The sequence below is a fragment of the Zonotrichia leucophrys genome, chromosome 4 (genome assembly GCF_028769735.1).
Source record: "Zonotrichia leucophrys gambelii isolate GWCS_2022_RI chromosome 4, RI_Zleu_2.0, whole genome shotgun sequence".
In the NCBI taxonomy this organism is placed as follows: Eukaryota; Metazoa; Chordata; class Aves; order Passeriformes; family Passerellidae; genus Zonotrichia; species Zonotrichia leucophrys.
In genome coordinates, this window is record NC_088173.1 from 8070045 (window position 1) to 8282182 (window position 212138).

The 212138-nt window shown below is 39.8% G+C and overlaps 2 protein-coding genes across 2 annotated transcripts; one reads left to right on the forward strand and one right to left on the reverse strand.

Annotated features, from left to right (window-relative positions):
• Window positions 1–19373: 19373 nt before the first annotated feature.
• RASL11B (RAS like family 11 member B) lies at window positions 19374–23275 on the forward strand. The gene is made up of 4 exons (XM_064710388.1): window positions 19374–19547; window positions 19632–19688; window positions 20783–20859; window positions 21695–23275. Exons 1-4 carry the CDS (start codon window positions 19424–19426, stop codon window positions 22160–22162), a joined length of 726 nt encoding a protein of 241 aa, XP_064566458.1. The 5' UTR covers window positions 19374–19423; the 3' UTR covers window positions 22163–23275.
• Window positions 23276–24704: 1429 nt separating this feature from the next.
• SCFD2 (sec1 family domain containing 2) lies at window positions 24705–211313 on the reverse strand. The gene is made up of 9 exons (XM_064710389.1): window positions 210578–211313; window positions 206757–206925; window positions 181723–181850; window positions 164271–164446; window positions 132420–132669; window positions 39332–39477; window positions 35727–35861; window positions 30382–30501; window positions 24705–26376 (listed from the first exon to the last, which is right to left on the reverse strand). Exons 1-9 carry the CDS (start codon window positions 211311–211313, stop codon window positions 26284–26286), a joined length of 1953 nt encoding a protein of 650 aa, XP_064566459.1. The 3' UTR covers window positions 24705–26283.
• Between the last annotated feature and the right edge of the window lie 825 nt (window positions 211314–212138).

Consider the following 212138-nt stretch of genomic DNA (forward strand, 5'->3'; position numbering starts at 1 on the left):
TGCATTGCTAGTCAGAAAAAAAAATTAAAAATATCTTCCAATTTATTTGTTTTACTTATCCTGTTTATTAATTTGTACTTCATTATCTTAGTGTGGGCAAAGGAAGGAATTTCTCCTTTTTCATTATTATTGTTAGTGGCAAAATCCTCAGATATCCATCTTCAAAATGAAATATTCAGTAATGTAAAAAGAAGCGCTTTTAAAATGAAATGGAAATTATTCATAGCTGTTTTTATTTTGCTTGTGGGGTTTAAACTTAGGCAAAGTTAGTCTAAATAATACCCTTCAGATAATGAAACTATGGCAAATATCTCTTTATATTCTGTACTGTTATCCAAAGACTCAGTGATGTGGCAGTCAATAGCTGCACATATCTATATCCACTTTCCCTGTAGTTAAATAAACTTTTAAGGAAAATATTCCATTAGCTCCTGATCATCAATCTTCATGTAATAATGGAGCTGTTTAAACTCAGATAGGCTTCTCCCTGCCCCCCTCCCAACTACCACCCCATTCTATTAAAATATTTACATTGTAATAACTCAGTAGGGTTCGTGTTTTGGGGTTTTTTTTCCTAAATTGAAGGCCTGTAAGTGGGTGAAAGTATTTTAAAGCAGGGTGAGACTGAAGGGACGTGACATGTTATTGAATTAAGGGCCTTAGAAGGTGAGGGCTGTGCAGTCATAAATTTCAGGAATGCGGATGTAACTCTCTGAATGTGTATATGAAGTTGACAGAGTTTGACAGCTACCATCTGTGAACAATAATGTATAGAGCAGCAGGGCTGCATGATGCAGACTGGAATGCACCTATCAGGCTCTAAGGACTGTAACAATTTACTACTCATTATCAGCAACCGTGGTCATGATTAGCTGCAGGGGTTGGAATGAAACTTGGAAATTATGAGAACAGAGTTCCCCTTGTTAAAGCAGAATAATTAGTTTAATACGTATGAGGAGAAAACAGGCAAGAGACTTCCTTCTCTCTCCTGCTCATGAAAAGTAAAAAAATGCACAGTGAAAATGGATAGACTGTTACCTCCTTCTGCATCTCTTGAAATATGAGAAAATGGTGATTTTGTATTAATTCCCTTTCTGTTCCAGGGCTTTCCACAACTCTGCAACCTTTTCAGAGAAAGATTGCAGAGTAATGTCCCTGCATAGAATGGCAGGGACATAATTATGTGATAACTGTGTTAATGCTACATTCATTTACCAAAGCTGACTTCTTGTGGTCTGTGCTTTCCTGTGCTCCATCAGAGCATAACATTGTGGCCAAAACATCCCTTTGAAGCACAGCACCTTACAAGTAAATTCTCTATCCAAAACAAAAAGAAAAATTCACTCTTTTCTTAGAATTTGTAATGCAAACTAATCTGTGTTTTCCCACAGGTTTATATTTTTCTTGGTAGACACCTTAAAGTACAGTGCAGCTGGAGCCACAGAGAAATATTGTGAGAAATATTATCATTTCAGCCTGCCCAAGCATACTGTGTGTTGAGACTGAAAGACATTTTATTGCTTAGCATAAATACACATGGGTCAGTCCCACTGGAAATTGTTTATTTAAGCTGAGAATCTGTCCCAGGAAATCAAGGAAATTATCAGATAAGAAACAGAAAGCATACAGACTCCACAGTGTATACCTCAATGTCCACAAGAATATATATTCATTCCCCTTCTTTTCCTGCAAACATTTGCTTTTCTTACAAAAATGGCATTAATCCTAGTCTACACGCATTAGTCAAGAGTGAACTCCGAGACCAGTTTAAGATTCAACAAGGTGCCCAGATTCCTAGGAAGGGCATTTGACTTAGAAAAACATCCAGCAAAAACAACACAATGAAAGAGAGAAACAGCAGGAAGTCTACTGAGCAAGAACAATATCATCCATCCTCTTTTAACTGAAAGAGAGAGGTTAAGGTTGGTTGAGAAGAATGTGTGACCAGACAAGAAAAGTATAGTAAGCAGTTCCTGTGATAGATGGTTTAAATTTAGTTGTTCCTGCCTAACAGGGGTGGGGGTTGTGGGGCTGCACTATGTGACCTTGTTGAGTCTCTTTTACAGATATTTAACAGGAAAGGACAAGGTTATTTCTCCATTGGAAAGGTTGTGTGCTTTTTCATTATCTGCTTCAGAAAAATGTACATCGCTGAGGCTATCAATAGAAAGCCATTAATAAAGACATGTCCCTGAAAAGTATTGACTTATCCAGACCTGATTTAAAGACGTGCCTGTCACAGTCAGAGATGCATCTCTGTGATTGTGACAGGCATAGATAAAGGAGTTCTGAGCTGGCACCTCTCTGGTGTCTGGGTACCTTGGTATGTTTGTTTCTGCCTCAAGATGACTGCAGGCTGAACATGCAATGGCAAACGGCTGCAAAAAGTGGGACAAGGGGACACTCCTTGCTCTTGTGCTCCTCAGCTTGGTGGGAAATTTTGCTAACATCAGACAATGCATACATAGCCTGACTGGCAGATCAGATTGTTTTCTGAACAGATTATTTTCAACTAGATAAAGTGAAAAGAAATCAGTTAAACAGCAACTTTTTTTTTTTTTCTTGCAACAAGCTCTATCACAGAAATGGAAGAAAAGTGTGTACTTTAGGTTTTTGATGGAAATGGTTTGTGTTCCAATGGAATAAACCCCATTATTTTCCAACTAGCTCTAACTACCCATGTGTATAAACAGACCCTGAACAGAATTAACATGCAGATGACTCTGTTACTGGTGTGTGAAGGAGTAAGGAGTTTAATGATTCAGTGCTGTAATTAGTTCTTTTGATAATGATAAACTTGGGTTGTATCTTGTATAATTGTCAGGTAAGTGATAGCCACCGGACTGACAAAGCAAGAACACAGAAAGCTGCTTCTTCTGGTGCTACTGATGTGTCATTTTGTGCCTTGCTTTCTTGTTCAGAGCCTGTCTAGGTGCTTGTGAACCCAGATTAGTGGCATCAACTTTATCCCCCCCTAGAGTAGTAGGCTTCTCTATTGCTTTGCCCTATTTTCTCAACACCTGCCCCAGTGCAAATAAAAGTCTTAATGATGATGGTTTAAAAATAAGTTAAGCAATAGGCAGGAGTTTTTAACTAGACCTTCTGGCCACTACTTGCTGGGCTGCATTTGAGACAGCCTAAAGACAAAAATCAGTAAAACTGATTATTTTTGATCTTGTCTCCAGTCATTCCTCAAGTGGTTTGAATCACCCATAGAGACACAGGCTCCCAAACTGTAACAAAAAGTACCAGTCAGGAGCCTTGGGTCTGTGTTCTGAAAACTTCCATCCCTGCAGATCTTTTCTGAGACCTGTTCTCTTAGTATCATGGTTGACATGGATGTGATATGCCAAACAACCCCCCTGCTAACAGTCTGATAATGTTTGATGTTACACGTGCTTCAGTTTTGTCCATAGCCTGTTCAGATTTCAGTGAGGGTGAGGGAGAGCTCTGTTAATTAGGCACAGTTATCATTTGCATCTACTGCCTGTAAGACAGAAAACAAGCCTACACAACATGATGGACAGACACAGACTGGAGCACAAACCAGCAAACCAAATATAAACTCTCCTGGGGCAGCCTCTGTAGATGTTACAGACACATGCTGGTGTGAAAAGTCCTTTCTACTGGCTATGTTTTTGATGCTATTGTTATCTGTAGCAGCAAGATAAAAGCTTGTTGAGGATTTCCACTCTATTTTATGTCCTTTATTTTGCTGTGTGGACATGTTCAAAGGCATTGAGCCCTTTGAGGCTATTGCAGCCTGTAGAACAGAACCATTTTCTAACAGTGCCATTTTAATACAGGTAACCTACTGCATTCCTTCAGAGCAGTAAAGAAAATAGCATTAGCACTGAAAATGCCTGTAATTTTCGTCCTAGCACTTTGTAGCAGGAGTATTGCTATGTTATTTTACCTCACTTTTTTATGTGGATGTAATTTCTGAGGCTTTGGGATCACATTCCTCTAAAAAGTCTCTATTTGCTTTAAAACATAAGTATAACATTAAAGTTGTTAGAGATGCTACCAAACAACTTAATGCTAAGTTACAAGTATTCCTTACCTTTACCAGTGTTTGTTAGTTTCCCCATTCCAGCAAGCCAGTACAGTAGTGAGTCTGGGCAGTCTGACCTCATTCTCTACATTTCCTGCTTGCTCATTTTAAAACCTGTGAGCCAGAAATTTGTCTTGCAAGTTCCCCCAGCTCCTAGTTCTCCTTTGCATTCAAGCAGTCTAGTAGTGATTAACCAACTTGTAAACATGGTAGGAATTACTACTGAAAATGGGTCTAACCTAAAAGATGGTAATCTCAAAGGGTTTTGTGGCTACTTCATGCCCTGCAAGTTCAATCTCATCAGCTTCCAGAGTTAACACATTAATTTCTGTGATTTGGTTTTGGGACATTATGGGGTTGTTGAGATTTTCAGCCCTTCCTATTGCTTTTGCTTAAGCAATAACTTTCTGAAGATTTTTTCGAAATGTGGAACACCAGTGTAACTCAGTGACTGTTTTTTTATTTTCATGGATTTTCACTATTCCATGCTTTGCCTCTATTCCCAAGACACTGACCTGTAGATCTCGGAGGGCAAAAAGTTAATTCTAAAAGATAAGCTACCTTATTGTTGCCTGCCCTTGCAAAACTTAATCTTACTTTTAATTTTATTGAGTGTCTTCCTTTCCACTCAACCCAGCTTTTAAAAGCATTTTTATTTCTATTCAAATATCTGCTATAAAACAACATTTGTGCAGGGTTCTAGTATGCTGAATACACACCGATCTTTGAAAAGAAGAACAAACATCTTTTATTCTGTGTAGTTTTTATTTTTTGTCTTATTTAACTCAATTATTTCTGTGATGGTATTTCTCAGGTTTCAGGTACAAGGCAGATTTTAAGATACAAGTATCATGATTCCTGAGAATTTAATATTTAGTGACATCCCTGAGTACCCAGAAAACAGATTCAAAAGTAAAACCTAATGCTGTTCTTTTAATAACAAATCTGATAATGAATAGAAAGCCTCAACCTACAAAAATGGGCCAGAGCAGCATTAAACATCTCTGGCAGACAGGGCAGCATTAGCAGCAAGCCTGGGGTGCAAGACACATGCCAGCGCACTGCACTGGCCCCATATCCCCATATCGTGGCTACTGGCTCCCTGCTTAACAAATAAGAGATAATTGAACTTGACCTTCTCTCCCTCTGAGCATTTCAGAAGCCTGGATCCCTGTCAGTCTCTATCCCCTGCTGTTCTCAAAAGCAGAGCTGGGGCAGGGGGAGAAAAAGAACACCACAAAATCCATGCACTTGCTTACGGCCTTTACCCATCCTCGCAAGCTGATCACTGTTAGGCTGCCTTGCTGCTGAGTTTTGACACAAAGCCATTCTTGAGGCCACAAGTTATCACCACTGCAGATCTGACCTTGTGCCTGCAGTAGTGACAGGACTGGTCTGTGAAGCCATGTCTTTGGGCCACCCCTGATTTCACCCAGCAAGAGAGGGCTCCAGAGGAGGTCTGGACAGTTGCCACTGTGCATATTGACTCGTTATAGTAATACAGGTTGGCTTGGGCTGGCATCCAATTTATGTAATGCTCTAGTGAGAGACAGAGCATTACATTCATAGACAGGGCAGCAGCCCCTTCCTGTCCAGCTTGAAGTGTGAATGAATCACTGGTTTGCCTCTGCCCATATGCGATATGGCATGCTAGCAACAGGCATTGTTGCTAGAGATAACTCCTATTTTTCAAGAGGACTGTTCATAGTAATTATTCTTACAGCTGGAATGGATGTATACAGCTCCTAATGTCCTTTTACCATTCAGAGTTAATAAATGCCAATGAAGACTTCTGTATTTCGTTTAATAACAACTACAGTTTTCAGTTGTTAGTTTGTTTTTTTTTTCTTTCGTTTGAATATTTAGTGCTGTAAAGCATTGTCTTTATATAATACAATGTACTCTGAAAATACAAAATACTCCTCTGGAGCAAATGCCTCATTTCTTCAGCTGAATGTTACAACCGTGGATGACACAGGGTGTAATCCACGGTTGAGTGTTCTCTCTCTCTGGCCTCTGAAGCTTGTTTCTTGTTTGTGCTATCACCCTGCTTTGAGAAAAGAGGCAGAGAATGCCCTGTCTCCATAGAAGTATCTAGTCCAGGTGCTGGAGGAGACTCCTGAAGGGAGCAAGGTATGGCTTTGACTCATCTAAGGCTGAGGAGAACACTGAATGTCTTCTGCTTTCTGGATGAGCACTTCACCCTCTTGTCCATCATGGGCAGTCATAGGCAGCCTCCATCATTCTGCCCTCTGAGGAGAGAAAAGTGAGCAGAAGATGTGCACTCAAAGAACTGACTGTGTGTCTGGGAATCACTATCCCCAAGTGTCTCAGTAAAGCTGGGTCTAAAAATCTTCACAGCATCAGTGCTCATAAAACCCAGATCATTGTGTCACTCTTTGGACATAAGGAATGTATCCTTAGGGCTGGCTTTGTATCCTTCCTACTGGCTCTGATAGCAAAGTCCCTGTGAGGCTCTGCTGGGCCACAGAAAGTCCTGTGGATGTCCTCCTGAAGCTGCTTTGGCCATCCCCCAGCAGAGGGGGATCACCACTGACAATAGGGCAGGCAAAGCCCCCAGACTTTTTGCCTCATCCTTAATTTAGCTGTTGGTAGGTGGCTCTGCCAACTTGCCAAATTGATAACAAAGTTTATTCCTCCTAGAGAATCATGGGACTTCACTCCCAGAAAGCTGCTCCAACTTTCATCCTTAGCCAGCACAACCTGGCTTCACTTGCACTCTGAAAGCACCTGCACTATTTTTTTTTTTTGCAAGCCATCATTTTACTAAGGATGCATAACACCTTGATAGTGCTTTTCATCCACACAGCTGTGTGTACTTGATGGTGATGTGAAGGATTACTGCCTCATTCCAGAGATGGGGAAAATGGAAAATCAGGCAATTCAGCTTGCTTTTGATATAATTCAGAACTGGAAGAAATACAGCATTGCAGCTAACAGCTAGGTGAACATTTCAATATTTCTGGTCAGTTGGAGACTAACTTCATATTTTATAGTTAGGTAAAGAGCAGAGCAGAGCATGTGCATTTAGAAACACACATTCTGTGGCCACAATTAATACACCCCATAATATTTATTAGCTATAATAGATAATATCTATTAGACTTGGAGGGTGGGAGGGAAAAAGGAGAGGGGGAACCATCCTGGCTTTCTTGAAGACAATGAAACGCTGTCTTGAGTTTTCTGCAATTAGGAGATCACCTACAAGTACCTTTTTTCCTTTAATATTGTTTTTGTGTATGGCATTTTTCCTCTTATTAGAGCTGATTGAATACTGGGGATTTGAAGAAGCAAGCAAGGCACTAGCAGGAGGCCTAAGAAACCTCCTGGAGCAATGGTGCTGATCCAAGAACTCATGTCTCTTGTATCAGTGGTCTTGTTTGGGGTTTCTTGGAGAGCCACACTAATCTTATTCTGGCTCTCTAAAAAAAAGCATGCACCACAAAATCATAGCCTGCTGGTACTTGTTACAGCACATATTGCTTCCATTTTTCTCCTTGAAGGATACTGCATTTCTTTACCCACAGTTTTTCCCCTCTGTGGGCTGAGGTATGTCTGAGCTCAGAGCAGCTTGCCTGAGCTGTGACTATGCTCTGTGCCATCTGGGCCTGCTCCTTCTTCACAATGGCTGCAAGGCAGGACATGTCAGCTGAGCTTGGCAGGGGAACAAAAGCCATTTGGATGCTATAAGGAAAACAACTGCTCCGTGGTTTGGAGGCTGCTGCTGGATCTCACGGTGAATCAGAGCGTGTCCCTCCCTGTTTCACAACACTCTGCTCCTCAGGGCACAGCCTTGCAGCAAGGCCAAAAACGAGCCTTGTGGCCTATGGATTTTCATCTTGTAATAACAGCTTCATTTTCTAGACATGAAGTACATGTCCTCCAGTAATATGTGATGAAATGTAAATTGCGCATGTTCTGTAGCCTCACTGCCCGTGCTGGCAGCCTCTCCTTGGGAGCCTCAAAGCCCTGCACACCACCATGCTTCAGCTTCCTCATACACCCCCAACAAATCCATTCTTGAGGCCACAAGTTTCACCTACAATCCACCTGCGGTATCTTGCCAGGGTAAAATACATGAGTCAGTGCTGAGAGGACAAAAAAAATCAGGAAAAAAACCCTTGTGAGAGTGAACAGACTGACTTGCTGTGAGAGACAGGGCTTCCTGACCTCACACCAGGCCATTCATCTCATTTCCAGCACCACTGACTGCAGTGTGCCAGTGCCCATGCCACTGGTAAGAAGACATGAGCAGATGTGACCCTGAAGCTGGAGCTGCCTCTGCCTTCCTCTTGTCACCACTGGGATGGCAGCCATCTGCTGCCTGGGGTGTCCTGTCTGCACCCATGGAGGATCGGGGAAGCTCTGGCTTCTTGCCCAGCAAGCCCTCAGGTCTGAGGGTGGCCTGGCACTGAATCCTGCAGGAAAGCCACCAATATAGATCCCATGCTTTTGGCTCAGGATGCCAAAATACTTCTCAATGCATAGGGTGGGATCTGGCAGACAAGTGTGAGGGCTGGGCTCAGCATGTGACTTGGTAGGGGACAAATGTGGTGGAGAGGAAAAGCAGGGGGTTTGGTTGGGCTTGGCCTGGTGTTGGGCTGAGTGACAGGAAGATGGAGTAAGCAGGTTGGGATGTGCTTCATCCTGAGGTGTGACCATGATCACTGCTGGTCAAGGTGTTGGCCAGCTCTTTACATCTCTTTTTGTTTGCCACCTCTTTGTATTTTGATACCTACTGTCAGTGGTGGCACTCAAGTTAACTTTGGGCACTGCAGGTCTAGGAGGGCACTCACATCCTGGAGAGCCTGAAGCAAGGCCACCAAGCTCTAGAGTCCCATGTGATGTCAGTGAGCTTCTGATCTGGCCAGGGACACAGACTGGGCTGAACTAAGTAAAAGAGATGGGTTTCTTTCTTCTGCTCATGGCAACAGCTGTTTTGTGTTTTCTGAAGCAGATAAATCCTGTTTGTGTTTCCCTCTGCTGCCTGGATCACAGGAGCCCATAGCTGCTGGCCTCAGGCTCATCTCTCAGTCCATGGATGCTGTTACACATCATTGCTGTCAGTCTCTCAGTCCATAGATGCTGTTACACATCATTGCTGCCACTTTTGGTGACTGACAGAGTGCCAAGGATGTAACCACTGAAACAACTACCTGAAAAAGTATGTCTGTATGGCTCTGTTTAAGAGACCTGTGCATTATGGACTACAAAATATTATAGTGTGAATGCATTCTTCCCACAGCCCCGCTTTCCATATCCAGCTGCCTGCAGTGTCTTTCTCTTTCCCCATCACAAGTGCTGTCTGTGATTCACTTCCTTTGCAGAATTTGTTTTCTGTTCTCTACTTGTTGGATGTTTCTTCTACCATATTCAAAGGATTTTTCCCTGAGAATACATTGGGCAATTTTTAAAGTGCTAGTGGAGCTATAGGCCTGAATGACAAACCAAAACTCACATAAGTTGCCTCTGCATTTTTTTTAATGATAAGAGATGACAAATAAAATATCTTGGCTTAGTACTTCTTTGCTAACTAAAAGACAGCCTGTCCTAATGTGAGGAAAAATTGTAAGCTAAATTGGTGCAGATGAGATGCTGCAGAGAGTCTTGAAAAAAGGTTTCTTTCTGTAAATGCAATCTTTTATTATAACTTTAAACAAAGTTTTCTACTTCTACAAAAGATTTAGTAGTCAAAGAAAAAGGGACATCCATTAATACATATAGATAATACTGTATAGAGTATATTTTCTACATATAGAAAATACTGTATGAGTAGAGTTTGAGAAAATTATGCTTTATTGTAACAGTTGTTCTGTTTTTTCCCCTGGAGTATTTTTACTGAGCATTGACTTTTTAAAATGAGTTTTTATTTCAGAGTTAACATTACGATCTCTCCCGGATCAGTAATAATGTAGTTGTACAGCTTGCTGAGAGGACAGAAGAATGAACTGCAACTTCAGTTTTTTCATAGCTGATTCATAGACCAAAAGAGAATGAATCTTTTATGTGCCACTGCCTCCTGGTATTTTGAAAGAATACATATTTTGAAACAGCTGAGATTGCAGTTACTCTTCAAGTACAAGTGAAAAACATTCTAGTTATATGTTAATGTTTTATTCATTGCTATATGTAATATTAATGCAAAGTACTTCCACTTCTCAGTTATAAATCCTATTAACAGTTTGTGAGGTTTCAGCTATTTCAGATGTCAAGATGTTTGAGAATGTGGGATTTTAAGCAGTGAGTCAGCTGGTATCTACATCTACAGCTGAGCAATATGGCTGGAATAATACCTATTTGACTGGTTTTCCTAATAATTTGTGTGCAAAATCTATTCCCTTTCACACCCATGGGAATTAAGGAAAGATGCTGACAATAACTACTGTGGAGAATTACTACTTGCAGTTAGACCTGCATATACAGTGATCCTTTGTCTGGAATGCAGTAAAAACCAATGTGTATCAAATTTCAACACTGCCTAATTTTCCAGTAGTTGATTCTAACAGGAACTGCTCTTAAGCCTGACTTATTACACCATTCTTTTCTATTGCTCTTAGCAAGCATATAGCTTGCTTTTCAGCTAGCTTGATGCTGATTCTGAGTATTCTTTTCAGCAATTTGAAATAATGTCTTGAGTCATAAGTCAGTCTTGGCCAGAATTCCTTTTCAATATAAAAGAAAAAAATCTGTTTTACAAGCACAACTGTGAAAAAACATATATTTTCCCAGACTTTCTAGATACTTTTTTTTCCCCAACTTCAGACTATGGGAATGCATTCTGTAGTCTGTAATTCTATTCCCATACAATGAAAATTAATGTAAACTTTTATTAATACCAACAGTGGAATTAAACTTCTAGGAAAACACATACAACATCAGTAGTACAGTGGAATATAATGAGGCATTTTCTTACATACTCAAATAAAGAGATAAAGGGTAGTACTTTGCATTTAAATGCCCCTTCATAAATTTAAAGTGCAGTATTTCAGGTTGACACTTTGGAGACTTTAGCTCCACTCCTCCCTTTGCCAGTTAATATGTGAGGGCAGAGGAGTCCTGAGGTCAGACAAAGCCCCCTGGTAGCTAAGCTGTCCTGAAGCCACTGCTCTGCAACCTCCTCCGAGCACAGGGAAATGTCCCTGATGCAAAGAGCACTCAGTTGTTGTGAGGTCTCGTCAGGAGCAACACTGAAATGAGGATAAGTCAGCAGCTGTCTTGATTATTTAGGTTATATTGCAGAGATTTCATGTTTTGTAACAACAAAACCAAGCCCAGTCCTACTTCCTAAATGGTGGTTTGTCTGCTGCTGAGAGCCCTGGAGAATCCCAGTCACTTTCTGGCACGTGTAAGGCTGCCATCAGTCCAAGCCACCTGCCCTGTCTGGACAGGGGGCAAATGCTGTGCCGCACTTGCATCCTTGTGGCCATCCCATAATAGTGACTCCATGGAAACCAGAAACTAAGGAAAACCCACATTAAACCAACAGATCCAGATGGAAATCTCTCTGTCTTTAGCCAGTTTGTTTGGTCTCTGGGCCTCATGCTCTCAGCAAAACATGCTGCCCTAGGATGCACCCAGGAGAGAGACCTTTCTCAGAGGAGCTAGCTAAAGCCCAGGTTTCCTTTCACATCTTCAGCTGAGTCCAACAAGAATTAGTAGTGACAGGCTTTGTTTTGGACAGTGTCAACAAGAAACTTCCTCTTGAGGCTGTAGTTCAATCTGGATGGAATGACAAATACTTCCTAGGCAGCTGGATAAAACTCCCCCAAGCAATGGTGTGTCAGGGCATGGGGTACCCACGCACAGCCTGTCTGAGCCTCTCACATCCCCAGCTTCTAGCTAGAAGTCAGACAATAAGCTGATCTCTGCTAGCATTATTCTTTCTCATTTGGTGGAGATTTCTGTGATTTATTCAGAAGAAAACATGACCAATGTATTCATATACTGAGAGTTTTTACATCTCTTTATTTGTTTCTGAGGAATCAGTGAGACTGAGTTAAAGGTAAGTGGTAGTTCAGTCACAGAAACACGTCTCCAGGCTATTCTGGGCAAACAAGATTATTTCCTTTCAGAGTTCCTGAATATCTTGGGCAGAAGGCAAAAGTGCTCTGTCGTAGTTTAAGAAACACATGGAAATATTTTCCTTATATCTGTAATTGATGCTTTTCTTCCTTCCTATTATTAATATGGCATTATACCTCAAAATGTGCAATGAATGTGCTGCAGCAGCAGTGTGCCCTGTGACTCGGCCTGCTGGGGAGGCCGTGCCAGGCTGAAGGAAGGAGAAAAGCTGGGGGCTGGCAGCACCAGGGCCCCATTTCCTGCCTCGCCTGGGGACCCATTCCAACCATTCCACGCCACAGCGCTGCAGGTAGCACGGGGCAAATAACTCTGGGCTCTGAGCAAGAAAGCAAATACAAAAATGACAATGAAAATTGCCCAACCGGTTAAATCTGGTTCCAGCCAGGAACTAAGTTCTACCTTGAAACACTTAAATCCCATTTGGAGGGCATAGATTTACATTCCAGATGAGGAATTAATGGCTTTCGCACAATATTCTCAGCAGAGATGCCCCAGCATACCAACCTCTGTGTTTTCAGTAGATGGAATTTGTAATTCCTCCAGGAGCTGCATTCTTCCAAGTGTTACTTCTATTTTTGGACTGACTACTTGCTTTATTTAGGAGGGAAAAAAAGAGAAACCAAAAACCTGTGCTCTTGTCAAATTGTAGATGCTATATGAGTCATCTATATAATAACACTAAACCATATTTCTCTGTTGTGGTGCAGTTCATCATCATCACAAAGAGGTTTATAGAAAACAAACATAGATGACAGTCTGCTCTTAAGCTTCCTGTGTTTAATCCTTGTGCATATTTAGCCAGCTGAACAGTGTACTGTTGAAAAATGGATTGTTATTAAAATGTTGGGTGTTGCAGTAGCTGCAGAGTCCCATGTTTTTTTACTAATAAAAATGAATGCCATTTCTCTGACAATTTTTGGCTGCTTATCTGCAGTCATCTGCCTGCATAGTAATTGTGTGAATGTTAATGACGATCTTGAAACTTTGATGAATAAAATGTTTTTAAGACTGTTAAGACTGCCTTGTAGGCAGCAAAGCCTGTTCATTTAAATTTCATTTAAAACACACATCCTTCACTAAGTATCACCAGTGGTTTTGAGCCTCGAGCATAATAGAATATAGAAATTTATGAAACAGAAACACAGTCAAGCAGAATATAACCCATTTCCTGTCGTCTGCATGCCTATATAGCTTTTAGTAATGTTTCCCAAGTGGGAATCATTTACTTTCCAGTTTTCCCTGTTACCTTTTTATTGTTTATCTAGTTTGGATATTGACAAAATGTTTTGAATCACCTTGTTCCTTACAGAAATCTCGATGGTTTCAGGCTTTTTAGAAAACCGTTACAAATTGTTAACAGCAATTGCATTTGTAAAATGGTATGCAGATCCATTTCCTACTGAAAGGCAAGATGAATAGAGTACCTAGTTCTTTTAGGCATTTAAGGTCTGCAAAACCCACTAATAAGGAAAACCTTCTGAGGAGCTGCTCCTTGCTCTAAGGAGCTCTGCTCTCCTCCATGATCCCTCTCATGTGAGCTGGCAGCAGGTTATCATCTCCTCTCACAGGCACCATTTGCTAGGCTAAGGGAATCTGTCCTTCCTCCTCTCTTCTTGTAAAACTGTCATTTCCCCCCACCCCACATTGCCCTCACAGCCCCTTGCTGCAGCACTGGTACCTGGAAGAGCTCAGCCTGGTACTGCAGGAGCTCCCACCCATCCCATCACCCTTTCCTGCCAGGACTTGGCCTGACATGATCTACTGCCTTGCTTGCAGTCTACATATTCAGGTCATCTCTTTCACCTTGCTTTTAGCGAAGGCCTTGGCCCCAGGCTGTGAAATTAATAGAAGAAGGCTCAGAGATGTTGTCTGAGCCTGATGTAGGCTGAGATGTGGTTCTCTCAGTCTTCCTGCCCAAGTTGTTCAGCGTCTTGAGGGGTTTGATGCTCATTCAGGTAGAGAGAGAAGGACTCCTTCTGTGCTTCAATTGCTCATCTCAAACTTCAGGGCTACAGTCTCCTCTTTAATGCAGTGTGTTTATGGGACTTTGCCACAGAGTATTTGGGTGTATAAATTATTGAGGTATTTCAAGGTGAGGCAGTTGGAGTGGCAGGTACATGCTGGGCTTAGGCAGCCTAGTTCACTTGGAGTTTGAACTATTCTCATGCATCTTTGCTATACACCATGATAAGCCTATGAAAGAGTTAGCAATTCCTGTACAAAGGGAATGCTTCCTATGTTGCAGCATGGGCTGATTAATTGAGGATTTAAAACAAATGAAGAACAACAACCAGATCTTCAAGTGTATTTAAGTTCTCTCTTCCTATGGGCAAATAGAACACGGACTGCCAGTATGACAGGAGACAGTATAATGGTAGGATATTATGCAATTAAGGCTCTAATAAAATGCATATGCCTGTGGGAGGATGAGTTAAGGTTGCCCAGGCAATCTTATTTCTGGCATTATCTATATTTTCTGCAATTGACTTTGCAGCCTACACATTCACACATCATAGTTTTCTGTTGTACTATTTAATTTACATCTTTCTTGCTAAAAAAGTTATATTAGAAATTTAAAGTTTTCAGTACCTTATAACTTCACAAGGCCAGCTCAAGCCATGTTCAGTGAGGGTGTGTGCCATCCTGGCTGAAACCCTGAGCAGGGCAGGACACAAGAACCCAGGGCCACTCAACAACTGGCCAGGTGCTGTGTGCCCAGAGGTGCCAGCTGAAATCTGGGGAGGTGATAATCAAAACACTGCCTTCCCTCTCCGCAGTTTCAGGGATGCAACTTCTGGGTCACAATTTCACAAACCTGAAGGATCTGCATAGGTTAGACTTTAAGAATGAATATGAAACCAGCTCTTCATTTACTTACCAACTGAGAGAAACAGTACCAGCCCCAGAACTCCTCTGCAGTGTCAACATCATCCTACAGCTGGCCTGGCACAGCAGGACTTGTCACTGACCTTCCCTAAGGCAGCCCAGGCATTGGCCTCTTGATGAACTGACTGTTGCCAATCAGGTGAGATTGAGAGTGGTTGGTAATGTGGCTTTAATCCCATAGCTTTTAGAAGGCTTAATACAGATTCTGAGGCATTCCTAAAATGACAAACAAAAAATTTGCTATGTTCTCTCATGTACCTTTTTGAATGAAGTATTAGAGATTGTATTAATTCAAGACATTTTGCCATTGAGGCTTTCCCCCCGACTTTTCAGATCAAACCAGCACTCTGTGTGCAGAACAACTGCTTGTACTATGGGGGCACAAACCAGCTCAAAAAAATACTGACAGCAGATGGGCAGCCCGGAATGAAAAACAAAACCTTTGAGCTTTTCACTTCTTGGATTAGAGTTGGGCACCATTACATAAAGAGGAAATGGGAAAAAAAATGCAAGCTTAAAAGAAGATAAAATCTGATTAAAATGCAGACTAATATAATTGCAGAACATTACTCAGGCTTTCTTGTGGAGAGAGAAAAATGTCTGCTATTGTGCTGCTATAGAAACTACCTCGGGCCTGTGAGTAGGTGAGAGTGCATGGAGCATGTCGTTCCCTCTCTCCCGCCTTTCTCTCCCCTGGAATGAAGATCATATCTTGCTCTGTAAGCTTGGATTTGCTGGCCAGGAGATCTCTCCCAGTACAGAGAGAAGTTGTTTTCCTGCCCATGTAGTTTCTTTTAATATCTCTGCTCCCTCCCTCTTTTGTTTTGCTCTTGGAAGGTGGCGCAGGGCTGTGTCGGAGGAGGGATAAGTTCCAGTCTTCCCAGGCTTTTCACAGGGGATGGCTCACTTGGCTTGAAAAGCTGGGAGCATGGAATACGTGTTGTGCCATGGAAAGGGAGCTTTCTTGTATTTACTCTTATAAAGCCACAGAAAGATCTCACAGTGCTTTGGAAAGTAAATGCTCATCTGGAATGAGCAGCCTTTGACCACGTTTCTGCCTATCGTGTCCACAGCACTCGTTCCTCTGAGGAACTGAGCTGGAATTACCAAAGCACTAGGGAACAAAGCAAGGTTTACTCCCTGGCTGTCCATGGAAGTGTCTTTATAGGAAGTGTAAAACCACATACAGACATACCCTCTGTCCAGTAGCATAAAATAAGGCCAAGGAATGTGTCCCTCAACTGTGGAATTGTTTTCCTACTAGCTCTGCCCCCATCGGGGGGGCATACATCTGGGCTAAGTAATCTCTGACAGCAGTAATTTCTGCCTGAAAGGATGATGTAAGAAATTTGTTATTGAAAAGACTGATGGATGAGAAAGCCTGTCCACACCACATTAGAACTCTTTCTGGTCCATAATACTTAAGAAATTTGTGTGAATTTTGAGAAGATTATTTACTGCTGCTAAAGAATTCCAAGGTAGCATAAAGTACTGAAAAATACATCTCCTCTTTTATAAATGCATCGTTCTTTTTATTACAGATGTAATTTTAGTTTTTGTTCCAATACCTTCTTACAGAAATTGACTCAGTGACTCAAACATGCATTTTACAAGAACATATTTTGTATCTCAGTTTTTCCAGAAGTTCTACCTTTTCAATCTGACTGATTGTTTTGCTCTTGGTATTTTGCGACAGAGGAAGAAGATTCCATTCTCCGGTTATTTTAGCACTTTCATCCAGTCCCTAATTAATCATCTCCTCTACAAAACCAGTTTACTGAGGCGTTGTCTCGTTTTCATCATCCTTTCCCGTTTCCCCTTTTTGTGTTTTATACCACACCCCTTCATGTGTTGGAGACACCACGGCTGTATGCATTGCTATATGTTAGCACATTTATTTATGGAATGATGTCAGAACTCTCTCTGTAGGCCTTTAGAAGAGATCATGGAATCTCATGGCCCCTGAAGTCAATCACACCACATATTTCCTCCTATAAAATCCTCCAGCTCAATTTTACAGAAGTTAGGCTTGATTTTGCTCCTTCCACTCTTGTTAGAGATCTGTTCTCATGTTTCGCTACTCTGACTCCGTTTATACCCACTTACTCTTATGCTGACATTGGCCCTCAGTTTTAACTTTCCTGGCTCGTCCATTTTCTAAGCCCCACTTTTGTATATTTTATTTTGTCTCATCTGTTCTTACCTGAGCCATGAGCTTTACTTTCTCTCTGATTCTCCTTCCAAGAGAGGCAGGCAGGGGGGAGTAAGCAAGCAGCTACGTGGTACTTAGTTGCTGACTGGGGTTAAACCATGACAAACACAGATTTACTCTTGACTGGATGACAGAATCACACACTGTACTGCAGATCTTTCCTGAAATTACTTACCTGACATTGTTGGGTTTACACTTCACTTTTTAAGCAGGTCCTACTCATCTCAAGATTGACTAGTCTCTCTTATCCAAATGCTGATCTTATGGCCAATGGAAGAAAATGTTTAAATTAATCTCTGCATATCATTAACGTTATTAGATTTAATTATATTTTCATTAAACCTGTTCCAAGAGACATACAGTTTGTCCAATATACTAACTACTCCCAGCTCTGTCAACAGCAGATTTCATTAGCTTGCTTGTGTTCTTGATGACACCATTGTAATGAAAACATGAAGGATGACAGGAGCATTGATGAATCACACAGAGCCCTTTCCTTCAGTCTGACACCTCCCATACAAAACAACCCTCTGTCATTGTCTCCTGATCCATATGCTCTTCTGCTTCAACAGCTGTTTCCTGCCTGGGCACCACCAGATATTATTGATACCATTTCATTTCTTGAAGAAAAAGGGAAACACAAAAAGATATCTTGCTGAAGCAACATCTCATGTAATTGCATACCTTATTTTTATTTCATTTATTCTCATATCTTGAATTATTCTTTCCTTCAAAATTTGTCTAGATTATTGTAAATTATTTCCCTCCCTTTCTTCAATGCAAGTATTCCAGAATGACTTGAGTGCTAGAGTGAAGGTTTGTGCTTCTTTCACCCTCATCTCCACATGCTTGGCCTGTTTGCACACTGGATGAGATTGTTTGTTTTCCCCCACTGTAGTAATTATCCATGTCTTTCTTCCCATTAGTCATCTTCCTTCTGCATCCATCTTTATTAAAACTAGAAGCAAAATACTTCTTGGTTTTCTAAGTATTGCCAGACTTCCTTCAATCTCTATGCCCTTCTCACCACATGACTGCACTGCCCTGTTTCTTTTTTCCTGGTTGAGGTAACTACTTCTAGCTGACATTATTTAACTTCTGCATTTCCTCATCTTGAAGACAACACTTTCTTAGGAGAGTGATTATCTTCACTTTCACCTTTAGGTTTTCTATTTCCAATGGCCCTAATTACAAAGATGCCAGATAATCTTCTAGGAGATCCTTTCCCTTTGCTCAAGGTACAATGTCCAGTTCATTTCTGCTGCACTGGCATAAAAAAATCCAGTCTTTTCTCTGCATTCAAACCCTTGAGTCCTTCAGCCTTGTTGATTACTTTCTAATTGTGTCTCTTGCCCTTTCCCCCTTTGACTTAGAATACCTTTTTTACCCATCCATTTATTTCAAAATGCACCTCTGAAACAATTTCCTCCCGCTATGACCATAGTAGCCTTACAATACACCCACTAACCACAAAGCTAACCCACCATCACCTCTGCTGTTGGCCTGGTGGCTGGCAAGGACAGCAGCCTCTCTCTTGTACCCAGCACTGCTCAGCCCCAGGTGCGGTTCACAGTCTGCTCGCACCTCTCAGGGCAACACAGGGCAGGGCAGGGCAGGGCAGGGCAAGGCAGGGCAGGGCAGGGCAAGGCAAGGCATCGGGAGGTGTGGGGCGGCAGGGTTAGGTGTGTGACCCATACTGACACCCGCAGGGCCGATGCAGCCGCCAGCCGGGGCACCAGCCGGGTGGCTGAGCCTTTATGGACGCCGTGCGCGTTTCGGTCAGCCTGGCGGGATTTTGGGAGCAGAGATCTTCGGAAACGCTCGATCCGTCGCCGTCAGGATGCTGCGGGCGTTTGACTCCCGAAGAGCGGGGAGGTCACACACAGACACAACCTCCCCACTTCCCACATCCTTCCCCACCCGAGGCGCGGGGTCCGCCGCGCCCCCCGCAGCCGCTCACGCTGCCCGGCACAGGCCGAGCGCAGTCGGGGCGTGTTTCGGGGCGTATTTCGGGGCGTGTTTCGGGGGTGTTTCGGGGCGTGTTTCAGGGGTGTTTCGGGGCGGTGCTCGGGCGCTCTGAGTGGCCGCCAGGGCCCGGGGCGGGACGCGGGGGCGAGAAAAGGGCCGGGGTCTCGGCGACGGCAGCTCGGGCGCGGGTGGCGGCCGGGATGCGCCTGACGCAGAGCATGTGCACCATCGCCGAGTGCGCGCCCGGCGGCGACGGCCCCGCCACCGCCCGGCCCCGCCTCGTCAAGATCGCGGTGGTGGGGGGCAGCGGCGTGGGCAAGACAGGTGAGGGGCAGCGCCGGGCCGGGCGGGCGGGGGGCTGGCGGCGGCGGAGCGCGGCTAATGGTGCCTGTCTGTGCCTGCCCGCAGCGCTCGTGGTGCGGTTCCTCACCCGGCGGTTCATCGGCGACTACGAGCGGAACGCAGGTAGGCGGGCGGCGGCGAGGCTTTGTCCCTTCCCGCCGGGACGGGGTCGGGCGGGGGCACCGCGGGGCGGCGGAGCGCGGCCCCGGCCGCTGTGCTGCCGGTGGGGGCCTCCCCTGAGGCTGCCTGGGCTGGGGGGGCGAGCCCTGAGGGAGAGCGGGGCCCCAGCGCTGAGCCGGGCACAGGTGGGGCGGGCAGAGCTCGCTCCTTCGCCCGGGGCTGGCAGCGACCCTGATCCCCGGGGTTCCGCGGCTGCTGGAGCCCTGATAGCCCCTTCCCTGCCCGCTCTGCTCGCAGCCCTCGGAAAGGGGCACGCCAGGCACAGCCACATGCGGTTTGTGGTGGCAGCAGATCTAGGGATGGGTTGTACTGCAGGTCTCGGGCAGAATTTGCTTGATGTGGTGGAAGTACCTCTTTTTTGAAGGAGTCTTTTAGCTAAAAGCAGAAAACATTCTGTAAACCTTCTGCTGTATTGTTCTCTGCAAACTGAGTGCCAGCAGCTGCATGGGCTAGGCAGAGCCGGTCATAAAGGGGAAAATGGAGAGGTGATGTGACATACCTCATTCAGTGAGTACAGTGCAGAGTCTGAACTAATGCCCGTGTAAAATAGACAGCTTTCTGTTGAGGAAATTACTTGAAAAAGCCAAACAACAACCAACCCAGAAAATCTTACAGGCCACCTAACAGGGAGCCAAAAATGTATTTGTCTTGGTTTAGGGCAAATTTGGAAGAAAACTTTAAAAGGGGAGCTTCATTAAATGATGGAAATACTAAATGACAAGAAAACTGCTTTTCTGTGGAATGAAATAGAGTTGTTTTGCACTCTTACCTTTATCATTCAAGATAAGACAGTCTTTAAGAGTGTTAAAAGTTCCAGGTTGCCTACCATTTGATGCCCAGCTTCAATACAAGCAAATTCATCATTAAATCCCAGGTTTCTAGCAATAAATATTGTTAACACCCAAAAAGCTTATAGCACTAGTTTCTTGCTTCATGAGGGGTGATATGACTTTCCCTACACAACCAATGGGTAGCAGAAGTAACATTTGTCTATAGAGTGGTGACTGTACCTGTGAACCTGTTGGTGTTCTTGTCAGGTAATCTCTACAGCAGGCACATCCAGGTAGATGGAGAGATGTTGGCTATCCAAGTGCAAGATACTCCAGGAGTTCAGGTGAGCTAGATGCAACCATGCTACCAGAGTAGCTCTAAATGTTTGTGCGCTTGCATCCCTCTGTGCAGCATCTTGTTGTGGTCTTTCTTTAAAACGTTTTGCTGCGTGTTTCAGAGTTTGGTGTTCCTTGTGGGAGAGGTCGTAACTTGTGTTTGAACCAGTCAAGCCAGCTGTTGAGAGACTGTTTCAATGAATCATTTGTGCATTGGAAGCCCGTTACTTCTGAGTGGCTGAATTACTGAAGTGCCTTGTTCCTGTATATTGGGAACATTAGGCACAAATCCAGAAACAATTCAAAGTGGTATATGTGAAAGATGGTATATGAGAAAATAAATGTCATGACCACTGCCCAACAAGCTTCATAAATGTGTATGGCAGAGTGAAGTCTGCTACATTGTGGCTGTGCTCATTAGTGTGTCACAGGCTGAAGTTTTAAATGTATAGACCTGAGTAATGCTGGACTGTTGCCTTTTTGAACTGGGCAACACTCCAGGTCTAAATGCTTCCAGCTCATATCTTTGCTTCCCCAGACTTACTGTCTAGCCAGTTAATTTCCCATTCTGTGGAACTACAAAGTCTTTCTCTGCATGCAGAACTACTCAGGTCAATTTTCCATTTGAGTATAGCAAACTCCAGTGTTAAATTCCAGCTTTTTGCAGCTGAATCAACATCTGCATTTACTCGCTATGCTCAGATTAAGTTCATACTTACCATGTGAAATCCAAATATATGTCTGAAGCTGTAAAATGCTATTTGGCTTTACAGAGTCCTGAAGACAGGTTTCTTTAATCTTTTGTGACTTCAGCTATCTAATTTGAGACTATTCATTTTTCAGATCCATGAACACAGTCTGGATTGTAATGAGCAGCTGAACAGATGCATTCGCTGGGCAGATGCCCTGGTGATTGTCTTCTCCATCACTGACTATAAGAGCTTTGAACTACTCAGTCACCTTTACCATCATGTTCGACAGCTGCACCCAGGGAACCTGCTCCCTGTCGTCATTGTGGCAAACAAAGCTGATCTCTTGCATATCAAAGAGGTGGAGCCTCAGCAGGGACTTCAGCTGGCCAATATGCTGGGCTGTACTTTCTATGAAGTATCTGTCAGTGAAAACTATAATAACGTCTTCAATGCCTTCCATCTCCTCTGTAAAGAAGTCAATAAACAGCAAATAACCAGCACCCCTGAGAGGAGGAGAACCTCTCTTATTCCACGGCCAAAATCACCCAACATGCAGGATCTGAAGAGAAGGTTTAAGCAAGCTTTGTCTGCCAAAGTGAGGACTGTCACTTCTGTTTGACAGCACAGCCCTTGGTCTACCCAATGTTTAGCTTGAGATTGAAACCTGGGGTGTTTAACATTGGCACATGTAGAATCCAAGATATTGTGAAAGGAGGATGGTTTGAGTAGCCTTTTGCATGGTAGAAGTCTTTAAGCAGTTGCTTAAAAAAAGAACAGTATCAGCTTAGAAAAGGGGAAAAAATAAAACCACCTGAAAAAGTTATACTTTGCAACTTGCTGAACAGATATTTTCATTTGGAAAGGGACCTTTTCAGTAAATGAAACCATTTGCCTTTTCCCCAGTTGGACAGATTTGGCTTTCATTTGTGCAGAAACAACTTTTTTGCTGTAACTCAACTTGAGCAGGGAAGTGCCCTGAACTGCAGGTCCCTGCTCAGAAGTAACCACTTGAGTTTTCTTCTCACATGGATGAAGGACAGCATGATGCAACTGTTTAATTTTATTGCACAGTAGAACTGGTTTTGTTCTGTGTATTTCAAAACAAATAAGCAAACATCAAATGGTTCTGTAAAAATAAGTGTAAAATAAGTGGACAGGACTGAACATCAAGACTGTAAACAATGGTCTTTTTTTTTTACTAGCCATGTTATTGCTGACAACTTGACCTTACTCTTTGTATGCAAAGCTATTGTCTACAGGGTGTAAACATATCTAATTGCAAACAACTTTTACTGTCTTAAAAAAGTACTTTCCAGACTAAATGATCCAACATGGAGCTTCTGAGGAATGTGTGTGGAGTGATAGTCTAATACAGATGCCATTCTAAGACATCCTTTTTTCTCTCTCTCTCTCTCCCGTGTGCAGTAGGTGCAAAAAGAACAAAAGGTGTGAAGCATGGCTGGCTCCAGGCAATGAAGCTGATGGCTTGTTCTGAGCTGAGCCAGACCCTCTTCCTTCTTAAACATATGGCAGATTTTATATAAATACTTAATTCTTTTTAATATTGAACCAATGGTGTTCAGAGCCTAAGGGCCTTATACACATGCACTTTAAAAAGCCAGTCGTGCTTTTGTTTAAACTGTAACTTATTTATTTTGTGTACAGTTACTCCTCCTAGGGAGTGGACTTTTCATTCTTACTGCCTGGTACAACATTAAATTTTTGAATTGCATGTTTCCTCGTGTGTTCTTTGGGGGTGAGAAACAAGGAGTAACAACCAGTGAAATGCTGAGACAAAGTAATAGCTTTCTTAAGGTAGTTAACATACCCTGCAGAAAATGCAAGGTGTCCTTTCCTGCCTATGCTGTTGCTTTATTAGCATAAACCACAGGGGTTTTGCTCTCACAAATGCTTTACAACTTCCTTTTAAGAAATTCCTGTAGGAGAGGAACTGAATAAGGCAGAGACCTTTCAAATTAAAATGGGATTCTTCATTTCCACTTGTCAAAAATACTTTGGTCTTTAGTGAGAAGGGAATAGTGTGAGGTAGGTCAAAACCTGTAAGAACATTAACTCTATATGACTGCCACTTTCTTTACAAAAATTTATGTTTTGAGCTATATCACTGTGAAGACCTTAATCAAATTGCAAGTCTTCAACTATCTTTTCATGTTTAAAGTAGCTTTACTAAAAGCCTGCCTGAGGGGCATGTTTGTGCTGGTACTAGGCTGATGGCCATACAGGCTCACCTTGTTAGCACACAGCTGCAGGGATGCAGGGAAACTCTGGCAGGGCCCCTGACGATAATCTTTTGGACCACGAGTTACTAGCCAAGTGATTTAGGGTTGGCGTTGCAAACAAAACTGAGCTTATACCAAATAGTGCTTAGCTTATTAATAGAGAAGTAAATCAATTTCCCAAGAGTAGCTTTATGTTTTCTCCTCTTTTTGCCTTCTGAGTATTGCTTGGTGTTGCAGGCAGAGGACTCAGACACTCTTTGCTATGGTCTTGCACCTGCCCATTCAACTTTCTTCTGTACTGTTTCTACTCATGTGGGACTGGCAGGAGATCCCTCATCCTTCACCTTTTCCCCCAGCACAGGGTCCCTGTAGCTGCTACAGCTATCTCCTACAAATAAATAAGCTTACTATTGCACTAGGGCCACTGGAAAGTCTCCACTGTACTTTTGGTCCATAAGCAGCATCAATTACCACAGCTGTGGCCCCATGGGCTGAGAAGATTCCTCCAAAGTGTGTGTGGGCTGGGAAGCTGGTGTCTGTCTCTGCTTGAGCCAGAGGAAGTGCAAGATCACTGGTGTCTGCTCAGACTCAGCCCTGCCTCCTCCATACAGTAGATGGCCAAGTCAGAGACCTGAGGGCATTTGATGAAAGACAGGTGAGGGGGTGAAGACCACAACCAGCAGCCTCCAGCAGCTCAGGAAAGCAGCAGCATCTCAGAGGTGTGAGTACCTGAGCTCAGCAATGGCACTGAACACAGACAAGCCTTTCTGCTATGAGCTGAGTTTAGGAAATGTTCTAGGACCAAGACAGACGGTCTAGATTCCTAGGGACAATCAAATAATGCAAAAGTAAAAGGGATTGCAGGAATATGCACTTCTGGCATGTGTAGCTCTGCATACTAGGAGAAAAGGAGAAGGCAGATTAGGTTTGGCATTGTGAGAGCATTGCTTTATTGATTACAGAATTTATGAAACAACCATATTCTAAGAAAGATTGAACAGTACAGAATGACAGAAAAACCAAGAGACCAACTACTTGCTTGCCAGTTGCTCTATTCAAACTATTCCTTGAGCTTTTAATATTGCAATCATAGCATTTCTCATTTTTTCTAGCACAAAGTTCCATTCTATAGTCATTCTTATAAATTTCTCTTCCATAGAGGAGACATTGTCTGTGCTTTATAATCAGTCCATTGTTTACTTCCAGCCACTCAAAATTGAATTTAAACCAAAATGCACCCTTTTCTGAAGACCATAAACATTTAGGAGAACTAATGCTAGCTAGTGAACAAAATTTAAAAAACTACTTCCCATTTATTCTACTCTAGCATAATAAAGAATGCTGTGATAGAGTGAATGTCACTTAATTTCACATTCTCATCTCAGTGTAAGATGTAGTTGTAGCATTACTTGGATGAAGTAAGAGGATGCAGCTTTAGAGCTCCACCATTTTATGTTGCAATTCAGAAATCTGGGTGCTATATGCAATTCTCTATTGGCTGCTGCTCTTTCATCACAGATTGTAGCAAAATTTTATAAAGAAAAGTTACATAACTGAATTTGATTGCAGCTATTTCATGATCATAAATTAAAAATAAAAGCTGTTTTCTAATCAAGCTGTTCAGAAATCTAGCTCAAGAAAGAATCTGTGCTGTGGCCTCTTGAAAATGGGATCATGCCCTTTTTAAAATTTTTTTTGTTCCTTCTTTTTTAAATGCATGTGAGGGGAGGATTCTTTTGGGGTTATCATCAAACCATCACAGCCCATATGGCCTCCTGCATAAATCTACAGAGATGTGTGCCATCAGAAACTGTCTTTTCTTCTGGGACTGTGGGTGGAGAAACTAGAGCAGGAAACTGAAGGCTGAGAGAGAAGCAGCCATGTAACCCAGCCCTTGAGTCTGGCTCTGCTTCCCTGCCTCCAACAGTCCTGCTGAGAGAGCATGGCCAGGCTGGAAGCTGTGTGCCAGCCAGATCAGGGCTCTGTTCCATGATCTCTCTGGAGTGAGGAACAAAGTGCGAGTAGATGCTGTTAACATTGTATAAGGCACACATCTTGCAAGGTAGCATGACAGAGGGTGGATTTTGCTAACCTCTCACTCTCTCAGCAGCATTTCCCACCAGCAAGCCCAGCAAAACCATCAGGAAAAACGGTACTGGTGGGGAGTGCAAATGGTGCATCACCTGGTTCTCAGCTGCTCCTTTGCTTGGGAATGATTACAAACAATCACCCTCACCATGCTGAGCGAGGCTGGGAGTGATTCAGCACTGCGCAGTGCTATCGTCAGGGAGGGGAGGTTGGTTGTTGGACAAATGGACCATTCTGAAGAGCTGCCCATGAGCTGCAGGTGTTCCCTTGCAGCCAGATACCCTGCTGTTTCACCTGCAGCTGTAATTGCAGCAGTTGACACATCAGTTTTTCGAGGGCTCTTGAGAAGAGTGACAGAGCAGAGATTTGATGTTTCCAGGCAAGGCACTCATCTTCTCCACAGCCTCCCCCGTCAGATGCGAGCATCAGGCTGGAGACGGTCTGATGCAAACAAGAGCTCCACAGCACTGTGTGGTGTCAGGAGCACAGAGGAGAGCACAATTACCTGAAAGAAGGGGAACAAGAAGCAACAAGTCAAGCTGAAAGGGATTGAGACAGTACTAATGAGCCATAGACAGTAACTGTTTGCTTTACCCAGCTCTAGGCAGGCTGGCTGCCTCTGGTGTTTACTGATAGAGCAATGTACCTTGTCCAGCAAAACTGTCTGCTGGCTAATAACTGCAGTTAAATCTCTTTAAGGAGCATAATGACTGCTAGCATTGTATGCTTAATGAATGTGTGCTTTGACACATTTCTACCCACATTTTACCTGGTGATTTATTGTGACTGCCAGTGCATTTACTGTGAGGCACCAGCTGATGAAGCTGCGGTTTCCTCTCCTACAGCACAGATCTGAGTGATGCCTGTTTCCTCTCAGTTGAAGGTAAGGTGAGCAGCACAGAAGTGCCTGCTGCAGGAAGCCAGACTCTCGGTTCCAAACCATTTTTTCAGACCAGGCACAGGCTGTTCTGCGCATCAGGCTCAACCTTGAGCACATTCAGATGTTATCACTTTGGTTTCTTCCAGTTTTTAATCCCAGATGGGTCTGATGAATGAAAACATTGCTCACTACAGCCATGACAGACATGCTGCCAGGTGCAGGTATCTGTTTTCCCTGAGTGAAAACCAGCATGTAATTATGTGGTGTGAAGGCTTCTCTGCAGAGCAAAGCTATCATCCAGGAGTGAGTGTGTACACTCTTGCTCGGAGGAGCGAAGCCAGGGTTGAAATCATAGGACACTGCTCTTACTGAGCCCCTAGTTTAGCAGTGTCCATAGGGTCAGGATTGCAGGCTGGGATCTGGGGGCAGATTTAATCATTCTAGCTCACTTGAAAATGAATTTGCTTCTTCAGCGCAAAACTAAGGAGAGGAAGCACAAACATCAACAGAGTATGTGTGTCCATCTACTGCAGCAGCTATCAAATGCCTTGTGCTGTCCATCATGTAGCTTAAGTATGTGGTAATGCTGCATTTAAACTTTTTTTGTTGCTCTTTCTTTCATCTTTTCACTTCAGATACTGAAAAGATCCCTTCTGTATTGGTGATAGCCTCCCCCTCACTTCTCCTCTTCCCTTGTCCTCCCACACAATCTGCAGCAAACTGACACTGATTATCTCTTCCTTCATAAGCCTGAAAAAGTCTCTGTAACTTGCAGATGCCAAAGGCTGACACTGTCTTACTTATGTTACATGAGAATCAGACTATAGTACAGTATGTGCTCATCTTGTTATCCTGCAGCTTTAACTCTGAAAAACATGAAGGGACATGTTACTAAAGTTTTTCTAGTGTACAAGCCAAACATCAACAATAACCACCGACAGATAAAAGCAATTTCTTCTTGGAGTCCTACTACTGAATCCTCAGGAGATTTGTGCAACAAATAGCAAGCCCAGAGTGAAAAATGAGATCTCCAACTTTAATGTCTCAGAAAAGATGCTTGAATACAGCAGGACTTCTTTCCCTCCAGTGTTTCCAAGGGCTTGTTGAGGGGGATAAATGTGAATGTTTGTTCTTTCATTTTTACAGAGGAGAATTGCCCAGATAAGTAATGTCCATCTCTTCTGCAGGCAGCTCTCTTCAGGACAGTCCTTTGCAGCCTTTCTCCTTGTTCCATACCCCATGCCTGCCTTTCACCCTTCACCTGAAGGGCTCTCCCCTCCTAGTGGCAGCCAAGGTGGAAGAGCCAGGAGCCCCCATCCTGACCCACTGAACTCCAATGGGAAGTTTCCCCCCAGCACACCTGAAGGTAGGGAAGGATGGAGCTAGCATCTAAAGGGGCATCTGAAAGTTTATCAGTCTGCTGGCCTCAGCCACGACCACATTGTAATGTTGGGAGAAGGGAGGGAGAAACATGTTGGTTGTATGTTGGGAGAAGGGATTGAGAAACATTCTCTCATGCTATTTCCCCTTTATTACTCTCCTGATAAGCAGAAAAAGAGAAGTAATTTCTTCCTTAAAAAATAGGATACTTCTCACTAGTTATGGGGAGCTATTTACCACCATTCAAAACCAAATGGTGCATAGGAAACACTGTATTTCTTTGTGCTTCTCCATGAGAAATAAAATTGTCATTCAGATTCAGATGCAGAATAGTTCTGTGGATGGAAACATGTGTCTCTTATTCCACATTTAAATGTCATTTGCTTCAACTCCAAACAGTTGCTGAAGTAATCAGTGCATCCTGTCAGTTTTTCTTCAATTCCTTTACTCAATTTTTGTACTTACACATTTCTCCAGTTTCCCAAGAGCCAGTAATTAGTATAAATGTTAGTGCTTTGTTTGACTGGAATGGACTTGGAAGGCCAGTGTTTCCCTGAAGCCTGAACCTGACTGCCTGAACAGCACAAAAAGGCTCTGTTAAATCCTGGCTTGAGTTAGATAAATGCCTGGCTTTTTGAAAAGAAAGTAATCCTAAACAGGTGCTGTATATTCACAACTATAGTGCAGAAATCCAGGTAAAGCCAACAAATTTACAAACTTTTTTTTTGTGAGAGATTTGCACAACTGCTTAGTTTTTTCTTTCTCTTCCTTCTCCCTCCTCTCCCCCAAAGTTCTTTCACCTCTAACACAGCACAGTTGGATAAAGGGAAAGATGCAGCAAAAGCTTAAAATGCTTTAGGAATCTGCCTCAGAGGGTGACCTGCTGCCAGGGTTAAGCCAAAGCAAAGCAACACCAGATCCCATGTCACCACTGTCAAGCCTTAAGTCCCTCTAGAAAGCTAGTTGAAAATCTCCCTGCATAGTTCCCAACCCACTCAGATGTTAACCCTCTGTTTATCTTTCAGGGTGTCTTAATACATTTTGTGTGTGGATTAACTTGTCCATCAGTGTGTCACAACTCAACTCCCCTCCACGAAGGAAAATATAATTTGCTATTTAGAGGAGATTAGCAGCAGACTAATGGGGAAGAAAGGTGCTATCAGATTCTAAGAAACTTGCTAAAATGGTACTCCATCTTACAAAATACTGCTTGAGACTGCCTTGCAAAGACAACTGAAACATGGAAGCAACATGTCAGACTGAGGGGCTGCTTTGCCTGTGGTTGGCTCCATTTTACTAATGATTTCTCAATAATCAAAATTGCCTTCCACAGGATTTGAAAACAAGATGTTTGCCAGCCGCCCTGGAAACCAGAGTTATGTTTATGATGCAGCTGGTTACACAGCACTTTGGAGTCTTTGTATTGCCCTGTGTGTCTGCAGTACTCAACAGACACCTGCTTGGTCCTCCACAATTAATGATGATTTTTAACACCTCAGGTGCCCCCAGAGCTCACCCATCCTCCTCCTCTCCCTCCTCCATTCCAATGACAGTTACTGTAATCAAGTTCTGCTGCCAGAGAGCGGATGAGGCAAAGATCAGCCACATGGACATTACTGAAGGCTCACTGTGGGAACCATCCCTTCCAGGAGTCCAACTGCACATTCGAGGGGTGCAGAGACTTGGGGCTTTCTGCACATAACCTGCTTCAGGCTACTTAAGGTCTAGTGGTCAGCTATCAGAGACAGCTGGCCAGACACAAGAAGAGTACAGCTGTATCCAGGTTAATTTATTTGGCTCCTCACCACTGCTAATTGGCACGCCTGCAGGATTACCACTGGTAACTCACTAGGTGGTACCCAGGCTCCTGAGTATCCCTGCACTATGTCCCGTAGATGGATGACCAGGGACCCTGTAGCTTTTTGGACAGCAAATGTTTCTGTTTATAAAGAATACAAAGAAACTAATCTCTTGAGACACGATGGAAGCTACTTCAAATTAATGCTAGTCTGTTCTGAACTCTCCAACCTGAGTTTGAACTTTTGTTGCTGACTATAATGCGAAAAAAGAAACCCTTGGTGCCTGAATACTTGTTGCCTACAGATGTTTCACAGCAAAATCCCAGCATGATTCCTGCCCATATGGCTGTGGCTTTCTGTAGGTTTGGTACCAGTGCTACAGGGAACACTATTTGATGAATTTTCTTAGTTTTTGTTTGGACAGGAACTGTATGCTTAGAGCCGTTTGTACCTGGGTACCAGGTTTGCGTGTTGCTACCAAATCCTTCACCATTTTGACCTCGGAGACTGACACTCCTCCCACCATAAAGATGATCAGAAGAGGATGATCACCAGGGTGAGGGCGATTCACCTGGAAAATGAAGAAAAGCATTATTTGTACTCACTTCATCCAGGTCCATCCAGCGAGTGATCAGCTCCCTAAGTGGCTAGAGGAAGACCAAAGAGGATGCTCAGAAAGAAATATTCATGGAATGCTGTAGCAGCGGAGAGGGAAATCTATGGGGATGATGCCCAGTTAGAACTAATTAGCTGTTTCCAGGGAAATAACGTCTCCATGGACTCCCCTGAAACCTATGGGAGTTTCTCCTGAAGTCTCAGGGTTTCTCCCTCCATTCCTTCTTCATTACTTTCCTCCCTTTCCCAGAGAGGGAGGAGAGTACTTGGGTGGATGTTTACTTTGGATACACATACACAGGAGACTTTAGGGAATGAGGGGTAAATTACTACCCAGCAGAAGCAAGGAGTCCGGCCCAAACATGCTAGAATCCCTGGGTGAGGTCAACATGGAAAGGAATTTTATGCAATGTGTTTTCACCAGTGCAGTGAATAATCTTTTACAATTCATCCAATAAAAATAAATAAGGTCCATTGAAGTATAAAATCAGTTTACAGCTTGTTTCAATTCAGAGTTTTCAATGCTTCTATGAGTACCTTTAGCTCCAAGAAAATACTTGTTTCATTTTTCCTCAATTATCTTTAAAATGGCACAAATATTCCACTTCAGTTAAGACCTCATAATTAATTTTAAATGTGAAGGTGATGCTTTAATTAATTTTAAATATGTATTTTAATTTTAAATGTGAAGATGATGCTTTACATCAATTTCCTCTTAGCCACTTCTAGAAGTTTGATAACTTTGCTGTTTCCTAGCAAACTGTTTCCTTCTTGAGAAAACACACTCCCCTGACACTACCTTGATCCAGTCTTTGGGAGGGATGTCAACAGAGCCCATGCAATTGCTCTTGTCACATAATCCTGGAGCATGAAACACTCCAAATGTTCAGTTCAGAAAAGTGGCAAAATAGTTTAATTCCTTTTTAGACTCTCTGCCTCCTCTCCTTGTGTGAGCGTAGGCTTTTAACAGCATTCACTTGACAGAGTGAAAATGGTGTCAGCCCATGTTTGGGCAGAGCAGGGCTCCTTTGCTTTCCCCACCACAGCAGCTTGCTTTGATCCTTGTGGCTCCAGATCCTGGGGGTACAGCTCCTCTTCTTTTCCTTATTGTGGCTTTCCTATATTTAGTATTTTGGCTCTTTTTCATCCTGCAGGTCTGACAGGCTTTATGCCTGGTAACCTTCAGCAAGGACTCTTCCTTGAAGCCAGCACAGGGAGATGCTCTCTCTCCAGGCTAGCTGGCTTTGATTACATGGGGCTGGTTCCCTATTCAATGCTGCTCCCCAGGGCAAGGAGCTCTTGAATTCCTGAGCCTTTAAAACTAGTACAACTGCCTTAGACAGATGTATTAGTTAGCTGAGTATTTGCATAAATATAAATATGGGTGTTTATTCTCTTGCTCTCTGACTTTGTTGATAGCATATATACCACAATTCCAGGGCATTGGAACAGGAGAGTGGTCCCAGCACCTCACCTGCCTGGATAATGCACTTGGGCACATGGTGTGATACTTGGGAATGGTGTTGTGCAGGGCTAGGAGCTGGATTCTATCATCCTTCTGGGTTCCTTCCAACTCACAATATTCTGTGATTCTGGGATTCTATGATTCCTAAAATCTTTCCTAGCAAAAACAAACTCATAATAAACATGCATGCAGAACATTGGGCATACAAAGGACACCCAGTATAAGAATTGGAAATCATGAGCTTTCAGGGTTATGCTAAAGAGAAAATGTCTTAACAAATCATTTCCTTCAGTCAAAATAAACCTAGATCCAAACACATGGTGCCTATATAAAACTTACTATTTTTCAGAAGACTAAAGTTCAAACCACAAATTCCAGAAATGCGTATTAAAAATGCTATTAGGCATGCAAGCTCTAAATTAAATTAAAACAGAAATGAAAAGGTCTTGGAATCTGTAATTTTGTTATGCTATGTGTAAGTGTTTTGAAGGAGGACAGTACTTTGGGTACAAAATATTTGGTTAAGAATGCAAGTTTCTGCCAATTTATTTTTTTTCTTGTTTGATAATACAACCACCCAAGACTCTCTCTTTTGAAGGAACTGGCTGCATGTAGCTGAACACAACTCATTCCAGTGATAGAGAAGAACTGAAATGGATTGCAACAAAAGCAATGTGTATCTTCTGGGATCCTTCTATAGTTCAGTTCATTTGGGACATTTCCACTGCCTCTGTGAAATCTGAATTTTGCCAAAATCCCTGAGAGAAATTCACTTTCAATTCAAAATGCCATATATTAAAAAAAAATCAGAGAGCTGTCTCAGACAATTAAAAAAACCCTCAAAACCATTATGTTGACATGAAAGAGTCCAAAGGAAGGGGGATGGTGCCCTGAGCCAGCAGGGTGTCCCAGTAGGACACCAGGGCCTTCTCCCCAGCTCTAAGCTCACCATCCAGGGTGTGCTCAGGATGCTGGTGGTCAGAGGGCTCTTTGCTGGTGCATGTGTCTGTGTGAAGGAGAGAGAGAGGAGGAGGAGGAGGTGGTAAAACAGGGTAGCAGTGGTCAGGAAAACTCTAAAACTGAAACTGGAAGGCATTAGAGGACAGTTTTCTCATGGCTCATGGCAGCTCACAAAACACAGTTTTTTTTCTGAGGAAAGTCAGCAAAAACAATCATTATTGTTCTGTAACTCACCCAACAAAAACAGCACCACTGATGATTCTGGTATTTGTGACCAACCAGAAACCAATTAATTTAGCTCAATAACTGGAAAAAGGAAAACATGTCAATCACCAGAAAGTAGGCTGCTGTGTAGGGCAGTGGGTATCAATGATAGCAAGCTCAGATGATCACAAAACATGTCATCTAGAGCAGTAGTCAAAACAGGAGTCCTTGAAGCAGGGAGGCTTTTTTCCTTCACCATCCCTTAGCTTCAAAACAAACATATTTGCCAGACAAACAACTTCTGGATGAGAGATGTCTTTAAAAGTCTGTCCTGAACTAACACACCTGAGGCAATCAGCAAAGTGTTTTTATGTGAGTTGGCATTGGTATTCAGGCATTGAGAAAGAAACAAAAATAAGGAAGCTCACAGAATAATTACTGTGCTGATGGTGTGATTGTGTCAGAAATACAGGCTGGTCAGACACTCATTCATGCAACAATTGAGCACATGCCAGCAAGCCAGGCTACAAACTACGGGAGCAAGCATGGACACATATTTGTGAAGTATATAATGATGCCTATGAAATGTGAAGTACATGATGATGCCTATGAAATGTTTACCCTACACAAAGTTCACTTGCTCATCTCTTAAATATTCCTTATAGTAAGATATTTGTCTTACCAGGAAAGATGCACTTACAGGTACATATTGCCATAATTACCTGTGTCTCTCTCTCTTTCACACACACACCCACCCATCCCTTCTAAAAGGACAGATTAGTCCTCAAACTAGTTAAAGGTGTCAATGTCTCCATCTAACCATTTAGGCCTTCTGAAGTCCTTATATTCTTATTTTTTCCATTTAAAGAATGACCTACATTTGTGCTTAAAAATTCTGCAATAAACAAATACAATGAAATCAATAGCATTGTGAAAATGACTGGTAAATGAAACCAATAATTAAAAAATTACTTGGTTGTAACAGCCTGGTTACTTTGTTTGATAGTGGAATGTGTTTTAAACTATTATTATTGGAGTGTTGGCATAAATTTTTCAGTTCTTACATAAGAATGGAGATATATTGGGTCACTTTTTCTATACATATCTTCTGTTGTCTTAGGGCTTTATTATTAGCTTTGAAGAACTGAGAATTTCAATTTAGGAACCTAACTGAATGTATCTTGGAAATCTATTTCAACTGTGGAAACAGATTCCTGAGAACAAGCACTGGATTTTAGGCTTACTTGATTATGTGGTCAATACTAGCTTTATTTGAAACAACAGAAAAATAACGTGTTTATTCTGATGCTGGGTTCTAGAACAGTACCAACACAACAGTCAAAACTATTTTTGTCACCTGACTTTAAATGCAGGTCTAGCAGGAATTTTCACAAAGGAAAAAATAAAATTCTATTACCATAGAATCACAGAATCAAATTGGAAGGAGCCTTGTATCTCATCTAGTCCACTTCCCTGCCCAAAGCATGGCCAACTTCAAAATTATATCAAGTTGCTCAGGGCTTTGTTTGGCCAACATTTGAATATCTCAGAGAGGGAGAATTCTCTGGATTTAATCACTCTTCCTGTTAGAATTTTTTTCCTTTATTCAACTGGAATTTCCCTTGCTGCAACCTGTGTCCACTGCCCCACACAGTTTGCTGATGTCTCTTCTATGTGGAGGGGTGGTGGTGGTAAAACTAAAGGAAAAACACTGGGCACAATATTGAAATGTACTGTACTCATAACCATACTACTGATGTGGTTTGGTGTGAATTCAGGGTTGTTTTCAATGGAGAATTCAGGATGTGCAGTAAAACAAGGCTGAATGTACAACACGCTGGCTACTCCACACTTCAACTCTGTAAATATTTAGCCGACACTTAGCATGAGCTAATTTGTAAGGCAGAGTAAATTCTTGTAGAATGACTGTCTTAAAACATGCTAAGAGGATCCACAAAGAAATTTCTAACTTACAGGCTTCCTTCCTTCCCCTATGGTACAACTTGCACCATACCAAATTATAGACAAGGTAATGAATTTGGAGCTCCTCCTTCATCCCCTGTGAGACCAGATTGCTCATACTTACTTCTCTCCTATCTCAAAGCTGCTGAGTGTCCTTAAAGTCCTTTGATGAGGTGCCATGTGGAATGCCTTTTGGAATGCCAGGTAGGTAACAGGAACTGACACTCACTTATCAATTTGTTTGTTGGGTGTCTCTGAAGAGCTCTAAAAGCCATGTGAGTCAGGACTTCCCTTTAGCAAAGCCACACTGTCTCTTCTCAGATATATCATACTTATTTTGGTGTCCACCATGACCCTTATTTAGATGTTCAGTCTGCTCCATTCCTCTTGTTTAATTCAGCAGGTGCTATCTGTCTGCGCTGTACTTGAAATGTGATGCCTTAAGCTATTCCCAGCTCCCCTTCGAGAATTTAACTCCCCATACCTTATCCCCTTAAATTCTGCTGAGCAGTGTAATAAAGTCAGCTACTGCTGCATGATGCTCCGACCTCAGGAAAATCTTACAGGTGAGCTTGGGAAGGCTGGCTTACCTTCATGAACATGCTGAATCCAGTTTTAAGGAGATCAGTGAGGCCTGATGAAATGTGCTCAATATCAACAGGATCGGGCCGATCGGGATTGCAGACCTCTTCCACCACCTGCTTCAGCAGAGGTTTGTAAGAAGCCTGCACAAAGAGAAAATGCATTGTGATCAAACCTGTTTAGACTCAGTGCAACCATGATTCGAAATATTTTATTTCTGTTAAAGGTTACAGAAATAATTATCCCACAAATGAAAGCATTCAGAGAGGTTGTGACCTTGACTGCAGATGGTGTGCACCAGCACATAGAGTGACAAGGAAGAAAAGGGGGATTTTACTTTCTCTAGAATATTTTTGGAGGTAATACAGAAATGGATAACCATATAGATGGTGCACAGAGACACTGTTGCCCATTGTGCACCCAGATCTCATTCCCTTTCTAGTGCTTTTATAAACACCTAAACAGGGACTTTTTTTAAATTGACCACTCCTACCTTATTCCAAGTGTCATGTCCCTACGGATGTCTGGATACCAGAAGGCAAGGGAAGAGACCAGCCTGCCTGTTTGTCCCTCATGGGAGAGCACAGCTAAGGAGTCTCTGTTAGTCCTTTAGCTTCTATGGCCATGGCACTCCACATACTTTCACCTGTGGAAGACTTCTGAACAACAGGCCAAAAAACCTCACCACTACCATGAATGTCAGAGCTTCTGAGAAGTTAGGGGCTAGGAGAAGTGGAAAATGTAAAGGTACAAATGATCAACATGCTGGAAGGTCTACTCCAAAAGGATCAACCATGTATCCTCTTCAGGATTCACAAACCCTGTCTGAAAATGAAGTAGTAGCTCAATAATCTCCACATTCCAATACCAAGGTTTAAACCACTCTGACATGCTGAAAAAAATTTAAGATAAAACTTTTAGGAACCAATGGAAAGATGTTTAATGAAAATTCAAGCTTGATTTACAGATGGAGCTTTGTTTTACTGCTTTGAACTTTGCCCAAACTGCAACACAACCACGATCATTTCAGAAAGGGCAACCATCTTAGAAAATGAGCAGCTTTAAAATTAGCAGACTTATTTGGTTTTGGGACTACCCCAGATATATATCATGCCTTAGATTACTTAGGGAAATCAAGTGCAACATCATTAATTTTGCAAAGATGGTATCTACAAGAGACATATTGCAAGTAAATAGTAAAAATTGATGGAAAATAAAACACAAACCACTTGGCTTGAAACTAAAATTTTCTGGAGTCATTAAAGAAATGTTTTTCATCCCACACTTTAGAATGAGAAACAAAGCTTACAGTTTTTTTAATACAATGCTGTCAACAAAGATTTATGCAACTCATCTAGTTCTTCTCACAACATGTGCATAATTTTTAGTTGAGCCAACAAAGCAAATTACAGCAGACACGAGCTGCGGGATCTTCTAGAACATGTCAAGATTTCTGTCAAATCTAGTCACGCAATAAACAACTGTTTGAAAATACACATGTAGGCATGAAGTCCTATTTATAAAAATCTGTTTAATATCTTCATAGATGAGGAACAGAAAAACATTAGGAATGAAATATTTTTGGAGCAGAGATCAAATCACAGTTTAACAGAGAGGCTTACTCCACAAAATTAAAGGAAAAACATCATCTGACTGAAATGAAAAATATCATTCAGACAAAACTCTCTACTCAAAAGACGTCAAAAATTAGCTATGATTTTGCATGTCTGAATTTTCAGAACCAAAACTCAGTGCCCTTCACAACAACCCAGTCAGACTACACAGGTACTAAAATACAGATAGTACAATCCCCTACCTTTTTAAAGTATAATGGTTTCAAATATTAAAAAAAATCTTTTATGACTTGAAATTAATCTACTATATTTGTAGGGGTTTTTTTTCCATACAACTCCCAAAACCTTCATTGGTTTCTTTCTCATATAATGAAACTTGGATCGGCTTTAAATTTTGGTAGGCACAAATTTGTTTAAAATAGCTGTTAAAAATCTCAATAGCTATGGGACACACCCCATATGAGATTATAAAGGGGAGAAGAGAGAGAAACAGAGACAAAGAGAGAGAATGAGGAAAGGAGAGTGAGGCATGGAAGAAGGAATGGAGAATGGGAAGGAGGAAGGCAGAAATATACCTAGAACAAGATGAAAGTAGTTTCAATAACAGGCAAAATTCTGTTCTTGCATGGTCACTACATGAACTAATTTGACAACCTGATGAAAATATTTATCATTTTATGTAAGACATACAAACTACAATACTACAAAAAGTCCTTCTAAGAGGCTATCCAATTCCCAGTTACTTATCCATAGAAACCTTTTTTTGAGTCTTAAGAAGAAATGGAAGCTTCCCAGCTTTTAACAGACAAAGTGAAAAAGTATGTAGAGGCTAAACCCACTCCCATAGCACTAAGCAGGTTTGGCAATGAGTGTGGTCACAGGACAGGCACTGCTTCTTCTGAGGAACTGAACTGACTGTACACAACCCCTGCCAGCCAAAAGAGAGGCCCATTTCCAGAGAGCTGTAACTACCATGGACAATCACATACTGCCTGCTTATTTCTACTATTATAAATCTCCTGGACTTCCCTCAGGAGAAGGTTTGTCCTACTCAAGCAACTAGATCCCTTGCATGGCTAGATTAAGGAGACAAAAAGTGTTAATATATTCCTTGCTGTGTTCCAGCACTTATCCCTAAGCAAGCAAAGTGGATTACATCCAAAGGACATACTGATGCTAATTACACTTCCAGGAAACTTTCCTTATCATCTCACTGCCCCTGCACTGAACTGTATTAAATGTTTAACAATTTTCCCCATTTTGGACACCAGACTGGTTCAAAGTGCTAGAAGACTTCAGGAACAGGTTTTCTTCATCTTAGAAATTTCCAGTGACATTTTGCAACAGTTGTGTTCTTCCAAAGCAATGCTTAATTTGAACTACATCCCTTTGCTGGTCTACAGCACCATTAGGACTTTGGAAGGATTTTTTTATGGCTCAGGGCTAGAATCATGTTTTATGATCCCTCTCTAAATCACTACTTTCTGCTGTAGAACTCTATTTTTAACTGGGAAAGGTCTTCAGGAGAGACAGAGAGAAGGAAAACCACTGTCTATTAGTCCTGATGACCTAAAGCAGTATTGTAGATCATCTATTTCTATTTCGGAAACAGAAGTTGCTTTTGTGACCTCTTTACAAACAGGTTTGTCCCTCATGCTTACAGGGATAGGAGAGGAAATACAACAAGAATATAGCTGCAGTATGGGTGCAGACATCCTGCTTCATTCTGCCTTGAGCAGTCTAAGTCGAGAGCCATCTTGACCTAGCCCTGCCTTTCACAGGCATTCATGTCATTCCACAGGGCTGCAGAGCAAAGCCCAAATTTCTTCCTCAGAGCTGACATTGATATGCATATGCCTGAGCCTGGACAAAGGACTTGAGGAAATTTTTGATGGCTGGGTCAATTATAAAATCTATGCTTAAGTATCTTCTTCATAGGCAGAATGTGTATAGGATTAGCACATCCACAAAATTAGTGCTGTAATTTTGAGAGCAGGCTAGAGAAATAACAAACACAGGGAAAAGACAGCTACACTTGCCTGGTGGGTGTTGCTGCCTGGATTATGTATGGAATGGAACTGTTTCATGTGCACTCGGACCCTGGCAATATCCCGGAGGGACCGGAAGATACCGTCCACGGCATCTGTGGCTTTCTGAGATGTCAGGTTCAGCGATGAGTCACAGCCTAAAGAAATAAAGAAACACACAGCTGAGTGAGTGAAAAATGTTCATGTGTTTTGATAATAAACAGTAGGAAAAGGGTAACTGGGAGGAAATTTTAAATTATTTTTATTGTATTACATTTTATATTATACAATTTTTATTGTATTATATTCTGGAAACTCGGGGGCTTGTTAGGCAGCACGTCCTCTGCATGGCATAAGTCTCTGCAGACAAGCAAGAAGGCAAAAATTCTGGACAGCAGGCAAAGTGAAGAGTGCCTCTCTTTGTAACCTCCATCACACAGCATTTTCATCAGCACAGAGGATATTTTGCTATTCACAGGCAACAGAAGGTTCCATGCTAGCAGACCCCAAAGAAGAGCCCCCCGTTATGTGGGAAGGAGCCAGCGGGTTTGCTGGTCTGCTTGGGCAACAGCCATGAAGAAGGGAATTGCTCCTCCCTGGCCAGCAGCCTTCACACTCCAAATACATTTCCTACCTTTGTGACAAGAAAAATGGAAGAGTCTGTGCTAAATACAGCAGAAAGGTCAGACAGACTTTGGAAAAAGCTGCATTATCACAAAAAAGTTCCTATCCCTCAAAATGGCAGAGTTATTACCTTTAAAGTATTTTTCCAATGCACTTCTTCTAAGGTATAATGCTTATCTTCCACTAAGGCTAAATTCCAATTACAGGACCACCTAAAATGTCCCTCTGGGTGGCCAGACAGGGCCTTGGAAAAAAGAATGTCTTAGTCTTGGCTCCATCCCCCTCACCATACGACCTATACTGCACAGAAGCATTGAAATAAATGCTTTCTTGACTCCACTGCTGACGAGAATTAGCCAAGTAAGAGGTAAGTGGGTCACCTGATATTTTTATTGCCTTGTCAACACAGTTCTACTCCTCTTGACATCTCTGCCTGCCTCTCTGCTTGCTTGACTCTTCATCCTTGTGGCAGAAAATCCATCATAAAATAACTCTTCTTGCCACATGCTCACACCAACACACTCCCTCCTGCTTATTGCTGTTGTCTTCTCCAGACATGATGCGGTAGTGGCTTCTGAGTCCATCCTCCAGTTCAGAAAGCAATCCTGCACCAGCAAACCTCTGTGTCTATGCAGAATCCTGCTGAGAGGACAAGGTCTCCCTGCAGGTCCAGCTTGCACTGTGCTGCACCCTTGGAGCCTGGACTGAAAACAGGCATCCAGACTGTCAAGAAGGCACCTGGATTTTGGGGTAGGAGATCCCTGAACAAACTTTCTCTGCAACTGACAAAGGACAGAATCCTTATGTACTTTAAAAAATCAATAAATAGGTGGTAAGTTCAAAATGTACAGGGAATATTTGACAGTGAATCTGAATTACTTTCATACCTTGGTGTTCCACACAGTAAAAACTATACACAATATAAACACATACACACACATACACTTGTAGAGCTCTGAAACTGTTCCTAAATGATGGTGATTAGACACTGAGCTATCATTTGTCTGAATATCATTTGTTGAGGAGAGGTGTGGGAGCCCTGGCGCACTGGGCTGTGCTCAGCTGTGCCTTCCAGCTAAACCAGAAGTGTATCTCCAGGAGCACTGGAGCATGGAGGGGCCAATGTCCATTTCCAGTGTCCAGGTCAGAGTGCTGTGCTGGACCCAGTTTGGGACCCCAAGGTGGCACTGGAAGATGAAGATTCAGTCTGGCTGTTTATGGCTGGCCTGACAGAGGGAAGAGAGGTGTACTTTCAAATTTCTCTAAAATGTGACTTCCTTGGGACTTTCCATCAAGAAATATAATGTCTGAGGAACCAGGGATATCTATATCCAGCCTGACATTCAGTACCTCTTTTTTTAATGTAAATGAAAAATAAGTTTTCTTAACAATCCCTTATTGTTGAAATCAAAATCTCTGAAGGCTGCAGTCTACCTGTTGCTCTAGGGTTATAGAGGGGAGCCAAGTTTCTTTCCAGCCTGGAGAACAACAGAAGCTTGTTTTTACAAGTGGCAGGCAACTACAAATCACCTCCCATTCACACCTTCCCTGCAAATGGGGCTCTGCAGCATATGGAGAGCAGAACACAGTCCCTCTTCTCTGCTCGCTTCAAGCTCCCAAGAAATCTGCCCCTTTTACAGCAGTGAAGAGGTGGAATATATTAGCTGCTGCACAGCTCATGTACTAATTAAAACAAAACTTCCTCTTACTGTTTTTTCTTGGGAAGTTAAATGCCATTTGGAGAGCACGCTGAATGGATTCTTTTGAATCTCAAGCTCTATTATACATGGGAAAAGGCATTTAAATAAAATTTTGGGATTTCCTGTTGGACTTGAAGAAGCCCAGTTGTGGAGAAAAAGAAAATCACCACTAACCTGCAGAGGACTCAAGATTTTAAAGAACATAGCCTAGTTTTGCAGTGAAGAAAATGAGTCTGTTGGGAGCTGCATTCAGTGCCTACCAGCATGAGACTTATGAACTTTTTCAGGAGACAAAGTACATCTCCTTTTAAGCAACACATCTGCATAACCACTATTTCCACAATTAATCCATTTTCATACCAAGTTTGAAAAAAGGAGAATGAATGGAGATGCTGTTTTCCACAGTACTGAGTGACCCAGGAACCAAACAGGACCAGCTTTTCTACTGATTTCTGAAACTGGAAGGAAAATGCTTTAAGACAAGGACATGGCACTGTGAAACCATAATAGAGATTCATAATTAAAGAGCAGCATGTGATGGATTATCCTCCCTCTACCTCCAAAATGTAACAAATGGGAATTTCAGACCTGAGTTTGAGGAAACTTTCCACTCTTAGTTCTTAGTCTCTTTTGGTACACATAAACAAACTTGCTCTTTCTCTAAAGAAGTATGATAATTATCAACATTTTCGGAAGGACTTTGATAATTCAGACACATCACTAGGCCTGTGATTCTTACAAAGTTGAAAGTTCAGGAAAGCTGAAAGTTTATCACTCCACTCTGTTTTATTGGTATTTACATCAGCTCTCTCCACCTTAGGCTCTCTCTATAACCCTTTTACAGAAATAAAGCAATGTAAACCCTGCAAACCCTGGAACAGAGCCAGCAGAATAACCAAGCCATTTCAGAGGCACACATTGAATCATGGGCTAAAACAGCAAACTTGCACTCTGAGGGAGAGAAAATCCAGCATCAGGATTTCATTATGCAGAATTTCATTATTTTCTAGATATGCAAAGTTAATATGCTTGTCAGCAAAAGACAGAGGAACAAAAGAGATAAAGGGTTCCTTGAAGGTTAAAACTGAAAATACAGCACTATGATATTAAATTAATTAAAATCTTCTATTTTTATACTTTAGGTGATAGCATAGCAACGTGGGCTCTTCTTTGTCTAGCAGATAAATCTAAGGATCTACATATGCACATCCAGAGCCATATGTTTTACAATAGTTTTGGTATATTTGTGCATCAAGATCTTTTATGCAAAATAAGTTACAAATGTGTACAGTGACACAGATCATGGCTGGTTTTTGCAGGATAAAAAAAAAGTGTAAAACCCAAAACTAGGATGTAATTTGTATAATTCTCCTGTCACTTTTCTTCCCTATGGATTCTGCCACACATTTGAATCTTTATTCTTCCATCTGATTTGTACTGAATTGTCTGATACTCTCCGAGGCATCTAAAAAGTGAAGCTGCCAAGTGAGTGTGACAATGTGGGACAGGGAAGGACAGGCCAGAACACAAGAAATCTGTCATTTCCCTATAGTTACACCAGCAGAAGGTGAAAAATTGTAATTGATTCCTTTCTAGTTTGGGGGAATTCAGAAGACAGGTGTGTTCTACAGCCCTTGAGTGAAGAGAGTGTCCAGAAGGGGCAGACACAGTGGTGCCTGTGACAGCTTCCCTGCAGCACATCCATCCCCAGGGCTGGAGAGGCTCCTGCTCTGTGCTCACTGTGTCCTCTGCATCCCCAGCCAGAGCATGTGTGGTGCTGGATGGACAGGCAGGCTCACCCCTATAAACTCTGTGGCCCTCCTATGCACTTGTTTCAACAGTTCCATATCCTTCTTATGTTGGGGATCCCAGAGCTGGATGCAGCACTCCAGAAGGGGTCCCACAAGAGCAGAGCAGAAGGGGAGAATCACCTCCTTCAAGCTGCTGGCCAGCCCCTCTTGATGCAGCTCAGAATTTGGACTAGCAATGCCAGCAGGCAGAAAAGATAGGGAGCAGGAGGAAAGAACAGAATAGCAGCATGTGGGAAAAACATTAGAAAAGGGGGGGAGGGAATGCACACAATATCAAAAATCAAAGCTCTGTGCTTCTATAAATTTAATTTATGATCTGATTAAGAGAGTGAAAACAAAGATGTGTTTTGGGGAAGTCACCAGCACCATGCAGTGCAAGTGATGGTATGGATCTGGTTTCTATGACAAGAGGAGTGTGCATCAGATCCACTTCCAAGGAAACCATGGAAGGCAGCATTGTGACCAACAAAGATGCAATTTGTAGTTTTATTCTCATCACAACAAACATCTCCCATTTGAAAGAAAAGCCTAGGATAGTTTTTTTAAGAGTAAACTAAATTTAGAATCCTATATCTCTGCTTCAGCTTTTAAATATGCATCCACACTCAGCACTCAGTGCTGAGCATCCAGGGATTGCACACGTATGTTTCCAAGGGCATTTGAGCACATTATCTGATCTTTATTACATAAGGACACATCCTGTAATAATCCTGGAGTTTCCTGAAGAGCACTGTGCTTGGAAAGGTTGTTTTTGACATCAAGTCTTTGAACCCTCTGGAAACTGCTCTTTGGTGTACAAGCGACACACAGACCATGTGGATAAGAACTTTGCTGGATCTAAAGCTGCACATAAAAAAATCTGGCCACTAACCTGCATGATTAAATATGGATTTAAGAGCTACCTTAGGAGAGTATTTTTTTTTTTTTAATTTTGGCCTTAATATCTGTCATTTGGATATTTCGATTCTACAGGAATATTTTATTGCCTTCTTCTTGCCAAAATCCAACAGCACAACTTGTAATATCAACTTTTATGAAGCACTGCAAGCTTGGTACTGCTGGTTCTCATGTTACATGAAATTAAACCTGTCAATTCAGTGAACAAACAGAGAAAAACTACAGAGCTTAGTACAATAAATTACATTAATTAATTGCAGGAGGAATTCAAGTTAGGCTCAGATGTGCTTTCTGAAGGAAATTAATGCAACAAATTCATTCGGGAACCATTCAGTTGCTCCCTCAAGCTGCCTATATCTTAATTAAAGACCACAGATGCTAATAAAGCTATGGTAAATGCTCTGTAAGTCCAGTAAGGCCTCCCAATAATGTTCTTGCAAGAATTCAGTAAAACCCCAGGTTTTACTAAACAATATAGAGCTTTATGAGCATACCACCCTAGGACCCATATGATCAAAAATCCTTGCTCAGTCGTTTGCAAATTATTCTCAGATACCCTCTTTTTGTCTTCAGAGCAGTGGCTGCACTGTGGCAAGGACCGATTTCTACTCCCATCAAGGACATTCCTTCCATTCAGGTGGGGCATTAACCAACAACTTCCAGTGATGATATCAAGTTTCACCCTCGGATCTGCTGCCTCCCACCTTGAGCACAAGGTACTCCCTGAGGAACCACGTATGCGAAGGACAAAGGATGAGGGATGAGGTTTCTGTCCAGGTAGCAGCAGGTGAGGCAGTCAGGACTATCAGTCCTGGTTCTTCTGCACAGCTGCCTTGACCAGAAGTCCACACAAGCATGGGAGTCTAGATGCTTTACCCATTTTATTCAGAGGGGAATGTCCGGAAAAAGAGCTCTGTAAAGGTCCTTATTTTTTAAAAAACCTCTTCTTCTTTATGTTGATTTAAATGACTCCTACTTTTAAAACAGTAACAAAGTAAAATAAGTATTTCAGTATTTTTATTTTATTTTTTCAGTACTTTTTTTCTTGGATAATGAAAATGAATACAATCAGTGTTTTTAGCATTCACAGTCCAATTTGTTTGTGTATTCCTCAAATTGCCAAATCAGGCTTGCAGATTGGACATAATTGTTTATGCTGAAAACAATGGCCAGACCTAGAAATTGTAAAAATGCAGGAAACAGTTTTAACTCATGGATCTAAGAATGATGATAATGGAGAAGTGTCAGGAGACATTTTCTTTACCAGTTTAAGTTCTGAGCCAAACTCACAGGACTCTCAGTATCCATAAACTAGCGTAGGCACCTTTATACAATAATGTAAATATATAAAAACATAAGACCACAATTAAAAGTAATTACTGTAATCTATCAGCTACTGAAATAAAACAATATTTTTAACAGCAAGACAAAAATAATCACATTCTAATGCTATGTGTAATTATCTTTTCCAAAAGGCCTCTTCACCCAGCATACTATAGCACAGGTGAAAAGCCATCTGAAAACTGACAAAGACAATGGGCACCTAGGTTGCATTTAATGGGCAATATTTAATGACAGAAAAGAGAAAAAGACTAGAATAATTGCAATTTAGATTTAGCTACATCAGATACTGCTACTGCCTAAATAAAAACCTAACTCCAGGCTCAGTTCAGAGCAGGTTTGCTGAGGGAGTTATGACTTACTGTGGCCTGCTGAGCACAAGCTGATGAGAAGAGAAAGTCAAGTGGCACATCTCCCAGGGGCTACAGCCATTAGGAGGAAGCAGGAAAGCTTCCCTTTTATTCTATACTACCAAGAACCTGCTAAGTCATTAGAGGGAACAATCTTCTACCTGGCAGATTGCACAAGACCTTCTCTTGTCCTTCCATCAGTAGTGCAAGAACCATGACATGCTGTGCCTCTGCAAATGCAGCCCAAAGCTGACTAGGGTGTATGAAACCATTTACAATGCTGAAAAGCAGAGAAATGTGGCTTGTGATGCTCTGCTGGAGACCTAGAGACTGGGGGCTGTACTGGGCAAGGATCAAATTATACTTTTTTCTGTTCCTGATGCTGCTTCTCCTGAAAAAAGACATTAACACTTTGGACATTGAAGTGAAATATGGGGCTAAAACAGGGTAAGGGCAGAACAACTGTTCTTTCACCCTGTAAGTGAGGATAATTGTGTAACAACTTCCAGAGAAAAGCCAGGAATATTTATGGTAAAGGGCTTAATTGCATACCATAAAAAAAAAAAAAAAAACAACCCAAAACTTTTTAACCCATAATACTGAAAGCAACAGCCAAAATTTTCCACAGTGAAATCAGAAATTCTACTTTAATGGCAACCTGCCACACTGCAAGTCACACATGACCAAGGACAAAAGGACTAAGAACTGGAACACTGGAAATTTCTGCATTCACACTGCGACAGCACTTGTCCCTCACTGGACCTGTTTTGTCCTGCCACTGTCAGTGGTACCATGCACACAAAGATCAGACCACGTTCTCCCTGGTGTCCCAGCCTTGCTGGGGGTGCCTCCAGCAAGGAGCTGAGGCTGCCGGAGAGCTGCAAAGAAGCCAAGCCTGAGTCCTTCATGGGCTGGTCACATGTGCCAGGGTTGAATCCAGGGCACAGAGTCCCTGCTCTGCAGGCAGACAAGAAGTTACACTGGAACACAGCCCTCTCAATTCTTTCCATCACAGCCAAGAGAGATCATGGCAGGGAGCTTGTGTGGTTTGATCCACGCACAGCATCTACTCTGTGCTACCAGCTCAGCTGTGTTGCATGCTGTGCATGAAACAGACCCTCTGGAGACAAATCCCTGTCTCTGGTACTTGATCTACTGAATAATGACCTAATATGAAATTACTGTGTTTCAGATGTTTCTCTAAAGAATACACAGAGAAAAACTGCCACTGTTGGTACAGGTATTCATCTATTTGTAAAGCACAACGTTGTGCATGTGGGCTTGGGATGCATGAGTCAATTTTTGAACCTATGAATCATGAATTTAATTTTAGTATAAAAGCAACATGTATTATCTGTTACCTACCAGAGTCTGATACTAAAATGGTTTGCATTTAGGTGAAAAGGTAAATGATAACTTAGCCTACAGTATAGGTGATTATGTTATTTGGAATAAGCATTATGTCTCTGATGAGATTAGGAAAACCATGTTTTGCAGAGGCATTTGCTCTTCATGAATCTCATGGAAATATTTAAGCAAAACCCATATTGCATTTGGAGTCACAAAAAAAAACCAGGGGAGGTGTTTTTGCCTATTTCTCTCTCTAGCTTTGGTTTAAATGGTTGTATTTTTCATCACCTGCTGTAAAACTATTTCATTTGAAATCGTGGTTGTAGTACTGTCTCAAAAGATAACTCTTCTTGTTTTGGGCATATGTCACATGTGATTGAGGATAATATCCTATAAAAAGTACCTTCACAGACTTTTTTAGTTTTATTTAAGTATAAATTATTTAAAAGTCCTCCTATGTTCATCTATGCTCATAACCCATTGAAACTGCACTGCCCTTTGCAGTGCAAACAGCTCAGTCCAAACATTTCAGCCTAAGGATGAACAAGAAAAGGCAAGCAAGTAAAAAGCCTGGGAGAACAAGAATAAAGCAATAAGAAATGCAAGTTAGAAAGAAAGAACTGCATGAATTAGCCCACTTTCTGTTAATTTTTAACTTGAAACTACATTATACAAGACACAGGACAGGCAGCATGAAGCATACTTTGGATGAAAAGCAAAATGAAAGAAGTGAGACTGTGGAAAGGATCTGAAGAGAAGGAACCCTGCTATGGGAAGATGGACCAATGCAGTGCTATTTTTTCCCAAAGAATGAACAACACCACCATGTGCCAAGCCACCCCTTCCTCTGAGTACATGAGGGTTGAAGCTGCCCTAAGACACAGCAGATCCCCAACTATGAATAACACAAAATTATACAATCAATGCTCATTTTATTCTTCTTCTTGTCTGTTAATTAGAAACCACACTGTAGTGCAGATGGCAAGTATCAGTCAATGAAGAAAAAATTATCAGCAGTACAAATCTCAAGTGCATGTAGGAGTATTCTGGACTATTAAGTGGAATGAACTCATATTCATAAACCAGATAATTCATAATATGTGCAATAGATTAAAAAAAGATGCTGGCAGAGGTCTCAATTTAACAGAAAATGTAAACACACATTCAACTTAGAAGGTGTGACAGGATGAAATTAGGACAGTGGTTAAATGCCTTGTTGAGTTACTTTCTGGTTTAAATTCAGAATTAATTGTGCTATTTTAATTGACAAACAATTGAATGGCTTGTGGAGTTGGTCTAAAGTGTTTCTTAAGCACACAAGAAACAGCATTTTTTGTCTTTAAAACCAATTGAAAATGTGTGTATTAGTGAAACACAGCTTTTAACAGAGGTTTGAAGAAACAAGTAACTGACAGAAAATGCCTGAGATCTGTAGTCATTTCCATTTAGTATAAATTGTTAATGTTTTCAGGAAGAAGAAGTAATGAAAAACACTAGTCATCTTGTAGTCAAGTTTCAACACCTGCTTATTTATTGTTGCCAAAGGAAAAGGATAACTTGATTTATGTTCCAAGTATGTGGCAGAAGCACAGGGATTTTTTGCTTTGAATTGTGCCTGCCTAAAAATGAAAGAAGACTTGCAATTTCAGAATTAACTGGGTTTTTTTTTAGTTGTTGATGTTGTTTAGGAGACAAAGACCTTACTAAGTGCAAACAACCAGTCAAGTCTGATGGGCTGACAGCAGAAGTTTAATCATGAGGCTGGTTTGTGGCAGCTGAATGCTGTTTGCTATCCTGGGACTGGGCAGGTGCAGGGTGCTCACACAATGAAAACTATCTAGCTACAATAGAAATATTAATATATAATATATCTAAGCTAATAGGTACTCAAATGATCAGTAGACATAGATTCGCTTCCATGGATATGTAATGAAGCCTATGGAGGAGAGGAGACTCCTTAGGCTCCTGCCATAACCATGTTTCATTTCAGATAGGGAAAATACTAATTCTGATTTGATAAGTTTCCATGGAAGCACACTTCTGAACAACAGAAGGCCGCCATCAAAACCTTTCCTGTGCCACTGCTGCTTGATGGACATTTTACAGTTATTCCTCCTTCCTCCTGCTGTTATAAGGATACCCCCCCCAGAAACACAGAGGGACATACAGAGGACATGCACATAGAGCAGCTGAGCTTAGTGCTGCCACCAGAGCAGCCTCCAAGTGCATCATTTCCCCTCTCCCCACAGCCATGGGGCTGGGCAGCAGCCAATGGCACCTCGGGAATGAATCACCCCCGAGTAAGAAAGTGTTTACATTTTCAAGCAATGAAAAATATTACATGTGGAAGCTAGCCCATAATCTTGATTACTATGGGGTTTTTTTTGTCAGATAAGAAGGGCAGCTTACTGCAGATTCTGTGCCACCTTACAGTCTTGGCCAACATCACGGTGATGTTCTAGATCACTTTAGTTAAGTTTTTACCAACCTCAGATGTAAAATTCTGACAGCCTCCATTATCTGTGATGCAATAATATCTTATTTTCCTCATATTTGTGACACACCTTAAATTTTTTTTAACAGATTTTTATTTTTACACCAAAGCGTTAGAATTTAAGCTATTTTATATGGCATCTGAAAAAGACACTGTTTCCTGGCATAGGTATTTTGTCTCTTCACTGGGCCAGAACAGCCCCAATAACAAAACCTGAGAGTAGAGCCTGGAAATCATTACACAGTGATCTTTATGCTGGAGGGAGATGACAGAAGACAGCACCATGGTCAAGCTTCTTGGTTGAGCTCAGTCTCTGCTGCAATACAGCAACATACCATTTTCAGCTCCCAGGAAAAACACTGACTCACAAGGATGACACCTCATCCAAACCTACCAGGTTTGCCCATTGCAAGACTGGAATGCTGCATTTTCTGGGCACAGTGGTTCTGCATCCAGTTCCTGAGCTGAAGGGACCCACCCCAGATGTCACCAAGCAGAGCACACAGCAAGAAAAGATTGCTCTGCATTAGGTGTAATATCATGTTTGAGCTTCTACTGCAATGTCCCAGTCTTGAATTGTTCTGTCACAGCTCACTGTAACTCTCTGCACTCCCAATTAGAAATTCAATTAGGCCATTCATTGCTCTTGCAGAACAGCATTAGCATTTTTATGTTGATTCTTTGCCATTAAAAAATATGCTAAAGTGGGAATAATCTCTAAGAATTAGCCATCTTAAAACCAGAAACCTGGTCCATCCGTCATTATCCCATCCACAAGATCTCCTGGAAAGGCCAATCTGTTTGCACTGACTAGAGGTAGACTTTCTAGTTTCACCTGCTAACATCAAACTCTGTGAAATAAATAATTCCCACTTTCAACTAAAGGGCCAAATCATTGACATGGAATAAGCTAGAGCAGTACAAATCTGAGATAAGAAAAAGGAAAAGTATTAATCTGTAGACTAAAAGCACTATGACAAGCATAAAGAGGCATGTGTTGCTCATCTCAAACACAGCTATTAATAGATGCTACCGTCAGCCCCCAGCACATTCAAAGTCAGAAACGCTTACTCTGCAGATATAAATAAACTGTCCTACTTTCTGCTTCCACCAGCACTACAGAAAGGAAGAAGGACCGAGATATTAGCTAGAATATACCTTTTCCTGCAAATGATAAATGGAATACGACCCATTCATGAGGAGTCTTTAATATGTATAATGCTTGCTTAATTTATTTGAGCTTTATTACATTCTCCAGAGTGCTGATCATAAAATTCAGGGTCTGGCCTTCACAAAGATTACCTCAACCAACTCTTGTAGACAAAGGGAAACAAGTGACAGCAGAATGAAGCAGAAAAGCAGTAGGATACAAAACTCCGATACACAGAGCCAAAATGGACATAGGTTGGCTTAAAAATCTGAGCATGTTTTTGCAGAGATAGCTAGAAAAACATATTTGCAGTTGTAAGTTGAGCAAATTTGATATGAGTCACAGCCGCTGTAAACATGCAACCCCCACAGAACTGTTTGCAAATTGTTTCTCTCCATATATCCACTTGGTTCAATTGAAGGCTGAATAACTGAGTAACTGCACAACATCAAATATAGCACATGAATATAAGGGAAGAGGAAAAATTATACAGGAACCAACAGTCGAGTCACTTGCCTTTCAAACAGGCACAAAGTTCAATCAGACTTTGAAAAGAAAAACTAAGTGTGAAAAAGGAATGAGGAAGTTGGACAAAAGCTGACAAATGCAGGTGACAACCTAGCTTGCTGTACCTGTATTCTGGGTGGGATAACAGAATGTTCAGCTGACAGAAGTCTGGTAGATGATTATCGGATTTCAGTTAAACACTTGATACAATGCTGCCTGGAGAATTAGTTTGGAGTGAAGAGATGGGACTTCATAAAAGAGTTGGAAGGAACAGAAGCAGAGACAGCAATGGCCTGGGTTGTGCAGAATCTTAGCGATGTTCCTTAAGGATTTGTCTTACTATGTTTATTGATGACTTCTGCACAAAAACTAGGAGTGCTGATGACAAAGTAGTAGTAGTATTGCTAAAGGTAGAAGAAGCCAAAATCTTGTACAAGATACGAGTTCTGAAGAACCAGAAATAAGACAAAAGTGACCAATACAGCATTACAAAAAGAGATAAACCCCACCCAGGCCATCAACTTAGTGGGCAATAATAGAAAATCTCTCCACCTGGGACTCTGTGATCAAAAACAACAAGAAGAGAAGAATCTGGGTGGCATTAGTTGATTCAAGGATGACTCTGGGCTACCAGCACTGCATGAGACATGCAAAACTCATCAGATAATATACTTCTTGTAAATACACAAGATATGCTAGTTCTGTCCTAAAAATGGTAGAACTACAACAGAAACAATTCTAGCGCTTGAATTCAAACTGCAACAGACTGAAAGCAGATGTCTAAGGATGACTACAGAAATAAGAAAACATTTTTATCTGAAAAAATGGGGCTTGTTCAGATCAGCAACAGGAAAACTGAAGATAAATAAGCTAGAAAGTTGAATGAAGTATCCAACCATTAAAGGAGTCTTTGTGTGAAATTAGCTTAATACATCTGGAAATAAAAGCAGTTTCAAGATGGATTTTGATACATTTATAAGTGAGCTTACACAATATATTTGCCTTGGAAGAAGCAAAGGGTCTGGTTTGGTGGTGAGAAGAGCACCTCCTTGCCCTGTCTTTCCACATACACCCCTGATCATTCTGAAAAATTTTTTGTATTTCACAGATTTAATGTTACATCAAGGAGAAAAACCATGCAATTGCTCAAACTCTCTATAAATGTTCTCATAAATGCTAATGTAGGATTTTGACTGTTAAAAGTGCAGCAACGTCTGGCAGCCTTTTTGAAAGCCTGCTCAGTCTAGCTGCAGGCTGCCAGTGACCAATTTCACCAGGCACATTTTTCTGCCCTGACAAATGGCTCAGCAGATAGCTATGGGCCAGCCTGTCTGAGAGGTTTACAACCCACTAATGATGAAGTGCTCAAAGCTGGGAATCAGTCTCTAATAGAAATGAAAATATTTCTCCCCACAGAAAGTTATTACAGTTCTCCTTCCTTCTCTCAAAACATAAATGTTGAGTAAGTTGTCTAGCCGTTGAAAAAGCCTAGTAGGAATAGTAAAGCCATCAGAAAACACAGCTCTTTCTTTAACTTTCCTAATAAACCAAGCTGCTTCTGCACTGAAATGTGGAAAGGTCATCTGAGAGGCAAAGCAATGAAATAGTCAAGGCTGAAAGGAAAACAGGCAGAGGAAAACACTTCAAACTGGTATTATGTGATATGTTTCTAAAAGGCAGGAGAAGCAAGAGGTTTTGTGGTATACATGGGATTCTGTAGAATGTGCAATTTATTCTTGCAGGGAAGGACTTGCATCAAATTTCTGAGTAGCATGGCAAGGCAGACTTCACTTCCTCACTATTTAGAAAGCTTAGCTGAGGAGAGAAGGATGAAGCAGGGGATATATCTGTTAAAAAGTATATTTTAAACAACTCCTGCTGCCTGTATTCCAGAGAAAAGGGAGGTGGCATTTAGCAACTGCCTGGTTCTACAGCCAGAGACATGCATTTCCTTGCTCCTCTGTAAGTCTGGGCAAGCTGCAAACCCCTGAAAGATCATTGCTCACACATGCTCTGCTAAGCCTTGCTGGATTTTCACCATTAAGATGTCTAAGGATGCTCTTGCCAAACATATTCCAGTCTTTCACAGGACATAGTGCTAACAGAACAGTCCATCCATCACTCCTAAAGTGCAGTAAGCTGTGATCTGTTACTTCCCAGCTCCTAACTGTGATCAGACAGCTAAAAATGTGTTATTCTCAAAAAACACCATGAGCCTGGTACATTTCCTGGGCTTTGCCCAGACCGAGGCTGCTCACCCACTGCACTGGGGTTGTACCCACTGCTTCAGAAAGGAGCAGGCTACTAATGACACCCAGACAATGATGAGGTTGTCTAAAGATAAAGTCCATATAGGAAATGAGTTCTAGAAAGATAGTTTCTCCTTTTTTTTTGTTTTTTATTGTTTAGTAAGCTGTTAAACTAGAGAGGAAATTAACAAAAAGCAACTATGCTACTTACCAATAAATCTATTTATTTTATTAAACCTATTCCCTGCCAGGTTAGCTCCACAAAATTCAGCATCCTGTTTTTATAGAAGACTCAGGAAAAAGACATTCATACTTGAGATGCCTAAAGGGCTCCAATCACACTCTTCATATTTACTAAGAATGTAAACAAAATGACATGACCTCAGCAGGACTAATTTGCTCCATACTTTTCACAAAAGACAATAAACATATGGAAGGAATTACAGAAAGGGAGTCAGTAAAAAATACTAGTTCATCAGAGAAATTGTTTGCATTATAAAAAAGTGACAAAAATAGGTAAGCACATAAAGTGGGTGAAGTGCAAGGAAGAGTACTCTTTTCTTTAGGAAAATATTTCTTGATGTTCTTGCTGAAGTTTCAAGAGCAGCTGCAGCAAAAATGTAAAAGCAGATGTCAGGAAGCAACAGTCTGTGTGTCATATGCAAGGAAGGAATTCTATCAGGTTTGTTTTAGGGAGCCTTAAAATGCTATAATGGGCAAAAAAAAATCACAAAAAGCATTTAAAAGCAAGATGATTACAAATGTAGAAATTGCTAGAAATATGGGACCCAATATGAGGTTTATTATGAAGCACAGTAGAGGAATCGGAGGCGGTGTACCTAAGAATACTTGGCAGCAAGCACTGAGGAGGAGATCAGGATAGACTGGGCATTTTCTGCCGCTTGGAGATCCTGCTCAGTGTGAGAAGTTTCTCTGGAACTGTCCCCTGGACCTGAACTGCTGCCCTCAAGATGGAGAAAGCTGGAATAATCAGAACCAAAATTACTGTGTAAGCGACAAGTAATACAGTCTGAAGGTCCAAATCCTGCTGGTTCTGTGCATCTTTCAGCTCTTTGGATTTTGCAGAAGACTGAGTGACATAGAGCTACACTCTCAGCTCAAAAGGAATATACTTGGGGAGGATACATTGAACACTACTAGATGAAACCTCAGAAGACTGATCAGCTGAGGGACATCACAAACTTGGTTGCTCATTGGAGAAACGAATTAGGTTTAGCAGACAGTCTTTTTACTAGCTTGTATGTAAGCGTTGCTTTACATCTTTATGAGGAACAAATCCACACAAAGTTACTGCAAAAGCACTATTTGAAAATGACATCATCAGAGCAACATTAAAAGGAGATTAGCAATAAATTTGGGAAGAAGATTTAAGAACCAAAGGCTCCAGGAGAATTAGTCACTGTTTAAACACATAATTAGTCTCACAATACTGCACTAATCTGCTCTGCAAATATGGCTTAAAAACTGTTTTAGAAAGGCTCCTTTGGCTAATGGAGAGGTGGGAGACAAGGACCTTCACTTCTAGAGAAGCACTCTGGAGATCTCTGTGTGGCTCAAGTGTCTTTCTTCAGGCAACCAATGATTTTAACAGGAGCCTATTCAAAAAGAACTGTGATTCAAGTGACCTGAGTTGATAGACGCTTTTTAATTTTATAGACACCTTCAAATTAGAACACTAAAGTTAGCCTGGTCAAAATAAAATGACTGAACTGGCACATAGAATAGCCTGGATCCTCCCGGGATGCTGGGAATCATGAGAAAACTTGTGATGCTGCTGCTGCTTTGGGTTTTTCTGCTTTTAAAATGTTAAATGTGTTAAAATCAGAGTTTATTGTTCACTTGCTACACTGTGTGTAGCTTCTAAAGCCACTGCATTTACTTCACAAACTGAGAAGACCATCTGCAAACACTGCATATTTGCTACAAATAGGATTTGTTACAGGATTTTCACTGCTACAACCTCCGTGAAGTATTAAAATACTTTTAGAAATGAACTGTATGGGCTGCATTCTACTTTCAGTGAAAATGCATTTCTTCCCTTGCTTCAGCAGGAGAAACACTGAAGCAAAACTCAGCTTCAATGAAAATTGCATTATAGCTGAATTAATAAAAGTCAGAGATGCTGGAAGTGTATTTTACACAGAGCATATTTTCAGCTAGGAATCAAAAATGTTATGATAGATGTCAGCATGATAGGTGGCCAGATAAATTAAATCTTTCCATCTCTAGGCACTAAATTTAACTTGTTTTCCTTAAGAGAACTACTGGCATGACAGCCTGCTGTATGGGTGGAGAACCTGAATGCACAGGGCATGCCAGAGCTGGTTGCTGCACCCTGAATAACTGATGAAGCCTCTTTGCATCAGTGGCTTCAGCCTGGCCCACTTCAACAGGTAGACAGATGTATTTAATCAATGGATCATACATTTAACATCAGATCAGTGATAAACATACACTAAAATAGGCAGCAGGTCAAATTCTTCTGAAGTGCACACCTGCACCCCTCTGGATCATTTAGGAGAGGTAGTCCAATGGTAATATATGGAAGCTGTAGTTATAATTAACTCTGGAGTATATTTTAAAGGTGAGATTTCTTCCTTTCACTTTAAGATTCTTCCATTACAAGATGATGGGGAAATTATTTCTGCTTTGATTAGTTTATTATAATGCAACCAAGAGAAAGACAGGCCAATAAAATGCACTAGCATTAAAGCACTCCAAAGTGTATACTGTATGCAAAATCACTGCTTTAATAATTTCAGTTCATAGTTCTATACATAAGATATTGTCAACAATCCTGAAACAGAGACTGAAGCCTAATTTGCCAACAAATTCTGAAGCTCAACAGGCAGACTCACACTTTCTTCACAGCTGGAATCACTTCTCAGCAGTGACAGCCTTTAGATCTTCACCTCCAGGCTGCATCTTAGCCCTCCAGTATGTGCAACAACTGTTCAGCAATCCAGTGACTTAAAAAAACCCCACTGAACACATTTTAATCATATCTTCATCAGTTTGCAGCTACAGGTAAGAAAAGGGTACTTGGGTGGTGTGATCAGACAGCTCTTGGCAAAGTACAAGTAAAGGATGTTAAGTCACTGCTTTGGTACGGGCAGCTCAGGCTTTCCCTAAGTCTCCTTCTCTCCTTCCTCTCCTTTCTTTAGAGAAATCCCTTTGGTAATTCAATACTGCAATACCCTTCAAATCAAAGGAGTTAAGCCAATTGCTCTGACAGACATCTAGGAGATTCCCCACCCTAAGAACGAAAGAATGAACTTTAGCACAAGTCAGCGTGAAAAAGCTACTTCAAAGAAACAGCAATACAACCCACAATTCTATAAACTACTTCAAATGATCCCTCTACACATTCATTAGACTGAAAAGGGGCATGCCATTGTATACAACCACTCCCAGCCTTAATGCTGCCTTCCGGCCTCTGAATGTTCAAGGCATGGCCTCAGGGAAAACAGAAAAATTTAGAAAGAAGCAGAAGATTTTTTAAAGGTAGCTGTCTACCCAGTCATCCTCCCTTGGGTAATAGCATGAGTCCCATCAGCTTCTATTTGTTACTCAAAAAGAGCTCTTGCAACTGAGATGATAACTGGAAAAAAAAATTAGGAAGAACTAAGAATTGTGTGTTTAGTAATGTAGAAAAGTGCTGTAAGAGACCCCTTGTAGAAAGCTGGTGAACACAGGCACAGGCAATTATCTGTTATTTGGTAGTGTCCCAGCACATATTCATTTGTGCTTTTAACCAATTAAACTGCTTTCTTAAGTCAAGAACTTAGATTTGTCAAATTATGTTGCATCACTTCCATAGAGCTTTTTTTCCCTCCCCTTGAGGTGAAGTTTACTGATGCAGTATATCTAGCAGTAAATCTATGTAGGCTGGAAAAAGGTCAGCACTGTGCATGCAGAGTTTTTAGGCTTATAAATCTGGTAAGAGTGATTTGGATTAGTTTGTTGATTCCCAATGTTTGAGCCTGAAGATTATAGAAATCAGATGAAGATTTCTTCAATCAGATGAAGATTGTCATGTTCCTACAGAACTCACTCTCCAACACGGGTCTATTTCTAATATATTTACCAGCTCTATTATCTTTGAAAGAAAATACTTTATCCAAAACAAGTTTTAAACTAAAAAACTTACGCTACTCAAATTCTAAGCCTAAGAATATCTAAAGATCTAAAGATTACATATAAAACAAAAATCACACAACCAACTAGCCAAGATAGGAAGACATTTGGTGGAGGTGTCACTCTGGTTATCCATGCACGACTGTGCTTAAAGTCAGTTGTGTGTTCCTTTAAAAAAAGCATGTAGACAAGCTGACAAGTAATTCTGACTCACTTTCAGGAGTACCTTTATGGTATAGGCACTAAATCCCATTAGTTTCATCTGCATTAGATTTTAATTTGGGCTAGGAATTTTGATCTTCTTCTAATTCCCATTTGCTGTGCTTTGATTTTCATTAGAGTAACCTTGGAGTGCATGAATAGAATTCCTTCTCACTGAAACTAAACCAAAAATGCCCTCCAATGACTAATTCATATCACAGGACCAGACAAGAATGAGTCTCCAGCTCATCAAGCTGGATTCACAGCATGAGCTGTGACAGTGTGTATGGAGAATAAGCAGAAGGGAAACAGAAAGTTACTTCACTGAAAGAGAAAATGCTATGATACACACACTGAGCTAAGTGATTTAATGAAAGAAAAGTAACATTAGCAGGCAGCAAAGATATGCAAAGCTGCAATGAAACCTTCTGCTGTTTGAAAAGCTCTAAAAATAACAAATGACCGTGCTGCTAAGTTCCATAAAAGATAATGGTGTGGAAGTAAACATTTCAGAATTGTTAGGATAAAAAAGGGAGGAGATTGTTAGAGATTGGAGAGAGTGTTTCTGAAAAGGAATAAAAAGAGAATGAAAGGAAAAAATCTGAGTGAGTCTAGGTCACCCTTTTTCTAAAAGGATGTACAAAGCAAAGCAGACTTGTGCTCAAGGAATCACTAATGTCATTAAGGTCAGTCTTTAAACAAACCCTGTATTTTTTGCTGTCATTTTGATTGAGTTCCTATCTATATCTTCTCTTAAAAAAAAAAAAAAACAAAACAACAACTACAACAAAAACCCAAGGCAAATTCTTTTGCCTGCTTTTTGTTTCTATGCACTTACTGTGTTTCATGTTTTCATTTAGATATGTGAGTAGAAAAGACCCACCATCAGCTTATGAAGCTTGCAAAATAAACCAAGCAGCAAATGTGTACTGGTTCAATAGAGTCCTTTTCTCTGCCCTGTGTCTGTGGTTTGGGTCTTCAGAACTGGTGCCACTGGGTTCAGACATGTGGAGCTAAGATGAGCCCTCATGCTGACTTCTGTGTCAGTGATGGGTGCATGGATGTTAGGAGGGGTTTAAGGAGCAGATGTTTCTTTCTTCCTTGTACTGACAGCTGCTTGTACAGCATCAGGTGGCATAGTGACCCCTGATAGGTCTGTGTTACAATAAATGATGATCAGGTCTTTTCTAACAGGCAGTAGGAGATAATTGCATCCTTCTTTGTTATGCTAATATAATGCTTCCCTATTTCAAGAAATAAAGGGATCTTTAGGAAGATTATGACATCTGAAACAATCTTTGAAGACGAAAAAAGGTTGTAGGTCAGCTGACCAATTTGTCTTATACCAGTCCCAGATGATTTCTGCGTCAAAAGACCAGACTGCCAAACCCCTACTTCCATTGATGAGTTGGCCTTGTGTTTTTAAAGCTCTGTTTCCATGCTTTTGTAGAGAGGAGGGAGGGATTTCCTCCTGTTTGGAGGATCACTTTCTTCCTTTGCCTACAATCATCCCAGTCATCCTGTAAGACACGGATTGTTTTGGTGGGAAATCAGAGAAAGGCAAAGCTCAGCAGGTGAGCCTCCTTCCAGGAGAGGTGGGGGAATTAGGCTGGCAGGATGCACAGCAACACTGGATGCTTATTCCTGTACTCCTTGAGCTGTACATCATTGTGGAGACATTAGAGCACTGCTGTCTGTGAAAGAATTGCACTAAAAGGCTCAACTTCTGTCCTGTGTCAAAGGACAGAGGAGGGCTAAACTGTCTCTCCTCACTTCATGGCACATGCTTGGAGTGCCTCTGGATTAAGTGGTGCCTCAGCACATTCCCCCTGCTCAGCCACACCACAAATCCCAGCACATGCAGCTGGATGCAGTTCACGAACCCATGAAACTGATTCAATGCAGCTCAGAAAAGATACCTGAATACATGTGTCTAATATCCTTAGCTGAATTTAAAAATGCTGTCTTGTTTCATTTTCAGCCCCCATAAAAAACTGGTCCTCTCTTATCACAACAAATAAACCCAATGTGTCAACATAAATAAAATCATCCTCCAGTTTTAGCCACTTAACAATTCTGAATTTAATTTACAGTGTGTCTATGATACAAAAACATTTATTTGAAAAGAGCAAATGGAGTTCTAAGAACTTCTTTCTTGTCACCGATGAGAACAAAACATGCCTTCTAAATGCCCATATCCCTGCTCTGACAGTCTGGGTGCTCAGACACTCCTGTACTGCCCTCTCCTGTTCAAGCTTCAGTCTGCTGGGTTTGGACAAAAAATAGGCAACTGAGTTGGACAGCCAAGCAAAGAACAGATTATTTTCTTTTCCTGTGAGGTAGGAAGAAATTAAGTTTTAATGCCAGCTGTCAAAACAAAGCTAGATTTGATTTTACAAATTTTAAGAAAGGATAGGAAATTATAAAGTGGATGGTAGGTAACAGCACAGACTGCACTGAGGACTGAAAGCAACTGCTTAACTGGATACAAAGCTTATTGTGATTTCTATTTGTTCCCCAATCTTTCACCTCTCCTGTGTCACTCCATTCTCAAGTTTAACCAGAGTAATCTGAAAGATGCTGCATGAGGGCTACCCAGGGAACCACACACATTTCCTGATAACTCAGGGAATAGTGTCAGATATATCATGCTCAGAACTGCAGCTCTCTAGTGAGAAACACACACAATAATAAAGCCTCTCGGGCTGCTCTTGCAAATTACATTTGTCATTAAAAAGATTTTTGGTATTCTAGGGCAAAGACTAAAAGCTGGCCAGGGTCTGCTGTTGCATACCTTCCAGTCCTCCAAGTGACAGAAATTAAAGTATGGAGTCTCGAACCCCATATCCTTTTTAATAACTTCTTCAGGTTAATGGCAGTGAGAATACAGACAATTGCTTTTAAGAGCAGATTTTGTATTTACTACTGGCTAAAAGATACTACAAAATTTTTTAACTAAGAAAAACTAAACTGTATTAGCAATTCCTCTCTGGAGGACAAAAAGACTGTTTTTGACAGTTGAGGACTGAAATACCCCAAGTGCCTTCGATTTTCCCACTGCTTTCCAAATGAGCACACTGACCTCTGCTGTCTTGTGAAAGAGCCTGTTTGGAACTGCAGCAAGGAGAATTCCCCACCTTCCTCCTCCTGATCCGTTCCCTGCCTTACCCGCTGAATGAACTTACTGCTTCTTATTGTTCTGGATGTAAAAGGAAGAGAGAATACTTCTGGATGTCTGTCTGTCTCAGCAGTGGAAAATCTTGGAAACTCTGCTCTGGGTGGGCATCACCAGCATGTCCCAGAGGTGCTTTTGTTGTCCTTTGCTTTTTTTCAAAGAGTGAAGTGTTGATCTGAAGGCTCCCTAAGTAAACAATGATTCACTTACTCTCCTCTAAGATATGGGGATTTTTTTTAATCAACTGCAACCATGTCAACAGCTTCTCACAGCAGAAGAAGAACTGGTATCCATTTAAATCCATTCTGGGAATCATAAACAGCTTGTTGACAGAGGTCACATCCACAGGGGAGCTCACAGTTGATTAGTTCTCCTTGACAGAGCTTTTGCAGGCAGTGCAACTGGCGCTCCAGGAGAGGATTTAAGACAGGGATGTGCTGAACTAACCAGAAACAATTTCAAAAAATTGTGTTGTGTCTGCCAAGATGCCTAAATAAATGGGAAATGAAAATAGCCATGAATTTTGAACTCAGCTTTGCTACTTTTGCTGTGTGCTGTATGTCTGCATTTTTGATCTATGAGTCTTTGTTCCCTATGCTCTGTCACACTGAATTCACAGCTTCTACCTCAGTAAAAATACCTCTTAAATAATGACATGAAAATGCTTCCCATCTCATTATTAGGTTTGAACTACTTAAGTGCAAGTAGTAGGGAGATTTTTAGTACACTTGAGAAACAAATCTATAAGAAACCAGCAGTTCATCAGTTCTGAGGCATTTATTCCTTCCCTTCAACCATTTTACTGCATAAGCTCCTTCTTAATTTCCTTTATAATTCTTGCCACTGGATAGTATTGACTGAATTTCTACTTACTTGCTATTGTTTTCTTATCACTGTATATTTGCAAAACTCTTAATAAATAAACAGAAAGAAAGATAATGTGCAAGACATTCTAATAAAAGTCCCAGTATTATTCACATACATGAACGTTCTACTGAATTAAAATTTATGAGTCAAATATTTCACAGCCCCTATTTACCCAGGCTGTTTACACTAGCTGGTGTCTATTAGTACTCCAAGACAATGTCCCTTCCAATTACATTTTATACCTTCACCTGTACTGTTCTAAATGACTGTCATTTCTCTGTTAAATCCAATTCTTTAAGCTCCCCTCTAATGGTTCTGTCCCCAAAGTATACCTCAGAGTTTCCCCTACTGGTGAACTTTGATTGACACAATAGGCAATTCTTCCTTGGCATATTTAAGGCTAACAATATTTAGGGCTAACTACTTGTCAAAATGATCTCATTAAGTGGAAACAATTATCAGACCTCTGAATAAAAGGTATTTTGCAACCCTTTGCTCATATATTTTCAATACCTCTTAACGTACAACCTGAAACAGTATTTGTTTGCCAAGGTCTTTTTATGTATATATATTTCAGTTCTGTTTAATATCTTTCCAGTTCTGTTTAATATATTTCCCAAAGACCTCCCTGAGTGGATAGAAGACATCCTCAACAAGTTAGCACACAATGCCAGGTTGGGTGGGGGTGTTGATCTGCTGGAGGGCAGGAAGGCTCTGCAGAGGGATCTGGACAGGCTGGATTCATGGGCTAAGACCAGTAGTGTGAGGTTCAATAAGGCCAAGTGTCGGGTCCTGCCCTCAGGACACAACAACCCTGTGCAGTGCTACAGGCTGGGGGAAGAGGGTCTGGAAAGCTGCCCAGCAGAAAAAGACCTGGGGGTGCTGGTCAGCAGCAGCTGAACATGAGCCAGATGTGCCCAGGTGGCCAAGCAGGCCAATGGCACCCTGGCCTGTGTCAGCAACAGTGTGGCCAGCAGGAGCAGGGAAGTGATTGTCCCCCTGTACTCAGCACTGGTGAGGCCACACCTCAAATCCTGTGTCCAGTTCTGGGCCTTTCACTGCAATAAAGACACTGAGGTGCTGCAGTGAGCCCAGAGAAGGCCAATGGAGCTGGGAAAGGCTCTGGAACATAAATCTTATGAGGAGTGGCTGAGGGGGCAGAGATTGTTTATCCTAGGAAAAAGAAAAAAAGAGGCTTGGGGAGACCTTATTGCTCTCTAGCACTGCCTGAAAAGAAGTTGTAGCCAGGTGGGGGTCACTCAATTCTCCCAGGTAACAAGGGACAGGATGAGAGAAAATGGCCTCAAGTTGCGCCAGGGGGGGTTTAGATTGGACATCAAGAAAAATTTCTTCTCTTAAAGGGTGGTCAAGCATTGAAACAGGCTGCTCAGGGAAGTGGTGGAGTCACCACCCCTGGGATTATTTAAATGATGTGTAGATGTAGCAATGAGGGACATGGTTTAGTGGTGGGTTTGGCAGTGCAGGCTTAATGGTTGGACCTGATGACTTAAGGGTCTTTACCAACAGAAATTATTCTTAAAATTTCTCATTTTGTGATTCTATATATGTGCACATGTAGAACAGGTTTCATATAATGTCTGACCTTTGATTTCTTACCATTCTAATGTCAGCAAGCACATGCATACAGATAAATAATACTGAGAAATGAAATTATTACTGAACAAAGAGGTTTCACCTAGTGTTACAAAAGCTGATGTTTCTTAATATCCATATATATCAGTGGCTTAAGATTTTAATGGCCGTACCATTAATCGTAGCAAAGGAGAAATGTTGGCATTTTGTGGACTTTCCCCACTGTCAGCATAACAGCAGTGAAATATCTTACTTAAAGAGAATTTCCTTTCATGCTTCCACAACTGCACATTTTTTCATAAAAAGCTCAACCAGACTGAGACCTCAACCCACAACACAGAAAGAGGCAGAGAATGTATATACATTCATACTGCCTTTAGTAGGAGTCTATGAACCTGAGCTACTCTGTAACCACATTTCCCATATCAGGTCTTAGTGCAAGTCAGCACATCATGCTTTTGATTACACCAGGGTCTGGATTTTGCCATGTAATGAAGCTTTAGTTGCATTAAATGTGACATTTCATTATCTCTGGAGCCATCAGAGACACGTAGTTCCAGATGAAAGTGACATGTAAAAGTCCTTCAGATTCTCATAATTCTGTCAAAATTGAATATTTTTTACCCAATTTCTCCTCAAAAAGTGTATGTGCTTAGAAGGAAGGAGAAAAATATTCCATCTGCTTCTGGGAACAGAGAAATTTTAAATATTTTCAGCAGCTCTCTTGCTTATCTGTGCTTTAACACCTAGAAGTAGCTGGGAAGCTTAAATCCAGGTTTGAGATTAGGTAGGTATATATTTTACTGTGTCTGTTCAACATCAATTTTGATATGGCCAAGTCTTAAATGTTTTTAAAGCACACAGCTGTACCTTATGGATAATGGCACCTGAAATGCTTAGGAGCAGCTTGGAGGATCCCAGAACTGTGAAGCTTGAATCACTGCACCTACCTCCCACCTGGGGGTATTTCCAGTGTTTATGCACAGCCCAGGCAAACCGAGGCAGAAGCAATGACACAGCCTGCCCCAGAGCTCACAGAAGTTCATAGCAGCCCTCTGAGAAGATGCAGCTCTCATGTCCAGCTGCAGGCTGATGGCTCCTGAACTTCCCATGCCTTTGGGGGCTGCCCTGCCAAATGTTGGGATGGAACCTTCCTTGGACAGGAAGAATTTGTACTCCCATGGCTGCCTTCTGCCAGGTCTAGCAAGGAGGAAACACGGGCAGCAAAGCCACAGTCTTGCATGAAAGGGGTTCACTTCCTGCAGATTTTGTAAGGAATGGAAGGAAGCATTTTAAATATCAGCAAGGGAAGTGCAATTTCTTCCTGTACCAACAAAGGGTGCAGAGGAGATGAGTGACTTCTCCTGACAGGCCCCAATTCCATTCCTGCTGAAAGCAGAGACAATGTTGTCTTCTCTCTGCTCTTTCCAGTGGCATTGCTAGGCATAGTGTCACACAACATGCTCCAAGACCCCCTGCTCTGCTCAGGGAAGGCTCTACTTACCTCAAAAGGCAACTGGAAAAGGAAAAAAAAAAGAAATAAAAAGAAGACTGATTAATTAAGCCCAGCTCAGGAGATAGATCTATGAATTATTACAGTTCTGACCCCCACAGCAACACAAATCCTAGGATGTGCCAAGAACAAATTAGGCTGTCTGCAGCTGGGACTTCTCCCCAGAAAAATGGCCTTTTTTCTAGATATAAGAAACAAGCAGCTTTGCCAATGCTGGAGAACACACAGATAAAGAGTCCCTCCTGGACGTCTCATTTGGAAAATTCAAGGCTTTAAGAGAATGAAGATAGTGTTGTTGTTGTTGGTTTTGTTTGGTTTTTCTTGTTTGTTAGTTTGTTTTGTCTTTTGGCAGGGGGAGGTTAAATTAACTACACAGCAAAAATAACAAACTGAAATTCCACTAAGTTCATGGCCTTCCATTTCCATCACTGTGTATCAAACACATGATCCTGGGGGTTCCACAATGCTTTAAAACAAGAGGTGCTCCTACCTCGACTGCACCCAGGTGTTCGTGGGCTCTGGGTGAAGAAAGCAATTTTAACATCACTCTCAAATATCCTGCTAATTTTCCAGTCTCATTTTGTCTGCCAGACACAACTTTCCTTTCTCTTTCCAGAGCAAAATGAGATATATGTAAACAAAGAATGTGGGATTTGAGTTTCACTTCCAAAAGCAGCTCTTCAGCAGAATGAATGAGAGGTAAAACATTAAATCCCAGGAGCCATTGGAGCCCCAGAGCTGCTTGAACATCCCTTAGAAAGAAACTGAAATAAGTTCTTCAGATTATACTTTTCTGTACACTGATAATCAAAGCATTTAGCTGCAGCGTAGAATTAATTTGAGCCAAAGTAAAATTTCAGCCATGGCCAGACTTGCAACCATAAAGAAAAATATTAGTTCAAAAGTCATGGTACTTTTTAACTGCTGTGATTTGTGTCAAGCTATAATAAAGGGGCAGAATGTTTAGTTTTCCCAGGTTAATCTCTCTGTACTGCTACACAGGCGCATTGTTGATCCCTGGATTAATTTGTGGTGCTCCAGTATAACTTTGTAGGATGGCTGTTCTTGAGTAAGCTGTGCTGTGCTGGGGAAGTTCACTTGAGCAGAGATAACTCACGTTAAATCAGCTGTCAAAATAAAGCCAAAGAAATCTGAGAGTAGTGGTGCAATTTCCTAATATTATCTTCCTCACTCATGTTTCATTCACCTCTGGGACTGTAATTGAGTTGCTACTCGGTGTAAACCCTTTGCTCTATGGTCCAAATGGGAGAAAGTGGCAAAGTCAATCTGTAATATCACACTTCAGCATGCCTGGAGAAATTGAACCACACTCACATTGAACAACTGTGACTATTTTTGGTATCCTGCTTGGGTTTTTTAAAATGTCCTAATTTCTAACCAGTTAGTAATCTAAAAGGGAATTTTCCATACTGACCTCTGGCCATTGTTTGTGTACAAGCCTTGGGAGATGGCTGTGGATGAAATACAAGCATATTATCCAGAGGGTCTCAGCCAAAGACAGTTGATTGCCGGCACCTTCCTTACTCTGCTCACTGAGCACTAACATGTCAGAGTTAATTCTGCAGAAGCCACATTGACTCTTCCCTCCAGCAGAACGGATCAGACACTGGTTTATTGGCTCCCTTGTCTGTTACAGAACATTACACCTCCAAAGCAGAGCAATGTCAATAGAAACTGCTCGAGTCTGAATACAATCAGAATTTTCTTTCATTACTATTTATGTTTTAGCACCTGATGAAGAAAATTTTTGAAGAGAGTTGTTTAGAAGAGAACAGTTTATTAAAAAAAATAGTTCTGCACTTTGGAGAAATGCTCAGTTAAAGAGTAACTTTGTCAAAAATGGAATACAAAAAATACGTTATTAAATCTGACAGTACTGATGAACCTAAGGAAAACAAAAAATTATAGGATTGTTTAGCACAGTGAGAAATAAGCTTGGAGAATGGAGTTTCTTCCACTCAGTATACAAAGGATATCACTGTTTTAAGCCTTCCATTTTACCCCTGAAACAGGCAGTCTTTTACTAGATAAATGGCATCCTTCACTAAATTATTTGTTCCTCTAAACTCTCTGCAGCCAAATAAATAACATTAGAGCTTTACTTTGCTTAATGCTGGTAGGGAGAATCATCTGCGTAATTTAATTCATCTGAGTTATTCAGTGATTTCTGAACTAGCATTTAAAAATTGGAAAAAAGGCTTCAAAAAGCAATTTAAATTTTGAATTCTTTCATTGGCTTTGGCACATCTCAGGTTCATGTTTTCAGTCTCTTTTCCCAGCCACAAGAAATACCAACTTATTGTTCTTCTCAGGTAGTAGGTTAAACTCAGCTGCTGGAGTTTGAAGTGGAAGACCAAAACCTGTCAGACATGGCCAAGGGGTGAGGGGAAGAGTTATGATCATTTATGACTGACACTGAGCCTGCCACCAAACTAAATGGCACCAGGCTCATTTCTTCCAACAACCTGGACCTGAGAAAGGCTGATAGAAAATGTTCTTTTTTTCCATGCCCAGAATCCTTAAACAAATGATTTTTTCCCACATCCCTCTTGTGTTTCTAACCCCATTTTGACAAAGCTATGGAGTGGATATCGGAGCACCAGGCTGTCTCTGCTCACTGAAGATTGCCCCAGCAGCTGAACGACATTTGTGTCCACACATGCCCTTGATTCACACTTGCACTGGAGCAAAACCACCTTGCAGTTCCTGTTGTGCACTGTGCAAGGTTTCACAAGGCACAGCCAAAGAGTCCTCCTCGTACATTCAAGCAAAAACGCCCCCAAGACTTTTACAGCAAGTAAGACGATCTCTTTCCTCTGAGAGTGGCATGTCTGCAGATATTCAATTCCACCCAATAAATGGAAACCATATGAACATAAGGCAAAGAAAAGTGCAGCTAGTTTTCACTGCACCCTTTCCACCAAACACCCCTCCAATCTTTCCATGGGGAAAGCTTCTTCTGTAGTTGTCAGACCTGTTCATGGCTTGGGATCATGCCAGTACAGATGTGGCCCCTTTTGTAGGTCCCTGAATAGTTGTCAAATCTCTCTTTTACTCTGTCCTTTTTTCCCCTGGTTTCTGTACTTTGCATATTTATTTTCCTTCTCAGACTTTCCTAAAGGTTTAATTTTCTCTCTGTGGATTTTGCCAGGTCTCCCAGTGCTGGTACCTAATCAAGTTTAAGGTATCTGAGCTCTTTTACTTCAGGGAATGCCAGTCACAGCTGTCACTGCTCTTTAGGGAAACCGTGCAATTCCAAGAGGTCAAAACCCAGCCAGCAGCAAGAGTCCAACACCAGCCTTCTAGTGCCTAAACGGCAAACACCCAGAAAAATTACCTCCTAGCCCTGAGAGATGTGCCTCTGGTCACTCACACAATAATGACTGCAGGAAAGAGGTAGAGAGCATCTTTTCCAGTGGCTAACCCTGCAAGAGGTGCCTTACAGTACAGGTACTGCAGTACATCTCCTCACTTGCAGAGCTATTAACATAAATATAGTGGGAGATGCTATGCCTGGAGCTCAGACTTCAACTGTTTGCACACAGGTCCACAATGTTCTGAAATGTAAATAATACCCAAACAGCTCTAAATTACTGACTTAGGAAAGTTGGGATGTTGTACCAAAGGAAGCACTGTGCTCTACATGACCTATACTGCTGTTCTTTAATCCTCTACAGAAAGCAGCCAGCCAGGACAGCTAGCCCTTTGTTACTACCTAGCACAACTGCACTTATGTTACTAGCTAATTTTCAGCTGCTCTTACAACTTCATCTGGCAAGATATACAGCCACATTTCTGGAATTAGTTTTAGCTGTACAGTGGGATCCTGCCTTCACCAAAAGGTGCTGCTGACTGACTGAGTTGGGCACTGCCCAGGGACTGGAGAGGAAACATGCCTCGCCTATCAAGCTCACTTACTCAGGCAGAGATGTCCTTTAAATAAGAAATCTGTAGGCAGTTGTCCTTCCCAATTTGCATGGTTGTCATCTTTCCTGTTGTGTTTTCATTTGCTTGTCCCTACCAGACAAAAGACCTGCTCTCCCTTCTCCTGAAGTCAGTGGGAATTCTGCCATCAATTCCAGCAGTAGCTGGACTGGGGCCAAAATGTTAGCGACTCCACTTCCCCTTAAGTCATTCACAAACAATACTTCTTTGATTACACACCGAGCCTGAGGGGTCCCAGTTATCTTCTAACCCTGTCCTTTATATCTCCAGTATCTATGGATTCCATAGTGCAGGCAGGAACTGTTTGAATAGAAGGGCCTTAATCATCAAAAGTACTTTTCTTCCTCAGCTGTGTTTTTTCTCAAAGGGAGTTTGTTGCTAATTCCTATGGGAATGAGATGGGGAAAAATGAAAAGGAAATGACACCACTTTAAAGAGAAGCTAAACCAAAGAAACCCCCAGAAAGATACTTTCTGACATTTGAGTACTAATGTACCTATGATCAAATACACTAGGAGAAAAAATATCCTGGTCACATTGGAAATGGCAACTTTTGAAATTATACTGGATGCACAGATGATACAAGCCACAAGGGTAACCTTGGCTAGATTTTCAAGGTGGTTTGCAATAGAGGGCAGTGAATAAGAAGAAAAGGGAACATATTTATTTAGGTAACTGCACAGAATAACAAGTCCAAAATAGCTTCAATTGATTCTGAGTATCTTAGACTTCTAAATAGTAATTGCGTTGTCCTTTAATTAGACACTGTGATTGCTATACTCTTCAATAAAGAGAAGGGATACCTAGACATTTAGTTTTTTTGCTACAGAGGGAAACACCACACTATGTATGGTTATGCCTTACAGATGGCACTTGGTAAAGCATGAAATGACAACAGGAAGTAATCAGTCTGACTCAGAAGACTAACATAGGATTCTGTCCAAACTGAATCTTGCAAAAAATATTCTTGCAACTGCAGAACTGAGGATAGTATTGGCGCTGAGGTTAGTATTATTTGTAAAAACACAAAGGAATATTGATTCTGCTGCGTAGCTGTAGAGCTTTACTCCAATTTAGACACACAGCAGATTTCCTACACTTCAGATGAAATATATTATTAACTGTCCAAATAGGACAGATGAGAATTTGGTTTTGGTTTTGCAAAATGTGCATGCAGTGAGGGTGATATGACAGCTGCACTAAGCAATATTATAGCTCTCCAAAAGGCTGGGTGGGCATTACAAGAGAGGAAAAAGTACATTCAGAAAGAGTCACTGTATTTTACTCTTCCACCAACAGCAGGTGAATAAATTAATAGATTCAATATAAAATCAACTTACAATATTACTAGGTTGTCTGTTTGAATTAAAAAGGCTGGGTACTGCAAGGCATCATATTTTATTGGCTTTCTCTGATTAGATATTCTTAGAGTGACTTCCAAAACTATGCTGATTTGGGCCCCAAATATTTTGTTGACAAATTTTGTACATGACATAATATTTGGGCTACTATATGAAATCATGAATGAATAATGTCAAAATACGAATTTTTTATTTCATGCATGCAGGCCTTATTAAATATATGCCACACTGCTGGAATGGTGGCCTTTCACAGCATACTTCAAGAAGAAGGAGGCAAAGTATGCTAATTGGCAAAGGAAATTCTTAATGAAGAAGGACCAGCATGTTATATTTCTATCTGGCACACAAAGTTAAGGATTTAACTTTCACATAATAGGAATGTTTTAGGAAAACCATCAGCACATCCAACCTGACTCTTTTGTAAGATTCCACTGTGATATGCAGAATTAGAAGGGAAGAGTGTAAAGAAAAAACAAGCAATCCAGGCTCTAAAAATGACTGTGAGGGTAAATAACTGTCTGTACAGAGATGGTTGAGGCTACACAAGCACATCCAGCAGCTGGACTTTTTTTTTACCCAATATTCACTTTGGTACCATATAAAAACAACCATCTCTTAAGTAATTCCTCAGAAAGGTTGTGGGATCTTACTCTTCCTGTTTGTATTCACTGAAACAGAGCCACTGAGGGGATTTTTATATCATTGGTCTCCCTAGGATGGAGAGTGGTAAACATGGAGGAGTGCAAGCTCACTTGTTCGATGTATTTGCAGAAGACTGTGAATGCCCAAAGAGCACAGCAAATCCTGCCCAGCTGCAGTCACCTGGTGACACTGCAACACATCTCAGCTGGGCTTTCTACTCTGGGCTAAAATACAGGGCACTGCAGGAAAGGTTCTGAGATGGACTATGGGAAGGAAACCCCATAGCTCACATTCAAATCAGCTGTGTGCCAATACTGCAGATTTGGTGGTGGGACGGGGTTTGCTTGTGATCACTGCCAGCCAGGAAGGGTGTATTTCTTCATCCCTCAGCCTCTGCAGAGCAATGCAGGTACGTGGCTGCACGGTTTGCACACAAAGGGAGTCAATGGAACAGCAGGTTAGTGGGTTGCACAAAACCAGCTCCTGAGCTCTAATCCTGGTGGTGGTAGCGCTGTTAACCACACAGGGTGGCCTGGGGCAGACCTATTGGCTTGACACATCTGGGAGAAAGCAAAGGCTTTCATGGAGGCTGTGTGTGCTCTACCCAACTTACCTTTTTACTGCACATTTTAAAATATCACACACCTGATTTGCCTACTGCCAGATCTCTTTCACATGAGTTGAAGAAAAAAAAGGCCTGAAGTTTGATCTATGCTCATTCACAGCCACTTCAAACTAGTGACAGAGGTGTCACTGCCTGGGAACAAAGTATGAGAGTCACATTCAACATGTGATCCTTCCAGGCACGCTTCCAAACCTACCACTACCTTTTACTGCTTCTTAGCAAGACTTATGACTAATGAGGTGGGTTTGTTACTAGAAAGCATTTCTATCCTTAGGAGTTTCAAAACAGATCTGTATCTGAATAAGGAAGTATGTAAATTTGGTTATTTTAATAATTATGAAAGCTGAGCTACGAATAATCCTGAACAAAGCCAGGCAGATTGTAGGCTGTACAGGACTTTCAAAATGGCAAGAAGCATTAGCCCTGCAGAAACCCAGCACTGCTATTTATGCTAAGTAATGATTAATTTATTAAAGAGATTACAGCAATAAAACTTACCTGCTTGTTTATCCAATGTTTACCCACTTATTTTCAAAGGTGAAAAGATTTTGTTTTGTTTTCCAAACAGCCCATGTAAATTATTTATTAGATATTATATGTCATATCCATGTTACCTGTTATATTATAAATGTACTACATTGCCAAGGATTTGAGACATGCTGCTGTACAGGATGCTGTTGCTGTTGAACGCAAAGGCTGATTTCAGATGTCAAAACATGATTAGGCCATCTTTCAGTCCAACAGGAATTATTTTTTCCATATCATATTTCATTTTGATTCCTAACCACTGGCATAAGCCTCATGTCAATGAGCATGCCATCTTCCACATTCCTCCACACTTCCCTCCTTCAAACTGAATATACCAGTGTGACAGACTTACTGTTGGGAAAAATCCCCATGTGACTATGTGATTACTTTAATTTGTCAAGGCCTAACATGTGATTTGGGCCTCTGGGAATATTATTACAATCAATCCTGCAAGAAGACTGTGCATATGGAAGGTGGATTTGCATACGTCAAAAGTTAATTTCCTCTATAGTCACTCAATTTGATCTTGGGGAAGCACTCCAGAGTATGTTAAAGACAATGTTCTAATGGAAAGTTATCATCTAGCTGTAGAACTCTCTGTGATAAACAGTATATAAATTAACTCAAGTATTTACATTGCATTTCTGCAGAAGTTAACATTTCTGTCCTAAGGCTCCATTTATGCTGGTTGTAGTTCAGAAGTTGAAGACCAAAACACCTTCATGAAAACAAAATTATGGTAAAAATTACGAGCATGTTTCTAGAAGGAAAACACGTCAACAGGAAGACATTTTACTGAAGCCCCAAATGCTTGTCTGCTGTTTTAGAGTGATAAATATTTTATGATTACTCACATATAAATTTTCCTAAGCTGGACAATGGAAGACATGAAAAAGTGGCTACAATTTCACATTTCTACTTTGACACTTAGGACAACTTAATTTCTATTACTGAAACACTATTACACAAACTACACTTGCTGTAAAATCTTCATGCTACATCCACTGTGCACCTTATGAATTTCACTACAACTTCACATAAAAAAACAACAAAAAATTCTGATTCCTTTCATAATAATAGCAAATAGTTCCAGCTTTCCACAGCTGCAGAAGTTTGCTGTCCCTAGAGATTTGTCATGGTACAGCTCTTGCTTCCAATCTAAACAGTGACATAGTGGCCATGATTTATAGCTTGCAGGGGCTTGATTAGGGGACAGCACACTACTGAGCAAATAATAAAGAACTTTTAATGTGCAGCAGGACTTTTAATCTTTACACTCCCACAAAAAAATAAAAAAAAAAATTCTGGCCCAAAGGGAAACAGGAGCTGCTATTTAAGACTTCTCTTCTTCTGTTGTTAGGTTTCAATAGAAAAGATCATCCATAAATGAGACTGGCTCTTTTAACAACCTCATCCTTATGATTTTAAATGGTAAACATCTGCACTATTAACAGTAACAGAATGGCAAAACTTGCATGATAGCAGAGAAGAATAATTAAAAGGCTTAGCATCAGACTAAAAATGACTCTCAGGTAAAATTGACAGTTTTCTGTATAGAATTATTAAGAAATAAATAGTGAGAAGAAAAATTAAAACCATGATAATTTATTTTAAAAGAGAGTGAACTGATATATGAAAGGAACACTTGTATTTCTGTGTTCAAGCAAAATGTCTTTATCAGCATCAAGAATAAAAAACACTGCGATGCCTTTTTGTTGTTTGCATTGAATTTGCCTAAGCAGAATCGAAATGGCAACTGCATAAAAATTCCTGCATTTTAATTTTCTGTTAAAACAAGGCTTAAAACAGCCTACAGAACAATATAAAATTACATTTAGTGGATTGTTGATGTTTTGAAATTTAATTAGCTGCCATTCAAATATAGCAATTTCATTTTGAGAAAGTTAAATCTATTGCATGGGATTTGAGTAGTAATAGAGTGATCTCAGCTTTCTCCAATAAAATAATATATTAAATGAGTGCAAAGAGCATGTATTCTAACTGTTAGTTTCTATCATTTTATGATAAACTTTTCACTGTGAGGTGGAATGAGACACCAAGAGTTTAAGGTCTGTATTTCTGAAAATGCCTGGCTTCATATGCATGGTGATTTTTGGATTTCTGTTTAAAACACTGGCAGCTATGAAAAACGAAAACCACAATGATGCTGTATGGATTCACCACTTGACAGAGATCTTAAGCCACAAATACAAATGGTACATGAAAATTTTATGAGTTAGGGGGTCCAACAGTGAAATATTTGCAAGTGTTACTATTTCTCTTTCTGCAACTGTAGGGATATATCTGGTAGAATACAGACTAAAAAAAAGCCATGTTCAAACCCTTAGCTACAATGCTAATTCTGAATATACAGCTTAAAAGTATCATTATCGCATATGTTACTTATTAAGTAAAAAGCCTGAAGCTATTTGTTTGTCTACATTTAATCTGATAGTCTATTTTTCCCCCCAATAAACTAGTTTTTAACAGTCAGATTCTCCAGTATCTTTGTTCTCTGATAGCAGAATTCAGGTTTGGAGAATTGTTTCATTTTCTGCAATTTGGAGCCTTCAGTGAAGAAGCTGTTTACTTCCAACATGGTTATACAGTGAAAATGCATCTGCATTTATGGAGTTAATAGTCCTCTTATTAATTTTACTCTGCCTTTTTTTTTTTTTTTAATAGAAACCTAATGAAAACCATGTTTATGTGCTCAAAGGCACAGAGGAAATTCATTACTCTGAGGAATAACACACTCCACAAGTGAAATGAAAGTAATCTTATTTATGACAGGAAGGGGCCTTCACTAGACTCAACTCCACCACACTTGGACTGATACTGGCTGCATAAAAGAAGCTGCAAATTCAGGAACCGGTTTCAAATGTAAGCCTCATCTCAGCAATAAACACATTTGCAGTTTAGTCTCGCAAACACTTAAAATCTGCTGAAGGCGAGGTACCCAGTTATTATATTTACTATAAATATGTGACAGAAAGAACGCAACAATTACAAGAAAAGCAGGGATAGATATGGCCTCTCATTCTGGGTGCCTTCCTTCCACTTAGAAATGAGCCTCTCTGTTCCTTGGTCAGCATCCACCCCAACACACACCCACCCAAGGCTGCTTCCTTGTCAGCTCTGGCCCTTTGCTTTGGGTTCAGCAGCGGTGCTGCAGCAACTGAAAGCCCCCAGTGCAACATGCACTGGGCGTGGGGAAAGAGAGGCTCTCAAATACACCCGTCTGGAGAGTCCTTGAGGAGTGGGAGGTGGAGGGCTGTGGGGAAGGAGAGGCGCTGCAGGGCTGAAGCCTCAGCTTGCTAAAGGGCTCAATGCCCAGAGGTGCTCGAGGTGACCTGCACAGCCAGGTAACTGCCCAAGCAGAAAAGGGAAATCAGAAATGCTGAAAATTATTTACTGTCCCATCCACCCAGCCCTGTACATGTGTGTGCCTGAGCATCTGGCATCCATGTGCATGTACGCATATGTGTCTGAATTTGAAAGAGAAAGAAAAACCTTCCTGCAAAAAGAGAAGATAATGAGAAAATGTCTGACAAGGTATTGCTACATCTATTTCAGTGTGAGATTGCATCTTTTTCTTGAACAAAATCAAATCAAAAAAGAAAAATGTTTCTTAGCACTGTGAAAGTCAAACCCTATGTTCATCGCATTTCTAGAGACTTCAAAAGAGAGCTTTCATTAATGGAAAGTTGTGATGTACAGCAAGCTGGAAGGCTCCACATGCGTTTGCAATTTCTGTATCTAAACCCACATGTTTTACATTCCTTGGGTTTCTTCCCCGAATTGCCTTGAGCTGAAAGGGGCAGGCGGGCGGAAGGAGCTGCCGTGCCGGGGCTCCCAGGCGGCAATGAGCGCCAGCGCCCACCAGAAGGCACTGTGTGCTAACAAATAGGGACACGCCGGGATTTCTGGAGGGAATTGACTTTTCAGTTCCCGCCGACGCTTAAGACCCAGCACAAAATGTGTGGATTTCTCCAGCGTTACGAAGGGCAGCTGCCTTTGTCTGCCTGCAGATGTTTGGCCAGTTGCAGTTTGGATGCTTGACCAGCGAGTGAGATAAGCTCCTCAGCCGTGCACAAGGAATTAACTGATATTCTTGTACATCTTCCCCAGAAAGCAACTTATAACACTAAAACAAGCTTGACGAATTTGAAGATTTAGTTAAAGAAAAACATATTTAGCTCTTCCTTTGTTATATTGTTTTTGCAATTACAGTATGTTTGCATTGTATAGGCACTTCACTTTTTCCTCATGTGATCTAAATTCCCCCTCTGCTTCATGGCACAACCAAGCAATTAATCCTTTGTTTGCAACATTGGTCAGTTGTCATGGAAATTAATATGATTTCACAAATTCAACAGTATGAACATTTTTGGATCACATATTAAGAGAACAGGATTTCATAGACAGACCATGTCTATAGAAATAGCTTGGTATGCAGGGAGTGCAACAGAAAAAGGATATTTTGGAAGAATATAAAACTTTTAAAACACATAAAAACCCCAGAGTCTTGCCTTGGTCTAAAATATTTGAGCATTTCTCCCAACAAGCAAGTTGTACTTTAGATCTTGAACATTCCTCCCAACAGGAAAATTGAACTTTAAATCATTTGCAGCCTTTCTTTTGCACAGAAGATTTCTCAATCTCTTTGTCTGGATTTGAACTTGTCAGCTAGGAGAGCAGAACTGAGACTCTCCTCTTCCCTTGACAAATGATCTATTTGCTGACAGAGATGAGCAAGGGAGTGGACAATCTCAACAGTGTTTTTCTACAGCCATATTTTATTCCCCTCTTAACGTGAACACAAAAAAGCAGAAGCAGCTGCATCGAAGAAACAAGTGAAGCTGCTCTCTACAATGCCTGTAAACCTCAAAAAGTGCCTGGCATGGGCCAAAATTCTCCATGATGACAAGGCTAAAGACCAGCACAGAGCCATGGCATGTGCAAGGTCACTGCAGACTTAGATCTGCTTTCAGGTAATGCATAAACCGAGGCTCCTACACGATCTGGCTAAAACACTGTCTGAGCCTTGTGAACAAGATGACAGATAGTGCCAGATGCCTCCTTGGGTTGTGGGAGCTGCCAGACTAGTCTCATACAGCTGAAAGATGTTGTACAGAGAGATCTCTTGACATTATCAGAATGAAATTAAGTTGAACTGGCAATAACAACAGAGGTAGTGTATAGAACTGCTTGCTTTCTAGCTGATGCCTCTTCTCCCAAATTAAATTAGCCACCTCCTGCCCCAGCAGAAAGCCACTTTTCCACTGCTCACACATACCACCTGCCTTAGGCTGTCAGGCAGGAAGGAGACACAATTCCCTCCCTTTCACGTCTCACAAGCTGAACAGACTTGTGTCACAAAGCACAAGCCATGCCAGTGATCAAAGATATGGAGGTGGAGTTTATAACGAGTATGTTCACTCTCTTAAAAGAGATTTTGAAAACAATGCATGCTAACACTTGTAACACCTGTGTTCTTCCTCTTTTATGCATGCCACACTGATGTTAAGCACCTCAAAATGTTAAAAATGAAGGAAAGCTTGGGTGAAAATGTCTGCCTTAGATTTCACTAAATTCTACAACAATCCATAACCTACTCAACGTAAGAGGGAACAACGGGGCAAGTGTTCCCTTGCAACACAGGAAGCCAGTCTCAGTGATAACCACCAGCCAACCCTTTTCTGTCATGAAAGAGGAGTCTAAATTTATTAAAAAGTATTCCTCAGATATTCTAGAATTTATCCAGTTACATTTTTTTCATTAGTATTTCTGGTTATATTAGAACGTTTGTGGAGTACTGGTATCTGAAAACCAATATTCCCCTGGAGCACTTGTAGTTCAATCCCTTGAGTACACTTTCAAGGAGAACTGGTTCAGCAAACAAGTTTAATTTTACCTCTTGGGCACACACCTCACATCTGGATTCAACGCTGGAGTGGGGCCACAGCTCATAAAAATCTGTGTAGCTTTAACTCATGAAGCTACTGCTCCTAGGTAAAAGAGTACAATTTATCTTTACTTTGATGAGTTTCTTTGTTAGATCATCAAAATTAACTGTCAGGACATTTGGATTCTGCCACAGCATGGATGGTAAATAAACCCACCAAATTTTAAGCCCACTATGAGACACACAGACTGAATGAACTGTGTGAACACTAAACTGGATTTAAGTAAGCTAAGCTACAATAATGTAATAACACAGTAAATCAGGTATGATGAAGAAAGACTGAAACTACACTAAGAGAAATGTGAGGCTGCGCTTTTATTCAGTACAGTTGTCCTACAGCAAGCAACTGGACGAAAATGCCCTAAGTTTGAGGAGTTTCATTTCACCCTCCATTAGCTGCCTAGATCCTTTGTCACAATAACAGAATTGATACAAGCAGCATGATTTTGGAAAGGTGGGTGCCTTCAAAGAGCCTTTTCTCAAGCTATAGCCAGTTGCACTTAAATAGGAGTACTCCCTGGAGTACTCCCCTGCAACCGTTCAGCTGACTACAGCTTGCAAATGCTTTGGGTTCATGGCTTTCCTTCTTTGTGCCTTTCCCAAATGCACAGACTTGAGGGTGATGCCAACCATGAGTTACTGGCATCCTTTCAGATCCCACTCAACCCTCCATTAGATGAAATACAATCAAGCTTAGAGCTGACAATTTGCATCTTACTATTTTGTTTCTGCTTAAATAGGTCCTTCCGGAAAATGGATCTCTGCATTATCTGTACCAAAGATCATATGTAAACATTAGAAGAACACTCAGAAAATACAGCCCAGCTCATGCCAGTCTAACCTTGCTCATTAATCAGTATGTAGAGCATATGTTCGTACATAACTCTGGGGCTGTACTTGTACAATCAAATTAACCTTTGGACTGCTGGTGTTTGACCATAATTTACTGCATCCAGTTTTCAATTGCATATACAGTGCTGCTAATAGTACAAAAGTAATAAAATACTATCCCATAAAAATCATAATCACCGATAACAAAGCTGATAATGGAGTAGAATGTTTCGCTTCCACTACACTAATGTAATTACCATTGAACATCCACAATCAGTTGTGTCTGTATCACAGAAAAATGTTCTTATTTGTAGCCTTTGCTGAAACTCAGCCTAGAAATATTTCAGTTGGGGTGGAAGGCACGAAACAGCAAAGGCAGGGAAGGAAGAGACAAGTCAGTAACTTTCCCAAGACACTGATTTAATTTAAAAGGGTAGTAGTTTTTTTTTAGTAGCAGCATTGTTCCCACATTGCCTGTGTTAGTTCCACCCCATTGCTAATTTCTGTTTGAATGTGATGTCCTGTGCAGAGGCTAAACAGAGCAGTCTTCAAAGCCTCCCCCAGCTGACTCTGTCTTGCTGAGCAAGCAGGAGAGACCTCTGATGAGGGAGGATGGCGTACGCTTGTCAGGCCAGGAAGAAGGGACCGGCCTCCATCCAACCCAAACCCACAACAGGACTCAGCAAGAGCCTCGCCTACCCTGAATAAGCACCAAGAGCATGTCTCATCTGAGGAGACACCAGCAGTTGTTCCCATTTTGCCTGTTTGCTTTGAGCAGCTCTCTCCACTGTTGGTGCCCAGACAATAAACCAACAAGTGGGATGTGTATTGACCTCAGGTTTGCCCAAATCCACAGGGCAACAGACATTTCAGAAACTTTCAGCAGGGCCAGCAGATAAGTGTGACCAACCTTGCATGGCACTGCTTCCATTTGGGTGGGTTCTCATGATAAATCACCTGTCTCCATATAAGGTCCTATTCTCCTCTGAGACCAGTGAGTCTGAATTCCAACCTCAAAAATAGCAAAATGCCCCTTTATTGATGAAGAAATTATACAGGTGAAACAACAGCACTCAGAAATGCTGAGCTGTTTTCCTTTGACATATACAGTATTGGTTGGCAGGGAAAAGAAAACTTTCCATTTTACAAAATAAACCTACTATATAGTAGGTTTATTATAGTTCATATTTTTATTATAGTTAGTTCTACATATAAGAATATCCTGCTAGAAAATGCAGATTTTACTGTAATTATCTTAGAAATTACTTTAATATAAACCCTATGATATTTTAAAAATAAAACTATTTTTCATAACCAGGTTCAGCATTTAACCTTAAAATATCAGTGCAAAGAGAGAGAATAAAAACCAAAAACAAACCTACAGAAAAAACCCAAAACCTATTTCCCTTTCAAAATCATGGGTTTTAACTTTTTGACATATGTTGGGGAACAGCATAGGAATTTCTTTCCAAAGCAATGCATCACTGCATGAATGTTTTGATAAGGATGTTGTTTTAATTGCCTGCTTTTACATTAGGAACACATGGCAAACTGAGGTGTGTGTGCAAACACAATATTCTCAGCACAAAACTGTGAGAGTCCATCTACAGTGACTTGTTCTGCAGAGAACTGTTCTCTGAAGCTCTCAACAAAGTCAGACTATTTCAACTTGTGTTCAGCACAGCTGAAAAGAAAAACTACATAATTTGTTTCTCATTTCTTACAGTAGAACAGTAAAAGAATGTTCATTGTGTCATATTTTGCTCCTTCCGTAGAAAAAACCTCACACAATACAGTTGGTTTCCTTCTGCAGTTTTTTCACTTTATGTAAATCATCACAATCTTTTATTGCTAAAAGAAAGGCCTCATTGCCAAGAGATGCAATGGATTGCCTGGTCTCCTGCTAGGGCTCTTGGCTTGAGAGAGACCCAGATAGGAACTGAGCAACACCTCCTGAGCAGCCATGCCAAGACAGCAGCTGGAACCCATTACAGAGCGGGACAATCCTGTCCAAACAACTGAATGCCAGGATCTCAGGGTATGAAAGGCTTAGAGGACAGTGCTATAAAAATACAAGGATCTTCATGAGAGTTTGGATTTTTGGGTCTAAAAGAAGTTTTGCAGGCTACTGAAAACATTCCTATAATTTTGTTGTTTTGATAATAATGTGAAAGGAGCTATTCCCCCAGTACTGTGGCTCTGTCAATTGTCTTCTGGGAGAAAAATAAATGAGAAGAAAAGAAGACTGAAAGTGCTTCACAATAAAAGAAGGAAAAAAAATTAAGCTTAGAGCTAGTAACTATCTCCTAACACCACTCAGGAAACAGAAATTTTACCCCAAATTGTTGTGCACCTCTGTTGAGGTATGATAGATTTGCAATAATTTTCAATAACTACGACTTGGATTTCAATGAGACTGGAGATAAGCAATTCTGTTCTGAGAAACTTTTGAAGGTAATCACTTTATGGTAAGGTCTCAGTCCAAACACTGGAGAAAGCTGAAAGATAGGAAATGTGTAGATAACCATCTACTGCAGGAAAGCAATTCAAAACTTACCAAAGGACAGTTTGGGATCGAAATATTTCAGTTAGGAAGCAGGAGGGAGTGGGGTCTCTGAAATAAGGAAAGAGCACCAATCAGCTCAAAATGCAGCAGTCTGTACAGCCTCTCCCTTAGACAGTTCCAAGATGCTGGTTTTTGTCTGCAAAGTCTGTGGTGGTCCCAAAGAGCTGCTGCTGATTAGCCCGCATCAGGAGCAGAGGAAGACTGAGAGCAAGATGAGCAGTCAGCCACAGCTGTAAAAGCCATGCCAGAGTGACCTGGCAGGAAAGATAGAGAGATGCCAGCATCCACTCACCAGCAGGATGGAATTTAAACATTCATTTCCACCCTACATATTCTCCAAACAAGGAAAACTCAGACTACAAACTAACCCTGACTGCCAAAACACCAGCACCTGAAACGTGTTTTGCTCCTTTTTTACACTAACTCAGTTTCTGTGAGGCACTCAGATACAGCAGCCTGGGAATAGATTGCTATTTAGTAAGGACTTACAGCACAGAGTAAACAACCACAGATAGAAACCTGCCGTTTCCAGGGTCTGCCAGACACAAGCCAATACCAATAGCAATTTCCTCAAATTACTCCTGGATTCTGTTGCATTTGCCCCTCTTATTTTTGATAAACTTTGAATCAAACAGCAAGTCTACCTTCTCAAGTGGCCATATTTACCAAAGGCAGAGCAAGAGAAAGATTTGGGCTATATTTTTCATTACACAATGGCAAGAGCTATGACCAGCAAAGCCAAACTCCACAAAGAGCTGCAACTGAACTGTAAAGGCAGAGTAAGCTCTGGAGGGCAACCACCAGAAAGCAGCAGAGAAGAAAGGATGGGAGAGCTGAGGTGGAGGAAAGACAGCCCAGAATGAGAAACAAAACTACCAGAGCAAATATGATGACAGTGGGTTAGTTAAAAATATGCCTCTGGCCTAGTTAAGTGATGGAGGGAGAAGAAAAAATTCTGGCATCTCCTAGGAGAAAAAGCCTGTCTGTGGTTGGGAGTGAGGGAATTGCTGTTCTGGCTGTACCTTTGGGCTGGTTGCAAAGCAACTCAACTCCTGCCACTCTGGGGTCATGAACAGAGTTCTTCTGTGGGGAATGGTGACAAAACAACTTTGTAGTTCAATCTGGAATTCCGGTGAGAGGAGAGATTAATATCACCTTCCTAATGATCTTGCATGTGCAAGAGGGGCTTGAGAGGGCTTGCATGGCACAAGGGAGGCTGCCCAAGCAAGGAAGATAAAAACAGCCTTCAGCATCTGGGTCTGCTGCCTAAGTGGTCAGAAAAGACTGAGAAATTAGAAAAGGAAAATGGGCCCCAGAAAAGAGCTGAAAATGACATTTGTCCAGCTTCAGGAAGCTGACAGATTCTCAAGTTTCTGGGTCTAAAACCCAATTCAAACTCAGGAAAAATAAGATCATGCTTTGAAGAGTTAATGTCTGTGCACAAAACAAAGCGGAGGATCACACTTTGGGACACAGGGATATTGGGGAATCAAATATAAAACTCAAGATGAGAAACAGGCAGAGAAGGAAAATGGTATCTACAATTTCTGGCTTTAATCATCATTTAAGAGCCAAGTTTGGAGCAGCTAAGACATGTGATGACGGCTTGGATACTCCTGAGGGACAAACTTGGCTCTCAGAGAAGGAAAACTACCCCTCACATGGGACGAATGGGAGCATGAGCAGGTCCCAACTATCACATTCCACCAGCAATTTATGGTGTTTAACATGGATGCACAATAGGTTTTGGTCTTCAGATGCTGCTTTCCCTTTTTTTGTGAGGGAGCTTTTATGTATGCTCCTGTCCATACAGCTTAGAGAATTCACTTTTTTAGCCTGTAATTTTAAAACAATCTTCAGTTTATTTTAACAACACATACACAGACTCACTTTTCAGTTTGGTGAGGCTGAGAATGACAGCAAGCAAGCAACTACTGACCTTGTCTACTGCAGATTTAAGGTGATAAGGAGAAAGGCAAAGACTGAGCATGGGCTATGCCTGTGGAGGCTCTGCTGCTGTGCTGTTTCACTTTGAATGTTTGTAAAAAGCCCTCAGTTATAATCCCTAGTGGAGGTGGTGCTCCAGCCATAGACCAGAATTAAATTAAAGTGAGAAGCACTGTTTGTTTGTGTCTGGGTCAAGAACTGTTGCAATCAGACCTCACATTTCATGACCATGATCAGAACCAGATCATTTTACCCAGGGGATGTCAAATACACCCAGTAAAATTGTTTAGATTTTTCCTTCATTTTTTATTTTCTTTTTTCCCCACAAAAAAATATTTTATTTGATTGCATTGAACAGTTTTTGCATTAGAAAGGATTTTCTAGAATTTCAAGCTCTATTGCAAAATAAACCTGCAGGCTGAATCTGAAAGTACTTTCATCTTTTCTGAAAGCCTTGTGTGCAAGCTGACCAAATTCTAGTCTGTTCATGCAGATTTTGATTTAAAAACATTAAAAAGAGAAATGAAATTAAAAAGTAACAAAACAAAGAAAAAAAATCCATGAAAGTTATCAGTGTATACTATATGTTTTTTATCTGTTTGATTATGATAGTTAGCTCACAAATGGCTGCTTTCCCTCCACATTCTTACTTCATGTTATTAACAAAAGGAGTTAAGGCTGCTTCTGGTTGAATGCTCAGATTACTTTCAAGGGTGGTTATATGTGAATGTAAGATTTACTGTAATCCTTTTTTTTGAGGAGTGTTCCATCAGTCCTGCAACCTCTGAAGTACTTTTTAATTTTTTTAATAATCTGTAAACATTCCTTACTTTATACATGACTATAAATGTCATATATGGTATTTCCATGGTTTGAAGATATACAGTAATAGACATACATATATTTTTATGTACATATTCATTGCTGTATCAAAGCAAAGATGGTGTGCACCCCAAAACAAGAAAAGTTTGCGGTTAGTAAACCATCAGGGGATCTATGGAGCAGAGCAAGACAGCTGAGATCAATGAGCAGATCTGGTCCCTGCTATGTCAGCTGGAAGCTGATTGCAGTAGCTGTGCAAGGTTGGCATTTACTGAGAGGGGAGACAGAGTCCCCTTCCCACAGTATCTCAGGGCTTTAGCAATATGATTGCCTAAGCTCCCCTAGAAATGGTGCCTAATGAGCAGTGAAGCAAAAGGCAAAGATGCTATGGGGAGCCTTTACTGATGGATTAGCCGGTGTGCAATGCATCAGAGCATCAGCAATCAAGCTGTTTAATTAATGAAAGACAACTCTTCATGTGAATTGCTCCAAATTATTCTTGATATTTTTCCAAACCGGCCTTGCTGCAAGATTTGGCTTACATTTAACTGCAGACCATGGGCTGCTTAACTTAGTATTACCAACCCACAGTTGTGCATTTAAAGGAACACATTTTTTTCAGGAAAACATCTCTGTACATCTGAGGTCTTACCTCTGAGATACCAAAACTGACTGGTTAATCTGTCATGAGAAATAGCTAGCAGACAGCTTCAGAAGTAGGGCAAGTCTTGTCCTAAGCATTTTTAAATGCACACACACACACACACACACAAATCCTTATTCACAGAGTAGGACTGCATGGACCACATACACCACACGTGAGCCTCAGTCAGAACTTATTTGAAGGCAATTATGCTAAAGGATCCACTGTTGGGCAACACCCAGGTAGTTACATCTGCACTGCCCAAGCCTGTGCCACATGTCTTTGCTAATAACTGTTTGCATTTCCAGTTGATTGGTTTTTCCTTTCCTTTTAGGATTTTAAGCTTCATGACCTGCTTATGTAGTTATGTGGCTACCAAAGTTTCTGCTACAAATGCTATTCCAATTCACTGCAGTCAGTCAAAGCTGATGAATAGCAGCATATACTGCTGGCATGGCATACACACATACCAGGCATGGAATAAAGAAAGTTTAGTCCTAAGAAATTTGGTTCCCAAGGATTTGCCATCAGCTTCAGCAGATTCGGGATTTCAATTGCTACTCCTAGGCCTTCCAGAAAACAAAATAAACTCTACAACACAAGCTCATTGTTCTAAACCTTGAAGGGATATAAACTGTAGTCCAGTACATATAAACTCTTTTTTCATACTACTTACTACTTTTCAGTAATAAAATCCAATAAATCTGAGTCAACCTATTATGAAAAATAAAGTAACATAATATTTTTAGTTTTTGAATGAATAAAGATACTAAGACTTGCTAAGCAAGTACATAGTATGTGCAGTGTATTTTTAAGTGTTTCATAAGACTTTAAACATGTGGTTTTACAGAAACACATGTACACCAGCTGTGCAGAAACAAAAATAAACTTCAGAACTCCAAGAACCCATCTTGAGGTATCTTTTAGGTCAATCCTCTGCAAACTAAGAGTCTGAATCTGTACAACTTAGTAAATGAAAATCTCCATGATTTCAGCTCCTAAGTAACATACCCTGAAAAGTCTCCAAGGCATAGAAACTCAAGCACCTGAGTCAAAGGTAGGAGGGTACTGTGCAGTCAGCAAAATTTTCTCTTTGGTAAAGTGAAATACTTGTCTGAAACACTCCCCACTCCTGGAATATAGAAAGGAGGGTTGATCTTCATTGCCCCACACAATTCTCTCTTCCCACAGGTCCCAATAAAGTTATGCTTGGCACAGCCTCAGTGCTGAATGTGGATATGCCTTTTGATTCCCTCCTTCCCCCACTGCTATCTATGCCTGTCTGGTCAGCTATTGTACAATTTCACACTGTGATCAAAATGATACACCTCTCTTTGAATAAAGGCTGTCTCTAAGCTTACTTTCTGTAATTTAAATGACCTTCTAACTTACTGCTTTACAAGTATCATGGAGCAGTCAATGAAATGAAGCATTTCCATGTCAGGTAAATGGATGAACTTTCCAGCACTCACCAGTGTGGCACTGGAAGGAAGATCACAGTGACTTTGTCCAGCCAACAGTGCTGCCAATGCACTGCTGAATATAAAATCATCTCATGCTGGGGCTGCAAAACAAATGGAAGGCCTGCCAGCTGCAGGAAATCTAGGAAAGATGGAAATGTGTTTTTTACCATTGAGAAGTTAAGGACAAGCCAACATGACGGTGAATTGCTTTGAGAGTGGGCTGAGTCATGAGACAGGTCTGGGGTGAGTTAGGGACAGGCATCACCACAGCCCCCAGGGAATCTGCAGGTGCTTGGGTTCCTACTATTTGAAATTACTGAAGCTCAACTGAAGTTAACCCTTAATTAAGGATGAGCCTAGACTTAAATGAGGGACTCAGAAGACATCTGACCATACCAGCTGCTCTCATGCCCATCTGAAAATAAAGTTTAATGCAATAATAAATGTATACAAAACATAAAGTTAAGCAGCACTAACAGCACAGCCAGGAACAAGCTGTCTTCACAAACTTTGACACCAGGTGATCTCTTCAAGCATGTCAAATCTTGGCAGGAGATGTGTGACTTTTTATCCCAACCCATGAAAGGAACTTGTGGGGCCTAAGAAGTTCCTTTCAGACAGTCACATCCTTCAACATCATTCTCACTACTGCAGTGTCCCTCTCCAGGCTGAGTGGGTCCTGCCCTGTATGTCTGAGTGGTGGCAAGGAAGAACGATGCTGAAGGTGTCAAAATTAATCTTTAAATGTCTTCTCTATGAATACAATCACGGGCTCTAGAGGAACATTTAATCAGCATCCATTCTTTTGCAATGTTCATAATGTGTGGAAGTTTTCCAAAGTATTTTGTCTTCATAATTCTCCTCTCAAAACTCTGAGTAATTCATATTTAGTACAAATAAACATATTCTCCCTTAGTCAACAAAACAAGAAATGTTTTGTTGTCAAGAAATGTCTTGAATGTCAACATTTTTTGAATGCTATGAAAGTAAAAAACCTGACTATTCCATTTTTTGTTGAGATTTCAGATATCTGTGAGCAGGACTACATTATTTTCAAACAGATTTAGTTTAAACTTCTGACCCTGTTAGGCTTTAGATTCTGCCCTTTCTACTGAAGCTTTAGCAAAATTTTTCTCACCCTGTCAGCTGAAAGTTCTACTTTGTTTCCTTCCATTAGTGTGTGAAATGCAATTAGTTTTATCATCTTTACAGGACAAAAAAGGTGACAAGTGGATTTTCAAAAGTACCTTCTGCTATGTCCACACAGGTTTGACTTGAAAACTTTATTTTCCTTTTTTTTTTTCTTTTTAACTCTTAAACTGTACTTAAGCATTTGTTTACCACATTCTAGAAATGTTTTAGAACATTATACGTCTTCCAAATATTGCTATGAAAATTGCTGTTCTATTTATTCAGATGCTCAGTTGTTAAAAATACCTTAGATTTACTGTTAAAACTACAAAAAGAAATAGAAAGTTTACTAAAAACTGCACAGCACAATCAAACAAATGTTAATTAAAATGTTTAATTATTCTATTGCTACACTATTTTTCAGAAAGTCCTTTTGATTGCTTATTTTCAGAAGTAACACCATTGAGATGCTGCTCGAGGAATTATAAAAACATACAGTTGCAGAAAGTTATTTCCTCTATCAACTGATTTTTAAAAATCATCCTTTTCATTATATCTATCTATCTATCTATCTATCTATCTATCTATCTATCTATCTATCTATCTATCTATCTATCTATCCCCAGAACACAATGAGTTTTTATCCACTTTAAATGCTTGTATTGCACCATTCCTCCTGACAGAGGACATCTGAATACCTTCTAGCATTGTAATAAACGAGCCCAACAAATAGGCTTTTGCCAAATCAGGCCCATGGCTGCATCTGTTAATCAGATGTCCAGCTGACTGAAGGCTAATCTACAAACAGCCAGAACAGAAATAACTGTGGGCAGATATAAGACAATTTTGGCTAAGTGGGGTCTGAAGAAGGCATGTTGCAGCAAGAGCTAAGCAGACACCAGAAAAGAAGGAACTGGCAATGGGGACAAGAAATGAATGCTGGGACATGTTACCAGCCAAAGCAAGACTACATAATCACAGATCCCATGTCAGTGGCCAGGAGTTCAAAGCAAACCACAAATAAATGTATCATGTTCATGCACATCTCCAAGGGTTGTTTAATGTTTTTGTTCCCTGCATTTCTGCATGTTCTACAAATAAATCATCCTGCATTTTGGAAACGTGTCTGGCCTCTCCACTTTTCTAATTCCAAAACATTTCTACTGCCAGTGCTACCATATGATCAAGAAAAAGCACCATCTGTCTCTTCCAAATGTGGTCTTACTCCTTTACCACTTCCACCTTACAGTTTGCATATGCTGCTTGTCACATACTTGCTTCTTTCCCCCAACTTCTTTTCAAAGCCCAGAAAAAGAAGAAAAAAAGGCCACCATAATGAAAACAATACGTGGTAACCATGATTTAAGTTCTTTCAGGTTAGCATACAGTGATTAAAATTTCCTTTCTTTCCAGTTTGCAAATCAGAGTTTCAGATATGCATGCAAATATATCTCCCTTGTATTGCAAGCTTTTGCTAATTAATTTCAGAATTTTCAGAATAGGAACACTCATTGAACTCAGAAGAGCATTTCCAGCATTATCATGCAACATTGGTTCTCAGCTGTAGTTTCTTCTGGTGCTCAGATGTTCAAAACTCTTACCCAAGCAACTAGCAGAAGTACCCCTCTTTCTAAAATTGGATAATACCAGAATACACCCTTTTTGTGGTCAGAAAATTGCTGCTGTGTCTTGATGATGCAAAGAAGAAATAAATGTGCAGTTCTTTTTCATCCTTGAAGATGTATACCAGAGCAATTAGCAGAATTTCCCTGTTGATTTTTACTTCATGGCAAAGAAAAGAACTGTCAGACCCAGGCAGTAAGACAGCAGGCAGCAAGTGCCAGTGCTTACATGGCAAAGACACAATGGGGAATGGTATTTTCTTTTGGTTAAGAGGATTGTTTACTAGGTAATGACAAAGTTTAACTAAAAATGGCAAAATATTTCTTTATGGATGGGGAAGGAATATTTTCATTGTTGTGAATAAATAAATGTGTATATATATATATGCATATCTATATATACCTATAGATATAAGAATGTATATATATATAATGCATATATATTAACATGTGTGTATATATAAAAAATGCATATACACACATAACGAATATGCACCACTGAAAATAACTCTACTACCTATCTCCTGTGAAAACAATCTAACATAATCTTGTAGTTCAAAACAAAACTACAAACCAAACACCTTATTTTCTGTAATCTTTCATCTTGGTGGTTGAAAGTCTACACAAAGAAAGCTTACCAAAAATACAGCATTCAAAATATTGTATCAGCCTCCATACTTCACATTTAGCATTTCCATAGAGCCTATTGCAACAGATCTCTTTACAGACCTACTGCTACTGGCTCCCTGCCACTAATAAGTTGTTGATCACCTGTGGTTAGGAGTCCACTTTCCTGTAAAGCACAGATTTGCCAATGCTCATAGATCCACAGGTCAGCATTCCTGGCAAACATCTGTAATTCTTATGCACCTCAGACTGAGTCACTGCAATAGATGTCAGAACCTTGCAGGATGTGCACAGGCACCTTGTCTGCCCAGTGTCACCACACAGTATCTCAGCAAGACATTACAAGCTATGATGCAAAGCACTTGGCCAGGTAGACCTGACTGTTGCTGAGACTGTCTCATCCACCAGGCAGGTTAAATTACTAAATTTGTGAAAGGGGGTTGTGCAGTCTAAAGCTCTGCCCTGTACTTTCCCATCTTGTCTCAGAAAACTTGTGACACTCCTTGCAGACATAGGCAGACTATCACCTACAGTTGGGATGTTCTAAGCTATCTCATAATCAAATGTGCATTTGAGGTTTCACTACAAATACAAGCATGCCCCTGGAGATTTTGTAGTGTTTTTCACTGATTGTGCATAAAAAGTTATTTTTCAAGTATATATTGCAAATTTGTAATTAGCTATGTCACCTTTAACTCCTGTACTACAATCAGTAAAGTTCTTAAATGTACAGCTGATCACTTTTTTTTTCATACAGGTAATAGAAAAAGTCATCAGAGGCAGGACTTTTCTAAATTTAATTTTTATGAATAACAGGAAACTTATTGAGATTGTAGGCAGCAATTACACTAGCAAAAACCTTGAAATGGCTGAGTTCACCTGTCTCAGTATGAGAAAAGGAAGAACAGGAACACAAAAAGGATCTATGGTTAAGAAAACAGGCTGAAAAAATGAAGCAACTTTGTATACAAGACTACAACCAAATCAAAACTACAAGCTAAAAAGACTCCAGGAAAGTTACTCTATCCTAAAGGACACAAATCAAGACATAAGCATAAATTTCCCCTATGAGGCAGAAAACCTAGAGAAACAAAAGGAGATTCTCTTGGCTAAATCATAAAGACTTTGCTGACTTCAGAAACAGAAAGTCATGGGAAGTGCAACTCAGCTCAGACCACTACAGATGAAATACAGGCACTTGGGCAAAATCAGAATGAACAAAGGTGCTTCTAACGTCCCCTGGGAGGCATGGCAAAAAAACACTTGGAGAAGGAAAGAAGAAAACAGGAAAGGAAGGAAGACATTTCAGAGAGATGATAACAAAAAATTGAAGATTCCATTATTAAATGCAAGGTAAATATATCCACAGTTATTACTGAGAAGGTTAATAGGCTTGATGCTTCCTTGCTGCAGCCTTTGTTAGCAAAGATAGCATAACCAGATGATTAGAATAATCATGGATAGACTAGAGGAAAACCAGACTAGATAAGCTGAAACATTTTCATGTCAGCTGGGTCAGATGAATTGCACCTGAGAGAATTTCAAGAAGTCAGTGAACTAATCTCAGACCAATTACAGGCTTTCTTTGAGGAGGTACAGGCAGTGGCTGAAGTTTCAAAAGGCCAGAAGGAGGCAAATATAGTGCCTGGAACGATCCACTCTTGCAAACAGTGTGGCACCACAGCAGAAGAAACAAGTCCCACACTAGGAATTACAGACAAGTACTGTGTGGGAGAAACAATAATCTATTCTTCTGCTCTGCAGAGAGGACTCTTGCAGTATTGCTCCTCATCGTGACCATTGCACTTGAGGAATCACAAGGAAAACTTGGAGACAGCCCAGAGAAAAGTGCCCAAAATCATCACACAGCTAGCAAAACCAAGAATAAGAGACCTTGGTTTGTTTAGTCTGGGGCAGAGAAGACAGGAAGGAACAGAGGAACATTTTTCAAATACTTTTCTTAGTCATGCTTTACCTAACATACTTTTCTATGGCCAGTGAGGCTGGAGCTAAGTTGCAGAAGATTTAAGGTACTGGATGTTAGGAGAAACTTTTGTAGTAAAAGGAATTATGTACTTGATTCTCTGGGAAAGTTTTGGAAGTTTTAGGACTGTTCATGGCAATTTTTAAGAACTGTTCTGAGAAACACCTAGTAAGAAGGATATAGAACTAGGCCTGCTCAGGGTTAGCAGATGCAGTGAGGGATGTTTCAGGATCCTGTCAGACTCCATCTCTTGTAGTGCATAAGACCTGGGACTTGGGAGCACGATTGTCTCTCCCTCTGTACACATATGTACATATAAATACCTTACCCAATAAACTCTAATAGATGTATCAGTATGCAAATGCTGATTCTGTGCCTCCTTAATTCAGTTTACAGATCTTAACTGTGTCAAACAGAGGACAACAATGAACTCAGGGCACCCCTTGAAGATATGGGTGGGAAAGGGCATAGGATTGCAGCAAGGAATTCTCCCAATGATGACCAACCTGCCCTAAATGGAAAAAGAACACGATCTGCCAGATGCGACAATGTCGAATAGTTCCAGATGTGCTCCCAGTGAACTTGGCAGTAAAAATCTGGTAAAAATTTGTCAATGCTGTAATCTAGCTAGGGGATTTGTTGTAACACAGAATAACATTTACAGATTGTTCTTGGTCCAACCTGACACGTTGATAAGCATGGGGTACAGCAAGAATGCTTGTCTTGCCTGTTTCAATTTCATCTGCCCACAATAACACACTTGAGTTTGAAAAATAATTTAAATTTAAATTATTTTAATTAATCTCTTTATATATTAAGAGAATGGGATAGAAATATAAGATGCCTCTGGAAGGAAAGAAAACAATCATAGCTCAAAAAATTAGACGGAGAGTCAGGAAACTCTTGTTTGTAACCATTTATGCCATGGCCCTACCCTTTGTTATCCTGAATGTTTCACAGTCTCTGCTTTCACATTCACAACGATGGGGATAAAGGCATTGATCAATCTTTATACAGAGTTTCAAGATACAAGGCTGGAAGATAAGAGTCAAAGTCCTGCATCTAGAAATCATGAATGCATTTATCCAAGGGTTTGATGATTACATGAATGGGTCAGCACACTAAATAAAGGCATGAAACAGAGGATGAGACCTTCTTTCCCACCCTGGCATCAAAAGGCTGATGTAGTACAAAGGAAACTGACAACTCCTTATTTTTTCAAGGAAGACTTTCTGGTACAAAACTCTGGTAGATTACCATAACACAGCTCTCCACAGAACCTTTTCACAACTGTTGGCATATAGAAAATGGTGTCAGGAGAAGAAGCTGACATAGAAATGCTAAAAACTTTGTGCCCTTTTTAGCAGCTATTGGATGCTGCATTAAATTAGGTGTGCCCCAGATTGTTTCTCTTAAGACTCTCCCATTTCCAGACCAGTGCATTAAGTAGGAAGATGAAAGGTGATGCAAAGACTACCCTAATTCAACACAGTCATTCCTCCTCATGTTTTGCCTTTGTTTCTACTTCTTTAGAGCTATGGACCAAAATTGTATTCAGTGTTTTTCCACTGTTCATTTGGAGAATTTTGTGGTACAGACAGATTTTTTTTTCTTGCTGCACCAAAAGCTGTGGTCAGGGGAAAAAAACCCCAACAATTCAAAAGCCAACAAACAGACACTAATTTACATGCATATCTATCTATCTATCTATCTATCTATCTATCTATCTATCTATCTATGTATGTATGTATGTATGTATGTAAGGTAGAAGCACAAAATTACAGACCTGAAGGATGGAAAATTCCCACAAAGTAGCTTTTTGCCAATAAATATAACATTATGGAGCAGGACTAACAAAATTATGTGTGTCTGATACAGGAGGGATATCTGAAACCCTTCATTTCAAGTTGGTGATAGCCATCTCCTCCTGCTAGAGCATCACTTATGTTAGGGAATAGAGTTTTGGTTTTCTCATTAGGAGGGGAATTCTCTCATGAGAATTCTCAATCTCAGTAATACTTTTTTAAAAACCCAACAAAAATGGAGCCCCTAAACTGAGATTGAATGTGCTTTTTTGCTCATGGTACATGGCAGCATTCTCTAAGGATGGTTACTATAGACAGACCCACAAAGGTTATGAAAATTATGGGACAAATTCTCAGCTGGATTAAAACAACACAGATGCTCATACTTATATGGAACTACCCCAGTACATTCCTGTTAAGAATTTGCCAGTTGTTCCAGATTGATATATCTATCTACCTGAGGGGTTAACAACTTCAAGCCCCTCAGATACCATGATGACAGCTCCAAAGACAAATGGAAATTGTGTTCTGTACTTGAAAGCTCATCATCATTACTTACTACTTACACAGCATCAACAGCATGTACTTTGGGACTTAACAAAAACTGTCTACAAGTCAAGTCCCAAGATCAGTAACTATACCGCTGTTGTCCATTCTATTAGATGAGCAAAACTGTAGCCCCTCTTTTCAGTTTAATTACACCTGTAAAGATAAGAGCATAGCTGAGCATAAGACGCTCTCTAATGCTACACATTGTGCACCACCTTTCCACTTAATGAAGTGAAAAGAGGACAGAAATGTTTTTGGAAATGTAAATATACTGAAGGGAAAACAAAAATTTTCAGTATCTAAAAACCTTACACTGAGACCATCCTGGAAATTTGAGAAAGCACAAAAGAGTCAGTGAAGCCTGCACAAACAAATATACCTAGCTGCTTAGAGCACACTGTAAGCAAGACTTTTTAGTTGACACAATCTGTCAGAGAGGCACAAAACAAGCTGCTGAAGATCTAAGAGAAAAGGCTGAAACTAGTAAGATGCTCAAACTACAAACCACACAGCTCTCCTTTGAATTAGCTCTGACCTGACTCAACTGACCTTGAAGAGCAGAGGATTTGAAATTGTCTAAGTGGGAGCTGTAGAGGATCTCAGCTCACTCTGGACCTTACAAAGATACCCCCACATTTTTCTCTTAGCAATTTCCAGGGCAAGATGCCCTTTTCACCTTCTTGCTAAGAAATAATAGCATGCACACCAAGCCAATAATTAGTATATGCAAGCAAAATCACAGAAAACATGCATTGTTTTTATGGGTGAGTCTGACTCCAGGTGCTGTTCCCCATATAGCAATCAGATACAGAAAACAGAGCTGGCACTCTCTGCATCAGTAGATGTTAGTATTCCAGTGCTCAAAACAACACAGATATACCAGTTTTTCATGTTTCAAATGACACAAGACCTTCCAGACTAGTACAGGTCCTCAGGGTAGAGGAATACTGCAAACTAACATTTGCCAACAAACAGGAAGGTTCTTTCTGTCATAATTATCAGTTGTTAACTTCATGGCAAACACTGCCTTTTTCAACAATTCAGACTGAAATATTTGCATGCTCATTTAAAATTTTTTTTAGCACAAAATATTTTCTGATAGTTGATGTTTGTGTTAGTTTCAACTTTTTTCAACATACACTTTAAAGGTGGAAGGTATGACTACTTGAATTTTTCAAGCTTTTGGCACCAAAAGTGCTTTATTATAGCTTGGATTTCCACTAAATAGAGCCAAAATGTTTTTGGAGGTGTTGAATTTCCACAAAGTTTGAAAACTTTTCTAGATCACTTTTAGTTTTAGACAGTTATTGACAGTTTAGCACTTTTACTTCTCTCTGATGACTGGTGATGGAACCCAAGGGTTCAGCATGAAGCTGAGTCAGGGGAGGTTTAGGTTGGGTATCAGAAAAAGGTTCTTGCCCCAGAGGATGTTTGGGCACTGGAACGGGCTCCCCAGGGAAGTGGTCACAGCACCAGCCTGACAGAGTTCAAGAAGCACTTGGACAATGCTCTCAGGCACAGGGTGCGACTCTTGGGGATGGTCCTGTGCAGGGCCAGGAGTTGGATTCGATGATCCTCCCTTCCACCTCAGCACATTCTGAGACTGAACATGCAGAAACTGTGGGCTCTTTTTCCTTTTTTGAAGATTACCAAAAGACATCACTGCTATGACTGCAAGAAAATGTACATTGGCAATTGGTGGGAATGAAGTGCTTAGCTTTCAAGGAAGCAGATTTTAACGAGCTCTATGAAGAGCTACATTTTGGTACATGAATGAATTTATGTAATCCCACTTTCAGCAATTTGTAGCTGAAGAAGATGAGTGTAATAAGGGTCCTTAAGTTTCCAAAATAAAGAGGACATAACAGGTACTGAATTAATGAACATTGGCAATAGTCCTAAGCAAGCGGACATAAAAATATGGGAACGCTAGGGATTTAAGAAAGTAATGACATGCAGCTCTGGCAACGTGGTAATACTTATATGTCTCAAATACCAGAATTGCACAGAATAAAGTTTTGAAGGGGCTCTAAATGCAGAGAAGGAGAAAGCTGTAGAAATAAAGGAGATGGAACTCATGGTCTTAGGGAATGAGAGACAGCAAGAGCTTTCCACAATGATCCCTGATACAAAAATATGCCATACTAGCAGAAGAAGCCATTTTCAGTTTGAGAAAGACTTCTTAATATTTCAGGTCAGATTACTCTATTATCAGAACCAGATGCTACATTACACTAACTTTTTCTTTAAGTCACAACACTAACCATTTTCTACAAAAAACTGCCTGTGCTTCCACCTATTTCAAATACCCCTTAGTCTTGCAGTTGATCCATCCCAGAATGCTCCTTTCCATGACACTGCTATTGTCGCTACAAGATCCACCATTAGCTCTGCAAATCTTGTAATGCTCCAATAGCTGGAGAACTCAATGGCATATCAGGGAAGGATCACTCTGAGAACAGCAGGAGTTTTTATTTCCTTGTAGTGGCCATTTCAGAAACAGGCACCACCCTAAGCCACAGTGTGTTCCTTATGCTCTTCCTATTTCCTTGGGGTTCTGAATAATTTCTATTTAAGAGAAAACAAAACCAAAAAACCACCCTCCTCTCATTCTAGTTCAGGTTTGGCATTTCCAAAGTGCAAGCACAATCTTCACACTTCTTACAGTATTCTCTTGAAGTATGTATTTTATAGCAACAACTCTAAACTACAGAAAAATCTACAAATATATAAAAGTGCTGAGTTCAGATGTTCATAAAACCTGAGTCACTACATTCCTGTATAAGAACAACAGATGTTTTCCATTTGCTTCTGTGCTACTGTATTTATTTAGCTACTCCTTCTTGTAAGAGCAAAATTCAAAAGGAAAGGGGAATGCATGGTAAAACCAGGCAGCAAGTCATGAGAACTGGATTTTTAGCAGAAAATGTCTCCTTTACTTGAGCAACTTTAATATCCCCATTTATTTATTAAAGAACTCTCCCCACACATTGAAGAATTGAAAGCAACTGACCTCTTTAAAATTCTTTAAGCACAAACATTAAAATACTGGAGCAAACCCAATTTTTTTCTTTCATAACACAAAAACAAGACTGTGAGTGGGATTTGACACATTATCTGTGTGTGTGTAGCTTACAGCAAGGCCAACATCAAGTGAAATGAAATTAAAGATGAATTCTGGGTAGGGGGCAGGAATCACATAAAGGAATCTGGCCTAGCTATCTGTGGTTAAAGCAATTTAATTACTTAAGGGTGTTTAAAGCAATTTAATTACTTAAGGGTGTTGTGCAGTCAGTCTCCATGGCATGAACTAGCAATAATTATTTATCTTCATGGAATTTTCATAACGCATTTTTGTATTTTGGTGAAAAAAGAAAACATATTTACTGCACTGACATTTTTCAAATGATATATTAAGCATTTTTAACATGCTCAGAAAAGCATGAAGTGAGTTTGCTGCTACTATAAATTTAAAGAATAGGTGAATTTTGATTGTATGATGGAATTTTGGTTATACTGAGAAGTTTTTTTCAGTGATGTATTATGATTAATTTAGAATATGCCTCACTTAAAGTTGTGGGGTCATATGCAAAATATTTGTAAAGGTTTGATACATATCTACTCAAGGTCTAAAAATAAAGCCTCCTTTGCCTCCCTTCTGTCTCTCCTGCCACATCCTCTTATCCATTTCACACTCTGCTATTGCCAAGGTCTGGGGAAAGCATGGGAAAGGAGATGCTTGGTGTGGAGTGGCTGGGAGGTCACCCAGCACATAACTGCTCGCAGGCGGTGAGCTCTGCTCTCAGACTCTTGTCTTCAGGCTGCAGGGTGGTCGGAACAGCACCCTGTTCCACTGAGCTGATGAGCCAGGCCGCCAATATTCCTGTTAGCATGAGCCAACTGCTCCAAAATAACAGCCCAAACTTAAACAAACTGCAGTCAGTGGAAAGGGAAACTGTAGAAGCATGATACAATCACTGGAAATCTCTCCTAGCAAACCACAATTTGCAACAACTACAACTTGTGAGTTATTGGAAGATGTGTAAGAGCATGTGGTGTATCAGCAGCCACCTGCTATCACATGGCTGCAAATAAAGTACTGTCTTTTCACAAGTGAAGTCTCTTGTTTCTTTCATTCAGTTTTTTTCTGAGGTGAAGCAACACCTGGCACAGCCATTAACATCAAAACACAACCAGCACATAAAAAGAAGATGCATGTCTGCTTTGAACGCGCTCAAATGAGAAGTGCTAGGTTGCTGAATGCATGCTGAGTTCTTTGGACAATACTTCCATTCTACAAAATAGTTATGTGTCATGGGATTTACAGCACTAGGCACTGAATAAGAGAGAAACATCACAAAAATTCAAACTCACATTCTACTGCAGGAAGATTAACTTCATGTGGCTTTAGAATGAGTTGAACTGCAAAGAATTATCCAAAGCTTTGCTTAGAATATGATGTAAGTTTTACTTTTAGCTTAAAATATCTACCATCTCTAAAATGAGGTTGTACAGACAAAAGTGAAGTCACTTTTTTATCCATAACAACAACATCAAATGGAATGAAAGGACTGGAGATAGTAGTATTTTAAGACTCCTAAAATAGCCAAAGAGGATGAAACCTGACATTATATATTAAAACATAAAATATCATCCTGAAATCCACCATTATAAAGAGGTATTTACCTTATTGAATGGCAGATTAACATTATAGCACTAGCTGTCAGAAACTGGAGGTATTTGAGTTAATTTTTTAATCACTTCCATCTTCTTTTCATCACATGGGAACATCTAAGGGCTGAACACTGAACTTTTTATGTTCATCTTTATGCAAGATACTATTGCTGGCAAAGCTGGAGCAAGAAGAAAACTCCTCTTATAACCTCAATTTAACTTCAGACGGATGTACATGGTACAAAGCCAGTGAAGTGATAAATAGTTTCTGGCAGCTCACCCTTCCTACCTTGAGTAGTGTTACAGTTTATCATTGGGACTCGCCATTCACCACAGGAAACAGGGGAAGCAGTGTCGTGTTGTCTCAGGCTATATTCACAGATACTTCATAGAAATCCTTGGCAAATAGTCAGCAAGTACTAAAAAGCATAAAAAGTGTCTTTATTTTGCGAACAGATATATCTCTAAAGGATCCGCTAGGAAGCCCAGGAGAGGGGAAGCCAAGGCTGGGGTTAAAATAGCTGGTTTATTCACTTCTGCACAGAGCACAATAGTTTTACTGATTCAATCCACTAGTCATTTGCTAATTTTGCACCTTGGAAATGAGTATGGACACACATACAAATCAACATTTGCAGCAAAAGCATGTGAAATTACTATTTCTCAAAGCAAGTATCAGTTAAAACCTTTTAAAATTCTTATTACTATATGTAACGGCTTTTTTGACAATATTGTAACTTAAGAGCCTAATTCTGCAATCATTACTACCAATAATTTGCAGCAGCAAACTGCTTCAGTTGACAATTTGCAAGAATACAACTGAACTCTTACAGAAGAGGACCTTCAGTAATCTGCAGCTGTCACTCTCCCAAAGGCAGAAAAAGAGGGATTAATAAAAATACTCTATTTTCTCTTCAGTGGTAGGCCTTAGCAGAACAACATTCTGTACCTACAAATCAGTACCTAAAGGAGCCCTACAAGAAAGCTGGAAAGGGACTTTTTACAAGGGCATGTAAATGGGGAATGACTTTAAACTGAAGTAGGGTAAGTTTAGATTGGATATTAGGAACTAATTCTTTACTGTGAAAGTGAGCCACTGGAACAGGTTGCCCAGGGAAGTTGTGGATGCCTCATCCCTGCTCAAGGACAGGTTGGGTTGCTTTGAGCAATCTGGTCTAATGGAAGGTTCACTGCCCAGAGTAGTGGAGTTGGAACTCAGCGATCTTTAAGGTCTCTTCCAACCCAAGCCCTTCTAGGATTCTGTGATTCTGTGAAATTACTTGCCAGTAAAAGTATAGCTGATGCTACTTTTCCCAGATCTCAGGTTACTCCTCTTTTACCACCAAATTTTTGATGGCAATTCTAATTAGAGAAGTTAATTAAAAAATAACTCATTGAAATTAATGTCACAACCTAAATGACCCCTGCTGTAATGCCACTCAAATCAGTTAAATTGGTTCCAGAATAAATTGGAGTCCATGTGTTTAACGTTTGTTATTCCAACAAAGAATGAAAAAGGCACCAAATTTCTTGACACTGTATTTCTAATTAAACCAGCCATTGTGTGAGCCTTTACATCTGCAGGATTTGTCATGGAAAGAGCAGATCATGTCCAGCATAATGAGTATCAAATGCAGTAAAAATCCACAATAACCTCTATAGCATAGAATTTGGAAACTGCCTGTTCATTTGTAAATTATCTGATCCTTCTCCCCTTCCCAAAACCAAAACTTGTCTTCCACACTGGAAATTACAATTCAGTGAAGGAAAAATAATCAAGTTAACAAAAAAAATAAATTGCTTTTGTAATAAATAAATTCCTAATGGAGACACAAAAACACAGCTAAATTTCATGAACATAATAAAAACTGCACAGTAACATCTCACACAAGAGAGGTAAAGCCACTGCCAGGTGTTTGTGCTACCTGCAGAAGGCTTGCCATCAGATCAGACCTAATGCTCAGAGCCCCCAAAGGGTCTGTTTTTAAGCAGACAGTAAGGAACATTGAGGTAGGAGAAGTGCAGGGAAGGCATGATCCAGCATGGCTCAGGCTGCTGGTACCTTGACCTTGTGGTCCACTGCTCACCCTGTCCCAGGAGAGCCTCTCTACACCCCCCACTGACAAAGAGACAAACCCTCATACAGGTTCAGCGCTGTTAACAAACACTATTCCTGTCACCAGCACAACTCTGGAAGGTTCCAAAGCCTTGATCCAGTTCCTCCTAAACAGGCTGGATCAAGCTGAATGCCATGTGTGTCATTTCAGCTGCTTCCTCATCACCTACAGCTCCTAATCGTGCTGATAGCCTCAGATCCCAATAGCTGAAAGATGGCTTTGTTCCTTTCCACCTTACCGCTTTTGACAAAGCCTCCTACAGTGAGAAATGCCTGTGATGGAGGCTTTTCTTAGGGCAGCAGAAATACGGTTGCCCCCTCACGCCCTCATTTTTAAAGTCCTGCTTCACAGAACCATAGAGTAGTTGGGTTGGATGGGAGCACCACAGATCTTCCAGTCCAAGCCTTCTGCCACTGAGATGTCTTCCACTAGACCAGGCTGCTCAGAGCCCTGTCCAGTCTGCCTTGAACACTTGCAATTATGCAAATGATCCACAACTTCACCACTAGTTCTAGACTGAACCTTGCTCATTTCAGACCTCACTGAGAGGACTTTAGGAGGAAGTGTTATCTTTCATAGTACGGAGAGAGTTTTGTAGCAGGTTTTGCCATTCTGTGCAGGGAGACTGAAAAATTACCTGGGGACAGAAAAGTTACACATTCTTGAAAAGCAGATTAATGGCCAGCATGCAGGTGGGACTGTCACAACCATGAAATAAAAGACTGTCATATGCCTACAAGTCATTATGAGACTCTCAGCTTTCTAGAATATTCAATGTACTAGGACTATAACAGGTACACACTATTTTCTTTAGAACCACAGATACACATAACCTGCATTTACACTAGATAAAATATGATAAATGAAGTAGAAGATCAATGGACTCCTTTTTTCACTCAGTAACAAACTAAATGAAAGAATCAGTTAACCACTCTAAAACTGCTCTTGCCATCATAATAGAGGATTTTTAAAGTTGAAGGAGTAGACCACAGTGAAATTCTATGCCTGATAAATATTTTGCACACAATCTAATTTTTTTTGAGACTGGGAATGTCATTATCAGCATGATCTGAGGTACGCGTGTCTGCGTGTACATATGCACACATATGGACACATTTTAAAGCTTAGAATAATGTAAGTGATCACTTTCCAGACAGGAACATGTGGCTCCCTTTCTTGCTGTGTGTCACGCAGCCAAGCAATGAATTTAGACAGGCTTTCTACTTGGAGGTTTTGGTTTATTATTTTTTTAGAAGCGCCTATTTTAGAAAATGTTTTTGCAATAGGAAAATGCCTGTAACTAACTAAGAACCATGACACATTTTGAAGACAGCCTCAAGTTACTTACTGCTATTAAATTAGGTACTAGAGCAATTGAGCAGGAAGGCACATGAATTTCTAGCTGTTGCGTGTATATAGCATGTATAGCATACAGTTACAGAAAGAAGTCTTCCTTCTGGTCATTTTTTAACATTATATAATTCATCTATTTGAGAATGTTGACAAGATTTGGGAATCCCTCAAAAGAACAGCCAAAAAAAATGCAACCTGATTTGGCTATGAGATTTGCCATGCCTCTTTCAGCTGATTTTCTTCTAAATCCCAGCTTTCAACAGAAGTTAGCATTAAAAGAGCACATCATCATCCTGAACATTTTTTATTAGTCTAAAAGATATAATCTATCCTTGCCGATGCACATTTTTTAAGTGAACGGGGAATGTGCTCATTGGTCTGGGGACGGGAACTTTTACTAAATAGGAAGACATGGAAACAATTTCACAAACCAATGAACCATCCCAATTCCCTTAGGATGAAGTGAAAGTATGAAGAAGTATACTTAAATGTTGTACATGGCAGGTGAAACCCTACCTCTGTAACACTCAGTGAGTGCTCTTCCATTGGCTTCAGTGCTGGGATATCATGCTGCTCTCTCCCACACTTTTCTTTTGCAATTAATGCATTTCTATGCTTTTCAGTCCTTATTAGTGAAGTCAGTTATTAGGGCCTTTTGCTGTTCGATGTACATTCCCCTTTTCTACTGAGATTTTAGCAATTTGTTTCAGTAACGCCTCTGTATCTGACATTTATTAGAGCACAAATCTATGTTAGATACTTGCTAGCTCATCAGGCCCAGCAGCAGACTACTTGAGTCAGCTTGACAAATGGCCAGAGTTCAGAGTCTTTCCATAAATAATGACTTTGTGTTGTCAGTTATTTTGGCCCACGCTTACAGCAATGAGTTTCCAGAGCAGATGGAGCCGCTCTCGGCTGCCATCCCCTGTCTTCTGAACTTCCTGTTCTGTGCATGGTTCTCATCAGCACCCATTCTGCAGAAAACACCTACTTCATAAAGTTGAAATATGTCTTTTTTAAAGCAGAGAGAAAATGGATGAATATCTTCTGTGGTTATAGAATTATAGAAAAAAAAATCAAACAAATGTGCATTTGAATGAAAGTTTTAACCACACTGAAAGCTATGCACTGCTTCAGTTCAAAAAGAACTCTAATCTGAGCTTCAAATGGATTTAAATTCTATTACAGATTATTCAGAAATTTAATCTCTTTCATGTAAAAATGCTTTTATGATCTTTAATTCTTGCTCACATAAATGTTATTGAAGTCACTTTTATTATTAACTTCTACATTCATAAAAATATGTAAGAGTTTCTTCTATCTTATAATTTTAAGGGCTGATTGCACAGCAGTGTCTAAAGTGACCTTGAAAGTAAAAAGAAAAAGCATCAATTCTCTGCAAATTAGCTCCCCTGCTGTAACAGCACATTATGTGCATTGTGTGATTCCCATACACAGCTGTTCACAATTCTAACAGCTATGCTTTAGACGCCGCTTTGCAAAGCCTCTCTATTTCAGTGCCCTTAGAAGTTAAATAGGGGAAAAATAAATTTTAAAATACTGTAGATTTGTGGAATTACCAATTAAATGGAAGTTTTAAAGACATTTATATTTACAACAGCTATGTTTCCTTACAAAAGTTTAGAGACAGATGTGTAGCCAAATCTAGCTACAATCCTAGACAAAAATAGTTTACGGGAAAAAATGCCAAAGACTCATACTTTCTAAATCTTTCAGTGTTGGGGTTCCCAATTCTCATTGCTTGGAATTGCAGAAAGGAGTCACTCCCTTCTCTTAGCAGGTCACAAGCCCACTTTGAGTGGCACGGGATCATTGCAGTGGTTCCAGCAGACCTGGCCAGATGATGTTGCAGTCATGGCACATAATCCAGGCATGTGCACACATGGCTCCCATCTTTCAGTAAAAGAAATGTCAGCTATGCAAGAGTCTGTACATGTGCTGTGCAGCCCATCCATGCAGAACCCAGTGTGCTGGGGACGTGCCAGGCCAACTCTGCATGCACAACACAAATGCACTGCACATAGTTACTGCTGCACAACTTGTGCTTTGGTGGAAAAGAGAAGAGAGGGGCACAGTGCCACTCCTTCCTATTGCCCCAAATTGTTCTCCATGTCATCCTTGTTGAGTCTTCAATTTTTCAAGTCATTAAGAATGGAGGTCCCAATTACACAGATCTTGGCAGTCAGGCACATTTCAAGCACCCATTCTTAAAGGGAGGCTGAGCCACACCAACCACACTGAAGCCAGACACAAGAAGATGGAAGATGATAGAGCATACTTGGCAGACTTTGCAGCTCTTCTACAGACTAATTTATTCAGTTCATCTCACTTTACAACCACTCTGAACATCTTTTGGACTGCATTATAGAAACAGCTTCTAGCTATTGCTAAAGTACTATCAGTCACTGTTTGAATCTATATACTCCTGGCATGTAATGATGTAAAGCCAAAAAAGACTTACTTTGCCTTCTTGTCTGAAAGCGAGACATAAGCAGGAGAATATATATCTACTGTTAGGAAATGTGCCCATATTAAAGTGGATCCTGCTCTGACCATCTTAAAAATGTAAAGATTTTTACTGCATTAGTAATGAAGATTTGTAAAATATAAGACCTTTGTTAGCTGGTGTGGTGGTTTGACCAGGAAGAAGTGGGAATTCTGGGAAGCTGTGGTCAAACCAATGAAGGTTTTGAGTTTGAGACTGGCACCTGGTGTAGCCAGTGGGGTTTGGACACACCTCCGAGAATACACAGGGGTTAAAAGCAGGGCTCTGGGCCTGGGAGGCTCTCTTGGGACGTCGCGGCGAAGAGGTCAGATCTCTCCCCCGTCCAGCCGCTGCTGCTGGGCGGGGGAGGGGCAGCCACGTGGTAGGCCCTGGGCCTGGACAGAGATGGGAGGTGAGGAGGCCTTCGAGGATGGAAGGGTGGAAGATCCCAGGGAGTCAGCCCTCGGGCAGCCATTTCCCCCCCCCCCCCGGAGAGAGAGAGAGAGCCGGCGACACCGAATGTGATAGCAGCCGGCCCAGGAGGAGAAGGGGGGGGAAGAGTGCCTGGCCGGAGCAGCAGCGTGTGTGGGAGTGCCGCAGCTCCGGGACAGAGACTGAAAGTTTTAACCCTTTCTTTCATGATTGGGGCCTTGCAAAAAATGCTAATCCTCCTCGAAGCTGAATAAGAAGAGAGATAAGAGATGAGATGAGACAAGGACCTGGCCCGAAGAACGTGGAGATGATTGAATGGGGAGAGATGATTTGGAGTGGCCTTTTGGCTGGACTTTTCTTGTGGCCATGGACTCAGTTGTTCCTGTGACACAGAGACTGCACTTAGGGGGAAGCAGTGGCTCAGAACCAGGAGGGTTCATTGTGAGGACCCCCCGGCCCCAGGGGGTTGGAAAAATATGGGGGGGGACAGATGTCCCAAAGCAGAGACTGTGCCTTTTTGGAGTGAGACAAGGCATCCTTGAAAGACAACCCTAAAAGCAGCTCTGGCCATGCACGGTGGTGAGAGCACTGGGCATGGAAGGAAGATGTCACAAGCGGCAAAAGGACTTTTTTTTTCCGGGCGGTGCCGAAGTGACAGGGAAGCACACGAGGTTTCAGTGTGTTTCCAGGGGAAGCCTATGGAACAAGAAGGACTCCTTTCCTCTTCATGAACTGAAGTTTGAGTATACTAAAGTGTGGTGCCAGGCTGGGCAGTGATTTGGGAGAATGTATCGGATTGGGAAAGTCAGGTAGTGGGGAGGAGGAAAGTGTTTTTTGTAAGGTTTTCATTTTTTTTTTTTTTCCTTATAGTTTTTCCCTATTTCCCTGTAGTTTCGGTAATAAAGTGTTCTTTATGTTTAAGCTAAAGCCTGTTTTGCTTATTCCTGGTCACATCTCACAGCAGACACCAGGGTGAGGGCATTTTCATGGGGGGCACTGGCTCTGTGCCAGGCTCAAACCATGACAGCTGGAAAGAATAGGAGCCCCTTCTCATCTTCATTCAGGATGGTTTCTTAAAAGGAGTCTTTGACAGTAATTTTTGGTAGGCATCAAATAATAAAAGCTTTGAATTGTCCAAATCCATTATTTTAAGAAAATTAGAAACAGCTGAGGGAAGAAGGATGAAGAAGGAGAGGGAAACACTGCTCATCACCTGAGTGTTTCAAATAAGATGAGAGTACCTGCCTTTTTCCTTTAGGAAACAGAGGTGGGTGTTCAGCAAAGCTGGAAGCACTGCTACTCAGTTTAAACTGAAAGAGAGTATATTTAGATTGGCTGTAAGGAAGACTTTTTTTTTTTTATTGTGAAAGTAGTGAGATACTGGAGAAGTGTCCAAAGAAATTGTGGACTACACATCACTGGAAATGTTCAACATCATCTTTAACAGGGCTTTGAGATGATCTTTGAAGGTCATAATTCCATGATTCTATGCTTCTACTTGATTCTTCTCTGACTGTAATGTCACACAAACAACTTCACTAAGGCACTCCATTTGGACAGAGGGACAAGCTGAGGTGTGTATAAATGCATTTCCTGGAGGGGAAAATCCTTAGCATAAATATAATTGCAGCTACCTGGGCAGCAATTATTTGCTGTAAACAGAAATGTGTTAAAGAAAATGTATAAAAGAAATGTATTAAAGCTGACTCCATGTCAAAAAATGCATGTAGAAGACTTCTGTGGTACCTAAGAGTGAGCTACCTATAATTAAAGCAAAATCCCCCAGGAATACCCATATGTATCCATTAATGTAAACAGAAAGCTTTGATAAGTGAAAATGGGAGATGAGAGGATGATCTACTTTGTAGGGAAAAAAGTTAATCTATCTCTCTGTCTGTATTTTGAGTAATATTCTAAAAGCTCAGAATGAACAGAGTATTTTTATGTATCATAAGGGCACACCCAGATGAGAATGTCTGCATTTCATTTTTTTCCCAGTATCATCTGACAAACATACTTGCTATCATATAGACATTTCCATGTTGCAGTCCTACTTTTTTTTTTTCCCCACAATCTTCTGAGAAAACATAATGAAGTTCAATGTTTTTCGTGTTAAGCATGGATCTGTGTGGTACAGACACCAAAAGGAGACCCCTCTGTCTTTTAGAGCTGCCTGCTCTTTGAACCACATTGCAAGCTGAGCTTGGAATTTCCCTGTTAGTTACTTGACAAAATCTCATCTGCACAACCATGAAGGAGCACAGTGACATGCCTGCAGGAGGAGGAGCCCAAACAATATCCTGCCCAGCCACTCCTACACCCACCACAGGAGATGTTTCAGTGTGCCAATAACCCATCTGCACAAGCCCAGAGGAGCACTGTGGCACAATGGCAGGTGGGAACCTCAATGATTTCCAGACAGCATATCTCATTAGTAGTGTCAACATCTATTTTGACCTACGAATTCTGTCCAATTTCTGGTTCTTTGACATTGTCCAGTTTCTTTCTGCATGACAGCCCACCTTCCCCTGTACAACAGCACCTGACAACAGCAGCAACCTGCATGCATGCACCTCTAATATGCTAAAGCCATTTATGGAACCTTATAACTGTCCTGAGTGCACCACCATTGAAGAGCTTTGCTAGTTATCTCCCTGGATCCCAATCACTTCTTTCTCAGCATGACCCACTGCTGTCCCCACATCCAACTGCATTTTGTTAAAAAAACTGAGCCTTAAAAATAAGATCTGAAATGTGTACAAGTACACTGCTATTGAGGACGCAGAGTCCTTGCAAATGACTTTCTAAATTATACCTGTTTTCTGAGACCTTTCTCAGGCCTCTTTCTCAGGCACCAGGAACTGATGCTCCATTTCACTGACTGCTTTGTTGTAGAACAGAAACTGCACATAAATAAGTCAGCTCTAAACAGACATTGCTTTGAAGAGACTCTTCTCAAAACTGATCTAGCTGGCAGATACTGAAAGAATTACTACTTTGGCCATACCAAATGCACCCTAAAAACTAAACAGAAATATACACTTCTGGAAAGCGATATAAACTACCAGATTGTTATCAGGGAGGAAGAAAGTTATCTGGAAGTGTCATTTATACTGACTTGAGAATGGTTATCAGGAATAAACAACGCAAGATCTGTAGCAGAACAAGCGCATCCTGTTCAGAAAAGCTATATAAGGAAGATTCTGTGCCCCAGCCACAGAGGCTATATTATCAGGTCTTTACAGCACACTTGAAATAGAGCCCTGTGTAGCTCTGTTTTGAAAGCCCCTGAAAACCTATTGAAATGAAGGATAGGGGGAACTGAAGAGGCATCTTAATTAAACAGATTTGAAAAAATATCCTTCTTCCTTCCAATCATTCATGGACAAAGCAACCAGGCATTTCTACTTCAGCAAGAGTAAAATATTCAGGAGTTTTATTTCAGCTGCGATCCTGGGAACTTGGCCCTTTCATCTTGGTGTGGCAGAAATATTTTGAATATGCTCTTGTCTTGTAAAACCAAAAAAAGGGGAAAAAAAAGAAAAAAGTCTCTTCAAACACCTGCCAACATGCCTAATATCAGGGCTTCACCAAGCAGCTTTCCTACTGCAAGGGTTTTGCAACAAACTGCATGGGAACTTGCAATAATGAGCTTCTTTCAGATATTATTTATTTGGAGTAATAAGACAGAGTGAAAGTAAGCTTAGTCTGTGGAAAGAGTAGGAGATAGGACCATGTAATTGATGCAACTAGCAACTGTCTGATCAGTACAAAACTCCCATACCATCATTCCTTGGGGGATTTGGAAAGGCCATCTAGAATTAAAGACAATACTTGCTTGAGACAGCAGAATCCATTGCTGCCCAAGTGCCATGTGGTAAACACAGCCTCTCAAGATGAATCTGGTGCCAAAAGAGAGACTTTACAGCCAAATCCAGCCCACATTCAAAATTATAGCAGCAATTACTAGTTGTTGCATTTTACTCTTCCAAGGCAAAGCACTGTGGAGAATATATGGATATTTATGTTCAGTAGCAACTGGAACCTGGAGTTCTCACCAGTTTCTCAGTTTGGCACATCAAGCCTTTTGCCTCCTACCTTGTTCCTCACCTTTTTGAACACATTCGGAGTAGCAACCCAGCTACCAGACACTGCATAATCTCACCACACAGCTGTCAGGAGAAAAGGTTTCCCCCTCACCAGATGAGTTTTACACTGATCCCTAGGAGACATATTCATAAACACAAGTCTATAGAAAAAATAACTCTGATGTAAAATTCTTAGAGAAATATTGGTACACTTGAACTTTTTATGTCAAAAAAAGTTGCAACACCTTAAATCCTGAATGAGTGCTCCAGTCAGGAGTTTTGTAAATATTGTTTAGGTGACCTGTGACATGAAGCAGATCAGAGGATTACTGGGAGAGGAGTATCCTTTGAAGTGTTCAGCTGTGAAGTATGGCATTTTGATTTTTATTTCTACCACATCATTACTGCTAATAGAATACATTTCAGCTATTTTTTATATACACATATAATTCTGGTATTTGAGGGCTTTTTTTCTGATGAAATGGTGCTAACTTTAAAACCATGATACCTAACAGTCTGAAATACCAGCATGTGACTGTTTTCATCCTGCAAACTTTGCTCAGGCAAGAGCACAAAAAAGGAAATCAGCACTAGATCCTGCCTCATCTCTTCCAGCCATGAGTAGACTTTACAGGGCACATACCTTCATGGAAGTGCATGAAGGTGCATATGTGCACCATGGAACTGAATGTGTCTCCTGAGTTCACACTTGAAAATTAACACAAGAGCTGTATTTGAAACATCTCCACTGATAGCCTCTAAACTGTCTATTATTTTAATTTCTGCACCCCCACATTACAGGAAAATAAGAACTCTGAACAAAATTCTTCATACAAAAACTCATGGTTTAGACCTTTTGTTTTTTCTCCTTTTTCAACTTTCCCAGATAATCCTGGTTCCTTGTACTCTTCCATCTATTCATTTCCCATTGCTTCATTTTGTTTTTTATCTTGTCTATTAGCTTATAGAACTGAGCATCATAAAGAGAAGAATGACTTCATTTGTAAGTCTCATTCTCAACTTATGCAAATAAAACACTCAAAAATGCTAATAATAAATGAATTTATTTGACAACTGCTGTCCAGGCTTAAAACACAGCTAATCTCCTACTTGCAAAAGACTTAATCAGATGTCATTTGTACTGGGTACAAGCCAGAGAGAGAGTTATATACTCTATCCTGCATTTGAGTATGGTGAATTTCTGCAACTTGTTTCCTAAATGCATAAGATTATCACACTATTTCCACATTTTCAAGCAGAACAAATTGAAGGAGACTATGCACTGAATAGCTCCTTCCTCCTCCCATCACAATGTGAGAGAGGCTCATCAGCACATTTCTGATGATCCACGTTTCTGATGGCTACTGTCCTATCAGGAGAAGCAGCAATTTACCTGCAGTGCCATTAAAAACTGGGGTGAATTCCTTCATGGGTCACTGCTACCTCCTGCAACCCCTGGCCCTGGGCACTGTTCTCCTCTGTATCCCAGAAGTTTCCTGCCTGTGCTTAGAGGTCTCATTACAGCCATCTTTTATACTTCACTCTTTGTGCCAGTAGGAAAGTAAGGTTCATAAATATACCCACTTTCCTAGATTAGGTATGCTGTCAGCAACAGCAGTTTATTTGATAAAGTAATTGTTTTCAGTAAGTTACATGTGAATGTAACTCAGCTGCTTCCTGAAATTCTTCCAGAAACTTGGATGAGTATCCTTCAGTGCTAGTGACTTAGGGAAATTATGCTTCCCTCCCTGGCTTATCTTTTTTTTCTTTTAAAATAAATTCCTGTCTCTGCTGGCAGTTAACCACCATCACCTGCACTGACATGATCATATAGAAAACCGCTACTACTTTCAGAGACAAGAGGATGAATAAAAAGCAGGTATTAAAAACTGCCTCGATCAACAGTTTCATTGAAGTTGAATTTTTTTGCTTATTAAGATTCCAAATTGAGATCATGCTTTTTTTTTTAAAGGGCTATACTTACATAATAACCCCTATTACTGTCCATTTGATGCTGAATTTTCAAAGAACATCAAAGTACTAAACTGGCAGAAATCACTGGCTGAATCCTAGGGATCCACGTTTTTTTGAAGTATTCATCTTTTGGCAGCTGCAGCTTCTTCTGCAGGTGCAGGGAGAACATTTTATTTAAGTCACTTCATTCATGTAGCTCAATTCAAAGGCTAGTTCACTTGAAGCTGAGAAAATCCTTGCTTGTTAGATACAGAGAACCAATTTCCAATTTAGGGATAAAAACCAGATAGCAACGGATGAGGTCTAGCCCAGTGAAGCTTTTAGGACAGTATGATCTGTCAGTTCTATTATTGACTAGAAAAACTTGCATTTAAATTTATCAAAATGCCTTTGAACTCAGTTTTTAAAAGCCTTCAGCATATTTAAAGAAGCTTTGTATAACTGATTAAAACCAAAAGACTGTTTGCAGTTTTAAAATTTAATTTCACATTCCATCTGGGCAGAGATTGATACAATTTATGGGGAATAAATAATCGATCAAAAAATTGCAAACAGAGGCTAAGGTATGTAGTCTCTTAAATAAATGTGGCTGCATGAGACATAATTTTCTGGGGAACAAAGGAAGTCTAACTATTTTGTTGAAGCATTACTCCCTTGTGGAGCAGCATAACAAACAGCTATTTAGAAAGAATAAAGTATGAAAAAATACTGCAAGGATTTTAACAAGCACATTGCCAGCACTGTGGTATTATTTTATAGCACCCCATATCCTTGAAGTGATGTTTCTGAGGGGGGATATAAACATGCCATACTGAGGCACTATAAAATTCCAAGACAACTGGAATACTTGTCCCAAGGAACCATTGCTAACTGGTTCTCCTCTTGCTGTATTTACTGGAGGTACATGTTAAAAATGCAGTACTTTATGGAATCATAGAATAGTTTGGGCTGGAATGGACCTTAAAGATCATATAATTCCACACCCTTGCCATGGGCAGGGACACTTACCACTAGACAAGGTTACTCAGAGTCCCATCCAACCTGGCCTTGAGCACATCCAAGATGGGATATCCACAACTTCTCTGGGCAACCTGCTCCTTATAATTTTTCCTAGTATCTAATCTAAATCAATCCTCTTCCAGTTTACACCCATTCCCCCTCATTAATTCACTATATGTCCTTCTAAAAAGTCCCTTGCCAGCCCTCTTATAGTACTAGAAGGCTGCTATTGGACCTTTCCAAAGCCTCCTCTTCTCCAGGCTGAACAGCCCTTGTTGTTGAAAGGCAAAATGCAATTTGTGTCTAGACCTCTGTTTCACAAAGCAAAAACCAGGACCTTCAGCAGCACAAGATATCTCCTGAGACAACGCACAGGGGGCCAGTGGAGCTCCTCTCCACGTGACTTCCCGCCAGGAAGAGGAGAGAATGATGTAAGGGAGGTAGATTAGATTAAAATGAATAAAGGAGAGTATATAAAGATATAATCAATGCCCTAGAGAAAAATGCTGTGGGATGGGGAGGAAAAAGGGAAGTGGGGATTAGCAACCATCCAACAACATAACTGATAGGATGCATTTTTGCTATTATGAGGAGATAAAAGCTGCAGGACAATGATAGCACCAGCTACATGCTGAAGGGCACCAGAGGGACTGACAACTTCTATCTCCAAGAGGAGTGCCTGCTATTTTATTTCACCAACAATTCAACAACCAGGGTAAAGACTGAACAGAAAGAGCAGGAGGATGCTGTGATGAAAGCTATGGAATTCGTGAATTTGGCTGATTAAGTGCTAATCACGTGGAACAGAGTTCCTGAAACCAATAGTTGTCTAGGCTGTTCAGCAGCCAGGGTGACAGCAAGAGTCCTCAACCCACCCAGCACCCTCTGGCACTGCAGACTGACTCCCTCAGCCATGCTGTACAAGCTGGTAGTCAAGCTGCACTGTGATTCAGAGCAGGGAATTAATCCAAGTTAGAACCAACAACCTGTAAAAAAATGCTGCAAACTACTTTAAGTCCCTGCCTTTTTACAGGGTTACAGTTTTTCATTACTTGTCCTTAAACTAATGGCCAGAAAACAATCTCCTTTCTGTTGAATTGTCCTGCATAGGGGAATTTTTTGCAGGTGTTTGAGAAAACTGAGCAAGCATTTTGCATTATTATGTTAATATTTATAATACTTCATAAATAATTATGGTTATTTCATGGTGACCTTTTGCTTTTTCTATGCTGCCTTTTACAAACAATGGCAGTTGCTAGTGGTGTAGCATTTGTGTGGATAAACTGAGCAACCCTATCTGAATAAAACACCACTTGTACTCATAAATAAGAACATAGGCTATGAATCTTCATGCACAATTTGAGGTATATAAAAAAAATCTGCCTCTTCCATTCTAAACCATGTTAACACTTGTATTCAAGACTATATTTAGAAAAAATCTACTGTTTCTTATGAAGTGCAGAAGATGCCAAAATCACAAAAGCAAATGAGCCATTTAGTTCTATTTCCCCTTGGTAGAGAGAAAACAGAAGCAAGACACTGCTTGCAAGGAATGCAAATTGATTGTGTGAAGGAAGTTGTGAAACAAGCTAGTGGATAAGGCTGTGTTTGGAGGCACATTTTCTTCTTCCACCTATTCCCATGCAGAAATCCAGATAACAATGACTTGTAAGCCAGCAGCACTCCCTTCTCACTTTTGTGCTAATAAGTACCTTCCTCTTTGATAAACAGGGTTTAGGAACAGAGCCAGTATTCATGGTTGCACCTCTCCATTTCAATCACCAGCACTTGCCCTGCCCTCCATCCAACCCAGACAAGGTGAGAGAAAGCGTGGACTCCAAAACTCAGCTTCTTCTTTAAATAAATCTGAACTTCAGATGCCCTCAGTGATGCCTGGTGCCCTCCCAAGGGCCTTGTGGCTTTATGCAAAGTGTCCAGAAACCTGAGCTGAGATCCCCTCTGGGTCCATCTGCAAAATATCAGAGAAGAATTTCTACCTGAGCTGGGACTGCAAGGGAACACTTTGCTCACAGTGAATGAAAATTGTACTGAAGTGGCTTCAGTGATAATCTTTTCAAAGTAGCTGGTGAATTGTGTTCAAAGAAGCTACTCCATCAGCTGGACCATACAGCAACCTGAAGAAATCACATGGATTTGTCTCTCAGGGGTGAGGAGCACCAATCTAGCCAGTCCTCACTCCTGGGCCAGTAGTGACAAACATTTTGGAGATTCTGCCACCTCAAAAAATAACCTCAGGCACTTAATATGAGCAATTAACCACTAATAATACAAAGGCACCTCTGCTACTGAACTGTATAAAGTGTAAGTGAAAGCCTTTTCCCAAAGAGCCCCTCAGCAGCCCTTTCCTCAGCCACTGCTGCACCGTATATACAATATTTGATACATGCTGGAAAAAATGTACCCAACAGAGGCAGGAGCACTGACCACAGGCATAAGCCAGCATGATTATTTCCACCCTTCAACAGTAGCTCTGTTTTCACTAACCCAGACACAAACACAGAGGCTGATACATCATACAATGTGATATATAAATATTTTCTATCATGTCAAGGGAATAATTTAGCATGGAGCAAAACTGGAAAGCAGACAACATTTTAGCATAATGATATCAATGACTTTCAATTTCCTTTTCGTACCTCAAAAAAAAAAAAAGCTATTTAAAAAATAAAATAAATAAAATCATTTATTTTAAATAAACTAAAATAAAATTAAATATTTTCATACTATTATCACATTTCAGTAGCTTGTGCTTTTTCTTGCTACAAAGATGAAATTCAGCCTCACACAGAAAAAAAGGCGCACTATCATTAAGGTTGCCAGTAATGTTAATACACCTGCTAAACAAAAGCAAGTAAAAAGGTTTACATTTTCAGACCCATGATTTAAGGACTTTATGTCAACTCTCAATTCAGACTGCAATTTTCTATCTAACAATATTTTTCCCCTTCTAGGACTATTCCACCTGTGCCATTCAGTAAGGATCCAAACAGAATTTAGCCTCGTTTAGTGCAGAAAATATTCTGCTTCTCTAAGCATTTTCAGAGAGAATGATGAAGATCCTTGCCTTAAAATCAAGCTCTAAAATCAGGTGTTTTTTTTTTTTTCCCTATTGCACACTTCTTTATCCTGAATTCATTGGTTGTCTGGGATATTTTGAATTTTAGGGTATCTTTTCTTCCCTTTCTTTTATTTGTAAAGCTATTTTAAGCCCACAGGATTACTCAGCTATAACGTATTGACATGAAAGGGCCTTTTAAGACAGCCTTTTGATTTTTATTCATTTCATGTTTTCCTCTGAACACTAACAGAATAATGTTGCATATTATCTTGTCCTTCTTTTTTTTTCCTTATTGTGAAACAATACAATACAGTACAATTTACCTAAATTTCTAATTTTTAGGCTACTGAACTTTCTAATCCAAGTATGTTTTCATGGTTTTTGATATAGGGCTTCTTAATTGCTACCATCATCTTCATCACATCTTTCCAAACATCTTCATTATACATATAATTGTCCTACCATGATCAAAAGACTTTAAAAATAAAGATCAAAACGCTTTTTTTATTTCATAAATGAGCTAGTGTTTGCTTTGTGATTAAACACTCATGCCCCAAAATCTTACACAGTGTTTTATTGCCCATCCCAACCTCTCATCACTCACACTGGCTGTGGGCACAGGGTGGAAATGCCAAGATGTTTTCACCAGGGTTATTTGAAAGGTAACTCTCATGCAACAAACAGCTCAGCTTTTCTTGTGGGGTGTTTATCTCTATTTTTCTTGAGGGGTTGGCTGGAGATAGAATTAGTATTTCAGGCTATCATTGGTTTGCACCAGACCAGTTTTTATGCTGTAATCTCTTCTGGTTTGGCGAGCAAAAACAACAGTTTATTAAGGGCATGACCCAGAGCATGCAGATGTAAGTGAAGAATTCATATTGACTTCAATGATCTTTGGGCTGATGCCTAAGTAAACTCAAAAACATAAGCCCTATTTAGTTAAAAATAGCAATGCTCTTGAGACTTTCTAATGCTCTTAGGGGTGAGAACCATTCAAATCAAAAGATAAATTTTTAGCTCAGTGTTAAGGACCCTGTGGACAGCTGCCATCAGTAACTATACATGCTCTTCTATAAACTTTTAATTTGCACAACCTGCAGAGCAGACACTTGACTGCATGACTTGCATTCAAAACCAATGGGAAATGAGATTTGCCATAGATTTAAACAGCAGCATCAAAAGCTTGCACAATTTCACTCAGTTGCTTACAAACTCTTCTTCTGGCAATGGTATGCCTTGCAAAGATTGTGAAATCCATCTAATCACTTTATATTAGAAAGTTGTTGCAAGACAAGAAAAAAAAAGAGGAATCAAAATTAAATTACACTAAAATTAAGAAGAACGTGGAGTTTATTCATCTATATTAAGCTAAAAGGAGATAGAAAATATTATTAAGGGATGTCTTTGGAAAGTCCCAGTTTTAAAAAATCCAAGAACATTTTCACATTTGCTTTCCACTCATTTAAATGCTTTTCTATGTAAAGAAAAACTTATCTGTCATACCAGAGATGCCTGCATCTTATGTGAAACAACAGCATAATTTCTCCACTTCCCAAACTCTTTCACTAGGAAATCTTTTCAAATTAAATGAAAATCTTTCAAAAAATCAAGCAGAAACTCCCACAAATTTTCTAGTGAATCAAATATAGAAATACATTAACATACAGATCCCTAGCAATAGCAACTTATTTATTGGTGTTATATGCCAGTTAAAATCAATTAGTATTATTAGCTCATTCACATTTTTTATTTGTTATTTTTAAGTTCATATCAGTAACTCATACTCTATGCCTAAATCTTCCTTAAAATGAAAAGGCACATTTTTAATGTTAGGGAGATAAAAATAATTTATTAAATAATAATTTAGAAAAATAAAAAAGACACTCTGTTAAAGCTGAGAATATTCTTCAGATGTTTTTATTTTGGCTACATCCTGATATAGTGAGTCTAAGAGAGAGATATTCAGGCAGTGTCTCTAAATGCAGCAGCTCCCAAAGCAGGGTTTTCATACGGACTGGCCTTGCAGCAGAAGCAGGTACCAAAACAGCATCCACCAAGGCATGAGTGTGGAATCTGTCTACCCAAAAAAAAGCTGAGAGTTGGTAATCTGGCAGACAGATTTTCCTCAGAACAACTGAAATGCAGCATTTATCTTTTAAACCCAACAAAGTAGTAGGATAGAATGAAAATCTAGGCTAACCACACACAGGGAGAATTCCTTCATGGCAATTTCTTGGTCCAATTTCACATTGCTATTTTTTTCAGCACCTTCTTGCAACAGCTCTTAAGCCATTTTACACAGCAGATACTGGGATCAAATTCAGCCTAGTGTGACCAGCTGTCCTCCAGTTTAACCCTTATGAAGTCCTTACAACATAAATGGTGCTCATGGGGTGTACAGTCTGTGAGACCAATTTGTTGTTAAAGGTTGATACAGGATAAGGGTAGCTTGGAAGGTGCAAGCAACTTTCTCCTCAAAAGTTTGCCCCTAAAAGAAACGGCAAACTAATAACTGAGAGACTTGCATGTTTCAGAAATAGATCAGGCTTACCCCTTAAGAAACAGATATTAATTCAAATAGACCATTGTCAAAACAGTCAAAAGACGATGCAGAAACCAAAACCACCACCAGAATAAATCCTGCAAGTGCTGTGAAAAAAGCAAATAAATGCATTTTATGCCACTAGTTACTATCCATGAAGAAAGCCCTACATTAAGAAGGGGAAGTTAAAAAAGCAGGGGGGTTGGGGGAGGGAGGGGGGTATTTCTCTGAGATTAACTCTGCGTCAGCTCTGGGGCCTTGAAAGACTGCCAGCTGTCCGGGCGTACATATTTTACCACTGAAGTCTGCTTTTGTTTCAGAGACCCCCAAAATGATGTAATCCCCAGCGGAAGACTGACAAGCTTTGAGATATTCCAAAGCACAGATGACAGACGAAATAGCAAATAATCAGTGCAACTATATTGAACATTATCTTGAGAGAATCCAACAACACAAACCTAATGCACCAGATAACAGCGTTGCTCTGAGCAAACCTGGAGTAGAGCATCACAAAGATTTCTGCAAAGAAGAAATCATTCAAGAAGCACAATTATCTACATGGGTGGAGGGAAGAAAGATGGAGGGGAACATATGCCTTTCATAATTAGGGGCCTGATTATACTGTAGCCGAAAGGGATTTTTTACATTTTAAATTTGATTACATTTCAGAATGAAGCACACTAATTGGTATTTCTGCAGTCTGTTTGAAGAGAACTTCATCTACTTAGGGAGGGGGAAAAAATAACAAAAACCAGTGACCTTCATACCATCTATGTTTAATATCTAGTTCTTTTGCCTGAAGTATTCATGGTTTCCCTTCAATTGCTGAAGCTATCTCTGGGAATAAGTGCTTTATGACTCATTGCAGTTTATCTCCAGAAAACCAGGAAAGAGATACTAGCAAAATATACTAGAATCAAATAGATATTAAATCCAACAATCACAACTGCTACAAGGAAAAACAAATTAAACCAGTCCATCCACCACTATAAATAAGAGACTGGAAGAAATTATTTGCACAGGCAACTCCCAAGATCGCACTTTAAACTCAGGGCCATCAAGAGAGTTAATTAAGGAAGGGACATGTGCATTAAAAACTGCAGAAAGCCCCACTCACTAAAAAAATCAAAGGCATGATGCACTTCCAACTCCTGTCTATCTGCCAGAAACACTGTGTTGAGGGAGTAGATGGTTAATTGGCATGACAAATAAAAGCAAAAGTAACAAAGAATGTCTCACAAAACTTATAAATGAGCATATATTACCATGTATACATATTCTTCTTTCTCAAATACATGTCAGACAAATGCATATTTCCTGTGTAAGCTGAAAAACTGAGAAGGAACTATCATAAACATAACTTATGGGCCATGAACTCAATGTAAAATATCCAGACCTTTGGACAAGGACAGTGTTGGTAAAAGGACATGCACTTCCAATATAAGATAAACTTCCAAAACAAGAGTATTTCTGAAGAAAAAGGGTTTTGCAGAATGTAAACAAAAGAAAAAAAAATGGATAATTATGAACAGAAACAAAGCAACATCTAAATTTTGCAGCCTGACCTTTGTTGAGGAAAGCCCCCAGGAACAGACTGGGCACTCACTGTCACCATCCTGCTGTGGCCCCAGCAGACAAACCACAAGCCAGGCAGGGATGTCTGCTCTGTAAGTACAAAACCAGCTTGGTGAAGAATGGTTCCCACAGCTCTTCCTTGGAAATGGAGGGACAGGTACTTCCTAAAGCCGGTTCAAGACACCTAACTAAACAAGATAAGTCATACCCTCAAAAAGCTCTTTCTGTGTGCCATGGAAAGGCAGACAGACAAACAGAGAGACAGACAAGGTTCCTGTTTTAAACCTGCCTTGAAGTAAGGTGACAGGAACAAACCCAATATTTTTCACTTTCATTCCTGGTCACTACAAGTAAATGCTTTGGGGGCCCAGTGTAGGATGGAGTTCACATAGAGAGTTTTAGAGAACTATAAAAAAAATAAGCATGTCTTTGCTACATTTTCTTCTTTTTAATTTATTTTTTTCCTTCTTAGAAATTAATTTCATAACCAGTTGTGGATGGAACTGTGTTCAGTATAAGCTTATCCTGGGGAATACGAGTGAGATAGTAAGAACATGACATTTTCACCTGCAGATAACAACTGGTCACTGAAGTCTCCTCACAATAAATGCCTGACGTGAAATTAGGAATAACAAAGACTAAGAAGATACTTTGCCTACACCAATGCAGCAAAGGTACAAGACAGCCTGCAGGTGGGGGTCTGGGGAAGCCAATGGAAAACTTTAGGAGAAGGTAAACAAAAAAGCAAATGTAACAAGGAGCTAAGGGCTGGATACATGTGGGTGACTGAGAGACAGAGGCAGCTAGCTGGAAATGGGGGCAGATGCAAAAACAGATGGAGAGGCAAGAATATGAGATAAATGGTGGAGGAAAAGAGTTGTGGCATGAAGCCACAGAAGAACCGAAAAGAAGATAGGCAGAAAATTGCAAATTGAATTAATTCTTTGTAAACCTCAGGACTCTGCTGCTGTCAAATACCTGCAAAGCCTAGGTGGTATGTTTACCTGATGGTAAACATTTGGTCCATTTGAAAGACAAGGAAAACAACCTGCCATTGCATTGATCACTTCACTAGTTCAAGCAGCAGACAGCTATGATGTGCAGACAAATTATTTGAACTTGCCAGTAAAATATTCTCTGCAGTCAAAATGTTGTTTCAGCTTTTAAGAATTTTGATTGCTTACTTCATAAATTATGTTAAAAGCATCAAAAGAACAACAGTGAGCTCGTGAAGGCAAGTGCTCAAAAGTTAACAAATGCCAGAATTACAGTTCCTTAGCATGAATAGCATTAAGATGCAGATGCAATCAATTAACCCCTACGACTTCTGCCATTCTTTCTTAGTGCACAGGATTTTCAGGAATGTGGGCAGAGTATGGAGAAGGTGACAGAAAGGTGCAAAAGATGAAGAAGCTGAAGAATTTGTTTCAATTCCTCTGACTCCCAGGTCTCACCTGCTGTTAGGCAAAGCAACTGGAGGCATGGCTTTTTCCAAATTTTTGTTAGGCTTTTCTCTTTTGCACCTCCAGTCTAATAAAGATAACACAAGATAACTACTTTAAGATAACACAAGAGTGCTTCTGCCATTTCTATATATTCTCCAATTGCTCAACATTTTAAGAGAAGAGAGTCAGAATTCTCTCTGAGGTCCTGGCTTATCTCTGGGGAGCCTTCTGGTACAGACACGCTGATATTCAGTAACAGGCTGGGAAAAGAGATGTCATCTAGGAAGAGCAGCTTGGGGAACTGGCAGCAGCACCTCTCTGTGGCTATAAGCAGTCCCCAAAGACTCTTTTATAACTCATTCTATCTCTCTCTCTCTCTGTTATTTTTTTGAGGTCTTGGTGGCTACATCAATACACATGGTGTACACAGATCTGTAGAACAAATATGCACAGACAGCACCAGAAACAAAAGCCTGGAGGAGATTTGAATCAACAAGGAACATTCACACGTTATAACCACACATTCCTCACTTTAACACAAAGCCAGGCAAGTCAAATTCCTTATTTGTATTGTTTTTCCCTAGGTAAATTTGTCTAATAGATTGTGACTGGCTGTTGCCACCTCTCATCAGGCAACTCTTCCAGAATGTTTAATTTAATGAATAAAGTGGGACAATAAGAGAGAATGAGACATCTGGTACAAACTAGACTTAGTGATGCATTTGGCTTTTAAAAATTGTGTACAACACAAACATCATTCTCTTATTTACACTGAACTCTCAATTAAGAAAGCTTCCTCAATCCAGTTTTAAAACATTACTTTCCTTGCCTGACAAAATTATATCTGTTAAAGGGGAGGTGGGAAAAAATCCTTAGGCTATGATCTGTGAGCTTTCCTGTCTTGACAGACCACAGTCCCAGTGTCTGCAAAAGAGAGCAGAAGGGTCACAGCAAAATGTAACCTGACCTGAACTTTAACCACCAGAGGTGACATTTACTCAACTATAAAATTTAAAACTAAACAAGAACAAATAGGGCGAAAACACTGTAAGAGTGCCTTCTCCATGTTGATTTAAAATTCAAGACCACAAAATATCTAAGTTCTTTCTTACTAGAGCTTGAGTACACATGAAGAGATTTGAAGAAAGTACTAATTTAATAAGGTAGAGTTTTTGAATTTCTGTAATACAGGACAATATTTGGACATTATTGAAAATGCAAACAGTGGTAGCACTACAACATTTATAAAGAAGGTATTTAATTTTGATGTGGAAAAAGATTTAATTAGGCCAGTTGACAGATCAGTGAAAATATTTATTCCTGCTTATCCCCATAAGTCAGAATTGACCCATACACAACACCAAAACAGTTTGATCCAATCCTTTAAACTTCATCTTAGGACTGTTGCAAACATAAGGAGAAATATATGTTTTCAAACCAATTTATACAGAAGCAGAACCTAACACTTAAAATATTGTGTATATGTGAAAGTATGTAAGAAAGTAAATTACCTTGACTAAAATGAGCAGTTGAACAGTGGTCCAAAGCCAAAATCCATGAGTCTCCAAAATCTTGAGATGATCAGATTATGGGTATGCTGAGTGAACTGCATGGGCAAGTGATGCATGTTTAAACCATAAATCCCTGAGCTATTCATTAAATTCTAGAAATTCTTTTAAATTCTTTTAAATGATTTTTCTAGTCCTGGTTCTTCTGTTGAGATGGTAAGATGACCAACACTGCAAAGGTGTTGCAAGATCAAAGATTGCATGGTTATTGTCCATTATTCAAAAATATTTCTTCAGTTTAACACTGCAGTATAGCAGAACTGTGTAACTCCATTTCATATGTGGGCTTGACTCCTTGAAATACTGGATTTCAACATATTGCATTATCATTAAAATATGTGGAGATTGTTAAGACGACATAGGCTGACTGTCCAAAATTCAAAGAACAGCATTCACCTCTGATAAAATCTCATGGTTTCAAGAGAATTACCACCACCACTGAGCTGAACAAAATAATTAGAAATATCTAAAGATGGCAATTATTCCTCCTTGCCTCTGCAGAGGCAATGCTGTCTGTCCTTGTGCCATCAGATCCAGAACACATCATGCATTTAAAACAGATTGAAAATTCACAAGAAGAAAATTCACAAGAATTAGAGTAGAATACTTAGAAATTCTTACAAGAAAGCATTCTAATGAACCTAGCGACATTTTGCAATCTACAGCAAATGCTTTAACATTTGTGTCTGTATACAAAAGAAAAACAATCTCACTAGTTTTCTGTCATATGGGTGATGACTAGCAAATCTTTCTTTTTGTTTTGACAGTTATTTAATACTTCACAATTTTTGGTCTCCCAGGCTGGGTGTGCTCTGCAAAACAGCAAGAATTTACTCATAATTTTACAACATGATGCCAAAACTTGTAGGTTTGAGAAGCAAGTGATTTGTGTGAAAAGAAGAAAAAAATTATTTAACCATGCCACGTACATACAAAAGTACCTTCTAAAAAGTTGCCTAATTCTGAAGAGGCTTCAGTTTTCATTTTAAGTTTGAAGCAAAGATATGTTTGATATTAAAAGCATCTTCTACATGCCATTGAAATTGCATGCTGAAAAAGAATATAAATCATTAATGAAAATTGCAGGGTATCAGTTTCCTGTTGCAGTTGGCTGTCTGCTAAGTTGGCAACGAGACAGTGGCCTGCAGAGCTGCAGGCATATGTCTCATGTTGAAAAAAGAAAAAAAGACTTCATGTTATAAACACATCAATGAAAATTACTATCCAGTTTGGAACCAACTGAGAGCAGGTGTTGAAGACAAAATAAACAGACAACATACGAAAGGTTAAGAAAAAAAATCCCCAATGGCACTGGCCTTCCATTGGGATTGTCTTCTACCATAGATTTTAATGTACATCATGAAATCCAAACAAAATATACCTGCATGTGTAGAAAGCAGCCAGATTTTCTCATGTTTAGGGCCGTAGCTTTTTAACAGTGATGTTTAAATTACGCCTGAAATTTTTAAACCTATAAAAAATATGCCTATGCAAATTTAGATATAAATTAATCCAGAAAACTACTGCAATTTGTCTTTCAAACAACTGACTAGAAATCCTTCCATGTTTCCCAGCTGAAAAATAGGCCAGGAATCGACCTAAGCAAAAGACTGCAACTGATTTGGCTCAATTGATTTGGCTCACTCATCCTCTACTTGTGATCCACAGATTTTGAACAGAAATAGCAAAACCCTTTAGAAAGGTCACAGCAGAAAGGTACTGTGGTCTCAGAGAGCTCAAGGATCCTAAGGAGAGCTGATAAAATTCAGGATATCTGCATCGGCTAAAGCAGAGCAGGTCATTGCTTCAGTGAATATCCAATTTCTCCTTGTTTTTGCCGAGATCATAAAAATCCCCATAAATCCTTCTGACTGTTGTGTAATTTAGATAAATATCTTGGGACATGTGAAGTGACCTTTTTTTGCTCAATGGCTCTGTTACCATGAAGCAAAGGACTGAAGTGCTGCAGCAGTGGCAGCATCTCAGGATTAATTAAAGCGCAGGCGCTCCCTAAGCACCCCCTGAGCTGGGCAGAGAGCAGCTTTGCTCGTGTCTTCCCAGTGCTCCTGGCAGGGTGAACGTCAGATCCACCACCATCTGGGACTGCTGGACCACAAGTGCTTTCCCCTGGATCATGTCCAAAACACACTGAGAAACAGAGATACCAGGAGGTCATTTTACACACAGTCAGAGAGGGGTATTTTAGGTGTCTATAAAATCAGCTGGGGCAACAGGAAAAGAAGCTTCCTGAACATCCAACTTTCACTTCTGAATTGGGAAGAAAATGATCTGGATTTTCTCTAGCTGCAGTATTAATGCCTGCATGCTTGCATGATGAAACTATTTAGCTCTAACAACAGAGAATACATTTTGTTGCCTAACCCAAAAGGGAAAACTCATTCCAACTGCATCTTATCTGCATGCCAGCTTGGGAGGACTCTGCAGGACAAGGACCTTCTCCTTGCTGTTGGAGGAGACACAGGGAGCATGGAAGGAAGAAACATTGCCATAATCTGAGGTTTTTTCTATCATTTGATTAGAGCCAGCCTATGAGAAAGATTTTCTCCTTTGAAATGCACTCATGGAGAGGCAGCAGCCCTGATGTTTGCACAGCCACAGCACACCAATATTTGCAGCTCCCCTCTCTATCACAGCAGATACGTACAGATAGCTCTACACAGATCATACTCTGTGACATTTCTGGCATTTGTCTTCACTATGGAGCTGCAGAGCTTGCAGGAAACAGAACAGAGATTACTCAAACAATGGAGCCTACAATCATGCACATAGACAGACTAACCCCATGGAAAGAGGTCTTCTTCCCATTTCAAACCAGAGTGCAAAGCTGTCCCACTAAAAGAGTATGACTCTTTACATATTCAAGAATTAGGATTAGAAGAAGCTAATCAGTATTTCTGAGAGAAGCCTATTTGGACCTTCTAAATGTTTAGCTATTTGAAGTGTTAAGGTATTCTCTCACCCTCTGTAACCCCTGTGAAATCTTAACATGAACCATTTAGCTTATTGTGCTGGTTTGGACTGAGGTACAGGTAATTTTCATCATAGTATTTGGTATGAGTCTGGTTTGGATTTGTGCTGAAAATAGGGTTGATAAAAGATGGATACTTTAGTTACTGATGAGCAGCACTTACATAGAGTTCAAGGCCTTTTCTGCTCCTCACCTCACCCCAGCAGGAGTCTTGGGGTGCACGAGGAGCTGGGAGGGGGACACAGCCAGGACAGCTGACCCCAACTGACCAAAGAGATATTTCAGACCATATGGAGTCATGCTCAGCACATAGAGTTGGGGGAAGAAGGAGGAAGGGAGGGCTGAGACATTTGGAAGGATGGCATTTTTCTTCCCCAGACATTGTTACAGATGGTGGACCCTGCTTTTCTGGGGATGGCTGCCCATGGGAAGTGGTGAATGAATTCCTTGGTTTGCTTTGCTTGTGCACACAGCTTTTGCTTTGCCTATTAAACTGTCTTTATGTCAACCCACAGGTTTTCTCCCTTTTAGTCTTCTGATTCACTTCTCCATCCCATGGCAGAGGAGTGAGGGGCTGCATGGGGATGGCAGGGGTTAAACTACAACACTTAAAAAGCTTTGTTTTGGTAGCAAAATAGCAGATGCCTGTTTACTAAACCTACTGGCTGCAATTTCCACACACCAAGAATCATGGAACAATTTTTAAACCTGAGTCCTCTACCCAGACATGCAGGGATGCCCCAGAAGCATCCAGCATTGCTTACACATGGCTCTTGGTTTTTTGTGCAGATAATGCAAATGCAGAGCTCCTGAAGTCTGAACGGGCAAAATGGAAGGTCTTGAGAAGGCTTGCAGACAGCATAACTCATTAAGACTTCTCTAAACATTAAAAACAAAGAACTTTTAATTTCTTGAATTATGTAACCTTTGCAAATTCAGAAAAGACAATATTAATTTTTTTTCTGTATTTCCCTAAATGACAGCAAGCAACAACTTGGTTGCAGATGTTTTAGCTTTATTTTGGATAATTACAGCCAGTTATAGTTCCCAACTTAAATGCCTACACTACACAGAAACACCAGATTAACCATTTCTCTAATCTGTCTACTTGTTGCCATAATATGTTTCATTTTTTTCCAAGTCACAACTATCTTTTCCCATCAATTCTACTGCAAAATCACAGATTACATGGAAATAAGATAGGATGCAAGGAAAGGGGATGGGCTAGCCTCCCAATGGACTAGTGCAAACTTTATTAACTGTACAGAAAACATTTGTTTTCTGTAAAAGCATGGAAACTTTAAAATCATTCAGAATTTACTCTTGGATTTTATGTTTTAAACAATGGTTTCTTTTTCTGTATGAATAAAAAAATCACTACCAGATACCTGAGCTATACCTCCACTGTGAAGCTGGGAAAACTCTTTCCTTCACAAAACAAGTGGCACATTTAGTCTAAAGGGGATACAGTAAAACTTTAGCCAATTTCAAACCTACCCACCTACCCATAATATAGCCAGGTTTGGGAAATTGTTGCTCCAATCCAGCAGTGAAGACCACAACTATATAAAAGTGTGTATGTCTGTCCTCTGAGAGAACTGGCTGTCCCTGTCTAGGAATGCAAACATTTATTGCAAAACGAGGAGCGACTTTAGGATTAATGACACTTAGGCCACAGTGGCATTAGCATGTAACTTCATTAATATGAAATATCTTCCCCAAAAAATCATGTGCTGAGGACAAGCAGAATCAGTTGAGAAGTGTCTAATCCAATATGGCAATGCCTACACTCCACAGAATCTCAGAGCCACAGAATTACAGACTGATTTCAGTTGGAAGGGACCCTCTAGTTCCAACCCCTCTGCCATGGGCAAGGAATCCTCCCCTGGCCCATCATCTTTATTCTGTTCTTTCAAACTTAACCCAAATCTATGAGAAAAGAGGGAGAAATAGCATCCAACTTCTCCTCCCAACCAAAGATTCAGATGTATCTCCAGATAAATAAAAGATAAAGAGACTTATGATTCCCAGTCCCTAGATTTTTACACAGGTCAAAAAGGGTACAGTACAGACTTCAGACAGCTTGTATTTCCTTTATGCAAGACTCTAGACATTAAAGAACTCTGCATTTCCACTTTGGTCTTTACTTAAAGATTTCTCAGTTTGCTTTCCATCCCAAATTATATAACACACAGAATTTAGAAAAAGCAAGAGAAAGGTCCAGAAATCCACCTTGTGATTAAAAATTCACAGCAGTTCCTGGCACAAAAGAAGAATTTTATTCCTATTACACCTGTGCTCAAGAGGATGCAACTGATACAGCCCTATCAGGTGAAAGTTACTGCACACGGGCAGCACAGCCAGCTGCCTGTGCTGGGGCTGGGCTGGGAGTCCTCAGAGCACACCATGGAAGGCAGATCTGCTCTACAAAGCTCCCACAGAGACTTGTAGATGAAAAAGAGAATGGCACAGCTGAAAAAATAGACCTTTATTGCTTTGTGGCTCTATTAGCATTACTTTTGCAGACGTTTGCATTTGCACACAGCTCTACACAGACATTTAGAAAACTAAATGAACAGATAAAATGATAAAATAAATATGCTATTTTGCAGCGGGTTTATTTTCAAACAGCTGCCAAAAAGCCCCACCCCTAAAGCTCCCAAACCTAGCATTCTGGGAAAAGCATCATTTTCCATTATGCTCTGGTCTATTCTCTTCCCCCTCCAATTTGTAACATTCTGGTGGAATCAGTGATGAAGAACATATGTTTGAGATAAATTACACCCAGGAGAAATCTTGGAACTGTTACATTCAGTTTTATTACCCAAGGCATTAGGATACTCTAGCACTACACTTATTATTTAACAGTTCCATTAAACAAGACATTGCTAATGTACTTTTATATTATTATGCATGCAAAAATTAGTGTCATATTTCTTAAAACTCAGTGTGTGATTAATGCACTCCATTTTCATTTTACTTAACAGTTCCAGGATATTTTTTTAGTGCTTCAATGGAACAAGGTGTTACATAAATGCAGAATGCTATTGTACAAATATTTGAGAAAACATATGTTCAGGCAACAGGCAAGTTGAGTATCCTAACACTCAACAGCCAGGAAATTGGAAGGGCTTGTGCTTCTTACACAATATAAACTTGTGCAAAAGCTGCATCTTTAACGTATTCTGCAGAGGGCTGTAACCTAGAGTGCCTTAGGGAAACCTAGTGTGCCCAAAGGGACAGACAGGCCCTGTCTCTGACAATTGCTTTCTTTGCGCTGCTGCAAATACTAGTCCAGTTTCACTAGGTAACACCAAATAGCACAAATATCCCCTGTGCACCTGTGGGCTGCCTCTTTTGGGAGAGATTTGCACTAGCTCTGGGAGGCAGTCACATAACTGGAGATTTCCTATAGCCATGGAGTCACACAAGCATCATTAAGTTTACATTTAACAAGTATAATAGGAATAAAAGGTAACTCATATAAACCTGACTAATACTTTGACTGATAATTTGATCCCAAAAGACAAGTCTTCTAAAGCTTTTAATAGGTTTTGCTTTGTATTTTCAAGTGACTCTATGAGAACAATCAATAAAACCAAGAAAAATGTGTGCTTGTCAAGACTGCACAACTTCCATGATTTGCAGAAAAGAAGAAAGCAAAAGACTGAGGCAGCAGTTCAGAGCCACAGCTAAGATATGGGTTTTAATTTAAATTTCAATTTAAATCAACCACAGAGACTTAGTACAGTGTTGGGTCCAAGCTAAAAACATCAGGCACCAGGTGTATCGGGAAGCAGAGCACAAAGTCCCCTCTGTTCAAAGACAGGTAATCACTAATACCTCAAAATGTAATGTATTGACTTTCTGCTTCAAGTTCCAAAATGAGTCACAAAACTGAGAGCACCAGTCCCCTCCATCAACTGCAAACTGAGAGCCATAGAAAGTTACTTGCTGAATATCATGAGAGTCTCACTTATTTTATTAGTACTTCTTCCTCATGTGAAGAATAACTGAAGCTGTATTGTTCTAGTTCTCTGTGGTGCTCAGTCCATGCAGGGAATGCAGCCATGGCTCATAGAAAATACACTATATGATCATGAAACGAGGACTGTGCTGCAATGCACACAGGAGTCAAAGGATGGTTACATGGGAAAATTATTTGCTGGCATTTCTCAAACTTTGAAGTGCTTGGATTTGCAGCCTACCTACTATTACTTCTGTGTGCCTTTTTTACAGGCAACAGTAAATTTTGCTATCTCTTGCTATAACTCAAGCTGTCCGATCGTGGATTGCCAGCAGGGTTTGAAACTTCATCATGGAGGTAATGAATGAGCCAGCAGGCAGTGTCTCTCAAAACAACAAAAAAACTGGCGTAATTTTCTCTCCTGATCTATCCCATTTAACATTCTTCCTATTACTTACCTTGATGGACAGGTGAAAATAAAATACCATGAGCATTTTACTTTGTTCTGATCATATATATGATCATATCAATACTTCTAAGCATTATTGAAATTTATTTTAGTCTATAACTTTTGTGGCCCCTTAAGAACAAAAAAGGTTTTCTTGTTTCTGAGTTAAAAGTAAAATGAGGGCAGAATGCTGTAGGTCTGGAACACGATCTGTCCAGACTCGTGGCTGTTGGTAACTTGCAGAACTGTGTTGACTTTGTGAAAATATGCCAGCCCGCATCTCCTAAAAGGAATTAGTCTGTAGTTCATAGATGTTCTGCTGGTAGCAGAATATGTCTTGGCACTGTATCTACAATTGTACACAAAGGAGAAACCAGCACTGCTCTCTATTCCCTGACCTTCAGCCCTGCTACAAAGACAGTCCTGCTGTGCCTTTGAAGAAAAGTTTGAGGATGGTCCTTCAGTTCTGAGTTGCTTTGCCTCTCAAGTAGCAAAGAAGCTACCTAAGGTTCAGAGGGCAGCAGGTTGTAGAACACAAGCCTGGCAAAACAGAGATCAAGGAGGAATAGGTCTAAGCCTGGTCAAGTTTTAAGTCTTCCCAATTCCACTATACTGCAAATACAGCAAATTGCAAATTCAGCAAATTCCACTAACACTGACAAAGCAAATGGTTGGATAAATAAAGGCTTGAAAACTACCTATGGAGTATTCCTAGAAATTTCATGTGACACTTCACTGCCAACATGACATTTATTTCTGGTTTTGACAATAGATGCTATTTTTCTTCGCCTTCTCCCATGACTAACTCAAAATAAATAAGATGAAAAACCAAAAAATGGTGAAGAACCAAAAAAGTGTCAAGCAATGAGTATGGAAAAAGTATGCAATACTGTCACCTACTTGTGCAGATTGCACAGATATGGTTTTGCTAAAATACAGACAGAGAAATATAAGGACGCAAAGACTCTGGCTTTGCATTGCACTTAATTTCATCACATAATAATGATGGACTTGATCTAAAACTATCTGTACTGGGTTTCTTCTCAGCTTCTCTTTGGTACTTGGCTGAAGTTTTAGAGACTTAAGTCCACATACTTACATTAAGCACAATGAAGAGAAACTGAAAAAACGGTGATTTAAAACTTTGATTATTGGAGAAAGGGAAAAATACAAAAACAGAGATTTAGAAATTACTACATCCTGTTCACTAGAAGACATCACTGAAGTTGTGAGGGAAGCACCATTTGGTGGACAAGTTGTGCAGTACATATTGAGAAACAGGAAGGCAAAAGCCTACAAGAAGCCTGGAACACTGTGGGCATTGTGGCCAGGAGTATTAAAATAACACCACAGTGCAAATTTGACTGAGTGACCTCATTCCTACCCTAAGTCCTTTAATTATTACAGTATTTTACACTCAAAGCAACAGCAGAGCAGTGAGACCACACCTGTATTTTGAATTAGAAGTGTCCATAGGGAATAGTACCAGAATAACCAACAGCAGTATTATTCCACTTCTCTTGAGACTCCCCACTTAGGCCCATTCTTGGCAAATGCTTTCAATTGTAAGCTCCTCTCAACATCTTGATTTATGTTCATATGCTCCCCACCTCCAAGATGACCTCGTCTCAATATTACTAAATACTGAGAAAACTGATAGCAGAAAGTGAGATCCCCTCTGCCATGCTAGGCCACCCCTGAGCTCATTCATTTAAAATTACATTTTTAGCAGGGTTTTTTTTTCCCTAAAATGTGATACCAGCAACAAGAGGTTAGGGTTTTCCTATTCTATGAGTGCTCATCTAAAAAAAGGCTTACCATGCTATTTTTAAAGGCTAATGTTCATGTTGTTTCAGCAAAATGCTCAATGTTGGTTTTAGACACATTTCTTCTTTTATGCCAGACAAGCCAGCTCCTCGTATTCACAAAGCAACTGTGGTTCACTGAACATGTTTCCAGTATTAATTCTGACTTCCCAGGGTCAACTTTACACCAATCAATGAAAGAAATTGTGGAAAAGATTACCTTATGAAAACACACAAACTTAGGAAACCTTTAACAAAAAGAACAACTTGTAGTGCTTTCATCAGACTCAGCACTCTTCAAGGACAGCCTGTCAGCATTTGGCATATATGAACAGAGGAGATGGAACAAATCTACAGGAAATCCTTGTGCTTACTCATGTACTCTCAGCACCACAGACAAGTCAAGCCATTTTTATACACTTCTCCCAGTTCACACGTTCCCAGACATCCAGTTTCTCACCACAAAAGCAGAATCTTACCTGTAATTTTCTGCAGCAAAGGAGATGGCTCTGGCTCATCACAAATTGCCTTGACAAGGGCCCTTTTCACCTTTTCTTCAGCTATGTCGAGCTCTTTTCCACCTTTGATTTCTCCAACCACAGAATATATGTATATCAGCAAAACAAGGAAGTCCTCACAGGCATAATCATCTTTTGTCCTTTCATTGTAGGACTTGATCATTGGCAATAACTGGTTCAAAACACTGGGCATTTCTGACTCTCCAATAGTCTGAAAAACAGAAGGAAGGTTGTGTCAGATTGCCTCCATAGTGCTTGTAAGTTAGGATCAGACATACTCCTGTGGCACATCATTCAATACTCACACTCTCAGTAGTCAGCAGATGGTGATGTGATTTATTTGCTGCTCAGACAGTGAGTTTATTAATTGTCTACAGTTTTTTTCTTAGGGATTCACAATAGCAGCCTTTTAGCACTTGAAAAGCCTTAATTTAGATCTTTCCAAGTACCAGTATAATGAGAGGATGAGAGCATCCATCCCTTGGTATGGGTAGAAATGGTACAAAGTACAAAGTCAAACATTTCCTCTAAATTTTAGGCTTTATCCTTGGGTTTGATTTTGTACATGAGCAGGGGGTTCAAAGCCCAGATTCCATTGACTTGCTGACATCCACATCATGCAACACCAGGGCTGGCATTTAGATCCATTGTGCTGTTCTCTGCCACTCAAAGCAGGCCAATGATTAATTGTACCATCAAACTGCCACCCTACTGCCCACAAACACCTGTGGATGAAACTTCTACTTGTTTATGTTCATTTTCTGCTTTGGCTTAGCTGGGAACTCAGCAGCAGGATCAGGTGAGAGGTGGGAACACTGCAAGGCAAACAGGAGGAACACTGCTCTTGGATGGGGAGGGAGGTGTGGGAGGAAAGAGCAGCCTTTCTCTCCTGGTGGTAGTGATTGCTCAGGTCCATCCAGGAGGTCTCCTGCAACACCAGTACCCCTCCCCTTGTTCTCTGATCACCCAAAAGATCCCCCTGTGACAACCTGTGGGTCAGTTCACAGGGTAAAGTGAAACATCTCTTGTAATCCAAGGAGTCAAGTTTGCAGGCATTTATTCTTGGTTGTTATTACAGTAACTTCACAAAGACTAGTCATGGTAAATAGGCACCAGAGCCAATAATTTACTCTTTAAATTGATTCACAATAAGTAAATAAAATAGAAATCAAACATACTAGGAAGAGACACAAGTTTAGACAACAGCAAAACCATGCAAGGGCTTTAGGAACACAAACACTGAAAGCTTTACCTCCTGGTGTACTTCATACAAGACTTCAGGGGGTCTGGTTGTATTTTTAGTTGTTCTTTGTCAGTCTCAGAAACACTAACAAGCATCTAATAAACTGTCATTTTTATACCTACACTGATCCACCACAGATCTCAATCATTAAGAAAGCATGAATTACTTAAGTTCCAAGAAGCTTTTTTCCAGGCTGTGCTATAAGAAACTACACTTCAATGGACTTTTGTACCCCACCCTGCTCTTGACATACAAGTTTTGCCATGGACCCATCTCTCCTGGGACTTCAGTGTGGTCAGATGTCATGTTTCCATTTGAATACATACCTTGGAGAAGAATTTTCTAACTATCCACTACACCTAACAGTAAGAGCAACTGCAGACTTGAGGCAGTAAATTACAAAGCTGCAGTGGTCAAAAGCATGTGAGAGCTAAGAAGGAACATTCTGAAATCCAGAAAGGGTTGGCACCCTCTGTGTTTGGGCAGGGAGTGCTAAATCACATACACAGTAAATCCAAGCACTGCTCCACCCAGGAAGGAAATCTATGGTGTTTGGCACTGGTCTGGCATGTGCTGGTAGCTGGGCCATCCTCAAAACAAGGCTGTTTGATTTATGGATTTCAACTGAGCCCTGCCTTAATTCAGTATTATCTCTTCTCTTCTGAAAAAGTGACACAAATAAATTCTCATCTGGAGTACAGATTCTTTCAGATCCTAAGATGGATAAAGATAAAGCTTCAAGGAATTCAGAGGTATGCATCTATCATAAGGAAGCCATCTGCAATGAACAAAAGCCTAATAAGCCCCAAAAATCTAAGAAATCAAGATAAACCTATGTGTGGAGTTATTCTGGAATAGATGACAAACTTAAGTCCATATTAACCTGAATTCATTTTTATGAAGAGGCAAGACCTATGCCAGGTATTATTGAACATCATCTACTATCTACTGGCACATCATCTATGCCCCTCCTCCCCTCCCAATCCACAAACTCTACTTCACTCCATCTCTAAGTGCATGGCATGCTGCTGCAGCACCAAGATGAGTTCTTGAAAAAGCTGTACTTTGCATGCACAGATGAGCCACAGGCATGGAGCACTGAGGATGCCCATGGCTGTACAGAACAGTAGAGCGAGCAGCTCCTGCCTGAGGATCGTGGCTCCTGCAAATACACATGTACAGCATCTTTGGCAAACTTTCAAACATACATGATTTAAAAAAAAAACATGTCTAAACTTTCAGGGTGATTTACTGTAGGACAGGCTAAAACTCAACAACTTCAAGTAACAATTGCCACCTCTTATCTTCAAAGTAAAAATGAAAGAGGAAAAAAAATTAAAGAGCTGTAATAAACCATTAACTTCAGAATGCACGTAGGGTCTTTCTGGGGTATGAACTTCTCTGGAATGTTTCTCCCCTTATCTCTTGGGAAATGGCACCACAGAGGACTTCAAATGGAACTTCCAAGTTTTAGAGGCTATTTTGTCCAAACAGGCCAGTTGGACTGGACTGTGCATGAAAAAAAAAAAGGGGGACTCACAAATTCACTGCAGAGCATGGCTCCACGGGGAGTTGGGAAATTTGCCTCAAACAAAATCCACTGGCAGATAGTCATTATCTGGCCACCTCCAGTGATTTAGGGGCTCCCTGCACCACCTAACAATCAATCAATTACCCTGATTGAACAGCCCTAGAACACAAGTTTTAAAAATGTAACTACCCATGACCCAAATTTCCTGCTGGTTATGTTGGCCTCAAGTTAGCCCCATTTGTCTATCATCAAGGGAGCCAATAAAAATAATAAAAACAGGTCAATTCTGAGCTTTCCAAAGACTGTATAAAAACATTAGCGCTGCTTAATGTAGAGCCAGCTAAAAGGGCCCAAGTTCGAACACTTTCTGCTCAGTTGCATTGTTTGGACATTTTAATGCTCTAATCACACATTCTCCAGAATTCAGAGAGACTTTGTGAAAGATTTTTGTTGTTTTCCATCTCTTCCCTCCACCCTCTTTAGTTATTTATTTTTAGAACTTAAGCAGTGTAATAATTTGATGTCCCTAAGGATAAATAAACTGATGTCAATTTGCTGATTTTTGCAAAAGGCCTGAACTTTGGCAGATGGGATAATAGTGAAGAAAGTACAAATATATTCTGGGGGGGGGGTTTAAACACTGAACATGCCATTGTGCTTCAAAATCTTATTTAAAATCTTATTTATAAGATCTACAGGAATTAGGAGGAAGTGTAATAATCCAAGAAAAAATGTTTTGCAATTCTGTGAGAGGCATTATTTTCAGTATTAAAATAACTGTAAGAATCTGAAGTCATATGCATCATTAGACTTATTTTTCTCAATAGAAAAAAGAGTGAGTTTGGGAGGAAGAGGAGGTTCAGAGTTTACTTGAATTAACATGTGTCCCTGACAAAACTTAGAAGAGAACTGAGCACTGTAACCCCTGTGCTTCCAGCCCAGTGTCCTCAATTTGTCATTAAAAACATTAAAGCAAAAATCAACTTCAACCAAGTGGGATTTATTTTCTTTAAAATCCAGGAGGAAGGAGGAGATAAATCTTGAGAGACTACCTCAGTCTGTTAATATTCTAGTGGCTTCTGTTCAGGAAGCAAAACATGTTTAATTCCTTCAGAGGTTGCATGAGTTAAACAGAACTTCTTGGAATGGGAACCACACAGCTTTATACAAGTGAAGAATTTTTTTGGGGAAAACCAAAACTAAAAACCCCTAAACCCAGCTACAGGTAAAACCAGTAGAAGATGGTGGAAACACACAAGCCCTTGGGTAATTTGCTGTCCCAAACTCTGGGACTGGCCTATTTAAACACAGCTCCTTTTATTGATAACTTAGGTGGCAAAAGAGATGTGGAATAAGCAGCTTTCCAATGCTCCCCTATTTGATTTTTCATGTTTTACCTGGGCTTGACTGTTTGTGGTTTGTGATTTGGCAGACTGCATATTAACTTTCCCCATGTCCAGACAGAGGCAAGAACATTCTAACTGCTAAAAGTGACAATGGCACCAAAGGAGAAGCTCATGGGTATGTGAAACTGGCTCAGATCCTTTGATGGTAATAGATCTCTGCAGGAATAGTCATTTTAGTAAAAACAACAGGCGCTGCCAAACTAAGGAGGAGTCCTTGCTGCCTGCAGTGCTCAGCTGCCCATAAATCAAATGCTGCTACTCGCTGTTTTACACTGTTTGGCCATCTGAGATTTGGGGTTGGTTGCACATAATTTCCATATGGGTGGGAAGATGTCTGTACTCCCTGCAAAACAATTATTTCATGTATTTAGTTTTTAATAAATGGCCTACATGTGACTAGCGATTTCACACAATATATCATTTAAGTATGATCTTACCATTCAAATTATGATTTGCCACATGAAGCTCTAGAAATCATTTTAATTATTGACTTAGGCAGGTTTTGATAAAAGTGTACCTCTGTTTTGTCTTCTCTTCACATATTTCTAGGGTATCATTTAAGAATAAGCAACCCAGAACACAACACAGAAAAAAAAAAAAGTTCTTCAAAGTACCACACTCTCACTATTAGGAAACACTTCAATCTGTGTATGCCAAAATATAGAGCATAGAGTTAGTCAGACAGGTGATTTTAGATAACAAAAGTCCACTATCTATGTATTTCCTTTGTTGGGAAGTAAAGTTTTAGTCTCAAACTTATGTTTCCAGCTGGGGAGGGGCTGACAAAGCCTCTCCTTGCAGGGAGAATGAGCAAACTTTGGCCTTAGGGGAAAGCGGACACAGGATTGAGCAAACTCACAGCAGATTGAGAGTGGAGGTGTAAGATGCGGGCAGTAAATGGCTGCCTCCAGTTTAAAAAAAAGTGTAAGCCATTCAAGATCAGGAGAGACACCCAGTGCTTTTGTTGGAGACCAAAACAGTTTTATGACTTGTCCCTGCCAATACCAAGAGACTGCACCTTCTCTTTAATGGCAGTGTCTGTCTAGTCACTTGATATACGATACAGAAACCCACCAAGGATACACATATAAAGAAAACAGCGCAGAACTAAACTGCTAGTAAGAGACACAGGAAACAGTAAAAGAATCTAGGATCTGTCTCCTCTGTCATTACTTTTAATGATTCTTCTGTTTGAATGAAATATCCCTACAGAGCCAAATCAATCTCCTGCCCTCTTTTCTGCATTTATCACCCACTCTGAACATTGCCCAAAGAACTATGTTCTCAAAACTGGAGAGACAATTTTCAGGCTCTCCCTGTAGACAGCATCTTAAAATTTTACTATAAACAAATGAAAGAAAAGGAGTAAGCTTTCCAGAAGCTATTTTTGACCTGGCTCACACTGTCAAAGATACAAATTCACATTCATCCCTTGCTCATGCTCTCCCAATTAGACTTCATTCTCACCTTCCACTCACCACACCAGCCTCTTCCTTGTGCACCTGCTAGAGTGTTTCTGTGACTGTGCATTAAATCAAATCATTCTAACCATACTGGTTCTCTGCTTGGGTTTACTGCTTGGCCACAGAAACACACTAGTTGTCAAGGACAAAGATTGGTCTGCCTCCTTATGCAGCAGTGCCAACTTAAAGCTTAGATGAGCTAGAATTTAAGGTTGCCAAGAGATAAAAGAAAATTATAGAAATAATCACCTGCTCATAGGATGACTTCTTCAATACACTGTCAAATGGCCAGATGCTTAATTGGTGTCTATCAGCCAACACTACAGATAACAAAAGCCCTTTGATATACCTGATGAACATCTACCCAGGATGTTAGAAGTTACTACAGAACACAATGACAAGTCAAAGGCAAGAAGAAATTACTGACAACATAAAACTTTTTAAAAGCACAACATCTGTAAGCTCTTCTGGTCAGAGATAATTTTTTAACATGTCTTGCATAATTCCAAAAACACAGCATTGACACTTAACAGCTAATATGTGATAACAACACAAGTATTTAAAACAGGCTCTTCAAGCCCTATCATTTCTAAAACCAAAACAAAAGCAAAGCCCAGGACAGTTCTTTCTGCCAATAACTCCCTAGCCTATGATCATGACCTAAGCAATTGGATTTCATCTGGATCCCACAGCCAAAGTAATATATTCCAGTATTTTTCTTTAACTAATATTCTTAGGGCATAAAAGAAACTATATTTTGAACAACATAAGTAAGATTTCTTCTTAACACATTTCTCCTGTCTTCACTGAGGACCACAGTTGCTTGACAACAATTTCTTATTTTTAATCTTACAACTTCTTCAGTTATTTCTGTTCCTGCTGCCACAACAAGCAGATTGTGTCACTATGTCAGTTCTGCAAGACTTAGATATTTTAAGAAAATTCAAATGCCCACTGATATATCTTCCTCCACAGCACCAAAATCACCTCATTGCAGTGAGTTATGCTGTTGGGCAATGTATCATTACATGGTATGGTCCAGTTTTTCCCTCTCTCTTTGGAAATCATCGACATGTACAGCTGTGTTAAGATATTTTAATGGGTTCATGGGGGCTCAGCAGCAACAATGTACTGAAAAAAGGGTATTTAATAAGTCTGGATTTTATTAGATGAATCTCTGCAAGGATAAGGAGAATTTTACTTAAATCACTCATGTCTGACATGAGAGACTCATCAGCAGGTTAAAAAGGGAATACTTCCAACCTACTCAGTCAAAGCTTTTAGCTGGGATAGCTTCTACAGACATGCTTGGTAAAAACATGAATCAGCACAGCAAAAACAGTGTCAGCAGAATGAAACAGGAATACAGACACAGCCAAGATAAAACCTGCATCAGAAAAAGATCTTGGTGCTCTGCATGTGAGGATCTTTTGAGTATGGCTTTTGAAGCTGTTTGTTTCTATAAGTCTTGGAATATTGAGAAAATTGCTAAAACATGGGGTTCAAAACTGAGAAAATCCCTGGGCACAGGGATAACATAGTATGCTATGAGGTGAAATCTCATCAATTTTGAGGGAAACAATGGGAACACATTCAACCACTACAAAGCAAGGGATAAGAATCCAGAGGGTTAGAAAACAAATAAAAGGGGTATAAATCAAGAAAAATATAGTATAACCAATCTGGTCATTCAATAGCGCATATCATGTCTGCAGAAGGAGGGGATTCTGTCCCAAGAGATGTGTACTGAAAAAGATTTGGGAGATGCTCAGGACAAAGAAAATGATTGAATTCCTGCTTAGATGACTAGCTGTAATAATTCAGGTTAGAAAAATAGATGACCCAGTAGAGAGAAAAGGTCTAAAAAATCATGAGTGGACCTGGAAGGCAGGTAGGGAATGATTGCTCACTCTGTCTCATCACAACAAGAAAGAGGCAATATACAAAGCTGGAAAGGAGCCAGTTTAAAGAGCAATTTCAATGGAGGTATTTCCTCATGCAATTTGCTCAGATGTGGAACTACTTGCCAAATGTTGTTGTGCTGCTAAATTCTTACTTGTGCTCGCAAAGATGATGGGAAATCTCACAGGGGAAAAAAATTCCTTCAAATATCAGTAAATACACGGAAACCACAACTGTTACAGAACTCATAATGGTTGGAACAGGGAGAATATCATATAACCTTGTCCTCTTCTCTTAATCTTCTGTAGGCAGCTGTTTTTGAGCAGAAGTGAACTTTTTTTTGTTAAACAAACTAGCTCAGCTGCATTTTTGATCCAATCCGTAATAAACATACTTACATCAAGGCCAAGGCAAAAGGCCTAATGTCACTATAAAAGACAGTATCCATGGCACAGAAGTAGGAAAGCAGGTTTACTAAAGCATGTGGCAGTGTCAGGATTAATTCCTATATATCGTGCCGAGTCTTAGAGTCCGTATTTCTAAGAGGATGTGAAAAACTAGAGATAACATTGAAAGGAGTTACAAAACAATTGAAAGAGTGAATTTCATAGTGGGAGACAATTCCTTATCAAAAGGAAGAATAACAGTTTATGTATGTCTCTGGGCAGAAGAAAATTTCAGAGTATGAGACAGCTCTTGAATTGAGTCAAGAAAGGCACATGAGGAATGAGGGAAGTTGAAACTATGATTTTTCCAGTTCTCAAGTTGGTGAGGATGTTCCAAGTGGTGTGCACATTTTACAAAGACTTTTGGGGGTGAAAGGGCAGAAAACAAGCAGAAAGCACAGACTCAGCGGTCTCATGGAATAGAACACTGTGCATTAAATACATCTGGTGAGTAGAACTATAAATTATTTAGCACGGTTCTTGATTGCAGTGAAAGGAATTGTGAACTGTGAGGGAAAAATACTTCAGAAACAGCAAAAAGGATGCAAGCAATACATGCTGTAAAGGCTGTAAGCAGTGAGTCATAAAAGGAGACTGACAGTCAAAACAAGTCCATCTTCTTCTTTTCCTTCACATTCTTGCCTTTTCTATCCTCTCTTTTCTCTCAAGTCTTCATTTTATGCCTCCTCCTTCAGTCCTATGTTAATCTACCATCAAATATTCCAGAAACTCCTCAGAGCTGCAGGAAAACCTCCAGATATTTGGTGATGGGTCAGACCATGGTGGACACTGGTACCAGAAATGAAAAATGAGGGCTGGGGATGAGGGTAAAAAGGCAAAACCAGTCACATCAAGTGAAAAACAAAAGGAGTTTGGAGCCTGCATGACTGTTTGGGTCCATCTGAAAGACATTTGTTTTCTGGCTTTCTGTGTTTAAGTGTGTTAACTTACCATCAAACTTTTTAAAATAAATCCAGTCAACTTCTGTCCCTAGAAGCTTGATATTAACAGACAACCAGGATATCAAGCATACATTGCCACAAGCCACAATGCCAGTTTGCACCAAAGCATCACTCAAATAATGATTTCAACTAAGGTTGGGCCAAACGCACACCTGGTATTTTTTAGTGATACTTAGAGATCATACTTTTACATAAAATATGATGAATAGGGGTACTATCTTGAGCAGAACACACCCCATTTTGCAGTATCCCTGAGATTAAAGAAACTTGGTGAAAATCTACCACTAAGACAATCTACACTAAAACAAAATCTGTTGGAATTTACTAAAGTAATAGCGACTGAAACTCCTTGATGTCAAGAAACTTGAAAGACATTTAAAACATCAACTTGCATGAGATGGTTGTATGAGACTAGGTACCAGATCATATTGTTGTAGAAATTTAGGCAGTAGCTAATTTGAAAATGTTTTGCATTGTATTTGAAATATTTTACACCTTAGTTTGCAGATAGACAAAGACATAACACATAAAAATATATGGACATGGGAGGTTTGCAGAGGAGATCCCACTGCTCTGTCCACAGCCCCACAGCTGGAACCACAGGAAGGAGACACAATGGCAACACAAAGACACAAAAGGCAGATTATCGTTCTGCTGCAAAGCACCACGGCTGTTAATCAGTACAGTAAATGTTATCACAATAGAGTACTGACATTTCTAGCCCTTGTACAAACTCACTATGCTTCAAGCAGGATTCAGGCTTTCATGGTGATTAAAGGCAGATGTCATATGTATAAGTTTATAATTTAAAAATGCCTGGCTCATTTTTGTGTGTGGAAGGAATCTTTCATTCACAGAACATCTTCATTGGAGGACGCTCACTGTAGTCTGATTTGCAAACAAAAGGACTTTTTTTTTTCTCCTAAGGTTGAACAAAATAAAAGAAAGTTAATTATAGAACCATATCTCACTCCATCCTATGAAATGTAACAGGTTAAACCTTTAATTTTCCTGTCCAGCTTTTTAGTACCATGAAAAACTAATCATCATTCAGAGAACAGCAGGTGGCAGAACAATGATACTCCAAAGAAAAGGACATTTTTTCCCCTATAAATGTGTGAACTGCAGCAACAACTACTCAGCATGTATATAATATTAAACATCAAGTGAAATACAGACATAGGCAAAATGACAATTATGGTGAAACACTATTGAAATCCCACTCTTTTAATCTTCTCATTTCATCTTGGAAATGCTTTCCTGCTCTAGAAGCTAACAGTTGACTTTTCAAGCACAATTTAATTCAACCACCTACAAACTGTTTCTTCAGCTCCCTAGCTGGGCAGAATCTTCTGTGCTGGTATTCACCTGCAGTGGTGAGCAGACTGCACAGCCAGGGCTGGTGTGGGTATGTGAATTTTTAGGATGCTTGTTATTAGAGAGTACATGCAACACCTGCTTGTCAGTCATGACGTTCTTTGCCTCTTGGCCCACATGTCTTTCCTTTGGTTGGCATGTGGCAAGTCCTCTACTCTTTGGGTTCCTTTCACCATTCCCATCATCCCCACATGGAGCCAGGCCAGCTGGGTGGCACTGGCAGGGGTTTTGCTGCTGGCCCTTGCTCTGGATGGAAAAGATGTCCGACTGCTTTCCCAGTGCCAGCTGCAAGGGCCATGTGAGGGCATCCTGGCCATGTGCCGGGGATTGCTCCTGCCACACCTCCTCCCCATCCATTTGTCCAGCGTGAGCTACAACTAGAAAAACCATCCCATTTTCTGTCCGCCTGGGATTTCCCTCCCACTCAGCCAAATGCCTGAGTCAGCATAGCTATCCCTCATGAAATCCCATTTGCACAAAGGGAGACCACTGGAGCACAGGACATCTGGTCCCAATATCTAAAACCACTTAAATCACGCATGCCATTCCAAACATTTAAGGACTTCAGAAGTTTTTAGTTTGTTTCATATGCATTTCCTAGTTGTTTCATGCAGAAAGCATTTATGTTCCAAGTTTCACTCTAAAGAGGTGGGCAAATGTATATTCCACCTCATTTTAACTTGGAAAAAAAAATATCCCACTTTAAAGATAAGACCAGATCTGGCTTAAGCTACTTTTATGTTAACTGCATTTTAAAAAATTATTTTAGGAGAGTATCAACATGTCCTGAAATACAACACAATTCAGACTCCATTAACAGGCAACAAAAGGTGGTCATTATATTCAATATAAAAAAGTCCCAAACCTATCCAATAAAGAAAGAAAAACCCCACAAATTCATCTGTATATACTAGAAGATGAGGTTCCAAGATGTTTTTCAGTTAGTTACCCGTTGTGATTTTTGGTAGCAAAGAAAGGACTCCTGGCCCAGTGGTCAGCACTAGACTGATCCTCTAGAGACCAATGCTCAGCTCCAAGTCCAAATGTGCCCTTCTTGCCTTTCTATACCTGTAAGCAGTGGTTGCTTCCCATGCTACCAAACACTAATTTGAGTGCTCTGATAGCCTGATGCTGAGGCCTGGATATGAGAAATAACATTCAGTGTAGTTAAGAGGTCCCTTTACAGCCCCCACGTACATTATGAGCCATGGTATGCTGATGCCAATACAACAGAGGCAGACTTGAGTCCCCTGTAACCTATTTAACCATCAATAGCCATCAAGGTGTCACAAGACAGAGCTCACCATCAACTGGGTTCTTTCTACAAAAGCCAGTATGGGTATGTCTGTGTATTTCACAGTCTCTCTTGCACAGGTCTTAAAAAGAGAAAATGCAGCATTTTGATATAATTTCTTTCCTTCTTATCTGGCTCCCCACACTTCAGGAAGGGAGTGCTTCCAACCTTTACCATCATAGCATACTCGTACTACTATAAGACCAGAAAAATCCAAATTTCTTCTTAAAGTACTACTAGAAAATTCTAAAATCACTCAACAGCACTCCACTTTTCTAACAAGCCATCTGTCAGTATGCTCTCAGGACATGACAATCAGACTTCTGGGTCATAAGTGATACTCTGTATGGAGACACCCCTGCAGCAAAAAAAAAGGGAGGTCTGAGACACCCTAGTTTGATGAGAGAATCCAGAGTACCTTTGTTATATATTGTAATGCACAAAATACTTTAAATCATTTATCTGAGCCTTGGATCATATTTTGGAAGGCAGACTAGTATTACAAAGCTCTTTTAGACACTGTTTATTAACATCAAAATGAAATATGAAAAGCACTTTCTGTTAAATCCAGGATCTGAACAACTCTTATAATGTACCCTAACTGCAGTAAAATGGTATTGCAACAGCTAGAAATAACTGTTATTACTAAATTTTTTTTTTTTTACTGCACTAATGTATGTTTACTCCTTCTAAAAATAACTTTTCCAAACAACATCATCACAATTAAGTTACCCAGAAATGTTACCATGTGAGTTAGCACTCCAGTCATCACCTGGGGCCCTCACATCCCAGACTATTTCAAGTTTTCGTGGGGCAAGCATTTTGATCTTCCGAACAGAAAGTGCTGGAGGCCCTAGCAAAGATCACATAGCCCACAACATGTCTCTGCTACTGTGTAAGAAAAGCAGCATGGGAAGGGGGTGAGTGAAGATAAATGTATACACAGTTGTTTCTATTTAAAATTTCACCTTTCTTTCTTTTTTTATAACCACTACAAAAATCCTAAACTAATTTCAGAACAATCTCTTCTCCCACCTCCAAATAACGTCCCTCTGCCACCTCAGTCATGGCCACTTCTGTCAGACCCTAGCAAACTACTGCTTGGTGGTCTCTCTGTTCTACCCTGAGTCACATTTTAATTACTAAGAGCATTGAGAAGAGATCAGTGCACAGATATTGGCGAATCTTCAAACAAGAGTACACGCTGTCCATTTTCTTCACAATGAAAAAGCTCTTAAAGAGATTTTGATAAAGATTTGCCTCCTGCTTGCAGCCCACGTTTGTAATGTTTATATAAGTGAGAGATATAAATCTTTTTCAAATGAACCCCACGGTTTTTAAACCAGCCTCGTTATAAACTGCCTGTTTCCGTTTTGCCTGCCTAAGCAAGCAATGCAGGGCCTGCTTGGGATAGACTGGAACTAATTTAATGTGCTCCAGGTTTAATCCCCATCCTCCCGCTTTTACTGGCAGATTTTACACAGAGGACTACTGCTGATTTTAACAATGATTCATGTGATAAGTGGGTTTCGACTTGTATTTCCACATCAGAAAACATGGAAGAGAAACGCCACCAAAATAATTTTAATAAAACATGGCCGAGACGGAGCAAAGCTGAACTAAGAAGAATTAAACTTTAACACAAGAACTGTTTCTCTGTGTTTCAATTTATAAAGGCGAATTTTTAGCTCGCTTTAGAAGAGCAAAGAGAAGCGCGCGGACCTCTCCGCTGGTGTGCAAGGAGGCCGGCGCGCAGGGCCGCAGCCCGACACGCGGGGGGAGCGCGGGCAGGGGTCTGCCACGAGGAAGGCGAAACAGCGGGATAGCGGCATAGCCCCCATGGCGGGACAGCCCCCATGGCGGGACAGCCCTCACGGGAGGAAAGCTCTCATGGCGAGAGAGACTCACGAGGACACAGCCTCCACGGGGGGACAGCCCCCACGGGAGGACAGCCCTCACGGGGGAACAGCCCCAATGGCGAGAGAGACTCACGGGGGGATAGACCCACGGGGGGATAGGCCCCACAGAAGGACAGCCTCCACGGCCGGACAGCCCCCACGGCCGGAGAGCCCCCACAGGGGGATAGACCCACGAGGGGACAGCCCCCACGGCCGGACAGCCCCCACGGCCGGACAGCCCTCAGGCTCCCGGCGGCACCGGGCGCTCCCGGCGGCGCGGCCCGAGCGCCCCGGCCACAGGCGCGGCCTGCAGGTGGCGCTGTTGGAGCGCGGTGGGCGCGGAGCCGCCGCCTGGCAAACTGATCCGGGCTGGGCTCGGCCCTGCAGCCGCATCCCAGCAGCAGGAAAATCCTACGTCCTTTCTGCTGCGGACATGCTGCTTAGCTCTCTCTCTCTCTCTCTCTCTTTTTTTTTTTTTTAATTTGTTTTAAATTCACAGGAGCAAAACATGTTCATTAACACGGCACACTGAAAAAGGGACAGCAATTACAGATGTAATAGCTGTTTATTTTTGCAAAAGGTAACTGAATGACTGATGCAGAGACCACGTAGATGCTATTTTGCAATCATCTCCTCGCGTATCGAATTCCCTGCTCATTTACATAAACCAGATGTTTCCCCGACAAACCAAATTCCTTGAAGAAAAACCAGAAGTTGCTATACTTCATGTCCAAAATGAAAGATGATGTGAATGTTCCATTAGCCACTAAAGGCAAATGTATACTTAAAGTGCAACAGTTTCCTTTTATTTAGCACAACTTTTGTGAGGGCTTAGATGATCCTCGGCAGAAGCATTAGAAAAGAAAAATGAAGCTACTTAAATTTACCCACTGGCCTCAATAGCTTCTACTTCCCTTGGGAGTGAAACGTCTTTGCCAGATCTTGACCCTCGAATCAGTCCACGGGGTGGACAAATACTCTGAAACAAGTAATCAGAATTCCTCATTCCTGCAGGAGAGCTGGCTCCTGGAATCTTTATTTCTGGTACCAGATTCCCAGAGGATCATTGAAGAATAAGAATGATTGTTTTACTAGTTTAGTGATAATTTAAAACTTGCAACCTTTTAGTACACGAGGGTAAAGTGAAGGACATGAAAAATACATGTTTGCTGTTACTGAAAGAAAAAATTATTGTCAGGAAAAAATTCTGAAATCTCTGTTACTAATTCTTACTGATTTTACCAAAAAACAGCTTGCTAAAGTTCTAGATTACTACAGGAACAACAATGTTTTATACTAAACTGAAGTGCTGAATTCATGGAGGATGTCTGAAGGTTATTCTTGTTACTAATCTTCCAGAGCATACCCTTATACTTCAATAGATGGATCTACCAACTTTTGGTGTGAAGCTATTAAAATCCTCAGGCACAGAGCAACAGAAAATTTGCACTAAAAGCAAAAAAAAAAACATTTAGCCTGAGAATAACTAGTAGGTAACTGGTCAACAGTCAAATGACCAATAATAACCCAAACATCATGAAAAGAGCAAGGGTAACCTCCAAAAGCCAGTATTTCACACTGTTTCAGCAAAGAGTGTGATTAAATGTAGATTATTTAGCGCCATGGCCACAAAATTCAGAACAGGCTCTGATGCTGCAGGTAGGAATGTCGAAACCACACAGCAAAGGCAACTTTGCTAATGGCAATGGCAAAACAATGGGTAAAATTTCTTGATTTGAAAAACGTTGGGAATCCTGGGATGTCCCAAACTCACTCTTTATCCTGAGACTGAAGTATCAATGGGTTTTGCAAGAGCTGACTCAGCTTTCAGCTGTAAGTTCTCCTTGGAACCAGCACAATCCTTTTTTCTTAGCTACTTTCAGCACAGGCTAGCAAACACTGAGCCAACTGCAAAATAACTGAGACTTGGAGTCCACCAGTTCTCAGTCTTGAACACATTTCACTAGCCACCTATCTCATCTAACTATACCATGAATTGAGAAGACAAGGTTATTAAATGTCTATATCAAACCACTCAAGGAATGTATGTGGTAGCTTCAGTAAAGCAAAACTGAAACAAAATACTCCAGAACAATGTGTTACAATTGACCTTTACTACTGGTCCTTTTAAAAGACACTATGGCCCTAGAAGGGCCATGTGGCCCCAGTGTGTGTCACTCATGTTTCCCTCTCCTGACAACAGCAGAGCACCGCCACAAAGCCCACAGTTCTCACATCCAAATGCTCCTACACTGGCCACTGAGACAGCCCTACCAACTACTGTTAAATCTTCCACGTCCACAAAAGCTACTCTGGGTGTCTCAAAATCCTCTGTACTTATGTTTCCACTTTCTGGCAAGAATGATTATATGAACATGATCATGTAAAGGATAAACATCTATCCACAAACTAAGCCTCCTGCCAACACAGACAAAAAAAATTGACATGTATAACAGGGGGAAAAAAAAAGTTAAAATACTATTTTGGCGATATCCCTCCAAGCTGCAATGATCAGTGAGCCTTTGAAAGACATTCCTTCAAAAACACAAGTTCTCAGTTTACAGTTCTCTCCACATAAAATAACATGGAATCATCATATGCTGGCAGAATTTTAACTCAGTCTAGAATGGATTTGCCCCCCAAATCTTATTATGCAAATAAATAAACAAACAGCATGACTGATCCACCATTTTAACACAACATAATCAGAGCAATTCTAAGTCAGCATTTATGCCTTTTTTTTTTTATTAAGAGGGAAAAATCCAGTCTCTCAGTGTATATATCGAAATATTTTTTGTTCCCAACTCTCACAAGTAATACACACTAATTACCATCAGACCTTTACACATCTGATATCACAGGAGAGGGCTGAACCCAAGCCCATGCTACATAATTAAATTCAAAGTTTTCATCTTAGAGCAAAGACCAGATTGACAGCATGGTGAAGCAAAAGCCCTTATCTACACCACTGATAAAGTAAATATGCAAAAGCTCAGGAGGTTAGGGGGTAGCCTGAGCTCCCATACTACTCAATCTCTGCCAATTTGGCATCAATTAGACCCCTAAGAATGAGACTGATATTCTCAATTTACTTGGTATGTGCCATGAATAGCCAGGATGCAACAATGCCTTTAAACCAATGGTCTAAAACTACAACATTTCCTTACTTATTGCTTATCAAAATCAGTGACAAACTGATTCTTCCAGTCTCTCATCTGATGTTTTTCAAAAAATCAGTAATGATCATTGCCTGGCTGCAATATTTGTGATACACTGCTTTATCTTTTAAATAATGTTGTAGTCTGCCAGATCCAATGTCAGGGCTTCACACTATGGGTGGAATTTTAGTATTATTTCTACTAAGTCTCAAACTTTAAATTTTTATATTTAAAGCCATCAACTCATGAAGAACAAACAACTCTTTCCAGGGATATGATATAGATACTTCTAAAAAATCATGGTGAAAAACACAAACAGCTGTAAAAATTAAAATACCAAGTCAATTTTCCTGACACTACATAACTGTTCCCTTGAGTGTGTATTTTGTTCACAATAAACTGTAATGTGTGAAGAACTGAAAAAGAAACTCGATGCATTTTTCTCAGGAAGTTTTTCCCCAACAGATTTTTGTCAGAATGACTCTCCTGGTCTGTATAACATCCTTTGCTTCTCAGTCTTCTATGCCTGCTACATTATTCAGCTGCTAGACTGGTGAATTATGAGGTTATGAGTAACATGATGTTCAGTATTTATATAAAGACTGCACTTAAGATGTTTTTTTGGAAGAAATGCAAAAGCAGCTTGCTTCTCAACAAAAAAAACCTAAAAGCACATGCTGAAACAGGCATGGAAGGCTGACATTACCAACACTGAGGAGCACTTGGAACTTCTGCAATGGGTGGGGAAAAGTTGGGAAGGGTGGCAATTAGAAATGTTTTGGAAGAAGAAAACATTTTTTAGGGTGAAAGTTAATTTTTACTGTGCCAATCACAATTTAAGTTAAATTCAACTTTATTTTTCCTCATTCAGTTTATGATCTCATCTAGTCATCAAGGATGATTGATGATGTTTCAGCATTTGGGCATTTGCCAGTTGCAAGTAAAAGGGAATTATTTATTTTTCTTTAGCACTATACTGCTGCCATTAACTGTATCCCACCCCTTTTGTTTACAGCCTGTCACTGAAGCCACAGCTTTATTTTAATGTGGTATAAGCTCTTGTCTGGGATTGATAGTGTAAGTGATCTAGCAGACATGTTGCACAAAGAGCATCATTTTGCACAGAAAACACACAGCCTTTACTTCTGAAATTATCCCTGCCACTGGTCCAGACAGGATTGTCCTCTCCCATTAAAATGCGGACTTCAAAGCCGTAAGTGAGCAATGGACGCTGTCAGTTTCCTTGTGGTAAAACTACATTTATTTAATCCCTTTAAAAACAAACAAACAAGAAAATTACTTTGACCTTTGCCTTGGCACAAGGATTCTGATTTGAAATGTGTATTACATGTCTAGCATGCTGTAACTGTGTCCAGCTGAACTGGGCCAGATTTATGTGCAATTAGGAAAAAAGGAAACCAAAACAATTTCATTTTCATTTTTTGTTAATATCAAAACATCTTGTAGCAGCATTAAGTTTTAACTGAAACACACAGAACAATGAAAAAATAAAATAACTGGAGAAGCAGTGATCTGCCTCTCCAGTTATTTTATTTTTTCATTTTCATTTCATTTTCATTTCAATGATAGAAACTGCATTAAAGAAATAATATGGACTTTCTCACTTGCATTTTTTCTGGATTAAACTATTCAAAAATGTATGTTTGAATGTCCCCAGTTTGGCTGTTCATAAGCCACAGGGAGGTTTTTTTGCATGAACTCTTCAACCTGAGAGTTTTAGCAGAAAAGCTTCTTTACAAGGCTTAATTAAAAGCAGGTTTAAGTCAGGGCCCTCATTCAGTCTGGGTTTTATTTTGGCCTTCGCTCTGTGTCAGAAGTCAAGTCCCAAAAGAGAAATGAAGGTCATTATTGAGTCAAGAGAATATTTTCTCCTTCATTCTAAGCCCAACTAAACATGTTTCAGGTTTGGGTTTAGGTATCTCCAAATGAGATTTTATATAATATGCACCTAAGGGTGAAACACAAGAAGATGCTAATCATGGTGTCTAACTTTGCCCTACATAATAAATAATGTGCCAAAAGCACACTGCAATCTTCTTTGCGTGCAACTGGTTTGGTATGGGAAATGTACATGCTGAACAGATGGAGTTCACAGTGAGTGTACTTCTCACTGTCAGATGTTCACGATAAATGCAGCGTCATTGTCATGAAGCGTGCTAAATAGTCATGCAGCCACACTACAGAATGCACTGAGCAATGTACCAAACAGAACTGCACTGGCAGATCTATCAGAAAACATTCAACCTTTTGTTTTTTTCCAGAATGTTTTAAGTAGTAGCTTCTTGGAGACTTTTGACATTGAATACTAGGCTAGTGGGTTTTAGAGCATGCTCTGCTTAAAAGCAAGATTATATTTTAGCATGAATCGCTATAAAAAAGTTCATTCCTATCAGTCATTCTAGTGCAAGGAACAAGGCGCAATAGCCAAGCAGTTAATCACTTCAGCTAACAGGAAATGTATTATGTTATCCTTGGTGGTTTTGTAACTGGACAGTAGGCACAGCCTAGTGCATCCTGTTTGCAACCAATAGCAGAAGCAGATGCAAGACTGTGATATTTGTCACAAGCATTTCTAAGAACAAAAACATGGTGATGCTTTTCAAAAGGCTTTTCAATGTTCACCAGATGTGGAGCACATGTGACCCTTGAATGTGAAAGAATAATGTGACAATAAAGTTGAATCAATACAACATGTGCCAGTAATCACACCAAGATGACATGCAAATGTTTTAAAAACAAAAATATGTAAATTATTTTTAGTTCTTCGGGACAGAAAAACCTGGCACCTGGTCATCCATGAGTTGCTGTTTTCATCCTCATTTGAAAGCCCATCTGCTTGAAATATGTTTCTCCCTGTGTGAGACAGCATCTAGCTTTTGTATTTTTACGTAAAGAAATTCCATTCCTGTGCCATTACTTGCTGAAAACAATTAAGAGATAGATTTAGAAGATTTTAAAAGATTTAAAGCTTTCCTCTGCCTCTATATATTTTATGAAAATAAAACTCCTATGAATAACACATGCAGGAAAATGATAAGAAAATTAGTGCCAGGCAAGAGTGCTTCAGTGATGTCTTAAAACTATGTCTCCTCTTTGGACTTACAGAAGGGAAATATAATGCGAAGAGGCACACCACTCCATGCTTATCTTTACTACTCTAAGTCTACCCATCAGATACTTAAGAAACAATTCATTTTTTGCTAGTGATCATTTCTGAAGGAGATCTTGCTCAGGCTATGGATAAAACACATATGCACACAGTGATAGGCTAGGAAACAATTAATTTCACAGAGGCAACAAAACCATTTGCAGATGCTGATGTTTGAAGTTCAAACTGATAATCTTACATGGGTGAATTCATACAGAGAAAAAATTTCATTCTATGTTGCTCAAAAATTGTATGAAATCAGAACCCAAAGCAAAACATTGAATTTTTGCAAGCTGTTAACAGACTTCCCCTAAAGCACGTGGTGGCTTCCCAATCTATACATTTGTTGCCAATGCTTTGTAATGCCAATTTGTAGTCAGATCCCTACAAATTAAATATGGGCACATATGTCTTCAGAATATTCGACCTTTACTCTGCAGATGAAACTAAACCAGCATGCAAAGCCAAACTTGGCCTATGCCAGTGAGTGACACTGCCTTGCAGCAGCAGCACGGTGTGTCCTTGTGCAGCTGCTGTCATCTCTGTGGGGGCAATGAGAAGATGTTGTGAACCACTTCTCTCCTACAGCAGGTAGCTTCTCAAACAGCCTTTTCTTCCACAGGATAGAGAAAAAGCACAGATTTCCTACAGCTGTGCCAGAAGCCAAGGTCTCACCAAGACAAGCTTGGAGAAACAGTAGATAAGGGACACAGAAGGTGCTGAGTTGCTCTAGAGGGTCTCCAGAACTGTGAAATTCAGATGTTTCAACTTGAATGTTGTGTACTGACTTGCTGAGCATTGAGTATTTTTTTGTGGAATTCCAGAAATTAAATAACCTGGTCAGAAAATAGAGTCTGGGAAAAACCTACACAGAGAGAAGCAGGATAATAAAATTAAGTGAGAAAGCTAAGAGAGCTTTTCTTTTCTTTTCTTTTCTTTTCTTTTCTTTTCTTTTCTTTTCTTTTTTCTTTTCTTTTCTTTTCTTTTCTTTTCTTTTCTTTTCTTTTCTTTTCTTTTCTTTTCTTTTCTTTTCTTTTCTTTTCTTTTCTTTTCATACTAGAACATATATTTTGACATTTATTCCTATGAATCATATAGTTACAATCCGAAGAGTTATGTCCAGCTGAGGCTACTGTGCAGTAGAGATAATGAACTTTAACTAGTGGTACATGATACCAAGAACTTTAGCTTCTTAAATATTATTTGTTTGGGATGTAAGCAGAGACTTGCAGAGTTTTTTTCATAACCATATCTGTTAAAACAGATGTAAGAATGAAGGATTTTTAAAAATATACTTTCAAAACCAAACAGAACTTAAAAAAACTCATGCCAGTGAGAGCCTGGTCACCAGGGACACCAAAGCCATAATTAAAATATATGTTAATGAAAAGTCAGTTGAGGATCTGTGCCAGTCTTCCTCAGGGATCCTTTATGTTAACCATACTCTGATACTGTTACTGGAAAACAATATTCTGAGCAGATTTACATACATTTAATAAATATCTACAGCTATTAATAGTTACAGGTAGCTTAATACAGTATCTATATCTTCCCAAACTCAACTGTCTTATCTCTGTTTCTGTGCTGCAGAAGAATACTGGGTTAAGAAATTCAGATAATGCCAGAGACAATTTTTTTTTTAAAACCTGAAAGAAAATGCTCCTTATTTTTTATCAGAGAAGAACATTTCTGCTCCATTCATTATTTTTATCAGAGAAGAATATTTCTGCTCTGTTCAGAAAAGGCAACAGTACTATGCAAGGATAAATCAGATGCAACTATGAAACACGCCTGAATCCTTTGCTGCCTATGGCTTAGCAGCTACCTCATTTTCCCTAGACTTGAGGATGGGTAGGGAAGAAATATAGAAGAAAAACTGATGAATAGAATTAAGTCATATTTGGAGAGTTTCTCATCTCTGGAACATTACCTTCTCCTCTTCTCTTCCAAGTGCCCTCGTTAAAAAGAATTTGAAACTTTTCCCTTCCCCAGAGACTACTTATCTGTTATCTACATTTTATTTTCCTGAAGAATAAACCTACATCAACCTGACAGTTGTGCTGAATGGCAATGGTTTATGGACCAAGTAATTTATTTATTGTAACTATAACCATATGTTTTAACCTGCTACAAAATCATGAAATACTTCCCATCAATAGTCAGTCCAAGTTAGATTTCTATACTGAATTGCTTAATGTGAATGTACAGCATTTCTGTACTTCAAACAAATAGTGTGAGGACATAAACAGCAGTTAAATGTATTCATGCCTTATTAGACACAGCTGCACAAATGGGCTGTCATATTTCATTAGAAAATACCATACAAGTTTTACGTGTGTACAGAACCCTTCATTTCTGCAGGCAACACCACTACTTTAAATTACAGAACACTCACAGAACAACATGCTATTTGTTTTAAAGGCACACAAAGGCAAACAATCTGGGATGAGGTGGTGCAGGGGAAACATCCTGGAAATTTAATTTTTTCTCCCATGCCTACCACATTTTTATTTAACAAAGCATTTTTATTAAATAGACAAAAGAGTAAACAGAGACTACAATGCTACAGAAGCTTCAGAACAGGAAATGCAGGTAATTTCTAGTATGGAGCAAATACTTCCTTCTGCTTTTTGGAGGAAGGTGGGATACAAATGAGAATCAAGCAGTCTTATTACAGTCTTGTTAAATGCACTTTTGTCAGGTCTATGGTATGCTGACTTTGATGCTCTTCTACTCAAATATGGTGCCATGGAGTGAAATAGGGAGGCTTCTGAAGAGGCATCTTTTTAGACAGAGTGAGTCCCTAAAGAAACTTCATGGCAATGTAAGGTAACTGGTTGCTGAAGAGATGTGAACTGGAGAAAACCTACAGAAAGACAACCCCTAGAGGAAAGCCTCTTTTCATTTCCCAGGAAAACTCATGCTTGGCAGTAAGTACTATACAGGCAGTGGCAAGCCAGATTTGATTTTAAAAATGATTCGCCATTACCTACTGCAAAGGTAAAATCCCACTAGTTTTTGCTGGCCAAATCAGCATGCTGCTTTCAAACATGACCTGCTTTTCTAACCTAGAGAAGGAGAGCTGAGCCCGCCTTCTTTGCTGGAAATGAGCAAACAATAGCAAGCAAGTCTATACATATACAAACAATTATGTTATAATTTATAATGAAAAAAATCTACCCTAGCTCCACAGCTAGACCAGCCACAATCAGCTTGTTGTGTACTAGTGTCTTTTTGTGTAGCTTCCTTTGGCACAGGGGTTTTCATTGAAAATAAAAGTTTTGTGAGTTCTCCAACACACTGCCAGTTCCACTTCACCACATAAAAGACAAAATCTTAAGTCAGAAAAAGAAGTTAAGTGCTAGACCACCCTGATCTTAGCTGGCCTGAAAGCTCAGAAAATTAACACCACCTTGTTTTTCATTAAATAAGCAAAATCAAATTAAAGAATATACTTGTTTTCCTGCTGAAAATGCACCTCTATGTCTATGCATGATCCATGTGCTTAGAAATTTCTGACCCAAGGAAGTGTGGGGGGCCTGTTGAAAGTTAATAGGACTCATTAACATGGGGAGACAAACAGTGGCAGCCCCACTGTTAATTTTGGATATTGCCCACAGTAAAGTTTTCCACTAGCTTTACTCTGTGTTGTTTCTCTGCTTTCTTCTTGCTAGTCTGTAGGAAATAATCAAGTATACCCTCCAAAGGAAGGAAAACCAAACTGACAGACTAATATAATCACACTCAAACCCACATATACAGTGCTGGCACTATCAAACTGGTTTGCAGATAAGAGATTTGATAGGTGATTATTGCCTTTGAGCTAAGAAACCCTATGATAAGCAGTTCCTATGAATAAAGTTCTCACTATACACTGTGCTTTGTGGTGTTGACTTCATTATTATTACGACAGTATCTGTTGGGAAGGAGGACAGAGGGGCTGTAAAAATAAGGCAATGCTCATTTCCTTTAAGACTACAGTATAGTTAGTGAAAGCACAAAAAATCCGAAGGCAAACACAGTCTGGCTTTAAAAAGGGGACAATATCCAATTACAATTATTAGCTAAGAAATCCTACATAGCTCAAGAAAAACCCCTTGCCTTCCCTACCTAGCCTAAGACAAGCTGAGTGAACCATTTTGACTGAAAGCATTAAAAAGTACACCAAACAAGTATTTTTATCAAATAACTATGAGTAGCATAGTGAATGAAATTGATACAAAATAAAATGCTAGAATTCAAATGGAGCTGTCTACTTCCCCATCTCTATTCATATATGAGTTTGCCTGCCAGTAACACTCAATTAAGATCAAATTGATGAGCTTATTAGCAGAGACAACACCACAAAAACACACTTGATTCAGTATTCAGCAAAGCCTTGATAATTAACTCGTCTATCAGGAGGCTGATGAATGGGCATTGCTAATGGGATTTCTGTAGTTAAGAGGCAAAAAGATGAACTAAAGGAATCTCAAGTCTCATACTGCTTACCTGTGACCACAAAGCAACATCTTAAAAGGCACTGCTTACAAGTCCCTGCCTTCCAATATAAAAGATGCTGCTGCCAAGAGTTCTTGACTCCTCCACTTTGTTGGATCCAAAATAATGCATGCCATTTTTCTGTGGGTTAATAAGCCATGAAATTTGTCCAGGCTATTGAAGACAATTCCATGTAGGAAAAGTGCTTTTTAAAACATATTTAATGTATGACAGCCTATCCTGTACAAGTAAAACCAGAAAGAAGCTAGACATTTTTTTTTTTTTGTGAGGGTGGTACCAATCTCCTTAAGAAGCAGACACTGGAAACCAGATCCTGCATCTAAAGGAAACCAGGTAGTAGGCAACTCATCACTGGAGCACTGTGTAGAGCAAAGCAAGGACTTACTGGGAATACATGCAACAGAAGCTTTGCCTCTTGGAGCACAATTATCAGTCAAAGAATAAATGATGATTTATTATGATTTATTCAATATTATTAATACTGCATCTCCTCACTACTCCTCTACATATACTGGGAGGCATTGTGGGCACCCAATTTTTGGCACAGTTAATATCAACTCTTTCAGAAAAGTAAGGAGTTAATGTTACATTTTAAGGAGGAAAGTCACAGAGGAGAGAGAATGGCAAGTGACAGGCAGGGCCATAGCTCTGCACAGGGATTCCCAGACTGGTGAAGGACTCTGGGTTTCACTGGTGGCAGTGTTCATATGACACCGGGAGTAATGCTGCCCTTCTGCAGCATGGCTTCACCAGAGAACAGCTGCCATGTAACCACAACATGTTATCTAAAAAACCTGGCAAGTAAAAGGTATTAATTGCTTAAACCTCTAACAAAAGAAAGTGCATTCGTGTAGAGGGGTGATAGTGGTTTTCTGCTACCCTCCCTGAAAACCTGGCTCCTATTACAATAATTTATACACTGGGATTCTTTTATTTTACAAGAAGTATTTTTGATTTGTACATAGAACATTAATTTAACAGTTTCAATTGACTTAATATGTTTCGCCCCTTCCCATAAGGCTTTAAAAGTTTTTCAGATGTTGACATTTGTTCAGGTAAGAAAGCCATTTCTTCATTTAGTGCTCATTTTAGAGGTTCTAGGTGACCTGTGTCTGGATACAAAATATTAGCCCTTTCAGAGGGTGAGGGAGGGAGATCATTGTGTTTTAAATGAGAGCCATAATGGCAATACTTGGCAATTTTCAGACCAAATACTTGGCAATTTTCAGACCATTTCTTTGACAAGAATACTGAAAGATATTCTTAATTCCCGTGTGCTATGGTAACCACACTTAAAATATTTTAACCCCTTGTCAGCCAGAGTTAGAAAAACTTCAAATAGTTTTCTTTCAACAGATTAATAAACTGCCAATAAAGACAGCTTCTGTTTACTCTCAAAGCATTTATTTAATGTTAAAACAATCCTTAACTGTATCTTATTTGTACTTTCAAAGTAGTCTGAGTAAGAGCATTCTACATACAGGAAACTATTTTAACAAGAAGAATTCCACATATACATATAGAATAAAATAATTTATATGTGTATATATATGCACATACATATCTTTCTTTCTGAGCAGAACCACTTGGAATGCCTTAATCCTGGCATGTCAAACTGGGAAATGACCCATAACTAAGCTCCCTAAGCCCATGGAATATGGATTATAGCCAACAAGCTCCTTCTCTATGGAGTGTCATAGATGGTGACACAAAACCAAACACTCTGAAAAGAACTCATCACTTCCTCAAACTTAGTTCGCTCTTTTACCTCTATTGCTGTAGTACCAAGATGTCTTCAGCAATTTAGGGCTCTGCTTTATAGAAATGTTTAAGAAACACATAAACACATCTGAATTCCAGTTAAAAACAAGGTAGCATGAGCATAAGAGGCACTGAGCAAGCAAAAGGAATTGAGACCATGTGAGACAGGTGTCAAGATACTTCAGGGTTTGTATATACCAGTTTTTATGAAAGGCCATGAAATTTAATATAAATTTCATGTAGAATAAATGCTTAAGAAGTTAAAGGAAGAATCCAAATGGGTTTGCATGTAATGGAGTTGACTGCAGTGTAAATGCAATAAGTCTAACAAACAGATGGCTAAATAAGAACTAACAGTAAATAATTTGAAAGCTTAAGTAATTGATACATGACTATTTTTACTTAATCAACAAATTACATTTGATTGTTTAGTTGTGTAAGACAGAATGTGTATCAGTGTCCAAACTACAGTTTCATCCAAAGATACCAAATTCCAGAGGATGACCTTTGCAATCACCATGGTATCATGCAAGACTCCCACCAAGACAATTCATTCCATATGTAGCTTTATGTTGAAAAGTAACTGAGCTAATTTCAAGATTTATTTTTAAAATGTAAAATCTCTAATTGTGGGCAGCTAACACTATGGGTCTTTCCAAATACTGTTGGAATATCACTTCTGGAGAGATTAACTGATCAGCATTGTAGGCCACCAAAAAGATAATTTATTGCACTGAGCTGAGCTATGTAATTATAAATTACACAGAGAAAAAGCAATATAAATAATAACAACAAGGAATGTCACTGATCTTAATCTAGTCTTTGTAGAAGTGAAGGTCTCTCAACAGCTGACATTAATTACTCTTGCAGAGCAAGAGCAAGAACTACAAAAGCTTTTCTATTTTCTCACTTCTTTCTAGTAAACTGCTTGCTTCAGCAGACTGAAGCCCATGCTTAAGCTCTTGGTATACACCAGTTTAGAGTCAATAAATGTTACCTAGTGACTACTGTATACTGTAGAAAAGCTGAGGAGTCTAAAAACTACATTGAGTTCTAGGCAGGGGAAATTTGTAAGCTGTCTTAAGAGTTTCCAAATGTATTGGCAAAGGTTTCTGTGCAGGCATGCGTGTGTGAGGAACGCCTAACCTATTATGTGCAAATAAATAATAATGCCATCCTTGATTAAGTAATGAGTTGTGTACCTTACATTTGTAAAAATGGCAAAGAATCACAGCACAGGATGATGTGGTTACTAACACCCTAGCTATTAAATCTTGCTACTAAAACATTAACTACAATATGAAATACTCAGCAGATTTTTCTACTTCTTTTTTTTTTCCAAGTTTGAATGCTAATATTCATAAGAAAATGATGTCATTGATTAAACTCATAACCACTTTCTGCCAAAAGGAAAATAAACACATTGGAATGACATCTGGCATTAAGTCTCTGTTTCCTTAAAAACATGTTTGTACTTTCTGTTTCTCAAGACACCAAGGACAACAATAAAATCTGTATTCTGACAAATTTTACAGCAACAAATTAGTACTAATTAGTAGTTGGAATTTTAAACATGAAAATACTGTACTGCCAAGAGCTCTCCACCTAAGTGTATGCACACAGCTTCCACCACCAAAGTATTTGACCTACTTGTATTACTACTAGGAGTGACTAAAAATTGCAGTTGCTTTTGCTAAAATATTAATGTTCTCTTTTTTATGGTAGCTGAAAGGACTTTTAGTCAGATAGGCATCACAAAGGTAGTTATATCCACCGATCTATAGGATGAAACTGTGAAAGTGTTAACAATTTTTGGTTATGGATTGATTTTTTGAATTTGTTTGGTTTGTGGGTTTTTATACTATTCTTTATTATTAATTTGATTCAAATTACTCTTGAGATTATGTGACATTAATCAGCATCAGAAAACAAAATTTTGACAGTTCTGAGATCCAATGGTAGCATCATGGTTTTTACACCAATGCTGAAGCTGTCTAATTTCCCAGAAAATTGTGAAATGTTGGACAGCTGGTGCAAAAACTTTGTGGCACAAAAAATCTCAAGAAGTAAGATTTCCCTCTCCAACACTATAATAGCAATGAATTTAATAATCTTTCAGATACACTTATTTTTGTCAATTCAGCTATTCTAAGACAACAATGCTGGTACATTTGCAGTTTTAGAAGGAAGTTTACCCCAGATACCTTAAAAAAGAAGGGAATGTCCTCATCCTAAAGAAGAAAGACAGCTTCCTCTTTTGGGAAGGGTCACTGAAAAAAATCCTAATCTTGGAATTCAAAATGGTGGGGGTTAATAAAATAAGACTTCTACTCAGTATGACAAGTACTTTACTCTTAAATCTTGAGAATAAGTTATGCCAGAAGGATTCAGCAAATTCTAAGAGGTAGCACCAAACCAGCAATTTTAGAGTAGTGCCATGCAGGAGGAAAGACATTTTCCCTTGAGGCACATTATGGTCCTATTCTCACTATCTGCTGGGTACTTTTAAACTGAATTTGGAGGCAAAAATCCCTGCTCAGTAAATATATGAGTAGTATATGTTAAAAACAGCAAGGTTTTTTTCTCTCACAGTGTCACATTTTGTTTACTGTGGAGAGAGCTCCTCCTGTGCTTTTGTATTTCATGGGCCCAAGAAAAGGACCAGATAGCGTGGCAGAGCTCGGAAAATGCAAAAGGCTTAAGTCCTTTAACTCAGAGGTTTAAATCCTCTCCCCATAAAGACACACATTTTAGAGGAACAGGGAATATAGCTAAAAAGTATGGAGTGGCAACACTCTGTTACCTCCCTAAATATGAAATCTTCACTTGCAGGGAAACAAGGCAGTCACATGAGGAATACTGGAGAGTTACAGGCTGCGTGGTGCAGCATTTGGTCTCTGTTCCCTTTCCCATTTATCAGTTTTATGGATGGTTAGAATGAGAAAAAACAGAAAGAGGATCTCAAGAGAAAAAAAAATGCAATGGGGTAGGATATCTCCTAGGTAAATAGGACAAACTGTTTCAATTCACACAGCATTTAAAACTCCTCAGTAATGAAAGCTCTATCATGTGCAGAGGTAGAGCAGTAAAACACAGAGAAAACCTGTGAATGACAAAATGAATTACTTTGATGCATTACTCTTAGATCATGATCCTCTTTCCTTTGAGGTCAACACTATGATTCCATTGAAATCTAATTTCACTCTCAAACTACTCATCCATCCCAGTAAAGGAGAGAACAGCACTGTGCTAAGTATGCAGCTGCACTTTTAGCAGACCTTCCGTCAAAATCAAACTTCCTTGATGCAGATGTAAAAAATTTAATGAGCCAACATAAGTCTGGAAAAATGTAGAGATTTTAGTTATGACAAAATAGTAAAGTGGGCTGTTTTGACCTCTAGCAGACCATTTATTCAACTGAGTACTTGCAATTGAAAAGGATAAATCAAGGAGCAGAGAGAAAAAGAAAAAACCAAAAAGGTTATTCAGTGTAATAGTTAGACAAAAGGTTTCTTATTAACAATGTGGTTTTTTTCTGAAAAGCACAAACTAGATTAAGCAGAGAATCATGAGAGCCATCAGAGAGATCCAGTAACAACAAAAATTCCAGCACTGTGCAGATTTATTTTTTTGGGAAATCTGAGATTCTACCATCAACTGTTTTTACTGCAATATCTCCTTTAGCATCAGCTGGAATCTGACATGCATCCATCAGCAGAAAATCTAGAATTCCTACATTGTCAGAATCTAACAATATTAGTCCCAGTAGATCTTTTACAAACAGTTGTCTTCAATGTTGTTCCAATATACAATAGAAACAATACTGCTTTCATGTTGAAACAAGTACTTTTTATTGAGGATTCTTTAAGATTTATTATTTTAAACTATATGAAACATAACAAATATGCTAAAGAATTTCTCAGTAGTACTGCTGAAATAAACTATCACAGCACCAAATTTAGTGCAGTGTGCTATGTACCAACCATTCACAAAGTAATGCCCTGGATGATTTTTTTTAAATAAAAATATCGCTAATGTCTTCTGGGTCTCAACACTTTGCTCTCCCTACATACCTCTGTAAACAGTGTAAAGACAGGCCATGCACTCAGAAGCAGATAATGCATGTCAGATTTTGTCTTCAAAATAGTCTATATAATTCAAAATAACTGTTGCTTGAACTACTGAAAACAAGTATGTGCTTCAGGAACAGTTAGAAATGCTAGCCTAGAAAGTTTGCTTTGGCTAACACAGTTTACCTTAATATGATGGTGGAAGGCAAGAGGGTATAATCCAAAGCCACCTACGATTATAAGAGTGCTTGTTAAACATTTCTTTTTCATGAAATATGTAGTTTGGTTGTTCCTTACCTCTGTTTTCCTATTCTCTGCTGATTTACTGCATGGCTTTTATATAGGCAGCTGTCTGTTGTTGTGAAAACAATGCTGAACTTGCAGCTTTATTTTAGTTCTAAAGCTGAACTGGTTTTAAGATGGAACTTAGCCAGCCTCTGAGAAGAGCTATATGACATGACTCACTGTGGGAGAGAGAAGGGGACTATGGGCTGTTAGTCCCATCCTCTACAGAAAAACTATAGAATGGCTAGAATGAGTTCTTTTACCTGAGGTGTTTTTCCTTTTTTAATAAATAAATTTACCTATGATACTCCAAAATATTTCAGTCTTACCAAGAGACAACAGTTTTGGAAGTGAATTTAGACAAGAGCTTGCTACTAAGTTTCGCAGTTTTTTGCTTTCCAAACCTTGCAGGAAGCCATTGACTACAAAGCTATGAAATGAAGTATGGGCATATTCTTCTTGAAGGACCAGGGACTGTACCCTGCTGCCAGAGATGATGAGGAGAATCAAATTGGTTGGTTGTTCCAGACACCTGATTTTTACAGAGGTATCTGGTTTTCACTCATTTAAAGCTGACTCATTAACTTCATTGAGAGTTTACTCATCAAGACATGCCTCTTGTTAGGGTTTCAGAAGATGGTTAAAACAATAAATAGTACAGGAAGAAAAGTTTTGAGCTTTCTGTGAACTTCAGCAGAAATTAGCTTTACTAGGTTCTTAGAAAAAGCTCCTCCTTTGTTTGGTACATCTCCAAAGGTTAGTAGGATAAAGTTCAAAATACCACTAACTCTTAATTTCCTGAGAGCAATCCAAATGTGATAGAAAATGGTATGTAAATAATACTGTGGTCAGAGACAGGATGCCATAAAAAATGTGATGGTGGGAAAAACTGAGGTTAGATGACAGTTTTGAACCAGAGAAACCTCACTCTCCTGGTGTGTGGAATTTCCAACTCAAAAAATTAAACAAGTTTTACACTTACATAGTAACAAACTCCTCTCTGCATTTGATTCAGCATGTTACCTCAAGAAGCATATAATAATAATGATAATGATAATGATAACAACAACAAGCCTAGGCAATACCAGAATCAATATCTTCTTGAAACTTCATATAAATGTAAAAATGTCACCCTATTCAGATTACTGATATGCTTCACCTTTAATGCCTACTCTTTTGTTTATATAATTTCTTAGACACAGCTATAAAAGAATAAATATGTAGGTTACTATTCCTTTTACCCATTTGGTAATAAGGAACAGCTTCTTAGCAAGACATCCCAATGCAGTTCTTCATAAAAAAATACAAGCTACAGAATGCAATGGAAAATCAAAATATTAAACATACCTGCAGAAGTAATCGCTCAAAGGCAAGGAAATTGTCCCATTTGGAAGTTTGGGGGTGTTTCAAAGTCTGGACTGTGGCCAGCACAAGCTGTAGAAGACCACAGTGGTTCTCCAAAGCTTTGAGATTGTTTCGGAAAAGCTGAATGTATGAGCTGAGCTGTTCGGGGGTGACTCTGCCTGTAGAAAGGAAAACAGGACACAGCATTCAGTGGAGAAAAATGAAAAACTACATTTTTTAAATTATTGTGAAAAGGTTATAGAGAACTTTAGAGGCCTCTCCACTATGGGTCTGATCTTAGCTTTGCTGCAATCACTGGGAGCTTCAGCTGCAGCAACAGGTCAGGACAAAGACTTACATCATCCATGAATTGTGCCTTGAGATATGCAATATGGTAGGCTTTTAACAATGTTAAATGTTAAATGGTGACATAAAGGGTAATATTTTCGTTTTCAGACACAGACGGACATTCATTTCAGCTAGGGAAATAATATTTGATGACTGCTTCTAAACAATCTTTCTGTTTTTACCAGAAGTCCAATGGGAATTTGTGAGTTTTTTACCTTACAGCAAATTCAAATCTTCTCACCACTTCCTGAGGGTACATTTTTTGATTAGTCTTGACTCAAGAAACAGATATAATGTTAGTGACGCAAGGAATGACTTTTGGAGCTGTTCTTGGAAGGGACATTTCCAATGTGTGACCCTTCAGTTTCTGACATGCAGTAACCACAGCATGATTTCACCAGCTGTTTGAAAATAAACACCCCAATGCCCACTCATGGTCCTGTAGATCTTTTCTTATTAGAAGAGCATGAGGGGCACCATTCGGGCCAGATGAAGACTACAGGATTAGCTGTTTATCCAACATTAAAATGCCAGCTGAACTGCTCAAGCAACTTATATTTTGGAAGGGATCTCTTTCAGGAAGGAAGGCAGCTCAACTATCCCAAGAAAATCACCACAGATGGCAATTACACATGCCATCAACAGACAGGCAAAAATGGTGTGAAAACACCATCCTAGCTGCAAGTCTGGATTGCGACCCAGGCCAGGGCTGGTTCCTGGAAGCCTCTGGCAGTAACAAGTCATCTTCCTCAAGCAAACCAGACCTAAAAAGCAGGGATATATGAGCTAAAGTGAGGAGGATCCTTTAACTTAAATGGGACAGTCTTTGGTGCCAGGAAGACTGGAGGGTGTCCTGATGCTTATTGGTTCATAGCTTACAACACTGATAATTTCAGTCAGAATTTTTCCATAAAGGAAAAAATCTTGTAAAACTGCCACTGTGTTTCTTCCCTGTGTTAGGTTATATCATCACTTAACAAGGCTCCCCATCTGCCTTCATCCTTTCAGTATCATATAAATGGCAAATAAATTATTCCAACAGTGAATAAATGTTGAAAGCTCTTCCTCTTAGTTTCAGGGATATCAAGGGCGGTCTTTGGAAGAGCATTTAGATTTGGAAAAGCTGCTAAATAAAGCAAAAACACACGGGCTCTTTATGTGAATTTTAATGGAAAGCATCAAACCGAAAAGTCAGCAAATTAACACACAAATCAAGCTGACACCACTCAGTGGGCCAGAGGGCTGACAAAAGGCTTCCACGGTTAGCCCACATAGGCTAAAACAGCAACCATGGCCATGTGTGTTTTTAGACTAAACACTGGAGCTTTCAGTCTTGTTTTATTTCTTTTAAAGCTGTGTCAGGCAGATTTACACGGTGATTTGAAAATGTCAGTCCATGATGCCTTGCAGCATACCTTTGATAATGACTGCATTATTACCCAGAGCAGTGCTGATATATTGTAGCATATTCAAAATCTGATAACTTGCTTCAATTGAGAAAACGTGCAGTTGCCAGCCCTTCCTTCATATGAATCAGAAGAATAGGAGGGCTTTCAAGACTTCTGATTTCAATTAAAAAAAAAAATTCAAGAGTTTTGTTCCACATTGTTCCTTGTGAAAGCGAATCCAGATGAAGCACCAGATCAGTTTGAGAGCCATTCAGCACCATTTCAGATAAACAATCAAATTCTTTCCCACCCTCAGAATACCACCAAAAGAAAGTCCAACACATATGTAAGTACAAGGAAAATCCTGACCTTAGCAAGTCATTAACAAAACTTATACTGGCATTAGGGAGTGCAGCATCTCATCTGTGATATTTACAATACCCTTAGAACCACTCAGATCCAGGATTTGAGAGTTCCAGCCAACTTCTACACAGCAATCTCCCTGGACAGCTGGCTGATAAATATAGTTCCAGTATTCTACTATTCCAGTAGCTGAGGAAAGGAATTTGGGAAAGTAATTGGTGGTAATCAGCAATTAGATGACTTTTCCTGAGGCCTAAATCCTCATCATCTTCCCTGCTGCTTGCTCACAGAGGGAGATTTCAGCACAACAGACTACTGCTAATCTAATTTCAACCCTATCAGCCCTTTGAGTTTTTCAAGACCCTCTGTTGTTTCAAATTGTTTTATTGCAATGTTGCAGATAGGTTGTAAGAAATCAAGAGGAAATCTATTTCAACCACATCATGTCTTAACTGTCATTTTGTTCTCTTAAAGCATATTTCAAGGTTCACAGGCAGAACATGGCAACTACTGGCAAAAGGACTTTAGTGCAAGTGTCTTCTCCTGCTCTCTTCTTCCTGCTCCATCACATTCATACGCCTCTCCAAACTCTACATCCATGCAGAGTCAGAAGTCTGTGCGGGCATCAAAGCCTGACTGTGAGAAATACGTTATGCTGACAATGCACTTGATAATTTTTAAATTCCTGAACGGGAAAAGGAAAATCTTGACCTCAACCACTGTTAGGATTTAAAAATACTGATAACCTTTTTGAATAAATGCCAGGAATTCCATATTGTCTAAGAAATAACCTTTGCCATTAACAGTTATCAAGCAGAATGTGTGAAACAGGTATATTTGTCCCAAACTCAATCAACTACATCCCAATACAGGACTTGAAAAAATGACGTCTACTGAAAGCAATATTAAAACAAAACAAAAACCAACCACACACACACACAAAAACAACTACAAACCTCAAGAATAACAACACCACCACCACAAATCACCCCAACACTTGGAAGCCTCAAGCCTCTTCACAAGTATAAGAGAGAGGATAAAATCAGTAGGTAGTCACTAGGAAGTATCACAGAGAAACCCAAAACTTAACAGAATATAGGAGGATGGGGAGCAGGTAAGAAAAACAGACTAATGATGTGTGGAAACTACTTCAGCTAAAAAACAACAAATGGCTAGTTTGGCACAATTAACATATTTGTGCACTAAAGAAATTATCTTGGGAAACAGAATGAAATAATAGGGTAGGAAATGAGACTGGATATTACAGAAGTAACAAAAACATGACAGACTAGTGACCAATCTCACTACTGAGGGACCTGTCCTATGCAAAAAACACTGAACATCAGTGTGATGAAGCAGTCCTGTGTTTTAGGACTCTGATAAATGGAAGACAAAAAGTAAGACATAGCAGAGACTAGACTAGCCTAGGAAAAGAGAAATCTAACATTTGTGTCAAAGAAATGATGAAATTAGCTACCTTACTTAGCTGATATCAGGATAAATGTCCAAGAAAAAAAAAATCTTGCATCACATGTAAAAATGGGATAAAATGCAAAGTACATTTATCAAAGAACATCACGTCAAACTGAGATTTAACCAATCAACAAATTAATTACAATACAAATGGGTTTAACATAGCATTAATTGTGCCCTAACCATATTTGAGTGGGAATAGAATGGGATTACAAGAATTGTAAGATACCTAAGAAACACCCCAAAACAGATGGCAGGCAATATGCAACTGAGAAGTACTAGTATATAAAAAGAAAAGATAAAATAAGAGTGTTCTGTGTGCTTGTACATATTTATAGTTCAAATTTTGGTAATAAATGGTGCCAAAACAGGTGCTGTCAGAAGCTGGTGGAACATCATTAATAAGGAGAAAGAGCAGCCAGCAGATCTGGATTGCTTTGAGTATTGGACAAATGTCAGTAGGATGAAATTTATCAGTATAGAAATGATGCATTTTGGGGGTAGGGTAGAGCTATAAATGCAGAGTTAAAACCCGGAAATGACAAAAGAAGGAAATAATGTCTAGGCTTGTTTATTGTAAAAGAGCAGGTACAATTCCTTTCAAGTGATACAGTTGTAGTAAAAACAGAGGCCATAGAATGCTTCAATGTCTAGAGGCCATAGAATTGCCTCAATACAAAGCCTCTCCTTCCAGGAGTCTGCTCTGTGCAGCTCAAATCACTCCTGTTCCTGGAAGTTTAACTCAAAACTGTGATGCATGCACAGAGAGGACGCTATAACAATTAGGATGACAGAGAACTAAAGTTAGGAAAGCAAAACAGAAATGTCTGGCTTATATGGGCTCCCTGCATCAGCTGGTAAAAAAATGAGGTCTCTTTGAATACATAAAAAATATTTACATGAAAGTTCAATACTGGTACTACAACCAATGGGGATAAATAATACATTAATATATTTACACAAGACATTAAGAAACATCACTGTATCAATCAGTCTTCCAGTAGTGGAGGCAAACAAATATAACTTGCTCTAACGTGAGTTTTGATGAGTGTCTAATGAGCAGCTGCATAAATGTTCATAGGCTCAATTCAATATAAATGGACCACTTCAATCCTTTATTCCTATGGTAATTAATTTGTAAAAACACTGGTTGAATTCCACCTCCAACTTTCAAGAATTTAGAGCAGATCTCAAAAGAACTGCAGAACAATTCTTCCTACTTGTCAATTACAGAAGGTGCTACTTGGTTCTGTTTTTGTTTTTATTAATAATTAATTGAAAAAATAATTTTTTGCTAAATATGAAAACAGCAGCACTGAATATCAACATTTTCAGTGTTTTACCATATCAAATATACGCAGTTCATAATACATGTACAAATGATGTCATGCACAATTATTCTGAAGGGAAGAAGTATTTTTGTTACTGGCAAAGCAGATCACTCAACATAGACATACTGTAGCAAAAATTACCAGCAAATGATATTAAAGGTCTGTCAAAAATCTGGGTTTGAGTAGTAAAAGTAGGCTGAGTGGAACAGAAAGTCTTTCACCTTAACAGTTAAACAAAAACTCAACTGGACAAACCACATTTGTAGACATTAAGACACAATTTACCAGTATGACGTTTTTTCCATTTGAAATTAATGCTGCAGCCTATGTAGTGCAATGCAGGCATTGCTTCAAGAATATAACTATTTTTCAAGACGGATTTACTGGTAGAAGTAATTTTTAAAAATTCAGAATCCAAAAGTGCTTATGCATCCAATAAAAATTTATGGATGAACAAGGTGTTTAAAGAGCAAAGGTCAGAATTATCAATGCACTGTTCCAAACATCCAGGCCTTATTTTTTTCATATAACACTTAGTTAATTATCTCCATAGGGACAAGGAAACAAGTAAAGAGGAAAGTACATTTTGAGACCAACTGAGTAAATCCGTGGATGCTCTTCCAAGACTGCAGGAACCGCCAAATATACACAGCTTTTAACTTTGTTCAGTTTTAAGCAAGAACACAGAGCTTCACTGGCTGGAATCCTTTTGCTGAGGTCCATTTTCCACTTGAAATAATGAAGAATAAGAAACAATCCTGGCATGCTTATGCTCACAGACAAGATTTTTCAAGTCAGTAGAGGGCTGAAGAAATCCAGATAAATAGTTTTCCTTGTCCACAGTCTAAGCAACATGTATCTATCTCTCCCAGTAGCAATGCTGGACACTTCAGAGGAATGTAGAAAGCTCTTGTACTCCACAAAGCCAATTGGGCAACTGTGCTGCTAAGGGAGCTGGATATTTGACAGAGTCAGAGCAATTGAGGAGGGCAGATGTTGCCCCTTATGTCTCCTTGTTAGTCTAATTTCCAGATGCTGATATTAACTCAAAATTCTTTTGTACTTCATGGGAAGCTTCAATAACAATCTTTAACAACAAGCACCAGGAAAATAATTAAATCTCAACTTTTGTTTAGCTTACTTCAAAAGTCATCCAGCCTTTAAACTGTTAACAAAGAAACAAAGAACATCAACTAATCCCTCATTCTTTGGAGAGAAGGAAAGTAGGCCAGTATGGGATGCTGTTTGGCTGGCTTCTCCAGAATAAGGATCTGAAGAGCTCTAAACCTTACAGCAGACTGAAAACAGATGTCTCAGGCTTATTTCTAACAGCACACGCTCATTTCCTGCAAATGTGAGTCCATCTGTCCTGGAGTTTATCGTCACTTGCAGGCCTCTCCCTTTTTTTGTGGCAGAAACACCAGTACCCAGATAACCCCGTGGTCACAGGTGTGAGTACAAAGAGCAAGTCCCCACTAGAGCAATGCCAGGATAAATCCCTTTTGGGAGTCTGAGCAGTCCCTGAAGTACATCCCAAAGTACACTGCCACAAGGCAGGGGCAGGCTCCTGCTGCCTGCCCCCACAGCACTGTGCCATCAAGGAAGGACTGTGACCAGCCCTTACTGACTCCCATTCCTCTTGCCACCTTAACAACATCTGCAGAACACAGGCACTGGAGGTCAGCCACTGTGCCCTGTCTGTCATAGGCTTTCTAGTATATCTCAAGACCGTGAGGGAGGCAGAGCCTGCCTTATCTCACACCTGAAGGTGTGTATTGCAGTGGCTTTCATGGAGCCACAGACAATGGTGACAACTATGCTAATGTTTTTTAGCAAATTCTGCAATAGAGGCACATACCCAGAACAAAAAAAGCTGAACTGTATTTACTACTCAGCTAGCACTTGCCATGTGAGCTTGAACATCTACATCCAACTTGGGTTCAGTCCCATCAGCGGTAGCATTGAGTTAGTTATCCCAAAAGCAGTTTATTCTCTATCACTAGATGTGTATGGTGTCATTAAATCCTTGTTTTAACAGTGTTCCTATAGAGCCCAATTATATATGGCCCAAGCCATAAGCTTGCTGCTTTAGCTTTCTCTCCTAATCAGCCTTAATTTTTTATTACAAAACGGAAGCCACACTTAAATATGAGTTCTGTTGACTATTCTTTTGAAATTCTTTTACATGCCTTAAAACAAATAAAACCGAATCAATTAGGTGGGACAAATATAATGAAAGCACTCTAATACAATCATCAAGATTTTCACTTCTAAGCATCTAAATCCAGATGTCTAAATATGACCCTAGTTAAGATTTATGACTCCTAGACCATCTACAGTTTCATGTTTTCAAATACATCCTGAAGGCTTTGACAAATATATAGTTTATATTAATATCAATATGAGTTGATATTTTTTTTCTTTTATGTTCTTCAGAACTTTGTTTTTAAATGTTCTGGCCCTTCAAATGATTGTTTCCTTCTCTGTGTACTCTACTATTCAGTAGATTGTTAAGTCATTATGCACAGAAAAGTAACAATCATATCTAGCTAGTGTCTACAATACACTCTGATTGCCCTTCTAAATATTAAAGCAAATTTAAAGAAAAGAGAACTCCGTGAATAAACAGATGAGATCTTGTCTTCCAGAATTAAGCTTCCCAGGGGATATCATCAATATTAAACTTCCAATTTAATACTGGCATACCAGAGTTTACCAAATACTCCTCAAAATCCTGAGTAAATATGCATAGGGGTGGATTTTATTACTTAGTTTTTACCACTTCCACCAAGTTAATAAATGCAGAATACAAGGCCAACTCCCAAACAGACAGTCTCCAGCCCTTAAAACTCAGTAACCCCTGGAAACAGTAATTCACTGTTTCTGCAAAAGGACTTGAAATCTACAAATTTGGCTGAATCATATCCAGAACACTTTAAACTTCTCACAGAAATGAATCAACTTGTTTGTCTTAAAAATAACATTCCCAAAGGAATGTCAGGTGCCTTGTGCATGTCCTCATTTAGCCCTACGACATATGTTCTCAGACACTGAAGCACTTCATTGTGTTCTTGGCACACTGCCCCAGAGAGAAGGAGGTCATTGTTCTTCTTTGGTACACTATTCACAGAACTTATTATTTCTCTTATGATTTCTGGAAGACTTCTGCAGCTGAGAATATCCTAACAATCATTTTGGGTGGTAGCAATTAAATAGGGATGGAAAACATGATGATGTATGAGTATGTAAATATGTAATTCACCACGTCTCTGGTGTAACGAGTCATCCTTTGTGAGACTGAATGAAGAAGCTTACACAATTATACTTGGGCAAAAAAAGTGTCGGGCAACTCACAGAGTTGTACTGAATTGCCATGTTCCACCTCCAGTTTTACACTTACAGATGTTGCAAGCAAACCAGCATCTATTTGATCTTTGGTTTAAATCCTTTGGCACACGCCCTTCTCAGTGACACTTCGGTCACTTTGGACACTTCTACATCACTTTCAGTCACTTTAAGCTTGTTCCCTCTCCTTTTTTTAACATAAGTAAATTCTAAAGTCCTTTCTGTGATTGTCAGACACAGAAAGCACATTACTTAGTGCTGATACCCACAACAATGTTCCACCAAAGTGCAGGTGCCATGTGTTAACACTGCATGCCAGAATCAGCATCTCCCAACCCACACTCATCAAGTCTTCCTTGTGTAAAACACAGTCCTTGTGGCTGATGCACCCTATAAAATGAAGATATCACAGCACACATTACAGCAAGTTCTATCTTATTTTCAACCAGGCTACTTCCCCACAGATATAAGAGAACAGCAATTGCAGTGGATTTCATTTTCTGAACTTGAGGTATTTTATTTTTCACCCAGATACAAAAAGGCTTAAGGGACGTGCTCCTGTATTTTTAGCCACATCTTGATTGTCACAAAAGGACAGTCTACTGTATAGTGGTGATTTTTTTTAAAAAAAACAACCTTCAAATTCAAAAATCAAAATATTTAGTTTCAAGACTAAGATGATACAATAGAAATCAATATCAGCAAAAAATAAAGAAAGCTTAGCGAGTAAAAAAGAAGTTTGGTGTTTATCTGAAAAAAACCCCACCAAATAAATTTTAGCAAAGAACAGAAGATGGTAATACAATTACTTCTTTTCAGGAAGTTGCATCAGCATTCATAACTGATACTTTACAAATTTATGTGTGTGTGTGTGTGTGTGTATAGATATTTCTTTTCTTTTTAATTAGCTTATTTCTACAGAGAAGAACTTTTGATCTAGTTATATCAGAACTGACTCACAAATGCTCAAAAACTAGAAGAAGCATTTCAACGTTTTCTGGACAAATTGTTTTGTTTGGCATAAAATTGTTTGTTTAGAGACGTAAGAAACTGACTTGCTATCACTACAGATTCCAGAAAATGAACAAGTAAAGTTAGTTGTGAAATCCCTCAAAACAATACCAGTTGCCAGTATATGTGCAAGTAAATGCTATTTAAATTTTTAAGCCTTTCACTCAAAATAACTTTCTCTTGATTTAAACAGTATAAAAAATTAGTAACAACATGGATTTTCATTAAACCTTTGCTTCAAAACTTCACAAATCTTTATCTGCACATCAATGTTTACTCCCAACTATCATGAACATCACTGAAATTGTCTAGAGAAAGCCACATTAACATAGGCTTTTCCTTACACTTTTATTAAGACAAAAAAACTTCATATTGAAGTTTATATAAGCTTTGCAGCATGACATTGGGAAATAATACAAATAATGAAATTAGATATTTATAGAACTTCTGCAAGGCCAACACTTGTGTTTACTTTTAAATTTTTAAGAATTGTCTTCAATTCTAATCACAACCAGACACAGAAGGAGACTTGGCCCCATGTTTATATTTCTGTGTTTTGGTTTATTTTCTACAAAAAAAAGTTGATATAAAAATAATGAAAAAATTAAAACTTTATTCAAAAAAATCAAGGATCATAGAAACACTAATGTCACACCATTCTCTTCTTAAAAGTAACAGTAAGGTTTGCCAAATAGTCCTGCCCCCATGTGCCAACCACAATTTAATCAAAGAAAACATACTACCAACATATTTTTCTGTTTCCCATCGCTGCACAGGGTTCTGTGTTTCACTTCTATCTGCTAAATGTTTCACAGCAGTGAAGTGCAAAGTAGATGAGGTATGAGACACAAATACAATAGGCTTCACAATTTTATTAGGGCTTGAACCATTACTGATATTGTACCACAAGAAACTATTTAGCATGCAGTACATTATTCACAGAACAATGAGTGAAATTGAGACAAAAATACGTTTACTAATATTTTGAAAACTAACTTAAATTATTTTTGCAAGAATATGAAGTCTCAGAATTAGAAATAAAGTAAAAAAAAATTTAACAAGAACTTAGTGTAAAGTGTGGTATTTAGTACTTCAGAACGAGCTGACATTTTTCTTTAAACTTAAATCAAGAATGAGGACTCCCAATATTACACTTCTTTTTTTAAGGTAAATTCACACAACCCATAATTAAGTAGTCATAAAATAATCAAACAAAAAAACCAAACTCAAACCAACCCACAACACTCAAAACAAATTTGAGGAACACTTGATCTGCTAAACAAGAACAGCTAAATGCCACTTACAGTCACCTGCAGGGAATACTTTCCTAAAATATGGAGGGAGAAATTTTGCCTCCAAATAAAATTCTTGTAAGAGCGAGGCTACAGAATGTTCCCTAAGAATTTTTTTTTTAAAATTTCAATACTATTCTGGGTAGTTGCAGTTTTGGATTAAAATGCTTACCTATTCTGCTTAAAATTTATTTTTGCTATGACTGCACTTCACATTATCAATCTCAGTCTCCTTCTATAACCACAGCATGCTTCCTTGAAGAATAGGGCAGGAATTGACTCCCAGGACCCCTTCCAAACCCATTCTCAAAAGTTGTGGCTGTTGTTGCAGTAGCAAAAGCCAGTGGGATTGCACATTCCAAACCCCTCTTTTCATCTCTACATTCAGATGAGGATTTGGTACTCCAAGGTACTTTTTCTTCAGACAGGATAAATGACACAGATGTTCAAGCATCCATTTTTAACTGTCTTCTCATCTCAAGTGGATTTGAGTGTGCACATTTCCCAGAAAAAGAAATCCTGTACTTTGAAAAGCTGTTCATTTTCTCCGCAAGAGTGGTTAAGACCAGTGCAGAGTAACCAAACAGGCTGTGGAATTTAGTGGCCAGCGCTCAACGCACCATACTAATATTCAAAATCCAGCTGAACAAGGGCTACAGTCTATCTAGTCTAACTCTTAAGCTGTCCTTGATTTGAGTAGCATGTTGGACTTCAACTTCAGAGATCCCTTCCAATACAAGATTATTCTATAGTTCATCCCTACTTGCTGATATCCCTCATTCTGTGCTATGATGGAAGCAGTTATCAAAAAAGGCAAAATTCCTGCCAGACCTTATCAATCAACTTTGTATCATGTAATTCTTCCTCTGGAATGCACTTGATAAGAAAGGATAAATAGCTGTGCTCTCAAAATAAGCTTTCTGCCACTGCCTTATCTTCTTTACCACCAAGCTTCTGCCACACAGTTGCCTCCACACCAACAGCTGTTCCCAAGCCCAGTAAGAACTCAATTCAATCTTCAACCTGCATAGGATTCACAGCAAAAACATAAATATTTGCTCCTCATTAATCACATGATTCTTTCAAATACAGGAACCTGTATGTGCTAGACAGGAAAAAAGGGCTGGATAAGTTGTAAAATATGCATATGGATGTCTCTTTCCATGTAGTTCCAGTTATTTTGAGGTGTGCTTGTTTTTTCTTTTGAGTAACTATTTTAAGCTCTCAAAGCTGCTATTCTATCAGCAGGTGGGAGTGAAAAGAAAATGAACAGGCACAATATCCAGTTTGAAAGAAGTATAATGACTAGCACAAAGATGGATTCTCAGCTGATGATGCTCCTAAACAACACTACATGCTAATGCAGTGTCACTTACTGATGAAAACTAAACTTCTGCTCATGAATGTCTCTCCATCTCAGCTACTGTGTCACATCTCCTGAAAAACAGAGAACTTTGTTGGTAGGAATATGAGGATCCTTCATCTTTTCTGTTACATCTAGTGAGTTACAGAAATTTGAAAGGTTTAGCTGTTTAAGATACTCTTAAGCATGTTTAAGCATACTCTCTGCACATGTGGAACTCGGAACATTTCTGTCCTAAACTGGCAAACCCAGATGACTATCAGAGGATGGGATCTATTAGTTAGCCCCGAACTTCAGCCTGTTGTAACAATGCAAAGTGAAATAGCCATAATATCAATGTCTTTCTACAATTCTCAGTGTGGTAAATACTGTTCAGAAACTACCTTCCTCAACAGTACCAGAGAAAGCCTGGTATTATCCCCACAATACTCAAAGTACATTCCCCTGGAAATGCAAAGGCCTATACAGAAGCCTCCCAAATAGGAACATTTCCAAATTTTACAGAAACTTGACTTCAAAGTCTTCAAAAACTTTTAGCACACTGAGAAGCAAAAAGCCTTCCTGCCTCCAGGGGTGAATGATGCAACAAAACATCTGCTATATTGACCATCACTGAGGTTGGGAACATTTGCTTCAGGTCAAGACTACGTTTTTAGCTGCACTACAGGGAAAAACCAGGAACTCACTATTGTAATAGGCTGGAAAAAAAATACACTTGGCTAGAAAGTCCCACACTGCAGGACTTCTGTTACTTTTAAAGAGACAAAGAGCAGATTAATTGAAGTTAAGAATTGCCTGTTCAGAGTCCAGGGTGTACAATGGAAGGAATTCAGGTCTGAGAAAAGCAGCATTCCCCCTCTCCTTGGAAAAATTTCCTGAGAAGATCAGGGAGCCCTTGAAGAGGCAGTGTGAGACCCACTATTAGACATTTGGGACACCTCAGGCTAAGCCAGGCCAGTTACAGTCGAGTTGGTAGAAGAAGAACTTTGGCTGCTGCCTTACTGATCCTGCTACTTGTTCTCCCAAAGGATTTGGAGACCAGGTAAACAAGCATCAGAGAAACATAACAAGCATCCCAAGAATCAGACTATAATACCATGTCTTCTCTGCAAAATGAGGAGTCATAGTGTCTCCAAACCCAGCTGAAATCCAGGTACCCGTCACTTACAGAGACATGCTGCAGAAGGATTCAAATACCCACAGACCACACCGAGCTCTGCTTCTTTCTACTCCCTCGCAAGGACTTCAAACTTAGGCTGGTGATGTCTCACTACTTGTCTCCATCACAAAATTGTCCTAGTCATTGGATTTTAGATAACCAAGATCAGACTTGTTTTATCTGGAAAGATTTTATATATATATATATATATATATATATATACTTACCCACCTTATTAGCTCATCATATTGGCTGGTAGCTTTTATCCTAAAAATTTATTCCATAAATTTAGAGTATTGAATATTGGTTTTGATATTCAATATTTTATTGAATATTTTTATATTGGTCTCATAAACAACAAATAGCATGTTAAATACTGTTGCAGTCCAGTGCAACTCTTCATTAAAAAGAAAATAATGTACATTTTATATGCTTTATATGCTTTTATATTGATCTACTGTATTGATCTTGTCCATTTTAAGCTACTGCTATAAACTCAAAATATTATTTCGTATTGTCACACTGGAATGTCAGCGTCTTCCTATTTCCATACAAACAAATAATTCAATTCAACCCATATAAACCACCCCATCTGAAAAAGTTACAACACTCTTTTTTTACTTCACAAAGACTAAGGCTTTGCTAATTTTATAGTGGGTGTGATTTTTAAAACTGTGTTTGTACAATTCAAATGGAAAGAAACCAAATGGCTTTTCTCTCGCTAACAGGGGCTTGTGGAACAGCACACTGCACGTTGTTTCTGTTACTGTACCAGTGTTTCAACTTTCACCAGTCTCCATGCCAGTAAAAAGACACAATAAAGGAATTCAGACTCAGTCAAGGTTTACTGTGTTCTTTTCAAACAGAAGGGTAAGGGTGCTGCTAAAGCCACAGAAGAACATTTATAGCAAAGGTTTTACCACTGCCAAATACTATGCTAATAGTAAAGCTTTCAAGGAGAGAGTCAGGGCCAGCCATGCTCAGAGGATGATTAAGATATGCATCAGACTAATGAAGAATGGAGCAGGAAATTCAGGAATGGAAAAAGCAGCAATCTCTCTGCTGCTCCAGAGCAGCTTCCTTACAGTCACTTACCAAGGAGTGGGCAGAAGTATTCGCTTTCCAGTATTTACAATTTCACTTAAATTTAGCACAATGCTATAAATCTTGCCCAAAAGCTATTAAGACAATCTTTTCTTCCAAAGAGCTTTTCAAAGGAATATTTAATTCTTTAAATAAAATACATTTTAAATGCGAGGATTTTTATTATGTCAAAATAATTTACACCTATGCGTTTACAGCTACACAAGAGGATATCTGACCAGAATTTGGCAAGTATTTACCAGCCCTCATCTGGGTACGTAACACACAAATGCAAATACCTCAGAGGAAAAATGGAGCTGATGTATTTCTTTAAAAGTGTTGTTTGTTGGCTTTTGGGTTTTTCGAAGTGTGTGTGTGTGTATAGATTGACATGAAATATTTTAATGCCTCTTTATTTAAATTACATCTAGAAAGGACAACTTCACCTATTTACATGCAAACAAATACTTCAGACATCCCCATTACCACCTCCCTTGATACAACTAAAACAATGAATATGCAAATCAAGAACACCTGAAAGCAGAGCTCCAATCTACCCAGCTCAAAAAACGTAATCATAATTGTTGTATCCTTTATTTCTCTTTTTTCTCCTTCATCAGATCTCTTCTCCTCTCTTCTTGCTGATCTCAATGGAAAAATATGGAATTCAAGGTGGCCTACAGACATTTGAAGGTGCTGGAGAGAAGACATGTGTCCCCTTCTACAGTTTTCTTACTCTCCTTCTCAGGAGGAGGAAGACACATTCAGAACATACCAGAAAGCAAAAGCTTGAGCTGTGTGTCCTCCCAGAGCTGTCATTGCTCCTGCCACATGGAGGAGGCAGAGAAAAAGGAAAGCTGGGCATCAGGCACATCCCTTGCAGGGGAAAAGTGTAAGCACATGAACAGAGCAATAAGCAGCCTTTCAAAGCTCAGAGAACAACAGAATTTCTTTTCCTTTCACTGAAAATACAGAAACAGGATGTGACTGAGTTTCCCATCACTGCAAAGGGCTCCCATGCTGCCAGTGTCACAGTGATGCAGTTTTTCAGGCAGGTGGCCACTGCAGGAGGGCTCAACTACACCAAATGGAATGCAAAGCTTTGCTTTCAAATGTAATTCACTCCTTATTTCCAGGGGGAAAACAAAAAAGCAAAAAAGAAGTACTAGGGAAAATACTCTTACCATCTGACACAGCTGGTCTTAGTAAAGAGAGTAAGAGGAAACTTTCATGCTAGAAAATCTCTGACATTTAATATCAGGGCCATAAAAAACTCAGAAAGTACCCTAAGTATTGAGAAAAACAATGTGCAATCCACTGAGATCTTCCAACACAGGCAGAACCTGAGGTAAAATCATAAAAAACTCAAGTCCAAGCACAGAGCCCAGTGAAAGCAGTTCCCTTTTCTCCAGCCAGAGTTGCCTCATATCACAGCTGCAGTGGAAGGAGCCTTTCAATACACCACAGCAATCAGAACCAGAACAGGCCACTACGATTTTTTGCTTCTCAGCAAATGCCGCAATTGATAAACAGCACAATTTCCAGCTTCCCTACAAAAAACCAAGATGTTCTGCAGCATGGTGAATGCTGTATACATGCCCATTTTAAGAAGTCCAATATGTGTCATTGCACAATATGACATCTGGGTGTGAGTTTCGGGTTTTCTGCATTTCTGCTCAGTAAGAAATGGTTTATTTTGGTGACTCAAGTGCCCCCCTCTCCTTGTTTCTTATTTTATCCCTATTTATCATTTACAAGACTACCTCAAACTTTACTTCACCCTTTGAATTTCAACTACAAAGTTAACAACTGATTATGATTCTAGTGCAAGATAAATACACAATTCACAGAAGAACAAAATTCTGTGAATATTACTTTATGCTACATTTCAACAACAACAAAAAAAAATCAGGAATTTGTTTCACCATCAACTCCTAATATTTCTATACAGCAGTGTATCAGGCTCCTGTATGCAAGACATTCAGTAAGTGTCAGCCACTGTGATTAAAAACTAGGTTACTGCAGCCTTCACTGGATACACAGGAAGGGGACACAGAGGAAAGGGTGGCTAATCTAATCATTCACACAAAGGAGCAAAGGTCACAGATGGATCATTACCCCTTGAAGACAAGAAGCAATTACTTTTATAACAAAGGTGAATTTCAACATTAATAATAATAATAACCATAATAATTGCTTTTAAAGTGTATGTCACAGAAAAATAGTGGAGGCTTCTTAACATTATTATCGTGAGTACTCACACACATATTAAAAACTTAAACAAGATTTTATTGTTTAGTGAACCTTCCCTCCTTCAGACAAATTTGTAATAGCCTTTTCTTAGCTACTCCTTTTCCACTCCTTTAAAATGGGTTACAACATTACTGTTACAGAAATCTAATATTTCTGATTAATAATCTATTAAATGCATGCTCAAGGTATTTGCAAAGACCATACAGTATCTTACAGTTGTAAGGAGTTAATGAGTTGGTTGTACATCTAATTTTACAGTATCTTGGCAGTTTACTCTAGGGTCACAGATAAAAGCCTGTTACTCTTATTCCATGAGGACCTTTCTCTCTTGATGAAAAGTTCAGCAAGAAGTAGACCTAACAGTATGCATAATACAAAAATATTGCTGTATAGAGCCAATAACAGTTTTCATATGCCTAACATATAAATTTCCATGTTTTACTGAGTATGGGACATGATGAGAATGAGGTTCTAAAAGAGCTATTGAAAGCCATTGTGTCTTAATCTGTTTCTCTAATATTTTGAGAAATTGAGGTTTAAAGTGTGTCCAGACACGGATTTCAGCTTAAACTCCCCTGAACCAGGCAGCCTTAACATAAACCTCATTACCTATGTAATGTAAATACTACCTAAATAATGCCATCCTATGCAAGAGCTGCACAACTTTCAGTTGCTATTTACAATGTCTGCTTTCAGGACACAAATCTTGCTAACTTTTTAAGAAAAAAAATCATCATGCTCTGCAAAATATAGACTAGGAGCATTGTTAACCATTTACATGCCTTTAAAACCCCTCTTCTAAAACTCCAAAACTTTTCCACGGTTCTCAATCTTTTTAAGGTTGTTGTATTCTTTAAAAAAAAATGTCTCTCTCTTATATACCAGAAAGATCCTAAGGTAGCCATGAAGGCCACCTGAAACCTGTTGACAAGGATGGGGAGGAACCAAGAATGGGTGGGTTTTGCCCAAGAGGGTGATGTGGAAAAAGATAAACTGGTATCTTTCACATTATTACTCTGTAAGGGAGACTATGTCACATTGCTCACCCATGCTCATCTTAATAGGTAAATTTTCTCTGCTTGCAGCCTCCACAAGGTGTCTCCTGGCCTCCATCACAGCCTCCTTTTGTTTGAGGTTCATGAAAGACTCCCAGAGAGCTTTGGCAGCTGGATCACTGTAAGAAAATGACACAACTATAGTAAACATTGCTTGAATAATGGAGTAAACTTACATCAACATTTATGTTTTGAGATGAATGCTTGTACTTACTAATCTCTCAGGTAGGGAGGATACAAGCAAAAATAAAGTGATATAAAATCTTGATTATTCTTAGCAGAACAGTTGCTACAGTTTTACAGAAAAGCTAGATTTTTTTGCTACCAATTACAAAGCATTAGAATTCACATATAATAAATAAGCATGTCATTCTAAAAGTAACCACTACTGTTCATCCATGAGAATATCAGAAACAGTCCAAATTTCTTCAGTTACTAAAAAGCTATGGAAAGGATGGGGTATAACATCCCCATGAGAGTTTATATCCCAAAGTTGACACTCCCAGTGCTGAAGGCTGTTGTCATAATTTTGATGAACTACTGTCACTTTGAGTTTCATGGATTCTCCGTATGTGAAATGAATAATCCATAGCAGAAATTAACTGTCCTTATGATTTCTGCAATTACAGATTTCCTTTTTGTTGTTGTTGCTGCTAAACTTAAATTAGGTATTTGTGTAGCTCATCTGCACTCAGTTCCCTGTCAGTATTCTCCTTCCTCCAGGACACTGCAGTTGTTGCTTGTGTGAATGAATTCAGTGTTCTCTCAGTGGCAAGGGAGGACAGGGCAGAAAAAACCCTTGCTTGGGGCTAAAGCCACACATTGGGATTAACTATGTTGATTTTTTAAATGTATTTTTTGTTTTAAAGGAAAAGCTTCCCTCTGTTTTCTCCTCAGGAGACATTTAACTCCTAAAGACATTTTGATGTCATTTACAACATGCTTATAAACATGCCAAGACAAGCTTTGTTTCATGGAAATAGAAATCCATAATAATTCATTTGATACCATTCCAGAGCAGCTGTTCTTATGCTCTGCTGCAACAGCGGGGCTGTATTTAGCAAATCTGTGCTGTCTCCCAAACCAGGTAAGAGGATCACCAAGCCCCACTTCTGACATCCAAGCAACCCACATCCTCTGTCAAAGCCTGAGTGGGTGCAAGGACTGTGGGAAAAAGGTTGAGTTATCCTTCTTCTGAACAGATCACAAATGAATAGGAAGTGCAAATTTCACCCTACTGCCATGAGTGACAAAGAAAAAAAATAAAAATCAGATGACCTAACACAGTCTTTCCATTTCTCTTTCATACAGTGCCACTTGACCTCCTTCTAAACACAGAGGCAGCAGGCAGCACCTCCCAAAAGCAGCTGGGGCACCTGCAGCAGCTCCCTCACCTCCATCACCAAGTGCGATCTGAGCACTGGTGCTGTGACTTTTCATGGGCAGCAGCTCCAAGAAGATTACAAAAACTGCAGTAATATGTAACGTACAATAGTGCAAGAAATGAGAGATTTCCAAAGCAACTGGATGCTTCAATACAATATAAAAATTTCTTTATGGAAAGGGTTGTCAAGCACAGGTACCCCAGGTAAGTGGTGGAGTCACCATACCTGGAAGTGTCCAAAAATTAGGAGATCTGACACTTTGTGATATGGTTTAGTGGGCATGGGAGTACTCAGTCAAAGGTTGGACTTGATGATCTTGGAGGTCTTTTAATAGCTCTGATTCTGTGATCCTCAGGTATGCTATTTTTACATATTATCTACTAAATCTTCTCCCCATCCAACACCACTTGTAAATGCACTGTGTTGATCCTGTTCACATCACATTCACAGGGGATGTCTCGCTGTCATTTACACCTGGGCCTGAGGTTTGGATTTTATAAGGCCACTGCATTGTCTGATAACTAATCCCTTCCTGAATATACAGTTCCAATATCAAATCTATAGAGATCAGGAACTGAACGTGAAACAGCAGGAAGCTAGGTTTAAAAATATTTTTTTCTGTATTTGGAAGAAAAAAAAAAGTAAAATTCCTGTATTCTCGTCACCATAAATGTAAGCAGAGTCTCACACAAACAAGATACCAGGAGCTGAGCCTTTCAAATAAAGGAAAAAAAGCAACATAAGGAAGCTAAAATAAAAGCCTATCAGATTTTGCACAGGTTTTTGTAGTCTTACATTTCTCACTCCTATAATTCATAAAGGTACTTAGCAAACAGTAAAGTGTGGAAAACTCATCCTAAAAGCATCTATAGAAGTCAATAGAAGAGTGCATGTGATAAGGTTACATCATTTTTCCATAATTTTTGCTTGCTGCTGTCCCTTTCCACGCCATGTGTGGATCAGTCCTGTCACTTCAGAGGACAAGAAAACAACATGCATTATACTATTTTCTATCATCACTACCAGAAGTCTCTGTTTCAGCTGGTACTTCTACTCGTTAATAAACTATAATACCCCTCCAAAATAACAGACCCATTATTTTAAAGTAAACAAAGAAACAAAAAATTAAGAATGAGTCATACTAATGCTTCTTTAAGAAAGAAAAAAAAGGGGAGGGGTGTGGATTTACTTTTTGCTTTTTACAGTATATTCTTTCTTCCTCCTTTAGCCACAGTAAGTTTTTCTTTAATCTCAAGGACCAAAGTTTGCAGGACCCCTGAGAGCTGCTTTAATACACCAAAAATAGCAAAAAGCAAAACAACTATGGTACAGCCTTAAAGGAAAGGAGAGTCAACCACACTCCTGTATGCTACATCTCTGTCATCCAGATTTTCTGTAGACATTTTTCTTCCCACTGCTTTGCAGAATAATTAGCAGTTTAGATATCATATATATAACTATATACAAGCAGGATGAGGTCAATGTATATCAATAGCTTACACATTCAACTGACTAGGTCAATCCAGAGCAAACAACTTTTTTTTTTTAATATAACAGGGGAAAATAGCCACAAAAGTACTTGTATTTTTTCTGCTGCTAACGCTTTTCCCGTTCCCCTTCTATTACCCTTTCCAATAAATGTTTTTGCTTTGAAAAACACCCACTCTTAACCTTCATCAGTAACAAGACAGGAATAACTGCTGGGAATGAGTCAGTAGGACACAGTACAGGGCTCTGGTGTTGCCTCTTGCCTGATCTGAGAAGTTAACACAGGATTTTCCTTTTAGAGGTTTCTAGCACTTGGAAAATATATTATCTTATCTTACCCTTTTGGGGAAACATTTGTCTGCAACTGCCTTCCAGCTCTTGTCATGGTGCCCTTCCCCTCCACTTTTTGCCATCTGCAGTTCCTCTGCTTTGGTGCAAATGCCCCAATCCAGTGACACTGGTAATCAGTGATTTCTATGGAATCCAGTACCCCAATTCAAATTTCTCCCTTGTCTTGCATTCCTTGACTTCCTAAGAACTATGTATTGATTTTACACATTATCTTATATTATATAATACACATTGTCTTATAATATATTTTACACATTAAAGTCAACCTTTGCACTCTGAAAGTAGCTTTCTGAAATGAAGAAGTTTTTTGGTTTTTTTTTTAAATATTCAATGCATTACAAAAACCTTAAAAGATATTGTCTGAATGATGATGGTTTGCTTAAGAAAAATAAATCCTTTACAGTTACACAACAGTATATCTCAGGAGTTCAAAAACACCTTTCAAAATAAATGTCACAAAATTGGGTAAATATTAGAGTACACTGTAATATTTACCTAATTTTAATAGAAAAGCACACTGGTGTGCTTTTCTATTACAAAATGTTTTGCAGGGCACAGCAAACATGACAAAGAGAAAAGAACACTAAAATGCAGGGGCCTTTCCAGAAAATCAGTGTCACCAACAAGGGTAGAGTTTTGCTCACAGATTTGATACCCTGTTAATTTCTTTTATCACTATAGTCCTTGTATTGTACCTAATCAACCAGTTATATCAGAAAATAGAATTTAGTAAAAACAAGCATAGCAAGCAACTTGGCAGAAAATTTATTAAACAAAAATATCACATTAAGTCCTGAGAAAAAGCCAAGTCTCTGAAAAGCCCCACTGGACGCAATTTACAAAAAGCAACCTTTGACAGACATCTCATAATTGCAAATTTCTCCCTTTCCCTCACAGACAAGCTTTTTTAATGAGACATTCTCTGTTCCGAAATTAATTAAAATTTAACTGCATATAATTTGTACTTTAAAACAACAATGAAAAAGATTATAAAGACAGAGGGAGAAATCTAGAAAACTGAAAGATGCAGCTCCCCTACTTCTGGTAATTGCATTCCAGTTTTCAAAGCTGAATCAGGAAGACAGAGGGCAAAAGGACCAAGTCATCAGATCCATAGTCTGTACAAATCCTAAAATGAGACACCAGCTGGCAATTGTGCCAGGAAAAAGGTGCTGATGAGAACCACTCAGTGAGACTGGGATGTTCCATGCTAACTAAAGCTTGATGCAGGTGCTTCAAGGAGAGATAGAAAAACAAAGATCAAAATCAATAATATAATTATTTAGCCATGAGGTGGCTAACTAGCTGGCTTCTCAAATTTATAATATCCAAAGGAAAGACCACACAATGAAATCTGTTGTTTACAAGATGCGGGGTGGAAAAGCCAAAACCCTGAGCAGAAGTAAGGGTACAGTATGATAGGCAGCTTTTTGGTGATGGTGCACTAGCTTCAGCAATACTTACTCACTGTGGGGGAACTTGCTCTCGCTCCCATGGAACTCCTTTCAGTAACGTGTTCTGATAACTAAACTAGTTTGTTTGATCTAGACATTTACAGGTTGATTATCAAATGCCTAATCTTGCATCAGTTAAAATAATTGTAGCTTACTCTCTTGATCCCCTTTGGTCCAGTCCTGCAAGGACAACACTGCTAAGTTTATCTGACAGACAGAAAGTATCCCTATCCCTGATCATCTGTAGGCTTAGAATCAAAGCTATTCATGTTGACAAATTTGGGGAGAACAGGGGAGGTTGGTGGCACTGGGATGTGCTATTACCAAGCTGGAGGCAGTAGTCTGGAAATAGGTGAAATCAAGCACCAGTCAATGGAGAGCAAACTCTCAGAGCAGATGCAAAACTAGAGGCAAAGACAGAAATCTGGGGGCACTTACCCTGAGGGGGCCCAGTGCACAACACCACAATTTATCCTTGGCTGGAATGACATGTGACTTGCTTCATACCACCAGTACAGAAAAATATTTACTTCCCTTACTGCTTCAGGTCTTGTCTATTATTTACAAATTATTAAAATATGGTCTTCCTGGACTCTAATGCAAGAGCAGAAGGTCAGGAAGTAGTAAGCCTATACTAGAAAATATGTTCATTCAATTACTAAGTGCTCCTCATTCATCATTATGTTTTCAGATGTATGATTAGACCATTCCCAACCCTCCTAACATTTACAGTATTAGTTTGGCAATATATTTCTTCAATCAGCATGAGTAATTAACCAATAAAAACAAGTCAAACACTCTTGTCCAAGCAGCATACCATAATCACCAGAATTATCAACCACATATGTAGTCTCTGGCAAGCTATTGCAAATTATTATGATGTGATCTAATTTCCAGTCAAGGAAGATAAAAGTGACATGAATATTATCTATTACTGGATTTTTGTCTGGACTTCTTTGCCTAACAGGACAAATTCAGGTCATCGTGTTTTCTCCTTATAAAACATTGGCATTTCTTTCAGTTACATGAAGGCCCTGCCATGCCCCCAGGCTTACTGAAAAACAGGTCAAAAGTCTCTTCCATAACCTTTTCAAAGGCCAAATTGAGAAATCAGTATCTACATACAGTTTCCTTTGCAGGTTTCTTGTAGCTTAAATGAAGGAAGAAAAAGATGACTTTTTACAGTTTTATTTTGGTTTTAAACCTCTTGGCATCACGTGGAAGCACAGCCTATATCACAACATCATAAACATCAAATAACCAGGTGGAGGACATCATATGAGCAAGATGCTAATAAGGAAGAAAGAATAAGCAAATATTCTTATTTAGACACCTGGCAAAGGACATGGGATTTCAAACAGTAACTTGCTGACATAGGCTCTGAATAGAAGACAGAAAATAACTGTGAGTGGGCTTCAAAAATTAATCAACCAAAATGACAGAATTTCAGCATAACAAAGTAGCCATGTTTATACTTTCACAGATAAAGAAAATCAGAAGGAAAATTGTCTCAACACGTGACAGATTCTGTGGTTATTGTACCAACAAAGTTTTCACCTTTCATCTATATAGCTTTACAACTCAGCTGCGTCTGCATATTTTCACAAGAGGAAGGGAGAAGGGAAAAATTCAGTAAAGATTAAATTAGAGGGTCGTTAATACCACAAAGCTGCCCAAAACTGAGTGACTGCTAAAAAAAAAAGGGTGTGCTGCCAAATATTGCCTTTGCAATAACACATTTCTTTAAAGACAACACAAGACCCACATTAAGTGCACAGCACTTCAAAAAACAACACCAGGTGGTCAGAAGACCATTACTACGAAGGACAAATCCACTGCTGCAATATGTCATTTGAATACTGATGAAACAAAAAGAAGCACAAGCCTGTGATAAGATGCAAAGATTTGGCTTTGAGCCTGGAGCAAAGGGCCAGGTATCAAGAGACATCCTCCCTCCTCCAACTGCCCTGTGGTTTCAGAGACAGCAGAGGCTGCACCGGATGTGCTGCGGATTCCTGGGGACAAGCGCCAGCCTGACAACGTGCTGGGGACAGCACATCCCTGACTGCACCCCACCACACACACAGCTGCCCCCCACTGGAAACAACCAACAGCATCTGGAACAGCCCCCCCGGAACAGCAGCTCCTCCAACAACAGGGATCGTGTGGACATGCTGTGGGGAACACCAGGTGGATGAGAAGAGCTCCACACTGCCATCTTCCCAGAACACAGCTGGGCTCAGGGAATGAAGCTACTCTTCATTTCACCCTTCTGAAAGTCACCAAACAGCTCCAACATAATTTATCTAAAATTTTCCATATAGAAACAGCTATCAGTATTTCCAGGAGCTCAGTCTCTAGCATGGCTGCAATTTGAGCACATCCCAAGCATGTGCTCTTGATGGGCTAGGCCAATGTGTGTTCAACTAAAGAGTAACCAAGACTTCACTCAGAGAAAAATACAAAATCCACAAAATTTTTGTTTTCAAATAAATGTAAGTTGCACATTCCCAGAAGGGACTAACAGTATTTCTAAGAAAGCAAAACAACATTAAGTTTTAAAGTGGTTCCTAGCAGTGGGCTGTCCTTGTGCTGTTGAACATTTTGTACAGCTGGCAGATCTGCTCAGCTTAATTAAATACACTTCAGACAGTAGAAACTGGAACTATATTCCAATCTATCCTAACCTTAGAAAAAAAACATTCAAAAAAGCTAATGTCATCTTGGTAGTGTGCTTGCAGAAAACTGCAGGAGAATGAAAATTACCACCTCTGCCACAGATTAGCAAACATTTTGCAAAATGGCATAACGCACAAAACCTTTTAAAAAACAAGTTCTTTGCAGCCCTTCAACTTAGAACATTATTCTCACATCCTCGCTTAGATGCATGTTAAAATGCTTCCATGTATTGGTTTTTATGACTAGAACATGAAGCAAAGAGTACAAAAAAAAGTGTCCAACAGCCAACATTAAAGAACATAAATATGTTCCTGAATAATTTAATGGTTATTTCCCAGTTTCACTCCAAGCCCTCAAGCCACTCGGTGGGTGTAATCTGTCCTAGACTCAACTGTGGCTGTATACTTTGGCACTGAGTCAAAACAGAGAGGTTATTGTTTGATTTATATGCCAAGGGCCTCTCAGATAAAGGGCTAATGGCAGGCTGATAGCTTCAGCCTTTGCATATGGTGTTTATACAGACCCTTCTTTCCCCTCCCTCCTCTCTGTGTATACTCCAGGAAGGCTGTGTCACATCAAGATCAAGTTAATTAATTAACTCATACTAGCATAATTTGATTGATAAAACAATTGATTCACTAAAGGTCACACAGAGTGCTGTTAAAACACCAACTTTTCTGCCTCAACTGCACAAGGTTTTGAGACTTGCATTTTTCCATGCTGCAAACAGGAATTTTAAAGAAATAATCTCACTAGAAAAATAGATGAAAGAAGAAATTAATCTGTCAATTAAAGTGTACTGCAAAGTTCAGAAAATAATCAGTGCTTCATAAGATAATTAAGCAAAAACTAAATCACATCCTACAACAGAAAGGATCACGTAAATGAATTCTCTGTATTGTTAGTTCTGCAAACTATTGACCTTCTCCCAAAAGAAAACTAGAGGTCTTGCATATGTGATATACTTTGCTATTTAGTATATCCAAACTAGGAGTATTTCCTAGTATATAAGTTTCTATACTGTTTAAATACTTCTGAACACAGTCCTGCATAGCCAAGCTATTATTTATTAGATTTTAGGAAACTTCATTATCAAATTATACAGGAATTACTTTTCTGCAAGACAAATGCACCATCAATTTTTAATTAAAAAACACAATCTAATTTTAAAAATACAGACAAAAATCATTACAGTAAGACTAAATATTTAAGAGCCTTTTGTTACCAATTTATTTAAAAACACTTTTTTAAACAACAGACATATAAAAAAGAAGCTGCCAGGCATTTTAAAAGCAGTTCTAATATAATATTTAAAATGTTGCAAATCAGCTTGCAGCATTCACCAAGGCTGAAGCATTTTGAGCAAAACTGGGAACTGCTTATCAGCCACCAGTTTTACAATGGATTCTCCTCTGGACTACCTGAAATATCTGTGGTAATAAAAAAGGTGACAAGGAGTTTGTCAGTTCACTGTATATTGTTCAATATCCAGGTAGCCATATCAAGGAAGTACAGTATTCACTGGACTAACACAGTACATTCATTCATAAAAAGGCAAGATGTGCCAATAGCAGTCAAGAATTTCTTAATATTTTTGCCTCCTCCCCTGATTTTACTTTGGCACGGGTCTCCTTGTGCCAGTAATGCTGACCCAGCATGCAGAGTCACTCTGCAAACCAAACAAGGAGCAAAGAACTTCCTTTGCCTGCTCCTTGGCGGCTGGGAGGTGCTGCCAGGCAGTTCCACAGGATACAGCCCACGTTTTCCTTCATCACTGGTTTGTCTACAGCTGACTCAACATGGCCATAAAAAACCCCAACAGGCAGAGCATTCTTTGAAAGCTCTGGCTCACAAAAGAAGGGTACACTGTGGAGTGCACCAGGGGAAAGTTGGTTAGAACACACCAATAAGACAAGGAACAATTACTGTACACAAGTTATTGTACTCAAGCCATGATATTTAGCTTCACAAAGGCATACCTACAGATACGGACACTTCAGGGCAATGCCAGTCAAGTAAACTTGAATTTTTCAATAATTTTCAGACATGGGATCATAAAAGAGATTGTTGCTTACTATGAGGAGAAAAGAAACTCACAAGAAGACTCACAAGACACAACCAGTGACTAAGACCAACAGTATTAGGAAAGTGTTCTTTGAATTTGTTATCGAACATCATGAGAGATTAAGTTTCTGTTTATCTCACCAAGAAGCATATGGAGGTATGGGAGAGGATTTTTACAAACATAGTAGCAAGGTCTAAAATATGCTGAGAACACCAAAAATCAAAAAATTTATTTCAGACAGACAAAACTTGTGAAGAGAAGGATATCAAACAAGTTTTTAAACATCATCGTAATTTTAAGTTGCAAAACTGCTGTTTTGTAGAAACTATAAACTACTATGTTCCATGAAAACTATGACCACTATATGCCAAACCAGGAAGAAATATGCTCCCTGTTATCAGCAGAGCATGGGAGAACTTAAAAATAAACATTTCAGGAGGTACTTATAAACACAACCAAGACAGCAACCCCAAGATGTCACAAAACTTCTCTGTTTACCTACAGTTCCTTGCTTTGGGATGAATTCCTTTTCCTTCCTTTATAGATAATGGAAAGTAAATCAGACTCTTAACATCTGACATATTTTTGGTCCCACAGGTGAACTGAATTACAATAAAATTTAATAAATAATTATTAAAAGGCTGGCAAGGATTCAGTTCACATCAGGAATTGATTAAAAAGAAGGGAAACAAAACCTCCCAGCAAAAGTAAATGATAACATAGCATTCTACATTTTCCCAAATAAAAAATGAAAGAGAAACTTAACTATTTGTCTCATTCATATATCTACTTTACAGATGGCCACACTTCTAAATTACAATATGCACACAAGTCTGATGAGTGTGGTCAACCACCATCTGAAACATGTTCATCTCTTGCCAAACCCACCATCTTCAGTTTTATCAAACACTTCCTCGATCCAAGCATCATGTAAACTTGTAAGGACAAGTATTTTAATCAAAGTCTTGTTTCATGTGGATCTAAATAGAGATGTATTTGTATATATATATATATACATATATGCTGTGATACACATACAGTAAGTATTTTGGCTTCAGAAAGCCAAAAAGTTTAACATATACACTTAAACATCTATGACACAAAACAACTTTACTTGCTAATAACCACATGCAGGAGACAATGCAGCTGTGCACGAATGATGTTATGAAAAAGTAATGCAACTCTACTCGTTGCTTCCAAAATCAAAGAATTACAGTGTAAACCAATGACACCAGTGTGCATTAAACCAAGAGAGCAGAGAAATAATGCCTGCACTGTATTTTACCATAATACAAGTCATACAAGTCAGCACAAATGCATGCATGCACAGGTACACACAGAGTACCTGAAAATTGCTTAAGAAATCCTCTTATTCTATTCCATTTATTTAGACCAATAATACAGAAATTTTGCTTCAGCTTAATAGTAAAACAGTTGGTGAAAAAAATCTTATAAAATATCCAGAGCTTTTTTGCTTTTTTATGTAGCATTTTATATATATATACATGTGTGTGTGTGTGTGTCTGTCTGTCTGTCTGTCTTTTTTTTTGTCTAATTATTTGGTCACAATAATGCTCTAGCCAGATGGCAAACACAGCACTTTCCTGTGTTAAAAAAAGAAAATTGCCGTCCAACAAACAGCTTGGGGATCTATGGGTTCTCATCCCTTTTGAGTTCTGTTTATTCTAGCTATTCCCAAGATCATTAATATCCATTTGAACCTGTAAACTTGAAGGTCAACAAAAGGTGAAACATAAGGAAGTAATATAATATGGAATATTCAACTAGATTATATATTATGAAACATTAACACAGTTTCCTTAAACCATACTTTAATTTTTTTCCCTTAGTAGTAGAAAAGATGGGAAGATAATCTCCATATTAAGCCAGAGTTTAATTTGGAGGATTTACAGAATGATGAACAATTTCTTTTGGTTAGTAATTTTAAATTAACTAACTCCACCTTCCAGAAAATGCTATGGAATCAGAATGAAATGAGTAGAAAAAATAGCTATCAAATACTCCAGAGATGGAATAAAAATACACACCCCAAATTGGATAATATTATATAAATATCTTACCACTGTCACAAGCAACATGCCTAAGTCTGCAATGATTGTTGCTGTTAAGCTACAGTAGTTATGTTACAGGCTGTGTTACATGTATAAGCTTGTGACCAGCAGCACTGAGAATGCACAAAAGCCTTACAAATACAACACCTCTCAAGATGAAGAGGGATCTGATTATAGAGTAAACATCAAGCAAAATCTCTGCAATTCCTGGACTACCTTTCCTTTCATAGCTATCCTGCAAATGACACATGCCAACACTAACAAAGCTATACATGCAGATAAACCAGATCCCCTCTATTTGTAACATCAGAAGAAAATACTGATATAAATCATTGTGCCCTACATGTGCTGTGGCATCCAAATACAGTACATCAAATCTGTAAAATCAACTGACTAAACAGAAGAGGCTGATATTGCAGGGAGAAACTGCTTGGATCAGGACTCTTTGCCTTCCCTAACTACCCTGCGAAAAGGAGAAGTAGTGCTTAATTCCATAAAGCCCTATTGCCTGCAAATTACAAAATTACTGGATTTAGGTTACTGACCAGTACACCAAAGTTCCCTTTGGAAAATTCTGATTTAAGCATAACACTGTCACAAACACACTGGAAGTCATGTAAGCAAGCTGACCTAACTTTCCAACTTCATATGGCAGCTGATACTGCTAGAAGGTAATTTCTGCATCAGCTATCAAATATTTTGGGAGAAAGAAAATTCCTCTAAACGAGTAAGGCTGTTCTAGTGAACTACTGGAAGAAGCAACAGCACCAGCATGAAATGGCTGGCAAAGACGCAGGTTCAACCTAAATAAATTCCTGAAGCCAGCTCTATTCACATGCTACAAAACCAACAGCCAGTTTCACATCTTTACATGACTACTGTACAAACTGCAATGCTTTTTGTCATCATATTTATTGTGGAAGATGTTACCCTGAGGTAAGTCTTGAGGAAACAAAGGCACATTTGGGAAGGTAAGGAGTGTAGGAAAGGAACCCATGCAGAGCAGTCACTGCTCGCCAGGCTGCAGCATGAGTGGAAGGGAAGCATTAGTCACGCAAACAGCCTGAAACAGAAGCCATGCCTGGCAACTGTATCAACAAGAAACAGAGCATCATCCTTGCCTCAAGTCCTTTTATAACAGTTACTTATCGACTTCAAGAACCTCTGAAGTCTATAATCTTGCATGATTATTACCCTGCAACCAAATGCCTCTGAATGTCTTAAAATGAATTTCAGCATGTCTTTTCAAAAGTTGGATTATCTCAAAAACTTTACTGAAAGTATATCAAGAAAAGAGGGATTTTATTAATCTTTTTTTAAGGCTTTTTTTTTTTTTGATCTACAGCAAGTGTACTTAACAAACAGAAGGTTGGATCATTTTAACCCTACTTGCTGACAGCTGAAGCAGAGGGAGCTAGTAGTTTACTTTGAGGGTAATGGAGAACAAACACAACACATCTCAGGAAAGTAAGGCTGGTTTTGACAGATGCCAGCTGATCTCTAGGTCTTACTAATCCTTGAAGTATTAAATCCCACTAAGCTCCATCTTGTATACAGACATGATTTTGAACATGTTCTGTGCAAAGAGAAAAGCAGATTAACTATCCACTGGCCAAAGTGTCCTAGCCCTAAAATGTGGTCAGGACACCTCAAACCAGTTTAACTTTTATCCTTCCTCCAACCCCTAGCTATTCTTTTCAAAAATTATGTTATTTAAAACCACATAATACATATTGTTAGAATTTCTATCTGTTAACCAGCTGGTAAGGTTCCTTCCCTTCTGCAATAGCTTCACAGCAGTCATCTCTGCAGAAGAGCCTTTATTACAAGCAACACAACTTTAGGCTATTCTAAAACTTTTCCATTATTAAGTAGTACTAAAGCGGATCTTAAACAATTGTGGTGATACTGAGGCACTCTGTGGATAACAATGCATCACACTTGGACTTGGAAAAACAAGTTTCAGTTCCAACCAAACACATGGTAGTGTTGTCACTTCTTGACAGGTACTCAGGACTAAGCTTCTCTGCATTGACTCAGCATGGGACCAGGTCTAGAAGTGCTCCTTCCTAGTCTTCTCTTGCACCCCCACCCCACAGTCATAATACATTCCTTGGAAGTCTTCAGAGATTTCTCAAAAGGGTCTCCTGCAGAAAGAATAGAAAAGTAAGATGTATAGCCTGGAATAGCATGTGGATTCATTGTCAAGTAGAGTTAAAAGCCAAACAAACAAAAACCCAACAAAAAGCCAAAAATAAGAAGGTTATTCCAGCTGTCCATCACCATTTGAAAGCAGAAGTGACACCTGATCTTTAGACCCCAGAGCAACAATTAAATGCAGACCGGTCCAAACAAACAACCAAGCACACCACAGCATTTGGAGGACTGCCAGAAACAAAACAACTGACATCCAGATGAACACTTGCTTCCTTCAAGACAGCAAATTAAAAAATCACTGAAAACTGAAATTCTTTCTGTCAGAAGTAGAATTGCTTATTGTGACCTAATCCACCCTGTTTTACAATTAGCAAATCTGGATATATACTACTTCACAAGGTAAAGGGAACAATTGACGCTGAAAGACTTCCCAGATTTCTCACACACCTCTTAGCCCTCTTGCCCACTGTAATAAAACAGGCCCTCATTCCAGCCATACCCCAAAATTCACTCTTGCTCCTTTAATAGTGGCCAAACTCCGCAGGGTGAAGGAAAAAAAGTGCATACAAATAAATTCTTAAAACTTTCTACTCGTAACCATCACTTAACCCTGTCTGAATTTCAACTGGCTGCCTTTTAGTCCAACAAAATGTTTCAGCAAAATGTTTCATTCCTACAAGCTGCAGGACAGCTTATGCAGAATGCCAGACTGAGTTACTACATGAATCAACTTAATTGAAAGCTTCTGAGTAGGATTTTGTGCACTACAAGGTACAGCAAAATTCCTGGCAAACATCTCTTTAAAATGTGTATATTAAAGACTTACTTTTCAGGGATTTTAATTTCAGTTTTGGACAAAGCAATGAATTATACTAAATATAAAGTCTGATCCTTACAACAAACATATTGCTTGAGAATATTACATGTAACACAATAGGTTACTTTAGAACATTCTGCTCTGCATTTTAAAGCTATTGCATAAGGTTATTTTAATAAAAATGATTCCAGGGAAAGAGCAGTTAGTAATGAGGTGCTGACAATTGAATCTACATTTAGGGATTGCACTGGAGTGCCAAGTCCACTTTTACAGATGTGCTGCTTAGCTATCCAGTAGATGTCCTCAGGGCATGTAAGACCAATGTATTTTGGGTCACGTTTGGCAGCAGAGACAGATGAGACAAGTGAAAACATTTACCAAGAACACATCTGACGTGTGTTTTTCTTATTAGAGAAATGTAAGAAAATAAACCCAGATACCATGGAATGCCAGGAATTCCTTCTCCTCCATGTTTTTGATTTACAAGGCCAATTTTTGGTAGTATCCTTTGACCTCCCTCCCTCATTTCCTTGCCTAAGGCCTGGAGTCATCAATGCAACCTCTTGACCAAGCCATTTTGAGGACTTAATGTACAAAAATACATCTTCATCACAGACAGAAAGACAACTCTTTCCATTAATGACTCAGTTACCACAAAAATCCCTGCTTAGCATGTTTTATGGTATAAGTAGTTAAAAGAGTCAAAGATACGCTTTTATGAGTTGAGAACAAGTATTCAAATAGATACTTTGAGATCCAAAATAAATTGTGAAAAAAAAAATCTGAAGCAGTCTTTACATCTTAAACCCCAGATCTTTGAACCTGCAGAACCAGATTCATTGCTAGCATGTTGGTCAAACTTAGATCAACTTGAAGGCTGAATCCTGCATATCTTCATTATTCCCCTCTCTCAGTTCAAAGTAGCATATTTGTCATAGTTTCAATGCAAACCTAGAGCCCTGGTTTCCTCAGATCTCATGCAAACCTAATATGGACAATTCCAGCCTTCAAAACTAAACTGACAGCTATTCAGAATGAATAAAGCTCCAGCCTCGGGCTTTCATTTTGATAACCATTTCCATACTCTGGTTGATCTGTCATGAGAAACAGTTAGACTTCTGTCCACATTACATATATTTACCTGGTGTTCTGGGTATCTTCTCACAACCCCTTCCTGATACACTTCTGCCTGCCACAGAATGAGTGAAGAGAACAGATTTTTGTCCTAATCCAAACTCTCTGGATTTTTGATCACTTTTTGTAGTCATTCAATATTAACTCTGCACCCTCCTCCTAAAATGGGCTTCTGTAATCAGTTTGGTGCCATCTAATTCCCTCCTCCTCCACATACCCTCCCTACCAGCACACCAAATGTTCCATTGATAGTGTTTTCTGACCTGGCAAAGAAAGTCTGAAGCCACAACCCATTCCTACCATCAATAAGAACTGCAGCTTTTTCTGTTGAGGTTAATTTCCCTTTTTTCAAGGGGTAACTGGAGCTTAAGCAGCCACATGCAGCATACACATTCAGGTTGTGTTCTGTGGCTGTTTCCAGTTAGTGAAAATGACCTGATATGGATTTCTTTTTCTTGTTACTTATTTAAATAAGTAGTAGAGTTGTGCAGAGAATTAGGTAAGGTCGTAAAACTTCTCTCCCACAGAGGCTGGAAATCTTTCCCAGTTGAAGATCATTTAAAACAATATACTCACAACCTATGGAAACTTGGTGAAGCACAGTCATCCAGAACCTGCAGAGGGACTGCTTGGGGGTTGCAGTTCATCAGGGTATAAGAACTGGCTTGGTCAATATTCACAACCACTTTTGAAACTGTGAACAATTATAAAGTAGCAATAGCCATTTCAGCATCCCCTAAATACACTTCAGGAAAAATAACAAACACACACACAAGTAAACACTAGACCTAGGGATCATGAATTAGATTCCAAAGATCTGCCATCAAAATAACAGAAGCCATGCTAAATATTACTTAGCCATGCTAAATAGCAGAAAAGAATGTTGGATTTCTGGCTCAATTAAATTAAAATCAATAGTTGTGTATGTATTTATCTGTATAAAACCACAGTATTTCTCTGTGCAAAATTCCATCTACTTTTTAAAGTAAAAGCATCTTCAAGTTCTGACAGGTAAATAGCTGACTTCACATAAATTTAAGCTTGTTTAACCTTTGATTCCTGGTTCATATTAAGTCTGGAATCATGAAATAACCCAAATCATATAGTCAAAACTTGCAATCAGACCAGTTGCCAACAGATAATGCTGTTTCCTTCCCAAACATTACTTTGTCATCCAAATGAGCAGCTGTCATTTGTTCTTCTCATCAGCCCATTATGGCACATTTCTCTCTGCCGTAAGATACAGCAGGCTTACTTTACAGTATAAAAATGATAAACGAAAACACCCCTCCAGGTCACTCAGTCACCCTGTTCTGGCACTGTGGTTGAACAGCAAATGAGTAATTCTGCAGTATGTAATAAGGCCAGTGCATATCACTGCATTTTAAAACCTTGCTGTTGAGGTCATTCAGGAGGCAAACTTGAAGGCAGATGGCCAAACAGACTAAGAGCTAGTCTTAGAAAAATCTCACAACATCAGCCAAAGCAATAGTCTCCAGGAGATCGTACTATAACACAAGAAAGATCAGAGCTCACTTTGGAGAACCACAAAGTCTACTTAAGGAGACACAGTCTTCATGCTACTATTAAACTCTGAATACATCTGCAGGAAAATGCACTGTGGCCACACCAAGAGAAAAGCACTTTGCAAACTTACACAGGGGAAAAAAGAAACAAAATTCACAAACAGAAACATTAAGGGAACAAAAAAAGTGATGTCGGTTTAAAAAGAAATGCTCCAGAGAAAAAAACCATTGCCTCTATGCAATGTAAAGATCTTCCCATTCTGTCCCGAGTGCAGACAGTAGTTAAGTGTTTCTGATAGGTCATCAGAAAGAGATTTGTCCTCCTTTATATCTTGCAAGGAATGAGCCTTCAGAGCAGGGCACAATGGTACAAGGGAACAGCTAGAAGACAAACTATCTGAGGGGTTGTACTCACTGAATTTCCTCACAGGCACTATGCTACCTTGCTCTGATAACCACGTGAAGATGCAAGTACTCAGACATGCTGATGCCTGGACTTCAGGATAAGATTCAAGCTTATTGTGTCTTTCCACAGACAAAGGAAAATCAAAAACTTGGGACTTAATGACAGAACTCAAATAGAGGGAGAGAATATGCAGAATAATATAAATACAGGGAGTCTTTCTTCTTCAGAACTTAAAATGTCTTCAAAAAATTAAGCACAAAGGGTTCTGATTTTGCCATTTTCACCAAACTGATTCTACAGGCAACAGAATCTGAAAACTCTTGATCCTTGTACTCTGAGGACTGCTATGATAATGTCAGAGGGCCCAGGAAAAAGAGTCTGAATTCCATCTGAACACTTTCATTACTAAGCCTGGGTAGCCCAGACAAAGAGACAGTTAGAGGTTCTTCTCAAAGTACCAGAATGAAGTCTTGAGCAGTCCAAGCTTCCCACAGCCCCCAGAAGTCCTTTTTGTGGGCCAAGATGCATAGATAAGGAAGAGTCACCCAGTTGATGCCAAGAGCCTGTCAGCTCAATTCATTCTTTATCTCGAGGAAAATAAGCTTCAAACTTCCTCTTATCTAGAAGACAACTTCTAAGGCTTCTGAGCCCTGTGGTAACAGACAATTGACAAAAACGTGGCACCTATTAGGGAGGAGGATGGTTGGACAAAGAACCCTTGTGAGATTCCTCTGCTGCCTACCTCACGAGACTCACTCCTGCAGCAAACTGGGGTTTTGCAGAAAGGCAGCAAGGTCTTCTAACAATGTTATGCAGCACAGGCAAGCTAGAGGTCCTGACCTCTTCCCAGAATTTTCCACTCTCAGCACAGCCCTCTCACCCCTTCATTTTTTCCATTTCAATGAGGTCCTACGTTGAAAGGATCCGGGCAAATATACACATTTATTGTAAAATATAATAAATCTTATCAGCTTGTTCATATCATCCTGTGACAACAGTCAATTACATTCATTTGATTCTGGCTGGTTTGAAACTGAGCAGAAAGCATCTCCTGGAAGGCTTGTCTTGACTGACAAACCCCAGAAGCTGATCCAGCCCGGGCTCCTATTTCCAACAAGAAGATGCCCTGAGAAATTTCAAACAATGAGGAAACTCTAAATAGGCCTCGATTTAGGACTGTGCTCTAAGCCTGTATGAGTACAATAAAGTGGTGAACAGGAAGGTTGCCAGTCCAGGAGCATGGGGAGAGAGGAAGGAATGCTGTGTTTGGGGCTTTCCTACTGCTCAATCCACCACTTCACAGAAGCATCTCCTGCTTGGACTGCTGGCAAAAGATACCAACATAAAAACCCTCTAAAGCACAATTCATCTCCTTGAAAATGGACCTTAGTGGCACAACAGGAGTCCTAGAAGCACAGGGCCAGGCTGCAATTTCAGCTGTCATTGATGAAAGAACGTTTCAGAGTTTTATTTAATGCAATGGGATGGCTGCTTTTCATAAATTCTGCTGCTAAATCTTCCTTCTCTCCCCAAAGTTCTGCTCACCTTGTTCAGAAAGGCAGATAGGAAACAGCTGTACCATGGGTGGTGGCTTCTTTTGGGTTAGTCTGGGGATTTTTTTTCTCGGGAGCATTGAGTTTAGGTTTCAAACAATCTTTAGGAGCAGAGTTGAGCAGAGCACTGCAGCAGGGACAGGAGGCTGGGTCCCGGGAGAGCAGGAGCGCGCAGCTTCCAGCAGGGGGAAGTGTCCAGCAGCGGAAAAGCTGGAGGAATATTCCCACCCCTCCCTACCCCAGCAGCAGGAATGGGCAGGGAGCACCCCGCTGCTGCTGAGCCACCACCAACATACCGGGACAGATCCAAAAGCAGTTTTTAGCACGAAGCTGTCTCTCTCCCTGTCTAAAGGAGCCTTGCCATGCTTTGTTTTGGGTTACCCTTCCTCCTCTGCAAGACTCACAATATAGTTGTGACATCTGGATTTTCTTACTGCAATAGTAATGTCTCCTTTTTAATATTAACATTCCAGAAAGGAAAATTACTCATATTTATGCCATAAATTTCCAGCTCATTCAAGCACTGTCCCAAATTACCTTCTCATTATAAGCTTCCAAAAATGTATGCATGCAAAAAAAAAGTAGTGGCTTCATTCCTAATTAATATCTACAGCTGACAAAAAGGAAATATTTTTTTAAAAGACTGAAAATACCAAAAGGATCCAAGAACGACACTATTTAAAAAAAAACCAAAACACCAATATTCTTCAGCTGCTTGTTCCCGATTAAAAAAAAATTCAAACAAAAAAACCCTCAAGAAAATAAAATCAGCCATTCAAAAATCAGCCATTCATTTATTTCCCAGATTAAAGGGAATAATCTCCTCTTCAGTTTATTTATTTCTTGTTGCTCTTTTCTTTGTCATGCACACACAAAAAAATTTTTCATTTGAAATTGACATCATACATGTGACTGTTCAAATACTGCATGTGTGTTCTACAGAGATCACTGGAATGCTGTTCCATCAGTTCCCAGGAAAGGGGAACAGGTGAATGCAACTCAAAACTGCCTCCCCTCCCCAGGGCAACACAGCACTGCGAGTAGGAGTGGGAAGGACACAGAACTAAAGAAAGCACAAATGGAGATCCTGTGTTCAGTAGTCCTGACACCTTAACTCCCCTTGTACCCATCTGCACTGTTACTTGCGTCAGAACCCCTAGGATTTTTCTGCCTTCAGTATGCAAATTTGCATGCTGAGAAACTCCCTGTTTTCCTGGTTTGGAAAACAAGTTCCTTGGAGAAGAACTACAAGAGGAATCAGAGACAGAAAGGAATTAAGTGACCCGTCTGAGATCATGCTGCAAGCTGAAAGCAGAACCAGGACTGGAATACAAGTGCCTTCACCTCATGGCCTTCCTTTAGGTTTGGGGTTATCCAAGCCCCACCAGTACCAGAGGAGCACTAAATCATCACATCACACCCAAATGCAAAGATGCAGCTGAAGCAAGGCTTTCTTCTCCATCCAAATTGTAGCATTTTTAAAAAGTACTGATCAGTCCAAAATGTGAATAACAACTTCAGAACTAAGAATGATTGGGAGAAGTATGTATTTTCACTAACATGAGACACTGAAATTTCATCATTCTATGTCCAGGAATGTCCTAATTTTTAACCCACTCCCCCATCACACCTACCTTTCCACTCCTAATACAAGACCTAAAGAAAGATGTATGTGGGTGCTGTGATTCGAACATCTGGCCTGCATAAAAATGCTTTCTGCATCACACCCATCAACATGGCCACTTCATTCTCAACTTGTTATTTCTCCCCCTAATGTAAATACAGATGATTTAGAGGCTCCACCTGCTCTGTCAAAAGTGCCCAAATAGCTCAGCTATATTCCTCATTGAATTGCTTTAGGCATAGCAGCCCAAACATGAACTGTGTTACATTAAAGTATTTAATCTTTATGGAAATACGCTTGTTGTAGGAGTCCAATGGTTCTTTGTACATTGTATCAAACACATACGTATTTTAAATAAAAAATCTGGACTTTTAAAAAGATTTTAACACCAGACTGAATTCTAAGAAGTCTGCAAACTTCAAACATTGGAGAAAGGAAGCAAGAGTGAAAAAACAGGCAAGAAACCTTCATTCAGAGAGTTCTTAAAATGTGCATAAGCAAATTAAATATTCAGTCTATTCAGCAAAATAGGAGAGCACATCAAAAGTGTTCCTGGCTAATAAAAGAGCATATTGAAAAAGAGTAAACAGATATCCCTTTGGTTGCCCACAGTGTACATAAATCTTTATTTCTCACACACCACAGGCCTGTGATCAGGAGTCAGGCATCTGAACCCTCATTTGGGGTTTTAGGGAGCCACAGGGGCTTCATGCACCTCAGGTCCCAGCTCACAAGAGTCAGAAAAGATAAACTTCCATCAAAATAAACTAATTACTGACAACAAGAGGCTTCAACATGCTAAAAAAGGATCTTAAAAACACAAGATGAGTGCTTTGAGAAACATTGTGACCAAAATGTTACCAAATTTACAGGATGGATTGCTCACAAATACACAGAGCTTGACGTTCATCCAAACAGACAACACCTAGAAGCCACTACATGCATGCTTAAAATCAGAAGCTGAAATTTGGAAGAAGTTCTCCAAAAACACTGTAAGGGTTATCAAAGTACAAAGACCAGCAAGAGAACTGTAATCAATTTTTTCAAATCACCCCTACCACTAAGCTGTCACTACAACTTCACCTCTATTATGCATCATCTGTTTGAAAGGACAGGGTGGCTTCTACTTTTCTGAATCAGACACCAGCAGTTCTCATCAAGAGTGGGTGTCTTTCAAATAAATACCTATGAACCGTTTCCCTTCTGTTGTGTACATCCATCTGCATATAATAATGCATCAAATATTTTGGCACAATTCTGAAAGAGCATAACTCTGCTATCATCCACACAGGAACAGCAGCATGTCAGTGACTACAGTAGGGCAAACAATTACTCTGTGAGATTTTTGAGGCTAATAAAACTAAAAAAAAATCAAGAACTGTAGAATAGTTTGGTGGGTTTTTTAAAAAAATTTCCTCCCTCACAAAGAGAGCACCTTCAAAGTACAGTTACTCAAGCAGCATATGGCATTTACATTTTCATCTAAATCTTTAAAGAAGCCCATTATTTCCTTAGATTTGAGAAAAGAACCCTGCTTTATTTCACCACACCAACCATAAATTATTCATTAATTCAGTTTGCTAACTCTGTAACTGCGCCCAGATGTTTCAGCTGGAGTGGCATGCTATAAGAGAAGCTAAATATAGCAAGCTGTATGCAAGGACCAGACTCTCTCTCTCCCCTCACTACAGCATGCTCAAATATTACTTGAGAGAAAACAATGAAAACATTTTAAAAATATTCTGAATATGTGAGTCTGAAATGCCACAGTCTGATCACAAAATTTCATGTGAAAGAGCCCCCACACATTTTATCTGGGTGTAACTGAAGTCGCTGGTCCTGTCTCTGGGGAAAGGGCTGGCACTTCCACTCACCAGAGTAAACAGAAAATTTACAAGCAGAGGAACCCTCCTTGCCATGCATCATTTACAAATACAAATGAAGGCTTAAGTTTTCAATTATAAGAAACATTTCTGAGCCAGCTACCAAGGGCAACAACGAAGCTGATGAGGAACTGAGAGCGTCCTAAGGAATTTCTTATGGAATTGACACAGAAACCTACTGGTGAGAATTTTTAATCCATTTCAGTGCTTCAGAAAAACAACCATTTTACACTAGCAAAGATGATTATTGTTACCATTTGTAAGCCAACACTGAAAATAGTCCTGTTGAACAGAATGGAAATTACCACCTTCAGCCAATGTCATGGTTTCAAGCACTCTTTATCAACTGTCTTAAGCTAGTTTGGAAGTGCCTATTTTAAACTAGGAACTATCCCTGATCATTATATAGTTGGAGAAGAAGCAAAAAACAGTTTGAACATCACAGTGTCACTTGGAGTTTGGAGACTCTTCTAAGGCCCACAGCTCTTCTTCTGTTCTGAACATTGATAACCTGAGAGATTTTCAGAGGTCGTGTTGTCCCTTTGCTGTGCTACAAGGCAAGACTAAGACTGTTTAAATTATTTGCCTAATCTGTTCCTAAAAATTTCCAGTGTAACAGATTCTGTACCATGAGGTTGCAGAGGGAGGGTATTTTGGAGAAGCTGCTACAGATCAGTGTGTCAATGGCACCACTTTGGTACCGGGTATCAGCTGCTGTCATCCAACATTGTCACACTTGCATCTTGTAGCCAAACCCTGCTGTTCTTTAAGCAGCTGTGTTCATATGAGACTGCAAAATATGTTAAGACTAACTGCTGTTAACAGAGGGCACCTTCCCATTAGCCAGCAAATAGAGAAACAAACCTTGATATAAATCTATACTACTAGCCACCTTAGAACATAGTACAACTCTGTCAGCTGTTATTAAAAACATGAATACATGACTGAAGTAATAATTTAGCCATGGGAAGGCATACCAGCACTACCTTTAGTTTCCTCATTGTCTATAATGATGTGAGAAAGAATAGAGTGGTAGCACAGGTCAACAATCTCAGGGCAGTAAATATCTTTTTTTTTTTCCTAACCCACACTGACAGAATTTTCTTTATTAATGGTAGCTACTCAAATTTAGCACAAAAAGATACCATAAAGTTCTACTATGGACAATGGCCTTTTCATTTTACTGTGTAGACAGATCTTTAAAGACATTTCACTTCTACTTCAGGAATCAGTGGGAAAGCAGACAGCGAGAAGCAAACCAGAACAAATTTTATTTAAGCTAGTCACCCTGGCAGCAAGTTACAACTGAGTCCACCTCTATGAGGAAACATTTCCTCTCCAACTTCTATGGAAGAAAAGAGGTATGCAATACAAAATGCAGAAACCGTACCCAGTTACAGCACATGTGAGAGATGGAAGGTGACAAAGGATCTGGAGGCTCTCAGAAAATAAAGACCATATGCAGCTAACAGTGGAAATCTGTGAAATCATTGTTGGGGGGGAAGGGAAGAAAAAGGATACAGTGTAGGTGCAAAATCACAAAACAAATCAAAAGAGAAGAATAGAAACTATATTAAATAGCCCATCTCAAAAAACCATTTTCTACTATATGAGGAGAGCATTATAGTAAAAGAGAAAGAACTTTTAATCTCCTTTGCACTGTATAAATTTCTAAAGCACTGCTGAGAAAAATATTTATTGAGGAGTGAAACCAGCACCTGGTATGTTTCCTTGTTTTTACATAGTAACAGAAGCTGCAGGAGAGTTTTGGTTTGGACAACTAAATGTAGAAAGTCAAACATCAAATCTGATGCACTTTACTTGTAAAGTCTTAGCTACACATTATACATAGCTAAGTACAATTGTCTGAAGTTACTGCTTTTTGGTTGTTCTTTTTAAAGTAAAAATCAGGTCCCCATGAAGCTGTCTGTATACCTGAATTTGTGCCTTATATTCCTTCTCCACAGGTACTGTGTTTGAAAACAGGGATATAACCTTAAATTAAATTCAGCATCCAGCTAACTTTATAAAGAGGTTTATGGGAAAAGGAAGTCACCATTGAGACCTACCTGTTTGCACGACCTATTAGGCAGAAAAAGAAATGTCACAAAAATTCTTGGTGTTAATCTGTATTGATTTTGGCTACAGTAATCTACAGCAATTTTAACAACCCAAATCTAAAAGGTCTTGAGATTCTTCCACTTTTGGAAGTCTTATCTGGCCCACTCACTTAATGTACACATACAGACTATTACATTCCAGCAGAATTACGACCAGATGGGGTTTTGCTGTAAGCTTGACTGTTTTCTTTTGTTTCATTTTTTAAAGACTTGTTCTTTGTTCATTTTTTCACATAGAGATAACAAACACATTCAAACTAAAAATATAAAAAATACAAAAAAAAAAAAAAGAAGAAGAAAAGAATGTTTACTTTGGTTGTGCTAAGCAGCCAGGTGCTATAATATTGCAAGTTTCATCTGTGGTCTGCAGTGCTGTAAGTTCCACCATGTTAACCATTACATCAGTCTTGTGGCCAGGAAGTTTAGGAAGCACAGAAAGAATCTTCTCTGCAAGATTGTCACCATGATGACCAACTGCTCCTGAAGAAAATGGAAAAAAAACAAAAACTATCAGGTGCATAGCTAGAAAAACAAATAAACACAAGGAATTGAAAAGAAAATAACTACATGTTTTGGGGAGAAGGACACTGGTACTCCTAATATCAAAACCACATTTAGCTTCCAAAAATATTTTTCTACAAAAGTAAAACTAATTTCTAAAATGTGTAAAGTTAAAAGCACCTACAACATTTCAGAAAAATTCATTTAAAAAGCACTATTAGCATTACTACTATTACTGTTAAATTAAACTTCATTTTACAGCTGTTAGATATTCACTGATTTTACATTTAGACATGAAAAACATTTTTCTTTGCCTAAGGAACTTGTTAAATAATATTTGCAATGGTTATTAAAAAACCAAGCAAATATTTATATATACACTCACATGCATAAACTACTAGGGCTGTGCTTAAAAGGACTAAATACAAATTGCATAAATAACTACCCAGACAGGCCAGCCTAATATTAAAATAAACAATTATCAATGGCATGCCACAATCAAGATCATATCACTTTTGTACGAACTGAGGGCAGTTCAGGTGAAACAAACATGAAATAACTAAACCAACCCAAGTTACAAAGTATAAAATGTCAATTTGACCATATTCCAAGAGAAACTCTGAACTCCAGCTGGCATGTTTTCTTCAATTTTCCTGATTTCAAACACACATGCTTTTCTTTCCATTCATGAACTTCCAACACAGGCTCTACAACCAACTTAGAAAATATTAGGGCTGTGAGCCAAGTCAAAGCAGAAAAACATTATACACACTACAGTTAAAAAATTCAAGACAGAGGGATCAGAAATCTTATTGCCTTTAGGTCAGGAACAAGTTGAAGTTATTTGTTGCCTGCCACTTAAGCTACGGTTCAACCATCTACACAGGGCTGGACAGCAGAGCTGAGCTTAGTTTTGCTTGTGCTAGCTTTAATAACAGAAAATTGGGAACTTTTGAAGCACCACTGAGAGGCAGGAAAAAGTTCTCTCAGGCTGTGGTCCGACTCCATCTAAGTCCATCTGTGTGGCAGCTATCTGCTCTTATGTTTTCATCATTTCCATAGACAGAGAATATCTGTTTCAACAGTTGAATTAGCTTCACATGCTCCATAAATCCAAACAAGGCTCTTACATCAAGTACATTGCTAAGGTCAGATTATTAAGTGCTCTTGGATAGCAGAAGCAGAAGACTGTCTCCAGCAATTCTACAGCAGCCAGGTATCCAGGCTGTAAGCCATGGTTTCCCATGGTCTATCCACTTTTCTGTACTGCAAACTGTTGAAAAGAGAAACAAGGATGAAAAAGGAAAATAAAAGTGAAGCCAAACTCTGTGATGGCAACACCTTTATCCACAGAAAGCAAAGAAGGCACAAGTGTCCAACACAGGGTGGTGTGGACATCTGACCACTCAGCTGGTTTATTACTCATTTGTTTCACCAAAAACTGCAACAATTACAGAATAACAGCAACTTCCCTTTCTAACATTCCCAGCCAGAGTTAGACCAGTGAAATACAGATGGAATGAGCTGGGCTGTCTTTGTGACTCCCTAAGCTGATTTCTCCAAAATCCCTACATTGCTCTTACTAGATCAGTCATGTGTAAGGCACACTGCAACAGTTGCGAAGTTGCACAGGAAAAACAACCATAATCTTCTGAACCTCCAGGCCACATACTGGAAGCAACATCTGCCTCTCCACACATGCTGCATGTGAGCAACATTTATTTAAACAAGACATTTGGTCAAACCAGAAACACCTCAAATGCAAATAAACCCACATTAATTATTGACATCCCTCCTTTCTTCCTGGCATAGGGGGAAGACTCAGAGTACTGGAGCTGCTTCCATGAGAGCCTCTGTCTCATTCCCACAACTGATACTTCCTGGAGGTTCCACTGGTCCACCAGTGCGACTGGCCTTTGCCATGCCTCATCAAAACAACCACAAAACATCTCATGGAGGTTTTAAAAGTGACTGCCACCCCAATCAACTGCATAAACTAACCAAGCCTGAAAAGATTGTTAAAGGTCACAAGAACAAGAAGCTCTTGAGACAATCTCAATTCTTGAGATTGTTAAACTTCACTAGGACAAGAAATCACAGGGAGTCACTTTAGACTGCACTGACTTCAGAAGGGTGCATGGGACTAGTTTTGATCCTCTCTACTCACCACTTCTGAGGACAGTCAACAGACTGCTCAGAGCTTCTCAAGAGCAACAGTGTTCAGGGCACAGCTGATGGTTTTGACTGCTGCCAAAGTACAGACAGACTGAGTGTTCGTGTGACAACAACTTATCTGACCACTGCAACATAGGAGCTTGCATGCCAGGCCAACATCTAGCTTCCAGGATACAAGAACTCACGTATCATGCCGTTGTAATTTCACTTTTTCTTTACATTATAACTTACAAACTGGAATAGGTGACATTTGATACAGGTTGTAGCTGACGCAATTTGCAAAGTCAACCAACCAGTTCTTTAACAGCAGCCAGAAACTCACTAACTACACCCCCTGCTTCCCCTAAAGTGAATTCTTTACTGTACAGTTTTTAGCAGACCAATCCACAAGGCTTAGTCTAAAAGATGCAGACCATTTCCTTCACACCTCAAGGTGGTACACAGGCACAGTTAAGGTTTCTAGCTTGCAGCAAAATGGAAGTGCTAGAAACAAGATTATGGATTTGTAGCACAGCCTTCAGTCTTACTCTTTATTTCTATGATCCACTGGGATACAAGGGTGTGCAAGCAACCATCATGGCCATAGGATTAAACATGCTCCCAGTGTTGCCAGATGAAGAACTGTTTGCATACCTGGTGGCTTAATACAATTACTCTTCAAACCATTAACCTGAGGAAGGGAACTGCACACTGCTTAGTCTATAAGATCATGTTAAACACAAACCAAGAAGAACAGCAGAGTAACCAGCTCAGTTATGTCAACTTTTCTCCAAATTTGGAAAGCAGCACCAGTTCATTAGGCAGTTAAGTATGACTAAGTTTGACTTTCACTGATCCCCAGGGACCACCACTTAACCAAACCATTTGAGCAATTTCTGCATGAAAGGATGTACCTGGCACTAGGGGTCTTGGCACAGCATCTGGGGTCATGGAAGCAGCCTGTAAGATACTTTGCCAAACAACTGGATAGTGTGAGTAATGGATGATCTGGATGCTTTTAATTCAGGAAGCATGAAACTGACACTGGGACAAAAGATTATCATATACATAACCCACATGGTAATAGCTGTTTTGGAACAGAAAGGAGGACACTGGGTATCACCAGAAAAATACTTGAACACCAAGTTTTCCTACTGGAGCAGGATGATCTGGAACTTACAGGAACTACTGCTTTGAACCCAGCCATATTTCTCCCAAGCTACAGAAGAAGCCCAGAGTTCTACCACCACTGCCTGGTAACCACTAAACAAGTGAATTCTAGCAGACCAGATCTCAAGAGCAATCCCACCCAGGACCTGGAACTGGAGCTATACAGCCATGGGAGGACACGGTACAAAGTGGAATATGGATTTTTGGTAACACCAGGTCACTGGGGTTCCCACTGTCTGACACCCTCCCGGTGGGGTGGGTATGGGTCCTGTAGAATGACAGCCCAAACCAGCTGAGGATTTCTTACCAGCGAGGTCCAGCGTCCTGTCCACGAAGATGACAGATGCCTTGTTGGTGGCTGCCCTCCTCCTGTTTCTGGCTGAGGCGTAGCTTGCCAGCTCAGCGGCGACCACCCTGCTAAGGGCTCCCACAGCGAAGCTCTCCTCCCGCAGGCCCAGGGCGGTGAAGAGAGAGTCGAGCTCACCCACCAGGGCCCGCACGGCCGCCCGCAGCTCGGCGGGCAGCGCACCCAGCCCGACCTCTGCGGGGCCGGGGCCGCCGGGGCCGGGCAGCGGCGGCAGGAGCGCTGCCAGGGCGGGCAGCAGGCACAGCTCCGCCGACACGGGCGCCAGGAGCGGCGGGCCCCGCAGCAGCACCTCGGCGCGGCCGCCCTCGCCCATCCACCGCCGCAAGGTCTCCTCCAGCTCGGCCGCCCCGTCACCGTCCGCCTCGTCGCCGCACAGCAGCACGCAGTGCCGCACGGCGCCCCGCTCCAGCACGCCGCGCACCGCGGCCGCCGCGCCGCCCCGCAGCGTCCCGCTCAGCACGAACACGGCGCGGGCCGCCCCCGCCGGCACCGCCGCCTCGGCGGACAGCGCGCTGACAGCCAGCGCCCCGGCCGCCAGCAGCTCGCCCGCCCCGCCGGCCCAGTGCAGCGCCTCGGCGGAGGGCGCGTCCATGAGGAAGGCGGCGCGGTGCGCCCGGGCCAGCGCGGGCTCCCAGGCTCGGCGGCTCAGCTGCCGCAGCACCTCCGGCACCGCCATGGCGGTGACAGCCACAACACGCCGCACGTGCCGGGCGCGCCGCCGGCGCCGCTCGATGGCGTGGCGGGCGCGGGTTGGCTGCGCGCGCGCGGGGCGGGGCGCTGGCTGTCCCCGGCCGTGTGGGAGCCCCGCCCGTGCCGCGGCACCGCCGGGTGACACCGCGGGAACTGCGGCGGCTCCCCGGCACTCTGCGTGCTCAGCGCCCGGGAGGCCAGGCTGGCATCGCTGCTCCCTGCCCTACTGCTGTGTCTGTCTTGTGTTAGTGTTAACTAATGCGTATTTCTTGTGTTAGTGTTAACTAGTGCTTTGGAGAAGGAACTGGCAACACGGAGTGCTCTTGCTCAGTAAATGCGACTTTTCTCTGTACAGTAGGAAACGTATGACAAATTATTTTAATTTCACTTTCCCCTTTAAAAGCCCTTTATCTCGAAATCAGTTTCAAAACTAATGAGAAAAAGCTCCATAACAAGCACCCACAGTTTCTTCTCCCCAGAGAATGGATGGCCCGCTGGCAAGTTGTGTTGCACACAGTACTCACTCGGGCAGCCTCCTTGGGACACAGCCAGGAAGACACCTTTTCTGATATAGCAGGATCATCATCATCATTTTAATTATTAAATAATAATTAATACATAATTAATAAAGATATTAAATACTTAATAAGTTCACCTTCCAGTTTAACTGCTGTTCTTAGGTCTCTTACAGATATAAATGGTTTCAGAACACTGAAAAACATGAGCAACACCAAAATCCAGATTTCCAGAAATTAAATCAGATCCTTCCCTTTTAGTGTTCTCCACTGACATTGCTACTCAGATGCATTTT

What these genes read in the sequence shown, in the direction of transcription:
- RASL11B (XM_064710388.1), top strand. Translation starts at nt 19,424, where the DNA reads ATGCGCCTGACGCAGAGCATGTGCACCATCGCCGAGTGCGCGCCCGGC. An exon ending in CAGCGGCGTGGGCAAGACAG is followed by an intron (nt 19,548 to 19,631) that starts GTGAGGGGCAGC and finishes GCCTGCCCGCAG; the next exon opens with CGCTCGTGGTGCGGTTCCTC. An exon ending in AAGATACTCCAGGAGTTCAG is followed by an intron (nt 20,860 to 21,694) that starts GTGAGCTAGATG and finishes TTCATTTTTCAG; the next exon opens with ATCCATGAACACAGTCTGGA.
- SCFD2 (XM_064710389.1), bottom strand. Translation starts at nt 211,313, where the DNA reads ATGGCGGTGCCGGAGGTGCTGCGGCAGCTGAGCCGCCGAGCCTGGGAG. An exon ending in ACCTATTAAGATGAGCATGG is followed by an intron (nt 164,447 to 181,722) that starts GTGAGCAATGTG and finishes TCCTTTCTACAG; the next exon opens with GCAGAGTCACCCCCGAACAG. An exon ending in GATTCAGCATGTTCATGAAG is followed by an intron (nt 30,502 to 35,726) that starts GTAAGCCAGCCT and finishes TTCATTTTCCAG; the next exon opens with GTGAATCGCCCTCACCCTGG.